General features: G+C 39.1%; 21 protein-coding genes across 30 annotated transcripts in view; 12 read left to right on the top strand and 9 right to left on the bottom strand.

Moving 5' to 3' along the window:
* The first annotated feature begins 3,129 nt into the window (after nt 1–3,129).
* pdss2 (prenyl (decaprenyl) diphosphate synthase, subunit 2) lies at nt 3,130–39,229 on the top strand. Its single transcript, XM_059352657.1, has 8 exons — nt 3,130–3,947; nt 13,402–13,536; nt 22,690–22,888; nt 29,367–29,441; nt 31,404–31,577; nt 33,667–33,798; nt 35,035–35,070; nt 38,841–39,229. The coding sequence occupies exons 1-8, from the start codon at nt 3,700–3,702 to the stop codon at nt 38,994–38,996; spliced, it is 1,155 nt and encodes a 384-aa protein (XP_059208640.1). The 5' UTR covers nt 3,130–3,699; the 3' UTR covers nt 38,997–39,229.
* An 11,408-nt stretch (nt 39,230–50,637) lies between these two features.
* Nucleotides 50,638–57,848, top strand: bend3 (BEN domain containing 3). 2 transcript variants are annotated; one of them, XM_059353806.1, is made up of 4 exons: nt 50,638–50,789; nt 52,633–52,687; nt 53,198–53,376; nt 54,670–57,848. In XM_059353806.1, the coding sequence occupies exons 2-4, from the start codon at nt 52,636–52,638 to the stop codon at nt 56,899–56,901; spliced, it is 2,463 nt and encodes an 820-aa protein (XP_059209789.1). In that variant the 5' UTR covers nt 50,638–50,789; nt 52,633–52,635; the 3' UTR covers nt 56,902–57,848. The 2 variants fall into 2 exon arrangements, with proteins under 2 accessions (XP_059209789.1, XP_059209790.1); XM_059353807.1 differs by lacking the exons at nt 50,638–50,789; nt 52,633–52,687 and adding an exon at nt 52,819–52,904.
* Nucleotides 57,849–58,380: 532 nt separating this feature from the next.
* On the bottom strand, nt 58,381–62,349 carry mtres1 (mitochondrial transcription rescue factor 1). 2 transcript variants are annotated; one of them, XM_059353809.1, is made up of 4 exons: nt 62,304–62,349; nt 60,114–60,570; nt 58,890–58,962; nt 58,381–58,796 (listed from the first exon to the last, which is right to left on the bottom strand). In XM_059353809.1, the coding sequence occupies exons 2-4, from the start codon at nt 60,548–60,550 to the stop codon at nt 58,614–58,616; spliced, it is 693 nt and encodes a 230-aa protein (XP_059209792.1). In that variant the 5' UTR covers nt 60,551–60,570; nt 62,304–62,349; the 3' UTR covers nt 58,381–58,613. The 2 variants fall into 2 exon arrangements, with proteins under 2 accessions (XP_059209792.1, XP_059209791.1); XM_059353808.1 differs by having other exon boundaries at nt 62,046–62,322.
* Nucleotides 62,350–65,686: 3,337 nt separating this feature from the next.
* tmem151bb (transmembrane protein 151Bb) lies at nt 65,687–70,777 on the bottom strand. The gene is made up of 2 exons (XM_059353493.1): nt 70,227–70,777; nt 65,687–68,972 (listed from the first exon to the last, which is right to left on the bottom strand). The coding sequence occupies exons 1-2, from the start codon at nt 70,302–70,304 to the stop codon at nt 67,563–67,565; spliced, it is 1,488 nt and encodes a 495-aa protein (XP_059209476.1). The 5' UTR covers nt 70,305–70,777; the 3' UTR covers nt 65,687–67,562.
* Nucleotides 70,778–72,646: 1,869 nt separating this feature from the next.
* On the bottom strand, nt 72,647–74,070 carry grxcr1b (glutaredoxin and cysteine rich domain containing 1 b). The gene is made up of 2 exons (XM_059353551.1): nt 73,651–74,070; nt 72,647–72,923 (listed from the first exon to the last, which is right to left on the bottom strand). Exons 1-2 carry the CDS (start codon nt 74,068–74,070, stop codon nt 72,879–72,881), a joined length of 465 nt encoding a protein of 154 aa, XP_059209534.1. The 3' UTR covers nt 72,647–72,878.
* Nucleotides 74,071–75,561: 1,491 nt separating this feature from the next.
* Nucleotides 75,562–85,076, top strand: utp25 (UTP25 small subunit processor component). The gene is made up of 12 exons (XM_059353492.1): nt 75,562–75,778; nt 77,082–77,121; nt 77,355–77,532; nt 77,619–77,864; nt 78,064–78,152; nt 78,252–78,662; nt 79,145–79,361; nt 79,891–80,093; nt 81,553–81,735; nt 82,125–82,234; nt 82,886–83,131; nt 84,302–85,076. Exons 1-12 carry the CDS (start codon nt 75,678–75,680, stop codon nt 84,555–84,557), a joined length of 2,280 nt encoding a protein of 759 aa, XP_059209475.1. The 5' UTR covers nt 75,562–75,677; the 3' UTR covers nt 84,558–85,076.
* An 802-nt stretch (nt 85,077–85,878) lies between these two features.
* LOC131988331 (b(0,+)-type amino acid transporter 1-like) lies at nt 85,879–87,157 on the top strand. Its single transcript, XM_059353449.1, has one exon. The coding sequence runs from the start codon at nt 85,977–85,979 to the stop codon at nt 86,697–86,699; it is 723 nt and encodes a 240-aa protein (XP_059209432.1). The 5' UTR covers nt 85,879–85,976; the 3' UTR covers nt 86,700–87,157.
* Nucleotides 87,158–90,384: 3,227 nt separating this feature from the next.
* LOC131988439 (piggyBac transposable element-derived protein 4-like) lies at nt 90,385–92,149 on the bottom strand. Its single transcript, XM_059353550.1, has one exon. It carries the CDS (start codon nt 92,147–92,149, stop codon nt 90,404–90,406), a length of 1,746 nt encoding a protein of 581 aa, XP_059209533.1. The 3' UTR covers nt 90,385–90,403.
* A 3,314-nt stretch (nt 92,150–95,463) lies between these two features.
* On the top strand, nt 95,464–102,534 carry LOC131988330 (b(0,+)-type amino acid transporter 1-like). Its single transcript, XM_059353448.1, has 6 exons — nt 95,464–96,162; nt 100,437–100,570; nt 101,518–101,647; nt 101,734–101,858; nt 101,946–102,033; nt 102,140–102,534. Exons 1-6 carry the CDS (start codon nt 95,464–95,466, stop codon nt 102,368–102,370), a joined length of 1,407 nt encoding a protein of 468 aa, XP_059209431.1. The 3' UTR covers nt 102,371–102,534.
* A 2,226-nt stretch (nt 102,535–104,760) lies between these two features.
* LOC131988329 (b(0,+)-type amino acid transporter 1-like) lies at nt 104,761–109,539 on the top strand. Its single transcript, XM_059353447.1, has 6 exons — nt 104,761–105,477; nt 105,798–105,931; nt 106,770–106,899; nt 106,986–107,110; nt 107,219–107,306; nt 109,112–109,539. Exons 1-6 carry the CDS (start codon nt 104,761–104,763, stop codon nt 109,340–109,342), a joined length of 1,425 nt encoding a protein of 474 aa, XP_059209430.1. The 3' UTR covers nt 109,343–109,539.
* Nucleotides 109,540–109,842: 303 nt separating this feature from the next.
* On the bottom strand, nt 109,843–116,925 carry adprs (ADP-ribosylserine hydrolase). 4 transcript variants are annotated; one of them, XM_059353950.1, is made up of 8 exons: nt 116,794–116,925; nt 116,599–116,684; nt 113,754–114,007; nt 113,050–113,146; nt 112,725–112,932; nt 111,439–111,626; nt 111,226–111,326; nt 109,843–110,700 (listed from the first exon to the last, which is right to left on the bottom strand). In XM_059353950.1, exons 3-8 carry the CDS (start codon nt 113,941–113,943, stop codon nt 110,306–110,308), a joined length of 1,179 nt encoding a protein of 392 aa, XP_059209933.1. In that variant the 5' UTR covers nt 113,944–114,007; nt 116,599–116,684; nt 116,794–116,925; the 3' UTR covers nt 109,843–110,305. The 4 variants fall into 4 exon arrangements, with proteins under 4 accessions (XP_059209933.1, XP_059209934.1, XP_059209935.1 ...); XM_059353951.1 differs by having other exon boundaries at nt 116,790–116,908; XM_059353952.1 differs by lacking the exons at nt 116,599–116,684; nt 116,794–116,925 and adding an exon at nt 114,232–114,542.
* si:ch211-266o15.1 (zinc finger MYM-type protein 4) lies at nt 116,639–142,812 on the top strand. 3 transcript variants are annotated; one of them, XM_059353946.1, is made up of 29 exons: nt 116,639–116,839; nt 118,472–119,063; nt 120,283–120,335; nt 120,424–120,570; nt 120,748–120,811; nt 122,202–122,395; nt 122,667–122,791; nt 122,923–123,160; nt 123,713–123,925; nt 124,056–124,206; nt 124,896–125,011; nt 125,121–125,483; nt 125,792–125,942; nt 126,476–126,651; nt 126,770–126,947; nt 127,546–127,659; nt 127,771–127,814; nt 127,995–128,133; nt 134,613–134,758; nt 134,854–134,971; nt 136,071–136,325; nt 136,405–136,481; nt 137,578–137,704; nt 137,834–137,985; nt 138,092–138,209; nt 139,209–139,457; nt 139,830–139,941; nt 140,030–140,098; nt 140,695–142,812. In XM_059353946.1, the coding sequence occupies exons 1-29, from the start codon at nt 116,795–116,797 to the stop codon at nt 140,840–140,842; spliced, it is 4,674 nt and encodes a 1,557-aa protein (XP_059209929.1). In that variant the 5' UTR covers nt 116,639–116,794; the 3' UTR covers nt 140,843–142,812. The 3 variants fall into 3 exon arrangements, with proteins under 3 accessions (XP_059209929.1, XP_059209928.1, XP_059209930.1); XM_059353945.1 differs by having other exon boundaries at nt 123,710–123,925; XM_059353947.1 differs by lacking the exon at nt 116,639–116,839 and adding an exon at nt 116,956–117,131 and having other exon boundaries at nt 123,710–123,925.
* A 2,445-nt stretch (nt 142,813–145,257) lies between these two features.
* LOC131988722 (tubulin beta-4B chain) lies at nt 145,258–150,196 on the bottom strand. Its single transcript, XM_059353949.1, has 7 exons — nt 150,043–150,196; nt 149,723–149,831; nt 147,982–148,092; nt 147,172–147,416; nt 146,733–147,055; nt 146,301–146,645; nt 145,258–146,190 (listed from the first exon to the last, which is right to left on the bottom strand). Exons 1-7 carry the CDS (start codon nt 150,097–150,099, stop codon nt 146,043–146,045), a joined length of 1,338 nt encoding a protein of 445 aa, XP_059209932.1. The 5' UTR covers nt 150,100–150,196; the 3' UTR covers nt 145,258–146,042.
* Nucleotides 150,197–150,492: 296 nt separating this feature from the next.
* Nucleotides 150,493–163,295, top strand: nrde2 (NRDE-2, necessary for RNA interference, domain containing). The gene is made up of 20 exons (XM_059352536.1): nt 150,493–150,519; nt 151,212–151,330; nt 152,263–152,368; nt 152,796–152,993; nt 153,107–153,247; nt 153,338–153,603; nt 153,716–153,933; nt 154,661–154,885; nt 155,127–155,316; nt 155,515–155,648; nt 156,105–156,225; nt 157,613–157,785; nt 157,889–158,060; nt 158,682–158,902; nt 159,031–159,505; nt 160,432–160,844; nt 161,463–161,602; nt 162,099–162,240; nt 162,737–162,808; nt 162,942–163,295. The coding sequence occupies exons 2-20, from the start codon at nt 151,255–151,257 to the stop codon at nt 163,065–163,067; spliced, it is 3,609 nt and encodes a 1,202-aa protein (XP_059208519.1). The 5' UTR covers nt 150,493–150,519; nt 151,212–151,254; the 3' UTR covers nt 163,068–163,295.
* A 1,609-nt stretch (nt 163,296–164,904) lies between these two features.
* calm1a (calmodulin 1a) lies at nt 164,905–174,373 on the top strand. Its single transcript, XM_059352856.1, has 6 exons — nt 164,905–165,008; nt 171,845–171,875; nt 172,017–172,160; nt 172,268–172,374; nt 172,926–173,061; nt 173,189–174,373. The coding sequence occupies exons 1-6, from the start codon at nt 165,006–165,008 to the stop codon at nt 173,215–173,217; spliced, it is 450 nt and encodes a 149-aa protein (XP_059208839.1). The 5' UTR covers nt 164,905–165,005; the 3' UTR covers nt 173,218–174,373.
* Nucleotides 174,374–177,907: 3,534 nt separating this feature from the next.
* On the bottom strand, nt 177,908–204,417 carry ttc7b (tetratricopeptide repeat domain 7B). 2 transcript variants are annotated; one of them, XM_059352574.1, is made up of 24 exons: nt 204,224–204,417; nt 200,909–201,063; nt 200,318–200,393; nt 200,102–200,194; nt 197,804–197,967; nt 196,673–196,794; nt 195,760–195,838; nt 195,017–195,192; nt 194,742–194,805; nt 194,486–194,623; nt 194,077–194,265; nt 192,345–192,462; nt 192,000–192,057; nt 191,061–191,133; nt 190,732–190,892; nt 190,418–190,534; nt 189,569–189,666; nt 188,854–189,073; nt 188,615–188,697; nt 187,454–187,504; nt 183,736–183,876; nt 181,806–182,008; nt 180,666–180,739; nt 177,908–180,084 (listed from the first exon to the last, which is right to left on the bottom strand). In XM_059352574.1, exons 1-24 carry the CDS (start codon nt 204,342–204,344, stop codon nt 179,937–179,939), a joined length of 2,922 nt encoding a protein of 973 aa, XP_059208557.1. In that variant the 5' UTR covers nt 204,345–204,417; the 3' UTR covers nt 177,908–179,936. The 2 variants fall into 2 exon arrangements, with proteins under 2 accessions (XP_059208557.1, XP_059208556.1); XM_059352573.1 differs by lacking the exons at nt 187,454–187,504; nt 188,615–188,697; nt 188,854–189,073.
* A 657-nt stretch (nt 204,418–205,074) lies between these two features.
* fam177a1 (family with sequence similarity 177 member A1) lies at nt 205,075–210,357 on the top strand. The gene is made up of 5 exons (XM_059352577.1): nt 205,075–205,211; nt 206,721–206,906; nt 207,720–207,786; nt 208,225–208,322; nt 208,714–210,357. Exons 1-5 carry the CDS (start codon nt 205,143–205,145, stop codon nt 208,912–208,914), a joined length of 621 nt encoding a protein of 206 aa, XP_059208560.1. The 5' UTR covers nt 205,075–205,142; the 3' UTR covers nt 208,915–210,357.
* A 1,599-nt stretch (nt 210,358–211,956) lies between these two features.
* Nucleotides 211,957–224,155, bottom strand: ppp2r3c (protein phosphatase 2, regulatory subunit B'', gamma). Its single transcript, XM_059352576.1, has 13 exons — nt 223,940–224,155; nt 223,721–223,845; nt 218,795–218,899; nt 218,552–218,664; nt 216,059–216,156; nt 215,761–215,831; nt 215,533–215,665; nt 215,322–215,377; nt 214,608–214,683; nt 214,345–214,481; nt 213,976–214,113; nt 213,509–213,568; nt 211,957–212,664 (listed from the first exon to the last, which is right to left on the bottom strand). Exons 1-13 carry the CDS (start codon nt 224,004–224,006, stop codon nt 212,470–212,472), a joined length of 1,374 nt encoding a protein of 457 aa, XP_059208559.1. The 5' UTR covers nt 224,007–224,155; the 3' UTR covers nt 211,957–212,469.
* A 339-nt stretch (nt 224,156–224,494) lies between these two features.
* prorp (protein only RNase P catalytic subunit) lies at nt 224,495–240,164 on the top strand. 2 transcript variants are annotated; one of them, XM_059353819.1, is made up of 11 exons: nt 224,495–225,210; nt 226,177–226,315; nt 226,504–226,738; nt 227,549–227,832; nt 230,539–230,586; nt 231,419–231,551; nt 237,030–237,137; nt 238,573–238,599; nt 238,690–238,721; nt 239,651–239,849; nt 239,939–240,164. In XM_059353819.1, exons 1-11 carry the CDS (start codon nt 224,778–224,780, stop codon nt 240,068–240,070), a joined length of 1,770 nt encoding a protein of 589 aa, XP_059209802.1. In that variant the 5' UTR covers nt 224,495–224,777; the 3' UTR covers nt 240,071–240,164. The 2 variants fall into 2 exon arrangements, with proteins under 2 accessions (XP_059209802.1, XP_059209801.1); XM_059353818.1 differs by having other exon boundaries at nt 238,573–238,721.
* Nucleotides 240,165–240,910: 746 nt separating this feature from the next.
* psma6a (proteasome 20S subunit alpha 6a) lies at nt 240,911–246,173 on the top strand. The gene is made up of 7 exons (XM_059353927.1): nt 240,911–241,083; nt 241,762–241,856; nt 242,560–242,641; nt 243,178–243,333; nt 243,676–243,854; nt 245,137–245,231; nt 246,054–246,173. The coding sequence occupies exons 1-7, from the start codon at nt 241,008–241,010 to the stop codon at nt 246,109–246,111; spliced, it is 741 nt and encodes a 246-aa protein (XP_059209910.1). The 5' UTR covers nt 240,911–241,007; the 3' UTR covers nt 246,112–246,173.
* A 2,182-nt stretch (nt 246,174–248,355) lies between these two features.
* Nucleotides 248,356–251,655, bottom strand: part of nfkbiab (nuclear factor of kappa light polypeptide gene enhancer in B-cells inhibitor, alpha b) — a 4,779-nt gene continuing 1,479 nt past the window's right edge. The window contains exons 2-6 of the mRNA XM_059354094.1: nt 251,189–251,294; nt 250,868–251,078; nt 250,168–250,256; nt 249,793–250,053; nt 248,356–249,694 (exon numbers count right to left, since the gene is read on the bottom strand). Of these exons, the coding sequence (XP_059210077.1) occupies nt 249,659–249,694; nt 249,793–250,053; nt 250,168–250,256; nt 250,868–251,078; nt 251,189–251,294 (703 nt within the window). The 3' untranslated portion in view covers nt 248,356–249,658. The remainder of the gene's footprint in view (nt 249,695–249,792; nt 250,054–250,167; nt 250,257–250,867; nt 251,079–251,188; nt 251,295–251,655) is intronic.

Below are 251,655 nucleotides of genomic sequence, written 5' to 3'. Positions count from 1 at the left end.
GAATTACAATGAACTGGCAGGTGGAAAGCCACTGAGAGAGCCGGGGGATGCTGCTCATGGCATTGTGACACCCATTTGAGCCGGAAAATCAGCGGAAACAGGAGCTGTGAACCGTGATGAAGGGTCAGGGTGAGATGACTTGCGTGTTACAGCGCTGCTCTTGCCATGCCTCGCAAACCAGCAGCTCACCTGCATCACAAGAATCCTTCTTTACACTGTTCCTCCAGCTACAGAGGTTTGGTTTGGCTAAGCATATTGTAACTGTAATGCTTCTGATGATAAAATGTGCAGAAGTACAGCTGATGGCTCTTCAAAATGCAGTAGATGTGTGAAAAATGAAAATGTTTATAGGAATTACAACGAGGCATGCATGGATTGTGGTTCAGTTTTTGCAATAACTAAATAGAACTGAAACATTCAGTCATTATCCTTAACTGCTTATCCGCACTCGGGTCGCGGGGGGCTGGAGCTGATCCCAGCTGACATTGGGCGAGACGCGGGGTACACCCTGGACAGGTCGCCAGACAATCGCTGGGCTGACACGACAAACAATCAAGTAAGTTCATGTTTTTGGACTGTGGGAGGAAGCTGGAGTATCTGGTGGGAACCCACGCTGACAAGGGGAGGTAAGAGTGTGAGGTAAGAGTGCTAACCACTACACCACCATGTAGCCCATAATTGAAACATATATATCTTAAAACACAATATGTGCTTCTAGTTTTATCTCCAAGCAGCAACCTCCAGGTAGTTAGATTGTATGAAAATCTAAATAATCCTTCTTCTTACTTGCTAGTTTCAAGTCTTCTTTGATGAAACATGATGTTCATTTAGTAAATTATGGTCTTATGTATATATATAACATGGTCTTGCTTAAAGCAAAATAGACAACAAAGCAGGGTATGTTTTGGGACGTGGCTATCTTGTGATTTACAAGCTGCTACCATGAAAGAAAAGCATGAGCTGATAACCTAGAGTCCTCCTCCCCAGTTCCACCCTCTCATCCAAATATGGTCCCTTCTGGATCCCAAAAACCAACATGCTGATGGTCAAAATGCAGAACTCAAGGCTTCGAAACAGTAGTCTCCACACCAATGGTTGATGTCAAAGTGACTACATCTACTTCTTTATATAGTCTATTTCCCCCCCAAAGTTATGACATAAACTGTACAAAATACCGATGTAGTCTCTGTGATCATCCATAGATTTCTTCATTCATTCATTCATTACCGTTAACCGATTATCCGCACTCGGGTCGCGGGGGGCTGGAGCTGATCCCCGCTGACATTGGGCGAGAGGCGGGGTACACCCTGGACAGGTCGCCAGACTATCGCAGGGCTGACATCATTTCCCAGTTAATCCAAAAAAAGGAGCAAAGAGGTGTAGAAGACTACAGCAGCAAGCAACCTGTACGGGCATTTGCCTGTCACTCAAAGCAGACTCATCCTTAATTATGTATAACTTTGTATAGCATTAATATGAATCAAACAGGGGTGTGACTTAAAAAAACATCACAGTTGTCATTAAGAGGGAAATTAGCTATGGACACCAAAAGCAAACCTTTTTTGTACCAGGCTTTAAGCATGCTTATTTCTGCTGTTCCTTGTTTATATTTAAGATGGGATCCAATGAGGATATAGTCCCTTTTAGAGCCAGCCTCTAGTGGTCAGTCAAAAAATTGCAGCTTTTGGCTCTTTTGCATTGGCTCCTCATTTCAGGCCTGGAGGTTGCAGCTTGGTTATGACAAGATGATGATGATGCTGTGAACTGATGGATCAATAACAAGTCAAAGTACAGTTTTCCTTTTGTATACAGTGTAATTCATGAGTTTACAGTAAGTGTTTGTTTTGCAAAGGAGACTGCAGCGTTATGCAAGTTGTCCTTGACAGACTTTCTCTCCAGTCAGCAATAAGCAGATGGAGAAGGATTCAATGAAAGCATTGTTAAACTCACGCTGCTGGGGCATTTCCCTATCATACTGTGGAACTGTCATATTGTCACAAGGGTTTTATAACATTAACTGAAACATGAACTGGCTTTCATAATTTAAACACTTTGGATTAAATAGATTGTTTCATATTTTTTCATCTGGCATTCAAATCATTATGACCTCAGTATTGGAAGTTGAAATTTGTGGTTTGCCGATGACGATGGCCATATTATGAACACGTAACAAGAAAGGACAGAACTAAGACAGATTTTATCCAAAAGTGTTTCCACATTGGCTTAAAGGCTCACTAAGCATGGTCTTGATTTACTGTAATCGGACTTAATATGAAACATGCACAAGAAATGTCACTGATCTTTCAGTGCCAATTAAATGAAGAACAAACTGTGAAGCAGTACTGGCTCTTAATCTATCAAAAAGAACAAGATCTTATTAGAATTACTGGGGTCTCTCCTATAATAGATGATGTTCTCTAATGATCAAAAAATTATAAAGCAACAAATCATCAAAATGGTGCTGCCCTCATTCAACTCCACAAATGTGAAAATAATATCATCCACAGTAAATGGAAAGCAGATGGGCCATCAGATTACTTAACATACAAGTAGGTGCAGTGTAATACTGTCAGTACAGCTTTGTGTGAACGTATAGCTACAGTTGCCTGGACAGCCTATGCTGAAGGTGAATTTGCAGTTTAATTTTCACAAATCTTTATATTATTGGGCCTACATCCTCATGTATGTCTACTAACAATATAATTCAAGTTGAAATCTTAATGCTAGCCCCAAAATATAATCAATTCACTGGTTTATATTCTCACCAGTGTTTATCTTTGCCATTTTATATTAACATGTTTTTATTTTGAAGGCAAAGTGACACTAATTCAAGGGCAATCAATCAAATTATGTTGACTGTCCCACAGAATTTTGTTATTAAAAAATGTAATGAACACATTTAGTGGTTTGAACAGATTGGAACTCTTTTTCATTTATTTGTTTAAGTGGTTTATCCTGGGTTGCCTAAAAACATTTCAAATCAGTTCAAAAACATCCACTTACCAGGATTTAAGGGAGCTACAGGTAGCTACATGACCCCTCTGGTTGGTACCTTGTTGTTGGTGAGGAGCGTTTTTATTCCCTTACAACCCTAAAGACCTCTAAAAAAAAAAAAAAAAAAGTAATTGGCGGGTTTTGTTGTATTTCCATAATCACACAATCTTTTCCACAGGTGTGAACCAACTGTAAAAGTTTATTTTTGACCAAGCTATAGTGGCGCTTTGTAAATCTTATACTTGCCGAATGAATCACATGACATTACAATGTACAAATCGATTCATGCCTTGTTTATCAATTTAGAACTTTGAAAAACAATCTTAAAAGAGTGTAAAAATGCTTAATTTTCTAACGGAGTTTGGCCGGAAGTGCTCTCAATAGAGCAGGACCTATCGGAATCTGACCAAACGTCATTACGTTTTACACGACGTAACGTATGACGCATTGAAAGATGGCGGCTTACAGTGACAGGTCGTGTGTTGTGAAACATTGCTAGTTTTTCATACAGTGACAGAACTGTTTGAAGAGCAAATTAAACGTTTTGATAAATCGTACAAATGCGGCACCGTTTAGGAACACTTCACGACGTTAGCGGTCGAATTTGATGCTAAACATTTAAAGATGGTGGATGGTACGTGAATGGGACTTTAAGCAGCTGTCTCATACTACTAAAAAAATAATTGAATTACAGTGTGAGAGAAAATGTTTCCAGCTACCTGGTCGCGGCTGTCCTGCAAGGCTTTATCCAGCCGAGCACAGAGGACGCTGAGTCTCTTCTCCAGCTCAGGACCTTCAAACTGGAGCAAAGTGGTCTCCGATGCAGAGAAGATCGTCGGATATCCAACCTCCTTCATGAGCCTCCGCTGCCTGCTCAGTGATGAACTCAGTAATGTGGCCATGCTCGTCAGGAAGCTGATCGGCACTCAACACCCTTTACTCAACACTGCAAGGTAATAGTGCTGAAGTTATCCTGGTTATCTCACCTCTGAGCTGTGGTGGAATGTAACTAAGTACATTTACTCAAGTACTGTACTTAAGTGTAATTGTGAGGCACTTGAGTATTTCCACATTATGTAACTTTCTACTTCTACTTCACAACATTTAGAAGCGGTAACTATTGTATTCTTTACTCCACTACTTTTTGCTGACAGCTTTAGTTACTTTTCAGGTCAAAGTTGAATATAATATGATCAATTGAAAATTATTACACGTTTATAAATTAAAATAAGTAGTTAAAATGAGCCCTACCTGCACAACAGTAAAATGCTGCATAACGACATGCTAAAATGCTTACATAAATGCATTTAAAAAATCGAATATTATATTTGAAATAAATATATGTAACAATCTGAGTTGTACATTTTGATACTGATGCTTTTACTGAAGTAATTTTTGAATGCAGGACTTTAACTTGTAGTGGAGTGATTCTGCAGTGTGGTATTCTTACTTTTACTTAAGTGAGTAAGTAAGTCAAAAGAAAGAAATAAGATAGGGGACATAAGACAATTAAAACACAGTTAAAACACAATTAAACATAAAAGTAGTGAAGTAGTTTAACTATATATAGGGGAGCCTGACCATGCAATGCTCTATATGTGAGAGTAAGAATTTTAAACTGAATCCTGTATGCAACAGGGAGCCAGTGAAGAGATTTCAGGACAGGGGAGATCAAGTATTAGTTAAGTTAAGTAAGGGATTTGAATACTTTAACATCATTGCCTATGAGCCACACCAAACTAAATTCAAATATCGGTCGAAATATCAATTCTGGCTGTCAGCAAAGCTTAAAAAATAGATAATAAACTTGAAATGAAGGGGGGCAGGTTCTTGTTTAAATCACTCTATTTCAATATGAAATGAGTTTATCTTACTCCTTAACCTGGAGGGAGATTTTGTATGAGTAACATAACAAGTGCACATGGATCAAAGTTTGCTTGTTACGCTTTGCTTTCCACCAGTCCAGACCCTGGAGTTTTCAAACTCAAACGGGGTCAACAGCATTTTAAAGCTCTCTAATTTAGGGGTCCAGAAACGCTAGAGTAGTGTAAACTCTAGGCATAAATGTATGTGTTTTAAAAGTAAATCATTAGTGTGGATATGGCCTCACTCTCGTCTTGGAATAAGTTTTGTCCACTTGGCATTTCACCCCACTATATTTGCAGTTTTTGGCACTTTGTCTGCTACTTTATTTGTTTTGTGCACAAAGGTGGACGCCCAGGAACATCCTGAAAAGGGCACGTCCTCTGCAGATATTGACACCATCACACACTTTTAGTGGGTCTTAAGTGATGATTGAGAGTCTATACAAATCCTGCATAGTCGGTTTCTTGGCGGCCTTTGTTGTGGGTTGATATTTATGTTGTGTCTTGCAGGATCTACACACAAACCTAAACAAACTTGACCCCACCTGAAGATGTATCCATAGTATCCTCTTTCATCGTTCTATAGGCATGTGGGTAAACAACAATTGTTTGTAGTCAATAAATCAATACATCTCTTCAGCAGCCATTGTCAGTGACTGCTGTCTCTTATGACAGATATATCTGATGCTGTATTATGTGTATTATTTCTTGTGATAACCATCTTAAAATCAGTCTCAGTCCATCATACTCCAAGCTTATTAGAAGTGTCTAGTGTGCTCAGGAGTCTGTTGCTATTGTTGTACGTCAGAAAAAAATAATTTCATAATTTCATGGCAGCATCTGGGATTTAATGAAGTTATGGTTTTGGTGCTTATGAATTCAGATAAATAAATGCCATTTTCCTCTCATAAGCTATCTTTGTAGTATTAAAGATTATTGTTTTTTAAGCTTTGATTTGTGCACTCTGACTTGACTGGTAGTGAAACACTTAATGGTTTCCACAAACTCTTTAAATTTGATAGATGCAGTTCCTTCAGAACAGATTTGAGGGATCTGAAAGCATTTTGATTGTGTTTTTCCTTCAAAGGAGATACACAAAATACAAGTGTACTACAAGAAAATCAGTTTTGATCCCAAAAGCCACTAGGGTCAAACACATGTCAATGTTTTTTGAGAAAAGATAAGTTAAACTAACTGTGAAAGGTACCTTGTTGGGTTTTTGGTAAACAGACTAAAGTTGTGTTTATATTCAGTGTTTCTCACCAAGAGTTTTAAGTACTTTGAAAGGTGTTTATATGTCAGTTCACCTCCACCGTCATTATCACTGCTGTTACTAGCTAACTACTGCAACTTAGCTAAAGTTGCTGATTGATTGAGGTCTGGATGACAAATTTCTTTATTTTATTAGAATATTGTACAACTTGCATATTTAATGTTTTTATTGCAAGATTTATTTTAAAAGGAACTAGTCAATACAGTAGGCCTACAGTAGAGTGTCTGACTATATGTAGTTAAGTAAAAAAAGTACAGTTTTCCCTCTAAAATACATGAAGTATCATAAAATGGAAAACATTTAGTTAAATGGAAACACAAAACTCCCTCTAAACAAAAAGTAAAAATGATAACATTTCAACTAATATTCTATACTAACAACTAGAGGTGTGAATCAGCAGAAACCCCACGATATTATTGCGATTTTAGGCATTTTGCGATATGCTGAGTATTGCGATACAATATATTGTGATTTAACTGTTTAATTGCATTTTGTGTCCAAAAAATTAAATTCAATCAAGAATTTTTTTGTGAAATAAGAGAAAATTCTCAGTGTATTCATCTCACTTCAGTCTTTATCTCTCCACAATGAGAGTCAAACCCACAGACTGACCAACAAAGTATTCAACCAAACTGAACTTTGACAACAACGACAACAACTGCAGCATTTTCAACTTTCAAAAACTTTAAGCTTCTCTGCTCTGAATGTTCTTTGAATGAAACATAAAAAAACCTAACTTTGCAGCGTTGTTTCAACAATTTCCCGACACCATATCCTGACAACCGATATAGCCTCCGTAAAAAACAAACTTGGTGGGCATGAATCGATATATTGCCACGCAAAATATCACGATACTATGCTGTATCGATTTTCCCCCCACCTCTACTAACAAGGCTGCCAGTGTTGCTGAAATTGCAATAGGCTAGAGTTTTTGCAAAAGCAAAGTCATGTATTGGTTCGTCCCTGCATGAATTTTGTATTTTAATGGAAAAGTTTGAAGATTGACTATTCCCAGTTTTGTTAATGTCCTGTTTTTTTCTGTGCATTAATTTCTCCTGCAAATGTGGGCAAAACAGAATGCCCACATTTGAAAATATGTGGACAGTCTACTGTGCTATAATCACCTATTTTTGGGTATAAATGTACTCAATTAGATGTTTCTAGACAGACCAATAATCACACTAGTCACGTGTTTATATCCAGTGTTTAGCTGTATTTGCACAAAGCCGGTAGAGCTGATTTGTGATGCAACTGCAAAGCCACAACTGTGTTTTGACGAAGGAGGAGCTAAAACAGGTCGCAAATTATCCAGTTACCTTGTCATAGGAGTTGCCCGAGCTTTCTTATGTTTTATCAAAGAAATCAGGAACTTTGAGAACCGAGGAAAGAGAACGAGAAGAGAGAGTCCTCAAACTCAATCCCGCCATGCAGACGGGTGTGTTGGAAACAGGAGCCCAAGGGTGTAATAACCTATACACCTAAATCTGATATGACAATCCATTTGGGTGTTGTAGCAGGGGGGGAGGGGGGTGGTGAGGGGGGGTGGGGAGCAGACCTCTTGACAGTCTGACTCCTCACTGTCAGCTTGGGTTGGCTGGTTCGTATTTCCCACTGTGTCTCCGCCTTAGACGCGCGGCAGATAAAAATATCCACAATAGCAGACAGGCAGACCCTCGTGGAGTTGGGTTTCGGTTTTTCCTTTCCTTTCATTCTCAAAAACTGCAGCTCAGCTAACTTTGCCCCAAAGTCTGGAGTTACAGCGAGGGGACTGCGGCCCGGGAGGAGAAACTTAACTTGCTTTAAGGACAGTCCTTGAGAGTTTGACTTCGACTAGTGTTTCCTTTCAGTGTTTTCTCACATTATCTTCTGCAATCTCGAGCTTCACATTCAATATATATTGATTAATACAAGAGAAAGATTAGTTTAAATGGTGCCTATTTAGCCTGTATATTGCATCAACACTGTGGACATGAATGAACATTGAAATTAAAGATTCTTCACACTCTGTGACGTATGAAAAGTATGTTGCATATTGGAGCACAACGGGCCTCCAAATAAGTTGCTCATTTGAACGCTTGTTAAATTTAAAGAAACACCACAGTGACCCTGATAGCTCACAGCTCTGCAACTTAAGAAAACACATGCAAATACACAAAACACAAGCAAATTGAGAAAACATCTTCATCAATTTGACAACACAAGCACAGCATTTCGAAAACACGCTGCAAAGACCACAACACAATAAGAAAAAACGCTGCAAAGACCACAAAACGGCAGAAGTGGTTCCAGAGGACACTTAAAAGTGATGCACATGTCTGGACATGCATGTGATTTTATCAAGTTATTTCAAGATGATAATTTTATATTAATATATAAAATATTTAATTTATTTGATGTGCTTAACTGCAATGTGATTGATACGGGCTAGTGATAGCATGCTAACGTTAGCAGCTGATCATAACATGCTAACCTTAGCCAGGGATCGATACCGTGCAAACGTTAGCGGGCGAGCAAGACCAAGACCAACTCAGTGCCATTGAGAGAGACCAACTAAAATGTGTGTCATTCATTTATTTGATTTGTTTAACTGCAATGTGATTGATACGGGCTAGCGGGATAGCATTAGCCATGTTTGCTTACAACAATGCTACCAACATTTGTTATTTATCAATTTGTGTTATGACGTTATAACCGGAAATTATCATTATCTTGAAGTAACTTGATAATATCACAAGCGTGTCCAGACCATGTGTATCACTTTTAAGTTTCCTCTGAAAACACTTCTTTTGTGGTGTGGTCTTTGCAGCATGTTTTTTAAATGCTGCGCTTGTGTTGTCAAATTGATGAGGATGAGCACAGTTTGCTTGTGTTTTGTGTATTTGTATGTGTTTTCTTAAGTTGCAGCGCTGTGAGCTCTCAGGGCCACCGTAAAACAGTTCACCCTTTCACATTGTTTTACTGGTTGACAGGTGGCAGCACAAGTTAGCAAAAGACAGGAAAGAAAAAGACATAATGACATATTAATAAACATAATGTAAATGATGCAGGTTTTAAAATATTCTAATAGAATATCGCACACAGAATGCATTTTGGTAAATAACACTGACTATAAACAAAACCTGTGTTTGTTAACAAGAAAACTCCACAGGGCACCTTTAATTATTGTTTATTAAGAGTTTACCGTTCAAAAAAATCAGCTAATCTGTTGTGTTAGAACTCTGTGGGTGTTATATCAGATCTGACTGACAGCGGTCTTTGAACAGAAACAAACGCCCCCACAGCTGTCATCACATTCTCATTAAAATATTGCTAATTCCTGATCGCATGGAAGTGACATCACTCCTTTACAACTGAACCCCGCCCAGTTTAAACCAATAAGAAAATGAGAATTAGTAAACTATTAATGAACTGGTGAGAAAATATGTTTCTTGAGTCCTTAATCCTCTGACACCCAATTTATGCTAATCCCATGCAGTTTGGGACAGAAACCATTTTTCTCTCCTTTTCCATCTTAAAATGTTGTAAATGTTTATGTTTATCTTTGAATTGCATAAATTGGGTATGACTGGAAAGCTGAGACCCCTGTGGATTCAATGAGCCCAATTTTCATCCCAATAGTAGCGTTTTTATTATAGTAAGAGCATTTTTTCAAAACTTGACCTCACTGTATGTAATGAGCTGCTGTGACCTCTAGGATAATCACAGCCTCGTGAAACTTTACAACCACTAACTAGAGACCTAGAGCATTCAGGGGATGTGTTGCTTTCCTAGGTATACTGACAATAAGGGGGATTTCTCAGCAGCTTCCAGAACCGAAGCGCTCGACATCCATTTGTCGAAAAATGGCCTAATGTTAAATTGGCATTAAAACAACGAATAATAACACAATTGAATAGTAGCCTAACCAAAACACCATGTTTATTACAGATTTATCACTTGACACACAGTGCTGATCAGCATCTCATGTTTATCTTCATGTTCCCAACTTCTATGTGGCATCTATTGTTAACCTGCTGTCTCGCTCTAAAGGTTTCTTTTCCCTTTAACAAAAAAAGACAAAATTGTCTTTTTTATGGTCTTATGTGGGCCTCTAGGGGTTAAAACCTACTTTGTGTTTTATCAGGACCTTGCAACATGTTTTCAAAGCAAGAGGCACATTCCCACACCAAACAGAACCATCTGCTGCACTCCGGGCCACAATCAAGTCCTGGAAATAAACAGGAATAAACTGTTAGGAGATTTTCTCAACATATCATGATCATAATCTATAAAGGTATCCGCTATGCAGTAGAGACGGCTGCATTGCATAAATTCTATCCTTAAGAAAAGTGCGGGCATATTTGGCATTCATTCTTGCACAGCAGACAGAGAATCAATATACCGGCACACATGTGAGGTCATACATTTGCATGCATTAATTTCAGCCCCTGCATACGCCGACTAAAGTTCCCAAATTCCTGCGCTGCAGTTGTGGAGCAGAAGGCGTGGTGACCTGTTCACAACCCTTTAAAATGACAGCAGCCCATTTCTCTCTCTCTCTGTAGCCCCCACTATCTCTCTTTCTCCACATCATCTTTGCCCCACCCCTTTGCAGGAGGGCGGTTGTGATTGATTGATGTATGCTGGTGTGGATAGTGACATAAATATTAATCATCCGCCACCCTCAGGCCACTGGCTTAACCGGACTCCCCAAGAGTAGAGCAGCTTCTTAATTTTTGCTCTCTAGCATTCATCAGCGTGCCGGGCTAGTCCCTATTTCCCAATTGAGTAAAAATTTAGAGTGACCATAAATAAATCTCATGAGCTGCAATGAAAGACAGCCCCTACATAATGTCAGCTGTATCATAAATTCTTTTTGGGGGGGAAGCAGCATGAGGTGTTTTATGTTTTTGGGGGAAGGAAAAAAAAGCTTTGTGTATTTTTTTCCTTTCAGCACCAGAATGCTGTGAATCACCGGTGTATTTCTAATGTCATCTTTTCTGGCATTCTCATTTCTGTCTGGCCTCTATTCCCTCCATCTTTCCCCGTCCCCTCCCTCTCCTCATGCTTTATCTCTCTCATCCACTCTCTGTCTCGGGTTCCTCCACCTCCCCCTGTGGTGCAGGGGTGGGTCAGAGAGGGTGGGGGCTCGGGGCTGGCGGTGTGGTGGTGAGGCCGGTGTCTGGGCATTGAGCACAGGAGGGGGCGTGGCCGCTTGTCTGCCTCGGAGCCCCTAACGAGAGCGTGATTCATGGCACAAGGGGCTCCCATAGGGACAGGATTAGAGGTGCTCTGTCTAACCGCTCCCCAGAGAGCGTAAAAAGATATTTAATCTGCCCACCACGCAGGCAGCTACCTCTGGGCTCCGTGTGCGTCTTTGTGGGTGTGTTTCTCCCCCCAAACCCAAAAGAAATATACAGTCCTACAGCAAAACTGATCAATTATATTCCTGTTATTTGTTGTTACCACACACAATAAATTCAGTTCGATAAGCCTTTAACATTTAGTGGTACCGTTTTCATTGTGTCATCAGGTTGCAACAGTCATTTTGTTTCATTCTTTGTCCAACAAAATGGAACTGGTCTATAATAACTATAACTACAACTTATGTATATAAAAGCAGGCCAGTTAACCACATTTTATTATCTCTTTAATGAAAACAGGATAATCGTGATGAAATTATTATTGGATCACATTCTGTTTTGTGATGATGCTCTTGGTATAAATCAAGCAAACCTTTTTCCTTTTACCCATTTTTAATAAGTTACTGACTGGAATAAGTTGGATATAGATCACCAAAATACTGAATATATGTTAAGGAGTTTTGAGTGGGTTGTGGCAGCGCACTACAACATTTCTGATCAATTTATTTTGGTCTAATTTCTTTTTATTTATAATCTTTTTACAACCCTGATTCAGAAAAGTTGGGCAGCTGTTTAAAATATAAATAAAATTGGATTGCATCAAATTCAGACTGAGTGTATATACTTTCAAAAAAACCACACACACAAACAAGTGTACCAGTTTAAGAAAGGGTCTAGTCTTTGTGTTGTATTCAGCTTAACACAAGTTGCAAATGATTGCATTCTGTTTATATCATGTTTTTGTGTCCCAACTTTTTTAGAACCAGGATTGTACATTGAATATATGTTTAATAGTTTTCAGTAGGTTGTGGAAGAGAACTAACATTACAACAGTATTTTGCCTAAGTTTGTGAAAGACTTACATTACATTTGGTGGTCGTATATATAATTTTTAATATTTTCAATTAAAGATATGCCATTTCACACCGTTTGGGCCATTATAATCATATCTGTGAACAAAAAAAATGCAAAAGCTAGAGCAGATAACAAGCAAACACTGTGAAAAATAATTTAGTTAGTTTTGATGCTCTTCACACTGATTTGACATTAATTCGGTATAGATGTGTTGAAAACCAACTGGGTGCCTCACCATAGGTGATAATAATGGCAGGGAAAACTTGATATTATTTAATTTGATATAAATTATTTATTATATAATTTTAGATTTTTTACATTTATTTCTAGATTTGTTTTTCTGTAAGTATAATGTTGATCAAAGTGATTTCAATATTCATCAAATTAATCATGATTATGATTTTTGTCAAACAGCCCTAGTATAAATGTTTACATATCTATGATGTTTTAAATGATCCTGTGTGAGTTAATATCTCTTCAAACATGATACTGGAAGTAATAGAAGTAGAATGTAATGTAATGATTACATTTCACATTAAGTACCCACCTTGGAATCACTGGGATTGCATTTCAGCCCAAAGGAGAAAGAGCTTCACTTTGGAAGTAATATGTCAGTCAAAATTAATTCCCCTCCACTTTTTAAACCACCTAAGTTAAACTATGCCTGCTGGAAGTTTCCAAGCTGCTCCTGGTCCTCAAACATTGCTCATTAAAACAGGGTGAAGCATCAGGAGCAGGTGTAGCTGGAATCAGGCTCTTCACAACAGATGGCAGCAGGGTGTAGGGAAAGATGTTAGAAACATAAATGATACACGGTGCTACCTTTTAAAAACTCTTCGCTGCTTAGCAAGATTGGACTTTAAACTACATTGTTGGAATTTTTTTAAAACTCTGTGATAAACTTAGCATTCAGTTAGAATGCCATTACAGCATGTCTGCTTTTATTGTGAAGGATTATGAGAAAAAAGTTTTTCACACAGAGTTAATAGACCCTGCATCCTTATAAGTTGATTAAATGTCAACTTTTGGTTGTTTTTTTGTATTTTAACGTACTGCTGGTATTTCTTTGCAGGGGCTTTGTCTACGACAGCAGGAACAACCTTCAAATGAGGGGACTGATTGTGCTGCTGCTGTCGAAAGCCGCTGGGCCGAGCCATGCAGCCTCCGATCTCCTGGCCCAGGACATGGTCAGTGGCATCTACCCGAGGTAAATAACCTGAATTTACTAAAACCAGCGCATGTTTAGCCAGGCTGTAGTTGCTAGGTTAAGTGAAGCCCAGTAACAAAAATATACCCTGGGTTTGTTGGACTTGCTTCTTAGTACAGGGCCCAGGTAGGGTGTTCAGGAAAACACTTTGCATTATTTTACACTTGTGCAGTGCCCTTAGGAAGTATGTATTCATACATTACATGCCACACTACAACGTCTGCAACTCCATAAAACACTTGCTTTTCATAAGGTACGCACACCATCCAGCACATACACATTGAACATTGATATTCACTAGAAACTATTTGAATATTAATGGAAAATCAAACCTTGTAGCGCACTTTAAAACTGAACTGAAAGATAGGTAGGCTAAATAGACTTACAGATGAGATGAGTCAGGGTGGAAATCCAGAGTGACTTTGGTTACTGACCAGGTGTAGGCCTATCACACAATGGGGCGGAGCTCCCCTAAAAGACGTCCGATCAGAAACAGTGCAATGCCGCAACACCTCCTACGTAAATAATGATATTTTGAAAAATGAATTAAAAAATCTTCAAAATCGAGGATGCGCACCTTCGTGCCATGTGCAAGCCACATACAAAGTCTTAGGTTAGTCTCGATGATGCGAGATTTGCCCTAGACACACACACACACACGCACAGACGCTTCATGCTTTTATAGATAGATAGGGCGCCACAGGAATGAGTTCTTAAACCCGGAAGTAAGTTAGCATTTTAGCACCCTGGGTATCCTCTTACACTAGATGAGGATTTTGAATGGGTTTGTGGTTAGATTCCTGAAATAAGGTTAACACAAACTGAAGAGATGTTCGCGTTGTTCACGGTTGCTGTGGTTGTCGGGGACGTTAAGCAACATCACGTAGGACACGGATGGAACTCTCTCTAGTCCGCCTCACATCGTCTAGTTGTGTTTTTCAGTGCTCTTGCAAACTCTTATAGATTGTAAATTAGGTTAATAAACAATTTATTAGGCTACAGTTTCACTAACTTGTCAAAACGGCTGGTTAGCTTGTCGGAGAGTGCCTGAACATAACAGTAGTGATGTAGAAATCATGCGACAGTGGTGTAGTTCTCTATAGCATAACATTAGCTTTTCACTTCTGTTGGCTGCATGAACACTTCAAACATCATAAAAGTGAGTATCCTGCTGAATAAAACATGCAAGTATCAGAAACATGCGTTTGTCACAGCGGGCCATCTGAGTGGGCTACCATAATGCTAGCCAAGATAGTAATGGCCCTGATAAACACAAGCTTTGAGAGCTTTGCATAATAAAAAGCTACAATACAGAGGCTGGGCTGATCTTCTTATTGTTGAACTATGAGGTAATATTAGCTGGCTTGCTGTCTTTTGTTGTTGCACTTCCGTTATGTTTGGCTTGGTTAGCAAAGTTGTCAAATAGATTATGTATATAAATAAATATATGATTGTAACAAATGTAATAATAACAAATGCTCTTGTACAGATGTTTTTATTTGGATTTACAACAGCGCTGTAGATGTGAACTGCACTCTAAGACAGTAGGGGCATGAAATCACAAAAGTAATGCAGTAATCCAAAATCCAATGCAAATATCCCATAGGTGAATTCTCAATAAACCCCATGGTGAGGCCAACTTCTGGCTTGGCTTTTTGTTTGCTCTCTATTAGTTGAAATGTTAAAGACTACAGGTTTTGTGCTTGCACTCTAGCTTTGCACATTACTAACTGGATCCTTTAAATGCCCCTCAACTAAGCTCTTTATCTGGCTTTGTTTTTTTGTTTGTTGGTGTTTATCACACTTCTTGACATCTGCTGCACCTCCTGAACACTTCTGCATATTTGACTTCACAGCTTTAGATAATGCAAGTATCAACATCACTAAGTTGCCCTGATGAATCTTCCAACTATATGCGGGAAATTCCCTAAAGCCTGGCTAACTGTGAAAAATTGTATCTGTTTCCATTGCATAAAAAAACATTACATAAAAACATTCTGCCCTTGAGGATCTTCCCAAAAGTTAAACGGTGCCAACCTTAATCACAGTCATAAAGCATCATAGCATCATTGCTGTGTCAAACCACTGCTAGTTCACACTAAGCAGCTTATAAAAACCAAGCTGGTTATTAAAATCCATTGGTTTTTATTCGTAACGACACACTAGAAGACAATCTTTCTGACCTGCACATATTTCCATTCTCATGTATGTGCTGCAGGAGAGAAAACAGTGGGCAGTAAACATGTGTATTGTAGAGTCATAAATGTGCATGGCAAGCAGACCAAGAAAAGCGATGCCTCTTTCCTCCCTGTTACATGGCTGCTGAAGGATAAATAGTGAAATAAAATCCTTGTGTCAGGTAATTCTATCTTGTCCTCTGTGGTTATCGTCCATATCAATTCCTGTAAATGAAGCACTACATCATCTTGCGAATATGATGGAATGTGGGGGCAATATAACCACAGTTACAAGATGGGATGTTTTTTTTATTATTTGTTTATATTTAGATTGTAGCTAATTGGAAATTTAACTTTTTTTAAAGTCCTTTTCAGTAGCTCCCAGTGGCAGTTCTTGCTTTATATTCCAATTGTCAGGTACATAATAATGAGATGTATTAAACTGAAAAAAAGCCAAGTGATTTAACAGTCTGTGGAATTACAAAATACCTTGCAGGACACAAAGTGACCATCGTTCAGCAATATCCAAACAGCAGTTCTTACCATTCTTGCGAGCAATAGAAGCTAAAATACATATACGGCTGATAGTATTAACCTTATTGGGGCTGTATGATTATGGTACATGTATGTATTGCCGTTTTTAGCCATGCTAGTGGCCTGTTAATATCTCAATAACTCTTGGATGTATTGTTGACTGACTTACAGGTGCATCTCAATAAATTAGAATATCATAGAAAAGTTTATTTATGTCAGTAATTCAAATCAAAAAGTGAAAATATCACATTATATAGATCTTTTACACACTGAATGATTTATTTAATTTATTCTCATCATAATGATTATGGCTTACATTTAATGAGGACCTAAAATTCAGTGTCTCAAAATTTTTTTGAATATTATAAAAAACAATTTTAAAAAGTATGTTTAATATGGCAATCTTGGCCTCTGAAAAGTATGTCCATCTATATGCACTCAATACTTGGTTGAGGCTATTTGACTTGAACTACTGATAATGGTCTTTTCCATGATATTCTAATTTATTGAGATGCACCTGTAGGTGATTCCCTGACATTTCTCTAGCGCCACCTTCAGGTTAACATTTTATTTGTGGTTTTGAGTGAAATGTCTCAACTACCATTGAATGGGTTACTGGGTAATTTGTTAGATATCCATCGTCTTTGTGAATTTAGGTAAATCCCTGACTTTCCATTTGAAGCAACATACACATACAACACACATAGAATTTGTATTTTTTTGTGATTTCATGCCCCTACTGTCAGTTCAGTTCACATCTACACCGCTGTTGTAAATCCAAATAAAAACATCTGTACAAGAGCATTTGTTACAATCATAAACTATTTGACAACTTTGCTAACCAAGCCAAACATAAAGTAAGTGCAACAACACAAGACATAGCAAGTCAGCTAATATGACCTCATAGTTCAACAGTAAGAAGATCAGCCCAGCCTCTGTATTGTAGCTCTTTATGATGCAAGGCTCTCTAAAAGTTAATCTTATACCTACTCTTGTCAGTTGTTAAAGTCATTGCGTATGTCTTTATACCCTAATGTTAGCTTTTTACTTCTAGCGATCGCATTTACACTTCAAAAACCATAAAAGTGGTGTTTATTTGTGAATATTATCTTACTGAACAAAATATGTAAGTGTCATGCATAACTTCTGTTTGCCACAGAGCTTATTTTCTGCAATAATCTGAAATCCAGTTGGTTTTTTTGGCGAGGGCACCAGGGCGATGCTAACATCTGGGGTGGCCGACAAAATTACATTTCCACGGCAACACTCTATATGCACAAACCATTTCTGCTGGCAGGAAAACATTTGGCATTAGTTGCAATTATAATGTGTGTGATTGTTTTTTATTCTGACACCACCCTCTGCCTAATTATTATATTTACTTAACTGCAAGTGCAGTGAATAAAAAAAAAGTTTGGAGAGTAGCTGCAGACTCTTTAGTTTTGTTGTAACATGAATGCAGCAACATTACTTACTAGAATTTCTTGAATAAATGTAACAAACGACAACATATTTTTATTTATTTATACATATTTAAATGCAAAGTGTTAAATGTGGTGTTAATGTACTGCAGTTAAAGTGCTTCAGGTAGCACCCTGAGGTTCTCCCTGGCTTTTCTCATACACATTGACTTCCAGCGTGCAGCTCTGAACAGGGATGTGGGTATGTGCCAAGTGGTTTCCAGAAGTGACTGCTGTGTTTGGCATGGCTGTGCGCTGGGTGCCTGAAAGGCTTCTTTCTTACTGCTAGCTGGCACAAGGCACATATGTGTAGTGGAGCCGTGTCTGTGCAGAAACATCCTAATATTAGAACTAATTGGAATAACCCGGGCGCCATGGAGGAGCTTGAGTCCAGTCCTTTTTTCAGGCTGTGAGGCCGAGCCGCGTCGGCAGGTTGTGTCTCACTACAGGACGACTTACTACACACTCACCTCATGTCACAACCTGGCACTCGCATCACTGTGACACTGGATCACTGAATCCAACATGCAGCATTCCCTCACTCATGTGTGATGGATAGTCCAAACCCAAACACACATACACACACACGCAGCATGACTTGATCACCTCATTTGCACTATCTGGCTCTCTCTTTCCCTCTCCCCAGCAATCCCCCCACCTCTCCTGGGCTCATTAGCACCTCTGATGGAGGAGATGGAAGGATGGAGGGAGTCGGGGTGGGGCGGTTTTGAGGGGGGTGATTGAAACCTCCGGGGGATGGTCTCCTCCCTCCTGACAGGCAGCATTTGTAAAACATTTCCCACTCTGCTGCCTGACACTGATGATTCACCAAAGCACCACCATGATAGATAGATAGATAGATGGATGGATTGATGGATGTATAGATAGATGTATAGATAGATAGATAGATAGATAGATAGATAGATAGACAGATAGATAGATAGATAGATAGATAGATAGATAGATAGATAGATAGATAGAAACACTCAGACATACAGATAGTCCAACTTGTACCCACCACACCTCTTAATTTCTTGTGACAAATGAAAGCCATGCCACTGAACACATCACACAGCCGGTCTGATGGACAGGCCACCTCTTTAAATCACACACAGGGACGCACTCACATCTGCAAGGCTGTATTTGATGGCGAGGCAGACTGCAGAGGGAGGAAAATGGAACAGAACAGTCAGGACAAGGGGCGTGGTGAGGGGCGTTACACCTCAGCAAGATGGCATCGGTTGCTATGCAACTGGGCACCAAAGCTATTTATACACCGGCCCCCTTGTCCCCCTTTTTCCTCCCCAAGCTCCACTGCTACTGATCAGGATTGCTAGATTGGAGGCACAGCTTTGGGATGTGTATGCACCAGGGGTTCAACTGATTGTTGGTTTTTAAAGACAGGAACTTTGTGCCATTGTTCAGTACTTTAAAATCAAAAATTCTAAGTATTTTCAAGGGTTGTTTGTTTCCTCAAATTACTTAATTCCTGTAAGGGTTGGTGTCATACACATGTCGATCATCATGGGGCACTAAAGTTGTCGACTAAAGCCAAACCAAAAGAATTGTCATTTTCCATGTACCCCATGAATTAGTGTTTGGGGATAAGGTATACAGTGCTTCATTCTGTTGACATCAACAATGCGACGACTACCAAGACTAAGTCCAAACCAAATATATGGCTGACTGTGTTTGATAAATGAGTTTTTCAATTTTGTGGGCAATGTATTACAGGAATAGTTAATGGTAGTGTCTATGATGTGAATATTTTGGCACTTGTAGTTAGTATGCATTTCTGCCAGTTATAAAAACAAGTAATAATATGCTTAATAATATAATAAACCCTACATTTGTTACTCACGCGTCTCATGGACCAAATAGAATTCCATTCAATTAAATGTATCAGTCCCCACGGATGTCATGTCTATTTTTGGGGGTTTTAGTGAAGACTTTTCTGCATATACTGCAGGATATCTATGTGATTTAAACGGCTCTCTATGCAGATTACGCATCACTTAACTTGACAGAAGGCGGAGTCAGTGTGGATTGCACAACACGTGGCGCTTACGTCTGGCTCTCAGAGGAACAATAGCACTTTTGCAACACTCGGTGCTTGGGCCCTGATGATGACCTTTTGAAATAAAATGAGTCAAGATAAAGCACTATCCTTCTGAGGCCAATGTTTGAAAACTGCAGCAGACAAGCATCCATGAGAAGCCCGTGTTTCCACTGAGTACTTTTTGGAAAGTGGCTGAGTGTTTTGGCTAGGCCAACCAGTAAGTTCCCCTCGGCCTCTGTTTGTAGCGGCTAACCAACAGAGTTTGAATGTGACAACAGACCAATGCAGCAAGCAATGTTGCCAGTTTAGCGACTTTGTCGATATATTTAGCGACTATTCAGACGCCACTAGGGACTCTTTTTCTGGTGTTATTGGAGACTCATTCCTCCTCTTCTTAACGAGTAGCAGGCGCAGTCCTAAAGCACTCACAAGCGGCTCAGTCCTCCCGCAGCAGTCTCTCCCAGCTGCAGTCAGCAGAGCAGGAGATGTTAACCCCCCAGCGTCCAGTTTGCACCGGTCTGCAAATGAATCACGCATGCGCGAAATCGCCACCTCAACTGTATCCAATCAGCGTCGACTAGTTAGTAGCTGCTCAGTAGTGGCTCAGAAAAGTACCTATCCGAGGCAGGTACTTTCTGAGCCACTAACCAGTTAAGTTGGGTGGATCCTCTCTCCCAAGCCACACCCATAGCGGCTCACTAGAGGGAAAAGTACCTAATGGAAACACGCCTATACAGACCTATGTAGGGCTGACCTCCGGCATTCAGTCAAATAAGGAATGTTGCATTAAAGTTGCATTACATTAGTTGGCCACCTCCCCCAGCATCATTTTTCTTTCTTTTTCTTTTTTTTTAGTTCATTTTTGCGATTCAGCACCCACGTTCATCAAATAAAATGAAACTGCTCAACTACTTCATAAAATATAAAGTTAATATCAATACTTAGTTGACCTGAAAGTGAAGTTGAAAAAAAAGAAAGAAAAGCAGGTGCTGCCACAGCCACATCAACTGCTCCTAAAGATGTAACGTTAAAGGTCAAACAGAGAACAAACAGAGAACAGCTTGACAGACACGGAGCGCCATCAGACTAATATATTTTCTTGTAGAATGTCCTGTGTAATGAATATCATTGGTGTTGTTATGAGTTTATAAACCGGTGGTAAACGTTCCTCACAGTTCAACTCTACTAGTGGCACACTTGCATCTCAGACCAAACCTTTGGTGGGCCAGGTGCATCGTGGGTAATGTAGGTACCAAGATTAATAAAGACAATATCTCTGGTTCGGCCACATCGATTTCAATCTTCATGTGTCCATCATGAATCTTCTAATCTTATAGCGGTAATCTTAAATTGATATTTAATTTGATAAAGATAACTAGGTTTGTATTTAATTGTAGAACATTTAATAAGAATGAATAACAACAACAGTCAGCGCCAACTTCTGATTTGTTAATATGTTCAAGTCTGTGCTTGTTAGTCGGATTAGATGAAGTTATGTACACGCTTCTGTTTAACTTTTCGGAAGATGGATCGTCAATATAGTTTTGAAGTGAAGCCAAAAGCATGAACACATGACAGGTTTATCACACATTATTTGTTCATTTTTGTGCTTTTGTTAAAGAACCAAGTAAATGCTCACCATAAGGCTGACCTTGGCTTTGGAATAACATTTAAAATGTGATTTTTATGACCTGAAATCAGCCGCGGCTCTTTATCTTCTTCCTCTTGTCGTAACAATGAGTTCTCCTATTTAAACCTGTCGAGCGTAGCCATTGCTGCGAGGCACCTTGAGAACACGCGACTGTCAATCTGTTAATTTCCTCTTATTTAAACCCTGAACTTATTAACTCTCATTTGGGGCGACTGTGTTGTTGCTCTGCGTCACCGAGCTGAGAAACCAACCAGACAATGGATGTGATTGAGAGGCGAAATAGATGACATTATTGAATTTTAATCACATCTTTTCCACGCCGACGTCGAACACGGCAATTACCTGGCTACAAGACGTGTGTGTGTGTATTTGTGAGTGTGTGTATAGAAAGGGGTTGGAGCGTAAGGCAGACGACTGGCTCATCAGGTTCTCACAGCGGCTGAAAGAAGGTCGTAAGTGGCTATCAGCGCACCCAACCCTGTCTGGATGGATCCCTCCTGTCGCAGCGTGGCGAGCTCCTTCCATATGGAGAGGGGCCTAATTATCCCCAACCAATGGCTGAATCAACATTTGATTATATCCTCCCAAAGGCTGCTCTGAAAGCCTCTATTCAAAGACCACTTTAATGTCTTTTCTCTCATAATCAAGAATGGCTGTTATTTGCTAATGATAAGTTTAATTTCTTTTTTTAACACAACCCCTGACACGCTGTGCAGTAAGATGTCAGACATATGTGCTGGTTTATGCTCCTTGAGTAGGCTGATTTTGACTTCAAAAGGGTTTTAAACGAAATTGTAGTTGTAGAGAAATCTCTTATATTTTTAAAGATACACAGTAATTTCTTCTTTGAAGTTGTCTAGTAGGTAAATGTTTCAGATGGCAGTTGAATAAACTGTGACGATCGCAACAGTCCTTGTGTGGAGCAGCCAGTCTTGTATATTTTAGTCAAATAAAAAAATAAAAAACTCCTTAATCCGAATGTAGCAGTTTTATTGACTAAGTAGATGTTTTTGCGAGAAGGATGAAATGGAAACCCACAAATCTTTTGTTTTGATTGATTCCTTTGTGGTCAGCACACCTGTACACAAAGCTGTGAATGAGTTTTTCAACTTGTCAAAGCTGCATATTTCACCAGCATAAAGACAATGAAAAGGTTTCTGTCAAAAAGCTCTCTAACTGTCGAGCTTCTGGAACGCCTCTCTTAAAAGCTGTTGACAAAAAAAAGCTGTGATTTTCAAATATATTCCTTTTTTTTCCTCTTCTGTTTCACAGCCAGCGAAACTTGGCAGAAATCACTGAGTTGATCCACACGGCGTTCCTGGTGCATCGTGGGATAGTTGATTTGAAGGGGTGGACCGACTCAGACGGCCCGCTGAAGGACATGGAGTTTGGGAATAAGATGGCAGTCTTGAGCGGCGACTTCCTGTTAGCAAACGCTTGTACCGGACTCGCCCAACTGAATAACACTAAGGTACCCTGTCTGTCAGGAGCAAACTGTCGCCCTGTGAAATATCTGCCCTGACATCAGTGCTGTCTTAATATTGGCTCCCAGTGGTCCTTAGAGCTCCATATATCAGTGTCAGTCTCCATCCCAACATCTTTTCTCTCACTCATACTCCATCCAAACGCAACATCTCATTCCTACAATGATTTTATATTGCAGAGTTCCCATACATCATAGATTTTATTGAATATTATTGATTTTTGAGAGGACCTACAGTGCAAACATCCTTTAAGCAGTAATCTGAAGTGTTTATTTTGTCTAAATCACTGGGGCTGGGTATGCATCCATGTGATGTTTTTACATGGCATTTTCCAGAGATACTTTTTCATTCAGACAGTGTTGCCCTAACCTGAGGGCCCCCCTGAGCGCCACATAATAAATCCGATGGCCTGCAAGATGATTAGCCTTGCTCAAGACCACCTGCAACTGAATGTTTTTTTTCTGGGTAAAGGGTTTATTTTAAGTTGTCCACTTAGTGCCCTGGCAACTAAGACAAATTGTCCATGTAACTAAAGTTGACCGGAGAAAGATGTACTGGAATGCCAACTGTGCATGGGACCTAGATTCTCACGATATCATGAGATTACACGAGAAATTCAGGGTCGAAACATTGCAAATCCGTTTTGCCAGGCTCCAAGTAATGTGCTTGAGTCAGTCAAGTGGAGTTTCTAACCAGTCGGCGTGCTGTGAGGAGCTAACAGCAGCTACATGTTTGTGACAACACCAAGAGTTGACTGCTTGTCCAAAACAACAATGGCAGCTCCTGAAGAGGTTGGCGTAGATGCTGCTACAGCGTAAGTTAAATCACAACTGAAGAGTATTTCTTCATTAAAAGAAGAGCACATGGACAGCACTGAAGGATTTTGCTCTTCTCCTGTGTGGTTTCGGTAACGATTAATAACAGATGGTTTGTCATCTGCCCGGTACTTAGTTTCCTTTTTTCTAACAGTTTCTAATGACTGCTTCTTAGGTGGTTCTGTGTAACAAACCATCTGGCAGGTGAACCTGACCTTCAACAAATTATTGATAAAGTTGCTAATCGGACTGTAAACAATGTCCAACTCATGGAAGAGGAAGTGTTTGCCTGTAAAGCTGTTATCCAGATATCAGCTGGCTACAATGGATCCCCAGAAATATTGTCAGTCCAAGATTGAGCTGCCTGCAACCTGTGTTTAGGGTGCACGACATCAGTAGACATTGCTTGTTTGGGGTAATAGGTAAGAACATTTGTGAGCCATGGTGTAGGTGGCACTGTGATGTCTTTTCTTTGGATGCCATGTTATGGTACATGGGATTTTTCCAAGTGGTCCTCCCTTTACTCGCTATCCAGGTAATTTTCAGTGTTTTTACACTAAACCCATCACTCAGGAGACACCATGGACACGTTCACCACGGGAATCCCTCTTATTGAGTTTTCAGTTTTGGATGTGTGTGTGGTGGTGGTCTTGTAAGTGCACCACAGATCATATCTGCCACGTAGCCTGGTAACCCCTCGCTGACAGATGCTGTCACCACGCTGCTCTGTCAGAATGCGGTTGCCTGAGCGGATCAAAATAACCGTCTCTCCCTCCCTCCCCTTGTGCCATCAGCCGGACCAGCCCTTATCGCCTTCCCTGCCGCTTCTTATTCAGCAAACAGTCTGGGTTTACGTCTGCTCCATGGCAGCGAAGAGATGCCCTCCCAAGCGGTATCCATGGTGCTTCTTGTATGGGAAACACAGCAAGAGTTCCAAGGAAGCAACATTTCCTTTTTAGATTAAAGATCATTTTAAAGGTGTGGCATTTCCCTCAAAGTGCTAATTGGCTTTAATTAGGATTTCTCACTGCAACAGTACTATGAGAGATAATTGTCACTGTGTGGCTAAGCTACAAACGACAGTAATGGAACTGATATTGTTGTTTTCCTGGGTGATGGCAGAAAAACACACGGAAAATGAAATGGTGGTGACTTGAGCTAATGAAGATTTAATCACCTTAAGTGGGCATTCACGCCAAGAAAGTTGGCACTGGTGGAACCACAAGTTTTGAAACATCTGTCCCTAATGTGGTATTGTCAAGGTGAGAGGAATGCCATTCAAACTCACCACTGCCACCGAATTACCACACAGCAGTGGCTGAAACTATTATATTATTATATTCTGAACAAACCTGCAGTGTTGTTTTTAAGGAGTGTGACTGTAATCTGAGACAACAACAGGAAACATCCCCAAATTGGAAGTTTTTAAAGGAAATAAGGAGATGGACATCTTATAGCCAGGAAAACAAAATGAACCGAGGGCAAACCACAGTATGGACTGATGCCCACATTGAACCATGTTTTTAAGAAGCGGTTCTTTACCACTTAATGAACAGGGCAGGGATTAGATTAGTGCAAACAGGAATGAAAAGTCTATCATCAAAGTTACAGAAATGAGGTTTGATCAAATCCTGTTCATTTGGTCCATGATTTGTGATTAAACCTTTACAAAACATACTTTTCTTTGCTGCGGATGTAAGAAAATAATGTGTTGATGTGATTTACCTCAAGAAACTAAAACTACTTGTAAATTAGGATCATGAAAATATTAACACGGCGTCACCAACCTTTGTGTCTATATCTGTAGAAATTGAAAATACCGGTTCTCACTAGTGCAATATAAAATGCAATGCAGGAATATGGCAAATACATTTTCTGCATGACAATTATGTATACCAGCTCCAGTGTCTCTGTGAATCATTTGCTGCTGTTATGCATTTTTGTGTCAACTCCACACAAAAAAAACTGATTCAGACAGAAAATGTCTCACAGAAAATAATCAGACCGCTAATGTGATGCTAATGCTAGCTTTTGTGGCTATCCATGTTCTGACAGCAATATATAATGTTCGGAAGTGCTTTTCAGCAACATTAGCATCTACATTTGATCCCAGCTGCATGTAGTGTCCTTTTTATGCTTGTTGAGGTACCCATCTCGGTGTACGTTGTTCAATATCGGTTGTTGAAAGATTTCATTTATTAAGACGTTCCTCCATTTTGGTGCAGCAAGCTAGCTGCGACCTGGAGGTTGGAACAAATGATTTCATTGGTCATATATCTTATATTTTGGCAGGTGGAAATCCACAGAAGTTGAGGCCTGTCTGAAAATTTTTCTAATCAACTAAATTATTTTTACAGTGGTTTGCAAGTATCCATAAGAACCCACAAAATCAGCTTTTATACACTATCCGTGCTACTTCTTCAAACAAAAATTCATGCTTGGAGTAACAACGTTAACTCTCCATTATTGGCACATTTAATTAAATGTTAAAAACTGTTACCGGTATGGGAATTAAGACTACGAGTAAAATCTATCATGTTGTGAGTTAAAGTGGCACAACAGGCTGTTCAAAGTTGAAACAGCAGTCCAAATTTGCAATATGCGCCAGTTCTAACAAAGTCCTCTGGCAAATGTGAATTACGGATGTGAGACAATACTGGCAAAAAGGATAGTTTAATCAGCGTCCTCATAGGACAAAAAGTTTCCATTTAAGCAGTCATCCCCTGCACGTTGCAATCCACCATAATGTCAGAGATTATCAGTAGCAGCCTGTACTAATAAGATGAAACATGACGTGGCCTCCCTCTCCTTCTGTGGAATTGAAGGTGTTTCAGTGCCACAAGAGATGAAGATCTAGAACTGGTATTTCTGGTAACAGAAGTTATTACTACTTAATGTAACGTTATAATTTGATTCCGATTTGAATATTTTTGATGCTTGATGTAGGTTGAACAGACCAAAATGTTGTTAAATATTTCAGCTGTAAGTGAGACATTGTGCAGGAGTTCTTCCATTACCCATGATGCAACTAAATTCTCACTCATTTCAAACCCCGCACCTCTGGTTTGTAAAAAAAAAATAACCCAGATTACATCATCAGGGTTAAGTTTCAGAGCCACAATAATGGCAGACAATAATTCAGGCTGACCAGCACTCCTTGTGACTGAACTCTCTTTTAGACAATACATCCAACCGGATTAAGTTCCTCAGGATAAATAAAGTACAAATATATATTTGCAATTCTAAACTTAAAATTACCCAAAGGCATTTTCGGTCATTAAATCTGTTATTGGTCTGGTATTAATAACTTTGTATCAGCTCCAAAGTGTCAGATATGACACTCTGCTGAACAGATTGTCTGTGTCTTGCCTTACAGCTTGTGTGGTCATTGTCCCGCATCTTTTTAATGCTCGGGATGACAGATGAGTCGTTCTTGCAGCTTTCGAAGTTTTTCTCATAAACCAGCCTTTTTTCCTCTTTCTTTTAAGGCAGTGAGAGCGATGGAGATTATGTGTCGTGGCCTTGAGAGGAAACCTATGCCGCTACTTGTATAAACTGTAAAGTAATCTCACCGACGGGCTCCGGTTTCTCCCCCCTCGCAGACCTGTCGGCAAAACACGATCTGGCTGGATTTGGGAATGGAGTATGGGGGGGGCAGGGGGAGAGCTTATCTGATACTTTCCAAAAAAAGACCCCCACTGGCCCCCACTTCCCAAGGCAGGCAGAGACACCACATCTGGTAATACTGTAGGCACATTGTCCTTCCAGGTCTGTGGGTGAAGCTCGGGTTTCCTCAATATTTTCCCCCGGTGGATTCGGTTACCCAAAGGGCACTGCAAGAGGCTGACGGAGCAGCCAGCGTCACCAGACTTTTCTGATGAACCAAGGGTGTCTGGGATGAGCTGAAGGAGCTCTAAATTTAACCTCATTCATCTGGACTGTACAGGCGTGGCCCCCGCTCCTCTGTCCACACTGTTCTCAATGAAGAACGGAGAGATCGACTTTAGGTTTTTACTCATTCATTAAAGCCAGACTTTGAATAATCATTTGAAAATATGCAGCCTCTCATCTGGTGGGCGATAAGGGGCTGGTAGTTTTTCTGTAAGTTAAAATGTAGTCATGTATGCCCCCTGTAAGAGGAAATGAGCAACTGCAGTCTTAAACAAGCTGCTCACACTTCGATGGGACAATATTAGCCTATTTTTTTTCTTTTTTCCCCCCTCTCTTTAAAGGCAGAAAGTTAAATTATCTAGTGTCAGTTTCCCAAAAGCAGCATGCTTTTCTTTCTATAGTATATTGATTAACTTGTACTGGAAGGAGTCTACAGCCTGCTGATAGAGGAAGTGGGCTTTTTCTCATGTTGCACATTTCATTTTTGCTTTAATCTTTCTGCAGAGAAGAAACCACAGGTATATAGATACTTTAAGTATCAACAGAGCAGTGGTGATAGAAATATTCTGATGCCTTACTTAAGTAAAAGTACTAATACCACCCTGTGAAATGACTCCACTACAAGTAAAAGTACAAAAGTACCAGCATCAAAATGTACTATCAAAAGTAAAAGTATTTATCATGCAGAATGGCCCCACTCAGATTGTTTTATATATACTAAATATATGATAAGATTATTATTATTTATGCATTTATGTAAGCAGTGTTATAATGTTGTCATGATATGTCTTATTTTTACTACTTAATGTCATTTTGTGGTTTAATTTCTAAAAATACATAATCATTTGCATGTTTTTATGTTAAATTTTGATCTGAAAAGTAACTAAAGCTGGCAGCTAAATGTAGTGGAGTAAAAAGTATAAAATGTAGTGGAGTTGAAGTATAAAGTTACATAAATGGAAATTTTCAAGTACAAGTACCTCCGAATTGTACTTGAGCAAATGTACTTAGTTACATTCCACCACTGCAACAAATTAATAATAAAAAAATCTGCAAAGCTCAAAGGCACAAAGCGAAATAAAGCAAATATTTTGATGAGAAAAAGAAGAGCAAAGAGGACCCCAAAGTCAGATCATCTTTCCCAAACCTTGTTAACCCCTCTGTCTTATTTGGTCTCACCATCTGCCTTTTAGCTCCATTTCAGCCCCTCAGACTGGACAGACACCTGATCCGTCTCTATCGACTGGACTTCTCTATAAATACAAAGTATAAATGAATGAAGCGGAGCCTGGATCTGCTTTATGAAATCTACCGGAGCTCCCCTTTGGCCTGATAATGAGCAGCTGAGTTTGCAGCAGTTCACCTGGTTTCCAACCCTCATCTCACCTCTGATTTCTTCACCCAACCAGCTGTTCAGACGAGAGCGCCGTTAGCTCACGCTTCAATCAGGGGCAAATTGTGGTTTTTAATTACAAGTTTCACGGATGAATCGAGTAGCGTGTCAGATTTGATCGACCTCATTTACATGTACATTTTAGGAGTTTAATCGATGCTGTTAGCCAGAGTGATTTATAATGAGGGAGTAGGTTATCGGTTCAGTGCCCGAGTCCCAAGGACACTTCACGTGGCTCTGTTGATTGTTGTGAACATCAGAGCCATTATTGGGCTTTAGAGGATGCTGTGTAAATGTATTGTACTTTGATGTTCTAATAATGCTTAAAGATTTAAATATCTCTCCTTGTTTTTTTATGTTTGACAGGTTGTTGAATTGATCTCGAGTGCCATCGGTGATGTGGTTCAAGGAATCTACAGTGAGAATTCAATTCATGCTGAGGTAAAGCATCTATTCTAAGTGCTGATTTATTTGTATAGCACATTATATACATACTTTTACACACTTAAACTACAAATGGAAAGTAAGATAAACCGCAGAAATGTATATTTTTAAAGGATTTTTTGTCTTTAAGGGGTAAATTACAGACATACAGTCATGGAAAAAAATATTAAACCAAACTTTTTCTTCAGTTTCTTGTTCATTATAATGCCTGGTACAACTAAACAAAAATAACCAAAATTATTATCAAGAAAACCATGGAAAATGACTAAATATCAGCTCTTAAATTAAACTCTTATGAGCTATTTTTTGTTGTTATCATTATATTTGTCCAAACAAATGTACCTTTAGTTGTACCAGGCATTAAAATGAACAAGAAACTGAAGAAAACAAGGGAGGTCTAATATTTTTTTCCATGACTGTATTTACACAGTAATTGTATCTGTTTACTACACAGCTCGGTTGTGCAATCATCTGATGTGAAGCTTGTTTTGTTTGCTCACTTGTTTTATAATTATTTGTCTTCAAACTTTATTTGAATTGCATTGTACCTGCTTTTAACTTGCTGTCTTTGTTTTATATAGCCTTATAGATTGTGATTTCATGTGGTCTTATAGGAAGCACTTTAGCGTGAAAAGTGCTAAATAAATAAAGTTGTTATTATTATTATAATTTATGACGTTTTCCATAATTCCCAGGAAAAGATCAAAACCAAAAATTAATTCATACTGTGCATCCAAAGATTTAGTTGCCATTGGGGTCCAAAAGGTATTAAAACACATCAGTGTCACTGGTTGACATGTTTGTGTAGTTATTTTCTTCATGGAGTGTATAACATAAGTGGGCGTAGCCAATGTGACATCACGTTTCTGGTCTACAAAGTTTCGCCAACAACATAACCCTTTATCAGTGGAATTCATTAAAAACCCACAAGAAAATAGAGTTTTTAGTTTTTATGTTAAAGTGGTTGAGGTTGGCTTGTGTTTAGATCATCAGGACATAAAAGTCAAATACTGCTATGAAAAAAACTTTATGAATCTTTATGAATAATACATTATGAAAGAGTCTTTTTCAGTCTTAGAACTGTCTACAGTAAGGAGTGAGGAGTTTCTTTACCTGAGACAAAGTTTCACTTCTGACATCTTCTATTGTCTGTTTATTCTAGAACATGCTTAAGGACTAATTAACATTTTATAATGGAGATTTTAGCTGAACTGTTTCTCTTTTATCAGGTCTGTCAAATATAAATAAAACAAGATGAGATAAGATGTTCCTTTATAAATCCCAAAACGGGGAAATTTCCAGTGTTACAGCAGCAAAAATAAAATAAATATAAAATGAATTACAATTTATGGTAACGCTTTATAATAAGGTCCTTAATAACCATTAATTAACAAGTAATAAGGCATTGTTCTCGCCTTAGATCCGGTAGTTGCAAAAAGCATAGTTAACTTATAGTTAACTTATAATAGATGAGCAATAAAGTATATTTTAATATCAATAAGCAAACAAAATAAGATTAATAAAGGCATGGAAAAGACATAATGGGTGGGTCATGGGTGTTTGTAATGCCATTATTAACACTTATATAAGCTTATAAACACACAATAATGTTAATAAGCATCTTGTAAGGACTTACAAGGGCCTTATTACTTGTTAAATAATGGTTATTACAAGGACCTTAATATAAAGCCCAATTTATTCATCTAAGCAATAAGAAATTTAGAATTAGGAACTTTAAATACAATATAGACAGACTCAACAAATAACTGTGTAAAATAAGTTAAATCGCTGTTACTCTCCGGTGCACAGCCGGTTACATACTGACATATAAAATCACAGAGCAAGGAGGGGTTGTTTGGACTGAGGGCTTCTGATGAGCTCTGTGGGAACTTTGAAGTTGTACAGCAGCAGCACTGTGACCTCAGGCCTGCCGGGTCTCTGCCTCTATTTGCTCTGCAGGAGAATAGTCCCACTGATGGGATAGACGCGGCGGCATGGGAGGAGCACGCGTTCCTGTCCCACGGGGCACTGCTGGCCAAGAGCTGTCAAGCTGCGATGCAGCTCGCCAAACACGACAAGGAGTCACAAAGATTGGCCTTCAAGTATGGCAAGCACCTATCGCTGGGCCACAAGGTAAGTCCAATCTGAACGTCCCACCCACCTCACAGCAAATGGCAGTGAAGATGGTCTTTGGACGATAAATCAATAAGGGTCAACTGGACTACTTTTTGAGATAATCACAGTTGAATGTCTCGGTTAAAAGGCCCTGAAAATGCTTTTTTCAGTCAAGTTTTTACTTCTCTTGTAAAGTTTCATGAGACTGTTTTCTATCATTTTATACAGTGAGGTCAAGTTTCAAAAAATGCTCTCACTAAAATTAAACGCACAGTTAATAATTGTTCTCATTGAAACGACAACAGTCTCAGCTTTACAGTCAATTTATGCTATTCCAAGACTGTTTAGGGACCCCTGTGTGCAGAATACAATAGATGAAAATAACGCTGTAGTGGCACTTTCTAGGAATGTGTTTAAGCTGTCACTTAAGTGGTAGGAGCTGATCCATTTTTATTTCTGACATTCTCTACATTCACTACACAGCATGAAATGAGTCATAGCCTTACCGGTCCGTTGATTTGTTCTTCAGTTATTCAGCGATCAAAGAAAACCACAACATCCGTGTCGTTGTACATAGTAAAAATTCACAAAAAGAACTTAACACCTGGTCAAAAAAACATTCACCATGACGCTCCTGATCACTTCCAACTCCCCATCCAACACCTGTGCATCCTGCCCAAAATAATTACAAAACTCCACCCGTAACCACAAATATTTGCAGAATATAAACAAACAATAAATTCATTCATCTAACATACTACATACTACTAATAAATACTTGTTCTTTGAATTCTATACATTATTTTAAAAATTCTGATTACCTTACTTAGATTTTACTAATATAAGTCCTTACAATCTAAGAAGACTGATAAAAATGGATTCTACAAACACCTTTATTCTGCATGAAAAAAGGATAGTTTTTGCCCCAAACCTTATGGGTTTCACATAAAGTAAGCATGTCTAGGTCAAAGGACCCCTTTGAAAATATCCATGCCAGTTTTTCTCAATAGGGAAATAATAAATTTAGCCTAACTTTGGAGCATTATTTAACCCCTTCCTGACAAGATATCATTATATCCTTGGTACCAAAATATTACTAGTCTTGGCACCATCCACTACAGCCTTTAAGCCAGGGATGGGCAACTGGAGGCCCAGGGGCCGCATACGGCCTGCATCCTCACTTGAAGTGGCCCTCAGTACAACTACATGCATTTGAGCATGAAATCTTAAAAGTGCAGTGTAAAAATGCACAAAATTACTTCTTGCAATTAATGTTGGTCTGCTGTTCTTGCACTGGAAAAAAATCACAGTAAGTGGTTATTTTTTATTTGCTTCAAACCTTTTGTATTCCTATTTATACTGTTATACATGCATTTGAGCATGAAATATGTTAAGTTACAGCACTGTTAACATATTTAAAATTGCAGTTTCATCATATCTGGTTAAGTGCACTGTCCTATATTGTGGCCCCCTCCAGCATTTAAGTTGCCCATCCCTGCTTTAAACCCACTATGGCCACTGAGGGACAGAAAAACGGCAGAGGATTTACTTTACATTAGATCAAAATAAAGGAATAAATGGGCAGATGGGCATTATTTTAGTTAAAAAGTGTCGATTTGTCTTTTTATCACCCACTTTAGCAGTGTTTTGATCCCTGCCAGTACTCTGAATTTAAGTGCCCAAGTGTCTTATTATCCTCACATCAGAGACAAACATACATGTGATGTGAGTGCACCACATAATGCAGATGCTCAAACATTTGTCAAGGTTCAGAGGCTGAATCTTATTGGTGCCAGGCTAAAAAGTCAGTCGCAGTGCCGTGTCGGTACGTCCTCTCCTGCTGTGGCTCCCTGTAGCTGCCTGTCTGCGGACCTCGCTGGCTACAGGGGATCTCAGCATGGGAGGAAACAGAAATGAGCTCTTTGAAGGACAAACGCCCTCATCAGGCTAGCTGTGTGTCTTTCAGCACACTGGTCATGGTGACGCTCATTAACAGCATCACTCCCCAGAGGTTGGGTAGGCAGATTTCACACTCACCTGTTCATGTTCTCTTCACTGGGTGGGTTTAATTGTTGCCTCATTGACCTATGTGCTCTGCCTTCGCTAGCTGAACTCTGACCTGCAGCCGTTTGTGAAAAGCAGCGTGGGAGAGCCCGTGTCGTTCAGTTTTAGCGCCGCCCCGGTGGTTTTCCACCGTCAGCTCGTCGGCCAGGAGAGATGGCGTCAGCAGCTGCAGCAGGTATGGCCATTTTTGTATATTTTAGGGGGACAGAGAACATATAGGGGGAGACAGCAGGTCAGCAGTGGATGCCACATAGAAGCGGTGTACATCATCTAGAAGCTGGGAACCTGAAATGAATGTAATGCAACTCAGCACTGTGTGTCAAGTTGTTCCAGTCATTCATCTTTAAACTTTTTATTTTCAATTTTTAACTTTGGTTCAAGTTTTTAAATGCACACTTAGACTTGGTGCTAAATGAAACCATTTTGACCACTCAAGATTTGATAAAAATGGTCAAAAATCCCTCCAAAATAACAGATTAATACACTAGGTCCATAACCCTTAATAGGGCACTCATTGAAATACTTGCAAATTCCAAATTTCAACCCGAGAGAATATTGGAGGATATTACATACTGCCAGAATGTGTAGAAAAAAACATACGAAAATAATATTTTGAGAAAAAAGTTTACGAGATTAAAGTGGCAAATCTACGAGAAAAAATGCACAGATTAAAGCGGTGAATTTGGGAGAAAAAAGTTACTTTTTTCATACTTTTTTCTCGTAAATCTGCAACTTTTTTCACGCAGATTTGCCACTTTAATCAAGTAAATTTGCAACTTCTTTCTCGAAATATTACCTGAAGTTACCAAATATAGTTCTTTGCCTGATAAAGGGTTAAGGAAAACCATAGGAAAACCATCATTTTGGGGATTTCTGCAGGAATTTCATTACTTTTCGGTGATTTCATGGCGAGCAGTCTTGAAACTGTCAAGTTTCAAAAAAATGATCTCACTACAAAGAATGGCTACTATGGGAACTAACGTCATCAAATATTGAATCCTCAGCTTTCCAGTGATACCTGATTTAATCCTTTGGTATCACTTCATATACATTAAGGGCAAAAATGTCTGACCAAAACTTTTAATCAACTTCAATCCTGATCAAAATTACCAATTATTAAAATATTTTTGGCATTTTAACCATTTAAATGCCAGTTTAATGTTGAAGTCACTGTTAAAACAAAATGTAAAGTTATTTTCCATATAATAAATTATGGGGGCAGGGACATTTTTTTTATTAAAGTCTTGGATATGTTGAAATTAGCAACAACATTGATTTTGATGCATTATTAGTTTTTGTGAGTCAGACTTAAAAGTTGGTTCATGCTAAAATGTGCTGTTTGTAAGTTCTTAAATTTCATTAAATTGTGCCTGGGTAATGTAACTGATAATTGCTCTTTCTTCTCTGCAAGGTGACAACACTGAGAAACCAACTAGATTACTCAAAGGTAAGACTTTATGTATTCCTCTGTATAGAATCTGCCTTTTCACAAACTTCGCAATGTTGCATAAATGTTCTGCTCTTTACCAGTGCAGCGGTTTCCATTTTCTTCATGTTCATTTTTTTTTTTTACTAAGATAGCTCAATTTTCCATTGTTTTATCTGAACATTTTCACCTGTTTACTCATTGACACAGCATCCGATAAAGCCATGAAAGAGAAACAGGACGTCTTCTCACTGTAACCTATATCAAAGTTGAGAAATAATCTTCCCAAAGTCATGTGTGAGGGAAGAGGGGGGGCCGACAGGGTGCAAGAAGAGACTGGAGCTACAGAGGAGGGGTCTGATGGTGTTGTGGGGGTTATCTAGTCCCGTCTGAAACCAGAGCAGGAAGGATTAGTTACCGAGGCCTATTTGCGGAGGAGACACCGAGGCTCTGAGACAGTGGCATTGTGAGAGAATCTCCTTCAGCAGACCTGTCGGAAAGGGGACATGGAGAGAAGTTCGAAGGGAAGGAGAGATGAGGGGACACAAGGAGGAAAGCTGAGAGCAGGACGGATGGAGGGATGAAATTTTGGGGAGGGAAAAAGAAAAAACCTTGCACACACGAGAGTAAAACTTTATTTTGATTCAGCAGTAAGATTTTTTTTTTTAAACGCCTAATAAGAGGAACTTTTTGTACATTTCTGACATCTACAGATTGTCTACATGAAGACATTCTACATTTAGAATGTGCTTTTACTCTATTAACTCTGATAAATAACCATAAATGTTTTCAGGAACTCCCATTTTTGCAGTTTTGCAGATGTATAGCTGATCACTTAGGGAGAATGAGAGTCCAGATTGGGTTGAGGGGAATAATATTTGGAGACATCAATATTTTACATTAATAGAATAAGAAAAAGTAACTTCACTGGTGACAGTTACTCCACCCATCATTGCATCCTACACAACAAGGTGGGATTGGCACCTTTATCTGTGAGACGAGACATGCACTGGTTCCTCTTCATTTATAAAGTCTTGATAGGCGACATGCCATCATACCTCAGCACTTTATTAAACTGGTCACATAGTAACTATCCAACACGCTCTAGTGATTAATGCTTAATGATTAATGCTCAATGTTCCCCGGACAAATACTGAATTTGGAAAAACTGCTTTCAGTTTTTCTGCTGCATCTACCTGGAACATCTTACAACATTCACTCAAACTCAACACAATTATAACTATGGGCCAGTTTAAAACTATGATAACCAATAACTCTGCCTTTCATGGTAACTGTTTTTAATGTTTTTGCATGTGTTTTGTCTGTACTGTTTTGTGTTTTCTCTGTTATCTCGACATCATTGCAAATGAGGGGTTGCCCTCAATGATTCCTTGAGAAAATAAATAAAGGATAAATAAAAATGAAATTAAATGAACTTAATAAGAGAAGTAGGATGACATACTTTTACCCTCCAGCAGCTTTAAGTCATTTAAAAATGGCTGAAACTATAAAAGGAAGGAAGAAACCTTTCCTACAAGTTTCATAAAAGGCAGGCCTGTGATTTTTCCAGAATCCTTCTGACAAACTAATACTACTAATAATACATTTGTGATAAGCTTCACCTGTATATTAATGATAGAATTGCACATAACGGAGTTTGAAGCTGTAAAGAAAATAGAATCAGGTTCTTATAGAAGGAACAGTGTGAATGTGTGGGGTTACCTAACATGCAAACAGAGGAGAATAGAGGAACATTAAGTTATTGCAGAACAAAACAAGGTGGAGAAATACAATGCTGTGGAAAAATAATAATTTCTAAATTAAATTAGCAGCCAGGGTGATGCAGAGTTCGACACCTGCAGTTTTTGTAAAGAAGGAAGGCCTACGGGAACTTCCACCTCCAGAATTTATGAGGTAAAACGCCCTCAGCAAAAAGATGTCCCAACACAACAGCAGAGAGGCACCAACGCCCAAACTCACTCAGACTGAATACTTCAGCTGTTGGCTGAGGCTGATCCCACTTGATGTTTTCCACTTCCTGGTGTATGACATCTATATGTTGTGTGTCCTCAAGTCCAAGGCCTTGTTTACACAGACAGGCAGACTTTTTCTGTAGAATTTTGTCTCCTAAATGTACTAATTACTTGGTTTTCTTTTAAAGAGGAAGTTAAGAATACATTAAAAGAACAAGGGGAGTATAAATATCTTAAATGAACAACACATTCTGCAAATATATTGTAAATAAGTACATACCCATACATACAGTTTATATCAAGTACATAAATATGCATGTACATACACATGTATGTGTATATCCACATACTAAAACAATTAATATCAACCTATAACACTATGGGAGGGGCAGGGTGGAGAAAGCATGATGGCGTGTCCTCCAGGGTGCCCTTAAAGTAGTGAAAATGTGATGAAGTGTCCTCTAGGGTGTCTTTAAAATAGAGAAAACATGATGAAGTGTCCTCTAGAGTGTCCATAAAGTAGAGAAAATGTGATGACATGTCCTCTAGAGTGTCCTTAAAGTGGAGAAAATGTGATGACGTGTCCTCTAGAGTGCCCGCCCCCCTTGGGGACCCATGTTAAGAAAAAAACATGCTATAAAAACATGCTAAAGTTCTCTATACAGTGGCCTACAGACTTGCCAACATGCTAAAAAACTGTGCACACTGTGCCTGGGTCCATCAGTCTCTCCCACTGAAACATCAACTCATACAATGGCACTGAGCTGATGGTACAGTGAATGAATGACATGAATATACTAAGTGCTGAGATGATGAGAATGTATCTTTTCTGTTTACTATTTATTGAGATGAGATGATGAGAATGTATCTGTTATTTACTATTTATTATGCTTTTTTACGAGTCCAGTACATGAGTGTATTGAATTTCATTGTATTTCTGTGCAATGACAAATAAATCTAATCTCATAATGGTTCAGAACATGGAGGAAAATATACACATTTTTGAAAGATTGGAAGATATGCCAAGATTTCTAATTTTCAACAAACTGACACAAATATTTATAAACATTCAAAAAACAATCCCTCCCAATAAAACAACATCCTCTGCAAAAGAAAAAATATAATAAAAATATATATTTACACACACAAAGATAAAAACAGTAAGGTAAAAACTGAATGTATATATATGTATGTATTTTTTTGGACCAATTTATATTAAAAACAATATCAAATAGTCTTATTGTAATAGTTATTGAATTTGTTTTAAATTCGATATAATGACAAAAATCTAATTGGAAGTCAAATCATTCACATATATAGTCAGTCACACTGAAACATAAAAGACAGACATGAAAATCATGCAAGAAATGTTCGTTTTGGCCCTTTGCACTTCAATGTATTACCTGGATTGTAGAAAAACTGTGCAGCCGTGCTGTGATCTGGTGCCATAATTATTGCACTGAAAAGACAGGAGAGAAGTGAAATGCCTGTGTAGAACCTACACAAATACAAAACTCAGTATTTTTCTCTTCTCATCATTAAAGATGGCCTGCCAGTTTTTAAAACACAGCTCACAGTGATGAGTCTGAAATATTTCCCTTGTAGTTAAATGTAGTAAGCTGCCTCCAGTGGTGCCGGGGGCAGCATGCAAATACCTGCCTGTGTTATACAATGTGTTTTTTTCTGTCATTAAAAGAAAAATCTACTTACTTTAATAGTCCTTTACGCTAACTTTCCCTGTTTGTCAGCCTGACAGCTGGATTGTATCAGGAGTGACACAAATGTGACAAACTAACGTGTGTTTTCATCCCTCCGCAGCTTTTGGCAACAGTTAAGTCGGAGAAAGGCGTGAGCTCAGCGGTGGACTTATGCTGTTACCATAGCAACAAGGCTCTGGAGGCCATCCAGGCTTTCCCCTCCTCCGAGGCTCGATCCGCCTTGGAGAACATCGCCTCCGCCGTCACCAAATTTTGACCTGGACTTGCACACGTACACACACACACACACACACACACACACAGATTGTGTCTTTGTCTGCAGAGGCAACAGGACGAGATTCACTGAGCAGCTGACACTTACGAGACAAATGAACTTGTTTTAAACCAGGTGCTGGTTCGTGTCTGGAGAAACTGCTCTGTTCTGCATCTGAAATGCACTGGCTGTACCCATAAATGGTCATCATTAAAAAAAAGAATAAAAACACATTACTTCAGCATCATGTCATGCATTGTGTTGGCTCTGATACATCCCCGTCCTCTCTGCCGTGCGGAGGAAACATCACGCCAAGCTGCATTTAAAAACCTGGCACTTTATTACCACCTTCCTTATCAGCAAAGGCACATACCAGGCAGAACGTAATTTAAGATGTTTTGAAGAACTGTTATTGTCATCTGGAAAATGCGGCATGAACGGCAAATGATGCACCGAGCAGCACTTGTTCTAACAAAGTTTCATTTTTTTAGAATCACCCGGGCTCACCCCACTCATTACTGCACACCTCAGATGTTGCTGAAATCATAGCTGCTGGATGTAGTGGGTGTTTGCCAAATTAAAGAGCAGTTCCAATCCTGTTGTAAAAATGTCTCAAAGTCATGTTCTACCAGGTGTGTACCTCTGCTGATAAGCACAGCTGCAAAAAAAGTCTTTCTAATGGAGTTTGGCGTGATATTCTCTCAACCGAGGGGGGAAGGGGCATGAATCAGGAGTAATGTCATCTATGTTGCCTTATTATGTCTGTCCCTATGCCTGTGTATGCAATCCAAGTCAACCCAGGGGCGGGGAAAGGTCACACAGCCTCTCCCCTTGGCCCAGCCAGCCAGCGCATTGAAGCTCCGCCAAGCAGTAATTATTAATGAAGAGACCTGAGCAAATGGACAGGAAATGCAGAGGTATTGATTGGGCCGGCTGCCCTGCTCTAAGCCGTACAGGCTGGCGCCAGCCTGGTGGCCTGTGGTTTCCCAGGCTGCTGTCTGCGGAGGGGGGGACGGCCAAGGTGTGAAACCAGGCCACCGCTGGCAGCTGTCTGTCACATCCAGGCCACACCTGAAGGACAGAGTGCAGGAGACAGGACGAGGGAAAACAGAGGACTGAAGGTTCACAGCTGACAGAGAGGATTCTGTGTGGTCCTGGAGAACGGCAGTACATGTTGGTACCACATCAGAGCGGGTCTTGGAGGCTTGAGACTGAACCGCCGTATACAAATAATGGTTAAATATTTGACTTGATGCCTCAAAAAGCGTTTTACTTCAGGACCGGTCTAGTTTATAATGTCAGGATTAACTGCAGGGTCCACAGGAAGCCAGCTTTTTAATAATTTTCCACATCATCCTCACAACACAACAGACAAATATACAAATTATACATATTGTGTACAAGGTGCCGTCGTCCTGCCCAGTCTGCCTCCTACCCCCCACCCCATGTCACTAATATTATGTTTGTTTGCAATGGTAGAAATTGATCTGTCCACGCTGTAGACTGTAAATGTCAATTTGATTTAATATATACACTATAATGTTAATTTAGGACATATTATGCTGTAATTATCAACATTCTATAGTATAGCATTTTCTTTTATTCTTGGACATCCTATATGTCATCCTCCATGTCATTTTTGGACATGTGTAATAATATGTATCCACAGATTGTAACACAGCCATTTTTGCCTTTTTGGTCATGTTAAAAGATGACCCCTTCTTGACATAATAATAATATAGTGTTTTTATGTCATTTTTGTACATGTCATGCTATAATATGTATATATGACATTCACAGCCCCCAGAGGATGAATCAAACTAAAGCTAACAAGCTAAACTGAGATGTAAAAAAACTGATAGCTGTTAAACATCAGCATGTGAGCATGTCAGTATACACTAACTTTGGTATTTGAAGGGACAGTTCACCTCAAAATAATAAATAATTACTGTATTTTCCCTCTAACATTTAGTTCTATTTATCATTCTAGATTGCTTGCTGTGAGTTGCAGAGTGTTGGGAAAAATTAACTGTAGAAGTCGGCTTTCTTCCAAATATAGTGGAACTAGATGGTAGCTTGTGGTGCTCAAAGCAACAAAATATACATTTAAACAACTCAACAATGTAACTTTCCAGTAATCATGACCCTGCTTTCCTCAAGATTGTCAACAGACCTTGTTGTGAGCAATTTCTTGTAAGATATATATTAGAATGAAAATGGTTCCTTCATGAATCTGCAAACAAGCCAAATAGTTCTATTATATTCAAGAAGGTGGACATCTCCAACACTCTGCAGTCTAGACTGATAAATAGCACTACAGGTTAGAGGAAAATGAATGTGTTTTTTATTTAGGGGGTGAATTTTCCTTTTAACTTAACCACAAACTCTCATTGTAGGCTCTTAGTCTTGTTTAGTGAATGGTTTGCCACAAAAAGCTTCTGCAGGACTTACAGTTGCATTCAAATTGCCCCATCTAAAGAAAGTTGTAGCCCCGTCCCGTCTGTAAAACAATGATTCACAGAGTGAAAGTTTGGTTAAAAATATCTGTGAGTATAGCTATTTTTCAAGCCTCTTGTTTACATGTCGGTCAAAATTATCTAAACAGTAATATTTTTGCATGTGGCAGAGCAGTAGAGGTGGAGAACTGGACTCTGAGAACTGGTGGTGAGATGTGGATGTGGAAGGAACAGAGGGTTGTATGAGGGGGAAGGGAGACATGATGGTCTGAAGTGCAAAAGATGATGTGGAGTGAACTATTTGAAAAACAAGCTCCTGTCTGTTGCTGCCTTGTCCGTCCACTTCCTCTACTGTTTTGGTTTCCGCTGCTTGGGCTTCCTGGGTACAGCGAGGTACAGCATGTGCCAGGGAAAGCCTCCGGCTCTTCATGAAATATTTATCCTTGCCGTGAGGAGACATGAGGAAAGTTACATGGAAAGTTAAAAGGACCAAACATGGAAGAAGGCTGGGGCACAGCCAGAATGACAAATATAGTTACTAAACAGAACTTTTTCAACAGATGAGGTCTGGCCTTAGCAATGAAACTGTTGCTCAGATGTTCCCAGTAGAAATCAACCAGGCGCTACAGAAGAGGATTTGATGGGATGAGGGTTTTTGTTTTCGAGGAAAACATTTCTTTGAGCTAAATGTTTAATGTAGAAGAGAAACTTTTTTTTCCTTCCCTGACAACATTGCTATTGCCAGCATGAATCTTTTTGATATCTCAAATGAAGAGTAGGCCGAGGAAGGAGAGAGGTTTGTCAGCTTTATGTCCTGCACAGCAGAAACCTGACTCTGTGTTTGCTTACAGTTCCCAGTTTGACAGTCTTGGGTATCATGAAAGCAGGAGTTGGCAAGACGATAAGTTTACATGCAAAACATGAAGTGGGTAACAGCGGGTCTAGTGTGCCCGGCCCAGACGATGAGTGCTGTAATTACAGCAGGGTCCAGTGGAGAGAGTCGGTCAGCACAGATTCCATTACACACACACACACACACACACACTTACAAACACAGCTGTGGATGTCGGGGACAGAACGACTGTCAGACTGTGAGTTTGACAGAAAAAAGACACAGTGTTCTTGGACCTGAAAAAGAAAATTCTATATTAGGTTTAGCTAATACCAAATATTTTAAACAGTTTTTGTGGTGACATTCTGTAATTTTAATCATTTTGATGTGGTACCAATGAATTATTCAGATCGTCTAGTTTCATATTTTACCAGCAGTAACTAAGTGAATTTATTGAAGTACTGTACTGAATATGTGTAAGTGTATGTTACATGAAAAAACATGATACATTTAAAATGATTCGACATTTTTCTCAAATTAAACCTCATAACAGTATATTAAGTTAAAATGAGCCCTACCTTGAGAAAATTGAATGGCTGCTTTCATAAATGCATCAATAAAAATATTCCAATAATATATTTAGAATCTACAGTCATGGAAAAAAAGTATTAGACCACCCTTTTTTTCTTAAATTTCTTGTTCATTTTAATGCCTGGTACAACTAAAGATACATTTGTTTGGACTAATACAATGATAACAACAAAAATAGCTCATAAGAGTTTAATTTAAGAGCTGATGTCGAGTCATTTTCCATGGTTTTCTTGATAATAATTTTGGTTATTTTTGTTTAGTTGTACCAGGCATTAAAATGAACAAGAAATTGAAGAAAAAGGGTGGTCTTGTAATTTTTTCCATGTCTGTATATAACAATCAATGAGTGGGTCCATAATGAGTACTTTTACTTTCGATACTTTAAGTACATTTTGTTGCTGATACTTTTGTACTTTTACATCAGTAAGTTTTGAATGCATAACTTTTACTTGTAGTGCAGTAATTCTGCAGAACTATTTAGAACTATTTCTTAAGTGAAGGATCAGAACATTGCTCCCACCACTGCTTACCAGTATCTTTTCTCTAGCTTTTAAAAATAACATTCTTCTAAAATAAACTGTAGGTTTTAAAGTTTGTATGTACTTTGTTCAGTATGGGATCTTCACCAAGCCCACGAGGATGGATGGCATGACTGGCTACAGTACACTGGAAATGATTTGGTTCTTACCAAGATTTTTTTTTTTACAGAAAAAAACTTGGATTTAGAAGTGTTAGATAATTTATCTTGTTTTTAGAGTTAATTTCTTATTTTAAGTGTTCAATTTATTTATACATTTGCATTGTATGGCAGCAGATATGGATCAGTGTTTGCCTGGTAATTTTCGCACTGTTACATTAAAAATAGTGTCAATATTTGTTCACCCTGCTCGTGACTGCTCACTCTTTGTTGCATATGAAGGGTGTTCGCCAAACTGAAAAGCTGTTCCAAATCAGTTGGGAAAATGTCTCCAAGGCTTGTTTTGTAAATAAGAAAGGAGGGGAAAAAAGGTTTTTAAAACAGGTTTCAAGTTATTAATTGTCATACCAACCATATATAAAGATATGCAGAGGTAAAAAATTGCCTTCTCAGGACCAGAGTACAAGTACAAGTGCAATAATAGGACATGCCTAAGAAACACAAAATTAAAACCAAGACAATAATGTATAAACAATAAAAGTAATTTCGCTATTCTCTCTGCAGCAGCAAAAATGGACTTAAGATGAGTGTCATATTACTGTAATGTTTCACACTAATCACATGTATTTGTAGGTTTTACAGGTCCCGTCATCGTTGTATTGCTACTCCACACATAAAGATCCAGACATCAAATAACTACAGCTTCATAAAGGTCAGGGCTAATATAAAATATATGTGCATGTCTGTGAACATGACTGATGTTTTTTTGGCCGTGGTGTTTCCCCGCCTCACTTCCTAGTGCATGCTGGGATAGATTTGCCGCAGCCCCTTTGACCCTATTAGAAATAAGCCAGTATGTAAAACGACTGAGTGAATGTAACTGTGGAGTGATATTACAGCCTCCATTTGTCTTCTTCTGAATGGCCTATCAGTAAACACCTGCTAATATCATCATATAGCTGACGGTGATGGATGAAAGTCATTCTCCTGCGATGGGAACAGTATGGCTGATTGGCCTCCTCGACACAGACGAGCATATTGGCCAAAAATGACACTTTAACGAGCTCTTCCCGGTGTTAAGTGCTGCACGCCGGCCCCTCGTCGCAAGCCGTCGCCTGGCTGACCCCGGGCCGTGCTTCCCCCTGCACAGGGCCTGCTCGCTTCATTGGCTGACAGATCAGACTGCCATGGAGACAGCTCATTAGTCGAATAATGAGAACCACACCAGCCACACGTTGTCTTGTTATATCATCTCTGTATCGACATATTTGTGGCTAGAGACAGAACATTGGGTGCTTCTGTGTGCATGAAATGGCCAATGATTAAGATAGAATTATGGCACTGTGGATCTTCTGTTCATCTCCTTCACTGACTGAAATATCTGGTCACCAGAGAAACCATTGCAACTAACCAGCTCTGCTTAAGGGGAGACCCTACATAGGGTGATTTTCTAACTTATATATATCACCATGGGACTTCGCCAGTTTATTATTTAAATTAAGATAATATTTATTGCATTACAAGTTTCCTGAAATTTTATGTTTCGATATGCAAATGAGGCATGAAATATGCACTGTTTTGCAGTTTTGAATCCGTGAAATAGCCACGGATTCGCTTAACTCAAAATCCGTGGAATAGCCACGGAATAACTCAAATTTCCATGAAACTGACACGGATTTCACTACAATGCAAGTTAATGACAGTCATATCCCATTGCTATTCCATGGATATTTTTTCCTATTGGTTTGTTCCAAGTCATGTGACTTTCAAGGTTCAGGCGGTCAGAACAAAAAACATGGCGGACAGTTCTGTCATTTTTAGTGAAAAAAATCAATATTTTGACTTAGTTTCTGCATAAAAATGGATTTTGATCATATTTCTAGCGAGAGATATATGTTTTATTTTCTAAATATTCACTCAGTGAATGTACATAATCACTTTGTATGTTGGAATAGCCACGAGATATGACTGTCATTAACTTGCATTGTAGCGAAATCCGTGTCAGTTTCACGGAAATTTGAGTGATTCTGTGGCTATTCCACGGATTTTGTGTTAAGCAAATCTGTGGCTATTTCACGGATTTCTGTGAGACCATGTTGGTTTTGCATATATTACCAGGACATATTGGATAAAGCAAATTTCAAAGTTACTACTTTATTTTGTTGATATATTAGATTCAAAGTTTTTTTACAGAAGGAAATTTGGATATCTCCTTTTATCATTTCATAAATCAGAAAATAAAGTCAAAAGCCATAAAAATTCATTTTTTTGTCATGGTTTTTGGAACAAAATGTTCCATAAATCAGGGTATTAATGATATACAGACAAACCCCTCTATAAAACCCTTCAGATTACAGTTAGGAATAAAAGTTTGGTGTCTGTAATTAAAGCTGAAGTTGAGATTTATGGCTCAGAGCATGAGAAAAAACTTGGCCTTTAAAGATTTCATACATTCTAAATGGAAATGACTATTTGAAGACAAAATATTGAATCTAATACACAACAATAACAATATAGAACATATAAAACACATAATATTGTGCAGGAGAGTGGGAGCTTTGTAAACAATGCCTGTGATGGTGAGGTTTAGACTACGTTCGTGATATAATAAAACGCTAACTTTTAGTGAATTTAGGAGAAATCTAGGCGCAAAATGGATTTAATAAAGTAAAATATACACCTAAATGTTTGTTCTGGATGTTTTCATTCCAATATTCTGAAAGAAGACATGGAAAAATAGCTTTAAAAATAGAAAATAATTTTCCCCCCTGAAATAGTTTGGGTCCATTTGATTGCCTTCCCTTATTCATCCTTTAACTGAGTTGTTTCCCGCTGTCACCAGCTCCAGATTGATATATTCCACAGCAATGCATTTTTTAAAGTTTTGACTCCATAATCTTTGGACTTGATGTCACATGATACTAGGATTACTAATGTCCAGACTGTCAGCTGTAATTTGAGGATATTTGTTGCCAGAGTGGATGAACAGCTAAAAACCCTAACATCAGAGCTTTTTGTGCACACACACAAGTTATAGGTCTGTCGTTGTCTCTTATATGCCTCCTATAGACATGGTTTTTCTTAGCTCTCTAAAGGAAGGTTTTATAAAAAGCTTTTTGCAGGAAGAAGTGTAGAGTTTTACTATATATAGCTCTCAACTCACATCACAACAGATGCAGTATACAACATAATAGGATAATAATCTTTATATAATCTTTATAGCCTTTACAAAGCCAGTAACATAATATAGGCAGCTGCAGAATCAGTCCCCAGGTATATTTGTGAGAGACAATTAACAATATATTTGTTAATAGCAACAAAAATGCATGTTTAAGCCCGTAAATACTTTTCTTTTAGAGGCTATAGCAGTCAGGAAGTGGGAAAAACACACGGAAAAACTGGCATGTCGTCATTTTCAAAGGAGTCCTTCTGACCTCTGACCTCAAGATACCTGAATGAAAATGGGTTCTATTGGTACCCACAACTGCCAGTCAATTTATGCTAACCCTTGCAGTTTGAGGTAGAAAACATGAAGTTTTCTCATGTCAGCACAAATGTGTTATTTTCACCTATTGCCTTTGAAGATTTCTGCATACTGTGAATTGCATAAATCGGGAATGACTGGAAAGCCGTGACTGTTGTGGAGACCATTTTCTGAAACAAAAAGGGTTTCTTAGCAGTTTACATAACAAAAGTGTTCCCCATTCAAATTACCAGAAATCTCACACACAGCATGAATTTTTCGATGGTGTTCCTCAAGGTCTTGGTGTCTTAATGTGGTATTCTGCGGGGATTCTTGACAATTTTCTTTCATTCTCAAGTGGTCCAAAATTGCTAAATGAAAAATGAAGCACCAAATCTATGTAACAAATGGTATCAACCCAAAAATTGCTCCAACAACTTATGAGACATGATTGAAGACTGTAATTACCTTTATATATGCATATCATTATGCTCTAAGCCCTTATACACTTTAATGATTTTTATAATTTATTTTCGTTACAGATTTAAGACCAAAACAACTTGACACTGTTCTCACAGTGCTGAGCTGCATCTCAAATTAATCCTCAGGTTCCCAGACTTAGATGGTGCACACCACTTCTATGTGACATCTACTGTTGACCTGCTATCTCCCTCTAAAAAACCCTATCCCCAAACCCTAATTCTCTATAAAAGGGGGTAAAGGGGGGGCATCCTCCTGGTTTAGTCCAGGAGCTCAAGTCTGACAGACTGTACTACACAGCAGGTATCCTCAGAACTCATTCTGTTACAGTTGCAGTCTTTTTCCACTTGGGGGCGATGTTGTCCACATAATGTGGCCTCTGTAGCTCAAGGTACAGAGATTATGTCAACAGCAAGAGGTATCACTTCTACCTACTTCTGTTCTTGCTTTACTAGCTAACTTTTAGGATTAGAAAACAGTAAAGCTAAGGCTGTTACCTTTTGGACAGATCTTAATCAATACAAATACATACATTCACATACATATAAAACTTTTTATAATATTTGCTTTTGAGACGCAATGAAGTGAACATACAAATTGTAGAATACAAACATGATTGATTGTTGTCCAGTAAATTAAACCGTTGACATTATATGAAACTAGTGCAGTGCCCGTAGGAAGTATGCATTCGTATAGTGGGAGATTAAGTAGATGTTTCAATAATGGCCAAATGGGGTTGTGTGTAAAAGTGGGATGTACACTGAGGTGTAATTCTCTTGTCGCGAATAACAAAATTTGCACATTACATGCAGACCACTACAACGTCTGTGACCACATAAAGCACTTACTTTTCATAAGGTACGCACACCATCCAGCACATACACATTGAACATTGATATTCGCTGGAAACTATTTGAATATTATTGGAAAATTGAAACTTGTAGCGCACTTTAAAACTCAGAAAGATAGGTAGGCTAAATAGACTTACAGATGAGATGAGTCAGGGTGGAAATCCAGAGTGAATTCTGTTACTGACCAGGTGTAGGCCTATCACACAATGGGGCGGAGCTCCCTAAAAGGTGTCTGATCGGAAACAGTGCAATGCTGCAACACGTCCTACGTAAATAATAATGATATTTTGAAAAATGAATTCAAAATCGAGGATGCACACCTTCGTGCCATGCACAAGCCGCATACGAAATCTTAGGTCAGTCTGACTAACGGTCAGCGAGATATGCCCTAGACACACACACACACACACACACACACACACACACACAGATGCTTCTTGCTTTTATGGATAGATATTACAATAAACAGGACCCATTTCTCAGCATAAACCAGGGAAATTAGCATTGGAATGAAAAAATGAATAGGCCATAAGCAGAGGTGGAATGTAACTAAGTACATTTGCTAAAATCTTGTAGTTAAGTAGGCTACAAGTTTGAGGAAGGTAGTTTACTTAAGTATTTCAATTTTTTTGCAACTTAATACTTCTACTTCACTACATTTTAGAGGCAAATATTGTACTTAGTCCACTCCTATGCATTTAGCTGCGATCAGTTTAAAATTATTATGCATTTCTAAGTGAAACCACATAACAGTGTAATAAGTGGTTAATATAAGCTTGAGAAATCCTACTTTCATAAATTCATCAAAAAAGAATAATCCAATAATATATTTGTAATATATAGGCTAATATATAATCTGAGTGAGGCCATTCTGCATAACAAGTACTTTTGATACTAAAAGAACATTTTGATGCTGATATGTTTGTACTTTTACTGAATTAAGTTTTGAATACAGGACTTTTACTTGTAGTGGAGTAATTTCACAGTATGGTATTGCAACTTTTACTTAAGTTAAAGGTCTGGGTACTTATTTACCACTGGTTATACTGTAAGCAGCTAAGCTAAACAGTCACAACACTGCCGGTAAATGGGCCTAGCTGCTTAACCCTTTGATGCACAACATATTGACACCCATTCTAATGCACAACATGGGTCAAAAATGACCCGCATTCATTTCCACATCTTCAACTGTATCAACAGCTAACTAACTAATTACTTGTACCTTTCTGACACTCTCAAGGTAAGCTAAACCTAATAAAATGTCATGTACAGCTATCTTTCACACTTATCGAAGATTTTGTTAGGGTAACGTTAGAACAATTGGAAAAGCAAACAAGACTTAAGTGTTCCAGATGTGTAAAGGGAGCTGTGCTGAGCTGTTAATATGTTCGTACTCCCAAACAAAGACATTTTTCCCGCCAAATTCTATTATAAATGAACGCGGGTCATTTTTGACCCATGCGTAAAACTTGAAGTAGAAGTACAACAGCTGTGCTTGTTCAAAAAGTAGAAAAAGAAAAGATAAAGGGGATGATTTGTGCTAAAAAATAAAAAAAAAGATATTTACTAAATACATGGAATAATAAATGATAAAATATATTTATTTCAAAGATGTACCCAGCAAAGAAGAGCTAGAGGGAGATTGTTTAGTTATCAGTTTAGTTTATCAGTGTTTTATTGTTGACACTAATATTGGTAACACTTTACTCTAAGGTGTGTCTACATAAGAGTGACATGAGCGTGTCATAAACATGACATGGGATGTGTCATGAAGATTAATGACACTTTGAAGTAACATAATTTAATGCTCATGATACTTGTCATGTCATGTTCCTGACAGGCTTGTGTGACTCTTATGTAGAAAAAAAAAGTGTCACCATTTCTTGCTTAAGTCACAAAGGCATGTTCAAAAATTGCCTAAGTCATTTATTTCTCTTAAGTTACACAATTGACACACCAATAGCCATCCTTTGTTACATCTTTTTGAGTGAAATGATCAATAAATGTCATATGCTACCCTTTTGGCGAAGTTTTTTGTGTTTCCTGCAAAACTTGAAAAAATGAATTAGGCGATTATTTTAACAGGGTAACAATATAGAAAATAAAAACTCAGTCGGATCACTTTAGACCCATGTTGTGCATCAAATGGTTAACGTGAGGCTCCACATAATGACAGCTGAAACTAAAAACTTTTTTCAAAGTGCGGTAGTGTCGTTCAGATGTAACAATACGAGATTAACAGCAATGTCGTTTCGTTTTGAAGGTGCTCTGACTGTTTCAGCATTTAGGTTTATTTTTTCACCGGAAGTGACACAGGAGGCGCGCGTACCTATCACGTCACGCGAGAAAGCGCAGAAGCCGAGCGAGAGAAAAAAAAACATCAACAACAAGAACTACAGTTACCTGCTAATGTAGCAGCCGTGATAGTCCGCAGACATGTCCAACACGTCGTTAACAGTCCTCAAGGATTGCAGGGACTCGTAAAGGTGAGCTCAAACCGCCGGGTCACGCGCGTTTAACCGTTAATTTAAGAAGAGTCAGAGCAGGAGGTGGGGGGACTCGTGCACGCAAACATTGACGCGTCATTAAAATTCACATATAAAAATGTGGCACTACTGTATCAACGCCGTGCACTGATGTTCCTAATGTCCCCGTGTTGTTGTTAAAATGACAAGTTAGTGACTGGGCTGTGTAAAGACTCCCGTTCGCTCAGCTGATTCGACTTGTGTTTTGGTTCAAGGGTTCATGGGCGGAAGAATGAGGAAGTAGCTGCTTAATAAAGGCTGGAGGAGAGCTAGTGGAGTCTGGCAACACACACAAAAAATCTACCTAGTTTTTCTTTGTAAAAGGAAATTACTTGGCATTATACCAAATTTTATCAGTCTAACCTGCTCAGCGAGCTTAAGCACGACCAGTTAATGTGTTTGGCTGCAGCTGATCACATGCTGTCTGACATAACGGTAGCATATCAGCTACCACATATTATCACCCTGTTAAAATAATTGCCTAACTCATTTTTTCAAGTTTTGCAGGAAACAAAAAAAACTTCACCAAAAGTGTAACATGTGACATTTATTGATCATTTCACTCAAAAAGGATGTAACAAAGGATGGCTATTGGTATAGTAATAACACTGTGTGTAAATTATGTAACTTAAGAGAAATAAATGACTTAGGCAATTTTTGAACATGCCTTTGTGACTTAAGCAAGATATGGTAACACTTTATTTTGAAGGTGTCTACAAAGTGTCATTAATGTTCATGACACATCCCATGTCATGTTTATGACACGCTCATGTCACTGTTATGTAGACACCTTCCAAATAAAGTGTTACCATATCTTGCTTAAGTCACAAAGGCATGTTCAAAAAATTTTCTAAGTCACATTTTATTTTGACTTAGGCATAATAAATCCGCTTAAGTCACACACTTGACATAGGCCATTATCTTGAAGGGGTAAAATCACATGATCTGATCAACTGAGGATGTAGGCGATTTTACCATAGGTGGCCGGCGTCATGAGGAGATTATTTAGGCAACAACAAAAAAAAAACAATTTTGACAAAAAATTACTTAGGTGATTATTTTAACAGTGTGACAATATTATCAATAATATTTAAATCTGTGTAACAAATGGTCTTAACCCAAAAACTGCTTGGATAACTTAAGAGACGTGATTGAAGATTGGAATTACCTCCATACCTCACATCATAATGTTCTAAGCCCTTATACACTTAAATAATTTATTTATTCCTGATTTATGACCAAAACAACTTGACACATAGTGCTCAGCTGCATCTCAAATGAATGTTCAGGTTAACAGCTTTTAGGTGATGTACACAACTTCTGTGTAGCATTTATTGCTGACCTGCTATCTAATCCAATAATTGGTTCTCAGGGTTTAGGGGTGCAACGAACAATAATTTTAGCTATCGATTCAAATATCAATTATTTTTTCGATAAAGCATTTAGTCCATAAAATGTGAGCAGATAGTGGAAAACACCCATTACAAGATGTCAGAGTCCGGTGTGATGTCATGACCAGCCCAGATCCCAGAAGTCATCAGCTCACAATCATAGAAGACTAAATAGGCCATTAAATATTCACATTCGAGACACTGGAGTTGGTTAATTTTGCAGTGAAATATACAAATGACTTACTTACTAATATAGCAGTTATCAAAATTGTTGTCAGTTTCCTTCTTTCAAAGGAGTAATCAATGAATTGACTGATTGTTTCAGCTCTACTCTCACATCATCATCAGTTGACTTGCTCATGATGTATATTTGACAACTTTTCAAATTTCATGTTTGTGATCTCTTTTTCTAGGCTATGAATTCTTCTGAGCATGGAGAAGTTTCAGATGAAGCAATGCTTGAGAAAGGTAACTATTGTAACCTATATCTGCAACAGAGGAAATACCCACTAACTTGTGTTATTATTAAACATTTTAAAAATAATTTAACAATTTGTCATCAAGCTTAAAACCTATTAAACACATACATACACACCTTGTCTTTTTTCAGTGTAAAGTAGGTGTAGGTGCTCTATCAGTAGATGGTCAATACAGGACAGGTATATGCAGACAGACAGACTATGAGGTAAATGTGTATCTTTTAATATTTAAGCACGCCAACATGTTCTGGTAGAACCTAAAAATGAACATAATATGTCCCCTTTAATATTCAATACCAGAATTTTCAGAGAATGTGTGTGATCAGCTGCATCTTTAAAAAGAGGCAAATCAGTACAGAGGTGGAAAAGAAACTAAAATGCTGATCCCATGATGTCCTGCTAATCTAAATAGATATTTTTACACTATTAAATTTCACGTGTATTTATAAATGTGAACCGCAGTACAATCATGTTTTACAAAGAAAATCATTATTTGCAGAACACGAGCATGTCGAGGACGTTAAGGAGGAATCGGACGACTTTGCTATTTGCGAGCCACCTGCAGGACTCAGAGGAGGATCTCCTGGAGCCACTGAGGCGGGTAAACGTCCCTCTGCAGAGATGGGCTCCTACACTAACCAGTCCACCAGCAGCAAGAGAGCCAGAGTCTCTGGCGAGGTAATGTCTGACCCTTTTCTCCAACTAAATACACTACACACCATGGTCAATTTGTATACCCTATTTGTCTTATAAGCCCCTTTCAGACTGCCGTTTCAAGCCGCGATATTTATGCCTCTGTGACGTTTTTTCCTTCAATCTGAACGTCCCAGAAGCGTAACAGGGGGACCAAGTGATCTCGGCTCTGAACCGCCTTCGGAGGTGTTAAATTGGTTAGACTGTTCGCGATGTGCATTATTTGTAAGATCAACACTCGGGTAATAAGAAAGGAAGTGGACCGTATCATCAGAAAGACGCCTCTCTCTTGAGTCTGACAGTAATCGAATCATGTTCAGCAAAATGCAGAACAGCTTTGCTTTGAGACTGTAGAATCTCTACAGCAGGGGTCACCAACTACATTTGTCGGAGGGACAGAATTTTACTGGACAGTCACCTTGGGGGCCGGACCCCTCAAATAAAATGAAATAAAAAACATTATTATATTTTGGCATAACATTATTATTTAATGTTTATTTATTGTTCATATTTTTTCATGTCATTACAAAACTGAAGGCATTTTTAGCCTTTATGAGTCGCGTTTTATTTGATGTGCAATCATTATTTGTGACCTGTTCTGTTCTGATACCATGCTATTTTAAGTTATGCCAGTTGGTTATCCTTTTTTTCTGTACTGAGAAGTCTAGTCTGAAGCTTGTTGTTGAGACTTTGAAATAAAAACCAACCATGTTACGTAATGGCATAAGGAAAAGTTGCGTTAAAAAACGCAAAACAAAAACAAGTACTGTGTGAAACAATAAATGTTAATTTAAACAGTGCAGCGAGTTTGTCCTCATTAAATAGAGTCATATATGGTGGGGATTACTGATAGTTAAGAGTTGTCGTTGCTGTTTTCAGTTGCTTTAATAGTGCGGACCACATGATATTTTCTCCTTGATTTACAATTTTGGAATCCAGTCACGGGCCGAATTGGACAGTTCGGCGGTCCTCCAGTTAATGATCACTGCTCTACAGTGAGAAACAGCAATGTACTCGCCGATGCCTTTGCTTATTGTACACATGCTGCTGCTGATGTGTTACACAGCATTACTGTCTCCTCCCACTTTGTTCCACAATGCCGGACCGCAATGTGAATTCACAGATTAGGTACACCAATATTTTGCCGTTGCGGTATGAATGTCTTAAGGCGAAATGACGGCAGAGCTTTGTTACAACACTGTTGCAAAAACGCAGTATGAAAAGGGCTCTAGATAATCTCTTACAGTATGTGTTCTAAATGTTCTCTACTTTGTCTAGATGAGGCAGCACTTGATAGATGAGAGCAGCCACCAGGAGCCTCTTTGCCTTACCACAACTGGAGAGAAGAGGAATTACGTCCAGCAGAAACCCAGAGTCTCCTACAGGAAGCCCCTCTTCAGCATCTCCCACAGGATCTCAGAGAAGAGGAACACACCAAGTCTGGAGCAGCAGGTCATTCATGGTGCTGGGAATCAGCTCAGCGTCAGCAGCCTCCTCTCATCCAAGCTCCAAAGTTCAGAAGAAAATGGCCCATTGGAGACCCTTCCCACCACAGATGCTTTAGGGCAAGCTTCGTCCACGGACTCTAGCCTTTATCCGCTGATCGAGAAAATGTTTCTCATTCTCAATACCCTCAATTCAAGCATGACGCAACTGCATAGCAAAGTGGACTTGTTAACTATTGAAGTCATGCGAATAAAGAAGCAGATAAAGCCGGCTGAGATGGTGACGGAGTTCCAGCCTCCTCCTGAATATCTGCTAACGAGTGCTGAATTGAATCAGCTGATGGAGCAGACGTCCAGCGCCGGGGAGCTAGGGTGTCGGCTTCTGGTGCATCTCTTCCCGGAGCTGTTCAAGGCCAGGGAGTGTTCTCATGAATGCATAGCAAGCAAGAGAGCACTGGAGTCTCTACATCTGCAGCTGATCCGTAACTATGTGGAGGTATGCTACCCTTCAGTGAAGAACAACAGCGTCTGGCAGGAAGAATGCCTCCTTCAGATTAATGACTTGTTTAATCGCTTCTGGGCTCAGAGGGACATGGAGAGTGCTCGGCTGCTCAGGAAGCAGACAATCACAGGTGCTGGGATAAAAGCTGAGCATCCTCAAACCTACCGTTTCATTAATGAGCAGGGCCAGGAGGAGCATATCTCTTTAGATAACCAGCAGAGCAGCCTGGCTGTGTCAGACCTCGCTTTCAATACAGAAGCCACGGAGGAGCTGGATGAGTTCTCCTCACCTGAGGACTTTGTTATCTTTCTTATGCACCGTCTCTTTCCTGAGGTTTTTGAAGAGGGGAAAATGCCAGAAGGCTCTAGCAGTTTCACTAGTGTGGGGCAGCTCATTCTGGACTCTGACAAGATGGAAATTATAAGAAAGTATATGGAAGCTAATTTTCCAGATGTGCCTGAAGACAGCTGGCTTCCGGTGTGCATTCAGCACATGGAGGATGCACTCGAAGGTCCTCACAGTAACGGCAATGGGAGTGAAGCTGACAATATCAACGATGAGGGCTATGACCTTGCCAGCCTCCCTGAAGAAGTTTCTATTATTAAGGTCCCAGAGTCAGGTGACTATGAAAGGCCCGGTCGCAAGTCCAAAAAGTCGCTGCTCACACCTGTGGATTTTGACAATCTGGAGATTCCTCTTCCTGACTTTACCGTTCCCCAGGAGTACCTCTTGTCCAGGGAGCAGCTGAAGAACAACTATGAATGTAGCTTGTCCATCGGGAACTTCGCCTCTCGGCTGCTGGTGCTCATGTTCCCCGAACTCTTCACCCACGAGAACACGCGGAAGCAGTACAACTGCAGTGGTTCTCTTGGTAAGAAGCAGCTCGACCCTGTCCGCGTAAATCTCATCCGTCACTATGTGCAGTTAGTCTACGTTCGGGCCAAGAACGACAGAGTGTGGATGTTGGAATTTGTGGGCAAGCTTGACGAGAGGTGCCGGAGACGCGACACGGAGCAGAGGAGATCGTACCTGCAGCAACGCAAAGTGTACGGTCAAGAGTCGGAGCAGGACTTTCTATGTCAACTGAACCAGCTCAATCCAGATAGCATGAGGGAGGATCCAGATATTCCCTCTTTACCTCCTGAGAAAAGTAGCAAAGACTTTTGTAAAATTCCCCTGGACGAACTGACTGTATCCAAGCCGGACTTCCCTGTACCTTCCATCTACCTGCTCTCAGACACTGAGGTACGGGAAATCGTCCAGCAGAGTCTCTCTGTTGGGAACTTCGCCGCCCGCCTGTTGGTGCGCCTCTTCCCTGAGCTCTTCACCCAGGAGAACCTGCGGCTGCAGTACAACCATTCAGGGGCCTGCAACAAGAAGCAGCTGGACCCTGTCCGCCTCAGATTGATCCGTCACTACGTGGAAGCAGTGTATCCTGTGGATAAGATGGAGGAAGTGTGGCACTACGAATGTGTGCCAAGCATCGACGAACGCTGCCGGCGCCCCAATCGCAAGAAGTGTGACATTCTTAAGAAGGCCAAGAGGTCGAGCACTGTGTCCTAGTTACAGTACTTTTCAGTTAGGCAACACCTGATGAAATAAAAAATAATTGCACAGTATATAAGCTGAAACCGCATTGTTGAACCTTTTCAAACTGTCCTATGTAGGATGAAGCCAAGCTGTTATAAGTTTCTTCAGTACTATTCTTGGTTTACCTTTTGTCTACAGCAGTAGATGTTGTAGCTTATGTAGTCTTACCATTGTTGGATAAAGAGTTATAACTGCTTCTATTTATAAGCCAAAACTGTCATAGCTTATCTAACATATTTTGTTAATAAATGTTGTAGCCTTAAAAACAATAACAATGATAGTAGCTAATAGCATAGATCACATATTTGCTCTATGGATAGAAATGAATCACAATAATGTGATATATTTCCATTGCAGTTACTGATGTAGCATTGTGCCACCACTGTTTTAATAACAATGTGCTTATGTTAAGCCTTCTTATAGAAGTTTATATTATAAAGACAATTTAACATGACAATGGATCATGATAACCTATTTCTAATAAAATCACAATTATAAATATGAAATATGATCAGACTGTTTTACATAATGGCACTAAACTGTTCCTGTTGGAAGTGGATACTAGCATATAACAATTTTATTTAATATTTTATATGTGTCTTGATAAAAAAATGCAATGGGGATTGATGTAAAAAAAAATATTTGGAGTAACTAGATCTACCACTAAGTTAAAGCTTTTCTGGGAAACAACTCGACCAATGTTTTGTTTTTTTAATTAACTTTTTATTGATTCCATTCAGCATTGTCCCATTAGCATTTAACATCTCACACAACTCAACTTATGTTTTATATTTTGTTGAGTTGTGAACGTGCAGTACTTAAAATGTTTCCAAAATGTTCTTGATTTTATTCAAGTAATGGTCCATTTCATTTGGGCGCCTGTCTGTGGGGTCAGATCCCCTTTGCACATGTGTCAGCATCATAAAAAAGTAATATATTGACTATCAATTTAATGATACACTTTCTTCAATATTGGTGGTTTTTACCAACACAGCTTAACTGGATGAAGGATTTAAGTCATGGGACGTCTGGATCTTAAGATATCAGATAATTAAGACGAGGAAATGTTAGCTGCAGCTCAGCTCACAGCCCCTTTAGTACATCCATCAGAAAAACACACAGCACATTTTTAACATGGAACTTCTGTATTCAATGTTTTTACAGTTTTTAATCGCCTAGTCTGTTTGGGAGTTGATTAGAAGGTATGGATAATTCAGCTTGTGGTAAAAAACCTCCTGAACATTGAACACTGAAGGAATCCTAATTTAAACTAACTCCAGAGATAGCAATGACAGTGAAAACTCTCATGATCCCACAATACTTCACACTGTCATTATTGTTTTGATTGAGAGACCGCATAGTGGCAGAAATTACATATTGTGTGTTTAATGATTCTAATGAAAACTCATGAGAAAATGTGTTGCTCTCCAGCCAACTCATCATGACACAATCTCAAAATGTCAAAGTGCACCTTTATTGGAGGAGTCTCAACACTCAAAATCTTTCTCCCAACCAACTGCTTAATATTTACAAACACTGAGAACTGTTAACCTTTACATTACGCCTTTTTAATCCATGCAATATCCAATTTTCAGAGTCAATTTAAATGCATCATTTGATTGAGTTAACTTCTGTGGGTGTTGTCACCTTCACTGGTATTGCAGTCAACATGTTCCTATTCAAGTTCATGACTTCAAAGCTTCATCTCTGGGAAGTTCTTTACATTTCCAGCGCCTTATGGCAACTTTATACTTTTCTGTTTTGCTGGATTCACCAAGATCCTTCCTGAGGATGACTCTCATCAGTTTAACAGTGTTTGTTGCGTTATCCTCTGACAGAAGCAAGTCCAAGGTGTCCCCAACTTTCACCTACATAAACAACAAATGAGGATGGAAAAAGACAAGTGAAAAGGCTGAGTAATAACAGTTGGAATATGTAACTTGAAGTCAAATATCACTCACCGTTTTACTTTTCTTGATGAGTTTCTGTCCGTTTAGCCTGAGCTTGTTGTCATAGAAGGCATCCTCAATTTTACTGTTGTGAGACAAAACAGAGGGAGTCTATACTTATGAAAAAGGAAAGGGATATAAAAGGTGCTGTAAAGGACATTCAGAGCACATCTATGGTTCAGTTTCCCCCTTCACACCGCTCTCATTCTCATCCCCAACTCTTCACAGATAGACGCTTCAGGTCAGGACCCTTGGCGTCACTTTTCAACACACTGGGTAGCCCAATGTGATTCACATGCACTGATATACCACAACAAAGCACAGTGAAGCTCAGGTTACAACACACACAGAGGGAGCATGACTTCATCCTCTGGCCAGGATGCTATTCTCAAAGTCACCATCAGAAGACTGCTGCCATCTTGGTTTGGGGAAAAGCCGATGTGTTCTTGGGTCTTGAGTAAGATTCACTTTTTCATCTTTTCTTGTTATTCTCAAACATTGATTTACGGGGCAACCCAGTGGCGGACTGGTGGAGAACATACCACTAAGGCTTTTCCTGCATCTCCCTTCCCTTCCTCCTCCCTCCCCCTCAGTCTCCCCCTCTCACTCTGTATCTGCCAATAACATATAAATCCAAAACATGGCCAGTAAATACTTGATTTACATTTTTGATTAAAGAAAATTAAGGCTAACAAGGCATTGAACTATTTTGAGCCCCCTTTGGTAATTCAAAGATGAGTAACAAGAGAAAACTTAACCTTCACGCTGACATTAACCTTCAGTTAGCTGCTGTACCGACATAAATAGAATCTAATTCTGTGGGAAACACTGTTGACACCAGCGGGTCAAGTTGAATTTTCCTCCACATCCCCACAGCGGTGTAGCAACAACAGCCTGGATGTTGCTTTTAGAATTGCTCCACTGTATCTTTACATAGTAAATAGTTGTTTGCTGCTATATTAGGCTCTGAATGTCACTCACAACACCTTTAAAAGCCCTCCTTTTTACAAGCAATATTTGAACATGTTCATTCAACAAAACGGAAAGCCACTGATAGCATTGGAAACTAAAACAATGACGACTAACATTAAAAAACTCCACCCTGTTGACTCTGACAGCATTTACTGGCTGATAAATGTGTATTTGGAAAAACTCTGATAAGGAGTTTATCAGCCTTGCCCCTTCTTTACATTTAGCCAGCTATAAAGGAAAAAAAATGTAATTCAAGTGATTCACCTGCGTGCTATGTCCAGGCCAGCTTTCATTATGACATCATAGCGAAAGGACTGCACATGTTTCTCCATGTCTTTATAGTCTTTTGGCAGATCTGCGTCCTTATCTACCTCATCTTCATAATCACTGTCCTCAGGGTCTTTTTCTTCCTCTTCCTCCTCGTCCTCGTCCTCCTGTGCTGCCCTAGCAGCACCTTTTTTCTTCTTGCTCTTGAACCTCATATGATGGACAGACCAACCCCGGACAGCGTCTCTGCCAAGGAGAGAGGGCCTGTGACAGCCAAGCACGGGGAAAGCCGAGCAGCCCCACAGCTGGCGTGTGTGGATGGTCCTGGGACACCATTCAGTCTGCCTCAGTCCATATCCAGCAGCCAGCAGGTGGCGGGGATTCAGCCTTCCTAGCTGCCTCATGGCAAGTGCCTGCACCACCAAACTCTGCATGTTGGCACTCCACCCAGTCACTAGAAAAACATGTATGGTTAGAAAGCATTATACTTAATGACTGATCTCACTGTGACAATATGCAAGAGAATAACTGAGCTATTGCATCAGGAGCCTATGTTGTAAATATCCTCTTAAAATAATTTGTCAAGTGCTATTTTGTAATCTATAATTTCATTATTTAGACTAATATGTGTGTTATTTAATGAGATTAATGTGAAGCACTTTTGTGTTTGCCAATTCTAAAAAGTAAGGTAAAACTATGGATTATGGATTATAAAGTCTTTTAATGCTATCCAACAAACCCATTTGCATCATACTCATCATAAGCATTATTATAAGCTTATCATAAGCAACAAGTCTCAAGGACATTTTCCACTTCAGAAAGTTAGTTTCCAAAGTAAGGCTACTCCTAACACAGTAGGGCGAATGAATGTCTCCATTAGTAGCAGGCTGGTTTATTGCAATGCCCTCTTCACTGGCCTACCAAAACGATTGAAAGGAAAACTCCACCAGGTTCAAAACTCTGCTGCCAGACTTTTAACAAAGACGAGGAATTGATTTTAATGTCATTTTACTCACATATTAATGGTATTCAGCTAACCCTTCTACTTTTATTTTTCTACCATTCAATTGCATCTTTTACTCTTTGTATATTTCATTAATGTTTTTCATCACGTTCAGGTTGTTATTTATTTGTTTTGATTTTCATTGTGTTTTGTTTAATAATGCTAAAGGTTCTATACAAATAAAGTTATTATTATTTAACAAAATAATATATATATTACCTTATATTATATATTATATATTGTTTTACAAGTATTCTATAAACCAAGTACAGTACGAGGGGCACAAACTTAAGCTTAACCCTTTGGGGTCTATGATCGTGCCGTCCTGATCAGATCATGTGACGTTTAACAAAAATACTAGGTCACATGGAGCGCTGCTATCAACTTCACTCCAAAGTACAGACTTGAAACTTTCTCCCAATTTTTGTTTGTTTTGTTTGACATTCCTAGGTCATGTAAAACTAAACATATGATAGTTCTGATTTGATAGTAAAGAAATATTTGAGCGTTGGTGTAGCTCTGTGTAATTTCGCACAGTTTGTTTTGAAGATGACTTTTAAGGACTTTTGTTAATTTTTGTATCCTATGTTTACATTTTCAAGTTCCAAAGCAGTTCATTGAGCATATTTGTGGTTTTTGTTGTAGTAAATAGTATGATTTTCCAACTCGGATTTCATGATTTTGGGGCTCAATATGTTGATAAAGTAGGTTAAAGTGAGAAAATAATTGTCAAAAGTATTCAAAAAAGGCCAAAATAGGCTCAGACCCCAGAGGGTTAAATCATATTTTTTTACCCTTAGAAGTGATGTTTTCATGTTTATATTTGACGCTAACAGACAACAAACATTTCTGGAAGGTAGCACTGTCTTAGTTGAAGAATACTGTTATGTGTGTTGTCGTTCAAATATTACCTGCTATTTGTTTACCTTTACAAAGAGGATGTCTCTGCTTGATTGAGCTTGACATTTTTCAGGCGTGAGTGGAAACCGAGCTGAAGCGGATACGGCTATAGCTAGCTTTACTTTCCTCCAGTGAGCTCGTTAGTACAAGGGCTCATTATTTCAGTCCATGAGCGACACACCGGCAGCGTGCTAACCAAGAAAAACTGTAGCCTGTATTACTTTGCTGTTAACTGCTAGATATGAAGTTGTGTACACGCAATAAGTGTTTGGAAGTCCACTCACCTATGGAATAACCTTTCCGAGATGGGTACAGTAATGCCTCGCCACTTTTGACGGGTCACTTTAGTAACCGTTTAAATGTGCTGCCACCTACAGGACTGGAGGTGAATTACACTTCTTATTTTGGTTTTTAACTCCATGGAGTCTCTGGCTATTTTGTCCATTTTTGAATCCTTTTCATCCTGCCTGTATACACCACTTAAAAATGTTTTAATGTCATGTTGGTATATTTTTTTCAGCACAACCTCACTTATATGACCTAATAATAGTATATTTTTTATTCTGACTTACTGGATCAACATTTTGAACCAAAAAGAAACAAAGAAAAACCAACATAAATGTGATCTTGTGATTGTATGTGATCCTGTCATCCAAATGGTTTTTATTCTTGTGTGACTGTATTTTATTTGTGTCTTGTGTGTTTAGTCTTCTCATTTTGTGTCTTTGTTTTGGTCATTTTGTGTCTTTTTTTGTGTCTTTTTTGGTCATTTTGTGTCTTTTGTTAGTCATTTTGTGTCTTTTTTGGTCATTTTGTGTCTTTTTTTTAGTCCTTTAGTCCAAAATAAAATGTTATATATAATATTTTTTTTACTTTCAAAACACCATCATGCTCAATAAAGAATATTCAAATGTGAACAAAGGTTGCAAATATGACATATAAGAGAGTTACATCCAGTTCTATAATTTTATACAAAATATATTTGACCTTGTCTCCAGTTTTACTTGGTATATCATCATCAAACTGAAACTGGCCTCATGGAGTTTACAGCCAGAACTTTAGAGGTAAATTTACAGTAGGGCTCCACGCTGCTTTGTTTTTACATCTGGATGAAGAAGTCATGCTTTGGCGCTTTTGGTGACTCCAGAGGGTTAATTGGCGGACTACAAACCAGTGTTAAAGGTGCTTACCACCTAAATAAAATTTTAAAATATATCCTGGAAATGAAACCTGTTTCTGATAGATATTTAAATACCACCCTTTGAACCTGTACCAGTTTTTCTCCTGTGTCTAATAGACATTTAATGCTCAATTCCCTCCAATATTTATCAGCCTGTCCCTCAATTTTTCTATACTGCATTTTCTTCAATCTTTCACCAGTGGTGGAAGAAGTATTCAGATCACTTATTTAACTAAATGTACAAAAGTATCAGCATCAAAATGTTCTTAAAGTATCGAAAGTAAATGTACTCTTTATGCAGAATGGCCCCACTTAGATTGTTAAATATATATTCCAAATAAATTATTGGATTATTATTATTGATGCATTTATGTAAGCAGTGTTTTACTTTTCTCAAGGTAGGGCTCATTTTAACTTCTTAATATACAGTAATTAGGTTTATTTTATTTTTTTAAATGTCTAATAACTTTAAATGTATGCTTTTTTATGTTAGATCTCGACCTGAAAACTAAATGTAGTGGAGTAAAAAGTACAATATTTGCCCCTAGTGAAGTAAAACGATAAATTTAAGATGGGGACATACTTAAATAAAGTACAAGTACCTCAACATTGTGCTTAAGTACAGTATTTCAGTAAATGTAATTTGTTACATTCCATCACTGACTAAATCAGCCCATTACCACCTCAAAAACATAGCAAGAATCAAGGGGTTTAGGTCCAAACAAGACACAGAAAAACTTGTTCATGTGTTCAATTTAAGTAGGTTAGATTATTGTGATGGTATCTTCAAAGGTCTGAGGAAAAAAAGTCAGTCAAGTAACTGCAACTCGTTCAAAAGTCCACAGAAAAATGGACCGTATCACATCTGTCCTTAAATCACTTCACTGGCTTCAAATGAGAGATTTTAAAATCTAGTTATTTGTTTATTGAAGCTCTCAGGCCAAGATTTATCTCAGTTACTTGTTCGTTATGATGCATCCAGACCCCTGAGGTCATCTGGGACAGATTTACTCAGTTTTCTCAGGATCAAAACCCAGCAAGGTGAAGCTGCATTTAGTTTCTCACTTGTGGAACAAGCTCCCTGAATACCTGAAATCTGCTGAAAAACACAATGTGGTTGTTTCTCTGTCAACCTTTCTTTTTATTTATTGTCGTACAGTATAAAAATGTCTGCCCCAGTGTCATTTTTGAATAATATTTTTAATGTTTTTCCCAATTTTTCCCATGTTTTTACAAAGGATTTAAAAGTAAGAATACAACTCACCAGAAAGTAAAATCAACAGGAATATAAAGTGTAATGTATATATACTGTATATGTAAACTCCAATTATAACAGAAAGAGTAAATACTTGTCATAGTATGAAAAGCACATTAAAAATGTCTCGTTAATTTTGTTATTTGCACATGTAGGGTTTTTCTTACTGTGACAGGTCAAAATGTGTGCTGTGGAAAGAGCTAAAAACAAACAAAATATACAACAAAAAATGTCTGAGAATCCAAGCCAGTAACATTTTTTTTTAAATATACAAGGGTTTGCCTCGAACATTTATTGCAACTTTTATTTTTCCAGCATAAGATAAAATTTGAATACATATTTTAAAAGGTAATCAAGTTATTTATACAGCCCATTTGCCTATAATGACAACAAGAACAATTTTAACATTTTACAAGAAGTTTTAAGTGGTCTTGTATTGTTTTTTTGTCTTATGCATTTGTCAGTATATCAGCTTGAATACTTTATTATTTTAAGGAAATTTACATCAACATTCAGCTTCACTACAATTCATAATGTCTAGTGTCACTTCAAGTGCATAATACTGGTGTCACCACATTATTGAAAACAATGTCAGAACACAATGTTATTTGCTAGGATGCATAAAATATGTTCCTGTTAGATGTTTATAAAAGTCAGCATTATAAAGTCTGAATGATGTTTATATGTAAACATAAGTGCATTTACATCCTTGCATATCTGCCTCGAGAGTCAGGCATCCCTTAGAGAAATCAACATCCAAAGTCTCTTTAGCAAACATGTGTGTCAATATACACTAGACTGTGAAATCACCATTTTACAGATAGAAAATGAATTAATATTCTTTTACTATAGACACAAAATGGAAATATTGTACAGTATAATATATGCTGGTGGTTTACATTCATGTATGTTTTATGGTTATTAACAAATTGTCTTAGCAGAAGGAAATCATGCACATTTGAGCATGGATTTATGATCTTTTTGCAGTTAAATTCACACATGGGTTTGTAGTTTGACGGATAATGATGGTCATGTGATGTCCATCTGTTCATATGTATTGTAGACTCAATGTAGAACGTTCCTTGTCTTTTCTGACCACAACATTAATGTAATGAAATGTATATGTGTTTGTTTTTACCACAGTTGCCGGAAGCTTTTTTTCGTGGCAGTAAGTTCAATAAAAGTGTTTTAGTTTGTTACGGTGAGTACCAACCATTTTCCACCTTTCAGGTGTCAAATGTTAAAACAAAAATTCACTGTAAAACACTGTAACAATGTTAACCCTCTATTGCATGAATTACAACTACATGATCAAATGTTTAAATTAATTTTTATAACCTAGGATTGTTTAAATAATGGAAATATCAAAATATATATCTTATTTATTTATTTATTTATTTATTCATAGTTTCTAAATTGTTGCCGTATGCCAACAATGCGCAATCCCATTAAATAAAATTTTTCCTATTTATTCTAATTTAATAATATTTATTTAGTATCAATCCTTTCATTCAGGGTTCATCATGTCTTTTAATCAAATTTATATTGCACCAATGACCCAATTCCACCTGTTGATCCAGCAAGATCAATATATAATTTGGGCATTATATCTGAAAAATAAAAAAATCTATATATAAAAATTAAAATAATATAAAATGCTGTAAATGTTGTGATCCCACATCTAAACAGTTTTTTTTTCTTGCTTAAATATGGAAAAATTTTACAACTTTACGAGCCCTCATCCATTGAAAAAGGAAATGCAAACAGGATTTCCTGATCATGTTTGTGCATTTTTTGTGTTACAAAAGTAGAAGAACCCCTTTTCTATCTGCCTTTTAGAAGAAATTGGGATAAAGTTATTGTTTACGCCATGTAATAGAGGGTTAAACGCTTTTCTGACTCTTGTTTCCTTACAGATATCCAAGCTGTGACAATGTGTCATCCCATTTAGATAATTCCAACATCTAGAGTGGAGGTTTAGAGGACAAAATGTTGCAAAAACATCAACTGTAAACATCAACATCATCCATAAGAAAGGTAAGTTTCCCTCTGGAGCTGCCATATTGCACCAACAGTCAGCAGTCAAATCAGGAGACATCCGCTTTAGAAGAAGCTACAATTATCGTTAAACCAAAATCTCTGATTCCAGCGTCTTAAATATATTCTGGTTTCTTTTCTCCTCTAAGAGAGCAAACTGAATATATTTATTGACAGAACAAAAAGAAGATGTCATCCTGGGCTTTGGGAAACACTTATCAACATTTTATAGAGCAGAAATAATAGTTAGTTGCAGCCCTACAGGAGGAAGGGTTAGTTAGAACAGCTGTCATTCTGATTATACTATCTTTATGTCACTGTCCATCAACACATAAACATAATACTATGTAAAGTAATATAAAGTTTATATTATACCTGTTTCTGCAGTTGTCCAAAGGCATTCTGGGGAATGCAGAAAGTCACTAACTGAAGTAGAAATACAAGAGGCGTGTTGATTAAAAAACAGTAGTTACTCGGAAAAAGTAAAATTACAACACTTCACGTAAGTAATGTAAAATTACAAACACCATACATTGGTTTTACAGTAAGTGAGAGTATCCGAGAGATCCTTTGTCTCTTCCGGATCGGAGGTTTCCATGTTGACCGCTGTCTCTTTGTCACATACATGCATTTCATTGATGTTCCTCCTTTCACTTGAGATGGTGTTTGTCTTCACAGTTATTGCTCTGATGTGTTTGTGTTTCTGAGATTTCACAGAATGAATGAGATGTTTAAACCTGCCCATCTTGTCCGTGGCTTCTGAAAAAGGTCTTCTGAGGTAACTGCACATATGAGACCTTGAAAGCTATGGCGATGACGAACACTGTAACAGTCTTTGTCTGCGTCTGGCAGATATAATTCTTCCATGTATCCCAGTGGGTTCACACCATCGCTTTGTTCTCCACACACCAATCACTGTTATTGCTGTGGTGTTTCACACATTCAGGATTCAGACAGTATGACGTCAATCTGGGTTTCTCACATTAAGACTTGTTTCCACACCCGGTTTGTAATGTCCTAAGTGTTTGTATGCTACAGAAACGCCACTGTGTCTAGTCGGTGAGTGCATAGTCATAAGGAAGTCTCCACACAGGATCCATTTCTGTGAAAGGACCTGTGGTTGTGGCAATTCTCGCTACAGTGGACGATGAGCACTGGGTAGCAAAGTGCGTCCTCATAGTCTGGGGGTTCCTCGTCATCCGTGGCGAGGCGCTCTGATAGGCAGCGGGTGTTTTCGCTGGGACTCTCCTGGTCATCCAAGCTGCCGCTCCTCCAAAAGCAGCTGCGTTGGGAGCCGTAGCGCCGCGCCAGGGAGAAGCGGCTGCCGCTGAAGGGGATGCGGGAGCTGGCACCAGTACAGATGCTGAGGGCGCTCCTGGAGAACACAGAGGAGCAGCTGATGGCTCTGTGGCAGCGCTCACAATTCTGACGTATTCCATTGAAGCTGGTCGGGCACTGGGCCAGGTCCATCAGGCCAGCCTCTGAGTAGCTGGGAACCAGTTGCTGGTTGGACCGAATGTGCCATTCCAGTTCTGTGCTGTCAATGGTGTTGACACGAGGGATGCGGCGCCAATATGGCCGATCATCACACGGGGTCACGGGGAGGTAATCGTGCCCAAAGAGCTTCTCAACGCGGTAGTGGACGTATGCAGTGTGATACTCTGTGAAGACTCTGAGAGGCCAGGAGAAAGTGAGGAAGGAGGCGAACCAGAAGACGTAGTGGGACAGATACCAGGGGTGGTGCTCCGGATCCGACATCACCATCACATACTCCTTCAGGTCAATGTTTTTCAGGTGCATGCCCTCCCTGGCTTCCATGTAGTCATCGAGGCCCTCATTGTCAGTGAAAAAGCGTGCACGCTGCGTCAGGTAGGAATTCTCAGACTCTACGTTGGCGAAACTAAAGCACTTGGTGAACCGCATCTTGGTGAGAGCGGACTTCTCCAAGCCCAGCAGCTGTTTGGAGACATCTTTGACACCACAGTGACCGTAGTCAAATTCAGCCTCTGCCACATGGGTGTTGACACGCTCGTGGTAAACCTGTGTGCTCGTGTAAGCGTCTCCGTTGCGGTAGCGCGTGACTTGTCGTGTTCGGCGGACGTAGTGGTAGCTGATGGCTTTCCACCAGATGCAGGGTTTAGCTTGCTGCATCCTCTGGATTCGTTCACAGATGCCCTCCACGTCCACTTTGTGCTGCAGCTCGTTCTTCACGTGACAGTGCCAGCACTCCACGAGATAGACCAAATAGAGCATGCCCAGGAGAGCCAGGGGGATGTAGATGTAGCCGTCAGAGCAGGGACTGTCATGGTACATCATGGACTTCCCTTTGAAGGCACTGTCAAAGGTGAGGCGGGTCACCTTGGTGACATGACACCAAACCATGGCTCCCATGCAGCCGTACATGAGAACAGACAGGAGCAGGCATTTCCAAAAACTCTCCCGGCACAGTGACTTGCTCAGAGATTGCTTCAGGGGTCTTTGCTGTTGAGTGAGAGCACAAACAAGAGAGAGAGAGGAAGTAATAAAAACTTAAAATGGCACTGAACTGCACTGGCAAGATAAAGTATTATTCCAACACAATTCTGTACCAGGGCAAAAATCAAAGTCATGATCATTTCAATCAATATTGACTTTCAAAGAAAACAACAAAAAAGTGTCTTAACTGGGGATTTTCTGAATTTTCTGTAATGTAATCACATTGAAAAACAAATCCAAAAATAAATGGAAGAAAGAAATTAAATAAAATTTAATTAAAATTAAATAAATTATTAATATAAAAATACAATAATAATAAATGAATTACAACATTTAAAATATAATAATAATAATAATATAAAATAAATTTAAAAAATGATCAAAAATGAATATTTACTCACATGTAAAAATAAGGCTTTCAGCTATAAAATAAAGTAGTAAATCACCAAATATTAATATTTAAATACAGGTAAGCACAGTAGAACTAGTTCATATAATACAAATACATAAACATGCAAAATATTAAAAGAAACAAGTGGATGGATCCATACTGTAACTGAAAAGTTGAACTAAACCTGTCTTAGTCCTTGTTGTAGTGCATCATTCATATTGATTACTGCAACATTTTTAGCACAGTAAGGATTCTTTTAAAACAGATTCAAGCAAAGACTGAATAAACAACACCCTAATTGTAGAAATACAGTATAATTATAGTATAACTGCTATATTTTCTGTCTTACTATTGTATTTTTGTATTATCTTGTTGTGGTGGCTACTATTTTTATTTTATTTTATAATGATTATTGTATCATAATGCCTGAAACCCTTATGTGGGGAAAAATAATCATAAAGAAAGATATTCCCTTCCAAAAACAGTGAATACCAAGAAAGTTATTTCATTTCTGTGGACATCTTTGATGCTGAAGAGATGTGGCTCACCACAGCAGATGAAAGACAGGTAAGGACTCTGGGTTTACCTATCACGTGTGCAACCATTGAAATTGAAATGATCAATGCAGGCTGCAGGATTGTAGAAATCCCCCCATATCAAACAGCAACCAATGATATAATTTATGAAATAATTCACCTGCAGTGTGTTACACTCACACTCACTGTGCACATGGATGCATTAAAGCCCTGCACCAAGATCCCACACACATACACAGAACATGAGAAGAAGAAGAAGAAGAAGAAGAAGAAGAAGAAGAAGAAGAAGAAGAAGAAAACATTTGCTCATATAAGAGATGCTAAAAATAATACCTCCTCTCTGGTGTCCTCCTCGAAAACGGTGGTGGTACTGCTTTCACTGGCAGTCGCAGCCGATGCTGGAGGGGACATGGTGCTGAGCAGCTATTGACAATAATAATGACAGGGCGTGGAGTATGGGGAGAGGAAGAGATTTCACTACCTTTGCTCTGCAGAGACCCTCAACTAAAACGAGATACTCGCCAGACGTGCATCACATCTGTTCTCATTTAGAGCCACTACTCCACCCTGAGAGAAGACGAGACGAGGCGACGGAAGGAGGCATGTTGATCGGTGAAACATAATTTGAAAAAAACCCAGATCTTTTCGTTGGCTGAGAAACTAAAAAAAAAAAAAAACAGAAAATAACGAGGGGTGGTCTATAGGAAAACCCGCATCCTGCCCTCTGCTGTCAGTGCCGCAGTAACATGATCGTTGATAATGCTGTATTAGCTGGTAGTCATTACAAAATGAACATGCCCTGCCCCTCAGAGCTGCTCAGTGTGTGTGTGTGTGTGTGTGTGTGTGTGTGCAGGAGGTGAAGGTGCCATTAGCGTTGGTCTACGGGGAGCTGCTGGTGTCGCTGTCCGCGGTGCTGACTGAGGCAGGTGTACGGTGAGATGTTGTTGCATAAATCTGTCACTTAAAGGGAAAGTCCACCCTTAAAACTCACTCCTAAAGCATGCAGTTGTAATTATAAGAGCACGACCGATAAGGGATTTTTGAGACCCATGCCAATACTGATTTAAGAGGTGGAAAAATGTATCGATAACCAATATCGTGGCCAATATAATACTTTTTTATTTTTTATTTTAAGAAAAATTCTCCACCTTATATTTCCATCCTTCCATCCATCCATTCTCGTCCGCTTATCCGGGGCCGGGTCGCGGGGGCAGCAGGCTAAGCAGGGCATTCCCGACGTCCCTCTCCCCAACCACAACGTCCAGCTCCTCCTGGGGGACCCCAAGGTGTTCCCAGGCCAGGCGAGAGATATAATCCCTCCACCGTGGTCTAGGTCTTCCCCGGGGCCTCCTACCGGTTGGATGTGCCCAGAACACCTCTAACGGGAGGTGCCCGGGAGGATTCTTACCAGATGTCCAAACCACCTGAACTGGCTCCTTTTGACGCGAAGGAGCATCGGCTCTACTCCGAGCTCCCTCCGGCGCCTTGAGATCCTGTCCATGAAGACCACCTTATAAGTGTTTTACAAAAAGTGGTGTACATTAGCTGCAGTATTTGATGGAGCCAACAAAGAGAGAAATTAAAACTACATTATTTCCATTACTTATTTACAGTTGTTCAACTTAATTAGGAAAACAATCAATTATACAAGCAGTTCTCCACAGTATGTAAACTTTTGCAAGTATTTAATAGTGTGAATGAACAAGGCAGAAACTGTTTCCAGAAACTAGTTTACCAAACAAGATCTGCTGCAACATAGCAACAAGAATGAACTAAATATCCACCTTGTAAAACAAAGGGAGGGTTATACAGTAAAAGTGTATATCTGGAATTATGGTTTATGTGGGAAATTATGGATTACAAGTAATAATCCAATCTGGACATAATTATGGACACCCAATCTGGACATAACTTTAAAAAATATACACTTATAAAACATGCATGATCACATAATTCAACTTCATCAAATATCAAAATCATATGAAATTCTGGGTTACAATTATACATAGAACATCTTACAAAAAAATACAAAAATCTCTTCAGAAACTCATTCAAAGTCTCTTGCCATACTTGATTAGTTGATAAAGTTACAGGTTGCTTTAGTGATATAATGTACATGCATGGGCATGGTTTGCAGTATGAATAAAACCTGTTAAACATATTTATCTGTTTGATACATTCAAATATAATTCATTTGAGAGGTTTTAGATGATTAATTAAAATAATGGTATACCGTAAGTAGTTACATCCACCGGCCACTTTATTAGGTACACTTGTGCAACTGTTGTTTATGCAAACATCTAATCTGCCAATCACATGGCAGCAACTCAATGCATTAAGGCATGTAGACGTGATGAAGACGAGCTGCTGAAGTTCAAAGCGAGCATCAGAATGAGGAAGAAAGGTGATTTAAGTGACTTTGAAAGTGGCATGGTTGTTGGTGGCAGACAGGCTTGTCTGAGTATTTCACAAACTGCTGATCTAACAACCATCTCTAGGCTTTTTCAGAAAATGGTCCAAAAATATTCAGTGAGTATCCAGAGGTCAGAGAATGGTCAGACTGGTTGGAGATGATAGAAAGGCAACAGTAACTCAAATAACCACTCGGTACAACTAAGGTATGCAGAAAACCATCTCTGAAAGCACAACATGTCCAACCTTGAAGCAGGTGAGCTACAGCAGCAGAATAGCACACCGCCACTTTATTAGGTACACCTTGCTAGATAATAAAGTGGCCGCTGAGTGTAACTACATTACAGTAAGTTATTTATTACATCTTTTTTTACATCCTCATCCAGGAGATTTATTTAAATCAAAGAACTTGAACAGCCTGGGCTGCAAAGCTGTAGTCCTTTAAAAGTAATAGACGTCATTACAGAAGAAAGTAAGGGGTGTTATTTTAACTCCTTTAAGTCTTGACAGCTCAGCCAGAGTGCTTTTTCTTCCTGTTGACCACACTGTGTTAAACTACTACTTCCAGGCTGTTTACTGCTTCTCCCAGGGTCTCCTTTTCTGATGACGAAGGGAACCCTAAAAGAGAAAGATAATTAAGGTTATGACAAGAGAAGCACCAGGGATAATACCAGTGGTGGAATGTAACTATGTGCATTTACTCAATACTGTACTTAAGGATAATTGTGAGGCACTTGTTCTTTACTTGAGTATTTCCATTTTATGTAACTTTATACTTCTACTCCACTACATTTTGTATATTTTACTCCACTACATTTAGCTGACAGCTTTAGTTACTTTTCAAGTCAATGTACATAAAAAAAACATGATAAACTTAGAGAGATTAGACTTCTTTCTTTTTTTATCAAACCTCATAACAATATATAATTAGTAAAATGAGGCCTACCTTGAGATAATTAAAATGCTACATGCAACAATCATAAAAATCCAACAATATATTTGGAATATATATAACAATCTGAGTGGTGTCATGATGCATAATGAGTACATTTTGATGCTGGTACTTTTGTATATATCTATTTAAGTAACTGTTCAATGCAGGAGTTTTACTTTTAGTGGAGTAATTTCACAGTGTTGTATTAGTACTTTTACTTAAGTAAGGGATTGAAATACTTTTTCCACCACTGGTTAATACCTTTTATGGAGTTTCTGATAGCTACATGCATGAAAATACAACTGTAAATTGCTTTTCTTGCTTGATCTGATCACAGAGGCTGAATTTAAAAAAAAAAAAAAAAAAGACAGTGCAACAACATTTTGTTCCAGCACTTCCACAGCTACTTACAGAGTACATGTTGGAGAGGTTGTTGAAAAGCTCTTGGCCTGCGCTCACTTTGTTCCTCACTCCTCGTATGGTCCCATTCTTGCTGCAGATATTGATCCGTTTGTTGCTAAAGAGCATCTCTCTCTTGGCACTGGCGTACAAAAGCAGGTCGTCATGTTCACAGCCGTTCTCGTCCACTGGAGTCTCCACCACCAGACCGTTCAGGTGGCTGTTCGCCTCGCTGCTGGGCGGCGGGCTGCCCTGCTCTGCCTCCGGGCTGCTGGTGCAGTCAGAGTCCACTGAGTCCGACACTGAGCCGCACCAGGCCGTTTCATCCTTGAACACCTCCGTCAGGACCCGGCCGCTGTTGGCAGATGCTACTCTAAACCGAACTGTTTTCCCAGCCTTTTCTTTCTCCTGTTTCCCCTTTGGCCCCTCCATTGAAATACAAGACTGTCTTACATGTTTCATTCAGAAAAGCCAGACGTGCTCTTTCAGCCTAAGCCACACTGGGATGCAATTATCAAACAATAAAATCCCCATTGATGTGTCAAAATGGGCTGAAAATACCCCGAGTACAAAAACGAGACACCCAAACTGTTAATAATGCATGAGCTCCTGCCATGGTAACAGCTAAAACAGGCAAACAGTAAATTGATATTACCTTGTTGTTCAATAATTGATTAAGGTTAGTTCAAACCAAACAGCACAGACAACAGACCTGTGACTAGTCTCTGAAAGCACTACAGATAACCCCCCATTACCCCTGTCTGTCTTTCAACTTGCTGCAAAGGTTTAATTATAGGATTATGGCTATACAAATTATTATTTTTTTGTTGGTGTTATAAATGGTATTGATGCTGTGTTGTAACCCCTTATCAGTCGGCCCCATTTCACTGAGAGTTGGGGGTTGTGGGCGGGGGATTTTAGGGGGAGATAGCAGGTCAGTCAACAATGAATGTCACAGAAGTGGTGTATGTCACATAAAAGCTGGGGATCTGAAGATTAATTTGAGATGCAAATCAACTGTGTGTCAAGTTGTGGTCATGGATCTTAAATAAAAATGACTTAAACAATCAATTAATAAATTAAATAAACACAATAAGGTGTATAATTCAGAAAATTAATGTATGGCTATTCCAAAGTCCATTTCCATGCTCAACTATGTCCCATATATTCTTGCAGGAATTCTAAGGTTGATAAAATTTGTAACATATTTGGTGCTGAATTAGACATTTTATTTATTTTGAGAATGGATAAAAATGGTCAAAGACCCCTCCAGATTATTACATCAGTACACTAAGACATTTGGAACAACACAGAAAAATCAGTGTTGTGATTTGGTTCCAAAAACATTAATTTGGAGGAAATTTGATTATGCTTTCACCGGTGAAAGCAAGCGCAAATGACAATGGTAATTTTCCCATTTAAGTGTTAAATAATTTTATAAATGAATTTCAGAAATGCATTTCAGCACAAGGGCATTATCAGTTTCCAGGGGTTTACACCAACAGCAATTGGTTACGATAGGTCCATAATATTGTTCAACCATAGAGAATTTCATTTTCTATTTTCACCCTTACTCCAAACATGTGAAACATTTCCCTCTTCCTGTCACCCTGACAAATCCATCATCCAAATCCATAAATCCAAGATTAATTTGTCACCCTGCTTCTCAAAGAGACCCATAACACTTTTCTGTCTGGGGCCCCAAAAACTCTTGAACTTCTCCAGCATCACACAGTGTTGCTTTGTTGAAAAATGAAGATTCTTCCTCAGCAGCGAAGCCTATTTTACATATTCACTGCATTTGATGACAATCCTCTGATTTACAGAGGAATTGTAAAAATGTGAGTTTATTCAAATGCATGATTTTTTTTATTTAGCACACAACAATACAGTACATGTATCTAATTCCTTCAGGTCACCGACCAGGATCTCAACGCAAACCTGTAGTTCCACTCCAGACCTGTAGGCCGCAGTGACACTCCTACTGCTTTACCACCAACGAAGAAGCTGGAGACCCGCACGTGTAGCACAGTGTCAACATGGGGAAAAGAAGGCAGAATAAGCAGCTTTTCACAAGTTTAACCAAAAAACAGAAGAAACACTTGAAGGAGTTTGGAGAGGAGCATCCATTCCATGATGTGTAAGCAATTCAGCATACTCCGGCCTGTCTTTAAGAAATAATTAAGCTACTTTTGTGTTAGCCAACTAGCTAAGTTTCTTTCAGACTGGATACAGTGGCATGTTCTCAGAAAGCTGATATTGATATTTGCTATTAGTAAAAACATAATGCTAAATGACTAAAACGTAACGTTATAGACATAGTCGATAAATTGCAGTATTTTTTATTGCAGTTTGTTTTTCCCCTGAGGTGCTTTAGTTCATTTTTCCACTTGTTAAAATGCAGACCATTGAAGAGAAAGCTTTTGAAGATGACAGGTTAAAGTCACATTGCTAATGTATGCCTAATGTGGTCCTTTACTGCACATATTGGCCCGTTTATTAGCAAAGTGGCTAGTAGCAGAAGAAATACCAGTTGAATAAGGCATTTATAGGCATAAAAATATATGCAAAATACAATATACATTATTAGCCACATTAAAAGTAGAAATAAAATATAGTAGAAGAAAATAAAATCATTTGAAACACGAGATATATTGTATTTATGATTTGTATTTAAGTATACAGTGATGTTTTCAGTCATGCTTTGAATGAGCCCATAGTTTCAGCAGACCTCAGGTATTCAGAGAGCTTGTTCTACAGGTGAGGGAAGCAAATGCAGCTTCACCTTGCTTGTTTTTGATCCTGGGAACACTGAGTAACCCTGTCCCAGATCACCTCAGGGGTCTGGATGCTTCATAACAAACAAGTAACTCATCCATTGCTTTGTAAACAAATAAGATTGTTTTAAAATCTCTAATTTGACACACAAGAAGCCAGTGCAGTGAGTTAAATGTTTACCTATCATCATGTGAACTAACTTTGATAGAGACTGTAATTTGGCTGCTTGTCCGTCAGGGGACTTTGTTCTAGACCAGAATCAGAATCAGTTTTATTGCCAAGTAGGTTTTCGCATACAATGAATTTGCTATGGTATGTTTGTGCATTAAAACAAAGAAAGTATTAAAATATAGATATACATTAAGGCAAATTATGAGTCAGCTTTAAAAAAAAAAAAAAAAAAGAAGAAGAATGGAAGACATGGCCGACCGAACACTTTCATAGCCATACCTTTTTCCACTCAAACTAATGGCATAGATCTTAGAATTATGTACCCATTGAAAAAGAGCACAGATCTTTATTTTTCACAGATCTTCTGTATAACTAACTACTAACATGCCAGCAAGCAGCCCAGACTATCCCCTTTAATATTAAGTCATGTTTGTAGTTTTATAAAATATGCTGGTTGTCTAAGTGATTAACTTTCCCTTTGTTTCTTGTCACAGAGTTGGTGCAAGACCTGACAGAACTGAGATATTGGACCTGGTGAGTAGCACTGTACAATTTCTGAATACAGAAATCATAAAGTGCAATCCATGTAATAAAAGATTGATGATTGTAGTAACTGTCACTGAAAAAACACATCATGTTTTTTAGTGACAATAACATGGACCTACCACCCAGTCACTGATATACTGATATAGTCTTGTAATGTTTTACCTATACCTGTATTATATTAATGCAAATAAAAAGACATTCTGTCCTCACCTCTGTTACAGCCAGAAAGCCCAGAACAGTCTGACGTTGAGCGTGATGAGCTGGAGGACGAGGAGGAGCCAGAGCAGAAAACAGCCTATCAGAAGCTTCTTTCAACTCTCAGCCAACCAATCAGTAACGACCAGAGTGAAGAGGAGAGCACTGATGATGAAGAGGAAGAAGAGGAGCTTGTCGTTGAAGGTGTTGTTTATTTATTTGCACGCTGGCGACAATTAAGGCCAAAGTATTGCAGTCAACTGAATATTTCTGTGCTTTTTCTATTCTAGGGGACAGTGACGGAGATGGAGATGATAGCGAAGATGGTGAGGAAGAGGAAGAGGGAGAAGAAGAACCTGTAGATGCAGATGAGGCTCTGACTGAAGCAGTAGAAGGGGAGGAGATGGTGGAAAAGGAGGCAGGAGAGGAGTTCGTAGACAAGGAGAATGAGTCCCAGTTCTGTCTGGAGACCAACTTCACAGAAGAAGGAGGACAAGAGGAAACTGAAAACGAAGCAGAGCAGGGAGATGACAAAGGTAAGAAGAAATTCAGTTAAATTTAGAATTTTTTGTCTTATTTCATATATACCACACTACGTTCCCTGTCTAATAACTTTTAAAGAGATGCTTTTATGTCATTTTATTTTAAAAATAAGTTTACTGCTTCTGAGGTTAGAAAAAATGAGGAATATGATTTGACTGACATATGTTTTACAGGGTTTTTCTATATTTACAGACGTTTTTGTACAGCATTTGAATATAGAGCTTGGTGAGGAGGAGGTGAAAAAGATAACCTCGGGCAGCAAAGCCAAGGCTCAGATCACGGTATGAAGCACACAATTCTATTAAATCAACCTTGTTTATTAGCATAAATTTTAACTACAGATGATAAGCTTTACTATCTTTACCTTCCTTCATATTTAGTGGCCAAAGTTGGGCTCTTTACTCTGCACCACCCCCCTGGAGAAGTTTGGATCCATCAGCTCGCAGAAAGACACAAACCTGCCTGTTTTCCACAAAGTTTTGGAGACCGAGTGGAAGAATCTGAACCAGGCGTCAAACCCTCAGGGGGAGGCTGTGGACATCAGCCCATTGCAGCTCGAGCTGCTTAGTCTTTTGGGCTCCTACAAGGACCTCTACTACCCAGAGGTCTGTCCTCTGAACCAGGGCCCACAGATCTGCAGTGTATACTGCCTACACGTGCTCAACCACGTACTGAAGGCCAACTCCCGGGTCCTGGCTCACAACGCGCTGCTAAGGGAGCAGAAAACTCAGGGTAAAGCTGGAGCTGAACCACAGGACGAACCCAGAGACCAAGGACTGACCCGACCCAAGGTAAAGGACTCAATACCTTATGTTTGGCTTTTTAACAACTTTTTTTTTTTAAATTGTGCATAAAAATGCACAGACTAATTGCAAATTGTACAGTCTTGCACACAGTTATCACGCACATTTCTGTACAAGGGATATTGGATTTTTCATAAAATAATTCAAAGTAACTTCCTCAGTTCTACTTGGTGTATGCAATCTCCCTGCCTGTGTGTTAGTAGAACAAATCACATTTCACCTTGAAGAGAATCGATTCCAGCTGTTATGAAATGCATGAGTGATCTGAGAGAAACTCCCTAATTGCATTGTGTTTGATCAGTTGCATTAGTTGATGCTCCACCTTGCACAGAAGCTGCAGTATGATTCACTGGATTCCCTCTGGGTTATTTAGGTCGTGATATATAATGCTATCATCATTTTTTCAAGGCCACAGGTGTTAAAAATCCCAATGTTTTTTTATTCCTGCTCTTTTGTGATAACCGTTGCAGGTCCTGATTCTCGTTCCGTTCCGAGGCAGAGCTCTGCAGGTCGTCCAGAATCTCATCAACCTGCTGGAGACTAAAGGCAAGAAGATGGTGGTCAGCAGCAAGAAGAGGTTCAAGGAAGAGTTTGGAGAAGAGGAAGATGACAAGCCATCCAATCTGCAGAGACCAGACGATTACAGGGCCGTCTTCTCCGGCAATGTGGATGATCACTTCAGGATAGGTACAGTTAACAAACAGTAGGTCACCAGTTCACAACTTCTATGTAACATCCACTGCCCACTACCACTAATTCTCAAAAAAGAAAGGAACCCAAATGGTAATTGGTTAACACACTGGGTAACACTTTAGAATAAGGTCCTTAATAACCATTAATTAACAAGTAATAAGGCATTGTTCTCGCTTTAGATCCGGTAGTTGCAAAAAGCATAGTTAACTTACAGTTAACTTATAATAGATGAGCAAGAAAGTATATTTTAATATCAATAAGCAAACAAAATAAGATTAATAAAGGCATGGCAAAGACATAATGGGTGGGTCATGGGTGTTTGTAATGCCATTATTAACACTTATATAAGCTTATAAACACACAATAATGTTAATAAGCATCTTGTAAGGACTTACAAGGGCCTTATTACTTGTTAATTAATGGTTATTACAAGGACTTTAATATAAAGCGTTACCACACACTGTTGATAAGCCTCTTAAGTCTTTCTGTCTGAGACCTTGTTTCTGTCCCTTCTCCTCTCCAGGCATCTCTATTGTGAGGAGCAGCATACGTCTCTACTCCCCCTTTTACTCGTCGGACATCATCATTGCGTCTCCACTCGGCCTCCGTACAGTGCTGGGTGCAGAAGGAGAAAGTAAGAGAGACTTTGACTTCCTCTCCTCGATTGAAATGCTGGTGCTGGACCAGTCAGATGTCTTACTCATGCAGAACTGGGAGCACGTCTTGGTAAGAATACACACCTGTTCAACATGAAATATTACTGCAGTCTTGTTGTGTTAACACTGTTGGGAGGAATGTGGCGCCATCTGCTGTTGTAACCATCTTTGTAGAATTTGATCAATCAGACCATGTTATAATTTAGCATTTTACTGTAAGTTACTCAGTGTTTCTGAGGGTGACACTATTTTTGGATTCTGATAAACATCCAAATGCTTTTCACAGAATTTTTTCTTGGGGCTTTTTCATTTCTGTCTCTTTATTCTACAGAGAGGAAACAATGTGCAAGTATTGTCCTAGTCAGGGACAATAGGGGTGTTTCCATTACAGTCCAATACCGGGAATGAGACAGGTCTCAGTCGCCGAAACACCCCTAATTTAAATATGAGCCATACTGAGCGGTCTTTTGACCTGAGTTTTTTTGGCCCTGTCGAAGAGCAGGGCCATTTTTCTCACCTGAAAAAAGCCTGGTGCTGATTGGATAGAATGCTAAGCAGGATGTGACGTAGTACTCGACGCCATAACAACACGCTGCATTTGTAAAAGTTGACAAGCTCACAAGTTCACAAGCGACAAGAAACATAAGCTCCTCTCATAGTGCCGTTCGCCTTAGGCCGTTCATAGTGATCCTGCAAAGGTGTGATTTTTTTGCCCTTTCATAGTGCAGTCCGGCGTCGCTGAACGAGGTGCACAGTTACACAGTGCTAATAGGCTAACAGTTAGCTCTGTAGCAGTACAGTGTGTATGTGCTGCTGCTGCAGGAGGTGTTCACTTAGCGATCTCTGTTTGTTTACAACAAGCACTGGACACTCTGTGCACAGTTAGCTATGCCGGTTAATTCATGATCACAATGTTTATGATCAGCGGAGACGCTATGCATAATAAGCCATGCTGGGTTTTTTATGATCAGCAGACGTTATGCACAGTTAGCGATGGCGGTCACAATTGCGTCTTCCTTTTTTAATCCGTCTAGTATGTGATCACGGATTACAGTCGAAACTGTCGTTAAGCGATTACGCAACGATTGAAAACCATACGTCACCTCCGGGGTCTCGTAAATCCCTCTGGGGGCCTTTTTTGTAATGGAGACACGCAGAGTGAGCGGACATTTGAGAGGGCGTGGCCTGAGACTTTCCCAGCGGCCACTCTTCCCACTAAAGGAAACACGGCTATAGAGACATAGTACACAAGTTTTTTGTGTGTTTTTTTTGACCAATTAGTTAAATTTATTTAAGTTTATGAATGTACAAAGTTAAATTCCATTAGTGTGAAAATTTGTCCCGTTTATTTAGTTAATTTATGAGAAGATAATTTACAAGCTTAAGTAGCCTGAGTGTTCTTGTAGTTGATTCAATAAAAAAAACTGAAATTTGCTTATTCACCCACTACCATAAACATCATTATACTTCTACTGTTGAAGTTGATGTCTTGTAAAAAAAAAAAAATCACATTGTCCATTCCTCTTCAGCATGTGATGAAGCACATAAACCTGCAGCCGCTGGACTCCCACGGAGTGGACTTCTCCAGGGTGAGGATGTGGAACCTGAACAACTGGTCCAGGCACTACCGGCAGACGCTGGTGTTCAGCTCCATCCAGGACCCACAGATCAACAGCATCCTCACCAAGCACTGCGCCAACTACCGGGGACAGGTACTTTATACACAGCTATCATTTCATCAGCTCCTGGGACTGAACATTCAGGACAGACTGTAATACTACTGCAGGCGATTACGCAAGTGATTATTACGATCCCATCACTCCTGGCTCTGACTCCTCATCCACATACACCTCTCTTTCTCCTCATCCTTCTTCTCGTTATCTTCTGCTCATAACCTCCCCGGCTTCCACCATAAAAGCTTAACCTGCAGTGTGAACATAGCCTTAGAGACAGAAATGATGTCATTGATTGAGTTAATCGTCCTAGTCACACTAAGCTGTCTATTGTAGTCAGCCGATATCTGATGAAAACACTTCTAAATGGCTATTTGACAATTTATTTGATAGTTTTCTTTAAACTCCCTGTGTGCTTTCTGTTCCAGATATCCGTTAAGAACATGCCAAAAACAGGTTCCATCTCTCAGGTGCTCGTTCAGCTGCCTCACGTGTTTCAGATGTTCTCCTCTGACAGCTTTGTGGACCATGATGCCCGGTAAGGACTGCTCATATGTGGACATCTATCCGCCAAAGACAAAGACCAGGGGTTTCCAAATACTTTGGGGGAAATATCATGTGTTCATTGATTCAATGAGCTTAAGACTACAAATTTTGCCCCATTTTTGGCCTATTTTTGTTTACATTTTGCTAAATTGACAGCAGTCAAATGATGGTGATTAGCTATCCCATTTACAGTGTATCTGAGAGCTATCACTGGAGAATTTTGATACTAAAGAAAATGTAAAAACAAAATGATTTCAGGCATAGTTATAGAGTTATATGAACCGCCTTTTCTCCTTTCAAGGACAGACATTCTGTTTACTGTTGACAGTAATATTCAGCTCCTTTTATTTAAGCACAGGCCAGATATTGAGATTCTGAGATAACACTCTGTCAATCTACTTTTGTCAATCTATTACTTCCCTTTTTCTTTATTCGTTTATGTGGTTCCTTTTAAGCTGTTAAATGAGTTGTGTGTATCATTTAAATAGTTTTTTCTTTCGAGTTTCTTGTAAACCCTTTGTTTTCATGTTATTAGCACATTGCTTCCCTTTATTTAAATGGCATGATGTAGATTTATGTCCAATTAAAAAAATTAGATCATAGTAACAATTTGTTTTCCACTGTTCCCCCATCTTGCCTGTAGGTTTCAGTTCTTTGTAGATAAAGTGCTGCCTCAGTACAGGGACTCAGTAATGTCCCACACTCTGATCTACATCCCGTCTTACTTCGACTACGTCCGGTTGCGCAACTACATGAAGAAAGAGGAGATAAACTTTGCCAGCATCTGCGAGTATTCCAGCAAGTCTGAAGTGTCCCGAACCAGGCACTTCTTCCAGAAAGGGGACAAACAGTTCCTGCTCTTCACTGAACGATTCCACTTCTACAAGAGGTCAGTTGTCTAAAGCTCATCAGGTTGCCCCACTTGTGTTTGTTTCTGTGTTGGATTCAAGGGGGGTTTTGTGTTTTGCAGCACAGGGTCAGTCTGCTATCGTTGAGCAGGTAGTAGTAAGCTGACTTTCTCTGTATTTCAACCTGGACCCTATTTCCCCATGTCTGACCACATTATGCAAATTTGCTTTAAGGAAAAGGTGCCAGGTCAACACGACAGTACCTGTCTACTTTTATCTGCAGCAGGTCTTTCCACTCCCTCAACAGCATTTTTCTTTAAAAGAAAGTGCTTTGGTATGGGATTTCTTCTCCCCTTTGGCTGTCTGTATCCAACTAATGAAAGCTGTGTTGAGAAAGCTGTGCTAAGCTTTACGCACTACTCTCTCCTTCTGGTTCGTGTTTCCACCGCTTTTTACAGAAACAAGTCACAAGAATTAAGATTGAGGCTTAGTTGTAGCATAATAATAATAATCATCTGAAACAGTCAGTGGAAAAAAAAATTGCATTGAAGGCGTACAGTTGGCCTGTCTTTCCCTTTTAAGTGGAATAACTCCCAGGTCGTAAAACTCTAAAAGACTAATCCTTTTCACCTTTTTTAAGAGATAACGCATCACCAAGTTCAACAAGGTGAAGGACACAGATGTGATCCTTTTTACAGAGTTCAAACTTTGGAACTTCAGTTGTGTATTTGTGAGAGTTCAAGCCCATTTTCTCTTCATGTCACAAGGAAGGACACAGTGTAGCTTGGAGCTTGTATTAATGATAGAAACATGCAGATGTATTCGTAAGTAGCTATAACTGTACCCCAAGCAACAATGCAATTCCTTATACTCTTCTGACACTAAAATAATCATGTTTTAGTAGCCATTGCAACACCCCTGTTGATCTCCTGTATATCTGTATGCTTTGAGTCTTAGGTATCACTACTGTAGGCAGTAAGTATTAAAATGTTTTTGTGTCAGATTACACACTTAAAATTGTTTAAGTTATGGATTGTTTGCACAGGAAACTGTTATATCCTTAATGTTAGAGTTATCAAAGCAGTACAAAGCAATTATCAGAAATAATTGCCTTTTTACTGCTCAAAACTGGCCAGTATGTTAGTGTAACTTGTAAAACTTGGTGGGCCCTGCAGAAACTCTAATCTCTCACCTCTTTTTTTTTTATTCAGGTACACCATCAAAGGGATCCAGAACCTGATATTTTATGGACTGCCCTCATTCCCCCACTTCTATAACGAGGTGTGTAACATGCTAACGGCGGGGGCTCAGGGCGAGGAGGCCAGCTGGACCTGCACCGCCCTATACTCCCGCTACGACGCCCACAAGTTAGCCGCCATCACCGGAGCCCAGCGAGCCGGACAGATGCTGCACTCCAACAAGACTGTTCACCTGTTTGTTACAGGAAGGGAAGATAAAGCTTCATGACAGAGCTGGGCAGATAAAAGAAGGACCACTTTATAAAACCAAAGGACCAGGTTGACCTTTGGATTAAGTGCAACTAGAAAGGTCTGCGTTAGTGGATTTCCATGTGACACATCACAGAGAGCCTGTTTTAACATCAGAATCAAGTGTACCAATTAAAAGTGCAGTTATGTATTGGTTTCCATTTGAACTTGATGTGCCTGGACAAAACAACATGATTATGGGCTTTGTTTAATGTGTTGTAGGTGGAAGTCGTCCAGAGATCATAAATCATTGTTATATTGTGTCATAAAGCTTGTAGATGGTCACTGTGATAAGGTGTTGTATAAACATCACTCACTGGTTGCATGTGTGTTTCCAGATTCACCATACAGTAAAAACATTTTATTTTCATCATCTATGTTGTTATTTGAGTAAATATTTTTTAACGGTACCTTTCCTGAAAGTGCTGAACTGACGATCATAATCAGTTTTGATAGTTGTAAGTATGGTGGGATACCCAATATAAGTGTTTCAAACCAATCATTGCCTTCGTCTGTTCAAGTTTTTTCAGAAGTTTGTGCCTGAGAAATAGTACCTCTTATTATAATGCCTTGCTAACAATCTCACGGACAGGGTTGGGGAGTAGCAGAAAACAAGAAACAGGATTACATATTTAAAATGCAAAATGGTGTGTCCCGTTACAATCTCTTACAAAGTCTTTAGAAATACATTACTGACTTTGTAGTCTTTAGAAATGTATTACAAAGTCTTGAGAAATAGATTACTTACTGAGGGATTCCTTTTTTTTTAACCTCCACCAAACAGGTGATGTATTTGATTTGATTTTTGTGTTTGGCACATAAGTTTTATTTCTATAAGTATTTAGGATTGGACTTTATTTTCCCTCCATTGCTCTAAATGGAGAAGAAAATCCATTTTCTCCAAGATAAAATTACTAAAATATGAAATGACAAAAAAAAAAAGATTTTGTCAGGTAACATCATTTCCACACATGCACACAGTAAGACTTTCTCCTTTTGTCTGAAGGGGACAAGACGAAAAGGACAGGAACCCGTGCCGTCTCGTTTTTCACAACTTCATCATACAAAGGAAAATAAAAATGAATTCCCCCTTTATCTGAAAAATCAGATCAGATGGTTTTCTTCCTAGAACAGAAGTATGTTCTTTAAATCCTGAGTGAGGGCTGTCCCAATCAATGATTCACAGGGGGCTTCTGGTAGACTTTCTGCAGACTCCCAGAGTTTCCGCATGGAGTGCCAACAAGACTTGACTGATTTAATATTTACCACACCTATCTCCAGTGTATAAGTAATTTCAGGAGCCTGGTCATAAGCTGTTCCAACGTACACCCCGTAGATATCGCAGTCTGTGTTTACCACCCACTGTAAATGCCTTCAGGGAGACAGTTCCAATCAAACAATGGAGACTGAGACACAGAGACTCAACCTGAAGAGGGAACTGGGGCTTATAGGGGCTGTGTCATTCATTGCTGGAACCATTATAGGATCTGGGATTTTTATAACTCCCCAGTTTGTGCTGTCTGCTATTGGGAGCCCTGGAGCCAGCCTTGTTATATGGACCTGCTGTGGCATGATAGTCATGCTGGCGGGACTCTGCTATGCTGAACTGGGCACAGTCATACCAGAGTCTGGAGGAGAGTTTATGTACCTCCTGCGAACATCAGGAAAAGTGGTGGCTTTTATGTTTGTCTTCAGCTTCATCCTTGTCATGAGACCTGCAAATTCCACAGGAATCGCGTTGAGCTTTGCTGAATATGTCGTGGCCCCCTTTTACAGCGGCTGCACCCCTCCACAGCTGGTGTTGAAGTTGGTTGCTGCAATAGCTATCATAGTGCTGTCCGTGGTGAACTGTATGAGCGTCCGCTTGGCCACCACCATCCAGGTGATTTCCATGGTTGTGAAATTGCTGGCGATGGCTGTGATCGTGTTGGGAGGTATTGTGAAGCTTTTCCAAGGACACACTGAGAACTTTAATAACTCCTTTGAGGGAACAAATGTTGATGCCAATTCCATTGGCATTGCTTTCTATCAGGGCCTGTGGTCTTTTGGTGGATGGAACACTTTGAATTATGTAACCGAGGAGCTGAAACATCCAGAAGTAAGTACTGTTCTCTGTTTCTAACAATAAACTTTATCGTTAAAGACTTTAATTTAGAAGGTCAACTGGTGGTTAACTATAGATTGTAAAGATTGAGTGATAAACCAAAGGGCGAGAGGTAATATACTTTCTTATGCAATTAGCAATGCAGTCTGGGTCAGATTACATGACAGATACCATTCCACTAAGATACCAGAATTGATATTTTGTCATAATGAATCATCCAAAAAGAATTATATACAGTCACTTAAGAGCTTGATGCAATCTTGTTAATTTCACATAACACACATTTGTGCATTACAAATTATGTGATTCTCAATTCTCTCCTTTTTTCATGTTTTTCATGTCCTCTTTTACAACATACTTAACTTATATTATCTTAGATTTAGTCATCTATTGATCATTATTGTTATTATTATTTATCTATCTATATATTTATTTATTTTTACTTTTTGGGGTGGGGATTCTGTTCTGAGTGTTCCTGTATGTCTGTGTTTTATTGTGAAAAAACTTAATAAACAAAGTTTTAAAAAAAATTCAAAAATGATGTGATTCTCAACGGTACCTGACGGAGTTCTCTCCAGGGTAAAACATGCTCACAGCCCACAGAACTGTTCCATCTGTTTCTGCAGGGACATCATGGACAATAGCCCATGGTAGTTTCTCCCAATGCAAACTGGTCCTAGGCGGTGGATTAAATTAAGAGAAGATTCACTATAATTCCAAGTTTTCTGTACTATTAATTTGCATCTTGGACATAGAGCAACCTGCCCATGGAATAAGGAGCCTGAGTTCCCCTAATTTAAAAAAAAAAAAAATTGTTGAGGGCTGTCCAAATCCACAATTCACAAGGGGCCCTTTTTGCAGACTTTCGTTTGAGGTGCTGACAAGAGTTGACTGATTTTATTACCCACAGTTCATTGAAATACAGACGTCATATATTTTTCCAATTTCACACTAAAGAAAGCAAAAGCTGTAAAACAGTTACTGTATTCAAATGTTACTAAAAATAATGTAGGCCTATAATAATATTCAACCAAATCATAATACAAAACTAGGACTGCAAGCAGTACTGAATGGGCCCTCGCAGTACAAACCCCTCTGTAAAAACCTTCAGAATAAAGTTAGGAATAAAACTGGTAAGTGTTGCTGAATTTGAGATTTTTATGGCTCAGAGCATGAGAAAAAAACTCATATAGGGAAAATTATCATTAAAGGTTTCATACATTCTTAATAAAAATGACTATTTTAAGACAAGAATTGAACCAATCGCGTGTTCGAATCCGGCTTGCAGCTTCCTCCCACAGTCCGAAGACATACAGCTTAGGTTTAATTGGTGATTTTAAATTGTCCATAGGAGTGAATGAGGGCATGATTGGTTGTCTGACTGTCAAATGTCAGCTGGGATCAGCTCCAGTCGTCGTGACCCGTACTTTAATTTAGTGTTTTAATCCCATGTCACATTCTACCTTCAAATTCACTTTATTTGAGAGGAAAATATTTAACTTTTTATCCCACTACAATTATCTGAAAGTACAGCTTGGATGATAAATCAATTCACCTATATTAATTTATTTCAGCTGCAGACCTGTAAAGTTTTAAAACAGCTTCTTGTGACAACTATCATGGTGACAAACCTGCATCTGTGTTAGTTCCGCTACAGTAACACACACACACACGGACTGATTGAAAACAATGGCAGTCACATTGTTGCAGCTGGTAATAAAATGTAAGTGTTTTATTAACTGTGAGTGTATTACATTCATTTTTTATTGGGGTCAAAATGACCTTGTTGTTTTCATCATATAAACTTTGTAACACGAATTGTTGACTTGGGAGCACTGAAAACTAAATGATACCAGAATAAAGTGACGGTAAATACGCTTTTTTAGATACTACTGTATGCTTGAGATAAAAGGGTATATTTTCATTTTGGACAAAATGCAAATTAACCAACTTCCCTAAAAGAATAACTATGTTTGTTTATTTTCCCATACGGCACAAAAAGCATAGCTAACTAGGACTGCAAGCAGTACTGAATGGGCCCTCGCAGTACATGTGTGTCGGGGCATGCTGCCGTCGGGGTGTGTGCATTACAGGGGCCAGTCTGTACCACCCCTATGAATTTCATTGCCTTAAGTGTTATAGTGTGGCCACGGTACCAAATATGAAATTAGACTGCCACCACAGTGCCACCTAGGGGCCGATCAATAAAACCTTAAAGGGTTATCCTCAGGAGGGCATTGACAATAATTGTACCAAGTTTTGTATAATAATGCACAAACTATCCCTTTAATCCTCATACAGTGTCTGAAGGAGGACTCTTAAATGATATGCATAAGTTAGAAGAGGCAGGTAGCAATGGTGTAAAGTAACTATGTACATTTACTCAAGTACTGGACTTAAAGTACAATTTTGAGGTACTTTTATGTACATTTTCTGCAACTTTATACTTCTACTCCATTACATTTTGAGGCAAATATTGTACTTTTTACTCCTCTACATTTAGCTGACAGCTTTAATTACTTTTCAGGTCAAGATTTAAAATGAAAAACATGAGCGGAGTGGAGTCATTTCACAGTGTGGTATTAGTACTTTTACTGAAGTAAAGGATCTGAATTCTTCTTCCACCACTTTCCTTTTTACTTCTTTACTTTTTTATTTATTTATTTATTTATTTATTTATTTTTTAAATTAATATTATTATTTTAAAAAAATTCTCCCAGAAATGCGCATTGCGCAGAAGGGCCGCGCATGCGCATTTCGCAGAAAAAAATAAAAAATAAATAAAATAAAATAAAATAAAATAAAAAATAAATAAAAACATTTAAAAAAATATTTTTTTTTATTTTAAAATTAAAAAGTAAAGAAGTAAAAAGGACAGTGGTGGAAGAAGTATTCAGATCCTTTACTTCGGTAAAAGTACTAATACCACACTGTGAAATGACTCCACTCTGCTCATGTTTTTCATTTTAAATCTTGACCTGAAAAGTAATTAAAGCTGTCAGCTAAATGTAGAGGAGTAAAAAGTACAATATTTGCCTCGAAATGTAAAGAAAGAAACTTAATCATTCAAGACTTACTTTTCATAAGGTATACACACCATTCAGCACATACACATTGAACATTGATATTCGCTGAAAACTATTAGAATATTATTGGAAAATCTAACCTTGTAGCGCACTTTAAAACTCCGAAAGATTTAGGTAGGCTAAATACACTTACAGATGAGATGAGTCAGGCGTGGAAATCCAGACGGATTGGGTTAATGACCAGGTGTAGGCCTATCACACATTACAATGCCGCAACACGTCCTACGTAAATAATGATAATATTTTGTAAAATGAATCCAAAAATCTTCAAAATCGAGGATGCACACCTTCGTGCCATGCACAAGCAACATAAGAAATCTTAGGTCAGTCTGACTAACGGTCAGCGAGATATGCCCTAGCCCTTGTATTATGTTGAGAAAAAAATACATTTATTATGTTGCGGGTCATTTTGACCTGTATTGTGTAAATCCACTCAAAACAGTCATAAAATGACGTTAAACCAATAAGAACTATATTTTAGATTATACAAACATTTAGAAGAGATGAGAAGTAGATATATACAATTCCAACACTATATTAAAGAACTCCTGATTTCAATTTTTCCCTCTTCACGAACACTTTTAACTTTAGCATTTAACTTGCCCCATTTTCTTGGGTTTTCGACGTTCAACATTTTCAGTGTTCCCCACATGATGGACAGAATGTGACTGTGTGCTTTTTGCAGATGTACTTCTTGCATCTCACACAAGAGGTTGTTGTTTTACTGTCATCTCGAGAGGGACAGACTTGGCATCTTTTGCGTTTCTTTGCACCTGTATCCAAAGGATCCATTGTGGGTTGGTCAGATGCCCTGCCCTGGACCTTTGCGATGACAGCTGCAGCTGCTGGAGATCGAGCTGGCCTGGCCCGGTTCTGGATCTTGGGAGTGACGAGTGCTTTGCCTAGTTCTTCCAGGAAAAGTCGACGTCGGTACAGTTTGCTGGCATTCCACTGATGGTTGATCTCAATCCACAGCACATAGGCATTGTAAGCAGACACATCCACAATGTTGTAGAAAACCACCAAGGGCCAACGGGCAGTCTTGCGCTGGCAGCTATATGTTGTTGTGACTTTGTCAAGATTGTCAACTCTTCCTTTGGTGGAGTTGTAATCCAGAATCATTTGCGGTTTCATGTCCTCTCTTGTGCTCAGAGATGCATCTTTGTGCATTGTGCTCATCACAAGAACATTCTTGTTTCTTTTTGGGCAGTAAGAAACAAGTGTTGTTTTCTCTGTGAAAGCAAATTTTGAGGAATGCAGAGGTCTTCCTTGCATCTTCAGAATCTCACTGGGAAGTTCTGGCTTATTTTTTCTGACTGTTCCCAACATAGTCAGCTTTCTCTTCTGAAGTTCATCTCCAAGACGGTAGGATGTAAAGAAGTTGTCACATGTAATGTTATGACCTTGTAGCCCTTCAGTCATCTCCAAAACCAAACGCATTCCCTGATTCTTCTCAGGTCTTCCTCCAGGTGGCTTTCCAGTATATACTTGCAGGTTCCACACATAACTGGATTTTGCATCACAGGCTGCCCACATTTTGATACCATATTTCGCAGGCTTGTTTGGCATATACTGTCGGAATGGACAGCGTCCTCTGAATGGAACGAGGCGCTCATCGACAGTAACATGGGGGCCAGGATTATACAATAAAGGCAGGATTTCGACCCATTTATCCCAGACATCTCTGATTGCTGCAAGTTTGTCACTCTCGCGTCGATCAGCTCTGGTGTCACGGTTGTGAAATCGGATCACACGAGAGATGATGTGAAATGTCTCCAAAGACATTGTTGCTCGGAAGATTGGCCTTCCATTCTCTTCATTCCATAAACTTGCAGTTGCTTCACCCTTTGACCTGTATACGCCAGCTAACACCAGGATTCCAATGTAAGCATGCAAGTCAGTTGGATCCAGTGGCTTCCATTTCTCTTGAAAGACGCGCCTCCCCTCCAAGTTGGTCATGTCGAGGATTATCTTCTCTATGGGTGGGGATATGAAGAGCTGAAATGCTGATTCAATATCATCAACTCTTGTGACAGCAAATCTTGTAGGACCAGGAGTCATTTTGATGACATTAGAAGATGACAATCTACCTCGGCTTTGGTGTGGTGATGTTGACCATTTTATTTTACCATCTTTAGAAGTCCATGTCCCCTCTGTGGATGACGATTGTTGCGTTTCTTGGTTTTCATCTGATGAAGGGACACCTGCAGACTCGTCCTCTGAATCCTCCTCATCATGGGAAAATTGACAATCTGGATCATCAATAGCATTGTCCTCTGGCTCTGAAGGATCCTCCGTCTCTGAAATCTCTTCCTCTACATCACTATCCCAGTTCATAAGCAGCGATAAAGCTTCTTCAGCTGTAAATCGTCTGGAGCTCATTTTTGGTGTGTTTCTCCAAGAACGGGCATGGAAACAGTGACAAGGACAGGGGAGAGAAAGTCCCTCTTCCACACACACCTGGTTCTGAATGTTTATTCAGAGGCAATCAAAATGAAGTACATCAAAGAGACATGTTTATTTTGGATTTGAACAGCTACTTTGTGTCTGGGTCAAAATGACCCGCAACATCATCTTTGTATACAAACTGTGTGCAGACATTTCACAACACATCAAAGTGTCCAGATTTTACATAGCAGTTCATGACCCTAGAGGAGAAAAAGTCACAACATTTCATGGAAAAAAAGAAAGGATAACCTGCACTTTGGTCAACACAAAAATTGAAATGGGTCAGATTGACCCTTAACATAACACAAGGGCTAGACACACACACACACACATACACTTCTTGCTTTTATAGATAGATTTGACACATAGTGGTTGGGTGTACATGCTTGTAGCTGTCACTCAAACTTGACACTTACACTTGAAGCCTGTCTCTCAGTGGCTTTTATTGCCTTGCAGTCTTGCACCCACAAGTCTGGAGGGTGGAAATCTGTATTCAGCCATAGACCTTTGAGCAAAGCTTAATCTGCATCCCTGACCTCATGAAAACAAAAGTTCAACAAAGATGAGCACTGTGCGGCCATCACAGCAGAAGATGTCTCCCACCTTAAAAGAGATCAGGTTTAAAGTAAAACGGGCTCCTTTAAATACACTCACCCACGTAATTATTAACTCCATGAGTTGCTGCAAGAGTGACTTTGGCCACATAATTATGGTGGTTTCTCCATAGATATAGCTGTCCAACAACAGGTGATCTGTTGCTGCTGCAATTATGGACGACAAGACACAGAAGCTCAGCCTGAAGCGGGAAGTGGGGCTGCTGGGAGCCGTGTCCCTCATCGCAGGGACAATGATTGGATCTGGGATCTTCATGTCCCCACAGACAGTGCTCTCCACCATCGGCAGCCCTGGAGCCAGTTTGGTTGTGTGGGCGTGCTGTGGTGTACTGGTGATAATGGCCTCTTTCTGCTACGCTGAGCTGGGCACTGTTATTACAGAATCAGGGGGAGAGTACATCTACATTCTTAGGACTTCAGGTCCTGTCGTTGCCTTCATGTTAATATTCAGCTCTGTGTTATTTGCGAGGCCTGCTGGTATTGCTAGTATCTCACTGAGTTTAGCTCAGTATGTCGCGGCTCCTTTCTACCCAGACTGCCCCCCTCCGGTGCTAGTGGTGAAATGTGTGGCTGCAGCTGCTATTTTAGTGCTTGCCACTGTGAACTGTCTTAATGTACGCTTTTCAATGTCAGTCCAAGTGTTTTTTATGGTGGTCAAGGTTCTGGCACTGGCGATCATTATTATAGGCGGTTTAGTGATGCTTATCAGAGGACACACAGACAATTTTGAAGACTCCTTTGAGAACACAAACCTAGGCATCAATCCAATTGGCATTGCTTTTTACCAGGGACTGTGGTCCTATGATGGCTGGAACAATCTGAATTATGTTACTGAAGAGTTGAAACGTCCAGAGGTAAGTGAAAAGTGCAATCGGTTTTATTGTCTATTGTAAGTTTTACAGTTTTTTTCTACAGGACCAATAAGTAATAAATGTTATCTTAGAAGAGGAAAGCAGTGGTTTATGTTCATTACCCTGTAATTAGAACAATAACCCAAGTTAGAATATAGATGGTACCATTCAATTCATGTTAAAGCTTGTATATCCACTTCACACATGACTTTAAACTGTCTACACTGAGTTTGCAAATATATGTTGCCATTAGGTGAACTATGGAATTGATAAAGCAAATCATGTGCCAGTCTTATGCCTGGTTAAAATAAACTACCAGTGTTTTAGATTACCTTTATTTTGGTAAATACTAAAATAGCCACCATACTGGTGACCCATTTTGATAAGGTGTCATCAAGCCCAACTGCTATAGTCACACACTAAATGACCCCAAAATAATAACCTTGTCCATATTAATGTCCTAAGAGCCTTGTTTTTATCCACAACACCAATTACAACAATGATGAGTCAACTACAAGTGTGCAAGGAAAATTGTAGCAAACGGGTTATTATAGGCCTACACTAAGGAGCAGTTTTCAAAAGTTGGAGAAAATATTGTCATCTATTTGCCTAAGCATTGTTCCAAAAACTGTAATTTGCCTATTGGAGCCACACTGATTCAGCCTGCCCTTTGCACTTCTGAGGTTTCTGTTCAGACAAGCATCTAATTAGCTGACCTGGGTTACCGGGTTACCAGTCATTTCACTATTGGTCCATGTAAAACTTCTCATGGTGTTTTGGACTGTTTCACCTTGGGGTCTCTGTTGCCATTTTGCTCTGATGATGGAGGTTGTGCACACTAGTACAGCTGATGCTCCTTGTCCCTCTGCATACATTTTACACAACTTAAAATTTGGTGCAAGTTTTCATTGCTATTGTAGTGCAAGGATGCTCTGTGGGTTTGTAGTTTAATCGGTTTAATCAGCTGTCACATCTGGTGTTTATTTTCTATGGTTTCTTGAAATCAAACATCTCCTAATAATGTAAAGTAATGTAAATGTTAAGTAAGGCCTTGAAACTGAGATACTGCTTCTGTCATTTTATAGAGAGACCTCATGTTTGTATTGAATATCAGTGGGCCTTCTGGTATCATAAACCTATCAACATTTAATTTAAAGTCCTATAATCTGGCTATGATTTATAATTCTGCTGTTTCACTAGAGGTTTAAAATAATATGTAAGCAATTATTTATTTCTAAGTATTTGCTATGTGCATGTATTGATTCCTTTTTAAAGCGGGAGCCCAAACACAGACCCTTTACATTTAGATGACAGAAAGAGGATTAAAAATCCCTTTAAAACAATTGATTTAAAATGTATTCCTAGCCCTGTTAATACTTTATAGACAAGCAGAATAACCCCAGGGGTGGTCTGAAAGCATTTTATTGTCAACCACAAAGAAGTTCAAGTTAAAGTTAGAGTTGGGTTTTTTTTTTTGGCATTGTCTTGAAGACAAACTCCCCCCACTGTACCTACCAGTGTTTTGAGAGCAACTCATGAATATTAAATTATCTTTGCTGTACCAATGGGCAACAGCATTGTCTGTTAAGATAGTACAACCTGAGCTGATAAGCAAAGTCGAAGACAAACAACCACGCCACACCTGTTGAAGGGTGATTTCATCTCCAGGGCGACATGGCTCTAACATTACCCAACTTAGGCAGTTAAAGGAAAGCCAGTTCTGTGCATGTGCTTGTCCAGTGTCTACTGTGAATGCCTCTGAGGAAGCAGCAGCCCTCAAACAATGGAGAGTGACACGCAGAAACTCAATCTGAAGAGGGAATTGGGGATTATCGGGGCGGTGTCATTCATTGCTGGAACCATGATGGGATCTGGAATTTTTATATCCCCCCAATATGTGCTGTCTGTTATTGGCAGCCCTGGAGCTAGCTTGGTTATATGGGTCTGCTGCGGGTTGATATCCATGATGGGAGGCCTCTGTTATGCTGAACTGGGCACAGTCATACCAGAGTCTGGAGCAGAATATATCTACATACTGCGGACAGCAGGAAAAGTGATGGCTTTTGTGTTTGTCTTCAGCTTTGTCATTGTCATGAGGCCTGCCAGTGCCACAGGAATCGCGTTGAGCTTTGCTGAATATGTTGTCGCACCATTTTACAGTGGCTGCACCCCTCCACAGCTGGTGTTGAAGTTGGTGGCTGCAACAGCTATCGTAGTGCTGTCCGTGGTGAACTGTATGAGCGTCCGCTTGGCCACCACCATCCAGGTGCTTTCCATGGTTGTGAAATTGCTGGCGATGGCTGTGATCATATTGGGAGGTGTTGTGAAGCTTTTCCAAGGACACACTGAGAACTTTAATAACTCCTTTGAGGGAACTAATGTTGATGTCAGCTCCATTGGCATTGCTTTCTATCAGGGCCTGTGGTCCTATGATGGTTGGAATACTTTGAATTTTTTAACTGAAGAAGTGAAACATCCAGAAGTAAGAGCTTTACTGTCTACTATTCATAAATTATTTTTTTTTAAATGTAAAAAAAAATAAAAAATTATCCTGTTAGTAGATTGAGAGATTACATACTTCTGCAATCTACAGAGATGTAGATCTACAATCAAGATCAATCAGTCACTTTTATGTCACTGGGTGATTTTATTGGGAAATCGTTTAATCATTGAATGAAACAAGACAAAGATTTATGGGGCATGTGCGTTGTTTTAACTATACAATCATAACTTACATAATGAATCGAAGTGCAGAGGTGTGTTAGACCTTAGTAAGAGGTGAATGGAGCTGTCACTACTTTACCATGGAAGAATATTCAAATCCAGATAATGTATAGCATAAGCTGTGAGTTTGGAATAAAGAGCTGGGTATACAGTTGAATATATATAACTACAGTGGAATAAAATAACAGGCTGAGCATTTATTCCAATCGTCTAACCAGATGATCTGCTGGTAGCAGAAAATGAGCACTGTAAGGCTTAATAACAACTACAGAATTTGAATCACCTTTCTGATCTATGTAGCTTGGAAACCAGTCAAATTAGCCATGCTCATGTTGTATTTCAGCTCCAACAGATGCTTCTTAGAAACGACTGTCTTTTATGCTCTACTTGAAATGATTTGACATCATGATGCAAATAAACTAAGGTAACCAAAAACTAAACCCAACTGTCATGTTATTTCCAATTTAAGACCAATTTTCTACAGATAACATGCCTGGTAGAGACTACACAATAGCAGGCTGATAATAGTCAATCAGTTACATCAATCAACCATTTAAGGCTGAGGTCAATCACTCAAAGAGTTCGACAGTGGTGAACTTTTACCGACAAGTCTCACCTTTAATCAGTGACAGTGGTGTGTGTGTGTGTGTGTGTGTGTGTGTGTGCTCTTGTACTTCCTACATAGTGAGGACCGGAACACGTTTTTAACCAACAGAGTGAGGAGATTTTTGCAAAGTGAGGACATTTTGGCCGGTCCTCACTTATTTAAAGGCTTTTTTGAGATTTCAGACTTTGTTTTAAGGGTAAAGGTTACAATCAGGTTTATGTTGGGGTTAGGGTTGGGCATTTAGTTATGATGGTGAAGGCTAGGTTAAGGGTTAGGGTAAGGGGCTAGGGAACAAGGTTATTATAGTTAATGAAAACTAACAAAATAACAAAAACTAGAATTGAAAACAACATTTTCCTTAACTGAAATAAAAATAAAAATGAGAGTTTAAAAAAAAGATAATTAACTGAAACTGTATTGTGTGGTTACAAAACTAACTAAAATTATAGTGAAAATGTCCTTCGTTTTCGTCTTTGTCAACTTTTTTCATGCATAATGAAGATGGATAAGGCAAAGAAAATAAAGGCAAAATTTACTGTGACCTCTTTTAATCTCCCACCCAACAAATACCCTATTACAAAAAAACAAAAACAAATAAAAACTAAACTAAAACTAAAGCATTTTAAAAAATATATACTAAACTAAAACCAGCAAACTCACTCTAAAAACTATTTAAAACTAACTGAATTTAAAAACAAGAATTCACAACCCAATTAAAACTAATGAAAAATTCAAAACTATTATAACCTTGCAAGAGAATTCACTATTCCAATGAGGGCCCTCACAAAGATAGAAGTAGAAGAATGTGTGTGTGTGTGTGTGTGTGTGTGTGTGTGTGTGTGTGTGTGTGTGTGTGTGTGTGTGCGTGTGTGCGTGTGTGCGTGCATGTGTGCGTATGTGCGTGTGTGTGTGACACTCCAGGTGTGATTGTTTACTACAGTTGTGGTCTTATCTAGCTGATAAAGGTGCATGTCTGCCAGTGTCACCCCTCCACAGCTGGTGTTGAAGTTGGTGGCTGCAATAGCTATCATAGTGCTGTCCATGGTGAACTGTATAATCTAGGTGCTTTCCATGGTTGTGAAATTGCTGGCGATGGCTGTGATCATAGTGGGAGGTGTTGTGAAGCTTTTCCAAGGACACACTGAGAACTTTAATAACTCCTTTGAGGGAACTAATGTTGATGTCAGCTCCATTGGCATTGCTGTCTATCAGGGCCTGTGATCCTATGATGGTTGGAATACTTTGAATTTTTTTAACTGAAGAAGTGAAACATCCAGAAGTAAGAGCTTTACTGTCTACTATTCATAAATTATTATTTTTTTAAATGTAAAAAAAGAAAAAAATTATCCTGTTAGTAGATTGAGAGATTGCATACTTCTGCAATCTACAGAGATGTAGATCTACAATCAAGATCAATCAGTCACTTTTATGTCACTGGGTGATTTTATTGGGAAGTCATCTAATCATTGAATGAAACAAGACAAAGATTTATGGGGCATGTGCGTTGTTTTACCTATACAATCATAAATTACATAATGAATCGAAGTGCAGAGGTGTGTTAGACCTTAGTAAGAGGTGAATGGAGCTGTCACTACTTTACCATGGAAGAATATTCAAATCCAGATAATGTATAGCATAAGCTGTGAGTTTGGAATAAAGAGCTGGGTATACAGCTGAATATATATAACTACAGTGGAATAAAATAACAGGCTGAGCATTTATTCTGATCGTCTAACCAGATGATCTGCTGGTAGCAGAAAATGAGCACTGTAAGGCTTAATTACAACTACAGAATTTGAATCACCTTTCTGATCTATGTAGCTTGGAAACCAGTCAAATTTGCCATGCTCATGTTTTATTTCAGCTCCAACAGATGCTTCTTAGAAACGACTGTCTTTTATGCTCTACTTGAAATGTTTTCACATCATGATGCAAATAAACTAAGGTAACCAAAAACTAAACCCAACTGTCATGTTATTTCCAATTTAAGACCAATTTTCTACAGATAACATGCCTGGTAGAGACTACACAATAGCAGGCTGATAATAGTCAATCACTCATTTAAGGCTGAGGTCAACCACACAAAGAGTTCGACAGTGGTGAACTTTTACCGACAAGTCTCACCTTTAATCAGTGACAGTGGTGTGTGTGTTTGTTGTTACTTGTTATCTCTTGGTAATTAAAAAAGAACAAAATGTGAGGAACTATTCTTTATGTAAGAGGATTGGGGCCAGGTAGGAGAAAAAAACTAATGAAAGGAGGGTTTGTTTTTTTTCATTATGCAGTTCAAGGAAAAAAGGTGAAATGTCTGGAATGGAGTCAACTTTTTGTGTTCAGTAAAGTTGGAAAGATATTCACAGATTCATTGTTCCCTGTCAATAAGTCACCAGAGGAACATTGTTCCAGAGAAATGGCACGTCTGTCTAAACAGTTAGGTTCGAAAACCTGATTTTCATCAATGTCATAAAATGAGCAATTACCACAATTTTTAAGGGTGTAGCAGGGCTAAAAATCCCCCCACACATAAATTGAAATATTCTTGGTAGTGGGGTACTGCAACTATTGTTCTGGGAAAATCTGGTTTTATGTAATTTATGTGAATTTTTTTAGAAATATATTCGACATATTGAGGAAAATAAGGTTTTCCTCGTCTTATTATTTTTTTCACCTACCTGGCCCTAATCCTCTTCTGGCAGCTGTGTTATTATGTATAAGTGTGCACTGAATATAAAATGTGAAAATATAGTAACAAATGGCAGCAGAAAATGCAGGCAGCATTGAATGTTTTTAATCACTGTGGACTTTTTTGTCTGTATTTTTTTACAACTGAAAATTGAAATGGAGAATTTAATGAAAACAGTGATGTAGATGGCCAGTACATGTTGTATACCTGCAAAAAGTTGAAGATATACATTTAAAGTAGACATTAAACTATCTTTCCTCACAGAAAACATGAATGCTTATGCACTGACATGATGTAATGTCCCTAACTGATTTTTTTCCACCATGAACCTTTTTGTCAGAATTTGGACATTCCAAAGTAATGAGATGCAATGTCACTGTGAACTTCTTTTGTGGGAACTTGGTCCTTCAAAAGAAATGTCATGTAAATAATTTTCAAGTTATTGACAATGGTTAAACTTGCCAGGTCAACCAGATTAACCAGCTTCAGTTGAATTCTGAAGTCATTGGTGGATAAAAACAAGAACAGCAAATTACATATAACTCTTTGAAAACAACATTTACTTTTGCTTTATTTTGTAAAAATACAGGTTGTTAGTTGGGAAAAGCATAAAAAATAGTGTCAGCACCTAATATGGGACTGAGTTTTTCAATCCATCATTCTGGTGTCAACATTACAACTATCATGCAAGCCTGTACACATTTATGAGAACATAAAAATGCTGTTGCCTTTATTCTTCCAGGTGAATCTTCCCAGGGCAGTAGTGATAGCCATCTCTCTGGTGACTGGCTTGTATCTGCTGGTGAATGTGAGCTACCTGACGGTGATGACTCCCAAAGAGCTCATGTCCTCCAGTGCAGTAGCAGTAACGTGGGGGTAAGACAGCCCCTTATATTCATGTCACAGATTCTGAAGCATTTAACACAGCAAGAGTGTGTCATAACCACTTAAACTTTTAAGAAAATCTGAATGATGTATCCAAGCCCATTGATATACAGTCACTGAAATAATTATTAGATCATTGTTTTCTTCAATTTCTTCTTCTATTTTAATGCCTGGTACAACTAAAGGTACATTTGTTTGGACAAATATAACGATAACAACAAAAATAGCTCATAAGAGTTTAATTTAAGAGCTGATATCTAGCCTTTTTACGTGGTTTTCTTGGTAATAACCAAAATCATTATCAAGAACACCATGGAAAATGGCTAGATATCAGTTATTAAATTAAACTCTTATTAGCTTTTTTTTTTTATTGTTATTATATCTGTCCAACCAAATGTACCTTTAGTTGTACCAGGCATTAAAATGAACAAGATATTAGACAAAATAAGGATGGTCTAATATTTTTTTCCATGACTGTACTTTCTACATGTACTAGGTAGGTTTTGAAAATTGGAAATAATGCTGTTTTGTGAGAACAAAACATTTTTAGTCAACCAAAATGTAACAATTAACTTTCATGAAATGAAAACTCTGAAACTCTGAAACTCTGAAACTCTGAAACAGTCAAAGTTCAGTGACAAAAAACACAAAAAAATTCTCAAAAACAAGTTCACGTTATTTAAATGTACTCAGTGCCAAGGATATGCACCCTATGCTTCTACTATGATCAGTAGTTTGACATGGTACCAAACTGTCTATTTTACTGTAAATGGGACTGTAATTTACAAAATGAACATCAACCTGCATTGAGGAAATCTTGAAACTAGTGATTGAGACCATAAACACATTAGGAAAAAGGTTTACTGAGGTAATAAATCAAGTGAGATGTAGATGTCTATGTCATTTTGTCATAGACTTCTATACGCATTTTCCCACAGGAATAAGGTGTTGGGGAGCTGGGGCTGGATCATGTCTGTGGCTGCAGCCTTGTCTGCTTTTGGTTCACTGAATGGGACGTTCTTCAGTGGTGGCCGTGTGTGCTTTGTTGCTGCCAGGGAAGGACACATGGTGAGAGTCTCCACTTATGAATATATGTTAGATCATTCAGCATAAGATGTCACAGATTTTTAGCCAGATTTATGTTTATTTTGCAGCCAGATATTCTGTCCATGGCTCACGTCCACAGACTGACTCCATCTCCAGCGCTGATCTTTACCACTGTCGTCTCTCTGCTGGTGCTGATCCCTGGAGACTTCCAGAGTATTGTCAACTTTTTCAGGTGAAAAAAGTCTGATTTGATATATTTATTGTTGCCATTGTTATTACTTATGTATTTGTCTGACATCCCTCTTCATTGCTGTTGTAGTTTCACTGCCTGGTTTTTCTATGCCATCACCCTGTCTGGACTTATCTATCTAAAGATTAAGAAACCAGAGCTCCCCAGGCCATACAGGGTCAGTGTCACACACATACACTCCCAAAACTCCATAATTATGAACAAACAGTTGTCTTTTTATTAACCAGTATGAGAATCATCTCTGTCTGTTATTTTCTCCACAGGTTCCCATTATACTCCCCATACTGGTCCTCATTGTGGCGATATTCCTTGTGCTGGCACCCATCATAGACAATCCTCAGATTGAATACCTCTATGTGACTTTATTTATCTTAAGTGGAGCTATTGTCTACATACCATTCATCCATTACAAGCTCTGCCCGGGGCTGTTGACCAGGTTAACAGTGTTCCTGCAGCTGTTCTTAGAGGTCGCCCCAGCAGAGAAAAACCTGTGATTTGGGTAAAAGAAAAAGGTGTTTTTAAACTTTCCTTCTGCAGTGAAAAACTACGGTTTACATTTAATAAATGCTTATCACATTTGTGTCTTTGAATTTTAGTAATCTGATGTATTGCACTTTCGATAGGTGCATGTAGTACATGCTTTATGTTTTCAGAAATAAAAATGTTTTAAAAAGAGGAAATATGTCAATTTTTTTTCTGAAATCTTTCTCAGAAAAGCAGTAGTAAGTGGCCAGAGTGTGTACTTAAACAGATGTTGATTCACTTTTTTGTGAATGTATTTCCGTTATAGGCTGTAGGCTGTATACGCTATAGGTTGTATGTTCTTGAATGATAAGAAATATTGATTTTGTGCGGGAGAAAGAAGAGTTCTCATTGACAAGAACCTGTGCATGATAACAAATTAATGCCAAGGTGTATGACATAGAAATAATGAAAGAATCTAACTTTCCCCAGTGCAAGTTGGCGCGCCCAGATGATTTTTTTCACTTAAATTATTAGGTTATTTGCAGGGTGCACATAACTGGTGCGCATGCATGCAGAGCCGGCCCAAGCCTCCACGGGGCCCTTAGCAGAATTCGATTTTGGGGCCCTCTATTTCTGCCAATAATTTTGATTCCACTACAGTCCAATACCCGGAACGAGGCGGGTCTCACTCGCCAAAACGCCCCTAATTTGAATATGAGCCGTCCGGAGCGGTCTTTTGTCTGGACTTTTTTTGACCCTGTCGAAGAGCAGGGCCGTTTTTCTCCCCTGAAAAATGTCTAGTTGCTGATTGGATAGAACGCTAAGCAGGATGTGACATAGTATCAACGACACAACAACATGCGCCGTTTGTAAAAGCCGGCGAAGCAGTGTTGCCAACTTAGCGACTTTGTTGATATATTTAGCAACTTTTCAGACTTAGTGACTGTTTTTTAAAAAGCGACTTACACAGTTAACACAGTACAGTGTGTATTTGCTGCTGCTGCAGGAGGTGTTCACTTAGCGATCTTTATGTTTATAACAAGCACTGGACACTCACACGCACAGTTAGCAATGCCGGTTAATTCACGATCACTATGTTTATGATCAGCAGAGACGATGTGCATAATTAGCCATGCTGCTTTGTTTTTGATCAGCTGCTGAATTTGTGCACAGTTAGGGATGGCGGCCACAGTTCCGTCTCCCGTGTTTAATCCATCACGTATGTGATCACGGTCTAAATTGTCGTTAAGCGATTAGGTGACCAAAAACAATACGTCACCTCTGGAGTAAATCCCTCTGGGGGCCTTTTTGTAATGGAGACACACAGAGTGAGCGGACATTTGAGAGGGCGTGGCCTGAGACTTTCCTGTGGCCACTCTTCCCCCTGAAGGAAACACGGCATATGGCTTTAGATTAGAATGGAATCATGTTTGATCCACGAGACGCGAGAGTGACGAGCGTGGAAACACAGCCGAGGTCAGGGGGCAACATTCAGAAAGTCCTTACATTGCCCTTGAGCAGGGCTGCATGTGAGAGAGGATTTTCCCGTCTTGTACAAAAACATCTTCTGATGAAAAGCTAGGGCACATCGTCAGTGATGTTTCTGGGGTCATTGAGTGTTTCGGGTCATTAAACATCAGACACCCTCACTCAGGCGACCCAGCTGAGGTTGATCAAGCCTCAGCTTGTGCCCTAGCAGCATTCTCCCACGGATCTCAATATCATAAAAAGCAAGTACAGATCCTGGATGTCAGACTCTAGCCTCTCATCTCTGATGAACATCCACTTGTTGGATGACAACAGAGACCTTTGACCCAAAGCCAGCTGTTGACTTATGGATGCAAACAGCTAATCACAGGCTCAACCAGGGAGAAAGAACTAGGCCTACATCATCATCTACCATGTTTGAAAGAGAGGAAGCTGGTAAGGAGAGCAGTCCAGAGTGTAGTGATGATGACAGCTTGTAGGATAAAGATGCTGCGCAAAGGGTGAGCACCAAGCAACATCTTCAGGTGCTTCCTTGAGAACTAGACCCAAAAATGTTTATGCACCCCTGATTATTTGCTTACTTTATATTTCCCCTGCAGGACCAAGGCATGAGGGATGTATAAAGCTGCTCAATCAACACACAAAACTTGGAAAGGAGCTGGATATATTGTTAAAGATTTACAACTATGGTGGATAGAATTAACCCGGTGCATTTTTCCCTGTCTCTTAACCAGCTTTTCTGTTTAAGATGAGATAAGATTAGCCAAACAGTTACCAAGGTCTCTGTGCCCCACCTCTGACCACCCTTTTGGTTAAATTATTAAATGGCCACCACAGTATTCAGGTTTATGGGACTTCTTTATTCAGTGTCTGCTCTGTAAGGGTGAATAACAAGAACATCATTTACATTGTCTCTCTGATCTAAGTGACCATGGGGGAGAAAAAACCTGAAGCCCTGAAAATGAAGCGGGAAATTGGTTTGACTGGAGCTGTAGCGCTGGTATCAGGAACTATGATCGGATCTGGTATCTTCATGTCCCCACAGTATATACTGACTGACATGGGAAGCCCTGGAGCAAGTCTGGTGATATGGGCTCTCTGTGGAGTTGTAGCTGTGTTTGCAGCATTGTCCTATACCGAGCTTGGGACAGTCATTCCTGAATCTGGTGGGGAGTTTGTGTACATACTGAAAATCTACGGTCCATGTCCTGCTTTCTTTCTAGCAATGAATTATATGCTGATTCAGCAGCCGTTCAGCCATGCAGGACAATCAATTAGCATTGCAGAATATGTTCTTGCAATCTTTTACACCGACTGCCATCCTCCTCAGCTGGCGGTAAAGTGTGCTGCAGCTGTGGCTTTACTAATTGTAGCTACAGTCAACATCTTGAATGCCCGGATTGCCGTCAGAATCCAAGTGGTCTTCTTGATGGCGAAAGTGATAGCATTGATATTCATCATAACTGGAGGAATTGTGGAGCTCATGCAGAGCAGCAGTGTCATCGCCGAAAATCTTAAAATTGAGAATGCATTTAAAGGCACTCAGTTCTCTTTGAGCACTCTAGGAATGGCTTTTTATCAAGGACTCTGGTCTTATGCTGGCTGGAACAACTTGAACTGCGTCACTGAGGAGCTCAAAAGACCAGAGGTGAGACTGCTGAAGTTTAAATGTGTGCTTAAGCAAGTAAATAATAGCATTATAAAGTATTTTTCTAGTAGCTGGACAGATCATACATTGTTAGAGATCATGCTTAAACTGTTTAACTGTTCAGGTGTCAATGCTGAGTTGCATGAACTAATTTTGCATGACTTGTGGTCATATTTAACTGTGATAAAGTTTTGTGTCCGCCATTTCACTTTTGAAATGTCAAATATGGCCCCTCAGTTCATTATTCCAGAGTTAGCATTCCAACTACCTTTCATGCAAGCTTGTCCACATTGACCAGAACATTGCTTTTATATTTCCAGGTGAATCTTCCCAGGGCAGTTGTGGTGTCCATCTCTCTTGTGACTGGCTTGTATCTGCTGGTAAATGTGAGCTACCTGACAGTAATGACTTCCAAAGAGCTCATGTCCTCCAGTGCAGTTGCAATGACGTGGGGGTAAGACGGCCCCTGATATTCATGTCACAGATTCTGGTAGATGAACTGATAGTTTGACTTGCTGTTTCTGGTGTGAAAATTGTTATTTTTTAAAGGGGCATAAAGGGATTACTCTGCTGATTTAGCATTGCACTCCTATGAATTTTTTTTATATTCTTAGACTGTATAAAAGACATGAAATCCCCCATTGGTTTATAGTTCAAAGGCTTGAGATTGACATTTTGATTGACCATCCTGTTTTTTTGGAGCTTGAATTGGCCTTATTTGGACTAAAGGGTGGAGCACTAGCACTAGCTAGCTAGCTAGCTTGGTTGGCAAGGTACATGTAATTCATGCTAATTATAATATAAACTGGGATGCTAATTTTGGCAAAACACAGGCTTAAACAAAATGCACTTACTGTCAGAACAGCCAACTGCTTAAAGGGTTTTTAGGACAACTGAAGACTGAACAAAACATTTTTAGTCAACCAAAATGTAACAATTAACTTTCATGAAATGAAAACTCTGAAACTCTGAAACGGTCAAAGTTCAGGGACAAAATACACAAAAAAAATTCTCAAAAACAAGTTCACGTTATTTAAATGTACTCAGTGCCAAGGATATGCACCCTATGCTTCTACTATGATCAGTAGTTTGACATGGTACCAAACTGTCTATTTTACTGTAAATGGGACTGTAATTTACAAAATGATGTTCAAACTGCATTGAGGAAGACTTGAAACTAGTGATTGAGACCATAAACACATTAGGAAAAAGGTTTACTGAGGTAATAAATCAAGTGAGATGTAGATGTCTATGTCATTTTGTCATAGACTTCTATACACATTTTTCCACAGGAATAAGGTGTTGGGGAGCTGGGGCTGGATCATGTCTATGGCTGCAGCCTTGTCTGCTTTTGGTTCATTGAATGGGTCTTTCTTCACTGGTAGCCGTGTGTGCTTTGTTGCTGCCAGGGAAGGACACATGGTGAGAGTCTCCACTTATGAATATATGTTAGATCATTCAGCATAAGATGTCACAGATTTTTAGCCAGACTTGTGTTTATTTTGCAGCCAGATATTCTGTCCATGGCTCACGTCCACAGACTGACTCCATCTCCAGCACTGATCTTTACCACTGCAATCTCTCTGCTGGTGCTGATCCCTGGAGACTTCAAGAGTATTATCAACTTTTTCAGGTGAAAGCTGGGTGGGCTTTGAATGTATTTATTGTTGACATTTCTTCTTTAATATTTGCATAAAAATGTTTTGTATTTGTCTGACATTCCTCTTCATTGCTGTTGTAGTTTCACTGCCTGGTTTTTCCATGCCATCGTCCTGTCTGGACTTCTCTATCTCAAGATTAAGAAACCAGAGCTCCCCCGGCCGTACAGGGTCAGTGTCACACACATACACTCTCCTAACTTCACCTTCAACTTCACCTCTAGCTCCTCTAAAACCACATACTATCAGGACAAGATCTGCAAAACCACCGATGCTCGCTCCTCTATCCGCCGCCCTCTCCTCCTTTCACTCTGCTTTTCACGGAAAAAGTTGCTGCCATCAGTATCCAGTTCTCTGGCCCAGGTGGGAAGCTACAGACCCGTCTCACTCCTACCATTCCTTTCAAAAATTCTGTAGTGCACAGTCTTGAACCAAATCTCCAGGTTCCTTTCAGAGATCAACTTGTACGATCCAAATCAGTCTAGCTTTAAGCAGGGTCACACTACACTCCTGTCCGTAACAGAATCACTGCACCTGGCTCAAGCAGCTGGCCAATCATCAGCTCTATTGCTGCTGGACCTCTCTGTAGCCTTCGACACTGTTAACCACCAAATCCTCCTCTCTACACTCACAGAACTTGGTATTTCATGTTCTGCCCTCCGATGGTTCACGTCTTACGTTGCAGGGAGATCTTTTATCTTGTATCTTGTTTTATCTTTTATCTCTTATCTTGTATCTTGGAAGGGAGAAGTGTCCAAACTACAAAATATTTGCACTGGGGTGCCTCAAGGATCAGTGCTAGGCCCCCTTCTCTTCTCAATTTACACCACCTTACTTGGCGGATTCATCCACAATCATGGCATCTCATATCATCGTTACGTCGACGATACCCAGCTGTTCCTTTCCTGCCCACCAAACGACCCCACAGTCTCGGCTCATATCTCTGCTTGCCTTGCGGATATCTCCACATGGATGACAGAACATCATCTTCAGCTCAACCTTTCTAAGACGGAGCTTCTTGTCATCCCACCCCGTCCCACCTTATATCAGCCTATCAATCTTCAACTTGGGTCCATGCTACTTGTGCCCACATGCTCTGCACGAAAATTGGGTGTCATGACTGATGACCAACTGACCTTCAAGGTTCATGTGTCCTCAATTGCCCAATTGTGTTGATTCACCCTGTAAAACATCAGGAAAATCAGACCCTACCTGACCGAGCAATCGACACAACTCCTGGTTCAGGCCCTTGTGTTATCGCGTTTAGACTACTGCAACTTGCTAAAGGCGGGTCTTCCTGCTGCACCACCAAGCCTCTGCAGATAATCCAGAACGCGGCTGCACGTCTAGTCTTCAACCAGCCCAGGAGAGCACATGTCACTCCACTCCCCATCTCTCTGCACTGGCTCCAGGTCGCAGCCCGCATCAAATTCAAAGTCTTGTCTCTTGCCTACAAAATAGCAACGGGCACAGCCTCTGCTTTGTTCAGGTCCACAAACCCTCCCGCCACTACGCTCTTCAAGTGAAAGACGTCTGGCTCCTCCACCGCTGAAGGCCTCTACGTCTCATAGACTCTTCTCCTCTGTAGTGCCCCGGTGGTGGAATGAACTTCTAAACTCCATCCAATCTGCTGAGTCCTTATCAATCATAAAGAAGAGACTGAAGACCCAACTCTTTACTGAACACCTTCACACTTGATCTACACAGATGACAGGGATAGGTATCCCACTGACTGCTCCTGCAACCTAAAAGCACTTGTGTCCTATTGGACTCAAACTTAACCCAACGGCACTTACTCTTGCTATGTTTCTTGACTTCATCCTTGCTTGTGTTGTATTAACTCTCATTTGGACTTCGCTTTGGATAAAAGCGTCTGCTAAATGACATACACTCCCAAAACACCATCATCATTAACAAACAGTTGTCTTTTTATTAACCAGTATGAGAATCACCTCTGTCTGTTATTCTCTCCACAGGTTCCCATTATACTCCCCATACTGGTCTTCATTGTGGCGATATTCCTTGTACTGGCACCCATCGTAGACAATCCTCAGATTGAATACCTCTATGCAACTTTATTTCTCTGCAGTGGAGCTTTTATTTACATACCCTTCATCCATTACAAGCTCTGCCCGGGGCTGTTGAACAAGTTAACAGTGTTCCTGCAGCTGTTCTTAGAGGTCGCCCCAGCAGAGAAAAACCTGTGATTTGGGCAAAAGAAAAAGGTGTTTTCCAGTTTTATTGCTTGTGCTTCAATAAAAACTTAGTATTACCTCCAAATTTGACTGTCTTTGAATTTAAGTAATCTGATATATATATGTATATTGAATATGAATATATTGTCCTCCACAGGTGCATTAAGCGCCGCTGTATTTTTCTCGTTGTTAGTCAATTTAGAGAGCACATGCGAGAGGAAATATAAATTATAAATAAATCTGACATTTTATTTCGAAACATGTCAATATAAACAGATTGAATTGTAATGAAATTAGTGAATTGGTGAATAAATAACTTTTCATCTAGCAGCAGCATCAAATTCTAAAATGTCCAATATTTGGGTTAATGACCAAGTACCTGCAAAACTAGTGAAATGTGTGGCAGCATCCTAAAAAATAGTAAATCAAGTTAGGAGTTGAGCTACAAAACTAATAACACGACATGTGGGTGGAGCTGACACAAACAAAAAACAAAACTCATACAGATTATGTGAATTTAAAAAAAATGTTTATTAAATAATTGGTCTCCACGAAAGGATAAAACAAGACATGGCCAATTCATAGTGCAACTTTCACATGACAAGAGATTGTTCAACACAAAACAGGAAAGAGCAGGAAGAAAGGGAGCGTGTGTGTGTGTGTGTGTGTATGCATACACAGACCAAATGTCACCCAGTCAGTCTGGTGATGCTTAATATTTCTTGTTTGTTCGGTTTCAGTATTCTGTTACCAAGCAAATAAAACACAAGTTAAATAATTTTGCGGCGTTGAGACAGTCTGCCCTTAATCACAAGTTAACCAACACAGTCCAAAAACAAAAAAGGTATTTATTAAGCGTAACTGTGTAATCTGTATGTGTGTGCGTAATCTGTATGTGTGTGTGTGTGTGTGTGTGTGTGTGTGTGTGTGTGTGTGTGTGTACAAGAGTCCTTTTGTCAAACCCCAGTTAAAGAATCACTCATTTGCAGTTTTCTTCTCTGTGCCGTTAGAAGCGTTTGACTTGCTCTCAGATGCGTCCTCACAGGTTTTCTGCTCCCCCTTCCCACTGCCGCCTCCCTGTGCTGACTGGTGGTACAGCATGTGAAGTCGCTCTGCGTTCATGTCTGCATCCTCCGCCCCCTCGCAGCACTTTATCCACGACTGAGGAATAGCCTCGATGCCGTAGTGTGCCCCAGCGATGGCCCCCGCCATGCAGGCTATGGTGTCTGTGTCCCCTCCCAGGGCCAGACTGTATGCTATCGTCCTCTCCAGGCCCCCGTAGCTCTCTGGAAGGCATTCTCGGGGCTGTAGGCAGTGGAGGACGCAGAAGATGGCAGTGGGGACTGAGTGGAGCGCCGCAATGCCATTACCTGGAGGGTAAGGCAGGAAATTTTGAACGAGATTAGAAAATTAGCTGCTCACACGGCAAAAATGATCATTACATAACCCTGGGTTCAAAAGAGTTGGGACACTGTGTAAAACAATGAAAAATAGAATGCATCATATTTGTGTATTAGCAAAAAAAATAAGTTTATCACTTTTACCATAAAATATAATGTCTTTATACAGTTTTGAAATGTACATATGTATATATTTGCATTCTGTTTTATTTTATTTTTAGACAAAATCCCAACTTTTTGGAATCAGGGTTGTAGCTGGGTTCAGTGGGCCTGCAACACAGAAGATATTCCCATCACACCTTACTGAAACAATCCTTTGCTCTATCTTAAACAGAACCTAAATAAAATAAAATCTGTAAGTCAACAAGATACTGTATGTATAAAATCATTGTTGTTTGAAAACAGAGGGACAGAAAAGAATGGATAGCTGATGAAAAGCCTGGGAAAAACTAAACAAAAAGTCAAAATAAAAGTCAAAGATCAAGAGATACTGACCCAGTTCAGAAATGACCTCCTCTATGCTGACCTTGCTCCTGTCCATCAGGTCTCTAACTCTGTGGAGACGCTCACAGAATGGCTTCTCTGCTTCTTTTAGACTGGACAGAAAAAAAAAAAGTTTGACGATGAAAAAAACAAAACAATTTGCACCCCAAACATCAGATTACATCTCTGACCTCTTAGAGGAGACTTTATTCATGTAGAACTCACATTCTGGCATCGTTGCGTGTCGCTTCATCACCCTCCACTTCCTCCATCTCTGTGATTAGCCTGCTGATAAACTGCTGGGGCAGGTCGAGCGCCCCCTGCAGGGAGAGGTGCACCGCTAACGCCTGCAGCACTGCTCCATTATAGCCCAGAGAGCAGGAGTGAGTGAGCATGGCACCCAGACGGGCGAACTGAAGAGAAAAAGAGGTAAAAATCAAACCAACTCTGCACCAACAAGACAGCAGATCTTGCAGTACAACTCTTTTATCATCATTCATAATCGAGACAAAAATCAAGATATTGATGATATTGACATGGTTTTCAGCCAAATAAGGAGAAACATTATTTTGTGCTGTGCAAATATATCATACCATCTTTTCCTGAAGATATTCATTACATTAAGGGTCCGATATTGTAGAAAGTGAGATTCCTATATAAAGCAGGTCTAAGTGTTATATAGACACTATAAAAGTATCAAAAATTCAGAAAATCAATGCATCAATGCAGAAAAAAGGCCTTTTCGGAATGGGACGTAAAAGTGACAGTCGATAAAAGAGCATTTCAGAAAGATGGTAAATACAGGTATATAAGGGATTGAATGATTCTATTAAAAAAATTTAAACTGGCTATAGAGGTACTTACTATATAGGTACCAAAAGTGACGGAACTGAACCAAAAAGCGTTAACCAAAAACCGTGATATGAAACCGAACTGTGAATTTTTTGGGGAACTGTAGCCTAAAAATATGCTTGAGTAGAATATAAAAATACATTTGAATACAAATACATTAAATAAATACATTTGTTTAAATTTGCTGAGTTGGTTATTCTCAAACTATATCATATAAATGTTGGAGATTAACTCCAAAGAAAATAACATTAACTGCAGAGATTAAGACTCAAGATACATGACTTAAAATCAAAGCTGACTTCAATTACTTTATTTATTTGAGACTTGATTAATGAATGTAATTGTTTTAATCTTTATTCCATCTGCATTTCAGTGATCTGAGGCTTGGCATAAAATGTACTTTCAATTTCAACTTGGATAAAGTATTTAGACATTTTGTTCTAGATTCATGAAAGTAGGTGCAAAACACAAAGTGTAAATAATTAAATGTTTCTCACTTTCATATAGGTTCAAGGCTAAAGTTGAGAGTTTAAATTAAATTAGCACAAATGTACTTAAGAATTGCTGAACTTTTGGACATTGCAGTTCATAAAATGTGTTCAGCTTTAACATGCATGTAACCCAGGGTGTGTTTTTTGCCCTGAGGTCTCACTGCTCACCCTTTTAACATCAGCTGCAACAGGAAAAGCCAGAGCGAAAGGGGCTGCCCTCATGGCTCCTCCGTTTCCAAAGGAGCCTCGACCGTTAAACTGGTCCCTGGCTGGCTGGTACACATCGCTGAGCTGAGGGGAGGACAGCTTCTTCAACACCTGGACCACTCCGGAACCATAACCACGACCTGGGGACGCACTGTACTCCTTAGCAAACCTAGAGGAGTGAGAAACCAGGGCTTCAATTTTTCCGGTGTGTAAGTGCTACAATTTATATCAATACACTTAAACTCTGCAGAGAAGCTATTGGTATCAGCAATGGGCTTTTCTATACCTGCGAGCCATGTCCCGCTCATCATAGCCGGCACGGGTGAGGAGAGATTGGACCACACAGCGTGCCATGGCTGTGTCGTCACTGTACTCAAGGATACCTAGAACATACACACACACACATACACACAAACAGACATAAAAACACAGCATACACAAGAACATACTGCATCACATAGATAGATAGATAGATAGATAGTGTAAAATAATGTTACATTTTGATGGAATGGGAAGTGTGTTCGGATGGTGCAATATGGGCTGATATAGCCAGTAACTGTTTGTGCATTTTGGCAGTTTTTAGACTACTCATTTTAACACTGTATACATAGAGCTGGTGGACAATGTGGATACTATTGGCTGAGGGCCATTTCTAATTTTTTTTTTTTTTTTACATTTGCTGGTATATAATGGTAGAATCAGTAGATGTGAGTAGTTCAGGGGTCATTTTAACTACTAAATATAATGTCATGGGGTTTAATAAAAAATAATCACTTTAAATGTATCATGTTTTTTATGCTAAAGCTTGAACTTAAAAGCAACTGCAGCTGTAAACGAAATGTAGTGGAGTACAAAGTAAATGTACTTTAAATGTTACATTCCATCACTGGTATTATCAGTAGCAGGCTAGTAGAGCATGCACAGCCCTACTGAATCAATGAATTCACACTTCCACGGATTGTTGTGAAATCTCATACTTCTCATACTAACCATTCCCTTTGCTTTCGTCGTCCAGGCTGCTCAGATGCTGCAGGACACTCTCCATGGGAACCTCCTCCGCTCCCTCAAACTCTCCGCCGACACAATCTCCCAGCACAGCCGCCACCAGAGCTCCCCTAAACCGGGACAAAGACGCCGGGCCGCCCGCTGCTGCCGCCGCTCTCACTGCCGTCATTGCCATTCATCCGCCGGGGAAAAGACTTCAACCTACACCGAGCAAACACTCCGCTGGTCGGCTGACCAAGCTGTCAGACAGAGGAGGGGATACAAAGCGACAACAACAACAAATGTCGACTTAACTCCCCCTCTGTACTGCTTCCTGAAAACGTTTCGATGGTTGTTTGACCCCAATGAGAGGTTCGGGTCGGTGCACGTAGACATACATTCACATAGAGCGGGTTGCCATTGAAAAACAGGCTTCAGTGTGTTGTGTTTTATATATTTCTATACAACGACGTGTATTACATACCGTAATGGATACAATAAATGCGACCAACTATACCATAAAGATCACTTTCGTCGACTTATCGAGGTTTAAAATTGGATCTCAGTGTTGTGTTTCCACTGTTTTTGCTATTATTAAACTCTTCTCATCCCCGCCCATTGATTGAAGTCTAAATGCGCAGAAAGCCTCATTTTTACGGTACAGCCATATATTTTGCTAAGATCGCCCTCTGCTGGATAGGAGCTCTTATCGTGACCATAGACAGGATGAGGTACTGTATGTTTCACGCAATTAACCCTCAAGGCATCTTTAAAATTAACTCACACTCAGACGGTTCGGGACCCTTAATGATCCCTCTCATACAAGTGTCATAAAAATGTGATATGTGAATATTTTTTTCCACTTTCACCGCATCAAACCTTTAAATAGTGGAATAGTGAAACTGGGTATTATTATGATTAGGCTATTATTATCATTACTGTAATTATTATTCTCACAAAAATCTTTATTTATGTATATGGTCTTTTTTATTACAAGTACATCTTTTATTCCTTTTTATAAATATGTTTGAAACATTTAGGTTTTCACAATGTATATGCATTGTAAAATTGGCTTTCTGCTAATAAAAACATATTGTGTGAAATAGTGAAATATTGGTATTTGGCCGACTGCTAAAGAATGAAGTAAAACTAATATAGATAAGATGTATATAGTGCTTTTAAAGGTACTCAAAGACGCTTAATTGATGGGGATGAAGACTAAATTTATTATCAACTGGCTGATTGGCTGATTATCCAAACGTTTGAAAGCAAAACCTTCCTCTTCTTTTTAGTCAAGGTAACCCTGACAGAGCTTAGAAGAATGCTTAGGTTCATTATCTTGCTGCAAAACAAATTTTTCAACTGACAAGTCTTAATCCAGATGGAACTGCATGATGCTGGAGGATAGAGTGGCACTTTTCCTCCTTCATGATACCCTTTGCTTCAAACAAATCTCCTACTCTATCACCTGCAAAACATCCTTATACCATGCCACTACCACCTCTGTACTTTATTGTGGGTTGTTACACATGGTGCTTTAAGATGGTCACCAGTTTGTCTGCAGACATAGATTGTGATTTGAACCAAATAGTTCAAATTTGCTTTAATCAGTCCATAGAGCTTGTTTCCAGTCACCAAATGTCCACTTTTTATGTGCTTTTGCCTATTCATATCTCTTTTTTTGTTCTTTGGAAAGAGTAATGTTTTTTTGCAGAAACACAACTGTTCAGACCAGCTTTTCTCAAATGTCTTTTTAGTTGTCAGAGATATTTTGACCTTGTCATGTTGATTTCCTCCCTCGTTTGTGGTGCTGTTTTGTGCCGATCTCTCTTACTGGTGACAATGATTATGTTTATCCTCTGCCTTTGTAGTAACCTCTTTATTCCAGACCTTTTTCTATCATCATAACTTCCAGTTTCTGCTAGTCTCTTCAGGGTGTAGTTAACTCTGTTGTTGGACACCATTAGGCTTTTTGTAATTTCTCTTTCAGTGTATCCTTCTTTCCTTCATGTATAAATCTGTACTCTTGTTTCTTTACTCAGCTGCTTCTTTCTAGCCATTTCTATGGTACTTTGTCAGTGATATAAACACAGTTGACATTTATTGGGATTTTGTATCCAAACTCTCAAAAGCCAAAGAGTGAATAATGCAAACTGTGATTTTTTTTTTATTATTTAAACTTTTGCACTGAAGTTGTGACTCTTGCAAATCCTCTCAACCCTAAAACTAAGCCCTTCTTTTCTTTTGTTAAGATTTATTCAGCAATGGTCTGGTAACATCAATGTATACTTAAAGATAAATTGAAGAAAATGGTTTATCATGTAGTAAACACATCCAAAAATCCATACAGGTTTTTAAGAATATATATATATATATATATATATATATATATATATATAGTTTTGTGTTACTGACAAAATAAATAAATAAAGTTACACACAAAGTTAAAAATAGTTATATATAGTTTTTGTGTTACTGTTATTTTTAACTTTGTGTGTAACTTCATTTTTTCTTCTTTGAAAATTAGGCAAATTTCAATGAATATACTGAATTATGAATGTAACTTAAATGCATTTTACTTTCCGTTAAAAAAAAGGTTTAACCCCCCATTGTAATTCAGGGTCTTTCTCTATAATAGTGGTTTTCAATAACCATTTTAATTCCATATGATTTGTTGACATCATCATCCTTGTAAACTATGTTCCAGTATTGTAGAAGTAATTCACTATTCAATGCGTCCAGTGCCAGGCTGAGTAAACCGCAGTGTAAACTGTAAAACAGCATTTATCTGGCTGTTATTGATCTTTGGCCACAAATGCGGCGTTTCATTGTCATTCAAAACTGTAATTACCGTATTGACCTGAATGCAGCACGATGTATTTTTCTGGAGATGGCAGTTGAAGAGCGGGGGTTGGGTATGTGCTCTACATGTGAAGACTAGAAAAGTAAATGTTATTCCAGCATTTACAGCATCAGACATCGCTTGTATAAGATAATTATCATTTTTAACTGGAGGAACAAACAATCACTGACAACAACTACCTACAATGTCCAGAGTAGACGGAGGAAAGCCAGCTATAACTACGGTAGCGGTATGTCTCCCCACCAAAGTGTCTCTTCTTCGTTGTTGTCCTTATGTTTAACGGTAATCGCCGGTAATATTATGTCTTATTTGCATAAAGTGCAGCTAAAACTAGGTTGCTGTCTTGCCGGCGGTGTAAATATTGTATCTTAACTGAATTAAAGCCGTAAAGTCTTTTGTCGGTAGCTGCTAGCACACATAACCCATAACCCCCAGAGGTGGGTGGATGTTTGGAAGCGCGGCGTCTGCAGCATAATTAAAACATGGCGGATTCGGAGGAATTTAGACTTAAACGAATAAAGGTGAGAAATACAAACATGAAATAGGTTTATAGCGGTGCCCAGACGAATGCAAGCCTAAGTGTTTAGCTGATATAAGCTAATATGCTTATTGTGAGCCAGCTTCCGGTCGAGATGTAAGCTAACGTTAGCTAGCTTAGCTTAGTTTACAGCCCTACAGCCCTGCAGCCTGCTGCTGCTGCTGCTACTCTGCACTGATGCATGCCGCCGCGCCAAGCTCCAGCTAACAGCCAGACAATTATACAATCAACAAATATTCAATGACGTATCTTAACAGAAAGTCTTTATGTGACACTCCCAAGCGCCTTGATTAATCCGGCACTGCAACTGTGTGTTACAGTTGCTCCTATTAAGCCAAAACATCACAGAGTGCTGACTGCGAACAATAAAAAGTGGAGATTTTTTTATTGTACTTAACGCTAACTGTTGGTATGCGAGTCACTTAAAAATATACATTTGTACCCGAAGGCTGCAGCATCGACTGCAATGTTCTACAGCATAGTTTGGTGCGTGTGTGTTTGGATACGTTTACAAATATTCCATGACGCGATAAATTGCCGAATTTGTGAATGGAGTTTGGTGGGACGTCCCCCTCCTTACCACAGATCGGACACCATGAGGCCTGTAGCTATTAAAATCAATCATGGCAACATATTGATAACATAGACGTTCGTATAGCCTGCTCCCTTAAACTTGGGCATACATAGGGTAAATGTGGTGAAGTTATTTGATTAGACTGTAGGGTTCCTTATCTTTAAACCAACACTAAGATAATAAGCTCGTTATAACAGCAGATTTGTAGAACCAGAGGGGACAAAAATATTTCCCTATCTCACCAAAGTCAGTGCTAAGGGACCTGCTGGGAAAGTCTAGTTGCAGTGCGTGCAGTGGTTGGACCAGGAGACCTTTTTTGTGGCAAGCATTTTTAGATGTAATAGGAAAAGCACATATTAATTTCTTTAACATTAAAGGTGGCTGCATTCCATTTACTTGACCCACCTACAGTGCCCTGATATGTAATTTCATAGGTTTTAAATTCAGCTAAAGTTAAAGTTCTGAAAAGGCCTTTGAATGCCTCAACTGATGGTACATGTAACCATGGATAAATCAGTGCCTATCTTTCTAATGAAAGTACAGTTGTGATATACAAATAGCCCTACCACTCTCTCTTACATTGTTGTCTGAGATTATATACACTGGATGTTGGCAGGACATTTCAAAATCTAAAAAACTGAACTGCATCCTAATTGGGATATGTGAATGGAAGACTAAAGTGAATAATTCCTTGAGAGCTAAACATGAATTTCCCCCTTAAAATCCCTAACCTGTTATGTCCCCTACAGCATGAGGAGCGCCTGTCCAGAGTTTTTGATGAAGTGATGGGGCTTGGAGACTTTGCTGATTCCTCCAGGGGCTCTGCCAGCTCTTCCAGGAGTGGAGGTCAGGACGAGACTAAGGGAGAAGACGAAACTTCAGGACAAGGGGAACAGCAACCAGTAGAAGAAGAGGACAGTAGCAGCAGCAGAAAAGAAGAAAAGATGGATGAGGGGATGGCAGAGTCACCCTTTCCTCGCATTTCCTCCCCTTCCTCTGTCCGACACTCCATGTTTACCACCAACGAAGGAGGAGGAGGAGGGGGAGGAAGTGGAGCTGCAGCATTTGATGATGCACTGGATGGCCTTCCTGCATTTGGGCCAGAAGAAGAAGAGGATGAAGACTGGCACTTTGCCCTGCCAATGGGCAGCCTGGATGATGTTAATGTAGGAAAAAGGAACAGAGAAAAAGGCCAGCCAAGAGCAGGGAACAACGTACCCCAAGGCGAACCTTTTACTGGTCAGCCCAGAGAGGAAGAGGAGGAGCAAGAGAGGGAAGCTAGTAGTGGTTCTGCCAACACCTCCCACTCCTCCCAGGACCACACACCTGACAACAGCCGAGGTATGGGTGCACACACACGAGAATTTACTGTTGTTAATGACAAGACTGCTCACCAATGCCATATTGCAAGTCCACTGTATCACAGTATGTTCTGTTGCTCATAATACACGCTACCAATTTTACTCATCAAAGTTCAGTTCATCTGATTTTGACCTTGGGGGTTCAATCTATACTTGAGACTAATAATAGTTTTAGATATATTGGCCATATTCTGCCAAGAGTCTGACCAATCTTTTGAAATCTGTCTTTTGTAAAGTCCTTTTTCACATAGAGAAAATAACAAAAGAAAATGTAAATTACAGAATATTTGTTGATATTCCTTGTGTGCAAGGCTTTCACACTAGGTTCGACACGAATATTCACATTCCGTGCATCTTTGCACACTGGAGACAGGCTCAAAGTTTTGCTGTCAACGAAGCAATACTTTGTGGAAAGGTTACAGTGTGTTCTCGTGTTATTTTCAGAGTAAATACTGAGCTTCATTGCACAGGTTTTCATCATCCATGACTGGAGTTTAATGTGTTTATCATATATAATTTTTTTACACCTATAATGTCCATAGCATAACATCAGCTAATGTCTCTGAGTCTGTAGTGTACATTACCATATCACCGTACATTACCAAGTCAGTTAAACTGCTATACTTCCCCAGATGTTATTCTTATATGTTCATTGCCTTTAAAATCAAAGAGGTCACCACATTTCTCTCAACTCAACATACTGTAACTGCCTTTTGGCTGCCGATAGAGAGCAGCCTGACATGCTGTTCTGTATGATAAATCCCTTTTTAGTGGGACTTTGCTTCTCATTTTATACCTGGCCTTTTTCCTCTTTCATAAGGGAATGACAGCAGGTGAAAAATTCCAGTGCAAAGCAAAACGTAAAACAATCAGTTGGGTCCTTTATTGGACACAGTTTAAATTCGTATTCTCTGCATGTAACTAGACTGTTGAAAAAGATTGTCACATGAAAATAGCAGCCTGGTTTGTTTAGTTTCACTACTTTGTTATATTTTATCTGTATGTATCTGATTTGTGTAGTCTAGTTTTTTTGTGGTTTGCTCAAGTGCAACTATTAACAAAAGGCACAGTTCTTTGAGGTCGACCAGGTGTGTCAGAGTTTGGTGTGTACTGCTCCAAAATCAGTGTGTAGTTCTTAACTCTTAGGATCAAGTGTGTACTGTTTTAATAAAGGGTTTTCTTTTCTATCTTTCTGTCAGATGGCGGCGTCCTGAACCAGACAGAGGAGACAGAAGACAGCCAGCAGGGAGAGGTAGGTATCTGGGAGGATTGCCAAGTAACTGCAATTACACATTTTTTAACTTTCAGCAGGTAATAATGAATACTTTTTAATATTTCAGAGGTCAGAGGCAGCTCCAATGGAGGACAGTAATCCCCCAATGCCTACTATCAATATTAAAGACGAGCCTATTGATGAGGGCTATGACGCTGCTTTACTGCCTCAGAGCTCAATTAGACAGATCAAAGAGGAGCTGGAGCATCAGGAGGTAGGTTACAAGTCATCTTCTGCTGTTTATGTTCAAGTGTAAATTTATACCCATACTGTGTGCTCAATTGTCGATAATTGTAGAATGTTTTATAGGCGTACAGAAGCTGGACATGCTACCTTTAACAGTAACTAACCAGTTAAACAAAATCTGATTTCTTATTGTGTTTTCCTTCAGGAAGAGCTGAGGATCAGCTCTGTCTACTCTGTAGGTGGAGGGAACGCCTTTGTAACTCCTACCAGTGAGTTCATTTATTTGTTCATCATGGCATTCATGTTTTTCTCTTATAACAGCAGAACTGGCATTTTGTAGTTGTCAGATTGTGTACTGTTTATGTTCATAAGTTAGATAAGAAGGAGACTGTAGTAGGGCTGTCGACAACAAAAGAAAATCTTGGTAGACTTTTTCAGGCCAGCTAATTTTGTAATCCTTTCCAATGGGAACGCTGCATATTTACACTGTGCTGAGGCACTGAGGGGCTGTTCTCCATTGGTGTTTCTTTTTTTTTCCCCTTGTTGGCAAAAGTTGAAAAATGTGGGTAAAATGCTACCTCTCACCACCATCACCCATCCATAGTGGAGGAGGGGCGGGGCAAAAAACCACAGAGAATAACCATCACACGCAGTGCTGAACATCAGCAGTGAGGGAGAAGAAATTTAAACTGCTGGCCACTAAGACTGGTGGCGGGTCCGTGGTCTCTCCCTATGTACTTCAGCCTCCCCGTCATTCAGAGCAAGGGTCAACCAGCTGAGCTCCCCTCCAAAGCTCTCTAGCACTCCCTGTTGGGCTTTTTCAGAAAGTTTTTTAGCTGGCAGAAAATGCTTTGGTGGACGTGTAGAGCAATGGTATCACACAAACAACTGATTTTTATGTTTTCCACTGTTACTGCTGAACAGCTGGAAGACCAGCGATAGTCCAACACAGACAAACAACATCTGATTGTCACATGAAGTATGAAGTGAAGTAGGTGGGGTTGACTCAGCAGACAGGTTTATGAGCTACTACTGATCTCGCTTAAGCCAACAGCTGGCTATTGTAACGTCAAGGCAATGTCTCAGTCCACACAGAAACATACTTTAGTGAAGGAGAAACTTTATGACTTGCCTTCCATTTTGAAAACAGGAGAGCAAACATGCTCAGCACAGAGGGGAGGGGAGAGCTGCACTCAATGCACTTCAATTCTGGTGTTTTTTTGGTTTTTCCAGTTTTCCCAGATATCATATTTTCAAAAAACACAAGAAAAAGGAAAATTCAGGTAAACAAAGTATAAGAAAAAATATAATTTATTAACAAATCAAATAAGGACCTACAGTAGTAATGCAAGTCAAAAATGCTTTATATAAATGAGAAAAACACGATAGAAAGATAGATAGTAAGATAATTATGATAAATTAAATTTGTTAAACTAAGTGGGAACAAATAACATTATCACCCTGCCTCCGATTTAATGAACCATTCAGATTTGGCTCTTCTTCCAGACTTGCTTTTTTGTGTATGCTGGTTCTTTGGAATAGCTTATCAGGCATTTAAATGAAACAGCCCTTGTTTATGTTATTAAATACACCTCTGTCAGTAGCTAGCAATAGTGCATGTGTATTATGATTATAACTGATCCCTCTTGTCCACTCTAGCACCAGCAGCAATCCCAGCTCCCCATCAGACGGCCATATTTATCCCAGGTAGAGGTGCTGTGCTGCAGGCCATGGCTTCCCTCCCTCTCAGAGCACCAGCTCCAATGACTTCACTACCAACTCTGGTATCTGCACCCCCACGCCCACCTCCGCCCCCTGTTCCTGGTAGTGTTCGCTGCAGTGGCTGCTCTAAGGTACTGTTGTGACTTTGTGCTGCTTAATTAGGGCCCTCTGTGCATAATATTATTAGAGGAAAACTGTTATTAATGCCAAATGTTCAAATTGTCTTGAGTAGTTGCCACCATTCTGTGCATTGTTATTAAAATGGAATATTGGCAGATAAATATTTGCTACATTGATCAACTATATGAAATACATGATTAGTATAAATAATACAGTCTAACGTGTCAGGACTTTCTATTTCTTGTAACTTTTTATGTTCCATGGTTCTGTAAATGCTTGTAGGTTCTGCTGAAAGGTCAAACAGCATTCCAAAGAAAAGGTTCGACGCAGCTCTTCTGCTCCACAGTTTGTCTGACTGGCCATCTGCCTCCAGCCAACAAGAACCGATCCTGTTTCCAGTGCAATAGGTACATCTTTTTTCCTTTTAACATCAGTGTGAAAGTTTCTATTTAGCTGCTATGTTGCAGTGTTTTCTGTATTAGCCATGTCGTGTCCGACATGACTATTGTGTTTATTTCTTGTCCTTGTCTCTCTGTAGGGAAATTATTCAGCCACGGGACATGATCACAATTCCAGCAGATGACAACAGCTTCCTGAACTTCTGTGGCCAGTTCTGTCTCTCTGTCTTCAGACACAAAAAGAAACAGCCGTCAGACAAGGTTCCTGATAAATGGGTTGACAAACGAATGGAGAAGAAACCTGAGAAGCCGCCTGAAAAACCAGTGGAGCGACTCCCAGAAAAACCTTTCTGCAGTGTCTGCAGAGTCTCGAATAGGGTGAGATATAGGGTTTGGACAGGTAAATGTGTTCAAACCAGATTGTTTTAAGCCAAACACTGGACTGGACAGCTATACCCAGAGGTTACAACTAGTAGTGGCGCTTGACTCAGAAAGTGTAGCGACTTGAGTCCAATTTGTGGCAGTAATGCACCTCTAAGCTGGTTTGCCAACTGCCAATTAATGAAAAAGAAGAGAGTAAGGCTCACCTTTTGTCCAAAATGTTTCCATATTTGTGCAGTTTTAGTTTTCTTTGAGACTTACTCTGTCGTTTCTTCCCTCATCACCTCAAACAACTGCATGAACCTTCTTGTAAACAAACACACATGCTCCATGCATATTGGATGTTGGTATAAAATCAGACCTGTTTAAGCCAGAACCGTAAAAAACAAACAAAATCTATCCAGCTCTAATAAGAGACACAAAAGGTTAGCTTTTAAAGTAAAGACAGATTTGCCTCATAAGCCAAGTAAACCATATTGGCCAGGTTTTCTGTGTCAGGTACAGTAATTCTCTTTCTTGTCATTGTGTCGACTATTCTCTCCACAGCAGATTGAGCATGAGGTCACCCATCAAGGTCGCCTGCACAGACTCTGTAGTAATGCTTGTTTTGTAACATGGCGCAAGATGCGTCAGTTAGCCATGAACTGCTGTGAAGGCTGCGGACTTTACTGTAACAGCAGCTCCGGCTCCTGTCAGACGCTCACAATTGACAGAACTCAGCTCAACTTCTGTGGCCCGACCTGTATTGGCACCTATAAACAGGTATGCGTTTGGTTAATTTATGACGAGGATGTTTCATTATTTTTGATGGCAGCTTTGCCTATTCTAGCCATTTTTACATGCTATGGGCTCCACTATTAACCTCTTCAATATATATTGTATTTTTGTACAGACCTGCAAAAAGACGGTTTCCTGTGCCTACTGTTACAAAATGGCAATAGTTTACGCCACCACCATGGAACGAGACCAAAGGGGCAAAATCCAGCTTTACTGTTCATCTGCTTGTGTCGAACAGAGTCGACCACCTCGACACATCCTCGCTGGTAAGACACGTTGAAATAATCTTCCTACCGGTTTATAAAACTCTACTAATAGCAAGCAACAGGCAGTACCTTAATTTATATCACTGCAGCCTGTGTCGGAACCAAAGACAGTGAAGGCTTTTTCACTTTTAATTTACCCATTTAAGATCCAATGCGACATATACATGTTTTGGATGATCTTGTTGTTGACACTTAACAGATTTAAATGCAAAGGGGTTTCCTGCAATACATGTGGAAGGTGAAAGGGGAATTAACAAGTGTAAAACAATAAACAGGCAGCATAGGGCAACATAGAGGCTATAATGTGCCTACAGACCCACTAGTCCACATCTGTAGTTACAGTTGGAGGTGCAATAACTATATCACGTTTGTTTTATTTTTTGTTGTTGTTTAGTGATGTTTTTTTTTTAAATGTGAGGGCACTCTAGGGCACAAAGGCAGTGATTTACAGTTGAAGCCAAGAGTAAGCTTTCGGATGGTTTTTATTTCATATTTCTACCTAAATACATTATTTAGGCTGCGTTGACATTCTTTGTAGTTTTTCAGTTTTTGGGAGGTGGTTTTGAATCAATGCTTAGGTTTTGGGCATGTTTTTCTAGTTGGACTTGGGTCTTAATGGGTTAATACACATGCTGAATACTTGTGAACTAGCATTTGGCTTTTTGTAATGTTGCCCTTTTTCCCCTTAGGTGCTGCATTCCCCTGCTGCCAGTGCAGAGTGTCAGCTGTTCCTCAGTATCATCTGGCCATGGTGGACGGCACCATTCGTAACTTCTGCTCCTATGACTGTGTTTCTATATACCGGGTAAAAACACCAGTAGCAGAAGATCTTTTTTTGTATGTAACAAAAGTATTTGATGTCGCGTCTGTTCGTCCAAGCTTAGATTTGACATTACTGTTTTTTGTCTTTACAGAAGTCTGGGAACACCTCGCAGCCCGACCTGACCAATGGAACCTCCGTTCAAAGGGACTCCTCCCTCAGAGAAGGCCCCAAACCAGGGCCCTCTGCTGGAGCCAGCTCAGTCCCTCCCATCCCTCAGGACTATCCCTCTTCAGTCCCCTACCCGGGCCACCATCCCAGTCATAGCTCAGTGCCCCCACTGGTGAATCCCTACACAGCCATGTCCTCCCCCTCTGTCCCAGCACAAGCCCAGGCCAAAGCACCTGCTGATCAGCCCCTGAAACCAGCAGAGGGTGAAGCCAGTGACCCTTCCAAGCTGACCTGCCATCAGTGCAGCAAACAGTTCAACATGAAGCCGCTGCTATTCAGTCACCAAGTAAGGAGCATAGCTTACATGGCGTATTGAATATTAAGTTAACTGGTTCTTATTTCTATCTTATTACTTAGATGGGGCAGATGCATGTATATGTATAGGGCTTTATATACTGTATGTGTGTAAATGTTTATATGTTTATGTACATCTGTTTAATGGTGCCTATGTGAGTATGAATATGTATATGCATCTAGCCTACGCTGTTGTAGTTTATGTTGTTTATTTTTTTCGGTTCGAAAAGAAGAATTAATAAAATGAAAAAAAAAAAGAACTTCATAGATGATAATACTAATGCCGATTGTTTCCTGCAGGGTCGTATTTCCATGTTCTGCAGTAAGACGTGCTGTGAGCAGTATAAAACCCACAAGAATATCCTGACGGTGTGCGAGTTCTGTCAACAAGAGAAGGTGCTCTTTGACACCATCAGCTACAATCAACAGGACCTAAACTTCTGCGGTGAAAGTGAGTTAACATAGCATTACAGTTGTCTACTTTATCCTCCGTATTATTTTCAGGTACTTCTGTGGCTCGAAAATAACTGTAGAATGCAGAACATCTGGTTAAAGGTAGTCAACTTGGTCCTGTCACATTCCTGACAATCTGTCCTAAATCATATTTTTTAACCTCATAGTTTTAGCATGCTTTCTGATTTAATGAACCTGTAGTCATCCACCATCTGACACGTGTCTCATTAAGCCCCCCTCCTGAAAATTCCCAGTTTGATTGGATAGTGTTGGGGTCTTCTGCATCTGCGCTTTTGGTGTCTCTGTACTATAATTGCAGCCTGCGCAGATTGCAGCTAGCTATATAGCACCAAGATCTGTTTCATGACTAAAAAAAACCCCAAATCTCACTTTTTAATAATATTGGACCTTATTAATAATCCAAGTAGCTTTAAATGCCAAATTAAATCACTGACATTGGACTTATGAGCTGAAATATATGCTTCTAATACTCTTTAATTAATATGCCACCTCACCCATCCTGTGTCCCAGGCTGTAAGCTGCTCTTCAAACATGACCTGACTGCTCGTAACAAGGATCATCCCTGGCGTCCCTGCACCTACTGCTCCGGCATCGGCCAGAAGATGCTGCACAGCCACTACGGAGGCAGAATGGAGGAGTTCTGTAGACCCCACTGCATGTCCCAGTACACAGTGCTCTACTATGGGGTAAGGAGCCACATGTCCCACTGCACTTGTGGATGACATTGAAAAAAAAAAAGACTAGTGTTATGCTCTTTCTTATTTATATTTCTAATCTTTCTCCGTCTCCTCCTCTCACGTCCAGATGGGTCGATGTGACAGTTGTAGGAAACAGGGTTATATGACTGAGAAGCTGCAGTGTTTGGGATCAGTCCGTAATTTCTGCAACCTGCCCTGCCTGCTGCAGTACTGCCACATGCATTTTGAAACGAGCCAACACACCAGCAGCAATGGTACTGGGATGGCCCCGCAAACACCATATGGTAACTTGTCACTTATCACTTTTATACGTATGATGTCGAGCAGCAGTCTGCATGCCAATAGGCTCGTGTTAGTTGAAAAAACACACATTATATGAAACTTTTTTCACAAGTTCCAGTTAACATGAAAGAAAATGTCACCTGTTGTCACAGCATGCAGGAGTACATTTAGCCGACAGCTTTAGTTACTTTTCAGGGCAAGATTTAACATTAAAACACATAAAAGTAAAATAAAAAAAAAGTAAACCTCAACTGCAGTATATTAAGTAGTTAAAATGAGCCCTATCTTGAGATAATTAAAACGCTGGTTACATAAATACATCAGTGATAATACGATACTGAAGATTTATTCATTGGTCTGTATTTTTGCGATACTGTTGGTACAGTTAATGTGTTTAAATGCTGCACAGAGCCGTGTACTGTAGCTTTGTTTCAGGTCAGCATAAGCGGTGTGTGCCTTTTTGTTTTGCCAAATTCAACTGTAGATATAACCACCACCATCAAGCTATACCATGTCATTCAGGTTTTAAATTGGACCCAATTCGAAGAATGTTTAATGACCAAAACTGTTGTAACTTCAATATATTATCTCTTCTTCCAGCTCCAACCCAACCCCACCATTCCTCAAAGATGAATCCTGTCATAGCTGATGTCGTGTCACTGGCCAATGGCTCTGCCACTCAGCCCAGCGTGTCAGCAGATACTGCTCTTACTGGTTAGTTTGATCAGTGATAAATCATATCAGTTAATTGTTTGTTAAAAATAATTGTGATATGTATATCTCACTGTATATATTACTGTATCTATTTTTATCCCTCTATTGTAGGAGCACTTCCGACCTCTAATGTTGACGGCAAGAACCTTGACCACGTATGTACTCTGTGTGTTAGTGTGTGTGTGTGTGTGTGTGTGTGTGTGTGTGTCTGGTACCCAAAAATTATTTTCTAGATATAATTTTGAGATCTAAAAAGAAGCCAGTCCACTGCAGCATATTTATGATTAAGAACTAGATCAGAGCTTCTTTGCCTTATATTCAATGTCTGTTTCCAGGCCAGTACTCAGACGGACGCCATGCGAGTGCCTGTGTCCCGTCGACGTCAAATGAAGAACAAGTCGGTTCTGTGTCGGCCCTTCACTATGGACCAAGAGAGCATGTGCCAGTTGCCCTCACCCTCCAGTGAACCAGCAGGTAAATGCACACAAAAAAACACTCAAACAAGTTTGGGTAGTTTAGATTTTTTCCACAACACACAGAACATCTGCACAGCAGGATTTAGACACTCACGTTTTATCTGGACTGTGTGACATCCAGCAGCTTCCTGACAGTATAATGACTGTCCGAATACCAAATAGACATGAAGTCTACTGACTCACAAAGACATTTCAAACATAAAGTACTTTTAATCTGTCTTGATTAAGATACTTTTATACAGTTTTCTATTTTTTACACCACAACTGTTTCATTTTATCGGTTATCTCTGCACACACTCTGATGGTGCTGAATCTTCAAAATCTTGTGTTTTATATATTAAACCAAACAGCTAATGGTAGTGGAGGGTTTGGTTTCCCCTATGAGACACATATTTCCCTGTGACACAAATCAGATAAACCTGATTTCAGATTAGAATTAAGAATTTATTTATTTTTTTAAATAGTAAAACATCTTTTAATTTTATGCTTTATGGAGCTTGGTATTGAGCTTTCTAGTGCTTTGTTATTCTCACAGTCCACACAAGAAAGACTGTAATATACTGGGCTAATATTAATCTTCTTTTAGTTTATTTTTCAACCTGTACCCTATTTTCCCATATTTTTCTGCCACTCAATACTTGACTGTTTTTGCAAATAGGGCTCAAATGTGATCACTTGGTGCAATCGTGCACTGTACGACCACTAAAAGTGCTTGGTTTTGTCACTAACGGGTTCAAATTGTATCTGACAACAGTACGAGAGGACCCTACAGAGGAATAATTTTCTTTACTTTTTTTTCTTGATCCAGTTTGTTGTTGTGTCTAACCAAGTCTTGTTAATGTCCCGTTAGTTGACTTTAGGGCTAGTATTGTGTTGAATTCTGTTTATCTGCTTAATAGTATTTTGTTCCTGTTAAAATAACTTTTCTTGGAGAGCCCCCCTCCATGGTTAGAGTTCGGGATAAGGTTCAGTTTAGATTTAGTGAGGGAAATGCATATCGACAGGGAAACGGTCTTCAACACAACATCGGAAGACGACAGCACTTGAGTTTGAGAGAGGAGTGATGAGGAGAGCTTAGCCTAATGGCATCTGAAAGATTGTCGAAATCAGCTGATTATTCAGTCATGGCATTGACAATGTGTAAGAGATTTCAGACTTCTCCTCGAGCTAGACTTGGCTAGACATGATAACAAACAGATGAGATCAAGCCAAAGGTTTTTAAAAAAAACATTTTTTAATTTCTCTGTTGGGCATTTTAAGTGGACATACATTGATGGCGCACAGTTGTTTTCCCCATTAGTTACTGCTAGACACAAAACCATGGAAAAAATAGGATGCAGGTTGAAAAATTGTCAATCAAAGTATAGAATATCTGACTTCTCTGCCAAGACAAAGATAATATTCTGCAGGGAATACTTACATTCCAAGGGAGAAAAATGGTTAAGATATAAAAAATGGTCAATATTAATGGAGCACCATTTTGTTGCAAAGTTGAGTTTTTTTCTGCCGTGTCAATTCAGAATAATTGGTATACATCAGTCAATGCTTTTACCCACAGCAAACCTTAATATTATTAAAGTAATATCTAGTTGTAGAAGCACTGGGAGAAGTAGCTGTTCTCCTTCAGGACATGGCTGGTGTGCCTTTAGTAGGCTGTTTGTCACAACCCTACACACCTTCTAATTCATTCTCATTCATTTTTTTGGTTCATTCAATTATTCGTTGTTCACAACTAGCTGTTTCAATAATTGCACCAGCTCTGCTAGATAGCTCCTCGCAACCTGACCAGCCATCTGCGGACGCATCCACATCTCCAGCGCCGTCGCCGAAACCTCAGGGAGAAACTCAGCTGTGTAACGGCGTGCCGGCACGCCTAACCGGACGCCATTTCCTGGCTAAAAGGGAGACGGACTCGGACTGCAAGGTCTGCTCGCACTACAAGAGGAAAAGGGTGGAGGAAGAAGAACCGGAGGAGGAGGGGGCGGAGAAGAAGAAGCAGAAGACGGCGCAGGAGCATGAAAAGAAAACCGAAGACGCATTAGAGGAGGCGGATGATGTGAACTCGCATGATAAGAAGGATGAGGAGAGAGAAGAGGGGGGGCACTCAGAAACCAAGCATTGTGAGCAGAAGATTGAGACATTGAGGAGGCAGACGTCGTATTACTGTAAGACGTGTTCGGCAGAGCCTAGCCTCTGTCCTGTGCCCTGTTTTGAACTCTACCACACCAGACTGATCTACAAAACAGCTCCTGAACTGGAAACACAAGGTGAGCCTTCTGAATAACACAACAAATGTACTCAGTTACACTTTACATATACACTGACACAATTAAAGATATAGTTTGGTTTTTCTTTAATTGGCTATATGAAATACTTATCCAAAATCAGTATATTGTCTACAGTAGAGCAGGCAGAAGTCATGGCATGGATGTAAAGCTATGTACTGCTGTGGACAGCTAAACTCATTTTAGCCTCCAAAAAAAACCCAGTATCTGTTTTAGTTTATGCAATAATTGGAATATTTTCACTGCTTCACCAGACTCCTTTGAAATAAACAGTGGTTTTAATTGGCTGAACATGAGAGTTGCTAGTGTAAATATATCATAAAATTAAACAGATTCAACAAAAATATTTTTCATTTGGCTAAAATGAACTGTGCTGCTGTCAAAAAAAATCAATACTAAAAATTAGTATCATTAGGCCAGTGGCTAATAAAAAAACGACTAATGTTAATGTGGGAGCTAGGCAGCAAACGTTCTGCCCATCAGTCACGTTAATAGACAGAGTGTTCATTTCACAGGATAACACAATTATTTTTGTATCAAAAGTGCTATTTTTGCACATATATTTATTTTTTGTCATACCTAAGTTATGTTGCGGCTTTTTTTTGCACTACATTATCATTAATGTTATTGTTTATGCCTCTTGAAGTGTTTAATTTAATTTTGTGTTATTAAAGAATCGTATATTGAGTATTTTCCTGGGTATCCGTATCAAGTTTGAAATTCTAGCATTGTGACAACCCTAGCCCCCGTCCATGGCAGTACTTAGCTTAGCTTCCATGTTGGTGTTTCTTCTGGCATTTCTCCAAACTAGGCCCATCTATGACTATGGATAAATACCACACTTCAAAACATCCAAAATATCCCTTTAATTAGTTATTATTTACCACAGCTGCATCCACTATTCAACGATTTCTATCTTATGTTTGTCTACAGTTTGTTTTTAATAGCATTTACATATTGCAGTCGTAACAACAACAATGCACTGACATGATTGCTGACATTTATGTGCTGTTTCCAAGTCAATTCAACTGACTTCTTAAGAGGGTCGAGTGTGTCACCCGAGTTTTTCTCTCCACAGCCTCCTGACCTGCTGACACAAGGGCCGTCTTCTACCCCGACCCCCGGGCAAAGACTAAACAACTACAGGGTTAACAGGATATGTTCTCACCAACACTACTTTAGTGACCTTAACTTTCCTTTTTTGTGGTTGTCTGTTTTAAGTTTAACCCAAAACCTTACTGACAAGAAAGACTTTACAGTAGTTACATGAATGTGTATTTGCAAACTGGTAGTGCAGTGAAATTACCGGTATGCACTTAAACATGGCAGTATTTATGCAGATTCTTGTGTGTGTGTATCCTCTTCTCATATTTATTTTGTGTGAGGGTATTGTAGGGGGTGTGTAACTGATGGAGTTACTGTCTACACAAGGTCGAGATACTTCCTTAAGTGCTTCACTGACCTGCAACACGGTACTGTAACATGCTAGAATAAAATGTTTTTACCTCAATACATGAAACTGTCATTAAAGCTCATCCTCATCATGATACAATTGTCATTGTGTCTTAAAACATATGAATTTCTTGATTTTTGTATGTTTTATGAATGGACTGTGCTGCCACTTTATTTCTGGTGCGTTCTCACACACACATACACACACAGTTATTTTTACCACCACCAGAGGCTGAAAAGTCGTTCACTGTGTCACTAGCAGTAATGACACCCAGTATGTAACCTGGTTTATTATGGTCACTTGTGCCTACCTGCTTGTCCAGATGCAGTCAATGGAAAAAAACAACCTATGTTACTGTTTACTCTCTCTGTACAGGTGTCTTATGAACCACATTGTTTAGGCTAAACCATTATATTATATGTTTTTTAGCTTGTATGCCAGGACAAGCCCATTTAAACTACATCTGAAAATGTGCTAAATAACAAGGAAACGCAGGTTCATGGAGCTGGATTCAGGCAACTGTGCTGCTTAATGTGCGTCTGCTTTAAATGAAAAACTTGAGTATTGAATTAGTATTAAATAAGTCTTGATGTATTTTCATTTCTTGTTAAAAAATAAAAATAAAGTAGTGATTTCTTTTTACAGGATTTCCCCGGCCCGGTGTCCAGTAGTGCACCATGCTAGATTACATTATTTCTTTCAAGATTTGTCATAATCCACCTGGTTATTTAAGATTTTAAAGGAGATGTCAGAGGAAATTTCAGTAGAAGCGAAGTATTTTCCCTCAGACAGAATGATGTTAGCTGAAGGTTCATTTAGTTTCACTTTCACTGCCATATTAATGAAAGGAAGACAAAAAGATAATTCTCGACATAACTTAAGATGCACCTACATGGGTTTAAAATCTGCCAACACTTGAATTTTTTAAGTGTCTCAGTGGACAAAAAATGAATTCCAGTGTTCAGTTATCCTTTTGTACTGTTACGGTTCATTTCAATGTTTATTTTGAATGTGTGATGTAAAGTTAAATTCCTTACTGTACCTCATTACTGATGCAGTCGTGTGAACCGACTAGTTCATCCGTCAGCTCAGTCTCCACTGATGTTTGACTCCAGCTCTGTGTTACATGTCTCATAAATGGTTTACTTCTTTTACTTCCTACTGTATGTTTTTGTAACTTCACTTTAACTGCATGTTTTAATATTTTCCTTATTTTTATGATATAACACTGGTATGGGTCAGATTGTGGAATCATGTTGCATTACTGCTTTTTGTTTGTTTTCAGAAGAATATTGTTAACATCTAAAAAAGACAGTTAAATGCAAATAAAGCGTCAATAAATTTAATTTGTGACTAAAATTGTGTTTGTGTGTGTGTTTTTACTCTTTTTTTTTTTTTTTTCCTGCACAAAAGCACAAGTGTGAAGCTCTGGCTAAAACAAACTATTAAGTAGCTTTTATTAAGTAACCCTCAGCTTTAAAATTACTTGTTTGTGTGTCACAAAAGGCTGCAATCATTTAAGTTGTTTACTATAGCAAAATGCAAAGCGGCCTCCATAATAATCAGCCTGTCAAGACGTGAACATGACTAAAAGTAGGTAAAACTTATTTAGCGTAATGACTCACTTATAGAAAACAGTTTGTAGTTGTCCCACACACAAAAACAAGTAAATACACTTGTGCAACGGTTAAATACTGTTCTATTCAATAATGAAGGTATACGACAGAAATACCTCAAATGAGTGCATTTTTGCAAGCTAGACAGCAATGCACCCATCTGATAAAATAGATGTGTTATTATGATCTATTGATACATACGTGAAAGTAAGAATGAAACCAATGCATGAATACTTAAATAATTACAGAATGTGTGGGGAAACTTATTCCATAAGTGTCTTAAATAAGACACTTTATCAGGGCTGATGATGGTCAAATGATGGTATTTTTGAGAGATGTAAAGCTCTGCTGGTATATGTAGGACTGTCAACAGATCTTTATTATATAATAGAGGATTTACTTTTCAACTCAAAACTTGTGTTTCCCAAACAAAAGATGGAAACTTAAACTGTTACTGATACTGATACTGATTCAGGTTTTAGTGGAGAGTATTTACCTTTTTAACAAATAATGTGCTGCAGCTGTTTGATGAAGTAGTCTCTAGATTATCATCAACATGTAACATTATAGCCACACTACTTATTTGTCATGAGACACTGGTGAAGAGCTGAAGGGTTTTAATGTTTTGTTAATTTTCAGTATTACATATCTACATTACCACACATGAGCCAGAGGTTATCAGTATTCTCAACCATGGTTTATATTTATTATATGTTACATATTTTTATGTGTACCAGAATGACTTGCACATCATGGTGGCGATGATTCATTTTCAACATTTGTTTTGTTTGGACTTTTTAGCAGCTTGAAAGAAAATACACACATATTTTGTCTATCTGACAATTATTGAGTAATTAATAAAAAAAAAAGTTGCTAGCTGTTATTTCTGTTATCTAGATAAATGCAGATGTGACTTCATATAATAGTATATGTTTCTATATAGGCAGTATACTTAATGTACTGAGATGTCACTAAGTTATTTTCCTCCTCTTTTTTATTTTTATTTTTGTCAGACAGTAGGGTGTTTATGTGTCGAATCCATACTTTTTTTTTCGCCTTTTCAAATTATTTTTTTCCTGTCTTTCTTTCTCTTACTATCTCCTCTTCTTTATCTCTCCTCCAGCTGTGTCTGTCCTCTCAGTTAGCTCCTCTGCAGGAGAGGAGAAAGTGAAGGTGGTGTTGGTCCCAGTCCCGGTCCCGGTCTTCATTCCAGTGCCTATGAATATGTACTCCCAGCACACACCGGTCCCAATGGCTATGCCCGTGCCTGTATGTCCCAATATATAAGTACTATGAATTCAGAATGATTAATGTATTTTGTATTGACTACTTGCCACCACAAATGTTTTTCTTGTTTTCTCCAGGTTCCAGTACCCATCATAGTACCACCACAGAGCAAAGACATGAAGGATGCAGCAGTCCAGTCAGAGCCCTTTGCTGTGAATGAAGAAAAACAGAAAGATGAGCCTGTTAACAGTGCAGGTGAGAGTTGTTTATGTCCATTTTTATGCATTTAATGCTACCTATACATCAGAAGACTTTGAAAAGATTTGGAAAAGACTCCCGGAAAACTATAGGCTCACACCTGCTCACATCTAAGTGTTTAGAGTTTTTAGTCTCAGACTGAGATTTTAAACCAGACTGTTAATCTTGCAGGGTCACTATTTAAAATAATACAACTAGATTCTTTTATCATTTTTTTCCTACCATGCAATTTTTTCCCATCATGTTCTTAGTAAAAACTTACAAAATGGAGGAGAAGCAGCTTTTGGCTACAGCTGCTCTAGTGTGTGCAGTGGTTTGTGTTGAGAAAAAACAAAAACAGAAAGAAGAGGAGAAGACGCCACAAAATGCCCCTCACAAAGTTGTTTCTGTTTTTCTGACATGAAAAGTTGACTATTTTACAGTAAAAATAAATATAAAGGAAAGGAACATTTAGAAATGAATTCATGATATACACGTATGTCCTATTTAATTATCATTTGTTTAATTGAATAATGATATTAATCAGCTCTATCAACTTTCATTTAGTTAATCTTACATTAATCATTGATTATTTATTACTTATTTATGTATACATTTATTTATACATTTTAACTGGGTCTCCTTACTGTTCTCTTTACTAAGAAACAGCGCCCCAAAGATCCCGCATGTGGCCGTATATATCTTCATCACTATATTATTTATTTAGGACTGAGCTCACTAGAATTATAGTGATGTTACTTTTTCCTGTCGAAGTGGTTTTACTCCTGGTCTGGAACCGGGGACCTTTCCTGTGCTCATCGAGCGTGTGTGCGACTTGAACATGTTTGATATGATCGCTAACCCAAGACTAGGAAAAGACTGATATGAATGAGTGCAGTTTACTGCCTAAAAACGTAACGATCAAGATAACAGGAGCGCGCTGTGACTCCAGTAAAACTCCTAGATTTACTAAAGACTTTCAGTTTTTAGTCTGGGACTGTAAAAATCTTTTGGTATAAGCCCATCATAAGTCATATAAAGCTTCAGATGTGTTCGCTAAATCAATCAATCCAAGTAGTGAATTATCAAGTGTATTTACCCTGTGTGTCTGCTACAGACCAGAGCAGTTCTTATGGTGGCTACATGAAGCCAGAGGAGGTCACTCCCACAATCCTTGAAGATGAGGAGACTCAAAAAGCAGCACAGGTCGACCTCCCACTTCCTGTGAGTTCAGAGAGCACAGAACCAGCTGATCCCAAACTGGATCTGGAGCGAGAGGAGAGCACAACGACCTGCGACCCTCCTACCACCAGTGAGGAGCTTCAGCCTCCGTCCTCTCCAGTGATGGACCTGGAGATGGACATCCCGTCTGGTGAGACTTCATATAACTTGAGATGAATCTGTTGAAAAAAACTGGAAAAAATACTGGTCTTTTGTGTGTGTTTTTGCAGAAACATTGAAACAGAAGTCACCTGCTCCACAGCGAGGAGTGAAGAGACCCAGGGAAGTTTTCTCTAGCCGAAAACGGGTATATGACTACTCTGATGCATTCATCAGCTTCTGTATTAAAACACTTTATTATTTGTAGGCAGTTTTTTGCACGTAGACACTCCTTGAATATTATGGAATTCTTGAATAATAATAACAATCATTTTATTAATACAGGTGCATCTCAATAAATTAGAATATGATGGAAAAGTCAACCAACCAAGTATTGAATCATTTAGATGGACATACTTTTCAGGGGGCAACATTTCCATATTAAACATACTTTTTAAAATTGGTCTTTTGTAATATTAATTTTTTTGAGACACTGAATTTTAGGTCTTAATTAAATAAAATAAATTAAGACATGAAATGTTTCATTCTATGCTTAATGGATCTATAGAATGTGTTATTTCAATTTTTAAATTGAATTACTGACATAAATACACTTTTCAATTATATTATTAATTATTGAGATGCACCTGTATAGCACTTTTAAAGCTAGAGGCATAAAGTGTTTCCCATAGACAACATAACATCAAAAACAATAAGAATATATAAAACAAAGAGAGCAAGTTAAAAGCACACAAGTTGCTCCAGATGCAGAAAGATCCAAAGAGCCAGTACAGCAAACAAACAATCACCCTTTGTCCCTATTCTGGACACTGGAATGTTTCTTGTGTTAATATAGAACCCAAAACTTTTAAAATATGCCCACATTTCTGCTTAAACACTCTCTCAATTGTGTCAACAATGCAATGGTAAATGGTAAATGGTAAATGGACCTCTACTTATATAGTGCTTTTCTAGTCGCTTTGCCACCACTCAAAGCGCTTTACACTACAGACTGCGCTCATTCACCCGTTCACACACACATTCATACTGGTGGCAGAGGCTACCCTAAACGGTCCCACCTGCCACCATTGGGAATTCATTCTCACACCAATGAACGCAGCATCATGAGCAATTTGGGGTTCAGTATCTTGCTCAAGGATACTTTGACATGTAAGCTGCCATGGTCAGGGATTGAACCAACAACCCTCCGATCCGTGGGCAACCCGCTCTACCAACTGAGCCACAGCCGCCCCAAAGCCGCAATGAATCACTAACCTGTTTTCATTGCATTTCCATCCATTCAGAGTCGAAGGCGAGTTGCTCAGTTGAACCGCAGTGCAGCAGCGACTCCAGTGGTCCCCAAACTGAACCACCTGTACGGGGTTAAAGCCTGGAAGAGCTGGGTCCAACTACGCAAACAATCGAGAGAAGGTGAGCCTCTGTTCTCTTTATATTCCAATATTATGTTTGAATATCTCTTCCTCTGAGCCATTGACTGGTCCTGTTGTAACTTGTTTTTCTTTCTTTACTTGTTGTGTTTTGTGCTCTCTTCCTCTGTAGTCAATCCAGTGGATATTAAAGAAGACGTCCTTCAGTGTGACTCTGCTGAGCTGAGCTTTGGTCTGTCTTGCTTCATCAGAGAAGTGAGACGGCCCAGTGGAGAGACCTACAGCCCAGACAGCATCTTCTACCTCTGTCTGGGCATACAGCAGGTACACACAAAACACACACAGATATATTTTTTATATATATTGTGTCCATAGTTCTCATCTTAATTCTTATTGATTCCTGCTTTTCTGTCTCCCTCTCTTTCAACAGTATCTGTTCATGAAGGGCCGCATAGAGAACATCTTTACTGACGAGCTGTACAGTCAGTTTGCTACCAGGATCAGTGGGATGCTGCGAGTCTGGAAACCCAAACTACAACCTACTTCAGGTACATCTCAAAAAATTAGAATATCGTGAAATAGTTCAATATTGTTTGTCAATTATTTCAGAAAGTGAACCTCGTATATTATATAGATTCATTACACATAGAGTGAAATATTTCAAGCCTGTATTTCTTGTAGTTTGGATGATTGTGGTTTAAAGATAATGAAAACACAAAACTCAGTGTCTCAGAAAATTAGAATATTACATAAGATCAATAAAAAAGAGGATATTTTAAACACAAATGTCATGTCTCTGAGAAGTATGTTCATTTCTATACACTCAATACTTGGTTGGGGCTCCTTTTTCATGAAATACTGCATTAATACTTGGTGGCATGGAGGTGATCAGCCTACAGCACCATGTTGCTTTTATAGCAGCCTTCAGCTCATCTGGTGTCTCTCACCTTCCTCTTGACAACAGCCCATAGACTCCCATGGGGTTCAGGTCAGCCCAGTTTGCTGGCCAGTCCAGCCCAGTAACACCATGGTCATTGAAGCAGCTTTTGGTACCTTTGCCAGTTTGGGCAGGTGCCAAGTCCTGCTGGAAAATGAAATCAGCATCTCCAAAGAGCTTGTGGAAGCATGAAGTGCTCTAAAATGTCCTGGTAGATGGCTGCTATGTTGACTGTGGACTTCAGAAAACACAGTGGACCAACACCAGCAGAGGACATGGCTCCAAATCACCACTGACTGTGGACTCCAATATTGAACTTCTTCACAATATTCTAATCTTCTGAGTTTGGGTTTTCATTATCTCTAAGTCAGAATCATCAAAATGACAAGAAAAACAGGCTTGAAATATTTTTGCTCTATGTGTAATGAATCTATATAATATGAGTTTCACTTTCTGAAATGATTGACAAAAAATATTGAACTTTTTCATGATATTCAAATTTTTTTAAATGTACCTGAAGTATGATCACAGATATAAAGTACTCACTTTCTGAAGAGCACTGAACTTTCAATTGTGTATGTGTAGAGCTAACAGCTCTCTCCTCCTCCAGATGCGAGTGTTTCCTCTCGTGTTTTGGAGTCCTACCTGTGGGAGTGTAAGCAGCTGGGCGCCTACTCCCCCATAGTGTTGCTCAACACGCTGCTCTTCTTCTGCACCAAAAACTTCCGCTTCACCACACTGGCGCAGCACCAAAGCCTGTCCTTTACCAACTTCACTCGACAGTCCAAACCCTGCAACCGAGCCGGCAAAGTCCACTACCTCCGATACCAGAGAAGCAGCACTGCCGCGCCCTACACAGGTGGGGGCTGTTAAATAATACATGTATGAATTTTTATGTCTATTAATGACGCTGTACCTTTAAACAGTGGCTTCAATGGTTGAAAACTGACCATATTTACTTTAAAAAATCAGGTATGCATAACTTTTGCATTTTTAAGTCTGTATTTTTTGAGTTTGTGTATTTTTTAAGTTTATATATTTTCTTAAGTCTGTAAACCGAATGTCCTTCCATGGATCAATAAAGTACTTCTGATTCTGATTTACATCCATCACTATTCGTATCAGTCCTGAATGATTTTATATAGCTTCACCGTTATTATAGAGATCAAAGCCACATTTATAAATTGTTGGAAATAGTGAATAACTGAGTTATGGCTTCTTTTTTTTTTAGAGCGATTCAGAAAAAGGCAGGGAGAGGAGGAGGGAGACCTGGAGATGCTTGAAAATGTCGCCAACCCTCTACACTGTCCTGTCAGACTCTACGAGTTCTACCTCTCTAGATGGTGAGACATACACACATCTTTAGGCACATACTTTACTAATAAAATTGAAGAAAAGTTTAATCTTTTCTGTGCTCTTGCTCTCTTACAGCCCAGAGTCAGTGAAGAAGAGAACTGACGTGTTTTTCCTGCAGCCTGAACAGAATGTGCACACTCACAGGTCAGTCAAGATTAAAGAAACCTGGTGAGGAATATGATAAATGTTAATGCAGCCAACAGATGTAAAATGGGAACATTATGCCACTGTGAAACTAGTCCACGGTTGCATGACTTCAACGTCACTAACGTTATGCTTCAGACATCAAATGCATCAAGTCTTAAGTAAATAGAGATATGTAGAAATATAAATAAAATACAAATATAAAAATACATGTGAAGTAAAGATGAGGGTAGAAACATGTAACAACAGTGTAGGTGGCAAAGTGAATTATTGCACGTAATTTCTATAGAAAGTCCGTATTACAGATGTATTATTATTTACAGGTACATCTCAATAAATTAGAATATGATCGAAAAGTCCATTTCTGGTAGTTCAAGTCAAACAGCTCCAACCAAGTATTGAGTGCATATAGATGGACATACTTTTCAGAGGCCAACATTTCCATATTAAACATACTTTTTAAAATTGGTAAAAAAAATGTAATAGCATTACTGACATGTTTGAGATTCACCCTGTCTGCCATGAGTGCCTTTCCAATTTGTCTCTTTGTTAATACTATAATTTATACTGTAATACTTTATTTCTGACCTCAACAGCTCCCACTGGTACACCTCTCAACAGTTAGAGGCCACCACTCTACAGAGCATGCTCGCACGCATCTTGGCAGTCAAAGAGATTCACCAGGAGCACACAGCAGCCAAACAGCAGTCCTCCGCCAGCGCTGGTGCTGACAGTTTACAGTGACTCTGCTTATCCACGCCCTGCTTTTGAGCTTTGAGCTGGTGAGACGGGGACACAGAACATAGACAATGACAGGGCACTTTGTCACAAAGAGAGTGTGGGATCATTGTATTTAGTTACCTCAGTGGCCATCCCCTCCCCACATACATGCACAGTGAGTTTACAAACATCCACTACTCTTAAGGTATGAAAAAGGGAGTGTTGGAGAGTACATTTTTCTCAGATCGGTTCTTTAAGGGGTGTAAATGCGCGGTTTTATCATTGTTGACCCTCCTTGCAGCAACAAAGTTTTATTAATGTTTTATTGTCATCTACTTATCTGATATTATGTTATTGCCCTTTATATTCTCCATACTGTGTGGCCTTATTTCCCTTCTAACAGCTTTCCCTTTTTCCCTCCTGAGCTTCACTTATTCCCTCTGGAGGTAAAGTGGAAGAGTAGCTCATTACCCACATCCATGTTATTGCAGTTCACATGATCTACTTCATCCTAAACTATGAAGCTCAGCTTGATTTACAGACCACATTGATTGCTTTGAAAATATTTAGAAATACATTACTACAATTACAACATGGCCCCTACTCCCTATATGCTTTCCCTCTATGTATCTACGTACATACTTATTCTATATGTGCCAATAGCTTTTCTGCTTTCTTTGTTTTTCTCTTCCACTTGTCTTGGAAAAATGGAATTGGGAGAATTTGGATGAGCAGCATCCCCAGCATTCCTTTTCCTTACCCCAACCCTTGAGGTTTCCTGTATTATAATTAATGATGTGTATGGTTTATGGTATAGTCTTATCTTTGTAGGCCACACATTTAATCAAAAACAAGTATTATTACAATGTGCCTAAGATATTTACCACTGTGTTAACGGTGGTGCTTTAGTTTCTATTCATACTTGCATACATTCAAAACCGAGAGTCTGTTGCAGATAACACCTTTTATTTCTAATTAAGATTAAGATTCAGATTCCCTTTTTAGTCCCACAGTGGGGAAATAAAAACTTTGCACTTAACCCATCCTTTTTTTACGGACCAGTGAACACACCATGTGTAGGAGCAGTAGGCAGCGCATTTCTGGGTGCCCGCTAATGGATTCTTTGTTATGCTAAATTGGCATATGGATAATCCTAGAGACGCAAAACATAGAAAAATATGTAAAACATGTTTTTTTCTGCAGGGTTGCTGCTCAACCACATCACCCTGCTTCTCAGAAAGATGGTTAAACATATCGAAACACGTCTTGACATATATATATATATATATATATATATATATATATAGAGAGAGAGAGAGAGAGAGAGAGAGAGAGAGTTGTGATTAAAATAATACCTTTTTTTCTTTTATTCTGTGGTGACTCAACTACCCACAATGCTTTGTGGTAGCACCATGTGTTTTACTATGTTCATTGGTACTTGGGTCTATTTTGTTTTTCCAGCTCTTATTATGTTTAGACATTAAGGCCAATGTGCCTTTAATTATGCCTCATGTTCATTTAAAATATATGTTATAGTGTAAATGAGTTATATGACAAAATCAAACCAGCCCCAAATCATCTTCTCAGCACTTAGCACTATGCTAACATTAAAGCACTCGCCGTGTTGACTGATGGTAATCCATTAGTATTACCCAAATACAGACTTTTGTAAATGGTTTGGATTTATTTTAAACAACATAACTGTAACACACTGTTGGTGCAAATGGAATATTAGTGTGAATATCATCACTGCTCAAGCTCCCAGTGGAAGAACCGGTCCAGAGACATTCAGATGATTTATTGTCATTCACAAAATGCTGTATTTCCATTGAGTATTAGAAATGCATCTTATTCCGTTTTTTTTTTTTTTTTCTTTCCTTGATTGCAAGGCGAAGCATTTTTAACGAAAGCATGATTGAAATGAAATGTGATGTTGAGAGTGTAACTGGAGTTTGTGTAGTTTTGGAACATCGATTCATAAAATGTGTAAAGTTCTTTGTGTGTGTGTGTTTTTAAACCATTTTTACCATCATCATCTCAGGATTAGCCCCACATTTCCTCAGCACCTACCTTTTTTGGTGTCTTAACAGTTATAAGACACAAAACTACATAAGTGGAACTAGACATTACATGTTTATTAGCAAAGGACATTATATGTTTTGATACCACAATTCAAAAAGAGATTATCCTTTACCAGTAAGAAACAATCTGACCCCTAACCTTGGTGTGCATGAAGCTGAGTCAGACAGTAAACTCCAGAGAAACATCTCCACGCAGTGGAGAGTTGTGGCAATGACAGGAAGGTTCCTGAACACTCTGGACCTCCTCAAGTTAGAATATAAAGCTGGGACAGTCCCACTGCTTAGACAAGAAGCAACACAGAAGAGAACTCAGTCTTTCACCTCACAACACTGAACACACCCAGAAGACTGACAACTAGAAAGACTGAAGAAATACCTCATAATTTGCCCCCTAAAGATTGAAGACTTTAATATGTATTTGAGCATTTTAAGTCTGCAGATCAAGTAAAAGTTTTGGAAATATGTTAACCGAGGATCAGATGTGATTTCTTTTAAAAGGATAAACATTTGAAAGGTTTGACCTGCCCTTTGGCTTTTTTCATCCTTTTTATTTGACCAGACATACAGGTGCATCTCAATAAATTAGGATATTATGGAAGTCCATTTCCAGTAGTTCAAGTCAAATAGCCCCAACCAAGTATTGAGTCATATATATGGACATACTTTTCAGAGGCCAACATTTCCATATTAAACATACTTTTTTAAAATCGGTCTTTTGTAATCAAATCTTTATTAAATGTAAGACACGATTATTATAATTAGAAGAAATTAAATAAATGAATACATGAAATGTTTCATTCTGTGTGTAATGGATCTATATAATGTGTTATTTCCACTTTTTGAATTGAATTACTGACATAAATAAACTTTCTATGATTTTCTAATTTATTGAGATGCACCTTTATATCTTTGCAGTTGACCAATACTAATAAAACATCATTATAGGCCAATTTGATTTCTAATAGCTTGCTCACGTCATATTTCTCATTTTGCCCTTTTTAATGTAGCATCTTCTGTCATTTGATTTTATTAGATGTTCTTGTAAACAAGAAAAGAAACCTAAATTAGAACTCTCAACATAAAAATGTCATGAAGGTTTAAGGCAAAAAATCTTATTTCTTTCAGGCTTTGACTTAATAATTCAATATCCATTTTAAATCTGTCCAATCAGAGGTCATCACATTTAAGTGACATAATCGAACACATTTACTAAATGTAAATATATAATCGGAAGATATCTGTTTTTGATCGTTTCTTTCTGCATGTGAACAAAGGAAACAGGAACAGGAAGTTTATTATCATAATGAAGTCTGTGTGTTATCTGATTTTCATGCTGCTGCATTAAAAAAATAAAATAAAAAAGGTATCATGTTGTCATGGATCATTATGATCTAGAAATCTAAATTTGAGCACATTTCAATATTCTCAGCTACTATGATATCTCAACTCCAAATAAATCTTTATCTTACTGATACTAATATTATTGAACAGTGGCTCGACCAATTATTTCCACTGATTGTATATATATTTCTTTAACATAAACTATAAATGCATCACAAGGCCATAAACACAAATATTTAAAAATGAAATACAACTTCAGAAAGAGTATAATGTAAAAAAAAAAAAGTAAGGACTTTTAAAGGATTTGCTTTTTAAAAATATTTTTAGACCAACTCAAAGATGTATAATTGTTCTTTGTGCACAGTCTGAGTGAGCTTGTGTGGGTTAATGGGGGTGCGGGGAGGAGTAACAGGATGCTGGATGTTATCAGATCTGTTCTGCCAGGGAACTTCCTCTGATTTGATGGACAGATATTTTACATAACAGGCTCCCATCACTCATTTTACATAGCTATCATGAGGATATCATCACATGCATATATACAGATATAAAAGACTTACACACACTTCTCTCTGTGAAGAGACTTTAGCATGAAAGAGTCTCTAATAGTTCAGTTCAGTCATATTTATAAGCAGTGGTGGAGAGTGACTTCTATTCCACTACATTTGGAGGAAAATTTAACTTTTAATTCACTAGATTTATCTGAATGCTTTAGTACAAAAATGTACAGCTGAGATGATAAATGCTTTTACAGAAATTAATTAGCAACTATTTTTATTGCTTAAGCCATTTTAAAGCTATATCAATTCATGGTTTCATCATGATTTTAATTATTTTTAATGTAACTACATTTATGTAATGAAATAATATATAACAGTGACAGAGGGAGGGGCGTTATGGTTAAAGTATCAAATTTGAATACCGTAAGTCAATTCTCCTAATTACATACTTGTATTTATGTAGCTGTTTATAAGTAGCAACAAGTAGCCATATTTATAAGAAGTCATAACCACAGTGTAGCACCAAATCATAAAATTTTTATTTAACTCTTTAACTTTCATTGTCAGTTACATTCCAGTAGAAGCACACTGAGAACAGTGCAGCAGTGACCAGTTCCTGGTACAATTCAGAGCTTTCAAGTCTTTGAGTGTGAGGTGTTTTTTTTCTTTTCCTAAATGTAATGATTTCATTCTGCCTCCTATTACACAGAGTAAACTTCAAATTCAGCATTGAGTGAACTGGTCAGTGTTACATTCTCTTTCAACAAAAAAAACAAAACATTTAAAACCTGCAGATGGAAAAAGACAAAGAACAGAGGAGGGCCATCATTTAACTTCAAAACCCCAACACTGAGCAGACAAACAGTCAGGAGGTGCTGAATGTAAATACAATGGGTCATATTTGAAATATGAGAAATGATGGTAATGTGCTGACTGTGCAGTCAGCTAAGAAGCTCCTTAAATTTTAACAATACGTTCTCATGTTTTTGGTTTTTCTGTGTGACTGAACGTCACTCAGGGGGGAGTGATGTTTCAGTGATATCCTCCGAACAGAGAAGACAGGATAAAAACATTCCTGTAGGAAGGAAGAGGACAGCAAAAAAAGGGCGTGTCAAAACAGGACAGACAACATTTAGAAACAAGTCTGGGGAAATCCTTTGCACTGAACTTTCTATAGAGTTCTTGAAAACGGAAAGAAGTTGGTCAAACGAATGATTTTATTGCCAATAACTCTACAATGAGTTGAACCATATTGACTGAGCCGTAGCTGTTGCATAGTAGGATGAAGGTCGTGGTCCCTGTCTAGGCCATGTCCTCCTCGCCCTCCTCCTCAAACTCGCCCTCTTCCTCAGCAGTGGCCTCCTGGTACTGCTGGTACTCGGACACCAGGTCGTTCATGTTGCTCTCAGCCTCTGTAAACTCCATCTCGTCCATGCCCTCGCCCGTGTACCTGAAACGCACAAATACTTAGTCACATTTCGACAAAACATTAAAACAACAACAATAATAAACATTACGAAACTCTCCCCACAGTCCTGGCATCATTCTTTTTCTACCCACCAGTGGAGGAAGGCCTTGCGGCGGAACATGGCGGTGAACTGCTCTGAGATGCGTTTGAACAGCTCCTGGATGGCGGTGCTGTTGCCGATGAAGGTGGCGGCCATTTTGAGGCCACGGGGAGGAATGTCGCAGACGGCTGTCTTGACGTTGTTTGGGATCCACTCCACAAAGTAGCTGCTGTTCTTGTTCTGCACGTTCAGCATCTGCTCGTCCACTTCCTTCATGGACATGCGTCCTCGGAAGATGGCGGCCACCGTGAGGTAGCGGCCGTGGCGTGGGTCGCAGGCTGCCATCATGTTCTTGGCATCGAACATCTGCTGGGTGAGCTCGGGAACCGTCAACGCCCTAGAAAAAGAAAGACAAGTCAGTTAAGATTATTCTAAACGCATTAAATAAAACTTCAGTGTAGAAAGCACACAGCTGCCTCTGTACCTGTACTGCTGGCTGCCGCGGCTGGTCAGAGGCGCAAAGCCCGGCATGAAAAAGTGCAGCCGGGGGAAGGGCACCATGTTGACGGCCAGTTTCCTCAAATCAGCGTTGAGCTGGCCGGGGAAACGCAGACAGGTGGTCACCCCGCTCATGGTGGCTGAGACGAGGTGGTTGAGGTCTCCGTAGGTGGGCGTGGTGAGTTTCAGCGTGCGGAAGCAGATGTCATACAGGGCCTCATTATCAATGCAGTAGGTCTCATCTGTGTTCTCGACCAGCTGGTGGACGGACAGCGTGGCATTGTATGGCTCCACCACCGTGTCTGACACCTGGAGTGGAAGATCGAGGGGAAAGATGAGACAAAGGGGGAAGAGGAAACAGCATTAATTAAGCACAGAGACGCTTTGGGAGGGACAATGTTAAAATATTCTCATGTGTTTCGAACCTTGGGGGATGGCACCACGCTGAAAGTGTTCATGATGCGGTCTGGATACTCCTCTCGGATTTTGCTGATGAGCAGCGTGCCCATGCCGGAGCCGGTGCCTCCTCCCAGGGAGTGTGTGAGCTGGAAGCCCTGGAGACAGTCGCAGCTCTCGGCCTCTTTTCTCACCACATCCAGGACCGAGTCCACCAGCTCGGCTCCCTCAGTGTAGTGGCCCTTAGCCCAGTTATTACCTGCTCCACTCTGGCCTGTTATTACATGCAAATACAGAAATCTATCAGATCTGAGGAGTCAGTACCTCCTGGGTCTTCATGCAATATAACTACATCATACTTCAGAGTGCATAAGGTTTTTTTAAGATTAAACTTCAAGCACTTTCAAGGAAATTTTGTTGCACGTTAAGTCAATCTAGCTCCAGTCTGCTGGCTGTTTGGTACGAGACTCCAGGAAAAAACTAACAAATAAGGCGATGGGATCATGTAATTTAAAACATTAAAAGTTTTTTGGTTTACATGAGTGATTGTGTAGATGAAACACCAGATCATGTTAAAAATCAAGCATTTTTCAAGTAGTTCATTCAAATTCAAGCATATTATTAACCTTGAAAACACAATGTTTTTTATTTAGCATTTTCCAAACTTTCCAAGACTGAGCACATTTAAATATTCTCAGCTACTCTGATATCTATATCATCTATATGTATGAACCCTGATACTTGCACAATTAACAATTTGCCTTCAGTGGGCAGTGCACATACTGATAGTTTCTCCAACCCATGTTAAACACATCATTTGTTTAAATGTAAATTCTCACCAAAGACAAAGTTGTCTGGTCTAAAGATTTGGCCAAAGGGACCAGACCTCACAGAGTCCATTGTGCCTGGCTCCAAGTCCACCAGCACTGCACGGGGGACATACTTGCCACCTGAAACAAAAGAGGACAAATTATTGAGATATGAAAACTATTTACACACACACTGTGCTGAAAATAATACTCATTCAAAGACCTTCTAACTTTTCTTTTTTTTCCCTCGTATGCATCCGACACAAACAGGTATTCTATTACTTCCCATTGTGTAGGACACCTGTATGAAAAAGTGGTTTATGAACTACTTACTACTATTACTACTACTATATTACTTTCAGCATCATTTAACATAATGTAACGGGTTTGTTATAGTTAATAAAATAAAAAGTTTAGTTGATTAAGTTAAAAAAGAAAGAGAAAAGAAAAAAGTAGAAAAATGTGATTTTCACAAGGTACAGGGATACAGAAGGTCTTTAAAATTCACTAAGTGGTTATGATGGTTATTGGTTGTTATTTATTATAGCACATATAATTATTTATAGGAGAGGTATATGCTTATAGAGACAAAATAAATCAATATACAAGTTATTCTTTCAAAGATAAATGGTTAATGAATTAAATTATATTTTGCAGGACATATTTGGTTATAAATCACGTATATTTGTATATGGGTCAATGACATGGTCTAAACCAGTGTCAGCTGGTGTAACCACTATTTTTTCCTCATAAAAATCTGATTATATACGGGGAAAAAAATGTGAACTAAAATGAGAAAAAATACAATCCACGTTTACATTTCAACACTATGGTTTATAACATATTTTACATAATTTGTCAAAACTTTAGAATAAATGGTTGTATTTAGAATATGTCCTGCTCGATATTGACGAAATGTATAAATGTAGAAATATTTAAAAAATAAAAAATTAATTTGATGTTATTTAAAATGAAGTAATTATAAGTACAAGTCCACTTAAATACAATGTAGGTGGATGAAGTATTTAATATTTATCATTTTTTGTCATTTGTCACTGACCCATATGTATGTATATATATATATATTAACATTTATTTGTTGTTTTTTAAATTATTAATAAATAAGGAAGTCAATGGCAACTTTTTAAAAATTCTTTTGTTGATTTGTTTATTTTTGAAAAAGGTTAATTTTTCACAATAAAGATTTGAATGAAGCTAGAAAGGGCCTCAGAATACTACAGTGAGTTAAAAAGAAAGGCGCTTATTCTTGTTGGGATGAGATCATTAGGTGGATGTTTGTTGACTTGTTGCATCCTAGAGACGGTAACAGTTACTAGGTCAGGGAGTTGAGTAAGGCCCCAGACTGGTTTCTAGCGGTTTCCAGCGGGATAAGAATCCCCTACCGGATACCCACTGTTCTTACAAGACTTCCGTGTTGTATTGAATTACCTTGGCTTCAGAAATTAGCTACATTATGTAAATTATATCTTGAAAATTTTTCCCACTGAAATAAACAGTTAAAACGAATTCGAATCCCCCTTATTGAAAACATTAGACTGTTTTATATGTATTTTATCTTTATCTATTTATTTCAACTGCTCTGAATTTACAATATTTATGTTATTATTATAAGTTCCACTGTTGACTGATGATCACTAAGCATTCATCCACACTGAAAATATTTATTTTTGTAATTTTCAATCACGCATTTAAAAAAAAAAAAAAAAAAAAAAAGCAACTGCGTAGCTTAAAAACACAAAGTGATGTTAACCTGACGCCTCGTTGTAATACACGTTGATTCTCTCCAGTTGCAGGTCGCTGTCCCCATGGTATGTTCCGGACGGGTCGATGCCATGTTCGTCGCTTATCACCTCCCAGAACTAGAAAGAAAAAGAGAGAATTAAGAGTTAAACAGGCCGGCTAACTAGCATGACTTGCCCTTATTAAACCCAGCGGCCGTATGGGCAGCGAGGCTATCATTAGCGATGCTGCTAGGTAACTTAAGCTACTTCAGCTATTAGCCCGCCCAAATCAAATTTAACATTAACGGGTTTTATTACAGTTATGACTTCACTTTGAAAATTCTCTAACCTTCGCTCCAATTTGGTTTCCACACTGGCCTGCCTGCAGATGCACAATTTCCCTCATTTTGGTTGTGATTAATTAAAAACTTCACGGACGAAAAAGACAAAGTTGTTTCACTCTCGCACTCCAGCAACGGACTAAACCTGAAGGTGGGAGCATTGCCAACGGCAGCTGCCCGACGAATACGATTGGACCTACTCGATGTCAATCAAAGTACAGCAGACATCTGATTGGTCGAGAAAGTTGGTTTTGAGTTTTGGTTGGGAGCTCTGTTGCCTTAGAAACGCAAAATAGAACACAAAGCGCGTTCCCGCAGTAACTCCAGACAATCCACAGAGAATAGACTATAATCTGTGCGTGTACGCGCATGTGTGTAATATATGATAGAATTTTAATGAAAACACAACAACAACAGATTCTACAATGATTTAAATTTGTGCATGTATCTCTAATGCACAATATCTGCTGCTTAAAATAATATAGGTGAGATAGGCAACACTTTTCATCCGTGGCAACACAGGGAAACATTTTACGCACACACACACACACACACGCACACACATCTTTATTGCCATTGTACAAGTATAATGAAATGCCATAGGAGGTCACCTAGATGCAAAAGTACATATCACCAACAAAGCATATATGCAAATTTAGAAATGCTATGTAGAATACAAGCAGTGTAGGATATACTTTATAACAATACTATAACATAATAATAAGAAAAATGATATAATACACACAAAAACAGAATATAGATAAGATAAAAGTGACGATGCTGCAATATATACCTGAGTAAGGGGGAAATAATAATAATTGAATCTTTCGCCACAAGAGGGTGGTGTAGAGCCTTTTAACATACAGTAGATGAAGGCTAGATAGATAGATAGATAGATGGATCTATTATATAGCTATTTGGATATAATGTAAAATATGTTTTCTTACGTTTTTGTTATATCATATGATAGGACACATTTATAAAGTAGTTCAGTCTGTCACTCACAAGTACATTGACACTGTTTTCAATTTGTACATGAAAAAACAATAAATAAAGGTGTAAATATAAAAACAATAATACAATCACATTAGCAATGACATATAAATACTGGGGGAATTAATTACTCTCTCTTTTGTGTTGCTTTTGATTTATTTTTTATTTTTTTATTTCATTTTAGTAAACCGGTAGTTACGTGACGTCATGTTCCTGCGACTGTTTACATGCGACAGTCCATCATGGCTCTGTTTCCAGCTTTTGCAGAAGTAGAGAGTAACAAAGTTGAAGATTCGTCCCAAGGTGATCACTCCTTCTTGTAGCATTTGTTTTAAAATGGACTGTTAGTCGCCTCAACTCCCTGTTGTCGTTGTATTGAAAAGATAACCTGTTGAACTACGATTTAAGCTAGCTGATATTAGCTGTACGAATGACAGAGCTTAGCGTTAGCTTACTTTCTGTCAATTTGTTTACTTCTGAAAGACAGTATACCGTCTGACCATGTTGGCCACGTATATAATGCAAGTGTCAAAGCAAAGGGACGTTAGCAACGATGCATGTTGTGTTGTAAATCAATATAAGTTAGCTTTGGAACTAGTTAAAAAAATATACCAAAATAGCCTCTTTAACACGTGTGGATATCATAGAACTTGCCTCTGTTTTGGGAAATAAGTGCGCACAAAGTACTAATATGGTAAATCAAAAATGTATTCATAAGTTTTTGAATAGTTGTATACTGCATTAATTATGTATGATTATCACAAAATCCGTTACAACTGTGATACTACACTGCATGCAAACACTAGGAATTGAGTGTAGCTCACCATCATGATCTGTGGATCGTAGACTAATAGTTGACTAATTTCGATTAACAGAAAAATAATTACTAATTTGATTAATTTATATAATTTATTATGCTCATCATTAAAGTATTTTTTATGCAATAATTGCAGAAAATGCTGTTTTCAGGCTCTAAAATATCAAGAGTTCTAGCTTTTTTCTGATTTATATCATATTAAACTGAATACCTTTAGGATTTGGACAGACAAAGCAAGACTTTACAAGACATCAGACCTTGGAATTTGTGAAACTGGGATGGGCATTTGTATAATGATGTATAATAATAATAATGATGTATGTAATAATGTATAATAATAATCCACAGATTAAAATTGAAAATAAAAGTTAGTTGCAGCCTGAAATAATATTCCCTTTTTCCTATTCTTTCCTTTTAGGACTAGACTGGCTGAAAAATAAGAGTTTTCAGCCTTCAGATGCCCTCTCTCTTCACAGTCGATTTTTGGGGAAGACCAGTGAGAGGCCGAACGAGAAGGAATCAAGGTACAGATCAAAAACAACAACAAAAATTATTTGATTTCATACACAGTACTGGACATTCTACTGTACATGCGACATGCACACTGACATGCAACTTTGTGGTTTGTAGCATCTTTTAAATTTCCTCTTAATAGTTTCCCCCTTTTTTGGTTGCTTCTTCGCCATTGATTTATTCCAGTTATGATCTTTTTAGTTTATCCATTTTTCCATTTCTATTTTCTTATTTTTCTTACTTGCAACTATTTTCCTACACTGTGAAGCATCCCTGTTTAGAAAATTGCTAAATGAAGATATTTGTTATCACTTTTCTAGTAAAAGTATTGAATTTACTGCAAAATGAGAATGATTAAAAATCAATATTGCTTGAGGAACTTAATAGGTTCTTTGCATGTGACTGTCATTAAAGTTGAGTTCATTTTATAATCCTCAGTGTAGGCAGAGAGGTGAGCTCTGCAGAGGAGGAGGAAGAGGGTAATGTGCCACCCAAAAAGAAGAAAAAGAAGAGTGAAAAGAAGAGGAAAAAGAAGAAAAAACATAAAAAGAAGAGCGGGAGATATTCGGACAGCAGTGGGTCCGACTCTGGAATCATTTTTCCCAGTGACCTTAAAAAAGAGCAGGAGGCAAAGAGGTATAAACACACTATTCTATATCATACACGCTTACACTCTCAATCTTATACACAACAGCTCTGGCTGACTTCTGCTCTGTTTTTATGGTTTGTGTGTGTGTGCATCCATGCAGTCCCCAGGCTGCTCCATTAGCAAGTTGTTTCTCCTGGTTGGACGATCTCCAGTCGCCCACAGAGCAGCCGTTCTGTGTGGACCGTAAAGCAGACCCAGCCAACTGGACGTACAAGTCCCTGTACAGAGGAGACGTAGCCAGGTAACACATAATACATCCATAGGCACACACACAGGCAAACTTACACTGTGCACCCTAAAAGATAACGTTGAAAGTCTCTGTGTGTTGCAGGTATAGGAGGAAAGGCAGCTCGTCTCTGGGACTGGACCGCTGCAGACAGGCAGTCAGCTGGGAGGAGTCAGAGTCAAATAAGAAACAGAAAGGTGGAGACAAAAAGAAAGCAGCAGACAGATACTTCTCTTCAGCCAGTCGCCAGCTGCTAAAGTCCGAGCCCCCTGTTTCTACATTACCTACAATTCCTGATGGTGGTGTTGCTGTCAGCTCCACCTCCTTCCTCCTGCTGGGTGACAATGAGGAGAACAAAGAAGGAGAAACAGGTAAGAGATTTAGCTACAATAGGAGTGTGGGAGGATAAGACTAAAAAATAAAGCAAAAAATGCAGCTGCTGTTGGTGTAACATCATGAGAAATGTATCGTGTGGTGACTCAGGTGACAGAGTGAAGACTTCATCAGTAAATCCTCTCGGTGTGTACGACGCCTCCACCGCCCTGTGGCTGCAGGGGAAGGGACAGCCGGAGCAGACAGAGAAGCAGAAGCAGGACGGACAAACGGGGCCGCTTCTGTGTGGAAGGACTGAAGAGTTTAACAGGCGGCTCAGAGAGCAACCAGCAGACACACAGCTGTGGATACAGTTCATACGATACCAGGTATGAAAGCCTATAAAGACTACAGCTTTCTGTGAAAGAAGACAACAACATTGCTACAATTCTACAATGTCATTTAGCAGACGCTTTTATCCAAAGCGAGGTACAAATGAGAGTTAATACAATCCAAGCAAGTTACTGCACTTTTTTTTTGCTTTTCTGTTAGAACCTTTCACAGCAATGCAAAACCAGAGTACAGAAACTGCATTTTGGGGCTCAAATGTCAAATAAATCGTCGTGATTTTTTAGCATAAAAATTACATCATCAATACATGTAGAAATAAGTGTCATATCACTTACCTACCTATAACCAATTTTGCTGACCAGTTAAAAAACATTAAAAAACTTTAAAGCAGTTTTTCTCAGTCTTACTCTTTGCATAGTTACTGCAGTTAGGCAGTAACAATAAGTATAGCACAATAACATCTAATTTAATGCGTTGAAGTGAAATTATCATTATCTTGTTTTTTTATTGCATTTAAATATGTAATTAACCACCACTGTAAGGTGCTGAAAAATTGGTGATGTTCCTTGAAAACGCTTAAATCTGACTTAAAAGGTTTAGGAACCCTGAAACGAAGACAAAAATACTAATCTAAGTTTGAGTTAATCATCAGATGAATAATTTATCTGAATTCCTTCTGTTTATTGCACTTCAACATTTAATTCATTCCTCAAGTTGTTTCTTGTTTCAGCATTACTTCTAATTTTCTCATCCCCTCTCCTCTAGGATGAGCTGTGTACAACAGCATTTGGAGGCGAGGAGGAGCCACAAGGCAGCGATTTGGCCGAGCGCCGTAAGTCGTCGTACAGAGCCGTCCTGGAGAAAAAGCTGAGCATCGCAGAGCGTGCAGTGGCTGCCAACCACGGCTGCATAGCTCTGCAGCTGGAGAGGCTCCGTATTTGCCAGGAGCTCTGGGAGCCCTCACTTCTGGCTAAAGAATGGAAGAAACTGGTCAGTCTCCACTCTTTATGTCTACTCAGTATTTTGACTACAGCTGTGGCTTATATTTTGCCGTTGAAAGGGTGAAAAATTGTCTGTGTTCTAACATATATTGTTCTTATATATCACTTAATATATTATATTACGTACTAAATGTGCCCTTCTGTTACTGAACAAAGCTGACGTATGAACATGAGTGTACTTTGTAATCCTTCCACCACTGTTAACTTGTGTTTTATCTGTTGTATTTCAGGTGTTCCTCCACCCAAACAGTGCCCCCTTGTGGAGGGAGTATCTGCTCTTCACCCAGAGCTATTTCAGCAACTTCACCGTGTCTAGGGTCAACTCTGCGTACGGGAAGTGTCTGAGCACGCTCAGCGCGGTGCGAGATGGCAGCATGGTCTCTCACCCTGCCCTGCCAGGACTTGAGGAGGATATGTTGGGTAACAGAGATTTTGTTTAGCCTTTACTTATCCAGTGTTTTACTCTGAGAGATTAGTGGATAACAGCCTACTTACTTCTGTCACAAGGAAATCACGCTACTTGCATCATATTCTTATTTATTTGAATACCAAAACGTTTTGTTTATATGTACAGCGCTTATTGGAAGTTGTTTCTGGTTTTCTTTTCTTTATACACAGATATCTTCACCCAGCAGTGCCATTTCCTGCGTCAGGCTGGTCACTCAGAGAAGGCAATCTCTCTGTTTCAGGCCATGATTGACTTCACTTTCTACAAACCTGACAGTGTACTAAAACTGTCAACGAAGCAGCAGGTAAACACACACACACACACACACACACACATTAAACCTCAACGACAGTACACCTAATCCTAACTCATATCATATAAATGTCTTTCCTGATTATAAATCCTTAATGCTATATAAATACTGTGATTGTATCTAAAAGCTCAATCCATGTAGAAAAACATACAGCCTATATTCAGAAACTGTGCCTTTTAAATGAGGCGTCAGAACTTTCTTAAAGTTGTGATATCACAACCATGATATATATATGTGTATTCAATTATATTTATTATTTTATATATTTAATTATAATTTAAATTGTAAATTTAAACCCACGCCTTATAATTGATATTGACTGTGAGCCCAAATTAGAACCTATTAATACAATGAAAAGGAATAGTTCGACATTTTAGGGAATACACTTATTTACATTTACAATATCATTATCCTTCCAGTTAAGTTATGTTTTGTGTCTGTATGCAGATTGAGTTCTTCGAGCCGTTCTGGGACAGTGGGGAGGAGCGGGTCGGAGAGTTGGGGGCCAGAGGTTGGAAAGCCTGGATGCTCCAACAAGAGCGAGGAGGGTGGCTGCAGCCCAGTGCAGGTAAAACACACAGACATCTTTTTACATAGACCATATACAACATAGGCGTAGTCTTTGTCAAGTCACCCAAATTTTTCTGAAGAGCCACTGTGGGGAATTGGTGGCTCCGGCCATCGCCATCTTGGCAGTGCCTGACTCTGCCTCACTCCCAGCGAATCCAGAAATGAGCAAAGATGTGGAGAGTGGGTTGACGGCATCCACCTGTCACTCAAAGCAGCTTAGCCCTTAATGATGCATAACTAAAGCCTTAATTTAAATTTAAATGGGTGAGATATATGAAAATTCAACCACAAAATGTTGTAATGAAGGAGCAAATTAGCTATAGAATCAGAATCAGAAAGCCTTTATTGTCATTGCACAGGGTAGTATAACAAAATTCGCCATCAACCCGTCCAAAACGTATAAACCCACACAAACAATATGACAGAGGTGAACAGGACAGGAAGACGGAGATGAAGAGAAAGAAATACAGCACAACGTGAGGGGAGGAAAAAACTATGAAAAAAAACTCACTCAAAGACCTTGAGTCAGGGCTGTTTGGAGGGAGGTCAGATAAGACTGGAATTTGGGCTGTAGGCGAAAGTGGCAGCAATTTTCTGCTACTCATCTTGTCGATAATGTCCATATTGGTCTCTGGATCGATCCATTTGCTTTTCCAGGGCTGTCAGTTGCTCCTTGATTTCATCCAAAGTGCGGTTTGTGACCACAGTCTGAGTTCCGACAGCTCTGCCCATCGTATCAATCATCATGGGCAGCCTTATGGGGCTTTGAGCTGTCACCGTTTTCTGTGTATCTCGATAAACAAGAGCAAAGCCTTATCCAATCAGCAAAAGCCCTGTTATCAAGGTTTCGAATAGATAGAGATCTTCTATGTCCTCCATGGAGAGAGCCACCAGGCACACAACACGCCACTTCTCCCACGTGTCCATCGTGTAGCCAGCTGCAAACGTCCCGTCAGAGCAGGAGGGTTCCCCCGAACCCCGGCTTCTCATCGAGAAGATTGTGTTAATTGCGTTGAGAGACCAGTTAATCAAATCCATGATTTTTTTAGTTCTGAGAGCAGCGAGCGTCTTCCAAAGTAAGACAGAAGACAAGATGAGACAAGAGGAGCAAAGAAGGAAAACGCACAGAGGGAGAGAGGGAAAAAAGTGCGACCGCCTCCTTAGAGAGCCAGAGAAAAAGGCATATAGAGACCAAAACTGTTCTTTGTGCGAGGCTCTAAACATGTTAACTGCAGTAAAGTTAGGCATTTTAACATGGGAGTCACTCACTTTTGGAGCTGGCCTCAAGTGGCCATTGGCTCCATTTTTCAACCTCTTGTCTTGATAACAAAATGAGACAGGCTTTACTTTATACAGTGGAATAATGTCTACTGATTTGTACGTAGAGGAAGAAGAAGAGGAGGAAGAGGAGGATGAGGAGGTGAAGGATCGGAGTCAGCCCAGATGGACCGTCTGGTTGGATGTAGAGCCGTCTCGTGAATTAGCTCACTGGCTGCCGTGGAGGCCTGACAAAGCCAAGGGCCAATCAGAAGAGGACTGTGAGGACCCGGACAGACAGGTGATGTGGAGTGTCATTGCCACGCCATTCTCATGTTAAAATGAAGCCATTATATGGGTGTGACCACTTTGTTTGACTTCTTCGTCTTTCTCTCCAACTGCAGGTGTTGTTTGATGACATCGGCTCGTCCCTAATTTGTCTGTCATCGCCAGAGCTTCATCTCCGTTTCCTTCTCCGCTTCTTGTCCTTCCTGGGACTGCCCGTGGACTCTGTGCTCTCTGCTGCCCCCTGTCAGCCCGGCCTGCTGCTGGAGAGCCTTTCTCTGCTTACGCAGGGTAAAAATGACAGCTAAATACAAACTACACTGTAAAAAAGTTATTTTCCAGAAATGTACTGTATCATTTTACAGTTTTTTTCTGCAAAAGATAAATTATTTATAAATTAATGTTGAAAGCGGTAAATTAATATAATGGGACATTATAGATTTTTTTTTTTTACATTCTATTGCTAATTGGTCTTGAATGTTAAATTTCAGTGAATTATATGCGAAAAATACACATCATATTGCTGAATGTAAAATAAAGGCAACTTTATGTTTTTTAACAGTAAAACTTAATTTACATTATTATATTGACATTAATTTATTGTAAAAAGAAATGTATAAAGAAATAGTAAAAAAAATACAGTAAAAAGTCTGGCAGCAAAAGTTGTCAAACTCCGTCATATTTTCTTAAATTTAAAAAAAAATCAAACGTTATTGTACAGATATATATTTTTAAAATAAAGATATTTTCTGTATATTATCCATATTTGTAAAGGAGTTTTTGTTAAATAAGTAACTTAACTATAAGAGTAAGTGACTTGTTACCGTTTTAAAAAAAAACTTTTTTTAATGATGAAGCTAGTTTTTATTATTACCAACTTGAAGTATATCATTGCTTTATGTCACACCCTAGGTAATGAAATCAGGCGACCTCTGACCTCCTACGACCTGCCTGACCCCGGGATTAACCCTGTAGGTCACATGACCACTCTTCAGGGAACACGGAAGTGGGTGGGGCTTGGGAAGCATGGCGAGAGGTTTGTCACCAATGTGTTGAATATGGTCCAACCTGTCCTCCCGGCCCATCACCGCGCCGCCCTGTCACTCAGCCTGATGCAGTATGAGAAACTAAAGGTAGGAGTCTGTTAATCTGATGCAAAACTAAAAAAAATAGCCTTTAGGTCAACCTGGTTTCAACTCTAGTCTCACCTTTGCACTTGTGTGTGTGTGTGTGTGTGTGTGTGTGTGTGTGTGTGTATCAGGTGTTGCGCTGCTTGCGTGGCGGCCACAAAAAGCGCCTCCGCTCTCAGGGAAAGAGCAGCAAGCGAGTTGCCAAGCAGCTGCTCAAAGAACCTGACAACCGATCGTCGTTGGTGCTGTGGCGGGAGTACGCCCACCTGGAGTGGACGCTGGGTAACCTTGACGAGGCTCGGAAAGTCTTCTCCACGGCCACAGCGATAGGGGGAACCAAAGGGCTGAAGTGCCCCACCCTCTGTGAGCTGTGTCTGCTGTGGGCCCAGCTAGAAGTGGAGGATGGGCCAAGTGTGCGAGCGGGAGGACCAACGGATGTCACTGCGTCCCCGGCCATTTGTGTGCTAACCAGGCTCGCAGAAGGAACCTCCTCATCCTCCCAGCCCCTCTCTCCGGTTTCCATCCTGAAAGCGAGGAAGTCGTATGAACAGGCTCTGTCTGCAGGCTTGTCATCCCTGGACCAGAACCCTCAGGTCAACAGAAAAGGTGTGTTTCTGAAGAAGGTGCCACTCGTGTCTTATAAAAGTCCCCATATCAGTGGTTTGCATGTTCAGCCCATTTGCTACTGTTCACTACTGCTGGACATTTTTCCAAACAAACCATTTGTTCAGATTCATGAGTGCGTATTTATCAACTTTTACAGCATGAAAATATGCTTGCAGAGGCTTGAAACTTGTGCAAAATGTGTAATCCATTGTATTTAGTTATAGTTGTCCTTCAATCAATGCAAACCCTATTGGAGTCTTTTAAGGTAGTGCGAGGTATACAGTTCATGATTCAAACAGCAAGTTAAAAATCACCCGTAGGTGTTACCATCTTAATTAAAACTAGTTACGTGAGACATCGTTAATAGAAAGTATAATAAAGTATGTAAACATATTTAAATAGAAACCCAAATAATAAAGTAAGAACTTCAAAATGAGAGTAATAGGTCCACTTTATTGTAAACCTGTGCTTTTCCCACTATAATAATCATCATCATTATCATCATCATCATCATCATCATCATCCCTAGCCAAGTGGCCATAAGTGCATTATGATGTTTTTCACCAGTTATTTCCATTTTGATCGATCTTCTGCAGTTCTTGTTGCATTATATGATGTCATATTCGTCCAACTTGCAATATTTCGATTCCATCCTGCGTTAACCCGGGCCATGACCGATCCGGTATGTGGTTGTCTAGTGTAATCATCATCATAAGTGTTTCAGTTCATAAGATGGAAGTAAAAATATAAATAATAAAAAGTTAGCAAGGTTGCATAAAATCAGTACTAAAAAGTGCAGCAGGGAGAAAGTGCTTCATATTTAACAGACATAAAATGAACATATTAAATCATAACAGGTCTGAATGTCTCCTGTTAGAAAAATGTCCAACTTTCATTAACTTGATGTAATCTCATCGTTCCACCAGCAGGTCAAGAGGACTTACAAGGGGAAAGGTTTAAGCTGAAAGGCCTGACAGGCTGCTACGCTCTGTTCCAGTACCTCACCATGGGCATCCAAGCAGCTAACGCCGTCTACAGCCAGGCTAGAGAGAAGATGGAGGAACACAAGCTGACCCTTGACAAGCAGCTTAACAGTAACGAGGAAGCCAAGCTTGCTCGCGCTGATGCCAGTCAGTCCCCGGCTGAGTCCAGCTATCCCAGCATGCACTGTGTCAGCAGGTTAGCAACTGAGTGTGAGGCCTTAGCAGTGCAGCAGACGGCGTTGCTTCGGTACCACAACAGCATCAGTGTGTTTCCACTGGCCACACTGAGACAGACGCTGACCTCTGCCCTCTCCACCTGGCCTAGCAGCGCCCCCCTCTGGAGCATATATGTACAGGTAAACTATAGGGGTGTTCCGCTACATCCATATACAGGTGCATCTCAATACATTAGAATATCATGGAGAAGTCCATTTCAAGTCAAATAGCCCCAAACAAGTATTGAGTGCATGTAGATGGACATACTTTTCAGAGGACAAAATTTCCATATTTAACATACTGTTTTTTAAAATTGGTCTTTTGTAATATTTTTTTTTTTAGAGACACTGAATTTAGGTCTTCATCAAATGTAAGCCATGATCATTATAATTAGAAGAAATTGAATAAATTAAGACATGAAATGTTTCATTTGGTGTGTAATGGATCTATATAATGTGTTATTTCCACTTTTTAAATTAAATTATTGACATTAATAAACTTTTCTATGATATTTTAATTTATTGAGATGCACCTTTAGATCGATCGGTTCATACGTGAATGATCCAACTGCATCAATGCAATGCACAGACATCGATGCATATGGCCTTCTTTTTTTCATGATTGATAGTTTGTTTTAAAGACATACAAATCAATTGCTCCTGTTCAACTATTCATTTGGAATTATCACATCTAGATGTGTTTTTTCACAGCTCTTTGTGCGCTTGTGTATTTTTTATGTTTATTTTGTTTGTTTTCAGGTGGAGAACCGTTACCACAGTGCTGGTCGGGCACGTCGCTTTTTCCACTCCGTCACCAGGGACAGCAGCAGTGTGGTGCCACGCCTCTTTGCCATTGTTGCTGAACAACAAAGGAAGCAGCTGGTGGACGCTGCTCAGAGGTGAGAGCAGAGAGGATGATGGGATGTATGGAAATAAGCATCATAACTTCAAAAGATGTAATCAGGGCTTCATGATCATAGTTCCTTTATTCTTTCTTTTTTTCTGAGTGATAAGCCAAGAAAAAAAAATTAATATACAAATAGTTTCTATCAAAGTTTCCATTATTAACATCACCCATTAATAATTGTACATATTTTCATGGTCTTTATCAGTGGTGGAATGTAACTAAGTACATTTACTCAAGTACAATTTTGAGATACTGGAGTATTTCCATTTTTTTGAAACTTTATATTTCTATTCCACTACATTTTGAGGCATATATTGTACTTTTTGCTCCACTACATTTAGCTGCCAGCTTTAGGTACTTTTCAGGTCAAGATTCAACATAAAAAACATGAATGCAGGACGTTTACTTGTAGTGGCTTTACAGTGTGGTATCAGTACTTTAACTTAAGTAAGGGATCTAAATACTTTTTCTACCACTGGTCTTTTTAGGTCTTGTTGCCATGATGCAGCCTTGCCCATCCTGCCAGAGAACGGCCTCAGCCACCGGATCCGTGGACTGTTTGAAAGCGCCATAGCATCAGAGATGGGTTCTCACTGTCCTTTACTTTGGAGGATGTACATGCACTTCCTGGTGAGACAGCAAATAAAACTCATGTTTAATATGTTTAATGTCCTTTGGAGGACACGCTCACTCTGAATTTCCTACAGATTAAAAGAAGTTTAAGCATAGTGAGACACAGAGTACAAATTCCTGCATTTTTCCCTGCAGAAATTGTTGGAAAAAAAACACAAATTTAGCATCTAGCATGAAGAATAACTTAAAAGAAAGCAAATTCCAACACAAGCATGCACTTTAGGAATAATTGGAAACGCCTACTGTGGCTTTAAGATCACATTCTGCTCTCTGTGTTATTCTGCTTGTTAATCTCCGACCTTAGAGTGCTACTTATTTTTTCTCATATTCCAAATATTGACTTGGAGATAGAAGTATAAGAACTAACACACACAGTAAGACCAGCCTATACAGACTTACATTGTGTAATTTGCACATTTGGATATACAAATATTGACTTGTCAGTAAAGCCTTATGTCTGTGCCGCGTGTATGTAATGTGCTTACATGTGCAGGTGTCTGAGGGGAAGGTGGATAAAGCCACTGGTATTTTCTACAAGGCCTTACAGAATATTCCCTGGGCTAAGGTGAGCTACAGACATAAAACAGTTGACCTCTGTCTACTTCATTTGTAAATTGGACATACTGGAAATGATTTGTCTCGCTCTTTCTCTTCGTGTTTGTATGTCATTTTGCATTTATGGAAATGTGTGTGATCAGGGTTTGTACATGGACGCAGTGCAGCTGTTCCCCGAGCATCTGCAGGAGTTTGTGGATCTGATGACAGAGAAAGAACTCCGAGTCAGACTGCCTTTAGAAGAACTGGATATACTGCTGGAGGACTGAACACACACATCTCATTCAAGAACTGAGTTTGCTTTACTGGCAATATGCCAGTGTCAACACACAAACTTTCACACACATAGCTGCCGTATTAAACAGTGGAGTTGCAGTGATCTTATGGGCGAGGAGCCATCCTTTGTACATATTGTCCAATGCTTTATTTTCACAACAAAGAATCACTAGGACTGTGTTTTACTACGAGACACTGTTAATAAATATATGATTCTCATTCATGTGGTTTCTTTATGCATGGTTTATGCACACTAAAATTAAGGGCCTGTGTTTCAAGTATCAGTATCATGAGACTAATGGGGGAAAATGTAAACAAAGCTGAAATAACTGGGAAACTGTGACATTAAACCATCAAATATTGTATTAAATGATCAAATATTAGCTCCAAACTTGTTCATAATACTTGGGACACCCCAAGACTTGAGTTAAAAGACTTCAGATGATGTTAAGGTTAAATGATATTGTACCCCTGGACCTCAGTGAAAGACAATCTTACCCAGATGCCAAGAATAGAAATAGATCAGACTGGCAGTGTCAAGTTCAGAAAGTTGTAACTATCTGTGAGGTGATTTTTTTCAAGTGAGTTCTCTCTTAGTTATATTCGATTTAACAAAATGAAACTCCTCTGCCACGGACATTAAGAAAACTTTTTTTTGTTTATGATCTCACCTTTAAGAATAACATTTTAAACAGGGAATTTAGTCTAATTTTAAGTATACTTGTTAGCAGTACGTTTTATTTATTCACTGTCAACCTCACCTGTGAATTGTCTGAAAGTTTTGACCTGACCTGGCTGTTCGTATATTACTCATAAAATACAGTATTATGTACACAGTAGCGGTGGAGTCGCTCCCTCCTGCCATCGTTGCCGCGCCGTGGTTTGACGCATTGCAGATCCGCCCTGGCCAATCAGTGGCCTCTGTACAGTGTGCAGAATATTGCGGGTCTGCGATGTCCAATCAGACGCCGCCTCTCAAACACAAAACCTCAACTTCCCCAGCGCCGTAAGCAGCGAATATATCCTTCCGCCTGCATAAAAGTCTGTGTAACACAAACTAGTCCGTCACTTTCGACAGATTTAAAAACTAGAAAATAAATAAGATAAATTCCTAAAATGTATCTTTAAGGGTAAACGATCATTATTATGGAAAAAAAAGTTGTTGTTTTTTTAAATTCCCAGACATAATTGACCTAATAATGATCATCTACAAAAACACCTACCCCATTGCAGTGTAATGTTATGTGAAATGGGTCAAAGTAAAAAATGTTTGATCTGAAATTACAATATTATAGGATGTAGTAATATTACAACAATTACACGTTCATTTATGCCTACATAACACATACAAATAAATGTAGACACTTGTTTCTCTTAATCTCTGATTACATATCATGCATGCAAATTTGTTATAGAATGTGCATCACTTCACGACTATATTAATTAAAACAGGTCCTGCTTTATTAGCTATTATTTGGGCATGTCTTGTAGAGGGACCTTGTCTCAATAGTTTTGTTGGCTTTGTGCATATTCCTTCTAAAACGGTATTCAATCACATTGGAATAAAATAACAAGAACTACTCCAGCATAGTAGTGCAGGCTCTGTTCCTAATGAGAAGCGACATAGTACTTAGGCTACACATTACACAGAAGGAATTAGATTAGGTGTCTCGCCCAGTGGTCCCTTAAGAAGTTAATTCAGTTTTACACAGCATGTAAACCTTTAACATTTTATATTTGTATGAATGTGTGCGTGTGTGCGCGCACGTTCGAAGAACGCCTCACTTGATTTAGCGAGTCTCCCCTACAGCGCGGAGGAATATAGTGAGCCGTCCAGCAGTGGTTTGTCTCGCCTTCCCGCCTCCACCAGCCTTACTTCCATTTCCTCTCTCCTGTAGCGTTAGCAGAACAACGTCCTCACTCCAACAGAAATGGTGAGTATTTTAGCAACCATGGTTTGTGATATGTACTACTTGAAATCGTTGATTTAGTGCCAGTGAAGGGGTCTTGTAAATCTTTACCGCATAGTGGTTTTGTTAGGATATCCTGCAGCCTCCATATAAAGGTAGATTTGTACCATTGGGTCGGCTACCGTTAGCTAACTAGCTGTTAACAGCAGACATAGCGGCTCGCCGCTGCCACCGGGGAGCTTATCACATCATCGTTGCTTAAGCTCCTACTCGCCACTGAAATTATAACAACACCAAAGTGCAACACTACCCGTTACAGGTGTCCACATATTGGCAGTAGCTGCGGTGGCTCTGTTGGCTGGCAGGGTTAGCATCACAGCTAATGTTGCATCCCGTTAACGGCTGATTTCCAGGCATCACACGGCTGTAACTTCATGCATTTTAGCGTAAAGGCGAGTGCGCTGGTTTGTTTCTGCAGACATGCTGGAGACGCAGTTGTTGGTGTTGAGTCTCTGATGTTACACTGATTGTTTTCTGCCGGTGTTGCATGGAAATTTGTGACCAGTTATGTTATATTCTCTAACGTTAGACATGGGTCAATGACGTGATCTAACCCAGTGTCAGTAGGTGTAACCAGTATTTTTTCCCCCATAAAAATCTGATTATATACAGGAAACTAAATGTGAACTAAAATGAGAAGAAAAAATACAATCCACGTTTACATTGCACCACTATGGTATGTAACACATTTTTACATAATTTGTCAAAACTTTTGAAAAAAAAAATGGTTGTATTTAGAATATGTTCTGCTCAATATTGACGAAATGTGTGAATATGGAAATACTTAAAATTAAGTAATTATATAAATAAGTCCACTTAAATACAATGTAGGTGGATGAAGTATTTGATATTTATCATTTTTTTGTGTTTTTTTCCATTGGACAACTTGATCACCCTTAGTCACTGACCCACATTCAGCTACGACCAAGACCGTTGGGTGAGGTGTCAGTAGGGCTAACTTTACACACATCGCTGTTCCTGCTACCACAGCCATTAAATATGATCAATCTATGATAACAGCTTCCAATGTACAAAGCGTAACCATTGTAAAAACTGCAGTGGTAATCTGTCCTAATTAGGTCACAGAATATGGTGTAACACCTGTACATGGTCACTTTCCTGCAGAATAAATTAGATGTTTGTTGCTGGTAAACCTAGTATTCAACATGTAATTGAAAGTTTCAGATCACCTTTTGTGGTACTGATTGATGTTAGATGTCTTGATAAAATCTCGTCCATCCTATCTTAGAACTGCAGGCAAGAAATATGTAACTTCCTCGTGTTCTGGTACAGAACTGTCTGCACAACGGTGAAATCTTGTTTGTTTTTTCATTATTGCACAATGTCAGCTTCTTAGTCAGTGTCCCTGAAACAGTCCCCAGGGAGTGGTAGCATCATACGGCAGTCATGGTTTATGGTTTATAGCATTGGATGGGAATTGGGAGGGGGGCTACATTCACACAAATGCAGTCATGTTGTCATGTGGGAAATTTGATTATATGGTATAGTGGACCTTTTCTCCCGGCTATATGTAAGCCTTAAATGGACACAAACCTTGTTTGACAGATGCAATCTGCTGAACACATCATTGGCTCCTGGCCCTTCATTATGCAGGCAAAGCCCCCTACTTCAGTTAACTCCATCAGTTATGTAAACGACGTTTTAAGAAATCCTGCAGCAATGTGACACTTAAATTCATGTTTTAGAGTCTATTTTTTTTATGGATCGCATCTTCAGTTAATTTTAATTGGTAGGTGTCGTCCTTGACACATTCCCCTTACATGCACGCCTTAACTAACAGAGTGGCGTGTCCTAAACTGTGTCCGGCTTTCTGTCCCAGCAGCTCATTAACTACAGTAAAATGTTATAAACTGCATCCCAGGTAGGAAATACTTGCTGATTATAGTGCTATAATAAAAACCAGCAGGCCCTTACGTCTTAAAAATCAGTGGACTTTTTTTTTTATTATTCATACCAGTAGAATGACAGGAGTAGCAGTCACTTTGTTTTATGGTAGGTTGTGTCAGCAGTGTCTAAATCCAACTTTAATTTTTTGAGATATGCTAAATGACATTGCCTATTAAATGTAGCATATTGTAGTTTATAACTTTTTGGTACCTCAACTAAAGTCAGTTGGAATATGTTTATAAAACCAATATTTTAATGTAATTGATGTACATGAAGTCTGACAGTGAGTGAGAATAGTAGGATGAGCTGTGTTGGACTAATTACATTTCATTTGCATATTCCTCCAGTATAGGCTTCAGTACATAAGGACCCATACCGTCTCTTAAAAGTGAAATATTTGTGGAACATAAGACACTGGTGAATTTTCTTATGGTGTATAGAGTAAACACTTTGACCAACTTATAACTTACAAACTTATGCAAAGGGACAACAAAAGAGACCACCTATTCTATAGTTAAGTGGTTATAAGGAAATTGAGTAAGTTGTAGCTTTATTTACAAGAAATTAGGGCTGCACGATAAATCGTTAAAAAATCGCGATCTCGATTCGCACATACACGTGATCTAATTTCTACACACGTCGATTCTGAAGCATTTCATATCTGGAGCTGCATCGGAAACAAATGCTCCTATTATCTCCCGGATTTTTTCAAGCGCCCCCAAACGCAGCACTGCCGCTGCCTCCTCCCTCAACCAATGGTAAAGCAGCTTTACGTTAACACGTGATTCAGTGGAGGACGCCCGCCTGCAGTTGAGTGTTTTGGAAAGAGTGAGCTAAAGCGGATGAAAGTCACCGGTAAGGAGGGTTGAACCAATGGATGGCGAAGAAAACCCAAGCTGTAGTGGCGAGAGTCACCCACCGTCCCGAACCGACCTCGTGCCCAAAAAAGGTTCACATTCGGCGGTGTGGAAGTTTTTCGGATTTCAGCCAGACGATGACAAACAGTGTGAGGTGCATTGTAAAGTGTGTTTTGCCCTCGTTGCGGCGTCGCAAGGCAACACTACAAATCTCTACAATCACCTTAAACGTCACCACAAAGTACAGCATGATGAAGCCGTACAAGGCAAGAAACAACACAGATGTCAATAACCGGAACCTTGTACAATGCAACGGCATACCCACCAAACTCCAGTAGACATAAGGAGATCACAGCAGCTATCACATATCACCTAGACAAAGATATGGCCCCAATAAACACTGTACAACATACACTCTACGTTCTAAGGAAATCAGACGGTTTGATGTGCATATGATGATAGGGGGAAGTTGTTATCACCTGCATGTCTCAATTTTTATTTTTTATTTTTGTTAAAGTAATTTATCTTCCAATGATTTAACTACTACTATGCCCTTGCCAAAGCACTGTTTTTTTGTTTTGTCGAAGTTCATCAGTGCAATAAACATTTTGTGAAAAAAAAAAAAAAAATCGTGCCAGAGAATCGTGATCTCAATTCTAAGCAGAAAAATCGTGATTCACATTTTTTCCAGAATCGTGCAGCCCTACAAGAAATGTTTTCTTTATATAAATTACCACATTTAGAACTGTTGTCGGTAATCACTGATTGTTCTTGACTCATTTAGTAACAGGTGAAATCTGTAAATTTAGAGTCTTAGTTCCATTTTCCAATTAAATTTCTTAATGCTGTCCATGTAAAAGTCAAACATAGGGCCTTCTTGCTGCACACACACACTATTTAACAGGAACGTGGAGCATATTGCCAAGCATTGCAGTGCCTTGAGAGGAATTTGGCCTGGGTATTAGAGGGGTTAGCAGCTTGTTAACCACCGCTAGAGCACACACACATCTGATTCCTCACTGTCATTATCAGCCAAATTCTGAAAGCCTTATATTTATTGCTTGACAGTACTAATACCTTGTAGCTAAAAGTTTTCAGTGATCAGTTATCACCATTATTCTCGCCGCTTTCCCTGTCCTTATGAGGAAAGGATGATATTTTTAGAGTTTTAGAAGATTCTTTCATTAAAAACAAAACAAAATAGGAGAGCAGAAATATAGCAAATGTATCTGCATCAAAAAGAACCAAGTAGCAAAAGAAAAAAATGAATAAATTCATGAGGGTTTTCATGAATCTAGTGGGTGCGTCAAATTCAAAATCATGATAATTTAATGTTATTTAAGAGCATAGTCATGACTTGTGGAAAGGAAAGAAATTAGAAAATCCAGCAAAGCACAAGTGAAGTTGAGCAGCAGTATCTTGTAAAGGACACACTTAATCATTTGAACATCTGGTCTTTTATGTACTAATGTTCAGGGTTTCCCCCAGAAAAGTTTTAGGACTGGTGTCAAGTATCTTGACGGAGCCCAATGCAGGCCAAGGACAGAGTGAGTATAGCATTAAGGTCAGGCGCTATAGTTCTTGTGATAACAGAATCACAGAAAAAATCACAAAATATCACTTGCTGACATTTTGGATAGAAAGTGTTTGGTAGCTTGTGATAGTTGGAAGCAACTTAGGCCCTGTGGACCACCAGGCTTGTAGTACACTAGTTACAGCGTACAGTATGGATTCAGTTTTGTAAGGAGGGCAGTTCTCAAGTTTTGTCTCATTTACTTTCAATAAACCTTAACTTGGGACTCATGCTGAACCCCTGGGAAGATTGATGTGTCACTCATAGAATCTGTAACTGTGTGGATAGGGGCCCCTGCTGGAGTGGGCCACTTGGTGTGACCCATGATGCTCTGTAGGAGGTCAGATGACCAGCCAACTGATCCTCCCTAGGAGCTGCAACTGTAGCAGTGAGATGACAGGCCACAGTTTAACACATGCATATAGACGCACACAAAACCCACATGACCTCCCCCAGTCTGGACAGTGTTACTCTCACACACCTTAAATCAATTTTCCTGACACATTTGGGTGACCTCCTCTGGCCTGCCCTCTACACACATTCTCTTTTTCTGTCAAAGTGTTGATTGCTATTCATCTATTGAACTACTGCAGGAGGTGGACACTTCATCTGTGCATCCATCTTTACTGTACATCTGTTGGGGAGATGGACAGACGGCTTAGCCTTCATTGTCATGCCTAGGCTTACACACACACACACACACACACACACTGACATGAAGGCACAGGGAGTGGGGTTCCCAATAGCCTCACCCAGTTGGAGTCAGATGCAGCCAGGGAAGGACAGCGTCTGGTCACGTACACTTGCAGCGCTGCAAGACACAAGGACAGAGAGAGGGATCAACGGTTACGCAAGCAGGAAGACAGATTTATTGAGAGACAGACAGACAGATGGACAAGTAACCAGGAAAACATCAACAGAAGGACCAGCTTTTCCATCAGCTCTTCATCCAGCTCATGGAAGAGAGAGACCTCTCCTGTAAGGTCAGTGCCAGTCCACTGACCTTTGCCGCTCCAGAGGGATTGTGAAAACCTCTGTCATTCGTCAGGACATTCACTCAAACTGGATGGATTGAAAGACAAGTTCTGCAATTATCCATTCATGTGTCCATCTAACTAGCTACCTATCCAGGAGGACAAAAACATAATCTGTTTTGCTTACTTGAGCAAAACTGAAACTCAATTTTTTTGCTTACTCATACAATGATGTAACATTTCAGAGAGATGGCAAACCATTCCCTCGGTCCATCCACTTTACAAAGCAGGACCAACTGATAGATGTCTGACTATAATTTTATTCATCCACCTGTTCCTCCCAACTTAAGACATAATTACTGCCCTTCATGCCATTATTCACTTATGCTCCCTAAGAAAGTTCCTATGTATCCACCAGAGGATGAGCTGGTGAGCTTGTCCACCATCTATGACCTCTTGGATGAACAACAGCACTGCTACAAGGAGCTCCTCCAGCAGCAGGAGAGGAACTACAGAGCATTCCTACAAATGCTGATGGACTCGTCATCCAGCCGCATGGACAGCCTGGTTAGAGAGATGCAGGACCTGAGGAACTGCCTTCAAAGAACCAAGGCTGAGCTGGCTGAGGTTAAAAAGCAGGGTGTCCAGAACAGTAAAAGGGCTGAGTGCCTGGCTGAAGGCCTGGTGATGGTACGAGGGGCGCTGGATGGCTTAAGCGTCAAAACGGGAGTAATTGGGGGAGGTACAGGAGGAAGAGGTGTGGATCTGAAGCAGCGCAGAGGAGGTGGCGGGTTAAGGCTGGATGGAGGAGGAAGAGGTGGAGAGGCGAAAAAATCAGCACCTAAAGCAGTGAAGCTGGTGGCAGACCTCACAGATATCCACTTTGAAGACCTAAAGGTTGTACACAGTTGTGCTCAGAGCGAAATGTGTGGGTTACCTAGAACCTTTAGTATCACTAAGTGATATGTTTGTTCAAATGTACAGCTTGTGCCAAGCCAAAAGCTCCTCCTGCCAATATTAGCTAATATGTGGAAATGGTTCTCTGACAAGATAGTCGTACACATGCTGTAGCTAAAACCCGCCATTTAAAAAAACAACCCAACGTATCAGCCAATAAAAGAAAAATGCTCATGATAAAAAAAAAAAAAGAAAACACTGACTAATAGGTTGAGGCTTTATTGAGCATATATGTGACTGGGAATATACAAAGCACTTGTGACTTGTCAGCCTCTGGACAATTAATGTTACTTCAACTTTCCTATTGGCGTTGCGACCGTGAATAGAAAATAAGCCCTTGGAACATATGAGGTTCTTGGGAGCTCCTCAGTGTGCAGTTTTTCTCACCCCAGAACTGTTTGGTCCAAAAATGCCTTTGTGTCCAGTGATTCTGGTCACAGCACTTTACCTATGACTCTTGCTTGTTTAAATACATGCTTTACTTGAAAGACTTATATTTTAAAAGTGTATTCCCTCTGTTTTGGTTTTTAGGCTGACCAATTGACAGAAGAACAGATCGCAGGTAATGTGACAACAAAAAACACTGCACCAAGAAATGTATATACATATTCTTTACATAGGTCCATGCATTCACATGGGATCAGTTTCTGCTGATGCTAATATCCTGTATTTTTTGTCCCTTCTTCCCCTCGTGTCTTTCCAGAATTTAAGGAGGCCTTCTCCCTGTTTGATAAGGACGGAGATGGGACCATCACCACAAAGGAGCTGGGCACTGTAATGAGATCACTGGGTCAAAACCCAACTGAGGCAGAGCTTCAGGACATGATCAATGAGGTGGACGCAGATGGTATGCTGATTCCACCTCAACATTGGAAAGGATTTTCGTTAAACCGCTCGTTACAGACTCCTTAATGACTCACTCACTTCTGACTTTCTTTCTCTCGCCCCTTCTAGGTAACGGTACCATTGACTTCCCTGAGTTTTTGACGATGATGGCAAGGAAGATGAAAGACACTGACAGTGAGGAGGAGATCAGAGAGGCATTCAGAGTCTTTGATAAGGTAAGCCTATGTGTCTGTGTTTCATGTTGTGAAGACGAAGAAAAAAAACAAAAAAACCCAAAAGATTAAAAAGCTTTTCCGATGTACTACAGTTTAAGAACTCATTCATCTGAAATCAGATGTCCCTAAGCTAAAGCTGTCAATTTATGCCTGGTTTATGCTTGCTGCAGTATCCCTGTCGCATGTTTCGATGCATTAAAAAGGATGTCATGCAAGTTGTTGCAGTGCTTTGTCTTAAAATGAAATGTTGATGTGTATGCTGAAGGCGGACTGGCCAAACAGGTTCAGCTGTACAAATTATTCGTTATGTAGACCACAGGGACAGTCAAATGGGCTTAATTTGTAAAGGCAAAAACAACTAGACGGGAGAAGAAGTCATTTTTCAAGTTTTGTAGTTTGTGCACCATCTGCAGAGGTCAATGCCATGGTATTTTGCACATTGTAAACAAGGCTTAAAAAGGGTCTATTCACCTGTCTGGCTTGACAATACTTGACAAAGACTGTTAATTGAAAACTGTGTGACTGACTAGTGCTGTATGTTTGTTGGGTAGGATGGCAACGGTTACATTAGCGCTGCAGAGCTGCGTCATGTGATGACTAACCTTGGGGAGAAGCTGACGGATGAAGAAGTAGATGAAATGATCAGAGAAGCAGACATTGATGGTGACGGACAGGTCAACTATGAAGGTACAGAGCAAAGTTCGCCTTGAAATTATGTCAACAAACACTGTCAAACATGATTTGTTTTTACCATGTTAAAGTACAACATTTTAACACTGTTCCTGATGAGTTTCATTGTTTTTTTTCCCCACAGAATTTGTTCAGATGATGACCGCCAAATGAACTGGGCTCCCATTTAAGACAAAGAATCAGTTAAATGTTTCACTTACCTCTTATTGCAAAAATCTACATTTATTCATACTGTTCTGTATAGACAATTTAAACTGAATGTTGGAAAACTGAAAATCTGTCCATATAAACAAGCTCAAAAAAGGTAAAAAGACAAAAAGAAAAACTTCTAAATGAATCTGCATGTACTGGCTTGTATTCCCCGCCCCCCAGCGCTGAGCTGCCCAATCAGATCTCAACTCGTTAGCCAAGCAGCCTCTCTGCAGCTGGCTGGTTTTTGCCGCTGCTCCTCTGCTTCCTGGTTCCATCTGCCTGATGTCATGATGATTACATGGGCTGGCACAATCGCCTTTCTTCTATGACTTCCTGTTTTCTTTTCTTTTTTTCTGTTCTTCATGCATGCAGCTTTAGATGGGTTACTGTTGAGAGCCCAGTGGCGAAAGGCTGTTGTTGGGCTTCAGGGTGCCCTGGGACCCACAAAGAGGAGGGAGGGGTTAGTTGACGGATGGATGGGAGTGAGTGAACCAGCGGAACCTTTGCAGTTTGCTTACCTAAATGAAATCAGTGACAACAGAGATATTTTTAAGAAAAATTTTAAAAATGGTATAACTAAGAACTCATTTTAGATTCTGTGTTTCTGGCATGTCAGGATACTTGCTTTATCCTTTGTGTGTTTACCTTTTTTGAGAGGGGAAGCTTGGGTGGGGCATAGATTTGAGCCCCTTGGGTGTTGGATGTGTCCCTGACTATTTGGAAGGGTTGGGTGGGCTTAAAAGGTGATGATATACAAGAGCAATCTTTGGGACAATATCAATATTATGACCATCAGGTTTTGTAGAGTTGGAGATTTCTTAATGATTAATCTGTGGTTATGACTGAAGCATGCTTGGGTAGTGTAATGTCTCAAAGGTGGCGTGTGTATCATGATTCTACAGGGGCGTTAATTTCAGTTTAGTGGGGACGGGGTCGGTGCTTTGCGGCATTTCTATCTTGTGTTTGTGTGTGAGTTTGCGTGTGTAAGTGTGTGTGTGTGTGGGTGCGGCGAGGCCCGGCCCAGTCCAACTGTTCTGTTTAGTTCAGTTGATCTGCATTCCAAGTTGTACATGCTAGTCTTTACATTTTGTTTTTCCAATAAAATGTCATGAACTAACTTCTCGTATCAAGTCTTTTTATGCGTTGTCTTTTTAAAAAAATGAGCCGACTTGTGTTTCTCTGTCAGTTGAAGGCAGATTCTGTGGGGGAGGTGCTGCTTTAAAGTGACTCATCTGTGCTACTTATTGCATGCAACGTCTTTTGAGTAAGTGGAGGAACCAACACTGAGGGGTACAAATAAATTAGTAAAATAATAGGTACATCAGTAGCAAGCACCTTAATTGTAGTAAAGAATTGGTAGAAGGAATGATCTGGTGTTCACCAAAAACAGAAGTAATACAAAAAGTTGCAACTTTTCTCTGTCTTTATGGTACAAGTAGATGCATTGCAGCTAATTGACTGCACAGTATTGGAAAATCAAAGTGATGGGGAAAATATCACTATTCATCTGAAGAAATCTTGATTCTTTAAAATGTACTATGCTATTTAAAAGTCTGACTAACAAGCAGTCCCAAGCTAGTGGTGGTGCTGGTTCCAGACATGTCCTCTCTAATCTAAAAGTACAATTAGTCTACTTGAGGGTTTGGAGGGGTGTCACAAGGACTTCTCCAGATCGTCGAAAAAATAAATGTCTGTCTGCAGATGAAGAAGCTGCTAGGCAACAGAGCCAGGCATGGGGTGGGTGGAAGTGGAAGGAGAGGGAGCAGAAAACAGTGGGAGTTTGAGGAGAGAGAGCAAAGAGAGGAGACTTGAGGGGGGTTGAAAGACAATAATAGAAACCCAGGACTTGCTGGAGAGGAAGGAGAACAAGGGATGAAAAGAAAATAGATTCACAGAGCATCTTAAAGCCCCATAAAATATTTTCCTCTGATGCAGAAAGCTGATATTCTGGCTTTGTTTACCAGATGAAGCCTGTGGAAGAAGTCTGACAGACAGTGCTTAATTACTGGGAAGAAATGTCAATAAGCAGTATAACTTCATGTTTGCATTACTGGTACTTCCTGTAATATATAGACAGACAGAGAGAGGGGAGATTTATCTACTCAGTTGGTAGATATAGTTATGTAACTGTCTGAAGTGAATTAATACATCATGCTGCTTGCTATTAACGAGCTGCCACTCCAACGTTATTAGATTGTTTTACACAATATATAATGCAAAAATGAAAATGTTATTTAGTGGGATTAAAAAATTGCAAGTAACTGAAACTGAACAGTAATGTTTACTTAACTATTTTATTCATATTTTTTGATTTATAGAATTAGCTGACAATGTAATAAATTGTTTGTATAACAATGTTAAATATTTAAAGTTTGAGAAAGTAGCTCCCTGGGTACATTTGCATAGCGGTGAAAAATCTGTGCACAATCCATATAAAAGTCTATTTTCATTCCAGCTCAAAAAATTGCTATAATGGCCACCATACCGGTTATTGATGAATTTTCACCATCTAAAATCAATATTGCATCAGTCTCAAAAATACTATATCGGTCAGGCTCTACATTCTTTTCACATTTGCCTCAAAATCATCTCACACACACTTTACATACAGTGTATCCCACACAAACAGACACACAATCCCCCCTCTCCAGCTCCATCTTTCACCCACATAAATATTTCAGTTTTCAGTTCACCTGACAGCCAGAAGAATGGAGTGCTGCTGTAAAGAGCAGATATTTTATTGTCTTGGTACGCCCCATTCATCCATGAAAATCAGAGTTTTATTTATAAGAAATTCATTGCATTTTTTTTTAGCATTTGCAGATAATGGATGTGAGATTTTAATACTTTGGATGTTCTCATCTAACTAAGCATGTGCAGTCCCAGTTATTTCTGTAATAGAAAATCAATAGAAAGTCTTACTGTTCAGTTTATTACTTATTCAGAGGCTGTATTCTGGAGGAATTAATCTGCTGACATAAAAAAATATTAAAATGCTGAAAAACCATTAGTCTTCACATTCACTTTAAAAACACTGGAATGTGCAAATATATATATAAAAAAATGTTTTTTCAATATTAAACACCAACTTTAATCACTGTCAGGGGCATCCTATAGGATGTCAAGTCTCAGGAGAAATCAGCCAATAACAATAAAAAATGTACATTAAATAGAAGCAAAAATGCAATTGATATCAAAAACAGTAAATAATATACCCAGATAATTCAGATTCATTGGCAGGTCGTGACCTTTAAGGGGGAGTAATTGTTAGTGATACCTGAGGACCCAGCAGCAGTGGGGGGTCGTGGTGTGTGAGACAGTGAACTGTGGCTTCCTGACACTCTAGGACAAAGCCTGTCAGCGCTGTAATCCTCTGATAGAAAACACAGAGGAGGGCACACCTACCCACTGACAGACACACACCTGAGAAAGTAACACACACCGCTGGCCCAGAGGTCACAGCCAGAGCAAATACACACACACACACACACACACAGGTTTACTACTATCCACATACTTAAGCCTTTAGTCATCCTTTTAGGAAAGTTGCTGTGAGGTCCTTAGAGGACAGAAAATTGGCATACAATCATATATTGAGATTATTTTCCACTTTTACTGAGTTAAATCTTGAATCTAACTTCACCTTGTTACCTCAGAGGAGAAAAATATCCTCTTCCAAAAACTGCCATAAAATTATATATATTATTATTTTCCACTTAATTTCTGTAATCAATATCTGTCGTGATAATAACTTACAATAACTAATTAATTTTCAGAATTTTAACTTTTTCAATACAAGTTAATTTTCTTATCTATCTATAAAAGCAAGAAGTGTGTGTGTGTGTGTGTGTGTGTGTGTGTGTGTGTGTGTGTGTGTGTGTGTGTGTCTAGGGCATATCTCGCTGACCGTTAGTCAGACTGACCTAAGATTTCGTATGTGGCTTGCGAATGGCACGAAGGTGTGCATCCTCGATTCATTTTTCAAAATGTCATTACTTACATAGGACAATTGTGTGATAGGCCTACACCTGGTCAGTAACCCAATTCACTCTGGATTTCCACGCCTGACTCATCTCATCTGTGAATCTATTCAGCCTACCTATCATTCAGAGTTTTAAAGTGCGCTACAAGGTTTGATTTTCCAACACTACACAAGAGTATTACTCCTCATTGTACATCCCACTTTCACACACACATAATTTTGCCATAATTGAAAAATCTAAATCTCCCATTATATAGTAAATACATACTTCCTACGGGCACTGCACTAGAAACCATAATGCCACGAAAAATGTAATTTTCTGAAGACACAGAAGACCATCCATATTATAAAAAGTCTTTTTTAATAAATAAATAAAATAATTTTCTAATGACTAAATGCTAGGTTTTCTTCTCCCCACAGCCTGGGATACGTCAATAGCAACAGCATTGGTTATGATGCATTGCATCAAACGCTGCAGTGCTCCACAAACCAGCAACATTAACCCTGGTGGATATCAGGAAAACGGGTTATAATGGGTTTCAGTGGAGACATTTTTGTGTCTGTATTTTGGCTACAGAGTTTATTAAAGACTTTTTATAGCAGCTTTAACTTACAAAATTAAATAGAAAACCTCACATATCAAATCCAACAACCACACAAGAAACCCGAGATGTTTTAACCGCTTTTATTATCTTTGTCATCCAGATTTCAGTCATTCATTTACAGCACAAAGGACTTACTGACTCAGCTCACATCAACAAACTAAATCAGTTCATCCTTTTATTCCTCCAAAAACATCTTCTCAGTAACATCACTCTCCAGAAAATAGAATTATAATTTACTTTCTAAAATAATAACAATAATAATACACTCGAAACAATCAAATATACAACAATATCCTTTTGTATTTATAATCCAAAAAAGAAAAAAGTATATTCATCTAGTTGCATTTAACATGGCGGTGACAGGACACGACGACAACACAATCACTGGTTGCACTTACACACACAGAGAATCAGATTTTTTGGAAACAGATTCCTCCTTTTCACACTTACAATTTGTTAAAACATAAGTCACATAGGAGTGCTGGTTTTTGAGCGATTTACATGAAATTCAACTGTTACGTGCGACATCTTGTTTGTGGTTGGCACTTTTCTGTGTTCAGCAACTTGTGCTCATGCTAAAAAAACGGATTCAAACTGATCAAAAGCATTAAAAAATAAAGTACAATTATGAATATTGAAATGGAATGGCTGATATTGGCTAATCACAATTAGAAAAATAACATCACAGAATGAACTGGAAATATGGTTAAAGTCCCCCTCCAATCAAAAATGTTACTTTTAAGTCCCCTAAAATGTCTGACCTTCTGACTTGTATCTGAAAACACATCTCTAGTGACAAACTTTGCACAGATTGTATGTGCAGCTTTCACAACCTGTCAGCCACTGCCAGCTACAAGCTACCATCAACATAAACAAGCTAAAAGATGCTTACTCCACTTACCATTCTGAAACAGTGCACAACAGACTCCTCACCCGAGTCTGGAGCCTCACTAATGTTCCCTAGCAGAGAGTATCTCACTGGTCCTTCACATATAAACCTTGCTCTCGAGCAGCAGTGGTGGTGGGCTGAGGCCAGATCCAGAGTTTCTCAGTGAGAGAAGAAGACTCTCTCAGACCCTTCTCAATGTTTTTTTTATTTACTTTTTATGTATTTTCACATACTTAATAACGAGTCAGGAAAGGGACTTTAAACAAAGGAGCATGAAAAGGCTCAACATGAATATACATAAAATATGCTTAAATTTAAACATGTTTAAAAACAATAGCCAGCCATCCCGTGGACATCAGCAGGTTCAGATCTGATCTCCTGTGTGTGAAAATGCAGCCTGTGTTTTGGCATTTAGTTTACTGATTGATTGATTCTTCAGCGATCTGTTGATCATGTCTGTCAAGTAGATTCTTAAAGATCCGGCTGTCCAAAGCCAGTCATACAGTCACTGTGATCCTCTTTATATTACAGCAAGTAAATGTGCGTGTGTGTGTTGAGATTATCAGTAATATTTGGCTTATAAAGGAAACATTAATTGTCTAAATAACATGTAAACAAAATGTAAACTCTGAGGCTTCTTAATGCTAGCAATGCCAGAGTAGGATCTCAAACACACACACCATACTACAAATCACATACTGCCGGACACAAATATGACATAAACATGTTGGCACACATACACAGACGTGGATGTACATGCACAGACACAAAAAAGTGCAGACCAACACACTAGCAATGTATGCTTTCTCTCACACTCTCACACTCACACACGCACACTCACACACTCACACACTCACACACTCACACACTCACACACACACACACACACACACACACACACACACACACACACACACACACACACACACACACACACAGTCAGGGGTCACAGCCACAGCAAGGCATTGTGGGAAGGGTTGTGGGCAGGGGGAAGCGTGAATGTTTGTTTATTTGCATTTCTATACAGTATGTGTATTTACAGTAAGGGTACGGCAGTAAAACCTTGTGCAGGTGTGTGTGTGTGTGTGTGTGAGGGGCATGCAGGCATGCTGTGTGTGTATGGGGTGTGTGTGCAGCTTGCAGGTCCATCATTTGTGCCACAGTGTTACAGTGCTGAGGCTGTAACAGTGAAGGTGTGTGTGTTTCATAGTGCTCGCGGTATGATGGTAAAGGGCAGAATGGGGCTGCTGGCCTCCAGCTCCAACGCAGTGAGGAAACACTCGGTGGCAGCCGCAGCGTTTCCCTGAGCCTGCAGCACCTCGCCAAGGCTGTTCCACACATCATGAGCCGTACTGAGGAGAGGAGAGGAGAGGAGAGGAGAGGAGAGGAGAGGAGACAGTGGGTACAGAGAAGAGAAAAATAGAGGTCATGAGACAAAAGGAAGCAGGGAGCAAGTAGGAATAGGAAAGGCAAGGAGGAAACGGGAAAGGAGAGGAGAGAAAAAGGGAGGGATGAGAAAAAATCAAGCAGGGAGAGTGATAATGTAAAAGAAGTTAAAGAAGAGAAGGAGAGGAGGAAATTGGAGGGGAAGGAAGAAGAAGAGAATAGATGGAGAGGAGGTGAGGAGGAAGGAGGTAATCGGAGAGATCAGATGAGAGAGGAAAAGGGAGGTGATGAGCAAGAAAAAATTGAAGCAGGAACAAGATAAGAGAAAAGGAAGAGAAAGGAGAAGAGGAAGCAGGGGAGGAGAGAAGAGAGAGTGAAAGAGAAGATGAGAGAAGGAGCGGAGAGCAGGCAACACAAGATGATGAAACAGGAAAGGAAGGAAGGTGAGGAGAGAGAAAATAGAAGGGAGGAAATTACATATTGTAGTGAGTGAACTAAAATATAATGATCACGTACAACGCACACACATGCAAACACACACACATACCTGTTGACCTGCACAGCATCCCGCAGGACTTTCTCTGACAGACTGTAGCGCTGCAGCTGGTGGAGAATCAGACCCTGTGGAGAGTAACAGAGGCAAATAATTAAAAAAAAGAGGAAGATGAATAAAGGAAGAACTTTATCAGATTTATAGCCACCATGTTGTGATGAATGTGTGCTGCTGTGCATAATAATCCTGTTTATATCAAAGTGCTGTAGATCACTATGAGACCCGGTAAACTGAGGGACACACAGCACAAGAAAACATAGCCTCTAATTCAGCTATTCAGATATATAACATTTTATACTATATATATATATATATATATATATATATATATTAAACCATTTTTCGTGAAGTTAACTATTGAAAGTACAAACAATTTTGTGCCATAAAAGGAAAATAATATATTTTCGGTTTATTTTACCATTACTTCTCTAATGTAGCTTAATACTTAAATTATTAAAATATAATTAAAAAAATGTGTTGGTATATTACTTATTTGTATGATATTTTGCTATAATTTTGTACTACGTGTCCTATGTCAATTTGATACATTTTTTAAAATAAAATATTTTTTACAAAACCAGTACAAAACAATGCAGAACTTTTTCAATTTGGTTGTTGACACAAAATGACTGAAAATCTGATTAAGAATGTCATATAATCAGATTATTTTTTCTTTCTTTATACTCCTTGTAGTTTTGCTTGAATGTATACTTCACTTTAGATTTGTTTTTGTTTTTTCATTTTTGAGCATAGTCATATACATAATGACACATCACTGAACACTGATTCATCTATTCCGGGGAAGGTGGAACACGGTAAACCAGCACTCATACAAACAGGCTCTCTGAGACTTTTATAGTCTACAATAAGCTGTTTGGGACATCCCCTGAGGGGAAACCTCTCAGTGAATGTGCAAACAGAAGCAGTGAGAGTACTCCAATTGGAATTTAGCCAATAAAGAAAGAGGTAGAGGAGGAAGACACTGTTCCCTCTCTACACAGAAGGTCTAATGGGGCTGTCCCAGAGGATCACATTACATTAAACACACAAACTCTCAGACAGATAGAACAAGATATGCTATTTTCTCATAAGCCAAACACCGGGACATAGCAGAAGAAAAACAGAATGTGTTACCAGTCTCTGCATGGTCTTTACGTGCGTCGGGTTGATGGATAGGGCCTCTTCATACCAGCGCTTGGCCTCGTCTATGTTGCCCCTCAATTCAGCTATCTGTCCCCTCATGTACAGCACGTTATGTGATGTGGGGAAGAGATTGGAGGCTTCCTGTGTGCAGGCCGTGGCCTCTGCAGGCTTGGACATGCCGGTGTACACCTCAGCTATAAGACACACACAAACGATGGGAGGAAAGACTGCAAACATGAGTGTTTCGCTGTGTGTGGAGTTTTCACTAAAATGTGAAATTTGCATCACTTTCAAACAGAAATAAAATCAAGAAAGCATTTCCCATTAATGCTGCTGTTGTGTGGAGATGCTGCCCAATATCAAGTAACATTTGAAATCCCTCGTATCAAAATAATAGAGAGACAAACACACAGTTTTCAGGAAAAGAAATTGCAAAAAGGAGAAGCAGAAAATGAGAGGAAGAAGCACTCCATTTTGTCCCCTAAAGAGCAGAAATAAAAACATTTTCCATATCAAGGTCACCTAATGTGTTCTGTGTAGGGAGAGAGATACAAACAGAGAATGAGGCAGACAGAGGAAATGAGTTTGGACCGTCTGCTTGTCTGTCCTGTGATTGGATGATTATATTAGCTGTGTCGCCAAGCTGGAAATGACCACCTCTGACAGGAAGCAGCTGGAGAGATAAACAGGGGCACAAACAACCTCTAACTATGAGTGTGTGTTGTGTGCATGTGTTTATGTGTACTTTTCTGTCTGTGTGTGTCTGCTGTTGATGCAGAAATGAGAATCCGGGCTGGAGTGTACTCTAAAGGTAATTTAATCTGCTGTGATTGCAAAGACCAACAAACTGCACTCGTATACAGTCCTACAGACTAGTGCCAGTACACTCACTATGACTTCAAGTCTATGCATGTAAATATGATATGATGCATGTATCATATCATATTTAGTCTGAGTATAGAGTACTACCAGCTGAATGTTTCTGTGTACAACTTAATGACCTAATCTTATCACAACCACCTGAGGCGGTTTGGACATGGTAACAATAGGATGTTAACCCAGAAATGTGCTGATGTGGACGGGGGCAATGTATTTAAACAATCGGTATCAGTTAAAATGCACAATATAGTATTTAGAATATTTTCACTGCTTTATCTTGCCGTCAGACAGCACTTTCTGACAGGGAACTGAAGCCGTATATACATCCATCCATGCTCTTTCAAAATCCACCAGACTCCTTTGACATAAAAAGTAATTTTGCCTGGCATAACAATGGAGTTGCTGGTTTACCGCTGCCTCGATCGGTTACTATCTTTTTGTGATTGTGTGACATAATCGTTGTAAAGCGTTCAGATTTATGAAAGTCACACAATAACACAAAGAAGCTAACCAACTGAGGCAGCAGTACACCAGCAACTCTCGTGCTCTGCAAGGTAAAATAACTGTTAGAATATGTACAGTTTCCCCATCTCTAAAGGCTGTCTGAACATAAGCGGTGAAAATACAGTAAAAAATAGCGTGCATTGATTTGCACTGACCATTTTTTTAGGCGACTAAAATACATTTTGCTGCTGCCCCCATCCTTTGCACTACATTGCTTAGCTTCTGTGCCCTTTTACCCTGCCTACCGCTATCTACTGTAGGTAATACACTTATTATGTACTTAGTACCTCAAACGACCCCAATTCAAAAAATCTGAACTATCTCTTTAATATTCTGAACTCCTTGAAACTCACAGAAATACTTTTAGGGCATGTTCATGTGCAACCACCTACTGAATGTTAACATTAGCATTATGCTTTTACAAAGTTTTTCATGTGGCTGTAGGAACCACAATCATAACCTCATCTAGGCTCTCTGTAAACCCGTTGTTTTTTTAAAAAATAGTCTTAAAATAAAGCAAAAAAGTGTGTCAAAATACCTGCATGCAGCCAGATCTGAGCCAGGGTCATCCAGGGGTGCAGGGGTCCATGTTTGGGGGCGCTGCTCTGCAGAGAGGAGGCTACTTCAGACAGAGCCTGCTCGACACGACTGGCTGCTATAGATGTAGCATGAACCGAGCCTAGAGGGAGAGAACCAAACAATATTATACACAAAATCTCCTCAAGGTACTGACTCACTACTGCAGCAGCGTTAGGCAGCCGTGTGCCACAATGCAGGGTTTAAATTAAACCAAACACAAAGGCAGATTTCACTGATTCCCACGACTTCAGACACAAAATGGGACCTTATCAGTGAAATCTGGAGCGTTTGGGTGCAGTTAAAAAACTCAAAACTCTGGGCCCACATTGGCACACAGTTTCCTGTTCCTGCGCTAAAGCCTTTAATCAGTCCACACCATTCCACACGTTGCAACACACAGTGTTATGGCCCTGGATTAACCAGATTAAAATGAATTAATTTCTGCACCACCATGCATCAACACTGCATCAACCTGCACTCTGCTGATTAGTAATTGAAAGTAGTGTTTCTCAGATTTTGCTTTTATATTAAATCAGATTATGACAGGGGCCAAAATGGCCACTGCATTGGACTGCAAATGCTCACTGCAGAAAGCAAAACGCTGTTTTCTCAACTCCCATAATATGTTTCACGCATAATTATCTGCTTCTAATGTTACATAAAACATATAAATTAAAATATTTTTGACTTACATTGCCCACTTATCTATTATGTGTAAAGCATACTGATTCTTTTTTGAAAAAAGTAGTAAAACATCTATTACTTTAAACCAATCTTGACACATTTCATGCATAATTTTGACTAATTTGCCCAGATGTAATCTTTCAGCTGATAAATATTGACTCAAAAGTGATTAATTAACTCAACTATGATATGTTCTATGTGTGCAATTAAGGTTTTGATCATTTAATAGATCTGAGGTTTACTCAGACTTCTTTATAATAAATGGGGAAAATGAATGACACCCATAAAAACAGTCCTAGACTTGCATTCGGTTGACACCATTTTTACTTCTGTCTTGCTTTATTCAATAGAATTCAAGTCAATTACAGCCTAAAAGGGTTGGATAGCATTAGTGATTGTCAAATGAAGCTTCATGAATCATTTTCTTTATTTTCTGAGTCCACTTGATGTTCATAGCTTGATGGAATAAAATCTTTATTTTAATAAAATATCTCCTACCCCTTTGCTTATTATTCTGCTTTTAAATGATGTGATCTAAACTCCTTTCACTACATTGACATGAGCTGTGTTTGTGTGTTAAGGGACAGGAAGTACCCAGGTGTAAAAGTTGCATGAGATAAGGATAAAAAGAGAAGATTTGAATATTACAGCTCTGTGCGTGTGAGAGCGAGTGTGTTGTGGATAAGTGGCTCTTAAAATGATGTCTCTCTTACACATGCAACATAACTGTATTTGAATTTGAGCAGCCTGGTTTGAAGGGCTTATTGAAAGTAAGTTGTAATAGATTAGATGGCAGCATGCAGCAGCCCAGCCTAGTGCAGCACATTTAAGCATGAGACAGGATTCTTCCCTAAATTAAATTCAAATTGATTAAATTCTAAATCACTTTTGATTGGTGACGTGTCAGTGGCTTTTTCTACAAATTAATCGGTCTGCCAATTTATTCAAAGGTTAAGCAAAACACACTACTTATGGCTTTTCTTTAATCTCTTCATTTGTCTCTATCTAACTTGTTTTTTTCCCTTACATCCTCCCCACTGTTATTATCATCATCATAATTTCATATGTTCATAGGTTTGCTTTCACTCATAACATTTTGTGCCCCTAATATTCAAGTCAATCTATGAAATTGATATCTTTAAAATAAATCAATGGATAAAATGGACAAAAACTTTTTTTTTTTTTTTTTTTTTAAATAGCATAATATATAAAAACAAGTTTTCACTCAGTGACATTTACACATTTGCTAGCAGACTACTAAGGAAGCTTCCTGCAGTGGCTTGTGCCTAAAATGTGGACAGTTCACACAGCAACACATGCACGAAAGCTGCTCACTGAATTAAAGAGATAGTTCTGATTATTTCAAGTGGGGTTGTATGAGGTACTTTTCTAAAGTAGTAGATGGTGCTCAGTAGCCACCAGTTTGGAGAAGCAGGCAGGAGAACCGGCACAGAAGCGAACTAGCGAAAAGTATTTTAGTTGGTGCCATGTCATTGTTCAGAGAGCCCAATAGTCTGAAGAAGTGATCAAAAATAACGAATAGTCCCTTTTTAGGCACCTGAAAAAAGTACATGTTATATTTGGAATGTTTTCCCGGTTTTACCTTGCTGTAAGACAGGCCTTTTCAATGGGAAAATGAAGCCATTATATCCATCTCTTCAAAGCCACCAGACTTCTTTGACAAAAACAGTAATTTTACCTTGCAGAACACAGGAAATGCAGTTTAACCATTTTGCCTTGATTGGTTAGTATGTTTATGTTATTTTTGGGACTTAAGTAAATCTGAACTAAACTTTTAAAACACCAAAGTTACACAATGACACAAACAAACTGACCCATTGAGGCAGCATTAGATTGGAAACTCAATGGAGTCTGGTTGCTTTGAAGAACCAACATTTTCTTCCACATTAACTTAAACAGGCAACCGCGAGGCTGAAAAAAATCTACATATAGCGTATATTAAACCAATACTAGATTTTTTGGTGGCTAAAATATGTTTTGCTGCTGCACCCGTCCACCGCTACATTGGTTTCTTCTGACTGATTCTCAGAACTGGGAGCGTATCAACAGCCATCAACTATAGGTAAGAGACTGATAGATCTCATGCAATCCCACTTAAAAAAATCCAAACTATCCCTTGAAAGGAATACACTGACTTACAGGAAAAAGTGCTGCGAATCACCACACCATAACATGTGTGGTTCCCTTCTGTGCTTCCACTGTAATGCACATTTTAACAGCAGCAGGATGATCAACTGATAATTTTATACCCATACATATGTCCATTGTGCTAGAGTGTTAGTAGAAATGACAGTAAACCAACAAAATTTTGATAATAGATGCACTTAGCTGAAAATAATACAACAACAAAATTATCTTATAGGTTTTCCCCTTTCATAACCTCTCCATATCAATTGTTTATGCTGCTTTGGTAAAATTACCATAGATCATTGATATCTTTTTTCTCATGCACTATAGTCAGTACCAGTATTTGTTACAGCCACATATCTGAGATGATTAGTGCTACATGCAGGAAGCTGTGTCTTCCTCTCCTTTGTGGTGTCTCTCGATAAGATTTTTATTTTTCTCTTGCGATACTGAAAAGGATAAATATTTCAAAATGGTACCTTTATCTGCCTTTATATCTCACTGTGCTACAAAGCATTCCAAACGCTCTCCAGCAAACTCCAAAGTTTGTTTCCTGAATACTTTGTTCTGACAGATTGAAACATTTTAAAAGAGATATTCCTTTAAGTCGTTGTATTCCTTTAAATCATACCACCAATCTGATAGAAATTCAGTACAATTCTCCTAATAACTGGCTGCAGACATCAAGTTAAAGCAGAGGATATATGTACAGATTTTCCTCGAATAGATTTTGTACATATATCAGATAACCTCGTCAGGAAAGAGGGAGGTCAACAGGGACCAAAGGATGGACAGAACAATGGATGGAAAAAGGAAGGTCAGATGGAGGTTAGATGGCTACTTACAAACAGAAAACATGGAGGAAAAACCAAGAGTGTTAGCATCCTGAAGGCCGCCTTGAAAAAAACGAAGGAATGGGGGAAAAAAAACAGAAAGACGACTGTTAATGATTGAAAGAGAGGAAGAGACAGAGAAGAAATATCCAAATCATTATGATAAAAAAGAAAGGAAGACTGTAGAGCCCAAAGAGGAGGTTTATATTCTTCACAGTAGCCTTTTAGACCACGTCACGTGAAAAAGCTGCTTCAACTTGTGCCTTTTAATGCTATAACTTATTCAAATAACATTTAAAAGTAGTAATATCCATAAAGTTTAATTAACTAAAAGCATGAACATGGCTCACTTTTCTCTGCTTGAAACGTCCAAATACCTTTTTGTTGACAGAATTTTCTATGGTTTATTACGTTTATTTTGCAACGACAAACCTCAACTGACTAACACAAAAACTATGTGCTGACTTATTAAACTAGCATACTAATACAGTAACAAAAAAAATCTACTCATATTTTTGTAATTAGCCAGCATCCTGTTTCTCATACTCTCAGACTGACTGAGAAAAGTTCTTGAGAAAATTGTATCCTGATTTATCTATGCGGCTTAATGATTAAATTAAATAACAACCGTCATTTTCCTGTGAAACATCATTAGTAGAAGAGATGGCACCAAAGAGAGACAACATAAGGTTGGAACGGGGAAACAAGACAAATTAATGTTGGCTCAAATGTGAAATCATCACAGAAACAGAGACAGAAAGGAGGAGGAGGAGGCGGATGCAAAATTGTAACGAAAACAAGAGTGAAATGGCCAGGGAGACAGTAAAGCTGTAATATGAAAAACTACGTTAGAAACTGATCACGATATCCTAACTGTGTCAAGTGCAAGTGTGTGGAGTTTTTAAACTAATGTGTCATGTGAGAAAGTTCACCTGACAACTTGAATCACAAAAACGCAAAGCAACTCCAGCAAGACTATCAAGCCTCCTTTTTACATGTTAACATGCACATATTCACAGCAGGACTGAGAACTATAAAGCTCATCCAACACTTGGAAAGGTTAGTCAGTTTAGTTTTAAATTTGTTGTCCATGCTTGTGAACTTCAGAGGACGAGACGCGCCAGATTCAAGATTCATCTCGAAATCTGTGATGACCTGTGGTGTGTGTGTTACAATTGGAGGAGAGCTGGCGGAGAATGACGTGGTTGCAAAAGGAGTGAGTCCTGGTCTTGGTGGGCGCAGGAGGAGGACGAGGACGAGGACGAGGAGGAGGACGAGGAGGAGGAGGAAGACGAGGAGGAGGAGGAGGGCCAGAAGGGCCAGGAGGAGGAGGAGGAGGAGGAGGAGGAGGAGGAGGAGGAGGAGGAGGAGGAGGAGGAGGAGGGCCAGAAGGGCCAGGAGGAGGAGGAGGAGGAGGAGGAGGAGGAGGGCCAGAAGGGCCAGGAGGGTTAGGAGGAAGGAAGGTTTTTTTTTTGCGTGGAGGGAGAGGAGGAGGCTGGAGGATGAAGACAGGGGAAGAAGGGGAAGAAGGGGAAGAAGGGGAGGACAGTGGGGAAGAGAGGGTGGAAATGGTGGATGGAGAGGTGGGGGAGACCAGTTCAGAACCAGAGTGAGAAGAGGAAGAACCTGAGACTTAAACAAACACAGGAAATAAAACAGAAATTAGTTAAATTAATGAAGGAATAAAGAAAGGAAGATGCAAAAAGGTCAATGGTTCTCAATCTGCATACTCTTTAAAACAAATGGTCTTACATTGGAATGTTATAACAGAAGAACTTTTAGACTTCTAAAGCAGCAACGTGAAAAAAATGGAACAAATGAAAAAGAAAAAAATCTAATCAATAAAACAAAGAGTAGTGAAGGTTGTTCTTTGATATGAAGGACAATGGATCAATATAGTAAAAAGAAATAGGAATCAAAGAGTCTTAGTTTTCATAGTTAAATCATAATCGATAACAAGTGGATCTTCCAAGTACAAAAAAGGGTATTATGGTCACTATTAGATGAAAGAAATGCATCGTGTTCACTGAAAATCGTTGGCCACACCAGGACAAGTTTCACTGGTGAGCTCATGACGGATCCGGAGTGAATGTTCATGTGTGTGTATATGTGTGTGTGCGTGCCTACCTGTGTCTGGGTCACTGAAGTCAGGCAAAGTCATGGCGTTGAGCTGTCGTCTGTCTGCTATGGCTCTGTCCAACAGACTGCTGCCACGCCCAGAATCACTGCCATGAAAACATAGACAGGCAAAACAATGATTTTGCATTGTCTGGTTTGTTAGGCAAACGTGGTCTCCAAAAGCAACAGATGGTACAATCATTTAGTTTTAGTTGCCTTTTGTTTTCTTAGCTCCTATAGTCAAAAGGAGTTCTCTGTAAGTTCAAATTAGCCTACCTATAACCAAAGTGTTTACTAAGTGGAGAATTATGCATCACCTCATTAAAATGAGTTGCATCACAGACTCAATACAAACACGCCCAAATAAGTCACATCAAACTCGCACAATAACACAAACAAGTTAACCGATTGAGGTTCTATGAGGTAAAATTGCTGTTGGTGGCTTTGAAGAATGGCCAGGTAAAGCAACGAAAATATTCTAAATACAGCTTTAATGTCAATATTTTTTAGGTGACTAAAATATATTTTACTGCTGCCCTCCTCCACACTATGGATAAGTACCTCATAACAACCCCACATATAAAAATCAGAACTATCCCTTTAAGTTTTAATGGTGCAACATGATTTACTTAATCACTAGTTTGATTGAATGAAACCAAAACAAATATTAGGATTGGTATGTGCACATGGGGAGTGTGTATGTGTTTTTTTTCCTGTGTGCATGCGTGCATGTATATACTGTATGTATGTATGTATGTGTGCGTGCGTGCATGCGTGCGTATGTGTGTGTGTGTGTGTGTGTGTGTGTGTGTGTGCGTGTATGTATGTGTGTATGTATGTGTGTATGTGTGTGTGTACCTGGGGTTGGTAAGGTTGTAAAAGCTCTTCCAGATCTGCAGCATGTGTTTACAGGTGAGCAGAGCTTCCTCCGGTCCTCTACACATGGACTCCAACTTCACCTTGGTATACAGCAGACTACAATACACAATACACACACATGAACACAAGTTAAGATTACAGAGAAATAAAGACCCATTGTCCCTCATTTATGAAACGAAAAGTGGGCGTATGGTCATTTTCAAGCAAGTCTCGGCATTTATCAATTTGGACGTGATAAGTGTAAATGAGGTGTTTTTTGGTAGAGTTTGAGTCTCATGTTGTGGTAGTCTTACTTGAAGTTCTCTGGGTACTCAGACAGAGCCATCTCTATAATGTTAAGAGCATCGTGGTAGTGTTTCTGAGCAGAGAGCAGCAGGGCCAGCAGATGAAGGGAGTGGACATCGTCCCCCTGAAGCTGCAACGCCTGTCGTACATAGCCTAGTGCCTCAGGGATCTACACACACACACACACATATACAGACTACAGGTTTTCACTACAGTTGGGGTAAAGACACTATGTAAAGTGACAGATGTGTAGTTTCCCTAACTTTTATTGTCTTGTATCCATGCTTTAAACCTGCAGGGTTTTGACATGTATACAGTGATTTTAAGCCTGTGTTACCTGTCTAGACACAGCAAGCTGCAGTGCCAAGTAGAAGGCTGCTAGATGGTCAGTAGGAGACAGACTCTGAGCTCTATGGAGAAAGACAGAGAGGTTTTCAATGTTCAGACGTGCTGAATAAAAAGTTAAATAAGAATACATTAAACTTTTAGGATCCCTGTGGGGAAACTGGGTCGCTGCAGTAGCAGAACAGTAAAAGGGTAGCCAAAGTATTAGAGCATGTAAGAAATCAAACCAGAGGATATTTAAACATTTAGACACAATTAGAGGCTGTAACACCATATTAAGTCACAGTGATGATGGGATATAAAACAAGAGAGGATTTATTGCAGCCGTGTAAGAATGTGATTAATAATGCAGAGTATGTATATTGAGACCAAAAGGGACCTTCCACCTTTTTAAAAATATACATTTTGCAGTATACTTTGTGTATTCCTAGTTACAGATTCTGGAGTCCATGCAGAAGTGCCTTAAAGCTGCATTCTTTCTATTGGTCAACAGGGGGCGACTCCACTGGTTGCAAAAGAAGTCTGACTATATAGAAGTCTATGAGAAAATGACCCTACTTCTCACTTGATTTATTACCTCAGTAAACATTTTCCTAATGAGTTTATGATCTTACTGAATAGTCACGATAGAGGACCTGTGACACTGTGTATATTTGAATTTCTGTAAACTTGTTTTTTGGTGTTTACTGTGTTTTCAGTTCATGAAAGTTAATTGGAACATTTTGGTCACCTACTACATCCACTTCTTTCTACGTTGCAAGCAGACTTAGGATTCAAATGATGCAGGTAAATATGATGGATTGATAGGTAGTAAATTCAAAACAGTTTGCATTTGGTTAGATTGGGACGCAGTCTTTGCTGTGACAAAGTAATTCTGAGGGAAATGTGGGTGTGAAAGAGAAAACAGAGAGCAGCATGGCTCAGTCCCAACCTCTGGAAGGCTCCCAAAGCTTTCCTCTGGTACTCCTCCTGTGTGCTTCGCAGTGATGCTAAAGAGATGCAGAGAGAATGCAGTCAGCCACATTATACAATAAATTGAGACGTGCAACAGTCAGTAGAGGAGCATAACCACCAAGAAGCAGAAATGCATGCTCTGTCTTTTTGCATCTACAGATATGTGACCTACCTCCCATGTTGTTATCACTCACAATAGGTTGGTCAAAGGGGCAATTTCCCCAATTTCCTACTTTTACATCACCAAAACTGATATCTAAACCCTAATGCTTTTAAAGAAAGAAGCAATGTGTAATGTATGTATATATAGACAGAGACCTACCGTCAGTGGCTTTGAGGCTGTAAACAAGCCCGATGGCTAAGTAGCCTTTGGCTCTGAACTCAGCTGCTTTCTCCCCCATGTCAATCACCATCTTTGCAAAGCACTCCCCCTCATCCAACTGGATTGTGTGAGTAGACAGACACAGAATGAGGGAGGATGGAGAAAAAACTTTACTTGGTAAAATGAGCCGATTTCAGAAAATAAATGTATTTCACCCTTGTGCACAGTTTGGGTATGTTTTTTTAGTACTTTTTCTCCAGACTGAATAATTTTCTCATGTTTGCCCTACGGAGCAAATATATGCTAAGTTCCTGATTTCCACCAGGGTTATCTCTTCTGTATTATGGAGCACTGCAGTGTTTGATGCAATACATCAAAATCATTGTTATTGGTAATAATTGGCATATCCCAGACAGTGGAAAAAAACAGCATTCAGTATACAGAAAATGATTCAAATGTATGTTTATTCCCCATTAAAAAGCAGTGGAATCCTGTTAACACACTGGCATTTAAAGAGTTAAATTTCTGAAAATGAATGAGTATTTGATAGTTAATTTCAAGACTGATGTTCGTCAAAAAAAATGGGAAAATAATAATAATATAAAGTATTTTTAATAGCAGTTTTAGGAATGGGACATTTTGGTCCTCACTGCACAAAAATAAAAATGCATCAGAAACAATGTTTTTGCTTAATCACTGACATATCCCAGATTGGGCAACTATTTTAAAGGGGTGAGCGAGGGGAAAGGAAGGGCATTAACAGAGCAAGTGGAAAAATGTACAGGTGCACACACAAAATGGTGGCTTAAGAAGCCTCCCCAGAAGTATTTTGAAAAGCTAAGATGCTTCACTGACTAGCTGGGTTTGAGTTTATGTCTGCAGTAGGGCTGCACGATTATGGCCAAAATGGTAATCACGATTATTTTGATCAATATTGTTGTCACGATTGTTAATCACGATTATTCATCATGTTCGGGAAAACATCTGTATTGTTATTGCACTACTTTGAAACAAACAATAGGAACAGTTTTTAGTGTGTTCACAGAGTGTCCGGTGCTTGTTGTAAACAAACAGATCGCTAAGTGAACACCTCCTGCAGCAGCAGCACATACACAATGTACTGCTACAGAGCTAACTGTTAGCCTATCAGCAATTTGCAGACTGGACGCTAAGGGGTTAACATCCCTTCTGGCTCTGCAGCTGGGAGAGACTGCTGCAGGAGGACTGTGCCGCTTCGACTCGTTCTTACTCTTCTTAATGAGCCGCTGGCCCCCGCGGCTCGTTAAGAAGAGTTAAGTAAGGAGTCTCCAACAACACCAGAAAAAGCCACTGGATTTGTCGCCAGTCGCTTTTTTGAAAAATAGTCGCTAAGAGGGTCTGAAAAGTCACTAAATATAGCAACAAAGTTGCTAAGTTGGCAACACTGCTTCGCCAGCTTCTATAAATGGCGCGTGTTGTTGTGGAGTCGAGTACAACATCACATCCTGCTTAGCGTTCTATCCAATCAGCAACCAGGCTTTTTTCAGGGGAGAAAAACGGCCCTGCCCCCTGGTGGTTGGTGGACTACTGGTTTAGAAAGTGCTTGATTAGATATGCAGCAGAACCCACATTTTAAAATGGAAATATTGCCGACGATCGGGTTAATTTTATCGTGGCAGCCAAAATCGTGATCACGACTAAAATTCGATTAATTGTGCAGCCCTAGTCTGCAGGTCAGGATGGTCCTCCTTACCCAGTGCAGAGGTCCGATACACAGCTTGACAGCCAGCAGTGGGATGGTGGGGTCGTCAGGCTTCAGACGGATACACTCCTTAAGGACCTTAACGGCACGAGCTGACTTCCCAGCTGCCATGAGTGACAGGGCGAGCTGGTACCACAAGTGAAACTCCTCAAAGGCAAACTTCATGGCTCTCTCCAGACACTGTAGACACATTTCATTAGTGTATCTGTTAGCTTCATCAAGCTGTACAGCCATTTTAGAGCCAATTGGATTGTAATAAAACATTAATTTGTTTGGGGAAATTAATGTGAAAAAGAATTATGAAAGTGTGATTTAATGTGGGTGTACTATGGGTGTGTGCTTTAACACTTTTCACAGTCACTATGATTGTGGCTCTGCAGCCCACAGAGGGATTACTCACCTCTGACAGCATCTCATACTGCCCTCTCCTGCCCAGAGCTATAGTCAGCAGGTCGTACACCACAGAGGCAGACTGCAGGCTGATGATGCGATCATTGTTGTGTTCAGGGATTCTGCTCAGGACAGCGTCACGGTTAGCCTGAAACACAAAGACAGATAAACATGACGAAATGGCACCATGTCAAGGTTTCCAAACCCGAGTTGAGGATGCAAAGCTTTAGAGAGGGGTGCGAAATATTTTCCAAAGAGTGACTTACCATAGACTCACTAATGAGCAGCAGCAGCAACGCTTCTTCTGTGTTCTCCTGAGGGCAAAACAGACTGAGAGGGAAAAAAAACACAGAAAGATGGAGTTGGACAAGGATGAGAGGGAAGAGAAGAGGGACAAATTGAGAAAAAAAAGCTATAAGAAGAAGATGGAGAGTGCAACTTGTTAAAAAAGTACATTGGCAGGGGTTTAATTTTAGAGACATGTTGGCCATTTTCCACCGTATTCCAACTTTAGCATCAACAAACACAAATTATCACGTACTTCTCTCCCGAGTACACCCGTGGGCGTCGGCTTAGGCTGTAGTTCTTGCTGTGAGTGTGTCCTTGCCGTGTGGGATCGTCCAATGGCGACACTGTGGGTGGGTCTTCCAGGGGAGACCAGTAACTCTGTTCGCACATTCCTCTGAGCAAGATCTCTGCAAGCTGTCTGGCTATGGTCTGCGTCCACACACAAACACAAACACATACACACACAGGCACATTTGGCAAAGACTCTTGTGTACACGCACAGCAGCAGCCTGTCAATTTGGGGCTTACTTTGCTTCTCATATACTTAAATTATAGTTATATTTATGACTGTTATATTAGTGATTTTGGTGATTAGTGAGTCTAATATGATTTTTTTTTCAAATCAGATATTAAGTCTAGTTGCATGAGGTGTTTTTTGTATCTACATATATAGAGATGTGTACTTAAGGTAAAACTTAATCTGGTGTTCAAAGAAACTACAGGGGGTAAAGGTTAAATGTCCCCATTCACAGGCGACCAAATAAAATGCACCATGAACTTGAATAAAATTACAGATTTCTCTGGGTTTGAACATTGTTCACACACACACAACTTAACAAAATATACATCAAAGGTCTGGTTGTTTTTAGGAGTTTAAATGCGGAAATGTTGCATAATAAAGCTTCGCGTCAGCCAAAAGAAAAGGGCAAGAGAGGTGGCTTATCTCAGAGCAGAATAATAATTTTAAAAAAGGCAACCTCCCAACCCCTCCCTCACCATGCGCAGGCTCTGGGTGGTTCTGGTCTCAACAGCCCGAAGTATCTCCCGAAACCGGCCCACGCCTCGTGTCAGGTTGCTATTACAATGTAGTGAGGAAACAGGAAACAAGGAACTCAGAGACTGTAGTGTGTTTAGGTGTGAACAGAAGACATCATGGAAAAAGAGACACAATTGCATACTCTATACTATGTCCAACATATTTTCAAGTTTCCGCCAATTTGTAAGCTGGCAGCTTCGAATGAGAATTTTTTTTTTATGTTGTTGTGTGTGGTCATGAAGGGGTTTCAAGTAAACTAATTGTTCTTTTTTAAGTTTGAATGATGACTTCCTGTGTGACTGTGTTACTGTGTCTTCATATCAGACACCAGAATTGAATTTTGATGTATAAGGAACATATACAATGTCTACATCTTTTAAAGTTCCCTCATTTTCCCTCTCCTGACACTGAAGTGGAGCTATTAGAAAAACAATTTTACAGAATTCGTCCAGTCCAATAAAAAGTAATTTCTTCCAGCATGTGGCTTTAGCAGCTCCTGGAGCCCTGAAACTCTGAATCTCTGCTGTACTGAAAACAACAACAACAACAGTGTTGGTTTCTAGTTACTTAACTGTATTCACACATTTCTGCTTTTATCAACCTGTCAGCAGCTCTGTAACACGATAACTACAAAGTGGGTGGAAAGTGCCCACAAAGGATTGTTTTTGGTTTCTGTTTGGGCAACTGACGCTATTTACAAAAACTAAAAAAAAAAAAGTTAAACAAGAGTGTACATACTAAAAACGTGTCTAAGCTGTATTATTTTTCTGTTTTGTGTTTCTTAAGAGACTAAGAAGCAGCTCTCCAGTCTCTCTGATTTTCTTTTCTTCTCCAGTACTGATCTATCCTGCAGCACATTTTTCCCTCTCTTACCCGTTCTTGAAGTGGATGACGTGGGCTCTCTGCAGGCCTGTCTCCAGGAAGTAGCCCAGTTCCAGGTCCTGGGCAGTTGGGCCAGGCTTTGGGCTGCGGTTCTGAATTCCTGCTGACAACGCCTGCAGAAACAGACAGGGATAAGAAACGAAATTGAACACAAAATGTAGAGAAAGTTCTGCCTGAAAACCCCCTGACCTAAAATAATTATGTATAAAATTATAGTACTTTCTATCTGTCAATGAAGTAAACTTATGTGTTTTTACACTAACACTAACTAGGCCTGATTTTAAATTTTAAATTCCAAATTTATGACAGTAAGATTCAAACTGGATCACTCTTACTATCTTATTTCTTCAGTAGCCTATTTAAGAAATGTAATTTATTCATGCATGAGGAATAATAACTGAGTAAGATACAGATAAGCCGGTACAGTATGTGCAAGTGGGACTGCATGAAAAATGTACTTTAATCCACAATTGGCCTAAATTTCTATTCCTTGTGTTGGATTATTAATCTACTATTGCCAAAGGACATTATGATAGGAAAATCATATTTAGGCTATGGTAAAAACAACACAAAAAACAACAACAAAAAAACAGTTAATATCTGCTGTTTTTTTCCTATTTTTTGTGACATTTGATATGAAATGTTAGGAGCAAGTATTGTCAGTTTGCACTTCATCTAATTACATTATCATTTATATCCACTTTTACTTTATAGTAAACATATATAATCACACCTCCTGTTGTGCAAAAGCCATGAGTTTATAGAAGACATCTCACAGGAATTTAATCATAATTTTAATGTTTGGAGTTATGATTTGTATCCTCCTTCCTTCTTATTGCAGTTTACCATTTGCCAGCTCAGTCTGTGCGTCCTCTCAGACGTTCTCCAAATAAAGAGGAAGACTTCTGTTTGCCAGTTGGCTGTCATGTGTGGTAATGCATTAGTCAAACTTGCACACAGAGTATTCATCACACACCCACAGGGATGGCAGAGCATTTGGGAGTCCAGGTGCAAACAAGATATTTGGTGAGCGCTTGTGTGTCAGAAAACACTGTGATAAGACAACAAGAATTTCACAGCGTCTGACTGAAGACGTAACAGAAATATGACACAAACGTTTACCTTCTCAGCCTCCTGCAGGTAGAGCAGAGCAATGTCTCCAGACTTTTCATAGCAGGTGATGATTTCCTGCTCCCGGTCTGTTGTGCTCCTATTAGACGATGGAGATCCAGTGTTCTTATTGGATAGAGATGGAGAGGCAGCTGGGACCTTCTCGTAGCACAGTCCTGAGGGGAGAGAGGGGAAGAGTGCTCAGGGTGACAGGAAATAAACAATTATTAATTGCTAAATACAGTCTAAGGCTGGGGGATATGACCATATTTATGTAACAGCATAACAATAAAAAAAATGTTAATCAGGAAATTGATTTGAGATCATCCAGCCCTACTGAGATACAAAATGACCTATTTTGGGATAGAATTTGTCGTTATCATCCAGCCCTAAAACTGAGGCGCTGAGATTTATCGGTACCTTAAAAGTTCATTGAAATACTGCTTTATTGCTCCTGAAATGTGACAAAATCGAAAGCGTTTTTGCCATATATACTTGAATTCCTTTGGTATGACATATAATAAAGCAAAGAAATTGTGAGATGACATGAATTATTGCTTATTCTATAAATCTATCCTTAAATTGACCGGACACATTTGTTGGCACCCCTTAGAAATGCTGATGACTGGATGATGGTGATATTTCAAGATAATTTGTGTGTTAAATTAGTATTAAACATGTCTGCAGTGTTGTAATCAGACATTTAAAAAGGACAATAGTTTGCTGTGCTGTTTGGTATCACCGTGTGAACCACAGTGAATATGCGCCAGAAAAAGCAAAGGAGAGAGAGGTCTGAGGAGATCACAAACAAGACAAAATAAGAAAAAGCATGGTAGAGGTAACGGTCTCACAGCTTGTTGTTCCTGTGACAACCGTTCCAAATATTATTAATAAGTCCATTTAACTGTAGCCAAACTCCCTGAGAGTTGCAGAAGAGAAGAGCAAATGGTAGCACCAATGATAACTGAAATAGAGGCTGATCTCACATAGATCAGTTTCTGATCACACCATCAGTCACTTTTTCAGTGAAAGTTGGCTCAGGAGGAGAGTGGTATTTGCTAAAATGCATATTGATAAGCCACAATCTCTGTAGCAGAATGTCCTTCAGACTGTTGTGTCAAAACTGGAGCTCTACGTTCACAGACTAAAAATTCAAGCTTTCAAAGGAAAAGAACACCATACCTACAGTGCAACATTAAGGAGGCACAGTTATATTTTTAGGTTTCTTCGCTGCAACTGGCACAGGGAGCCTTGAATCTGTGCAGGGCGCGATGAAATCTTAAGACTATCAAGGCCTTCTGGAAAGACACACAGTGCCCAGTTTTATAAAGCTCCGTCTCAGTCGCAGGTCATGGGTCCTCCCACAGGATAACGACCAAAAACACAGCTAAAAGCATCCAAGTGGATAAGAACAAAACATTGGACTATTCTGAGAGGCCCTCTGTGACTTCTGATCTGAATCCTATAGTACAGCTATGTAAAGAGCTGAAACCTGCAGAGAGGAGAGGGCATTGTACATTTTTACAAATGCCATTTCAATTGGTTTTATTATTTAAAATGTTAATCAAAAAGTCAAAAGCAATGTCTGATTTCTGTTAGATGCGGAATAAACAACAGATGATTATTTCTGTGGATTTCAAGTTATTTTTGAGAAAACTGAGCATTCTTTGTTTTTTGTGGATGGTACAAACGTGTTTTTACATTTAAGATTTTTTGGGTCATTTTATTTAATTATTTATTTATTTATACATCTTATTGACAGAGAGAATGAAAGGCGGAGATAGAGGGGAAGACATTTGGCAAAGGGACCTCAGGTTGCATTAGAACCTGCACATATGTTTACAAGTTCACATTTTTGAGTTGTTTTGTGTAGTTTTTGACACTCAGACGATCATCTTCTCCTGCTGATGACTGGTTTACAAATCAATCTGCTTTCTTTGAAATAACATGATAAATAATGTATTTATAGCCATCACATTCATAACGTGTCACATATAAATGACAGTGCCAGTGGTTACTTGAGTTCCCAAGTGTCCAAGCAAATTGTATTTAGCTACACTGATAGAGAGAATGACAACTGAATATGTATTATTTAAGGGCAACCACAGATGCCTGATGTGTGACTGTGTGTATTTATTCATATTACAGATTATTTCATACAGTAGCTGTTGATGAGCAGTGACACTGTACTGCCATCATGTGGAACAATGCAGTAGTGCAGAGATTAGTTCTGACTGACTGGACTAATGGGGGTTAAATAAGTTTATGAGATATAGGACAATGATAGGGTGTGTGTAAGTGTGTTTTTACCTTTCGTAGCGTATGCCTCTGCGATCATAGACAGCCGATACACCGGAGCTCCTCCCAGCTGCATGTCATCTAGGTTCACCCTGCTGTAATGACCTGTCATGGATTAGGTATCAATTAATAAATCGATTGGTGTCCCAGTATTTTTATACAGACAATTTAAGGCACAAATATTAAATATGAGTAATAAACCAAAGAAGAGGAGCCTGTGTGTCTTACCTAAAGCATCTCTGTATTCTCCCTCCACATAGCACAGTTTAGCCATCAACAGGCTGGCCTCCTGAAGGTAATCAGCCTGGAGGACAGAAAATAATACATTTTATTTCAATATTTTTGACATTTCAAATTCACGAGTTTCCAACGGGTTTCCCTCTTAGATTTTTAGCTACTGATATAATCAGGCTTGCATGAACCACATTCTGCGGAGCTAAATTAAAATCTTTTGTCAAATAAGTAAGAAAGAAAGTGTAAAAAGTGACTACACAGGTAAGTAAGTAATTTGTGGTAAATTTCAAATCGAAATTTGCAAATCTAAATTTTCTTTATCATCCCATAGTTAAGTATTTCTAAATTATTTTATTACATTTAAGCATTCTTTTGAATGTTAAACAATAAGAAAAACATGTCTACCATAAATTGTGATAAACAAGTATTATTATATATGTTAATATGCTGTGCACACTTATTCATTATTTCTTTGTCATGTTTGTCATGTGGATCTTTCTTGATTCTATTATGGCTTTAAGTTGTCTGACTGTAAACCTCTGAAACCTTTAAAAAAAACGTGACCATCTCTTCATAAACAGTTACCTTGAGGTTTCCTCTGTCCAGAGCAGCAGTGAGGTGTTTCCTGACCTCCACCAGTTTAGGTCGTGGGCCCCGGGGACTGGCTCCCTGTTTGATGGGGTTCTCCTTCAGGTAAGTCTGAAGTTTGCATTCCCCCTGCAACAACTCCCCAAGGTCATCTGGACACGGACACACGGACACACACAGACACACACACACAGACACACACACACAGACACACACACACAGACACACACACACACACACACACACACACACACACACACACACACACACACGATTTTAGGAGAAATCATGACTAAATATCTAATTTTTCTTGGCTTGGGGTAAATAAATAGAGTCTAGCAGTTTCAATACAAAATCAATGCTAATTTAAGGGCGTCATATATGAGGGGGTAAGTAACAGAAATTAAATGATAACAAGTGAGGTGATGAAAATTCATGTAAATTAAAAAAATAAAGGAATGTAAAATGAAAAACAAACTGATAAAAATATCAAGTGATTTCATTATTTGAAGCCAATTTAATTAAAACAGTAATGACAAGATGAAAATAGAGCTGTGTTTCATAAGTTCTTTTCCCCCACAATTATAAATCAGCATTTTTTATCAATCAATTTTGTTACATCCACCCTCATAGATGTATAGTGAATCTGGGATGGCTAGGTTAAGGTTGATCTAAGGTAAAGCAAAAATGAACTGATTTACAATTTAAATTCAAAAGAAGATTTATCTGGTGGTCAGTGATTGCAGAACCAGTGCTGTGCTGCACACAGCACTACCAGCCAGAATTATGTAAAGCCTTCCCAGCTGTTCTCAATGGTGCGATTGTGTGTGTTCAGAGGTTCAAAGTGTGAAATGAGCCGTAATCCTGTTACTGATCCCAGTCAGTGGCCACAGCTCACAGCGATCATGTACAGTCCATACATTCCATAATGCCAGCAACGTCACCATTCACATTTTCCATAATAGCATATATTCTTAGTTTTGGTCATATGTATACCAAATAGCATTTAGTCTATTATATAAACACATATATTTTGTGAGAGAATAACATGTCGTAATATGTCTCACAAAGATATATATAGGCAATCCAGCTCTAAAATCTATCATGCCAATACATTTTTTTTCTTAACCCACTCACTGAAGCCATTAGAGACATTTTTGGCTTACAATGATCCAATAACATTTCTGTTTTATAACAATGATTCCACAAGTCTGCAGTTTTCCTTGCCCTATAAATGTAAAGCAGAAAAAGAGCAATTCCTCTAATAGCCTTCTTGGCTATGGTTTCTCACCTACCACTTACAAAAATGGATAGAGCTCTTAATGTTTTGCAAGAGCTTTTACTTTTACTTATGCTTGCTAGAGTAAGCTGTCAATAGCTGCTTACTGCAAGTTTATTATTAGGCAAATAACTCCCATTTATGTTGCGATCTTAAAGAGTAACTAAACGCCTTGCTGAGAAGCAGTTTTTTGCTGCACTCTCTGATTTTAAACCCTTTTCTCCTCTCATCAAATCCAGCATTACTAATGGGAGGGATCCTGGAGTCCACCTGTACATAACTGCATCGCTCTCTGAATTTGTGATTCTAATCAAACACACCCTTTGTCCAAATTCAGCAAATATATCCTCATGATCTGCTTGGACTGAGCCATACAAAACATTTCCTTTTGTGTTTGTGAACACGACAGGGGAAAAGCTATAAATGTATAAAGAGTAAGACAGTGGGAGGGATAGGGACAGTAAAACTTGCAATTGCTAATTGAGACTTTTGGCCAATGATGGGAACATAGTATTATTATAGCTGACAGTACTGAATATTTAATATATTGACTTTTGATTCCTCAAAAGCCATTTAATCTGAAATCTTGGCAAAATGCTCTGTTAAAGTATGTTTGTAATTTTTTAAAATTAAGTTTTAATACTAACTCAAAAAGAGAAATTGAAGATTTACTTTTATAATACCTCCTTATTTCACTACAATAGCCTTTAGTTGTCTTCAGCTATTGTATGTAATATACACTAAAAACCAAATATAAAATGTAAAGTTAAGTAGGCTAAACATCCATTTTTAAGTGGTAATGTCTGCAGTCTGATATGGAATGCACAGCTGGTTGGCACATGGCTTGTTTATAATATGTAAAAGTGCATTTTTAATGGAGTTGGTGTGAACAGAGAGCACCCGATGCGGGCATGATAGTCAGAAGTTTGCCTGCCTTCCAGTGTTTCTTACCTTCAGGTGTGCATAAACTAAATATTATGAATTTCTTTAAACATACAACAATGTGAAATGATTGCAAAAATCCCATATTCCACCTTTAATAGGCGATACATATTATATGTAATAACTAACTCATATACAAAATGATAACTGGTCAGCATGATAAAGATAAATGGTTTTGATTAATGTCTATTTTTGGTAAGAATATGTAGATCAGTAATTGATTTATATGTTTGCGTGACAAGAGATAAAAGATAATAACTATTATATTTATACAAATTTAGAAAAAGTGATGAGTGTATAGGCCCAGATCAATAAGGAAGCTAGTTGATAATCAATGAATAACTCATGAAGAAGGGGAAGTTTGTACTGTCACTCCTTTTTAAACATGGAAACCAAGACTGACAATTTATTTAGCTCAATGCTTTTCATTTTCTGAAAATATTACTTGTTTGTATGATCATTTCTTTTTTTTTTTTTAATATATGTTCGAAATACATTTCTAAACAAAATGTATGACGAGCTGTAACGTTACTGCCTGTAGAGCTGTTGACATCAGCATCTGCAAGGAGTTTGACAGCTAGCATGTAGCAATCGCAGCTTACTCAGGTGAAGCTAGTTGCGAAACCATAATTTTAAAACTGCCTATTTAAGAGTGTCCGGATGTTTTAAGAAACATCTACGTGATATGTGCCAAATGTTAAAGCATGTAGCTAATAATTAGGTTATTCTAGTAAATTCGGCATCTTCATTACGCTGATGACAGCCGTTTGTACGGAGTTCCGCTTGAAGGGAGAGCAGAGAGGACCAGGGCAGAACTGTCAGACCACAGGAACTAACCTAACCTCAGTTCTCCAAATCATAACACCAATGTGTCTGAGTGTGTATTAACCGCACCGCTCAAATGTGGTAAAACCCCCCGTAAAAACGAGGCAAGTGTCTTTCTTGACCTTTGCTAGCTAACTAGCTCTAACCGGAACATAGTGCTGGAAAACTCCCAGCATCGGCTACAGCTGTCAGGAAACACCGAGGACTCAAAGAAGAGGGAAGGCCTTAACGACTGAATGAACGAACGACAGGGAAACATTTCCTACCGTTTGATATTAGTTTGGCTGACAGCTGCCGTACTAACTCCGGTATCTTGTCCCATTGATTCTCTGAACGGCACCGCTCTATCTCGGTCTCCAGTCGTGAGCCAGACTTTCTCGCTGTCATTTTTGAGAGTGGGCTCCACTGGACCAAAACACCACAGAGGATCCACGAGTGTCAAACTGCCGCGTATATCTTCCGCTCAAGACTTTCACAATAAAGGTTTGATTGCCAATGGTTACAAATGTGATGTCAACAAAAGAACACTTTCATACGTTAAAACTTTTTCTTAACTAAACCATCAAGAAATCAGTTGGGGTTAATTGACTAACTGCTTAACTGAGGCGAAATAATGACATTCAGAGGTCAAGAGTGTTGCAATTACTCTTATCATGAACTGACCCTATGTTTCTTAACACATCAGAATCAGATGTATACTTTAATACAGAATATCATTTTGTGTCTTTTTAGTCCTTCAGAAAGAAGTTTAAATGTTGCAAATGTGAACAAAGGTTGCAAATATAAGAGGGTTACATCCAGTTCTATAATGTTATATAAAATATATTTGACCTTGTCTCCAGTTTTACTTGGTATATCATCATCAAATTGAAACTGGCCTCATGGAGTTTACAGCCAGAACTTTAGAGGTAAATTTACAGTAGGGCTCCACGCTGCTTTGTTTTTACGTCTGGATGTGATGAAAAAGTCATGCTTTGGTGCTTTTGGTGACTCCAGAGGGTTAACATCTTATTTATATACAGTCTATGGTTAACACCAAATAAAAGAATCGACAACAGGGCTGGATTGTGCTGTCAAGTATCTGGTTTTTACACAAACAGCTTTTATTCTGAAGAAAATAAGCAGGAAGTGGTGCTGGCAGAACCAGGCAACCAGGTCGTGGTGAGCTGGAAGAAGTGAGATGTGATGGCAGATTTGTCTTTGTATTTAACTAATGTTAATGTTTCACTGGGGCAAACCATGGAAACTGATAAGGTTAGTACGTGCTACACCACTTTTGCCACTTTTTCTGGTTATAAATGATATAACTAAGACTTTTATATTAATAGCGCAGCACTTCCTTAGCTAAGAAGCTAACAAACACAAAGTAGCTAAGCTAATATACGAACCAGCGCTTTGAAGTAGTAACGGTAACCGTTCATAAAACACTAGCTCATAAAATGTGTTACGATTGACCGTACTAACCTTATTGTGTAGCTAGCGACAGTATTTACTGAGGTAAATAATTTGCTGACATGTAACGTTAGTAACTTAGTTAGTTAACCCTCTGGAGTCTCCAAAGCATGACTTCTTCATCACACCCAGACTAGAAAACAAAGCAGCGTGGAGCCCTACTGTAAATGTATCTCTAATGAGAAGACAAAATGACAAAAAAAAAAAAAAAAAAAACACAGAAGAAGACACAAAAGAACTAAAAAATACACAAAATGACAAAAAAAAAAAAAAAAAGACTAAAAAATACACAAAATGACAAAAATTGCAGCGTGGAGCCCTACTGTAAATTTACCTCTAAAGTTCTGGTTGTAAACTCCACGAGGCCAGTTTCAGTTTGATGTTGATATACCAAGTAAAACTGGAGACAAGGTCAAATATATTTTGTATAAATTTATAGAACTGGATGTAACCCTCTTATATGTTATATTTGCAACCTTTGTTCACATTTGCAACATTTAAAATTCTTTATTGAGCATGATAGTGTTTTGAAAGTAGAAAGAAAATTCAAAATCACATTTTATGTTGGACTAATGACCAAAAAAATACACAAAAAGACACAAAATTACTAAAAAGAGACGCAAAAAACACAAATGACCAAAAAAGACACAAAATGACTTATAAAGACACGAAAATACATGAAAAGGATTCAAAAGTGAGTTAACGTTAAGTTTGTTGTGGGTTTTTTTTAGTTAAATCTAACCAAATATGCGACCAGAGTGTGGGAGGGCATGACAAAAGCTAACGTAATAATAATTTCTGTATATTACTTCCAGTGTTGGAAGAAGTAGTCAGATCTGTAACTGCATCAAATTAGCAATACCTCTGTATATAAATACTTGATTAAAAACATTACTTCACTAAAAGTGCAAATGTTTTAGCATCAAAATATACTTAAAGTATAAAAAGTACTCATTATGCAGAAAATTCCATTTCAGAATTATATGTGTGTTATTGTATTGTTATTATTATTGATGCATTACGGTGTGAGCATCCTAAATGTAGAACCTGGTGAAAGTTGGGCTAATTTTAATGACTTTCTATATGGTCGGTTATCTTAATACATCATAATTTATTGGTTGATTTGATATATTTTATATGTGTTAATAATCTCTTGTCAGTAGCATAAACAGAAATACTTCTCTTATATCTACCTCAAAATTGTACTTAAGTACACCACTTGAGCAAGTGTACTTGTCATATTTCGCCACTGATTACTAATAATAAAAGTCAGTAGATTGCATCATGTACATGTATTGTCTGTTTTGACAGAGTCCAGGAGGAGCGACAGACTTTGAGAGCGTGGAAATAGGAGACACTGCGGGTAGACAGGGGAGGGTGAAGGTTCCCCGCAGGACCATCTTCTTTGCCAGTGGAGAGACAATGGAGGAGTACAGCACCGATGAAGAAGAAGAAGTGGAGGAGCCTGTGAAGAGGGATGTCGTCACTGTTGATCCGGTAGGCCAAAAAGTTTTATAGTCTCTATTAGCCTCAGATGTAAGGCTTTTCTTGACTTTGATTACAGACAGGGATATTTTTTGAAGAAAGACAGTGGTTGAAGGTCTGGCTATCAACTTGAAGGACCATGTTCCTTATCACTATACTGCACTGCTGCTTTACGTGGACAATAGGGATGTCACAATACCAGAAATTCAGTAGCCAATTCCAATACAAGTAAAATTTCACACTTCTCGATACCCAAATCATTACCAAGGTTAAAGACCAGAACTGGACAATAAAATCCATTTCATCTTCCTGATCGCCTGAGATGCGATGAAATACAAGGATTACAATGAACTTAAGAACCACAGTTACTTCCATAGCTCTAGTTCTTTTTAATTTCATATGATCGCCAGATTTGATTGTTATCCACATATTTGCCTCTTTGTGGTCAGAATTAATTCATAGAACCTTAGTAACATATGTTACTCTGTGTTAATTTTGAGGTCACTTTCTCTCCTCTCCTTTTTTTGTCCTGTTTTTTTACCCCTGCATGCAAGCTAAAATTCAGCTGTAATGTTCTGTCAGGATTAAAGTGAAATAGGGAACTTTAAAGCTTGGTCTAACTCCAGGCTGCAGCACATATAGCTGGGCATGCCAAATTCCCTACGTTACCTGCAGCACTGTAGAAAAACAAGCATGTCATGTTTTCAGAATTTAGGCTTGACTTGGTACCAAATTGCTTGAGATGTAAACTTATGTCAACCTTGTTCTTTGTGGTTGACCAGCATGTGTGATCTAAATCTCATGTTCTCTTTTTATGTATTTTAGTCCAAGCTGACCTGGGGTCCATATTTCTGGTTCCACATGTGGAGAATGGGCACCTCCACTATCTCAGGTAAAGTAGTCTACAGCTTCAGTTGACATTCATGATTGCAAGGTGCAATTACATCTCAAAGTTTTGAAATAGAGTTTTTAGAGGAGTTTTTCAAATTAAGTATTGTGGCATGATGTCATAGCTTTTAAATCGTATTTTACAGACTTTAGAAAAAACTTTGTTTGGTACAGATCCCTGCAAAAAAATCGCAAATCAAACCATGATCACATTAACAAAGTTTTAATGATAATGGAAATAATATTGCAAAAATTATGAGTCCATCCAATATTGTGAATCATATCCCAAGTATAATATCAGTCAAATATTCGTAATGAGATCTTTTTATTTTTATTTTGCAGACCTAGTTTGCTACAGTATTTGAGACAATTTTTTACAGTTTCTCGCTGGACAATACATATGTTTGCATATGCCTTTATTGACTGTATGTTTTTCCTGCAGTGTGTGACTACATGGGAGAGAGACTGGCCTCTCTGTTTGGCATCACTTCTCCGAAATACCAGTATGCTATCGATGAGTACTACCGTATAAAGAAAGAGGTAAGACACATATGCACACTTAAATCCTTGAGTTTCAAATGTCAATTTCATGTGTAAATATAAATGAGACCACACCTAGAGCTGTTGACACTGAGGCAGGAGCACAAACACAAACTGTCAAATAACTATTAGTAGTTTTTTTTTTTTTTTTTTTTTTTTAAAGATATTTTTTTGGCCATTTTTCAAGGCTTTATTGATAATGAGACAGATAGAAAGGGGGTGACAGAGGGGAGGACATGCAGCAAAGGGAGCTCAGGCCGGACTCGAACCCGGCTCCGCCACAGCGAGGACTGTAGCCTCTACACATGGGGCGCCTGTGTAACCCACTATGCTACGGACCACCCCACTATTAGTAGTTTTAAATGTAACGCACACTGATGTTCTCCTGCAGGAGGAGGAGGAAGAGGAGGAGAACCATCTGTCTGAGATGGCTGAGCGCCGGTTTGCGGAGCAGGCAGAACCTCACCCTGCAACTGTAGAGCAGCCAGAATCGTCTGGAGCCTCCTTTGTAAATATTAGCTTTGAGCTGGAACCTGAACCTTCTCTCAACGCTGCAGACACCAACAGAGTCCCCTCTCCCCTCCCTTCCTGAAAACTGACCCACAGCACTACCATCCACAAATTTCTATTCGTTGGCAAAACCTTAATTTACTCAGCTGTATAGATTAATAATATTATGGTTTTTCTACATTTTTATTATATAAAAAGATCTTAGTACACAGTGCAGGGAAACATTAAAAGGGCTGTAGAAGTGACCACACTATCCTTATCTGTGAATGTAAGTGCGTGTATAGTTTGAAATCATATGCAAGACTGAGTTTGCTGACCTGAATTGGACTGGGCTCCACTCACTTTGCATTGATTGCAAAAAATGCTGGATGTATTGAGAAATAGTTATCAAAGTCTTTGCATTGATTTTAAATGAATGGAAATCCACCCTAAACTGTATAGAGAACAAAGTGAATTGGCCCCAGTCCTGAATTAAGAACAGGAACAGACACGTGCTACATCTACTGAACAGTTGTTGATCCTGCTATTACATATATGCAAAGACATTTCATTAATTAATAAGCAGGCGAGTGATGACAGCAGAAGCTAAAACTGATTAAACGTCATTTATAATTTCAACATAATATATATTCAGAACGGTAACCCTGCTTCTGCCTTTAAGTAGTCATGTATATTTCCTCAAGGCTAATTAGAGTTCTTGCTCTTTGAAAAAAACTTGTGTAATATGTTGACTTATTAACAGAATGCTGGTTAATTAAAGTGCTAAATTCATAGGTATGATGTTTGGTTTCACAGATTAATAATTGCTAAGATATATTTGTATTTCCAGAGCAAAACAATTTGCTTACATGTTTTATTTATTAAATCTTTACTTAAAAGCACAATAACAACAATACAGTATTTGCTGATATTACAAAGTGTGCTAATATATAATTTACACTTTAGTTAATTTGTGATAATAAAAATAAATTAAAGAAATACAAACAAGCCGGAGCGTATAGCAGATTGAAAATGGAGGCAGTGTGAAGATGACTGGGCTTAGTGTATCGCTAGACTCCTGTGTACTATAGTGTCTGTAAGATGAAGTTTGTTGCATTGTTTCTTAAGGTGTCACAGCAGCAGTTGGATACTTTTGTGCAGGTTGATTTGAAGCAGGGCAAGAAGCAGCAGGTTGATCAAAATCGACTTCAATCTGTCTTTTCTTTCTACTAGTAGCAATGTAAAGAAAGAAGTGTTTCTGTGATGAAACTTAAATTGGTTGACAAACAGAACCATTTATCTAGTGCTTATTGTTCTCTCTTGGAAATGTTAAAAGTGCAAATTTTTAGCCAATATAGATTAAATAATACCAATATAGTTCAAATCTGCTAGTACTCAAATGTATTGATCTACACTGGCCTGAAAGGCTGCCCACATATAGTGCTACTACCTTGATGTGTGTGTTCTTAAAGTGTCCTTGTAGAAGCTTTTCATATGACTGTTTAGCTGCGCAACCGGCGTAATGCTGAGACAGAGCAATCGTAAGCCTCTTATTGATTATTTTTATCCTCTGACATGGCTGTGTTGTGGTGGCAGGCCTCAGATATCAGTGCAGATGCCGATAAATGACGCAGTTCAAGAAGAGATTTTAAATGGGCTTTAAAGAAAGTGAAATTCCAACATATCAGACCATACTTTGTTAATAACACTTGATGGGTGAATGTCAATCACTTGTCAATGAAGGAAACTATTCTGGCTTTTTTAAAATGTGAAAAAGGGCCAACATATGCAAGTTATTTTAACAAACCTTTAATGAACATGTATATACATATTTATATTTTCTCTGTGTTAATAAAACAGGTAAATATTCATGTTGACTTTTGGTTGTTTTTAATATACATATGATGAATCATAGTTGTTCCTATTTATTATAAAATAATTAACCACCTGTTTTACTTCCTAGAACGTTTCCCTAATTGTAGTTTGTAGTTTTTAATGTTCTCACATTGCATCTTCATCGATAATGACCTCCAACCCTTTGTAAACATGAAGAGTTTGTTCCTACTAGTTCAGTGCCCATAGGAAGTTTGATGCAAATAGTGGGAGATTAAGTAGATTTTTCAATTATGGCCAAATGAGGTTGTGTGTGAAAGTGGGATGTACAATGGGGTGTAATACTCTTGCGTAGTGTTAATACACAAAGTGTATATTGGGTAATACATGGATGTATAGTGAGATAAAAAGACACAGAAATAGTTATTTTAAGAAAAAGAAACTTAATCATTCAACATGGTAAGACATATATACACAGATATAGGAGGGAATAAGTTTACCTGCAGCACAAACATGGATGTGAATGTGAGTAAGGGTTATTAGGTGTGTTGTGGAATATGTAGATTGATAACTATTGTGTTTCATATCTTGTGGCTATGCAGACCACTACAACATCTGCAACTCCATAAAACACTTAAAGCACATACACATTGAACATTGATATTTGCTGGAAACTATTAGAATATTGAAAATCAAACCTTGTAGCGCACTTTAAAACTCTGAAAGATAGGTAGGCTAAATAGACTTACAGATGAGATGAGTCAGGGGTGGAAATCGAGTGAATTGGGTTACTGACCAGGTGTAGGCCTATCACACAATGGGGCGGAGCTCCCCTAAAAGACGTCCGATCAGAAACAGTACAATGCCGCTACATGCCCTACGTAAATAATATTTTTTGAAATATGAATTAAAAAATCTTCAAAATCGAGGATGCACACCTTCATGCCATGCACAAGCCACATACGAAATCTTAGGTCAGTCTGACTAACGGTCAGCGAGATATGCGGCTGTGGCTCAGTTGGTAGAGCTTTCATCCAGTAACCGGAAGGTTGGTGGTTTGATCCCCGACCATGGCAGCTACATGTCAAAGTATCCTTGAGCAAGATGCTGAACCCCCAATCCCGATGCTGCATTCATTGGTGTGTGAATGAATCCCCAATGGTGGCAGGTGGTAGCCTCCGCCACCACTATGAATGTGTGTGTGAATGAGTGTAGTGTGTAGTGTAAAGCGCTTTGGATAAAAGCGCTATATAAGTGCACCCCATTTATATTTACCATATATGCCCTAGACACACATACACACACACACACACACCCTTCTTGCTTTTATAGATAGACACATCTCATAAAATTCAGTCATACAATTATATTCCAAAACAAGCATGGGGAACCAAAACACTGAGCTAAAGTGTCGATTTAGGTTTGTCGATTTTTTCAGCTGCTGAAAAAGTTTAATTTGACATCCGGTCATTTATTACATGCTTGTATTTGGACTTTTTGACTTTCTCACAGCACAAGATAACATAAGAAGGAGGTGCTTTCATTTTATAAAGACAACTGAAACATTGAGGCATCGTCAGAAAATTACATGAAAAAGGAAACATCTATTTTAAAGATTTCATTAACAAACTCGTAACAGGAAAATAACAAACAGGAACACAAAGCAACATGTCTGGCTGTTCCTCAAGGTTCTCACATTCAAATTTAGGTCAAACTTAACCAGAGGGACCCGTTTCGGCACCAGTTCACTGCAGGACACTTGGCTTTCAGGTTTGGAGTGAAACTAACAGGAGTGTCTCTACCACACTTCAACCCCAAATCATCCTCAGCTGTCGTCAAGGTCAGCCGTGTTGCTGCTGTCGCTGTCGTTCGCAACCAGCACTTCTCTGTTCTCGTACGTCCAGAAGCCGTTGAGGTCAATCAGGATGCTGCTGACGGTATCCCCCTGACAGCTGTTCACCAAGTCCTGGAGGGTGATCTTGTACGGGTCTTTAGGCTTCACCATGTCAAAGATCTCATCCTGAGGAGAGGCAGCCATCACAGTGTAAATAAATAAATAAATAAATAGCAATGTCAGACAGTGGAAGATGTACATGACATTCATTATTACCGGTACCAGCTACTGTCTTTATTTATTATTACTAGCTTTTTATAATATTGAAGTGGCCCTCAGTACAACTACATGCATTTTAGCATGACATCTTAAAAGTGCAGTGTAAAAATGCACAAAATTACTTCTTGCAATTAATGTTGGTCTGCTGTTCTTGCACTAAAAAAAAAAGAAAGAAATCACAGTAAGTGGTTATTTTTTATTTGCTTCAAGCCTTTTGTATTCCTATTTATACTGTTACACATGCATTTGAGCATGAAATATGTTAAGTTACTGCACTGTATTTTCTATCTATTTTTCATCATCATTATTATTATTATTATTATTATTATTATTTTTTAACTTATTTTTTTCCTTTCTTTTTTTCCCCTTTTTCTTATTTTTCAACACTCAATATTGTTATGTTTGGTTGGTAGTATTGCCATTGTTATTTTTTTTGTTTTTGTTTATTTGTTATGCTACACTACCATTTTATTTTCTTTGTTGCTGTTGATTTTATTGCCCAATTGATGCTTGCCACACCTGCTCGTTTGTTTGTTTTAAACTAAATGGAAAAATCAATAAAAAATTGGTCACTAAAAAAATTACTGCACTGTAGACAGATTTAAAATTGCAGTTTCATCATATCTGGTTAAGTGCACGGTCCTATATGTGGCCCTGTGGTAGTGTCGATGAAAAATTGTGGCCCCCTCCAGCATTTAAGTTGCCCATCCCTGCTTTAAACTTAAGGAAAATGTGTGTGTGTGCAGTATACCTTGACATCCTGGAAGCTGACTGGCTCCTGACCGTGGATTTTCATCTGCTCCTGAATTGCCTGAAGAACAAAGCAAACAGTGTCAAAACACTGACACAACACAGTGAGCGTAAAAGTGTGTTTGTGGTGTGTGTGAGCTTGTATTTCTGATTGTCTCATTAAATATCAAGCTAGACCTTGGACTTTAAAAAATAGCTCATAGTCAGGAGCTGGGATGACAAGTAAGGAATGTTAACAAATGATTAAACAAGTGGATGATCACTATAACGAAACTAGTCTTGCATGGCCAGACCTATCTGTACAGTGCTCATTCTGCTATTGAGGGAAAACCACTCCAGCTTGTTTCTACTTTTTTAAACAATCATAACGGTCTTGGGATGCAGGGACAGAATCAGACTATGGTGACACAGAAGGTATTTATTGCATATGTGTATTGATTTTGAAACCATGAGTGTGTTTGTTGATACCCTGAAGAAATAGTTGAGGGAGAAGACGTTGAGGTATCCTCGATTCTCCATGTCCAAAAGTTTAAAAATATACTGCAACGCTGCTGGCTCCTTCCTGTTTTCCAACGCCAGTACAAAGTCTAGATAGGTCTTGTAGTCCTGAGAGAGAAGAAGAGGAGCACAAATATAAATTTTTACTGGAAATATAGTATAAAATTAGATCTAGCATAAGAAAAGTGTCATCTAATATGTGCGTCTAACATGAACATTAACATACAGACAGGTGAGTAATTAGAAGAAAGCCTTGATGACAAACATAACAACTACTACTTAATGATATGAATAACATGCTGGGAGCTTCACAGTGAGAGCTGCTGTTGTAGATCGTACCATTTCTCCGTCGTAGGTGAGGCATTCCTGAAACACCCTGTCCAAGAAGACTGAGGTGAGCGTGGCTGTACCGTACCGTGAAAGCTCCTCTTTGCTCAACATGCCATTGTGGTCCTTATCCAGGTTGAGGTACTGGCCTGTCGAGACACAGCAGAAAAATCCAGACATCTACATCCATGCTACTTTATTTCTCCTGACACAGAATCCCAGATTCACATTTAGCTGACACTGAATATATGATGGGAAACCTGTCATTTTCTCACCGTAGACTCGGAGAGCTGAGGGGGCTGAGAACCAGTTAGACTCCTGACTCTCTTTAGAAAGCTCCTCATCTCTCAACTAAGAGCACAGAGGAAGAGAGAAAGATAGAGTGAGAGAACAAGAAGCAATAAATGACCTCAGCTGATCTTTAAGCTTGTGAGAGAATTCCTTGACGACGACTTTGCCTTGTAATGTCGGACCATTTCATAAGGTAAGAAGAAAGAAAAACAGCATTCATCTTTCATATAGCACAGATATAAAATGACAAGTCTCTCAGGAAGACAATTACAAAAATAAATTCCTATTAAGGGAAACTTCTGTATTTTTAAACCTGGACCCTATTTTCCCACGGTTTTGTGTCTAAGTGACTAATGAGGAGAACAGTTTTTGGAATTGGTCCAGTATTGTGCCAGAGTTCTGGAGCAGGCAGCTGCTAAAACGCAATCATAAAATCCTCCAGGACATTGTGCATCATCAAAGCGTTTGTATTTGCCACTGACAGGCTCAGATTGTTATTATAAGTGTCTGAGCAATCTGAGCCTCTTTGTGATAAAAACAAACACTTTTTAGTACACTGAGGGAGTGCAATTGCACTAAAGGGATGCCAAAGTTTTTCTTTAACTGCCTGATGGTAATTTAGAAATTTAAACAGTTTATCACATTTACCTACACAATCAATTGAAAGTTATAAAATGTCTGTAACCAAAAAATTCTACCTCCAACAGGTCATCCAGAAAACTGCATGCCAATATATCCTGGATTTTAATCTTTCCTGAAGAAAAAAAACACAAACACCATCAGTAAAAAAATGTTGACTTTGTTAATCTCTATACACAATATTGTCAGTGCTGCATCTTCTTTACCTATTGCCTCCATCTGTTATTTTCTTAATTTCTTAATTTTCAACATGTGTGGGGTTAGTCTCACCTGTTCTGAGAGGGTCGAGGAAGAAGAAGAACTTGCGAACAGCAGTGCAGACGTAGAAAGAGTAGAAGGACTTCTCCAATCCGTCCAGCTGAGGCAGAGTGGGGATCAGCTCCAGGATGTAGTTCTCCAGGTCCTTTACAGAATAATGGCGTGCTTTTAAATTTCAGTACTAATGCAAACCATTATTCTCTCACTGGCTGCTTATTACTTTCAAGAGAAAAAACTCACCGACTCTCTGAGGTGGCCCTGTCCTGCTACATCATACAGACTTAGACCTATTCGGGTCTGATGCAGCCATACTAGATCCACAGAGAGAATAAAATAAGCAACATTCAGTTGCAGTTTAGATGAATCCAGTTATGTAAACCAAACATCACAGAAAAATATCTCCATGTTCCTGTAGTAAAGGAGCCTTGTTTTTGTTGTTCTGCCTTCTAAAGATATATTATAGATAGATAGTTTGTATTTAAAGGTTTTTGCTAACTGCTATTTGAAAAGATGTAGACAAGATAATGAAGATCCAGACCTTTTCTCATGACGTAGTTAAAGAACTGCATGATGGAGATCCTGCCATAAGGGTCACTATGGAGCAGCTTGGAGTAAACTCTGGCTGTGAAGAATTTTCTTAAGGAAAGAGAGGAGAGAAGGAATAGAAACTGTTACTTTTATTACCATACTCTATTTGATCTGAAGTCCCTCCTTTACATCTGCCGTTACCATGTTCCTTTCCCTACATACACAACTATCTTACCTGAATTTAGTCTCTGCTATACACGTTAAAATGTCAGATTTCACTCCACAGTAAAAGCAATTTTCAGTTTTTAATATTCATCCCTTTAACTGCACTACATATCATTTTGGTGATGTCCTGAGGTAGCATAGTAGGATTTCTTCAGTGTTCATTGTTGTTCAGGATGAAATCCTTCATCCGGTTAAAAAATGTAGTTAAAGAACAATAGTGCATGCTAAAAACAACCCGTTCTCATTCCCAAAGCGTAATATACCGACGATTTGTCACACCCCTAGACGTATCATACTGACGCAAAGGGTACCCTTCCACGTCTGTGTGAAACGCTCTGGGTTCTCAATTGACTCCAATATAAACCCGCTCGCGGCGCTGAGAAACGCTTAGAGCAGAAGCTACAGCCGTCTATTCACTCCAATAATATCCCGATCACGGCCCTCCATGACGCTGCCAGCGACAATCTGATTGGAGAACCAAGGACCCTGTGCAAGGAAGTATTTTTCTCCCTATTTTAAGGATTTCTTTTAATGACATCGTCAACATTTCTCAACACAAACACATCAAAGTCTCACTGATAATTCAACAATAAAATAGCTTCATGTTGTGGCTCTCAGTATCATTTTTTTCTCCTTCGATTCTGAGAAATAAACTTTTATTCGTTTGTTTTACGGCCCTCCGCTGGCGGACATTTCTCTCATTTTTAGTGAAAAAAATATATATATTTTGACTTTGTTTCTGCATAAAAATGGATTTTGATTACATTTCTAGCGAGAAATATATGTTTTATTTTCTTAATATTCACTCAGTGAATGTACATAATCACTTTGTGGCGAAGATCTCGCCAGAAAAAGACGATCCGCTGTGTGTTATTTTGAAATCTGTTTTATTTTATAATCTACCGCGATCATACCGGATGTGGTCCGATCCTCCCAGATGTGCTGTGCGGTCTCATTGAATCGCGCTCCACTGTAAATGGCCCCGACTCTGCTCTCCTGTTTTAGTTAAAATATCTTCATTAAACAAACATTGTTGTCTTTTTTTAGCATAGATAATATACATACAGTATAATTATTTATTAGACAGTGTGTGATATTCGATATATTGGGTAGAAATAGGTTTTCACAGCCCTAATAGGGAAGAACTACAAAACGAGAGGTCTAGGGAGTTGTAGTTTTTTTAATAAAACAGGTTTTCCCCTAAAATTGGAAGTTGGAAATACTTAATTAGTGGCTTTCCAGGGGTTTGAGGGGATGTCAATCACATTTTTGGCATCAGAATTTAAATATTGTCTTGTTCAATGGGGGATTTGTTATTTTTTCAGCATATCCTAAAGCCCCCCCACTCCCACCCCTTAGTGACTATGCTCACATTATAGTCCATGTCAACACCTTTCTATAACAGTAGGTCTCATGTCTGTAACCCTTTTTGTCTCTTAGTTATAATCATTTAAATATGCCCCAGGGTTAAGGTTCAAAGGTCAATATCTCAAAGCAAGAATATTATAGAACCTTGAAATTGATACATGTTACTCTCCAGGCCAAGACCTTTCCGGTGATGTATTTGGTTTAGCTCTATGACAAAGTTTTATTTTTTTCAAACCTTGGAAATCTGCCCTAACAGACTTAGATTCCCACAGCCCTTTGAGTGCTCTGAGTGTGAGATGTGAATATATATTACGCTTTGGGAATGAGAACGGGTTGGCTAAAAATGTGGTTTAAATGTTTATGGTAAATTTATGACAGCTACTGGCAGACAACCACAATGCTGTAAAAAAAATATTATGGATTTCTTTAGATTTGAAAATTGTTGGAAACATTTGGGAAGAGTAAGTACACAACTCCAAATAAAAGACAACATAGGTCTAGTTGTTTTTAGTCATTTTTAAGTGCAAAAGTTATATTTATGTATAAAACTGGACATAAAGTGACACATTAATCATCTGCTTTATATGCGTTCAATTCCTGGTTCAAAAGTTGATTTTTATTGCTTAAGAGTGCATATGTAGTTTTGATGGTTTGATATCAACAAATCCATCTCTGGCAACCTCCAACTGCAGTGATCACATTAACAAAGCATTTAGGATTTTTATGTGTTTTTGCCTGAATAGACACACTGATGCCAGAGGGATATAAAGTCAAGGTGACTGGGGGATTTTCCACAATCAACCTTTGATCGAGCCTGAATCCTTGGTGCAAACACATAAAACAAGATTTACACAGGGGGTTTTACCAAAACTGTGCTGTTGCCAGGAAAGATCTACTTCCTGTTTCTTACTTGCACTTGGGCCCGGCCTTCTCCCCCACCTGCAGGTATGCTTCATAGCTGATCATGGCTTCCTCTCCGCTCACTGGAGGCACCTGGTGCTTATCAAGCAGAAACCACAGATTCTGCAGAAGGACAAACAGGAAAATAGAAAGTCATCAAAGTATATGGGCACCAAATAACAAACTTAAGTTGGTGTTGTTCATGCAAAAGTGAGTCGTTAGGTTATTACTGACTACTTCAAGTGTGTTTTACCTGTAGTTCTTCATTATCCAGCAGCTCCCTGCTCTTCCTCTGGAGGAAGACGGCTCTGGATTCCTCTCTCAGTTTCTGAAGTAACACTTCATCCTCTGCTGGTAGCTAGAGAACATCATCATCATCATCATCATCATCATCATCATCATCATCATCATCGTCTGAATTATTTTAACTTCTGCACATTTTTCTTATTAAACAGCAAGGCTGTATCGTAGCACCTTGTACGCTGGTGTTTCTACATCAGTTATAACATGATCAACATTATTACTACCACCACCACTGTTTCTATATTCTTGCTGCACCTTACAATACAATGTATAAAGGCACATAGTCACTGTTCAAAATGATCAAACTATCAAACAACTGAGTTGTGCACTGAAAAAAAGCCCTGTAATTATTATTTCAATCACCTATATAAATTTTACAAAGAAATACGAATTCAGTGCTTTTACTTTAAAGTAGCAGTTTTCCATGTAGTGCATTACTTAGTGATTGTTTGTTATTATCGTCCTCAGTTTTGTATGTAAATTGAATAATTCGTTCCAAGTAATATTCACTAAACCAGTTCATTGGCTTAATTAGTTGATATTTCCAAGTAAAATGTAATTGAGGGACATCAGTGAATCTGCAATTTACTTGTGTATTTTCAAAAAAGTGGTTCTATCAAATAAATATTACTTAGAAACAGCCTGAGTCGGGGCCAAGATTTACAATAACGCCGAAGATGCAGCGCGGGACATGCGGAAAAGAGGGCTGGAGATCGGCGAACAGCGCGGCAATGAACCCTCACTGGAGGACCGGATCCAGAGAGCTTCGCCATGGCAACGCGTCGGAGAGAGGCAGGTGATAAACACAGGCTCCGCCGCAGCCGAGGACGCCAATCAAGACGCGGCGAACCGAGCAAGAGCAAAGCTGCAAGAATTTAGAAGATGAGGGGACAAGGATGTGGGGGGGAGTTGAATGCCTCCTGTTTTTTTTGTGTTAAGGTCAAAGACTATCTGTTGGTTGGGTAAGTTCATAGAACCACCAAAACTGTCCAGATAATAAATACCCCACTCTCTTTTTCTTTTTTTTTTAAGGAGGACTCAAAATGTGTAATTTTAAGACTACCCTCTCTCTCCCACAAATAAGACTTCTCTAATGTTTGAATCGACTGGAAGAGCTAGTAGGTTAGTAACTGTTGGACTTATCTAGTCGGATGGATGGGCCTATTTCAGGTACGATCCAAACTACTAGGGGGGGCCTTTTGTTCAGAAAAAGTTATCCCCCACTCCCGCCAACAGGGAGACAGGGCCTATGGGGAATGAGGCCCTTTTCTGCTGGGGAGTTCAGTTTTTGTGTTCGTTCATATCTTGTTCATGAGAAAACGTTGGTTGATAACATTACAGTGGAGGGACTAGGCACTATTTTAAGGGATATGATCAATGCAGCATACTGGTAGTGATATAACGGTGGTGTCTCTGAATATCAATGGCTTAAACAGTATCAAAAAAACAAATAAAGTTTTAGCTAAGTTTAGAAGAGAGAAAATGCAGGTTATCTTCCTTCAAGAAACCCACCTATCACAAGAGGAACATGTAAAGTTTAAAAAGTTGGGCTACAAGAACTCATTTTCCAGTTCCTTTGGGCATACTCACAAGAGGGGCGTGATGATACTGATCTCTAATACAGTAAACTTCGAATTGACCAAAGAAATTAGTGACAAGAAGGGAAGATATATTATGATAAAAGGGAAATTAGAAAACCAATTGGTGACAATGTTCATGTGTGTATGCTCCTCCTGAAAGCGGGAAAGCATTTTATAGAAAAGTTTTTGATCTTATGAATATGGAAACAGAAGGGACATTAGTGTGTGGTGGGGATTTTAATGTGGTACTGAATTACGGGTTAGACACTACAAGTACGAAGAGAAACAAAAAACAAATGAATAGGTATATGAATACAATGATGTCAGAAATGGATGTACAGGATGTATGGCGAGAACTTCACCCACTTGACCGGGATTATACCCACTATTCAGCTGCACATGCCATGTACTCCAGAATTGACTATTTTTTAATGAGTAAAGGAGACATACACAAAGTGAGGGAGTGCAAGATAGGAGTGGCTGATGTGTCAGACCATAGCGCAATTTACTTAGAAATTCATTTGAACAATAGGAGGAAAAATACAGTATGGAGACTCAATGAAGGTATATTGAATAGTAAGAGACTGGTTAGAGAAAAAAAAGGGGAAATAACTAGATACCGGGGGGAAAATGATAACGGGGAAGTTGACCCAACAGTCTTATGGGATGCTCTTAAGGCAGTGATTAGAGGGAGGCTGATTTCTCACACAGCATTTTTAAAGAGAGTCAGACTAGAAACATATCAGAAACAAACTGAGAAATTAAAAGAACTGGAACAGCAACACAAGCAATTAAAAGATTCAGACATACTCAATCAGATTAAAGAAGTTAGGGAAAAAATAGATGATATATTGTTGGAAGAGGTAGAAAGGAAAGCAAGGTTTATAAAACAGACTTACTATGAGGGAGGATCTAAAGCTACTAAAGTGTTGGCTCGACGCTTAAGGAAACAATAAACAATAACTAATATTTATAAAATAAGGGACCCTGCGACCAATAAAACTCTGTATGAACCAGAAGAAATAGAAAAGGTATTTGAGAAATATTACTACAATTTATACTCACAACCTTCTCATGTACGGGAAGAACAAATGATGGAGATTCTAGACAACTTGGATTTGCCAACAATAGGTACAAAGCAAAATGAAATGTTTACTTCAGAGATTACAGCAGAAGAGATCCAAGAGGCAATTAATCGGTTAAAATCAGGGAAGTCACCAGGAGCTGATGGATTGGGAGCTTTCTTTTATAAAACATTCAAGGAAGAGTTAATCCCACTACTTCAGGGCTCATTTAATTATAGTCTGAGATCAGGCAAGATTCCTCCCTCATGGAAGGAATAGACAAGTTATATGACGCAAATTACACCAAAATAAATCAAGAAATTCTGAGAGACTTGGAGAGATGGTCTGCTATTATTTTAGACTTCAGCTCAAGGATAGAGATAATTAAGATAAATGTTTTACCAAAACTTTTATACTTGTTTCAGTCTCTGCCCGTAACGATTCCACCAAAGCAGTTTACTGAGTGGGACAGGTGGATATCAAGGTTTATATGGGGAGGGAAGAAACCTAGGATGAGGTACAAAACTCTGCAGCTCCCTAAAGATAAGGGAGGACTGGCTTTGCCAAACCTCGAGGAGTATTTCTATGCTGCACAAATTAGACCCTTGATATACTGGTGTAATAATGAATATTTTTCAAGATGGAAAAGTATAGAAATAGAGCAGGCAGATGTTGAAGTAAGAAATTTGATAGCACATAAAGGCCTACTGGGAAAAATAGGTAACCAATTGGATTTAATAACCAAAACTACAATCGAAATTTGGAATACCGTTGTTGAAAGGTACAAACTGGAAAAAGAGATAAAGAATTTGAGTTGGTTTGCATTTGACGATAGGTTTATACCTGGGATAAATGACAAAGGGTTTAAGCAATGGGTAAGAAAAGGGATTACAGCGATATGTACAATGGTTGAACGGGGTAAGCTGCAGAGTTTTGAGAAGTTGAGGGATAGATTTGGATTAGATGAACATGAACGATATCGCTACCTGCAAATAAAAGATTATTATGAGAAAGAGATAAAAACAGATACTGATAATGAAGTTGTTGAGGTATTTAGGAAAGCTTATGAAGGTAAAAAATGCAGAGTAATTTCAGTCCTTTATAAAAGTTTGATGTCATGTAGAAAGTCTTCCTCCCTTTATATCAAAGAAAAATGGGAAAAGGAATTAAAAGAACAAATAACAGAGGAAGAGTGGTTCAATATTTGTAAACTGCAGTGCACGTCCACTAGCTCGAGGTATCTGGAGAGAATTCAACTGGAAGAATGTGGCCCGATTTTTTATACCTCCAAAGATTAGGAAAGGGATGGTATCTATTCAGCAGCCATGTTGGAGAGCATGCGGCCACATAGATGCGGACCACACACATATATTCTGGTCCTGCCAAAAGTTAGAAGGATATTGGGATAAAATATGGAGGGGGTTACAAAAAATAATAGGATATGAGATACCAAAAACATGTAAGATACTCTATTTGGGGAATTTAACACATGATATAATACAAAAAGAGGACGAGTATCTTGTTAAAGTACTGCTGCCAGCCAGTAAAAAATCAATTACCAGAATGTGGTACAAGGTAGATCCTCCGACCGAGGAGCAGTGGATGTGCACTGTAGAAGAGATTCTTGTAATGGAGAAAATCACTCATAAATTGAGACTACAAGAGTCACAATTTGAGGATAAATGTGAAAAATGGACTGATTACAGAAGATGAGAAGAGGACACCACCATTGTCACTGAACAATAAGGACATTGATATAAGAATGAGTGTATGACCATGTATGTATGTATGATGTGCCCTGACACTGTAACTGTTGAAAGGAAAAAATGAATAAAAAATAAGTTACAAAAAAAAAGAAACAGCCTGAGTAAAGATTACAAACACTTTCTGTGTGGAAAAACTTGCCTAGCTTTTTTTAAGTAAATTTTTTTCAGTGTGGGACAGGTTTTCATAAAAAACTGTTTTTCACTGGTTTGTTTTGTTCTGGTGTCGTATATTATCAACACACTTTAGGATGTTCTGCCATTCAGTGGCCTTTTTTGTATCGTCTAAAAAGCTGATACACTTTCAACAACAACAACAACAACAGCGAAAAAGAAAAATCTACAAATGAATCGGTATTGAACATAGATACATTTTGGTTGCAGTCCTACTTGTACCATAACCTAACCAAGATGACATAAAAGCAACACTTTTCACTGAGTTATTTATAGTTATGTATTTAAATAATACCCTGTAGTAAAACCGTGGGATGCTCCTGTAGGACTTGTCACTGTCGCCTCCGCCTTTCCACTCTGTATAATATTTGGTGAACAGCTCAGTTTCTTCTGTTTTCTTTTCCTCGTCGCTTCTCTCATCTGTAAAGGGATAAAAAGAGAGTTAATGTTGACTTAGCTAACCAAGTAGCTAGCATTAGCCAGTACGTAACGTCAAGTTTACATTTTGTCTCACCTTTTTTGGTGTTTGCTAACCTCCTTTTCAAAATATCCGACCAATGAGGCTGTTGTTCTTTAGCCATAGCTAATTCGAAGTTAATATAATATTTGGTCAGTATAACAGTATAACATTTCCAGTCTAGAAGTAAAAAAACAGCGATTAAGTAGACTTCAAGCCACCTAAAATTGGACAACGTTAAGTTGCTGAGTGAATATGAATGTCGCTTCCGGTTTGAATTTCCTATTTCAAAATAAAATGAGATTACTTTTCTTTATTTTGGAGAACGCAAACCCCACAAAAGTCGAAAACCAAGGTAAATATCTATCTAAATATCCAAATATAAATTGAAATAAAAACACTAATCCTTAAGACATCCAAGCAAACATATTAGGAAGTATAATAGCCTATTTACAACCAAAAACTCAGATGGAGGAGGCACAAAAAATAAATGTGATTTGGCAGTTCTTCATTTTGAAAACCAAACTGCTTATTCCGGGTTTTCTCTAGTTATCTTCACACACTTGACGCTCAAAAACGGAGATGTCACACGTTGATGACGTTACAAGACGTGCGACTCGTGTCATGCCTGCAGTTGTGTTTGCCCGTGAACTCATGTAGAAAGAGAAAGAAAGAAAGAAGCTGTTTTAGTTATTTAAGTTGGATATAAACAGGAAGTGTAAGTCACGTTTAAGGTTATTATGATATTTAGATGATCTTGAAATAACTAAATAACATTTGAAAAACAGTTTTGTTGGCATGTGATATCAGGAGTATAGCTAATTTATAACTCAAGTGAATGGGAATCTTATTCGTAGCAAATCTGTATTAAGTTCCCACAAACCCTGAGGCTAACATGGCCTCCACCTTCATACTTAATGTCAGAATCTGCCTGAAACCATTCAAGCCTTTCTTTCATCAGGGAAGTTCAGCTTTCTCCACTTTAAATACTTCTCTGTGTAAGTCACCACAGCTTCCTCTCTCAGCACGCTTTCTGTGCACCAGAGACAATAACCCCAACTCAGGAGGCAGACAAACAGACTGGAGGAACAGGGGATGGACTGATCGACAGGGGGGAGTAAAGAACAGCACCATCAGACATAGGGAAGAGGAATTGTGGGATGGTTCTGTAAAGGGAAGAGGGAAAAGCTCCATTCGTCGGCAGCTTTCCTTGCCAACATCTGTGTTTGCTGCTGGGACTGCAGCAAAGACGAGAGAGTGGCTGAGCAGGAGAGCAACTGTGGCCCTTCAGGATGTGGAGACTGAAGGGATGAAGACTAGACAAGCAGGTAGGACATACTATCTTTTTTTCATTCAAGAAAACTTTACTTTACACCTCAATTCAGGCCTCTTTTGGTGCAATATACAACATTTCAGAAGGCAACAAGTTAATTCAAAGTGCTTAACAGAGGCATAAAAATACAGACATTGAGCAGGGAGCCTTAGAAGCTGCATTAAGAGCAGAATGGAAGGATAACATTAAGACGATAAAATTGTATTTAGAAACAATGAATTCAATTGAATCAAGCCATTAAAAGGATTAAAATAGATATGTGTTACATTTATGAGAAAGCTGAAGTATACAGTAATATTTTCAACCCTGCTTTAAATGAGCTGACCGTTTCAGCAGGCCTCAGGTATTCAGGGAGCTTGTTGCACTGGTGAGAAACTAAATGCGGCTTCACCTTGCTTGGTTTTGATCCTGGGAACACTAATTAATCTGATCCCAGATGACCTAAGAGGCCAGGATGCTTTATAACAAACAAGTAACTCTGAGATATACAGTACTGTGCAAAAGTCTTAGGCAAGTGTGACAAAAATGCCTAGAAGAATTGATGCTAGTTTCAAGGCAAAGGGTGGTCACACCAAATATTGATTTATTTCAGATTTTTCTTCTGTTCAGTCACTTTCTATTTTGTTAACTGATAAGAATATACATTTTTGAAACCATTCTTATTTTACAGTATTTTTTCACACCTAGACTCACTAAGACTTTTTCTGGACGATCTGCAGCTGCTTGATTGATTTTTTTGCTCAGACCTGTGAAGATACCATAACAATAATCTAGCCTATTAAAATTAATGCATGAACAAGCTTTTCTGCATCTTGCTTGGACAGAAATCCCTTGATTCTTGCAACGTGTTTCAGGTGGCAACAGGCTGATTCACTAACAAGTTATGTGCAAGAACACATGCACAAATAATTCCATATCTGTGTTTTGGTTTCCTTCACTCAAACATGAATGTTTTTCACAGAAAAGATGCAGCCTCCTGACCGGCCGCTCTCTGTTACTGAGTGGAGGGAGCTGAAGGAGTCTCTGGGAAACCAACAACGCTTTGAAATCTACATGATGTATGTGCTGCTTAAGACCAGGGCAGAGCTGGATATCGCAAAGTGAGTGGACAATGAGTGTGTTTGTGTGTCTGTGATTTTTAGAAGTTTTGTTAACTAACTTTTGTTAACAGAACTTTTACATTTTGTCTGAAACCGATTTTATGTCTGGTATTTTTCTCCAGGTCCATCATAAAGGTCAATAAATCATAGATATGTTTACAAACATGTACTGCACCTTTCTGCCACAGGTCCCTGCTCACTTTTGTAGCAATGGAATCAGGGACGTTGCCTTATCAGCTGTTACTACGATACCTCACGCTGTGTGTGAAGGGCCGACATGACGCAGAGGTGTTCGACCTCTATGACATTATGCGGGAGAGGTTCCCTTCTCTTGACAAGGGAGCCTGCACCCTCTTTATCGAGTTCTTCAGCCGGACGGCAAAGTGGAGGGAATGCATCAGCATCCTGAACGAGATTAAGAAGGTAATCAGTATTGGGATTTTTAATTAAAAACAAGTCGTTTCAGGGCATTTTAAACTCTTACCATTTTGCTCACTGTGGCCTTGTATTTCACGGCAACAAAGAAGTCTGCACCTCTATGGAATCAGCACAATCATGGCTAGAAGTGTGAAAACATTTCTTTTGTGCAGTATAACACAGTAATAATGACATAAATCATTAAAAAAATTTAAATTTCTTTGATAATTTTTTTTTTTTTAAATGGGATTAAAATTGAATTTCTATATACAACCCTTCCCCAAAATGCAACAAGTGTCATGCATTTTGGGGAAAACATTTGGTCTCCACATGCTATGCATATTGAACTAACTTGCAACCTGTCCTGTCCTCTCTGCTCTGCTCTGTGTAAACAGCCTGATTTTCAGAGAATATTTGTCATGTGACCGTTCGTCTCAGCAGAATTAATTATGGCTTAACTGTGTTGACGAGGAGTGCAGAATTTAATGTTTTTAACATGATCTAGTTATTCCAAAACAGTTTATTTTTGGCTATGTTTTAAATGAGACCTGTAGAATAAAATTATGTAAAGTTATAATCACTTTTAAGTTTTGTTTTGGTTACTTTTTCAAATAGAAACTTTTCTAACGTACAATGCTCAAGGACTGCCAGAAAGTTAATTCTGAAGAAAATGCACGTTTTTACAGTTCCTTTCTACAATGATAGGTGTGTTTTTGGTGATCTTTTATTTCAATAGTGGGGTTTAGAAGGTTAAAGTCATACTTGAGCCTGAGGACATGACCTGATCATCACTTGGTTTTACTGTTATTCTAACAGGTCTACACTCCAAAAGCACGGAACTATGATCGTGTCATCACAGCAGCATTGTCAAACGGTGAGGTGACCACTGCCTGGGCTATGTATGCTGATTTACTTGAACAGGGACTGAGCCCGTTCCAGGAGACCTGGGACTCTCTGTTTAAGGGAGTGAGGACTGAGGCAGAGACCATGTCTCAGTCTGAGCACCAGGAGAGGCTGCTGCAGATTATACTCTACATGAGGAACAACCAAATCTACCCCCAACAAAGCCTCGCCAGCACCATCAAGACCTGGTTTGAGAGGTAAACGAGAGCATTCATTCTTTAAACTGTGTCTTTCACAATGATATATCCATCATCCATTTTCCTCCACTTATCCGGGGCCGGGTCGCGGGGGCGGCAGGCTAAGCAGGGCATTCCTGACGTCTCTCTCCCCAGCCACAACGTCCTGCTCCTCCTGTGGGACCCCGAGGCGTTCGCAGGCCAGTAGAGAGATATAATCCCTCCACCGTGTTCTGGGTCTTCCCTGGGGCCTCCTACCAGTTGGACGTGCCCGTAACACCTCTAACGGGAGGCGGCCAGAAGGCATCCTTACCAGATGCCCAAACCACCTCAGCTGGCTCCTATTGATGCGAAGGAGCAGCGGCTCTACTCCGAGCTCCCTCCGGATGTCTGAGCTTCTCACCCTATCTCTAAGGCTGAGCCCAGCCACCATACGGAGGAAGCTCATTTCAGCCGCCTGTATCCACGATCTTGTTCTTTCGGTCACTACGGCAGAGAACCATGGCCTCAGACTTGGAGGCGCTGACTCTCATCCCAACCGCTTCGCACTCGGCTGCAAACTGCCCCAATGAGTGCTGGAGGTCCCTGTCTGATGAAGCCAAAAGAACCACATCATCTGTAAAAAGCAGAGATGCAATTCTAAGGTCACCAAACTGGATCCCTTCCTCCCCCGGCTACGCCTTGAGATCCTGTCCATGAAGACCACGAACAGAATCGGAGACAAGGGGCAACCCTGGCGGAGGCCAACATCCACCGGGAACGTGTTTGACATTGTGCCGAGTATGCGGACAGAGCTCTCACTTTGGTTATATAGGGACCGGATAGCTCGTAGCAACGCGCCCGGTACCCCATACTCCCACAGTACCCCCCACAAGACTCCCCGAGGCACACGGTCGTAGGCCTTCTCCAAGTCCACAAAACACATGTAGACTGGATGAGCAAACTCCCATGACCCCTCCAGAAGTCTCGCAAGGGTAAAGAGCTGGTCCATTGTTCCACGGCCAGGACGGAAGCCGCATTGTTCCTCCTGAATCTAAGGTTTGACAATCGGCCGGAGCCTCCTTTCCAGCACCCTGGAGTAGACTTTTCCGGGGAGGCTGAGCAGTGTGATTCCACGGTAATTGGAACACACCCTCCAGTCCCCCTTTTTAAAAATGGGAACCACCACCCCGGTCTGCCACTCCACTGGCACTGACCCAGACCTCCATGCGACACTGTAGAGGCGTGTCAACCATGACAGCCCAACAGTGTCCAGAGCCTTCAGCATCTCAGGGCGAATCTCATCCAACCCTGGCGCCTTACCACCGGGCAGCTTTTTGACTACCTTGGCGACTTCTGCCAGGGATACTGATGAGTTTCAGACTCTGCCTCCTCCACAGAGGACATGTTGGCTGAGTTCCTCAAAGTGCTCTTTCCACCGTCTGACGACATCCACAGGTCAGGTCAGCAGGTCTCCACCCCCGCTGAACACAGCTTGGGCCAAGCCCTGCTTTCCCTTCCTGAGTCGCCCGACAGTTTTCCAGAACCTCTTTGAGGCCGACCAAAGGTCCTCCTCCATGGGCTCCCCAAATTCCTCCCATACCCCAGCTTTTGCTTCAGTGACTGCCGCAGCTGCAGCCCTTCTGGCCGAACGGTACCTGTCTGTTGCTTCCAGAGACCCCTCAGTCAGCCAAGACCGAAAGGCCTCCTTCTTCAGCTTGACGGCCTCTCTCACAGCTGGTGTCCACCAGCGGGTTCTTGGGTTGCCGCCACGACAGGCACCGACGGCCTTCAGGCCACAGCTCCTACCAGCTACATCAACAATTGAGGCTTTGAACATGGCCCATTCCGCCTCCATGTCCGGAGGTGTGAGTTGAAGACCCTGCAGACAGGGGCCTCTGCTAGACGTTCCCAGTTCACCCTCACTACACGTTTGGGTTTGCCAGGTCTGTCCAGCAGCCTCCCCGCCACCTGACCCAACTCACCACTAGGTGGTGATCAGTTGACAGCTCTGCTCCTCTCTTCACCCGAGTGTCCAGAACATGCGTCCGCAGATCTGATGATACGATAATGAAATCGATCATCGATCTTTGGCCGAGAGTGCTCTGGTACCAGGTACACTTATGATCAACTCTATGTTCGAACATGATGTTTGTTATGGACAAACCGTGACTAGCATAGAAGTCCAATAACAAAACACCACTCAGGATCAGATCTCGTGCCGGGCGAGGTACACAGAGTCTTTTGAATTGCTCTTAGTCTGGCCCCTCCCCTGGGACCACTTTGCCTTGGGAGACCCTACCAGGAGCTGCTGCTCCCGACAACACAGCTCCCAGGATCACTGGAGCACACAAACCTTTTCACCATGATAAGGTGGCGATTCTTGGAGGAGACAATGATTTATTTGATCCTTCGATGTCGGCTCTTCCTATCATTGTGAAGCAGAATTCATTAAGCATTGGATTGTTCACCCACTAATAGGGAACGTGAGCTGGGTTTAGACCGTCGAGAGATAGGTTAGTTTTACCCTACTGATGATGTGTTGTTGCAATAGTAATCCTGCTCCTCCTCCTACAATGATATAAATTGCCTCAAAAACACATAGACAAATTAAATGAAATATAACAACACAAAACTTTATTTAGAAGTGGCTTGAAGTTATTTTCTCTTCTACATTATCTCATCTATTGTTATCCACCTCAACCTCTCTTCTTTGTTCTCTGTCTGTCTCTTCTTCCCTGTTTTCAGTCTCACAGGGCAGAAATGGACAGGAAGTTGGACCAGACCTACCCCACAGTAATAGCACCACTTCTTACCTCAACAGCAATTTGTTTTGAAAATTAAAAAAAAAAAACGTCTGGTGATCCTTTTTCTAGGTCTAATTGTAATTGTTTTCTTTCTCCCTGAGTTCCTCAGTTTCATTTGTGAAAAAGTTTAGCTAGGATCATTTTTCTAAGTTCCCTTTATTACCTGTAATTAATAAGTAAAAAAGAAAAAGTTTTTTGCAGCTAAGTGTTCTTTTTATGTAGCTCAGAATGCTTACTCTGACATAAAAACTGTTTTCAAGTCATTCAAATTGATTTATAAAGCACATTTAAACACAACCCATGTAGGCCAGAGTGATATAAAGATCACAGGTAGTTCAAATTCACAAATAAAAGAAACCTAAATCGTTCACATGAGAGGACTCAAACACTACGGAGGAAGTATGTTTTCATCCTGGATTTAAAAGACCTTTCACAGATTAACATTTTCTTAAGGAACAGGTAGATTATTCTGGCAAAACAATTTTTCACCTGTTCTTAAGTCATAAACACAGGAGAGAAAACACTTTGGATCAGACTTGAAAATGTATCAGCAGAAGTTTTTACCTCTCAGGGCTCCGTATTAACATGAATGTTCATGTCAGCTTATCTGCATCAGAACAGTGTGTTATGTGTTTATGAATATATACGTGTGTGTGTGTGTGTGTGTGTGTGTGTGTGTGTGTGTGTGTGTGTGTGTGTGTGTGTGTGTGTGTGTGTGTGTGTGTGTGTGTGTGTGTGTGTGTGTGTGTGTGTGTGTGTGTGTGTGTGTGTGTGTGTGTGTGTGTGTGTGTGTGTGTGTGTGTGTGTGTGTGTGTGTTTAGGGGTGTGTGTGGCTGTTGTGGTTTTAAGTTAGAGTCCATGCATCTGACTGCAGAGGAGTACCAACAGCTGAGAGACAGAGTGATGACTGACGTCATCCAGGGTCCAGATGTTTTTAAAAAGACAACACAGCAGGTACACACACACACATACAGAAACACACACACACACACACACACACACACACACACACACACACAGTGCTCCTGCTAGATGGCGCCATTGGTTCACATACAGCTCTCGCCTGCTGAGGTTAGTTGAAAGCTTAGTAAACTCCAGCAAACACTTTGAAGCGATGGATGAGATTAAAACAGTTGGTTTAGCTACATTACTGTGCTGTGTCAGATGGTAAAAGTCTGTCTTGCATGAAAACCCCCACAAATTGTCACTTTTTACAATTAATTTATGGAGTTAACAAACTAGATATTACTTGATAATAGGCATTAGATCAGCTGCCCCCCCCCCAATCTCTATGCTGACAGATTCATATTTGACATCTTCTCTACAAAGATTGCAGCATAGTTTGAAGCATATTCCCCATAATGCCACTATTTTTGCTGCATTGTGCAGTAGAGTGATCATGTTTTACATGAAATGTGAAATGAAAATAATACATTTTACATGTTTTAAGGCAGCAGGAACATGACACGTGACACCTCTCTTAGGAACATGGCTTGTGAAAGCTCAATATATCGATGAGTATCAGTCATGCACAAAGTGAAGTCTGTATTTTAAGTGTGTATTTTAAGGTTGCCATCTTCATCTTAAATCCTTATGTTCACCGTCTGTGAGGAGACAGAGACAGGGCACAAGCTTTTCATCAGATCGGAATGTACTGACTGTTTTTTTTTTATAATGCCACTGACAATAAACTTAAAAACAAAGTTATTCACTTGAAATTGTTCCAACAAAGAAACTTGGCAACATCAGTGACATGCAGTTAATAATATGTCATATTTCATTTATGGGCAGAGACAAAGTTTGCATGTTTTCCTTTGTGTTTTTCGGTAGTCAGGGGGAGTTAGTTGGTGCAACAGTTAGTGAAATTGAGGGGATTTCCAGCATATGGAGCACCATGTGAAACTGGCCCACAACTACCTCCCGCCAAGGAGACCAAGGAAGACAGACAGACATGCTGCTTAACTCGACTTTATGAATCCAATTAATTCTGAGGGCAAACAGGGGGCTTCAGACTCCAGTGAAGCAACAGATGCAGGGAGAGATTTGCATCATTACAAACAGAAAGATTAGCTGTTTTTGTATGTGCTGAGGTCGTCACAGTCAGCAGGAGAGCATTCTTTCAAGCACAGATTGATTTGATAGATTAGACACTGAGAACAAGTCGTGCATTTTGACACATCAACCAGAATAACAGAAACCTCAGTGCAGTACATGCAAACTGAACAGAACAGCAATTATTTACCACCTCTGTGAAGCCTATGACTTTCAACTTTACACAAATGAAATTTTTTTTTTTTTTTACAACTGTAGTATACAGTGGTGGGTGATATATTGCATTGTGTTATTTTAAAGGACATTTCTAATGTTTTCGCTCAGCCTTATTTTGGAAACAAAAAAAAACAGAACATCTAAAGTTCCTCAAAAGTTGCATTTTTGCTGAACTGTTCTGGTGCATTGCATTACACTGTGCTTCTGTACAGCTGGCTTTGTGTTTTTGTGTTCACACTGTTGGAGATAAATAACCAGCCAGTATCCAGCATATTTTCAGCTTATAGAACAGATTTCAGCACAGTTACAAGCCTCAGATATAAAAACAACAACAACAGTCGTTTGGTCAGTTTTTATGTTTGTCTTTTTAGCCAATTTCAGTTCACTAAAATGCAAACTGTTGTACTCCCAATAATAAATAATTAAAAAATTCTTACATACAAGGTTAGCCTGCTATATTTGTATCTAGTATACCTACTAGCAATCATTTATAATGTATCTTGGTTGAAATTTAGATGGATTATTGTTACAATTATACTTAAAAGAACACAGATACAGACCACCCTTGTTTTCTTCAGTTTCTTGTTCATTTTAATGCCTGGTACAAACAAAGGTACATTTGTTTGGACAAATATAATGATAACAACAAAAATAGCTCATAAGAGTCTTATTTAAGAGCCAATATCTAGCCATTTTCTATGGTTTTCTTGGTAATGATTTTGGTTATTATCAAGAAAACCATGGAAATGGCTAGATATCAGCTCTTAAATTAAACTCTTATGGGCTATTTTTGTTGTTGTGTTTTGTTTGGGTTGTACCAGGCATTAAAATGAACAATAAACTGAAGAAAACAAGGGTGGTCTAACATTTTTTTTTTCATGAATGTATGTGATAATAATATATGACTAAACATGCACCCATATAATACATCGTACAACCAAAGAAGTTGGGCTAGAACATAAATAAAACCGAACGCGATAAATTGTGTCATATATATATATATATATATTTCATTAAAAAACAGTACGAAGACGATTGGTCTAATGCTCGAACTGATAAACCTTTATTTATTTATTTTTACATACACCTAATATGCAGTCTATAGTAGGTTCTATGTGCAGAGAGGATGTTTTTTCTTCATTATTGTGCTTTGAATTTTGTAACAGTAACACTTTAAACTATTTAAAAATGCATGATGTATAACCCTGAGCTCGAAAAAGCTGGGACGATGTGAATGACGGAATAAAATCAGAATACAAGGATTTGCAAAACCTTTGCGACCTACATTCAACTGAATACAGCACAAAGACAAGATTTTTGATGTTGATCAACTTTTGTTTTTATAAATGTATATACACATACTGAATTAGATGCATTTTGTTTTTCTTGGGGAGTTGTAGACAGTACTGGGGTTTAACTAAACTTATCACCAAACGGAAATGTATGGATACTTCCTGACATAACTATAATAAAATATTGTTTCTTAACCATAAACAGTGCTTTTACGCATAATATAAGTACACATTATCACAAATAAAAATCTGAAATGCATAAGGTGATATGATTGTGTTAGAACTGAGATAAATGAGAAAATCCTATTAAAGCGTTAGAATTAAAATTGACAGATTGCCATTATATCCAATATCCTGCAGTCAGTTATGTTTTTTTCCATTCAGATTTTATAGATCAGTGGTGTATTTACAGAATACTATCCTGCTTTGTGTGATAATGGTGCATGAGTGGAAGCTAATGCATGTTAGTGTGTGTGTACGTGTGTGTTTTAAGCAGTCATATCATCCACAGCAGCACAATGAACTGGTTTCACATATCAGCTCTGGAAAGTCCCTGGATAATTATACTGGACTTTCTCTCTGTCTCTCTCTTCCTCCTTCTCCGGCGCTTATTCTGTCTCCCTTTCTCTGCCAATTGAAGGTCTTTTTTTACAAATAACTTTTTTTAAATGCATCATCTACACACTTCCATCTGTCCATCATCCCCCAGTTTTTTCTTTGTTATCCTTTGCCTCCCACCTAAACCAAACATCTCCCCAATCTCAACCATCCTCCACTGCACATTGTTGCAGAATTAATAATTGTCTCATACTGTGCATGTATGCGTTTGTGTGTTTAGTGAATTAAAGCAAACAAACTAGATACTGGAGCATTACCAGGGCTTGGCCTTACTTTTATCTAGAGCACAGTGCCATCAGAGGATGAATATTACAGTTTTTACAGTCGCATTTTGATTGTGTGTTCGTGAAAGCGTGCAAGCAGTCAAGTTTCAAGTCTAGGGGAATTCACAGCAGCCTATTTCCATACTGCTGCTATCTAAAAGTAAAAGTACTTACAATGTTCCTGTGCTGGAGGCCCATTCTAAGCTTCAGCACTACATTCCTGTTACAGTACAAAACTGTGACACAGATGAAGCCTTCCTTATTCCTTGCACTGCAGAAAACTTTTACTTTTCATTCAAGAAAATTGTAACTTAACTATTAGCTGCATTTTCAGGTTTAGAAACTGATTGAATATCTATGGATGCCTTTCTACCTCACACTTTTTACTTACAAACAGAGGAAAAAGTCCCAGGTCTTCAGTGTGTACCTTGTATAAGCTATTAACCTTAAACATTAAACAGAGTTCACAGCTGCCAGCTGGCACTCTGCCATCTCGCTGCCGAGAAGGAAAGGCCAGGTAGATTTATTACTGGCAGGCCTGTGATCAGCCAACCATCAGGGCAGTCAGCTCACAGGTGGGGTTCAGATACGCTCTTCGACCACAATAAGGAACAAGCCCCTAATGTTGTTGTTAGACTTTTTCTGTACATTTTCAGTACTGTACATATTCAGTCAGACATCCAGTTAATTAGCCAGTCAAATGATCAGCTTTTGGAAACAACCTTTACTGAAAATGAGTTAGTCTGCCACTATACCAACATGTGTTAGTCTTGTGTACTTTACTTGAGTATTTCCATTTTATGTAACTTTATACTTCTACTCCTCTACATTTTATGCAAATATTGTACTTTTTACCCAACTACATTTAGCTGCCAGCTTTAGTTACTTTTTGGGAGATTTAACATAAAAAAAACATTATTACATTATTATGTAGTTAAAATGAGCCCTATCTTGAGACACTGCTTACATAAATGTGTTCATAATAATAATTTAATAATATATTTAGGATATATAAAATAATCTGAGTGGGTTCATTCTGCACAACGAGTACTTTTACTTTTGATGCTTACTTTGTACTTTTCCTGAAGTATGTTTTAAATGCAGGACTTTTACTTGTAGTGGAGTCATTTTACAGTGTGGTATTAGTATTTTTACTTTAGTAAGAAATCTAAAAACTTCTTCCACCACAAGTACAGACATTTGTGGTCAGAACGGGATGTTGTTGGTGATCCCCTGACTTTTCTCCTCGGCTACCAGCTGGTCTAATTTATTCTTGATTCAGTAAAAATATTTACACATCTACTGAATGGATTGGACCGACAATTTGGACATTCATAGACCCGAGAGGATGAATTGTAATACCTTTGATGATCCCCTTACTGCTCCTCTGGCAGGACTTTTAATTGAAACTTTTAATTTGGCCAAGACTTTGGAAAATGATCAACTATATGCAGAACTGTACTTATTATTTAGTGCTTATTAGTGTCTTCCAATTGAAAGAAAGCTTAGCTTGTCTTTTTTCTCCTTAGCTTGCCCATTTGCTAATATTATTGCAAGCAAAATGCAATCTCAGAGGATATGTTAGTTAATATGGATAGCTTCCTTCCATGCATTTAGAATAAAAATAGAAAATAAAATAAAATGTATATAAATATATCAAACATAAATATAAGCAGAAAAAAGCAAACAACAGTAATAGCAGCTTAAGAAATAGATTTTCTTTGTGTAACTACATATGCAGGTTATTGTAACAGGGATGCTGACTGCAGTTTACTCAACAGCCACCAGTGTCAAGAGTAAGATTTTTTTCACATAGTACCTTAAAATAGCAAAAAGCAGTAATGTCATATGTCATGAAGTGTAGATTCAAGTGTATTTGTGAAATATGAAACAATATATACAATTTTCCCTTACTCCTCCACTGACCAATTGTTCTCTATTATCTATCACTCCGTCTGTCTGTCTCTTTGTCTATTTTTGTGTCTGTTCAGGAGCTGGAGAGATTCAAGGAGTTTGTGGAGAAGAAGCCAGCCTTTGATGTGGTCGTAGATGGGCTGAATGTAGCATATAACAACGGCAAGGACAGGGCGTCAGAGAATGTGAGAAAACATGCAGATGCACACGCATGCAAAATGTGACAAAGAGATAAAGAGTGGAGCTTGATATAATTCAGGGTCTACCAGTATACCAGAATACCCTTTGCACATACACACACACACACACACACACACACACACACACACAGTTTCACAGTCTAGATTTTAGTGGTTTCTTCCTACATGTGTGTCTGTCCAACCCAGGGGCTTTTCTGACAGTTGCACTATGACTAACCCTGCAGTGTGTATGACTATATGTGTGTAGGAAGTGCTTTTATAACTGGCCAATACCTGATTTTAACAACACCTAGCCTACGTGTCTGTCTACATCTGTCTGTCTATCAAGACGTGCGTATGTGTCAACTGCATCATTATTATGTAATTCTGTCTCTGCGTTGAAATATGTCAAATTTTTCTCAGACGTTATGTGGCTGCAAGACAGGGCAGAGTACAGACAGACAACGGATTTTCCTATCTACTCATCAAGTTCATGGGAAAGCTAAATAAATTATTAAAATGAATGCAAAAGTCATATAAATTTGCATTCAGGAGAAGTGTCATTCAAATGCCTGTGTGAATGAAACCAGCTTTTAATAAAATATGAAAATGCATGCTAAATTTACAACTAACAACACTAAGAGTTTACAGCCAAGCTATCAACAAATTTGCTACAGCTGTGGCTGATGGGAATGCTAGTAGTTTTGCAATTATTTGATCATAAAGCATCTATTATTATTGCAAATTATTGTTAGGTTTTACAAGAAGGGTATTCCACATGGATGGGTTTTGGGATCCTTGTTTTTTAGTTTTTACTAGCTAAGTTAAAATTCTGCAGGTACCATCTGTATGCAGATGACAGTCATATATGCCCCTACTGCAGAGATGGCCTTTTCAAGTCTGCTGACTGATTTTAACAACATGTAGTATGTATTATTGGATCTGAAACAGCTTTTAAACTTCACATCAAAAATCACATTGAGGTTTCTCTAAATGCTTAATCCTAGTTTTCCTTGCCATCAGGAATTGTATGGATGCTGCCTTTTTCGACTATGATCAAATTTGGTGGTACTATGTACAGATTTTTACATTTCTATCCAATTTATTGAATAATTATTAACACACACACACACACACACACACACACACACTCAAATACTCAGCAGCCAGACTAAACAATTAACAGTAAATTCCCCAACGTACATCTCTGTCTAACAAAACTCTTGATTCAGTTAAGTTGTGGTAGTTATTGCTGTGGCATAAGTAGGTTCTTCCAGGAGCAACAGTTGTTTGGCATATCTAAAAAGACAGTATTCTATTCTAATTATGTGTTGTAATGGAGTTGGCATTCAGACAGACATTTATGCCATAAATATTCATGTTTTATGTTTAAATATGAACAAATAAAATGTTGAAATGTGTACATATGCATGTGTTACAGTTGTTGGCGGTGGTGTCGGAGCTGGAGAGTCAGGGCCTGACTGTTCTGGTGTTGGGGAGGAAACATATGTTGTACCCCTCCAGAAGCTGGGACAAACGCCACATGCAGATTATCAAGCAGAAAGCTCATTGCTTCTTCACTGAAAGCATGTGAGCACTTGATAACAAAAAAAATCAGCATGAAAATTTGCATAGCAGAGACAACACTGACTATTTACTGACAATGTTTGAGGAGGCTGTTTAATAGAATAAAGCAGAACTGTGAATTTGAATGCCAGTAAAAGGGGGGGGGGGGGTCCTTAAAGACATTACAATGACAAACTCAAAATAATGACTTAGTATTTCAAAAATAATAGGAGGCTTAAACAACATAATGACATCTCATATTAAAAAACTACATTGAAGTACCTCAAAAAAACAATATCTATAAATAATGGCTTTACTGTAAGTGTCCACCAAAAAGACTTATCTCAAAATAACAGCTTATTATTTCAAGTTATTGATAAACGTTCAAAATAATGACTTCTCTCCAAAGACATGAAACACACATAATAAGACTTTTCAAAATAATGGTGTTATAATTTAAGATAATACATTTTTCCCTCTGAAATCAGAATCAGAATTTTTATCACCAAGTAGGTTTTCACATTCAAGGATTTTGTGTGCCTGTGCATATTGGTGCATAAGAACAAAGTACTTAATGATAAATATAGATTAAGGCAAGTACTTCAAGTAAAAAAAGAGGAGCATAAATAGAAAACAATATTTAAAGAAAATATAGAAATGTAAACAGAAGAAATAGTACCGCAAAAAATAAAAACCTTCCCAAAAGATAATAACTTATTATTTTGAGAATATTTCAAATAGCTTTTGCAATACTAAGTTGTGAGATACTAGTTAATTATTCCAAGAAGGTTTTTCTTTGTAATGACTCACACAATTAATTTACATACATAAGTAAAATTTATTCAGCACATCATTATTATTATTATTGTTATCATTATTCATCTCTGATTATTTACAACCTTTTTGTTCTTGGGAGAATTTGTCTGTGATGACACTTATTTGTTCTGTATCAGTTCGGAGGACGACCCCTTCTTGCTGTATGCCACTTTGCATTCTGGGAACCACTGCCGGTTTGTGAGCAGTGACCTGATGAGGAACCACAAGGCCTGCCTGCCAAAAGGAGAAATCAGACAACTTTTTTTCAAATGGCAGAGAGGCCACCAGCTGGTATTGCATGAATACTTCATAGAAGGCGGGAGAGTCATATTTCAGGTGAGGAAGAAGAGCAGCAAGAGGAAGAGAAGGGACAGGTATGAAAGGAGAGCATGGTAATTAACTATGTGCATGTGTTTGTGTTTTAGAGTATTCCCAGCTATGACACAATTGTCCAGAATTCAGCGGACTCGTGGCATTTACCCTACGACGACGACACAGAGGACAGGGCCGCCTATGAAGTACCACAACGATGGCTCTGCCTCACCTCAAAGCACTGAACATACCAAACACACGCTCATAGTTCAAATGCTTTGATTAAAACAATGGACCATAGACTGTATGGACTTGTAAATAAATCATAATGTATTCAAACTAAGTGGTCTGCATTCTTTAATTTAACTTTAAGCCAAATGAAAATGCCATTTTTTCGAGATTTTTTCGCAAAAATCATAATCATCGTTATTACAAACAGGAGTATGACTCTTAAGGAAGCTCAGATCTCTGGACATCTGTAGTAAGATGCTGCAGATGTTTTATCAGTCTGTGGTGGCAAGTGTGTTGCTTTATGCTGCAGTCTGCTGGGGAGGCAGCATCAGATACAGAGATGCAAGGCGGTTGGACAGACTGGTCAAAAGAGCTGAAATACCCATATCATCCGCGACACAAAACCTTTATGGAACAAAAAAAACAGCAGTGGACAGCTCCTCTCTCTCTGTTGAAGGATGGAGAGATCCTTCACTCCTACAGCCATCAGGCTCTCATTCTAACTTCTAACAGAGATTCTACCAGACTAACTGAATTTCCCCTCAGGGATAAATAAAGTCATTTTGATTTGATTGATTGATTTTACAGAAATATGCATAAACAATAAAATGACAAGAAAATGAAAATAAATAAATAAAAATGTGGATCTGCTAAGGGGTTGGAATACATTTAAAAATTATTTTTAATCTTAATGTTTTTGTCACTTTACAATTATTTAGTTTAAGGTTTACAGTGATATTTAAATCAGCATCATTAAATATTTTAAAGGACAGTTTTTTCCGGTTGTAGTCCGTGGAGACATCTGTGAACTACAAAGCTGCGACGTTGACCCGGATGTGGAAGCTTCCACTCGGATAGACCACATCCGGTGTACATGTTTGCCATGTTTTGGCTCTCTTGCTTCTTCGTTTATCTTTAAATTCAGCTTACACCAGTTTGTCTCCAACCGTCATGTCTCGGGGTTCAAGTGCAGGGTTTGACCGTCATATTACCATCTTCTCTCCGGAGGGAAGACTCTACCAAGTCGGTAAGTGTTCAAAGAAATTATCAAAACTCAACCTGCTCTGTCATCACTACTGGCTAACAGGCAACATTAGCTAGCTAGCTAGCTAGCAGCTTCTGTTTAGCCCATTCATATGTCAGCGTTATTTAGAAAAGGAAATATTTCACTACATCGTTGTAGGGCCGATGTAATTACAGTTTAATATAGTTGAATATTTTTGTGCTGTATCATTAATTAAATATCCAACCGGGTTGTTTTGTCGCAGTTGTGCTAGCTTTTATAGCCTAGCTATAGCTTAATTTAGCTGTGCAATGCTACCATAAGCTAATGCTCAGATAATGTATTGTTCTTTTTTATTTAACTGTGCTGTATCATCTCATATTCATTTTATATAGTTATTTCAGTGTTCATGTTTATTCATATATAGTTTAGTTTTATATTGATCTGTCACTGGAAATGTCTGAGAAACTTTTCTGCATATTTACTTTTACTGTAGCTTATTTTCTGTCTTGAACATTCTTGTGTGCTGTTATACTTAAATACCACTCTCCACATGTTACTATGTGTCATGTGTTAATAAAACTACATGCGAAACAACAAGCAAGTTTGGGTCCTTATTTAAAGAAAAAAATGGTGAAGAGTTTGTAAGTGCACTCTTGTCGCTCATGAGAAGTCTGTTTTCCCTCTGTTATCTTTTTTCAGAGTATGCCTTCAAAGCCATCAACCAGGGAGGACTGACCTCTGTAGCAGTCAGAGGGAAAGACTGTGTCGTGATCGTCACGCAGAAGAAAGTCCCAGTCAGTATATGCAGAGACATTATAAATGCACAGCAAAGTTTGTGTTTTATGCCTTCATCATCAAATCTCCAGGAAGAGAGCCTATTTTAGCCTCCTTGCACTGGCTCCCCATTGCTTTTAGAATTGATCTGAAGGTCCTTTTGCTCACATATAAAGCTTAATGGTTTAAATCAAAGTCGAGTTTAGTGCTTTCTTACTTATCAGACTTCCTAATTCCTCATCATGCAACAAGAGCTCCTAGGACTTCTGTAGTCCACAAAACGAGTGGAGAAACTTTTTTTTTAGCTACTGCTCAGCTACATAAAATATCGTGCACTGTTTTTTGTTTTTTTTAAATCAATTGAAGACTTACTTATTTAAGCAGGCATTTAGCTAATGTAGTTTGTGTTTTTATCTTTTTCTACTCGGTTTGACAACTTTGAATGTTCTGCCGTTCATTTGTAGCTTTTACTCTTTGTATATTTTCTTAATGTTATCTTGTGTTATTATTTATTTGATTTTTTTTATTTTTTATTGTGTTTTGTTTTTAAAACCATAATGTGAAGTACTTTGAGCTGCTTTTTATGTATGAAAGGTGCTATACAAATTGAGAAAAAGTTATTTTTATGTTGTCATATTCCACAGCTGTGATCATGGTTTTTACATTACTGGTGGAGTCTGTGGTTCCTCTATTGGCATTGTCTTTGTCTTGTGTTTTGCTCAGGACAAGCTGTTGGATGCCATGACGGTCACACATCTGTACAGAATTACAGAGAACATCGGCTGTGTTATGACTGGCATGACTGGTAAGCAATGTCTTGTCTTGTACTTGTTTGAGACATGTAATGGTTGTAAAAGTTTCCATCAACAGCCATTCGCTTTAGCAGATTCCCCCGAATGTTTGTTGCCTTATTGCCATGTTACTAATGATCTTATTTGGAGCTTGAAATGCCTCCTTAAAATAAAATCGTCTGCAATTTTAGAGCTGAAGAAAAATACTTTGTGCTATTGTGGTTAAGTGCAAACTGTAGTTGCAGCAGAATATTACATAACACTAGTCAGGACAACTACCGACCTATTTCAGCTAGCAAAATAGAAAACTAAAACAATGACATGTAGCTTAAATGTTTTCACTGTTTCAAGGCTGGCTTTGTAGCAGTAGTTTAAAGTGATATCATCGGGTCAGTGATCATCCATTTACGTAAAGACGTTTAACACACACACACACACACACACACACACACATATATACATACATATATATATATATATATGTATATAACACTGAAGCATGTTTGTGTTATGTTGATTCAGTTGAATATATTTCTGCCTCTTCCTCCAGCTGATAGCAGGTCTCAGGTGCAGAGGGCTCGGTATGAAGCAGCTAACTGGATGTATAAGTATGGCTATGAGATCCCTGTGGATATGTTGTGCAAACGCTTGGCAGATATCTCCCAAGTCTACACACAGAACGCTGAGATGAGGCCGTTAGGCTGCTGTGAGTACTGTGCATCTGTTTGTTCATACCAGAAACATTTCATTAATGATTGTTTATGATATATAGGGTTTTAACAAAAAAACACCTGTTTAAAATGTTTAGGTCACTTGTTGTCAACCACTTCCAAAATAATACATGTTCATCCATGATCAGAGCTGGTGAATGATGTTATTTTAGCATTAGTTTATGTAATTACTGTATTAAGATCTACACTCAAAGCTGTTTTGATAAGAATGTCAGGAATATTGTCTTAATGGTGTTTTTAAACCAGATGCTTAAATAGATGACATTGCTTCTTAATCTTTGTTTCTACTGTCCTGTCTCTCCCGTCCCTTTCTCCAGGTATGATGGTGATCGGGCTGGATGAAGAGTTGGGTCCTCAGCTGTATAAATGTGACCCAGCTGGCTACTACTGCGGCTTTAAGGCCACAGCAGCTGGAGTCAAACAGACTGAGGCCACCAGCTTCCTTGAGAAGAAAGTCAAGAAGAAACTGGACTGGACCTATGAGCAGACCATAGAGGTACTGCACACACACATACAGATACATACTGTATACACAGAAAGTGATCAAGCTTTGTGTGCTTATACAACCCTGGTATATTCGGATGTTTTGGAATTTCCTAAAGCCTTTCCACGCTGAAAGTGTTTCTGTCATCTGTCACTTGCACGTCTCATAGACAAGCTGACTGTTGAGTGAACAAGGCTCCCACAGCAGACATTTACTGAACCAAAAACAGTTTTAATGTCTGCTCCATAGGGAGGAAAATCAACAGTGTTTGTATGTTGATTTACTGAATGTATTTCCCCGCCCACCATACCATGTAAGGGGAATCTGCCTAGAGTCAAACAGACAGCTCAGAGACAGAAAAGGAACAAATATTTAAACTTGTATTTACTTACCCAAACTTGTACTTTATTTTAAACTTTAAATTTGATTTAAACGGCTGTCTGTGCTAATTACACTTCACTAAATGATCCAACCAAACGTCTCTTAAATCTTTCTCCCAATGGGGATTCCCAGTTAGGCAAGGGAGGTCAGGGAGTTGTTCATATGTCAGAAAATGTTTCACAGTTGTGTCATTATAGCAGAACTTTTAACTGCATTACTTAGTGGCTTTCTATGAAGAAAAAAAACCGTTGCAGCCATTCAAGAAACTAATATGTGATTTATGGATGTAATTATACAAATCAAGCACAGTAGGAATCTTGATATTAATATAATAAAAAACGGTTCTTGCTTAGATATTCTGTTTTTAAAAAAATAGGTTAAGAATATCCAGATATTCATGAAAAAGAATAAGATATTAAAGCAAACAAGTGGAATCTGTCTCACAGATCTAAATGTAGTGTTTCATCTGGCCCTTCCTTTTTCACAATTACATTTTTTTTTGTTGGTGGACAAGTAGAGCAGGTGCACAAACATGTGCCGTAGCTATTTTTTCTTTTAATAGAAGGTACATCATATGTTTTCTTGTGAACAGATGTTGAAACACAGCTGTTTCTCTTTAGTCTGTCTTGGAAAACTTGTGTTTGCTGTCAAATCTTTACAGCCATGTCCACATGCAGTTGCAGGCAAACACACACACACGCACGCACACACACATTTAAATTCTGGTCACTCATTTGTTACCTAGCTATTAACACATATAAGCATCCCTTATTTATTTATAAGTTATGTCTCATCTTTCTAGATTATTTGACACTGTCCGAAGGAATTTATTTCTCTGATGCAAGATTTGATTCATTTGTCTCTCCTCTCCCTTTCATGTTTCTCAACAACTCTCCCTCCCTTCTCAAAACAGACCGCTATCTCATGTCTGTCAACTGTTCTGTCCATCGACTTCAAGCCCTCAGAGCTGGAGGTGGGAGTCATCACAACGAAAGAACAGAAATTCAAGTGAGTATTTTCCTGACACAGTGAGAATGAAGAAGATATTAATAGCTATGAGCAAGGCCACAGTTAAAGTTAAAGTTTTTCACGGCCCAGCTGAGCCTGTACACGGGATTTTCCAGAATAAAAGTGAAGCAGGGCATTGTTGAAAAAGACAGATGGATTTAGTCTATATATATTATATATATATTTTATATATATATAATAGATATATTTTACTAGATTAAACAAAAGAGAAAAATCATCTTTGTTCCAGTAAACATGAATCGGGTACTTTTCCATAGTACAGCTTCAATATAACTCTTTTGGCATCATGGAGAAAATTACACTGTAGTTCCAAACGGAGAAAGGAGAGAAGTACTACAAACATTTTTGTATGTATCTGTATACACTGTTTACTGTACCTGTATCTCTTCTATTCTCTTTACATAAAAAATAGTATAAAAAAACACAAAAGCAAACTAACAGGTCAAAGCAGTGGAACCTGCAACTCCTGTGTTCAGTAAAATTACTGTTGTTGTTGAGCACAAATGGGTTGCTAAAATAACTCTATACTACCCCTTTAAAGTCTTTGTGCTGACACCGAAAACCGTTAAATCACTAAAACCTTCTGTGCTGGCATTGTCAATAACGCATCAGAGTTATTTTTAAAAACGGATGAAAACAGACAAAGTGTTGTAATGGAAATTCCCTAAAACTAAACCCAGGGATAAGATTAAAGGAGGGCTTACAGGGTTGAATGTGTTCTCAACATGTCCGCGTCTTTAAAGGCCTACAACATCTGGCAGCGCAAAAATAATGATCATTAAGTGTGTGTTTTTGTTCCAGGATTCTGTCAGAGTCTGAGATCGATGTCCACCTGGTGGCTTTGTCTGAGAGAGAGTGAGGAAAGTTGGCAACTGTTTTGCTGCCGGCTCTAAAAAAAGGATAAACGGTAACACCAGAGAACCCCCCCCCCACCACCAACACCAACACCACCACCTCCACCTCCACACAAAGGTTTTGTCTAGAAGGAAGATAAAGGAGGAGTTATCTTGTTCAGAAGATGTGGTAAAGAACAATATGTTCCTTAGTACCAGGTGGGTAGAACATCTTACCCATCTGCACAACCTCTCCTCCATCCTCTGACCTGACTGGACACAATAATATCCACATATTGACCCCTCCAGCATCTTCCTTCTGGCTGCACTGAGACATCCTCACTGCAGGCAGCTGCCAAATGTCACAATGCCTGGAAAGATGCTGGACATTCAGATCAGTCCACCATATGACACATGACTCTGATGTGCTCTGTCTCTGGATGGAGCTCAACCCAAATGACTTCAGTTGACGAGTGTGACATGAGCAGATTGGAAGATGAGGGTGTGGTAACACTACAATTACAGCACAATATCTCTTGATACCTCTTTTAGTCACTGTATTTCAACAGTGCTTCCAATCTTTACTCAGGGCTGCCACAATGCGTATCTATTTCATTTTATAAATCTTGTTAAAAAGTCTCCCCTCTCCAGTGTCTCTAGTTCCATGGTGGTGTTTATGCTCTGATGTACTTTGATAACCCAGGGAACAGCTGTGGGAATTCTCCCATTGCGACAGTCATCGTTACGCCCCTGTTTAGGTCTGCTCAGGTCAACATCAACAGGAAGTCACCTATTATTTGATTCTCTCCCATGTGTCTTGGTCCTCCTCCTCCTCCTCCTCCTCCCTCTGCTCTAAATTTCTGTACATTACTGCACTTCTATTAAACACAATGTTTTTATTGAACAATCCAGTTTCCCTGTTTCCTTTTCTCTGCAAATGCACTGTGACTTTTAAGTAAAGGTGAAGCAGCTTATTTAGACACAAGACCAGCATGCAAAATTGTAAATATGGTGCCTACGTATCCAGGTTAAATGGGACATGTGCTCATTCTTCGGGTTCATGCTTTTATTTTGGATTTCTACTGGAATGTTTATATGCTTTGATTTACAGTAAACATTATTTTTCTCATTTTAATATACCTGTACTGATCCTCTGTCTGAAGAACTTCTTTTTAAAGACCTGTCCCATTTTAGAGCCCAGTCTGCTCTGATTGGTCTGTTTCCAGACCTTCTGCACTCTTGGTATCTCTGCACCGTCCCTGCAGTCAGGGAATAATAATCACAATAACTGAATACAATTAGAAAAGGGTCCCCATTCATTCCTATTTAAGTTTCTCATGGGTGCATGAAATCAAAAATATTTTTTACCTGGAATAACCTTGATCTTATTCATTTTTGAACGCACTACTGCTTCCTTTAGGCCTTCCCCCAACCACGCAGTCTCATTCACATGAGCCAAGGAGAAAAAAAAAACCTTTGGTTTGGCCTTTTTGTGAATTGTACATGTTTTAGGACACACTGCACTATCTGACTATACTTTTTATAAGCCCTGAAGTGCAGTGGTGGACAGTGGCTACATTTGACAGCGGTCAAATCCTGGAATTACAACTTCTGTGTCTGTCACCTGATGCCATTTGGCCCAAAAATACTTTTTCCTATAGACTTCCTTTGTGAAGTACATGGACTTCCCAGTACAGAACACTTGAATAGCCCTTTTTTGAGTCAGTTGGGACAAAACAACCTTACAGAAGTCTTGACCACTTGTCTAAAGGCAGTTTTTGAATACAGACTGTGTGAATTAAGGGTTTTGATCATTTTCACTGTATTTATTTGTAGTACCTAGCCCTGGGGTTTTTTTTTAAAGACCTTGAAATCTCACTTACAACTATTAAAATTGTGCTAATTATAGTTAAGATATTACCTAATGTAGGATGATTTGGCATAACATCTTTGCTAAATACAACTTATTGAGATCTATATGGAAGGTTGTCATTATACATTTTATTACCATTTTTTTTTTTTTTGTGAACTTTGATATTCTGCTCTTGTTGCCGTAAGTCTGCAAGTACTGGAGCATGAATTAAGGGAATAAGTATCACTTTTGTTGTTGCACTGATGGTATTATATAACATAAAATGCACATTTTATATGCCACTGTTGTAATATCAGGTCTTTTATATGCATTTACTCAAAATCAACCAGGAACAGTATACAGCACAGCATAATTTCGGTTTAATAAGGAAGAAAAAGTAGGCACAAATTGAAAAGGGTTTGCAAGTATCTGAAATTTTATTATTGTACTATTATATTTAGAGCTATTATAAAGCTGTTTCATCTTCATTGTGTTTAAACTTGCAATGTGTAAAGCCAACATACTGAGCACACACAGAATTGCACAAGTGTATTTAACAGTAGGTTTAGTTTACTGGAATTGGACTAAAACTCCCTTCCTCCCCGCCGCCCGAACTTGACTGAAGCATCCTGTTGTTCCGCGGAGATTCCCTTCTTTGGAGGAATGAGAAGCAGGAATGTCGTGAACAGCTGAGTGTTCTGTTCCTGGGAATTTCCTGTCCTTTACTTTCCTTCTTAGCCCCACCCTCCCAAAAACTTCCTGATTTAGATAACCAGGCAATCAGACCGTTTCCCCGATGCCTCTAATCTCTTTTTACACACGCTGAGGAGGAACAGTTGCAGGCTCAATTTGCCATCACTTCCTCATTCAGAAGTTTGAGTTATCCGCCGCCGCCTGCATGACATGCATTAAATGAAAATATAAAGCAGCGGGTCATAACTGAAACTCAGCTGTCATGCTTTGATGGAGGCATTTATAGAAGCACAGACACACTGACGGCAGCAGGAAGGCACGTGGTCAGTCATTTCTCGTATAATTGCAGCCTTGTAATGTCAGGCGCTGTTGATTACACGCTGCGATTCTTCTTTTGTAATATCACCAAAGTTATGTCTAATGTAGATGTGTAAGAACTTCTAAAATTTACAAGTTACATGCCATCTGTTTCCCCATCCCCAGTCCCCACAAATACATCCACACAGCTTTTTACTGTTAAATATGAGTGTTTTTAATTTAACTGGAGTGTGCTGGACTGTTTTGCTGTCTCACATATACAACCTGCTCAACTGTACACATTCACAGCTTCCATAAAAAATACATCTTTTTTGTATACACAGCATTTACAATATCATACAACAGAGCTGTTGCAGGTACATCCGCATGGATGGATGTTGATTTGTGACAAATGATTTGCAAGTGTCCACAGAATACAAGCAATCCTCTTATCATACAGCATCCCATCATCATGTGTCCGCTCTTTCTCACTCTCTCTCCGCAGCTTGGAGCCGACTCGTTGTTATATTCAGTCTCTTGATTCTCCTTTGTGGCTGCCTGTCCCGTCTGATTCTTCAGCGGCCACGCCCGCGCCGTGTCACCCACACTGGGGCTCATGTGACGTCATTACAGGGAGTAGTAGACGTGCCGAGCCATTTCTCTTGTCCTTTTCCGTCATCATCACAGCCTCCTGCCTCTGTAACTTCCTCTCTCTCTCTCGACGTTTCCTGCTAATGTCCATTCCACTGAATGTCGTCATAACCCAACTAAAAAAAAAAGAAACCAAGAAAGGGTTATACTCTAGCTAGGAAGCAAATTTTAGTGTTAAAAGTGGTTAAACATTCTGCATTTTCAACACACACACCTCCTCATCAGACTCCTCATCCTCCTCTTCCTCGCTGTCGTCTGATTCGCTGTCAGGCAGCTCCCTCAGGTTGGGATTCGTCAGCGAGAACAGTTCTTTCCTGATGTCCTCGTTGTTGCGACCATAGGTGAGGTGGAAGGGGGTGTGGCCCCCAGAGGTCAGCAGGTTGGGGTCTGCTCCTTTTTTCAGCAAAAGTTTGACCAGTGAGAGATTCTGCTGGTCCACAGCCAGGTGCAGCGCACTGCGGCCATTACGCTGTTCCTATTGGACACGGAGAGAATGCAAGGTTTTATTTGCTGGTCCTTTAAATGATTTAATATATGATTCTACGCTTATACAGTTCACACATATCGATAATCTGTGTGTGGTGTTTACCTTTGCATTGATGTCAGATCCTAGATCCACCATGTTCTCCACCAGTGACAGGAAACCCTGCACTGAGGCCAGGTGGAGGCAGTTCTGACCTGCAAGAAAACATCAGAACATAAGCTTTAACAACTGACACCAGACCAGCACATGTCAGTTTATACCTGCAGTTACTAGAAAGAAATCCAGATTCCAAAAGGTACGTCTCTAATGAATTAGGATTTGTTCTGACATGTTAATGCTGATTACTAAAAGGAAAACAGACTTATAGATAAGGACCTTTTCATTTTATGACAAGTTTAGTTTTTAAAAAATAGTTTCCTAAACCAGCCAACAACACCATACTTAAAGTTTAAAATGTGTTTGCACAAGTCTAAATCTGTTTGCAGCCTTAGCATCTAGCATTACGCGCCATAATAGATGGGTTTTTGTCAGGATGTGATGGCATGAAGGGCAATGGCATTCCCCTTGCTGTTTTTAAATGTTTCCTTCCTCCTAAGCATAGTGTTTAGGGGATAACAGGCAGCAGAAATGCTTCTTTTTGTGCCCACCGCTCCTGTGTTTAAATAGTAATTAAGACCAGCAGCAGACTGGTCGGTGTATCTTGGGCCACCACAGAATAGAAATAACCACCACCGCTACAGAACATAAAATTCTAATAATGTTGAAATGTAAAAATGAAGCCTCCGTTCTTGTACTAAGATCTTACCGTGATAGTTGCAGGCAGCCATCACCGCGTGTAGATGCTCCGGCTGACAGCTCTGTGTGAGGACGCTGAAGCACAGCAGGTTGCCGTGTCGGCAGGCGATGTGGAGAGGCGTGTCCCCGCTGTCGTCCACCAGCGTGGGGTCGCAGCCGGAGACCAGCAGGCGCTGACACACATCTGCCTGGTTCGTTATTACTGCTAGGTGGAGAGGAGTCTGCGGCAGGATGAAGACACGTAAGTCGTTATTATTTGTGATGATAAACATTCATATTAGTTATTGCTGCAGCCAGAGTGGGTAGATATAAAAAAAAAACTCTTCAGTACCTGTCTCTGGTCATTTTGTGTGTTGAGGAAGTCTGTGTTCCTGGACAGGTCAATCATTGTTTTGATGTAGTCTTTGGCCTCATGGATGATGGCCAGGTGGAGGAGCCTGTAGACAGAAGGAAGACAGAAAAACTGTTACAATAAATACACACACACACACAACAAATTGATATTACTGCTTTACAACAAGAAAACCAGCGACTCAGTTACAGTACAGTGAAAAACTGGCCTAAATCTTGAGAAACCCAAGGTTCGTAATTCAGAATAGTAACTTGAAAGCAAGAAAAGTATAGAAAAGTTGACAACAGTTTAACTTTGGGCTATATTGAATTTGTTGGTTTTTTATTGCAGAGAAATAAGATTTTTTTTTTTTTTTAAATCAACTGGGATTTTCATAAAAATATAAGCAGAAAATACATCTGCATTCTTCAATATTCACCAAGTTTCGATTGCCTAAGAACACCATT

The sequence above is a fragment of the Centropristis striata genome, chromosome 16, assembly GCF_030273125.1.
Source record: "Centropristis striata isolate RG_2023a ecotype Rhode Island chromosome 16, C.striata_1.0, whole genome shotgun sequence".
NCBI classification, from domain to species: domain Eukaryota; kingdom Metazoa; phylum Chordata; class Actinopteri; order Perciformes; family Serranidae; genus Centropristis; species Centropristis striata.
This window is presented reverse-complemented; position numbering and strand designations above follow the sequence as displayed.

Bases quoted from the DNA above. Each gene is read 5' to 3' on its own strand.
- pdss2 (XM_059352657.1), top strand. From the start codon at position 3,700: ATGTTTCCAGCTACCTGGTCGCGGCTGTCCTGCAAGGCTTTATCCAGC. The intron at 33,799-35,034 runs GTATGGCCATTT...CTTCTCTGCAAG, and splicing joins GGCGTCAGCAGCTGCAGCAG to GTGACAACACTGAGAAACCA. The intron at 35,071-38,840 runs GTAAGACTTTAT...ATCCCTCCGCAG, and splicing joins ACCAACTAGATTACTCAAAG to CTTTTGGCAACAGTTAAGTC.
- bend3 (XM_059353806.1), top strand. From the start codon at position 52,636: ATGAATTCTTCTGAGCATGGAGAAGTTTCAGATGAAGCAATGCTTGAG. The intron at 52,688-53,197 runs GTAACTATTGTA...CATTATTTGCAG, and splicing joins TGAAGCAATGCTTGAGAAAG to AACACGAGCATGTCGAGGAC. The intron at 53,377-54,669 runs GTAATGTCTGAC...TACTTTGTCTAG, and splicing joins GAGCCAGAGTCTCTGGCGAG to ATGAGGCAGCACTTGATAGA.
- mtres1 (XM_059353808.1), bottom strand. From the start codon at position 62,085: ATGTCAAGCTCAATCAAGCAGAGACATCCTCTTTGTAAAG. The intron at 60,571-62,045 runs GTAAACAAATAG...ATGTTTTTCTAG, and splicing joins GAGACATCCTCTTTGTAAAG to TGACTGGGTGGAGTGCCAAC. The intron at 58,963-60,113 runs GTGAATCACTTG...GTCTCACAACAG, and splicing joins GGCCTGGACATAGCACGCAG to TAAAATTGAGGATGCCTTCT.
- tmem151bb (XM_059353493.1), bottom strand. From the start codon at position 70,304: ATGTCCCCTCCAGCATCGGCTGCGACTGCCAGTGAAAGCAGTACCACC. The intron at 68,973-70,226 runs GTATTATTTTTA...CTCACTCAACAG, and splicing joins AGGAGGACACCAGAGAGGAG to CAAAGACCCCTGAAGCAATC.
- grxcr1b (XM_059353551.1), bottom strand. From the start codon at position 74,070: ATGGAGGGGCCAAAGGGGAAACAGGAGAAAGAAAAGGCTGGGAAAACA. The intron at 72,924-73,650 runs GTAAGTAGCTGT...TTTCTCTTTTAG, and splicing joins ACCTCTCCAACATGTACTCT to GGTTCCCTTCGTCATCAGAA.
- utp25 (XM_059353492.1), top strand. From the start codon at position 75,678: ATGGGGAAAAGAAGGCAGAATAAGCAGCTTTTCACAAGTTTAACCAAA. The intron at 75,779-77,081 runs GTAAGCAATTCA...TTCTTGTCACAG, and splicing joins GAGCATCCATTCCATGATGT to AGTTGGTGCAAGACCTGACA. The intron at 81,736-82,124 runs GTACTTTATACA...TTTCTGTTCCAG, and splicing joins GCGCCAACTACCGGGGACAG to ATATCCGTTAAGAACATGCC.
- LOC131988331 (XM_059353449.1), top strand. From the start codon at position 85,977: ATGGAGACTGAGACACAGAGACTCAACCTGAAGAGGGAACTGGGGCTT.
- LOC131988439 (XM_059353550.1), bottom strand. From the start codon at position 92,149: ATGAGCTCCAGACGATTTACAGCTGAAGAAGCTTTATCGCTGCTTATG.
- LOC131988330 (XM_059353448.1), top strand. From the start codon at position 95,464: ATGGAGAGTGACACGCAGAAACTCAATCTGAAGAGGGAATTGGGGATT. The intron at 101,859-101,945 runs GTGAAAAAAGTC...TTGCTGTTGTAG, and splicing joins AGTATTGTCAACTTTTTCAG to TTTCACTGCCTGGTTTTTCT. The intron at 102,034-102,139 runs GTCAGTGTCACA...TTTTCTCCACAG, and splicing joins AGCTCCCCAGGCCATACAGG to GTTCCCATTATACTCCCCAT.
- LOC131988329 (XM_059353447.1), top strand. From the start codon at position 104,761: ATGGGGGAGAAAAAACCTGAAGCCCTGAAAATGAAGCGGGAAATTGGT. The intron at 106,900-106,985 runs GTGAGAGTCTCC...TTTATTTTGCAG, and splicing joins CTGCCAGGGAAGGACACATG to CCAGATATTCTGTCCATGGC. The intron at 107,307-109,111 runs GTCAGTGTCACA...TTCTCTCCACAG, and splicing joins AGCTCCCCCGGCCGTACAGG to GTTCCCATTATACTCCCCAT.
- adprs (XM_059353950.1), bottom strand. From the start codon at position 113,943: ATGGCAATGACGGCAGTGAGAGCGGCGGCAGCAGCGGGCGGCCCGGCG. The intron at 112,933-113,049 runs GTATAGAAAAGC...TCACTCCTCTAG, and splicing joins GAGCGGGACATGGCTCGCAG to GTTTGCTAAGGAGTACAGTG. The intron at 111,327-111,438 runs GTGAGTTCTACA...TTTTCTGTCCAG, and splicing joins ACACGCAACGATGCCAGAAT to TCTAAAAGAAGCAGAGAAGC.
- si:ch211-266o15.1 (XM_059353945.1), top strand. From the start codon at position 116,795: ATGTCCAGAGTAGACGGAGGAAAGCCAGCTATAACTACGGTAGCG. The intron at 127,660-127,770 runs GTTAGTTTGATC...CCTCTATTGTAG, and splicing joins AGCAGATACTGCTCTTACTG to GAGCACTTCCGACCTCTAAT. The intron at 138,210-139,208 runs GTACATCTCAAA...CTCCTCCTCCAG, and splicing joins CAAACTACAACCTACTTCAG to ATGCGAGTGTTTCCTCTCGT.
- LOC131988722 (XM_059353949.1), bottom strand. From the start codon at position 150,099: ATGAGGGAAATTGTGCATCTGCAGGCAGGCCAGTGTGGAAACCAAATT. The intron at 149,832-150,042 runs GTTAGAGAATTT...TTTTCTTTCTAG, and splicing joins GAAACCAAATTGGAGCGAAG to TTCTGGGAGGTGATAAGCGA. The intron at 147,056-147,171 runs GTTCGAAACACA...CTTCCACTCCAG, and splicing joins GCGTGGTGCCATCCCCCAAG to GTGTCAGACACGGTGGTGGA.
- nrde2 (XM_059352536.1), top strand. From the start codon at position 151,255: ATGCGACAGTCCATCATGGCTCTGTTTCCAGCTTTTGCAGAAGTAGAG. The intron at 152,369-152,795 runs GTACAGATCAAA...TATAATCCTCAG, and splicing joins CCGAACGAGAAGGAATCAAG to TGTAGGCAGAGAGGTGAGCT. The intron at 156,226-157,612 runs GTAAAACACACA...ATTTGTACGTAG, and splicing joins GTGGCTGCAGCCCAGTGCAG to AGGAAGAAGAAGAGGAGGAA.
- calm1a (XM_059352856.1), top strand. The intron at 171,876-172,016 runs GTAATGTGACAA...GTGTCTTTCCAG, and splicing joins GACAGAAGAACAGATCGCAG to AATTTAAGGAGGCCTTCTCC. The intron at 173,062-173,188 runs GTACAGAGCAAA...TTTTCCCCACAG, and splicing joins CGGACAGGTCAACTATGAAG to AATTTGTTCAGATGATGACC.
- ttc7b (XM_059352574.1), bottom strand. From the start codon at position 204,344: ATGACAGCGAGAAAGTCTGGCTCACGACTGGAGACCGAGATAGAGCGG. The intron at 197,968-200,101 runs GTAAAAACACAC...CTCTCCCCTCAG, and splicing joins AGAGGCATACGCTACGAAAG to GACTGTGCTACGAGAAGGTC. The intron at 187,505-188,614 runs GTAACACACACA...GTTTTTTTCAAG, and splicing joins CCGCCAGCTCTCCTCCAATT to GCGGCCTTCAGGATGCTAAC.
- fam177a1 (XM_059352577.1), top strand. From the start codon at position 205,143: ATGGCAGATTTGTCTTTGTATTTAACTAATGTTAATGTTTCACTGGGG. The intron at 205,212-206,720 runs GTTAGTACGTGC...CTGTTTTGACAG, and splicing joins AAACCATGGAAACTGATAAG to AGTCCAGGAGGAGCGACAGA. The intron at 207,787-208,224 runs GTAAAGTAGTCT...TTTTTCCTGCAG, and splicing joins GGGCACCTCCACTATCTCAG to TGTGTGACTACATGGGAGAG.
- ppp2r3c (XM_059352576.1), bottom strand. From the start codon at position 224,006: ATGGCTAAAGAACAACAGCCTCATTGGTCGGATATTTTGAAAAGGAGG. The intron at 218,900-223,720 runs GTATTATTTAAA...GATGTTCTCTAG, and splicing joins TCCCACGGTTTTACTACAGG to CTACCAGCAGAGGATGAAGT. The intron at 216,157-218,551 runs GTAAGAAACAGG...TCTTTCCTTAAG, and splicing joins AAGGCCGGGCCCAAGTGCAA to AAAATTCTTCACAGCCAGAG.
- prorp (XM_059353818.1), top strand. From the start codon at position 224,778: ATGGCCTCCACCTTCATACTTAATGTCAGAATCTGCCTGAAACCATTC. The intron at 227,833-230,538 runs GTAAACGAGAGC...CCCTGTTTTCAG, and splicing joins ATCAAGACCTGGTTTGAGAG to TCTCACAGGGCAGAAATGGA. The intron at 237,138-238,572 runs GTGAGAAAACAT...CATGTGTTACAG, and splicing joins AGGACAGGGCGTCAGAGAAT to TTGTTGGCGGTGGTGTCGGA.
- psma6a (XM_059353927.1), top strand. From the start codon at position 241,008: ATGTCTCGGGGTTCAAGTGCAGGGTTTGACCGTCATATTACCATCTTC. The intron at 243,334-243,675 runs GTGAGTACTGTG...CCCTTTCTCCAG, and splicing joins GATGAGGCCGTTAGGCTGCT to GTATGATGGTGATCGGGCTG. The intron at 243,855-245,136 runs GTACTGCACACA...TTCTCAAAACAG, and splicing joins CCTATGAGCAGACCATAGAG to ACCGCTATCTCATGTCTGTC.